The sequence below is a fragment of the Mobula birostris genome, chromosome 15, assembly GCF_030028105.1.
Source record: "Mobula birostris isolate sMobBir1 chromosome 15, sMobBir1.hap1, whole genome shotgun sequence".
Lineage (NCBI taxonomy): Eukaryota > Metazoa > Chordata > Chondrichthyes > Myliobatiformes > Myliobatidae > Mobula > Mobula birostris.
The window spans coordinates 69,824,338-70,112,695 of NC_092384.1; the positions used below are offsets into that span (position 1 = coordinate 69,824,338).

Sequence of the window (288,358 nt, forward strand, 5' to 3'; positions counted from 1 at the left end):
AAGAGATATAGCCTGGATGCTGGATGTCCTTGATGATGTCTTTGATGAAAGCAATCCATTATCTCTTTGCCAACTGAGTGCATGAGAGTCAATATAAAGCCACAAGCACAGTACAGCCATAATCTAAAAGAAAAGCGAACAGGACCAAGAGATTCAATGATATCCACCTATTCCAAGGTTATTCTGGGACTATGCTGCCCAAGAAGTTGCAACTTCCAACCAGCCAGGTATTCTGGACTTGAACTGGTTTGGCACACTATTGATGGGCACACAAAAGAGCTCTCTGTTACCATGAAAGAAAATCTGTTACATTTCCCAGTCCAATAATCTTAACATGTCTAATACTGAGCAGCCTGCGCTAAGAGCAGCTGCACACCATCTGTTTATGAGAACGACCAGCCATTCAGCATTCAGTGGTGAACATGACCTTGCATTGTCCCCCGTATGTTTGCAGTAAGAGCTACTTAGATCTGTGTTGTCTGTCGTCATAAGAGACTCTAAGGATGACATTGATTGTTCTACGGTATCCATTCAGATTGGTGTTGACTGCAGCACATAATAGTGCTGTTGACTGTGGTTTCAATGTCCTCACGGGTACATGGTACGTTGTACATACAGTATAACCAAGTCAGACCCAGGGATAGGGGTGGCACAGTAAGGTTACACAGCACTAGTTAAGGGCTGTGCAAGATGCCAGAATTAAAGGACAGCATACAGTACTGTGTAAAGCTCTTAGGCTCATTTATATAGCTAGGTTGCATGAGACTTTTGTACAGTACTGTAGTAATTTTATGCATTACACTGGACTACTGCAAAAAAAAAGAAATTTCATGACATATGTGAGTGATGATAAAACTGATTCTGATATGGGTCTCTATTGTAGACTGAGAGTGGGAAGCGGGTACGGAGAGGAGAATCATGATTGGGAAAAGGGGAAGGGAGGGGGAGGGAGTAAGAAGCCCCAGAAAGACATTCTATAATGATCAATAAACCAATTGTTTGGATTCAAATGACCTTGTCTGGTGTCTGGGTGTGTCTGCACTCATGCCATCTCCATCCTGGCACTCCTTCTCTGCCACCTGTCTCACACCCCTCCTGCAGCACTCCACCCGTGCTATTCCCAACATCCTTTCCTTCCACTAGGTGAACAAACTCGCTCTCCACTGAGAAATAGTACTGTGCAACAGTCTTTTTCACCCTAGCTAGATATGTCTCAAAAACTGTAGCACATTTTTACAGATGTACAGTGGAAAGCGTACACAAAGTGGTGGATACAGCCCAGTTAATCACAGGACAAGCCCTCCCCACTATTGGGTACATATACGTGGAGCGCTGCCACAGGAAAACAGCATCCATCATCAAGCACCCCCACCATCCAGGCCATGCTTCCTTTTTGCTGCTGACGTCGGAGAGGAGGGGCAGGATCCTCAGGTCCCGCACCACCAGATTCAGGAAGATATTAACCCTCAACCACCAGGCTCTTGAACCAGTGTGGACAACCTCATACACCCCAACCCCGAGCTGATCACTGATCACAACCTACAGACTCACTTTCAAAGACTCTATAGCTTCTGTTCTCATTTCTTTATTTATTACTGCCTGTTTCTTTTGTAAGAGCACAGTTTGTCAGTCTTAGTGTGCAGTTTGTCACCGATTCGATTGTACTTCCTTGTTCTACTGTGAATGCCTGCAAGAAAGTGAATGTTGCACTGCAGTATTTAGTGACACAAATGTCCTTTGAACTTTGGAGGGTATTCTGACAGGTTGCACCAGCTCCTGGTGTGGAAGAGCCAAAGCGCAGGATCGCAAGAAGCTGCAGAATGTTGTCGACTCAGTCAGCCCCATCACAGGCACAAGCCTTCCCCTCATCAAGGACATCTTCAAAAGGTCGTGCTTCAATATTGTGGCATCTATCTTGAAGGACCTTCAGCATTTAGGACATGCCCTCCTTTCATGCCTGTGCATGCAGGAGGCACGAAGGCTGGTGACTCTCTGGGCACATGAATCTGCATGGCCAGAGTTAGAGGCCTGGGGTTTGGGGTCCCATCATCAGCTTGTCCGATGTTTGCGTTCGTGATAGCCTTGTCTTGGGGTTGAAGATTGAACCCCAAAGGTCAAAGGTTGAATACCTGTGTCTATGAGTCTGAGATTTTATTGGGGAAATTGGAGGCCCATTGTCTGCAGGTCCACAAGTTCACTGGAGGCTGAAGGGTTTTCTGTGTGTGTGGGTAGCAGTGTGGGAGGGAGGAAAGTGGCTCGTTTAGCTGTTGTTGCTTTGTCGCTTGTTACATTGTGCTTTGTTGTGTTTGTCTTCTGCCGAGCTTTGTGGGCATGTTATGTTGGCAACACTTGCCGGCTACCCCTTGCACATCTTTTGGTTCTGTTGGTTGTTAAATAAATGGTGCATTCCACTGTATGTTTTGATATATCCATGTGATAAATAAATAAATCCGAATCTGAAACTGAAGAGGCCACGGAACAGAGGCTACATGAGCAAGTAACCCGAGCAGTAGACACTGCTGAAACAGGATCGTACCTTACTGTTGGTAAAATTCAGATGCACAGGCTCAGGTCTTTGATTAAGTAGGAAGGTCAGTTGGCTGCTGAGCAGAGAAATCTCTCACTAAAAGGCTAATCATCACCATTAGAACTTCATTAGTTCACCTAACCTGGGAGAGAGTCCAGAGCTGAATGTGCACTGAACGATGATTATACAATTTTGTCAATTTAAGAAATTTCTCTGTACACTCTTTTAAAGAGCTATTATTACAAGTTATAGATCCTTTTTATAGGAACTAATATACCTTCTAAACTTGACCCCAAATGTCATTGAGAAACGAACAAGGAACAGCACAGGCTCTCTAAGGCTCAATAAAGGAAAGAAAGAAAGAAAGAGAGGGCAGGGAGGGGAGAGAGAGAGGACAGAGAGGAGAGGGAGAGAGGATGAGGAGGGGAGGGAGAAAAGACAGGGCAGGAAGGGTGATAGGGTAGGGAGGGAAGAGAGGGTGGCAGGAGGGGAGGGAGAGTGGTAAGAAGGGAGAGTATTGGGTGGAGAAAAAGGATGGAGGAGAAAACAGAGTGGGTGGGGAGAGGGGATGGGGAGGGGGAAAGGGTGAGGGGAAGGTGGGCAGAAGAGAATAAAAGAGGAGGAGAGCGAGAGGGAGAGAGTGTGGGGGAAGAAAGGGTGAGTGAGAGAATGAGATAGAGAGGAAAGAGGTCGTAAAGCGAGACAGAGGAATTGGAGGAAGATTGAGGATGTCAAGGGAAGAGAGAGAGAAGGTAGGGAAGAGAGAGGGGGTGGGGAGGAAAGAGCGGGTCATCAGGAGAATCAGAGGATGGGAGAAAAGAGTTTAAGGGTGATGAGAGGAGAGGGGGAAGGTGGGTAGGAGAGAGAGGGGTTGGGAGGAGCAAGAGATTGAGAATATGGAGGGATGAGAGACAGTGAGGAGGAGAAGGAAATAAGTGGAGTAGTTGAGAATGGGAGGTAGAGACAGAAAGGGAGAGTGAGAGAAAGAGAGATGGGGAGATGGTCATCAAAGTGTAGGAGTAAGGAGGGAAGAGACAGAGCAGAGGGAGTAGGAAGGAAAGAGAAGAAAGGAATGTTGGGAAAGGAGAGTGTAGTGGAAAGTGATAAACTGAGAGAGCAGTACACATTCAGAGAAAGAGACAGAGACAGCTGGTGAGAGAGAGGGAAACCAGCATAAGATAGTTAAACGTGTAGGCCACCCAAATCAGAGAAACGGGGACAGATAGAGAGAGAAAGAAAGAGAAATGGGAGGTAGAGAAAGGAAACAATGTTAGGATCACAGAGAAGTTAAAGAGAAAATTTTCCCTGTGCTGACCTTAAAAGCATTTAGTTTGATGTGAAGTGTGACTGGCCTCATACAAATTTTTGACTGTGACGGCCTGCAAAAGGAATACATATCCCACATTTTACACAATGACATAGTATCCAGGGAACTTTCCAACGTAATCTAAATCTAAGGACAGGCAAATACATCATAATTCTAAAACACTAGAGATTCCACAAATGCTGAATACCCAGTGTAGCAGACACAAAATGCTGAAGGAACTCAGCAGGTCAGGCAGCATCTATAGAGAAGAATAAACAATTGACAATTCGGGCTGAGAACCTTCATCAGGAGTGGAAAGGAAGGGGAAGAATCCAGAATAAGAAGGTGGGGGGAGGGGAAGGAATACAGGCTAAAAAGTGATGGGTGACGTCATGAGGGTGGCGAAGTTGATAAAGAGAGAAGCCGGGTGGTAATAAGTGGGAAAGGTAAGGGGTTGAATAAGAAGGAATCTGATAGGTGAATGGACCATGGGAGGATGGGAGGGAGGATGGGAAGGAGGAAGGCTAACCAGACAGAGGGTGATAGGCAGGTGATGAGAAGAGAAGAGGTATGAGGGGGGCAGAGAGGGGTAAGGAAAAAGAGGGAAGTGGAAGGGGTAAAATTTACCAGGTTAGAGAAATAAATGTTCATGCCATCAGATTGGTGACTACCCAGATGGAATATAAGGAATTGCGCCCCCAACCTGAGAGTGGCCTCATCGTGGCAGTAGAGGAGGCCATGAACCTACATGCCGGAATGGGAGTGAGGATTGAAATTAAAATGGTTAGCCAGTGGGAAATCCTGCTTGTTGTGGACAGAACAAAGGTGCTCAGCAAAGTGGTTCCCCAGTCTATGTTGGGTCTCACCAGTGTATAGGAGGCCACATCAGGAGTGCTGGATATAGTCGACAGCTTAAACAGATTTGCAGGTGAAATGCTGCCTCACTAAGAAGGACTGTTCAAAGCCCTGAACAGAGGTGAGGGTGGAGGTGAATGGGAAGATAAAGCACTTCTTCCACTTGCTTAACTCTAAAACAATATTCCTCATTCTTTGGAGCTTAGAAGATTGAAGGATGAGGTTTTTCAAACATGCACAGTCTTGAAGTTTCACAGAATAGATACTGAGATGTTTCCTCTAGGGGTGAGTCACAAACTAGAAGACATAGCTGCAAAATAAAGGGGCAGTCGTTTAAACCTCAGGTGTGTAGAAATTTCCTCTTTCAGAAGATTGACAACCTCTGGAGTTTTCCATCCTGGAGGATGGTGGAGGGCAGGTATTTAGATACACTTAAGGTGGAGATAGATGCTGAGATACATTCTAGGATGTGCTGGGTCGCATCATAAGTGATGTAACCTGGGGTCATTGGGTGTTTCTGGTCTTTCAATATCAGACTCCCTCGGAGATCGAGAAATTGAAGGTGATGAGGGATTGGCACAGTAGGGCAGTTGGTTCCAGTGTAGATCTGACACCATCAAACTGAATGATGGGGTGGGATATACATAGCTATTTTGCCTCAGACATTTGCACAGTACTGTATTTGTCAATGTGCAGCTGAGGGCATTTGTAAACCGGATGAGAACAAAGGATGTTGAGAATGGCGTGGGTAGAGCATCACAGGAGGGGTGTGGAGCAGGTAGCAGAGAAGGGGTGCCAGGGGTGGGGTGGCAAGGGTGCGGACACACCCAGCCCTGAGGCACCAGGCAAGGACATTTGATTTCAAACAAATGGTTTATTGATGTTTCTCTGGTACTTCCTGCTTCCTCTCCTCTCCATTCCCCCTTTCCCAACTGTGATTCCCCTCTCTCTGCCCCCTTCCCACCCTCAGTCTGCAATGGAGACCTAGATCAGAATCAGATTTATCATCACAAACATGAAATCAGTTTTTATTTTGCAGCAGCAGTACAGTGTAATACATAAAATTGCTACAAAAGTTTTAAGCACCCTAGCTACATATATGTGCCTAATACTTTTGCACAGTACTGGAGAGTTGCACCACATGGAAATAAAGCCTGCAACCAATTTTCTTCTGTTCTGACATTTAGATATGCAAGGACAAAGATAGGAAGAGAAAAAAAAGAGACAGAGAGTTTAAGAATGAGGAAAAATTAAAAGGCAAAAGTGTGGACAGGGAGAAACAGATATAGAGGTAAGAAAGAAGGGAAAAAAGAGGCAAGACAAAGATAAAGAAAGAGAACAGTGTAAATATAGTGTTTCTTCACTCGCTCTTCAGGTCACTGTGAGGATACTAAACTCTCTATTTCATGTTAAGTGACTTGTGTGAATTGGGTGTTATATTTATCATGAACAGCCAATCCAAGGTTGAGTGACATCATCGAGGGACGAGTCTCTCATTTCAGCAGCTCACTGTCTAGGCTGGTCGTGGCATGTTTAATGCTGGAGATGACGCATTTTAGCAGGTACTCAGATGGGTGTCACCTTATCTGCTGAGTGTGGTTACTCAGCTGTCCCCTGAGCTGCCCCCTTCTAGTGATGTGGAGAAAGTTCTTCACTAGCCTCTTGAATAGGGAAAGGTTGAACAGTTTAAGGTTTTATTCCTTGAGTGCAGGAAAAGGAGGGGAGATTTTAAAGAAGTATACAAAATTATAAGACCATAAGACCATAAGATATGGGAGCAGAAGTAGGCTATTTGGCCCATCGATCATGACTGATCCAATTCTTCCAGTCATCTCCACTCTCCTGCCTTCTCCCCATACCCTTTGATGCCCTGGCTAATTAAGAACTTATTTATCTCTGCCTTAAATGCACCCAATGACTTGGCCTCCGCAGCCACTCATGGCAACAAATTCCACAGATTTTCCACTCTCTGAGTAAAGTAATTTCTTCACATCTCTGTTCTAAATGGATGTCCTTCAATCCTGAAGTTGTGCCCTCTTGTCATAGACTCCCCTAAAATGGGAAATAATTTTGTCATAGCTAATCTATTCAGGCCTTTTAACATTTGGAATGTTTCTATGAGATCTCTCCTCATTCTCCTGAACTCCAGGGAATACAGACCAAGAGCTGCCAGACATTCCTCATACGGTAACCCTTTCATTCCTGGAATCATTCTCGTGAATCTTCACTGAACCCTCTCCAATATATGAGGAGTATATAGACGGAATATATATGTAGACTCTTCTCTCTGAGGTTGGGTGAGTTGAGAACTGGAGGGTGAAATGTGAAATATTTAAGGGGTACCAGAAGGGGAGGTTTTTCAATCAGATGGTGGTGCGAGTGTGGAGTGATTTGCTAGCGGAGGTGGTGAATCAGTTAATTTGCAATATACAGATTCAATTTCAAAAACTCTTTACAATTCAAGTTCTCTGTGTTAATCATTCTCTTTGCACAGATTGTCTTTTTTTGTATATTAGTGGTTTGTCAGTCTTTGTTTACGTACAGCTTTTTTTCATAAATTCTATTGTATTTATTTTTGTGTAAATGTCTGTAAGAGGTAGTATATGGTAGTGGTTTGCATCCATTTGTCTCGAAGGACAATGGGTGATGCTGATCATCATCATAAGCCTGGGCGGAAGGTATGGAGATCCTGAGATTCCCAGTTGTCAAGATCCCCCTCTCGGCCTTACCCATGAGGTCCAAAGGAAAGCTTATGAAGCAATACATTTGACACCAGCTTGGCTGCAGGAACTGCCGGAGGGATCTTCAATGATATCCAGCTGCCTTCGGGGCTCCACTCCAGATTTCCTGTCTGGGTTTACTCCTGTAGCCTTCATCCCTTCTGAGGCTGCCCACAAGGCAGTGGGTCTGTACACCCGTTGCCAGGGATCTGGTTCACGAGCACCAGGGCGAATCCACACACTGGTGGGCCTGTATGCTACGTGTGCAGGGGCCAGACCTCCTCCCCATCCTCTGTAGTTCAGCCCGAGTCTGAAAGGAGTTTGGTTTCCGTGTGTCCCCAGTGAGGAGGCTTGCTGTGGAGAGGCTATGTACTAGACCTACGCATTCTGCTCTCCTTGTTGCAAAACTTCTAGCCAGCAGTGGAAGCTGAAAGCGAGAGCAACATGCATTACCCACTACACTACCACACTAGCTACATTGCAGCAACCATTTTGACACTAGTATATGGTAATGTACTGTATATGTACTTTGATAATTAATTTGGCTTTGGCTTGAAGAGAAGATTGGATAGGTACAGCACTGTGCAAAAGTTTTAGGCGCATAAGTATGGCTAGAGTGGCTAGGACTTCTGCACAGTGCTGTATTTGTCAATGTGGAACAGAGAGTGAGTTTGTAAAGCTAGTGGGAGCAAAGGATGTTGAAGATGGTGGAGCATTGCGGGAGGGGTGTGGGACAGGTGGCAGAGAAGGAGTGCCGGGGGGTTGGAGGGTGGTGCAGATGCGTTATTGATCATCACAGAATGTCTCTCTGGTGCTTCCCTCTCCCTCTCCTCTCCTTTCCCCTTTTTCCAACCATGATTCCCCTCTCCCTGCCCCCTTCCCACTCTCAGTCCACAATAGGGACACATATCAGACTCAGGTTTATCATCACTCACATATGTCATATCATTTGTTTTTTTTTTGTTTTTGTCAACATTACAATGCAATACATAAAATTACGACAGTACTGTGCTAAAGTCTTAGACACAAGAGCAATAGAAGCAGAGATCTATTGCACTAGACAAGACCCAAGATCCACTGAAACCATCCAGCATATACAGGGACAGCATACTCTGAATGGCACAAACAAGTTGTACGTATTGTGTACATGAAAATCTGCACTGAGTATGGACTGGACACTCCCAAGTCCAAATGGGAACCACCCGAGAAGGTAGTGGAGAACGACAAAGCTAAGACCCTGTGGGACTTCCAAATACAGACTGACAAGCAGGTAACATCCAACCAACCAGACATAGTGATACCGGACAAGGAACAGAAGAAAGCAATAGTAATAGATGTGGCAATCACCAATGACAGTAACATCAGGAAGAAAGAATATGAGAAACTAGAGAAATACCATGGCTTGAAAGAGCAGATAGAAAGGATTCAGAAAGTTAAAACCAGAGTAATCCTGGTGATGATAGCAGCACTTGGGGCTGTGACACCTGGACTGGGAGAGTGGCTCCAACGAATCCTGGGAACAACATCTGAGATCTCAGTCCAGAAGAGCGCACTACTGGGAATAGCAAGGATACTGCGCTCAGCCTTCAAGCTCCCAAGCCTCTGGTAGAAGACTGAAGACTGAGGGAAAAATACACATACACACCACCCATAAGGAGTGAGAGATAAAAAATATATATAATTATATAAAGTATATGTGCTTAAGACTTTTGCACAGTACTGTATACAGTTCTATACACATCCACAAGAGACAACAAGTCCTACCAATCATCCGACAGACACGAGACCGAGATAGCATATGAGCAAACATTTTAGGGGATGGGGTTAAAAGCTTAATATTGAAAGATTATATATCCTCCAAACATCAGGTCTTTACCTGATTTGCACAATCCTCATCCTACCTCAGTAGTGGACCACCTCTTGCTCTGCATGCACTCGTTCAAAGTTCAAAGTAAATTTATTATGATAGTACATATCTGTCACCTGAGATTCATTTTCTTGCAGGCATTCACAGTAGAACAAAGAATTACAATAGATTGAATGAAAAACTACAAAGACAGACATGTAACCAATGTGCAAGAGAAGACAAACTGTGTACATTCAAAACAGCAACAACAATAATAAATAAATAATTGAGAACATGAGTTGTAGAATCCTTGAAAATGAGTCTATAGGTTACATTCAGAGATCAGTTCGGTGTTGTAGCGAGTAATGATTTCCACGCTGCTTCAGGAACATGATGGTTTCCTGGACCTGATGGTGTGGGACATAAGATTCCTGTACGTCATTCTCACTGGCAGCAGCAAGAAGAGAGCATGGCTCGGCTGGTGGTGGTCCTTGATGATGTATGCTGCCCTGTGGCCTGAAGTTAATGTACAACACAGCACAAGATTGAACAGAACTGAGCTACTCTGAATATGCCTGGACTCTTCCAATGACTTTGTGGGTTGGTGTTTTATATCCTGTGTTTTTCGCTCTGTTTTTGCCGTTGGCCTGATTTGAGTTCTTGGTGCGCATTGGGGGTTTGATGTATTTCTTTGAACGGGTTCCATGGTTTTTGTTTTGTGGCTGCCTGTAGGAAGACAAATCCCAGGTTTGTATACGGCATAGATACTTTGATAATAAGTGTAGTTTGAATCTTTGAACTTTGAACTTCAACGTACACATGACAAATAAACCTAAATCTTGACTTTTATTGAGTTACTGCTTTATCAGAACTCTCATGGGATATTGGAAACCTGCGTGGAAAGGAACACATTGCAGAGAGAGCAGAGCTGATTGCCAAGAGTCCCCATGTAGCTTCATTCAGAATGTCAGGAGGCATGGGATCCAGAAAAAAAACTTCTCTGCATCGTTTCAAAATTGGCTTGCCCACAGACACACGGAGCACATTAGGCCTACAGGTCTATGATCAGTAGGGTTCCACGGGGATCTGTTCTGTGACCTCTGCTATTTGTGATTGTTGTGGCAGCCTTCCTTGTAGATGTGCTCAATGACTGTCTCTGATTGTGTCTTTTTTGTGCACTCTGGTCCTCTTCCTTTACACAGAATTTTTCCTCACTCTCTTCACTTTGTATAATTTATGTATAATTTATGCTCTGTTGGCTATCTGTATCTATGTGCCTCTGACGCTATTCCATGCAAGTTTTCGTTGTGCCTGTACCTCAGCGCACCTTGCAATAATCTCCACCTGACTGGGGAACTTTACTGGTCCTGCTGTTTTGAACGATTTTTTTTCAGAACTGCATAATTTTAATGTAGGAAATGGTATCCTCCAATTACTGAGCTGAATGACCAGCAGGCTGAAGATGACTAAACTGTTACATCTGTCGTGAGGGGATTTAGATCACTGCAGAATCTAACTCTGGAAAACCAACGCTCTCCTTCAGTAATTGATGACAAGACCCCAAGGCAGGCTGCCAATGCAACTTAATATCACATGGTGGATGTTGCAGTTTGGCCTGCTACATCTCGGGTGACAGGAATACAAGTAGCTGTCTGTGACCTACAGCAACCTGTCCTCCCTCAAGCTGCACCTGTTAAACGGCAGTCCACGAATCCTCAGGCACGCCAAGCTCTCCCCACTTGGGGTCCATGCAATGGAGCGGCTGGTGGGGGAAGTGGGAATTAAAAATAGCAGGGGCCCTGTCAGAAAGAGGGAGGTGGTCTGATTTATGAGCCCCTGTCAGATTACTGATGTTTTTTTCTTACAGCGGTTATGATTGGAAAGCCTTCACCTGTCAAGGAGATGGTGCGAAAATAAAAAGCACAAGATAATTAAATCTACAGACATCAAGTCTAATAACCAGCACCAAAAACATCGATGCAGTAAACAGATTCGGATCAACGATGCAGTAAACAGGTTCAGATCAAGGACACGTTTATTTATTACTTACTAAGCTGGGTGGAAGGGAGAGGGGCAGAGAGTCATAGAATTGTACACTGAGGGTGTTGTACAGCACAGAAATAGCTTCCTCAGCCCAGATCATCCATGCTGACATAAGCCTCAGATTCAGATTCGATGCCATGGCAAGGTAGCGTTGTGGTCAGCACAATGCTTTTCCGTATAGGTGACTGGGTTCAATTCCCACGGCTGCCTGTGGGGAGTTTGTACACTCTGCCCGTGACCACGTGCTCTGGTTTCCTCTCACAGTTCAAAGACGTGCCAGTTGGTAGGTTAATTGGTCGTTGTAAATTGTCTCATGATTGGACTAGGAGTAAATCAGGAATTGCTGGGCAGTGTGGCTCAAAGGGCCTGTTACTCGCCTGGTCTCAGTAAGTAATAAATCAAGCAACATACAGAGAAATGGCTCACTTGTGTTCACAATTCACACAACCTAAGGATATGCTGGGGGCAGCCCGCAATTCAGATCAGAATCAGGTTTAGCATCATTGGTATTATATCGGCATCCGTTAGTCTCATGAGACCATGGATTTGCGCCTTGGAAGGTTTCCAGGGTGCAGGCCTGGGCAGGGTTGTATGGAAGCCCATGTTGCAAGTCTCCCCTCTCCACACCACCGATGTTGTCCAAGGGAAGGGCATTAGGACCAATACAGCTTGGCACCGGTGTCGTCACAGAGCACTGTGTGGTTAAGTGCCTTGCTCAAGGACACAACACGCTGCCTCAGCCAAGGCTCGAACTAGCGACCTTCAGATCACTAGGCTGACGACTTAACCACTTGGCACATTGGTATATATCGTGAAATTTATTACTTTGCAGCACTAGTACAGTACAATACATATTAAAAATATAAAAATTAAAATAACAGACAATAAATTACAAAATGGCGCCACTGTAGCGTAGCAGTTAGTGAGACACAATTACAGCTTGGGGCTTTGGAGTCTGGAGTTCAATTTTAATTGCAATATATCTTTACAATATATATATTGCAGGGAGAAAGCAAAATAAGAACTGTTGGCACACAAGTATCAACATAGCATTCCCACAATGTTCACAAGTCAGATCTTATGGGGAGAAGTAAGGAGAATGGGGTTGAAAGGGATAATAAATCTGCAATGATAGAGTGGCAGAGCAGACTTGATGGGCCAAATAACCTATTCTGCTCCTGTGTCTTATGGTTTTATGGTCTTAACCAACATCTTGAGAGAAAAAGGAGAGAGGAAGAGAAAAGGTGAGGGAGAAAGAGAGTGACAGAGAGAAAGAGAAAATACAATATGAATGAAGGCATATCAAACAAATGATTTACTGAGTGGAAGAAATTTGTGATGAATTTTGAGTTACTTTCAGTGAACTGATTTTTGTTTGAGATTTTTAACCAGTTTAGATTCAAAGATTTAAAAAACTTTATTGTCATTCTAACCATACATCAGCTCTGCAGGGCAGAATGAGACAGCGTTTCTCAGGGGCAGTGCAATCATAACATAACAAACGCAGCACTAAATAACAAACATAACAATAAATAGTAAAACACAACAGCCACATGTCAGTTAAAACCAGTTATAAGTGTCCAGTGCAAGTTAAAAGTGTCCAAAGCAGAGTCAGGTGGAGCAGCTATTTAGCAGTCTGTCTGCCTGTGGGAGGAAGCTGTTTAGTAGCCTTGTGGTTTTAGTTTTGATGCTCCTGTAATGTTTCCCTGATGGCAGAAGAACAAACAGTTCATGGAGAGGGTGTGAGGGGTCTTTGATGATGTACCGTGTCTTCTAAAGGCATCGACTCTGAAAGAGGTCTTGGACAGAAGGTAGGGAGACCCCAATAACCTTCTCTGCACCCCTAACCACCCTCTGCAAAGCTATATTGTCGACAGCACTGCAGCTGGAGTACCAGGTTGTGATGCAAAAGGTCAGCACACTCTCAACCACGCCTCTGTAGAATGTAGTTAAGATGTTAGTGGGGAGTGATGCTTGTTTAAGCTTCCTCAGAAAGTGCAATCTCTCCTGGGCCCATTTCACAATCCCAGTGGTGTTCCTGGACCAGGTGAGATTGTCTGAGATCTGCACCCCAAGGAACTTGATGTTTTCCACTCTCTCCACTGTGGAGCCACTGATGCTGAGGGGTGTGTGCTCAGGCTGAGACCGTCTGAAATCGATGATGATCTCCTTGGTTTTGGTAACATTAAGCATCAAGTTGTTATCCCTGCACCAGCTCTCTAGGTGTTTGACCTCCTCCCTGTACATTGTCTCATCATTTTTGCTGATGACCCCCGCCACTGTGGTATCATCAGCAAATTTAATGATCAGGTTCTCCTTGAATCTGGCTGCACAGTCATGTGTTAGCAGTGTAAACAGCAATAGGCTAAGCACACAGCCTTGTGGGGATCCAGTGCTCAGTGTGATGGAGTCAGAGATATTGGGAACAGAGAGACTGTGGTACAATTAGGACTTTCAGAAAGCTTTGGATAAGGTAACACATGGGATGTTATGAAAGTTGGGATTGAGAGATTAATGGGGATTGAAGAATGGGGCATGGATAAGTAATGGAGAGCAAGAATAAGTGAGGTATGGAGGGAAGGCTGGGGTGGGGTTCTGAGTTGAATGATCAGCCATGATCATAATAAATGGCGGTGCAGGCTCGAAGGGCCGAATGGCCTACTCCTGCACCTATTTTCTATGTTTCTATGTTTCCATGTGCGTTTTTGAAGCTGTGAATGACGGGGCGCTCTCGGGTTCAGCTCTCCACTATCCACACAAACATGAAGTGATCCAATTTCATGGAAAGGGAATAAAAGTAGTATTTTTAAAGGATGAGATATTGAAATGTGTTGATGCTCACAGACCCTGGGTGTCCCTGCAACCAAATCGCTGAGAGCTAACATGAAGATACAAGGAGAAAATAGAAAACCAAATGGCATGGTGTTCTCTATCACAACCATGTTTGGGTGAAAGTGTAACTTGTTTAATATTATTGTCTCATGGTACAGTAAAAGTCATTTTTTTTGCATACTGTCCATACAGATCATTTCATCACAATAGTGTATTGGTAAACCAATAGCAGAATGCAGAATAAAGTGCCACGCTTACAGAGGAAGTGCAGTGCAGGCTGATGCTATGACAGCGTAGTGCTCAATGCTTTAAAGTACCAGTGACCGGGTTCAATTCCCTCTGCTGACTGTAAGGAGTTTGTTCTATGACTGTGTGGATTTCCTCTGGTGCCCTGGTTTGCTCTCACCGTCCAAATACTTACCGGTTGGTAGGTTAGGACTGGAGGGAGGAGAAGATGGCAGTGCGCACAGCCATCCCGAATGAATATCGATTATGTGTAACTAGGGGGCCGTGCACAATCCGGATTTGATGGAGACAGCCGTGAGAAGCACAGAGGAACATCCGGAGTAACTTCTGAAATGCCTGCTTCGCTGCCGCTGCTACTGTGTGATCGAGAATCTCCGAAGGGGAAGGCCCCAAATCCTCGGCTTTGCATATCGTCTGTTGCCGGGACCAGGGTCGAAACGCTCAGCAGAGATGGTGCTCGGTGTTCGGTGTCAAAGAGGTGGTCAGAGGCTCAGAACTTTTGGACAGACTCGGAATTGGACTGTGGTCGGATGCTTCCGGGATGCTGCATTGGCAAGTTGGCGGCGCTGGAGGTTTACCGTCTGCGTGAGATGATGGGACTTTCGAGACACTTTGAGCCTTTTACTGTGCCATGGTCTGTTCTTATCAAATTACGGTATTGCTTTGCACTGTTGTGACTATATGTTATAATTATGTGGTTTTTTGTTAGTTTTTAAGTCGGTTTGTCATGTGTTTTCGTGATATCATTCTGGAAAAATATTGTATCATTTCTTAATGCATACATTACTAAATGACAATAAAAGGGGACTGCGTGTCCTCATAATCATAACAATTGGTCGTTGTAAGTTGTCCTGTGATGGCTAGGGTTAAATCAGGGGTTTGCTGGGTGGCACGGCTCAGGGGAACAGAAGGGTCTATTCTGTACACTATCGCAATAAATAAATAGGTAGATAGATGGATAGATAGATAAATAGATAGATAGATAGATAGAGGAATAGATAAATAGATAGATGAATAGATAAATAGCTAGATAGATAGATGAATAGACAAATAGCTAGCTAAATAGATAGGTAAAGAAAGAAAAAAGTGCAAAGCTTTAACATGGTACTTTGTGAGGTCAAGAGTTTTGTTGCACTATAGGACTATTGAAAAGTCTTATGACAGCAAGATAGAAACTGTCACTGGGCCTAGTGGTGAGTTGCTTTCAGGCTTTTTTTATATTCTGCCTGATAGAAGGGAGAATGTCCAGGGTGGGTAGGAACTTTGGTTATGCTGGTTGCTTTATCAAGGTGGCGGGAATTGTAGACAGAGTCCCTGGAAGGGAGGTTGGTTTCTGTGATGTGCTGAGCTGTGTCCATAAATCTCTATGGTTCCTCACAGTCTTGGGCACAACATCTTACAAACCAAGCCCCGATGCATCAGGACAAGATAATTTTCTCGATATCCCTATGGAATTATATAGTGCTTGGTGAAACAGCACAAGGATTAATAGATAAAGACCAGATCTCCCAATCTAAAGATACACTGGTGATAGGAGTGCAATAAAAGCCCACCTGGTGTCTTCCTGTGAAGGAGCCATTGCTCGTCAAAGAAAGATGAGGCAATTGAGCCAATATGTTCCAACATTCAGAGGAATTATATGTTAGAATATATAAGCAAAACAAATTTCACAACATACAATATGTCAATAACCTCCTGCCTGATGGTGGCAGCGAGAAGAAAGCATGGGCTGGATGGTGGGAGCCTTTGATGAATGATGCTGCTTTGATGATGGATGTGGCAGTATCCCACAAAAGTACACTGAGTGGAACATACACTCCGTGGCCACTTTATCATGTATACCTGCTCAATAATGCAAATATCTAATCAGTTGTTGTTTAGACCAAACATTAGAATGGGGAAAACATGTGGCCTAAGTGCCTTTGACTGTGGAATGTTTGTTGGTGCCAGACAGGGTGGTTTGAGTATCTCAGAAACTGTTGATCTTGGATTTTCTAGAGTTTACTGAGAATGGTACAAAATAAAAAAAAACTAAGAACTAAGAGTGATAGTTCTGTGAGAAACAATGCTTTGTTAATGAGAGAACTCACAGGAGAATGGCCAGATGGGTTCAAACTAACAGGAAGATGACAATTTCTTCTTCAGCAGTCTCTCACTCTGGAGTATAATCTTTGGATAGTCAGCACTGGGGCTTGACCCCTTGACCTTTCAACAACTCACTGCAAATCACTGAGCCACTCAAAATACCTGATTCTGATATAATATAATTTTAACGTGGCTTGGCAAGGTAAATGGAAGGACAATATTTCCGCAGCTAGTATGTCCAGAACCAAGGGTCATTGCCTCAAAATAAAGGATTGATCACTTAAGATGGAGATGAGAAGAAAATTCTTCATCCAGACAGTAGTTTACCTCTGGAATTCTCTAATCTTTGAGCACATTTAAACAGTGTGGATAGATTGGTGGGATACGGATCAAGGGGTGGGCTTAAGGCAGGAAGATGTTGTCGAGGTATAAGCTAAGCTACAAGCTCACTGATAGGTTCCATAAGTTCAAAGTAAATTTATTATCAAGGTATGTTTATGTTACTATTGACATTCATTTTCTTGCAGGCATTACAGGAAAAAAATACAATAACATTAATGAAAAAACTGTATGTAAACATTTGAACATTTAAGATAAATTTGAATAGTTACATGGATGGAAGGGGTTTGGAGGGCTATGGTGCCAGGTGTAGGTCAATGGGACCAATCAGATTAATAGTTTGGCATGGACTAGATGGGCCAAAGGGACTGTTTCAGTACCGAGTCTATGATTCTATGACTCTAAAGACACAAAGTCTAACAAGAAAACCAACGTGCAAGAGGAGACAAACTGCAAATAAAAATAATACTGAGAACATGAGTTGTAGAGCCCTTGAAAAAGAGTCTGTAGGCTGTAGAATCAGTTCAGAGTTGTGGTGATTGAACTTATCCACACCAGATGGCTGTAGGGTAATAATGGTTCCTGAACCTCGTGGTGTGGGTCCTAAGACTTCTGTGATGGTAGCAATGAGAAGAAAGCATGGCCTGGATGTTGTGGGGTCCTTGATGACGGATGCTGCTTTCTTGATGTAGTATGAAACATATGCAAGAAGCCACTTTTTATTTTTTTCTGCAGCAGTCTCTCACTCAGGAAAATGATCCATGGATAGTCAGCACTGGGACTTGACACCTTGACCTTCCAGTTTGCGGTGCAACCCACGGAGCCACTCAAAAACAGTCACCTTCTTGAAGTAATTTGAATGTTGATCCAGAACTCCAACAAAGAATGGGACAATAGTGTATACCAAAACATTGACAATTCCTTTCCGAACTCAAAGATCCCCCGGCAGATTGTTTGCTGCTCCAGGTTCCAGCATCTGCAGTTCCCTCTGCTTGCAAAGGACAGGATACGTTGGGATTCTTTTCTTTGGGACAGCAGAAACCGAGGGGAGATGCACCTGGGATATTTATGACCTGGATCAAGGGAAACAGAATAATCCAATTCCCTTTTCAGAGGGATCATAAACCAGGGAGCATACATTTCGAGTACGATTGGAGGAATTAAGAGAGGAGATGAGGAAAAATTATTTCAATTCAACTTCCCATTCCCATTCTGATATTCTACCATGATGAGGCCACACTTGGATTGGGGGAGCAAAACGTCATATTCTATTTGGATAGCATCCAATCTGATGGCATGAAAATCAATTTCTCTAATTTATGCTAATTTCTCCCCCCTCTCTCCTTATCGATTTTTCCATTCTTCATTCTGGCTGTCCTCTTACCTCCTCTCCTGTCCATCACCTCCCTCTGGTGCCCCTCCTCCTTTCATCCCATAGTACTTTTCTATCAGATTGCCTCTTCTTCAGCCCTTTACCTCTTCCACCTATCACCTCCCAGCTTCTAACTTCATTCCCTCCCCACCTCCACCCACCTATCTCCCCCCTCACCTATCACCTGCCAGCTTGTACTTATTCTTGTCACCGCACCTTCTTGGTTCTGTCTTCTGCCCCTTTACTTTCCAATCCTGATGAAGCATCTTGGCCCAAAATGCCGACTTTTTATTCCTTTCCATATATGCTGCCTGACCTGCTGAGTTCCTCCAACATTTTGTGTGTGTTCACACAGAAGGTATGGGGTGTCTGGAATTCACTGCCTTGAGGGTGGAATAGGTAGAAACCCTCACCACATTTAAAGAGGACTTGGATGTATCCTTTCACTGCTGTGACCTGCAAGGCTACAGAGCTGGTTCTGGGAAGTAAAATCTTTATTGACCTGTGTAAGTCTTTATTGACCTGTACTAACTGAATGGACCAAACAGCCTTCTGTATTGTGAATACTCTACAATTCTGATCTCAATAAGTGAAACCAATTTCTGTCAGATTCTGTACAAACATATTAACAGACTCGGACTATATCAGTAGTATAAATGGACAGCAAACATTTTATTTAATTCAAAAACTTTTCCTATTTAAAATCCAGAGTAAACTGCACTTTCCGGAGACCTTACAACCGAGCGCCACTCTCTGTGCTTTTTGAGCCTGCACTGCCCTCCAGTGGTCACTCTACCAAAATGTCAACAGAAAACTTTACAAAGCTGGGACATTCCTGCTGGGTCCCTGATTCCTACTGCATGTTCTTCAGGAGTTTTCATTGCATGGTCATCTGTCACATTCTTCCTATCACCTGTTGTCCCAGCCTCCATTCATCATTATTATATACCGTGTGTCGTGGGCAATCATGCTCTTTCCATGACCATGATTGCTCTTGGCAAATTTTCCTACAGAAGTACTTTGCGTTCCTTTCTTCTGGGCAGTGTGCTTACAAGATGGGTGACCCCAGCCATTATCATTACTCTTCATAGAGTTTCTGCTTGGTATCAGTGGTCATATAACCAGGACTTGTGATACGCACCAGCTGCTCATAAGGCAATCCACCACGATCTCCCATAGCTTCACATGACCTTGGTCGGAGTAGGGGCTAAGCAGATGATACACATTGCCCAAGGGTGACTTGCGGGCTAGCGGAGGGAAGGAGTGCTTTACACCTCCATTACCTTGCTTACGCAAGATAGCCAACAATGATTATCCAAGAGAGTTACAAGATAGTAGCCGTGATTTCAAAGAAGTCAAAATTGGCAAATCCCTGGAATTTTCAAGATTGTTTAATGTCATTTACAATAGAAAAATATAAAGGAAAATAGTAAAATGAAATTATTTTTACTCCAGATCTAGCCTAAAAACTAGATAATTGCTGGTATTGAAACATAGAATAATACAACATAAGTACAGACCCTTTGCTTCATGATGTTTGTGCTGAACACAACACCAAATTAAACTAATTCTCTTCTACCTGTACAATGTCGACATCCCTCCATTCCCTGCATATCCGTGTGTCTACCTTAGAGCCTCTTAAATGCTACTGTTGTATCAACTTTCACCAGCACAGCGCCATTGCATGAAGCAGCATCTGTCATCAGGGACTTTCTCCACCCCCACCACTTAGGTCATGGTCTCTTCTCACTGATGCCATCAGAAAGAAGGTACAGGAGCCTCAGGACTCATACCACCAGGTTCAGAAACAGTTATCGCCCCTCAACCATCAGGCTTTTGAACCAGAGAGGATAACTTCACTCAACTTCAGTCACCGGATCATTAAACTGTTCCCACAACCATGTGGGCACGTGGCCAAGTGGTTAAGGCATTGGACTAGTGACCTGAAGGTCGTGAGTTCGAGCCCCAGCCAAGGCAACATGTTGTGTCCTTGAGCAAGGCACTTAATGACACATTGCTCTGTGATGACACTGGTGCCAAGCTGTATGGGTCCTAATGCCCTTCCCTTGGACAACATTGGTGTCATGGAGAGGGGAGACTTGTAGCATGGGCAACTGCTGGTCTTCCATACAACCTTGCCCAGGACTGCACCCTGGAGAGTGAAGACTTTCCAGGCGCAGATCCATGGTCTCGCAAGACTAACGGATGCCTTTACTTTACAACCTATGGACTCACTTTGAAGGACTCTTTACCTCAATATTTATTGTTTATTTATTTATATTATTACTTTTATTTCTTTTTTTCTTTCTTTTTGTATTTGCACAGCTTGTTGCCTCTTACAACTTGGTTGTTCATCTATCCTGTTGGGTGCGGTCTTTCACTGATTTTACTCTATTTCTTGCATTTAGTGTGAATGCTCTCAAGAAAATGAATCCGGTTGTATCTGGTGAGGTATACATACTTTGATAATAATTTTACTTTGACTTTGAAATCACCAACCCTAGCAGCTCTTTCCAGATATCTATCATTATCTGTGCAAAATACCTACCCTGCACATCTCTTTAACTTCCCCTTCTCATGTGGAATGCATATCCTCTAGTATTTGACATTTTTCCTCCAGGAAAATGATTCATACTGACTATCTTATCTATGGCTAAACTTCTATCTGGTCTCCACAGAGTTGGTCCAGAGAAATCAAACCAAGTTTGATCAACCTCTCCTTTAGACTCATACCCTCTAATCCAGGGAACATCCTAATGAACCTCTTTGTACTCTTTCTAAAGCCATTACATTCTTCCTGTAATGGGGCAACCAGAATTGCACGCAATGCTCCATGAGACCTCGTCAATGTTCAGTATAGCTGCTACGTGACCTCCTTACTCTTATATTCAAAAAAGAATTTAAAACATCTTTGAAAAATGTGAGAATTGAAGACTAGGGGGAACGCGGCAGCACAGAAGTTAGCATAACGTTATTACAGCGCCAACTCGGGATTCAATTCCTGTCTGTAAGGAGCCACTTCCCTAGGTTTCCTCTGAGTGCTCCTCTTGTCTCCCACATTCCAAAGATTTACAGTTAGGGTTAGTGAGTCGCGGGGGCCAGATGAGTGGAGACAATTGCAGGCTGTGCAGCACAATCCTTGCTGATTTGATTTGGCGCAGATGAAGCAAATGAAGCGTTTCGATGCTTCACTGTACATGTGACAAACAAAGCTAATCTTATCCTGTGTTAACTACTGCAGAAGAGGCGTTGCGCTTTGAGAGATCAAACGCAAAGGGAAACTACAAAGTCAATGTAAGACCCGTTAAAGAGCTGATGTGCTGAAGGATCTTGGGGTCCAGGTCAATAACTCTCTGAAAGTGGCCACACAAGTTAATGGGATGGTAAAGAAGGCATGTGGCATGCTTACCTCCACTAGACAAGGCACTGAGTTTAAGGGTCATGAAGTCATGTTGTAACTTTGTAAAATTCCGGATAGGCCACATATTTCCCTGCATTTGGCCTATATCCCTTTATTCAATGATGTGCCTAAATTCTTTTAAACACGTCTTTCAAATATTCTAAAACAGGCTAATGCTGAGATCTCCTCTACAGTAATATTAATATTTTTAAGCTAGAAGTATAATTAAAATAAACAATTAATCAATTAAAGAATAACTCCTCCCTTGTGTTCTGTGGACTGGAATCCCTTTCTGATTAGTAAAAAGTTGGATTTTCTTCTTCTTAAGCCCGTTACCCCTGCTGGGAGAGGGGACGTCATCAGCAGCTCGCCAGAGTCCTCTGTCCTGGGACAAAGATTGATTACCCCTGTGGCTTCTAGGCAAAGATCCTTCCTTTCCAAGGAATGAATTCCTCAGCTTCTGTTGGCTTTTCTGTAGCACTGGGTTTTAACAGGATGGGTTTGCAAGCCCCATGCCCAACCCTTCTCCTTTCTCCTCTGGGTTTGGGCCCATTCATTTTGAATTCTGGGCCAGGGCTATTTTACTGTAGGATCACGGAGGCAATTCTCCAGCAGTGGGTCTGTGAAAATTCAGAATTAATTTCAACAAAAAATAGAAAAACAAACTGCAGATGCTAGAATCAGAAACTTGAATTCTGGAAACTCTCATCAAGTCAAACAGCATCAGTGGGAAGAGACCCTTCTGGCCAGGGACCCTTCATCAGATCTGGACTAGGACCAACTTTCCTGGAATGATACACTTTTTCAAGAAGGTGCGTCACTTTAAAGTACCAAGTTACAACATGGCCCATTCTATACTCCGCCCTACTTACCACTGGCTGAGCTGTAAGGATATTGCAATTCTTTAATTATTAACAATTTACAATTACATGGCAAATACCCAAGTCTGTAAATGAGTCTAGCAGGGAAGAAAAATTGTAAATAAGTAATTTTACCATTTTATTTATGGTCAATAGATTATCTGGTATAAAAGAAAAACATAAATGATTCATCAGTGAGATTAACTTGGTAGCTGTATCCTCCCTGCTGAGCTCAGGTAGAATGGGAAATGTAAAAAAGACCATTAGACAAAGGAGTACAATTAGGCCATTTGGCCTTTTGAGTCTGCTTTGACATTTCATCATGGATGATTTATTATCCTTCTCAGCCTCATTCTTCTGCCTTCTCCCCATAAACTTTGACTCTCTTACTGATCAAGAATTCTGCCTTCTCCCCATAAACTTTGACTCTCTTACTGATCAAGAATATCAACTTCCGCTCAACGATACGGGCTCTGTTATGTTTTGTACCTTAAATACATGTAACTAGTTCAAAGGAAGACACAGGAGTCTGAAAATGTGGGTGTAACTTTGTCTTTTCTTTAAGTGAGGAGCACATGTATCAAGTAGTAACGTGATGACATAGGCAATTAACATACTTATACATACATCCTGTAATGAATCATTTAAATGAGCAAAAATGCTTAAGCATTAATGAATCATTTAAATGAGCAAGGATGTTTAAGCACCCAACAAGACTACTCAAGTATTACTGAAATATTAAATACACAACAGGCACATATTTATTTATTTATTTTATTTAGATATATACAACATGGTATAGGCCCTTTCCAACCCTTTTGACTTGCACTGCCCAATAACTCTGGACTTAACTCACAGGACCATTTACAATGACTGATTAACCTCCTAATCAGTACAGCTTTGGACTGTGGGACGAGACCAGAAATCCTGGGAAAACCCAAGCATTTCACAGGGATGACATACACCTTACAGGTGGTATAGGAATTGAACTCTGAACTCTGATGGCCTTAACTGTAATGGTGTTGGGTTGACCACTACACTACCCTGGCAATTCATTCTGCAGATTCAACACTATCTGGCAAAAGAAATTCCTTCTCATCTCAATTTTAAAGGGACATCTTTGTATTCTGAGGTTGTACCCTCAGGTTCTAGACTCCCCACTATAGGAAACATCCTCTCCACATCCACTCCACCCAGGCCCTTCAATATTTGTTAGATTTCAAGGAGATCCCACCTCATTCTTTCAAACTCCAGCAAATACAGGCCCAGAGACATTGAACGCTCTTACATTCCCCGAATCATTCCCATGAACCTCCTCTGGCCAATACCAGCACATCCTTTTAAATAGGAGGCCTAAAACTGCTCACAATATTCCAAGTGCAGTCTGATCAATGCCTGATAAAGCCTTAGTCTCACATACTTACACTTACATTCCAGTCTTCTCAAAATGAATGCTAAAATTGCATTTGCCTTCCTTACCAACAAGTCAACCTGCAAATTAACCTTTAGAGAATCCCACATTTGGAACTACAAATTCCTTTGCAACTATGATTTCTGAATTTGATCCATATTTAGAAATTAGTCTACGCCTTTATATTTCTACCACAGTTCATGACCATACACTTCCATACATTGTATTCTACCTGTCTCTTCTTTGAACATTCTCCAAATTGGTCTACATCCTTCTGAAGACGATGTTTCCTCAACAGTAGCTGCTCCTCCACCTGTCTTTGTAACATCTACAAAACTGGCCACAAAACCATAAGCCCTTGGCATCAGTGTAAATGTGGTAATTTAACCCAATTTAATCTCGTGTGAGCATTGGCCCAGCTCAGTAGCCAGGGTTTGTCTGGCTTGATGAAGGCCCAATTAAAGTAATTACATTGTTTTACACTGCATCTCTTCAGCAGTCAGCCACACACTGTGGATCAGCATTCTGTAATCTATAGACTGTTGTTTGCAAAGTTGTCCTTTTAACTTCACGCTGATTATAGCTTACAATTTACATTAAGAACTGAAGACTAGTTCTTGTTTACAAGAGGAAGCTGAACAAGGAAAAAGCTGCAGAAAATTGTAAACTCAGCTAACTCCATCATGAATACTGGGCTCCCCAGGATCGAGGGCAACCTTCAAAAGCTGATGCCTCATAAATAAGACGCCCTTCATTCAGGACCCCCATCACCCAGAACATGCCCTTTTCTCATTGCTGCCATCATGGAGGAGGTACAGGAGCCTAAAAACACACGCTCGAAATTTCAGGAACAGCTTCTTTCCCTCCACCACTAGATTTCTGAATAGACAATGAACCCATGTACACTGCCTTACTTATTTTTCACTGTATTTTTGCACTACTTATTTAATTAAATTTTTTAGTGTGCATTTCTTCTTGTAATTTATAACTTTTTAGAAATTATTACTATGTATTGCAATGTACGGCTGCCACAAATTTCATGAAATGATTTTAAACTTGATTCTGATTCTGAACTGGAGGTTCACCACTCCTCTGGGCCCTTGGTGAGATATTACCTCAAGTATTATATCATTTTGGACTGTAAATATGCTCCTGGTATTGAACGTGCAGTCGGTGGTCTCCACGGATGATGGGCTTGTTACAGGTGCAAAGAACAAGTAAGCTGAGATTGTATGGACTTAAGAATTAGAAAACCTGAGGAGAGACCCTTGCCTTCTGGCGATTTGCATACAAGGACACCTGGATTCCGTTGAACAACAAAATTTCCCAACTTGTCACCATTGAAAAGATGTAGTTAGCACATGAAGTAAATCACCTCAGTCAGCTTCTCCACATCACCTTAAATCCTTGTTGCATCCTCATCACTCCTCACATTAACACTCCGCTTTGTGTCATCAACAAACATTGAAACTTGAGCACAGATCATGGATATCTTTGGCCCCTAAACACAAATTCCCATTAGCTGCAGCCTGCCAAACCAAGGAGCTGTTTCTTCCCACTCTTTGCTTTCTGTTAACCAACTTTCAATCCACATGAGTACATTACCCACATTTCTGCATGCTCTAACTTTGTTCAGCTTCTTCTGTGGCATCTTATCGAAATCTTCCAAATTTCTAAGTACACTGTATTCACAGATCACACTTCATTTTCATACACCCTAAAAGAACTTCAATATAAACTCTCTTCAAAGAGTTACATAGAAAACAGAACGGTACAACACAGGAACAGGCCTTTCGGCCCACAAAGCTGTGCTAAACCAATTAAATTTGTAATCAAATGGCCAAGTAAACTAATCCCATATTTAAACTGATGTCCATACCTTTCCATTGCCCTCACATTCATGTGCCTATCTAAATATCTCTTAAAAGTCCTTAATGCATTTGCTGGCCGGCTGGCCGGCTGGCGGGCTGGTGGCGCAGTGAGATCAGTGCCGGACTTCAGAACAAAGGTTCCCGAGTTCGAATCCAGGTCAGGCCACCCCCGAGCACACTTTCCATCCGTGCCGGGTTGAGTGTTGAGCTAGCCACTCAGCCTTGTAAAAAATATAAGGGTACCAGACAAGAATGGCCGAACGTCTGGTACGACATGCTAAAAAAAATGTATTTGCTTCTACCATCACCCCTCACAACTCCTTTAAAATTACCCCCTCTCACCTTAAATGCATGCCCTCTGGTATTAGACGTTTCAACCCTTGGAAAAAGATATTGTCTGTCTACTTTTTCTGTGCCTCTCATTATGTTCAGAGTTAGCCTCTGACAAATTCTAAAATACTCCCAATCCTTGGGCTTCCTGACTTTTGACACTTATGAGCCTTTTCATTACTGTGTTCAATTTCTCCTGTCATTAACGGTTGGACCAGCATTCCTGTTAGATTCCTTCTTAAAAGGAATGCATTTTATTGTAAATCATATATATTTAAATGCTAGCTATTGTGTACTCTTAATCATAACCTATCATGTTATTTTCCAGTGTACCTCAAAGTTCAAAGCTCTAAGTAAGTTTATTATCAAAATATGCAGAATTGTATATCACCCTATAGTACGCAGAGATTCATTTTCTGGCAGGCATTACACACAGACAAAAGCGGTCAATCAACCAATGTGCCAAAAGAAGGCAAACTGTGCAAGTACAATAATAATAATAAGTAAGTAATATTGAGAGCATGAATTGAAGAGTCATTGAAAGTGAGCCCATATTAATTCTGTATTGAGTTGAGCAGCGTTATCCATGCTGGTTCAGGAGCCCAATGGTTGAAAAGTAAGAAATGATTCTGAACTAATCCCATTTAAACTGATGTCCATACCCTTCCATTGCCCTCACATTCATGTGCCTATCTAAATATCTCTAAGAGTCCTTAACATACTTGCTGGCCGGTCTGAGAGCTGATGCTCCTGCACTTTCTTCCCGACGGCAGCACCAAGAAAAGGTCACGGCCTGGGTGGTGAGAGCCCCTGATCATGGATGCTGCTTTTTTGTGACAAAGCTCTTTGTGGGTGTGTTTAATGGTGGGGAGGACTTTCCTATCTTCAATTTCCTTTGTCTAGACAGGAAATCTTGGTTCCAGATGAAGCAACGTTCAAACTTAACATGAAATTCTCAAAGTTTAAAGTAAATTTGTTATCAAAGTACATATATTATTTTATTTTCATTTTATTTGATTGAGGTACTGAGTAGAATAGGCCCTTCAAACCCTTTGAACCCAACAATACCCCGATCTAATCCCACCTTAATCACAGGACAATTTACAATGACCAATTAACCTACCAAACGGTATACATTTGGACTGTGGGAGGAAACCAGAGCACCTGGAGGAAACCCATCCTGTCACAGGGAGAACGTACAAGCTCCTCTCAGACAGCAGTGGGAATTGAACCCGGTTAAAACGTTGTGCTAACCATTACACTACCCTGTCGCCACCTTTCTTTCCTTCCATGGTCCACTCTCCTCTCCCATCAGATTCCTTCCTCACTAGCTCTTTGCCTTTTCCACCTATCACCTCCCAGCTTCTTACTTCATCCCGCCTCCCCCACTCACCTGGCTTCACCTATCACCTTCTAGCTTGTTCCTCTTCCCTCGGTCTTTTTTTTCTGGCATTTTTCCTTTTTCTTTCCAGTCCTGAAATGTCAACTACCTATTCCTCTCCATAGATGCTGCCTGACCTGCTGAGTTCTTCCAACATTTTGAGTGTGCTGTTCTGGATGGGCTGGAACTACTTTTTTTCCTGGAGTGAATGAGGCTGAGGGTTGACCTGACAGTGATTCACAAAATGTTGGACATCAGAGACAGGCAAGATAGTGACAGTCTTTTTCCCAGCAGAAGATGGTCTGAAACTAGAGGACTTAGGTTTAAGATAAGGCTTCCAATGAGCAGTCACTTTTCCATGCAGAGCAAATTGCCAGCGGAAGTAATAGAGGCAAGTACAATTACAATGTTCAAAAGGCATTTGGACAGGTATGTGGATAGGAAAGGTTTAAGAGGAATATTGGGTGATGCAGGCACCCAATAGTAATGTTAATAGTGACAATAGGCACTTAGTTGACATGGACAAGTTGGGTCAAAAGGTTTATTTCTGTGTTACATAAATCTACGTGAATCTTGTTGCAGCAAGTATACTCAGAGGCCCCTTTATTAGGTACCTCCTGTATGTAATATGATGGCCACTGGGTGTACTGTGTGTTCAGAGTCTTTTACTGCAGCAGACCATGTACTTCAAGGTTTGACATGTTATGTGTTCAGAGATGATCTTCTGCACACCACTGTTGTCATGAGGGTCCCAGTTACGGTTACCTTCCTGTCAGCTTGAACCAGTCTGTCTGTTCTCCTCTGAACTCCCTCATTAAAAAGTTGTTTTCACCCACAGAACTGCCACTCACTGGATTTTTTTTTCGTTTTCGCATCATTTTCTGTAAACTCTAGATACCGTTCTCTTTGAAAAACCAGGCAATCAGCAGTTTCTGAGATACTCAGACCACCACATCAGGCACCAATGGCAGTAGGGAGTGCTATTGGAGGGTTAGGCAGTGCTGAGGAAGCAAAGCGATTCCAGCAGGACTTAGACAAATTGGAAGAATGGGCAAAAAAGTGGCAGATGGAATACAGTGTTGGGAAATGTATGATAATGCATTTAGGTAAAAAGAACAATAGTGCGGACTATTATCTAAATGGAGAAAAGGTTCAAACATCAGAGGTGAAGAGGGGCTTGGGAGTCCTTGTGCAAGACTCCCAGGAGGTTAATTTACAGGTTGAGTCTGTGGTAAAGAAGGCAAGTGCGATGTTGGCATTTATTTCAAGGGGAACTGAATATAAAAACAAGGGGATAATATTAAGACCTTATAAGATACTAGTCAGGCCACACTTAGAGCATTGTGAACAGTTTTGTGCCCCTTATCTCAGAAAGAATATGTTGTCATTGGGGAGAGTCCAGAGGAGGTTCACGAGGATGATTCTGGGAATGAAGGGATGAATGTATGAGGAGTGTTTTGCAGCTTTGGGCCTGTACTCGCTGGAATTTAGAAAAATGCCTGGGGATCTCATTGAAACCAACTGAATGTTGAAAGGACTAGATAGGGAGGATGTGAAGAGGATGTTTCCTATGGTAGGGGTATCCTGAACTAGAAGGCACAGCCTCAAAATTGAGGGGTGACCCTTTAGAACAGAGGTAGGGAGGAATTTTTTTAGCCAGAGAGTAGTAAATCTGCCACAGACTATGGTGGAGGCCAAGTAGGTACAGCATTTGATCACCATTTCCTGATCAGTCAGCGTATCAAAGGAAAGGGCGAGAAGGAAGGTGTATGGGGTTGAGTGGGATCCAGGATCAGCCATGATGGAACGGCAGGGCAGACTCAATCGGCTGAATGGCCTGATTCTGCTCCTATGTCTTACGGTCTGATTTCCCTGCAGAGCGTCACTGCAGTGTAGTGGTTAGCGTTGTGCAGTTCAGGGCATGAGAGTCCTCTGTGAGCATGTTTGTACTTTCCTTTCTGTGTGCCCAAAGGTTTCCACAATGCGCTCGGGTGTCCTCCCACAGAGGAAAGTAGGTCAGTAGGTTAATTGGTCATTGTAAATTGTCCTGTGATTAGGCGAGGGTTAAATAGGTAGGTTGCTGGATGGTATGGTTCGATGGGCCGAAGGGCTGGAAGTCCTCTTCCACACTGTGCGGCTTAATAAATAAATAAATAAAATGAAAATCATGACCGTCCTCTAAGATCCAGGGCAATTTAACACAGGATTTAACACTTTTAACAATTTTAACACAGGAGTACATTGGCTATATTTAAGAGGGAGTTAGATATGGCCCTTGTGGCTACGGGGATCAGGGGGTATGGAGGGAAGGCTGGGGCGGGGTTCTGAGTTGGATGATCAGCCATGATCATAATAAATGGCGGTGCAGGCTCGAAGGGCCGAATGGCCTACTCCTGCACCTATTTTCTATGTTTCTATGCTTCTATGAGTCAGACAAAGTGCAGCAATAATATATTAGAATGGGAGCAACACACAAGCTACTGGAGGAACTCAGCAGGTCAGGCAGCATCTGTGTTGGGGAATAAACAGTCGATGTATCAGGCCAAAATACTTCATCACTTAAACAGGATTTTAGCCATAGGGATAAAATCAGGAAGCTGAATATGGTCTGCCTGGAACAAAGAAAGCTGAGAGGCCATTAGATAGCGATGGACCAGATCATCAGATGCTTGCCATGGAACATTCAAAAGGATGGACTTTCCAGTCAACATCTACAAAGAAAAGACCCTGTACTAAGCTGCACTGCTGCAACACCACAATGCCCACTAACAATAAAGGTTCATAACAAGATAAATCTGATAAGTAAAGAAGGTGATCTTGGGAACTGTTGTGCTGTTTATGCAGACCGTGGGTTACTCATAAAGACACATATTCTGGAAGAACATAACTAGAACTTTTATTTAACAACAAACAGCAACCACGTCTAACATACAAGCTTCTCGATCATTCTTGTCAGTTCTGCGCATGCTCCAACTCTGTCCAATCACGTTCTTACACGTGACACGTGATGTCACCACATCTTCCTTTCCTTAAAAACAATTAGCAACATTGATCAGAACAAATGCATAATTTAACATGTCTTTATCAGTCTATCTGGGGGTTTACGAACACGAGTAGACCTTCTAAGTGGTTCACACAGTTCTTGTGTTTCGTTGTTATTTCCTTGTTTCGTCTGGTCTGCATCAGTTAACAGAAACTCTGAAGTTGGATCTTTCTTAAGGTCTTTGCGATTTCTTCTTACCACTGCTCCTTCTTCTGTTTGGACCATGTATGATCTGGGTTGTACTTCTTCAAGTGCTGTAGCTTTCTGTGTCCATGTGTTCATTTTGTCTTGTATCTTTATTTTATTTCCTTGTCCTTCAGACAAACATCTCCTTAGATCAGTCAATTCACGTTCCACTGCTTCCTTATACTGTGCCCACTGTGTGCATTCTTGCACTAGACGGTGATGAAACTGAATCTGATATTCTCTCAGTCTCTTTCATTATCACTTGCATTGAAGCAACCTCTTCCTGCCATTGCTTTTTCACTTGTTTTATTTTCTTTCTACTTCTGCAAAAGCATGAAAAATGATTAATCTTACACAGTTGTTGTACACTTTCCAATACGCTGGACACATTTTAGGTTGGTGCTGCCACCCACAGCGATCACAAAGTCTTCTTCTTTCAGGTGACGTCTTGTTCTCCGTCGGTTTCATTGCTGCTTCATTATTTTTTCTAACATGTTTGCGGTTATTCACAGCGTGTACACTGCAGTTCTCAATAAAAAGCTCTTTAACCTGAGACTTTACAGTTTCCAAAGCGTTGCAGAGAATCAAAGCTTTTTCCAAATTTACGTCTGGTTCTCTTAAGAGCCTCTCTCTCACAGCATTATCCAGAATGCTGCAAAGAATTTTGTCTTTAATGAGAGAGTCAGTCAGTTCTGCAAATTCGCATGTTTTACTGTGGTTTCTCAACTCCATAACAAATTGATCAATCATTTGACCAGCTTTCTGCTTGCAGGTAAAGAATTTGTACCGTTCATACGTCACATTGCGCTTCAGTAAACAAAACGCTTCAAACTTGTCGATTATGGCTTTTAGATTCAAATTATCTCCATTCTCAAAAATAAAATGGTTATATACTTCAATTGCATCGTCCCCAATCACGTGGAGTAGGATCGCACCTTTCATTTTTTGCAATCTATTTTCTGCTTCGATCACTGATAAATAAATTTCATATCGCTGTTTAAATCTTTTCCCGTTTTCAGCTACATTTCCAGTCAGCTAAAGCGTTGATAGGAGTTGCAAAACTGCCATTTTTAAAGCTGTTAGCCAACAACGCAAAAGTTCACGCTTTTTTTTTGATTATCTTTGCTTCTCTCATGTTAGCAAAATGAATTATTCTTCCAGACCGACTTCTGACACCATGTTGTGTTCCTTATACGTACTGTGGGTTACTCATAAAGACACATATTCTGAAAGAACGTAACTGAAACTTTTATTTAACAGCAAACAGCAACCACATCTATCATACAAGCTTCTCGATCATTCTGTCAGTTCTGCACATGCTCCAACTCTGTCCAATCACGTTCTTACACGTGACACATGATATCACCACAGGAACCATTAGAGGAGAGCTGAAGAGCAAATGGAGGATGCTGTGGGTAGCAGTTGGACCGAACCAGGATGGGAAAGGGGACAAGAATGTGGGCACTAAAGGTGAACCTGAAAAGTTGGAAAATTCAATGTTCAAACATTCAGTCTCTTGTGGCTCCAACCCAAGAATGAAAAAAAAAATGCTGCACTCTCTTTGATTAAGTACAGTACTCAGGCAGTGAGGATTCTGTAACTGGAGGAAGCTCTCCTTCTTACTTTACCCAAATCCACTTGTAAGTAAGGCTAACTAAACATAAGCCTTCCTTTTTGAATGCTGAATTTACACATTAGTTTAACAATTGTGACTTTTAAATTTTTTACGGCATGGACCAGTCCCTTCCTACCTAATGAGCCACACTGCCCACCATTCCAACTATTTATCCATAACCTAATCACAGGTCTTTAAAGTGACCAATTAACCAACTAATTGGTACATCTTTGGACTGTGGGAGGAAACCAGTGTACTGGAGGAAACATACACACACTTAGGAAGGACATGCAAACTTTCTTACGGAGGGCGCCAACACTCCAAACTCCAGTATCCTGAGCAGTAATAGCATTGTGCTAACTACTATGCTACTGTGGCTCACTGGGTTGAGGATGTCCTCTAGTCTTTCGGTAAAACCCAAGCCAAGTGTTTGTTATAAGACACTGAAATCCGGTCATTGCTTTTCTCTCGCCCTCCTTTCTCTTTCATTTTTCCTCTTGTTTTCCTCTTTTGTATTTTCTCTCTGGAATGCGCTGCCAGAGGAAGTGGTGGAGATTTATGATTTGTGTTCCTCTGAACACACATTTAAGGAAAAATATTCCACCCTTCTTTTCAAACCCAATTAGCTAATTTCCTCAGATTTCAATAGGAGTTTGAGGAAGTTTGGTGTGTCACAAAAGACTCAAGCAAATTTTTAAAGATGTACCGTGGAGAGCATTCTAACTGGTTGCATCATCACCTGGTATGTAGTGGGTCACTGCACAGAAAATGATAAAGCTGCGGAGGGCTGAAAACTCAGCCAGCTTTATCCTAGGCACTAGCCTCCCTAATGTCAAAGACATCTTCAAAAGGTGATGCCTCAAGAAACTATCATCCATTATCAAGGACCCTCACCATCCAAGACATGCTCTCTCCTCATTACTACCATCAGGGAGGAGGTATAGGAGCCTGAAGACCAACACTCAACATTTTAGGAACAGTTTCTTCCTCTCCGCCATCAGATTTCTAGATGCCCATGAAACCCATGAACACTACCTCACTGTTTCTTTCTCTCTTTGCACTACTTATTTTTTATATTTCTTATTATAACTGATAGCAATTTTTAATATTTTGCATTGAACTGTTGCCACAAAACAAAAAAAAATCATGACATTTATCAGGGATAGTAAAACCTGATTCTGATTTCCACATTATGTTTCATCTTCCACATCCTTTCCTCTGACCAAGACCCTTAATATCTCTCTGATGCCTCTCTGTATCTTTCTCACTCTTCAACCTAGACTTGCATTATCAGTAAACTTGAATCCAGTTCATTAATATAAACTCAGTGGCCACTTTATTAGGTACACCTTTACACCTGCTCGTTAATGAGAACATCTAATTAGCCAATCATGTGGTAGCAAGTCAATGCATAAAAACTTGCAGACCTGGTCAAGAGGTTCAATTGTTCAGATCAAAAATCAGAATGGGGAAGAAATGTGATCTAATTGACTTTGACCATAGAATGATTGTTTGTGCCAGACGGGATGGTTTGAGTATCTCAGAAACTGCTGATCTCCTGGGATTTTCATGCACAATAATCTCTAGAATTTACAGAGAATGGTGAGAAAACAAAATAAATCCATTGAGCAGCAGTTCTGTGGGTGAAAATCCCTTGTTAATGAGAGAGGTCAGAGGAGAATGGCCAGACTGTTTCAAGCTGACAGGAAGGTGAGAGTAACTCAAATAACCACATGTTACAACAGTGTTGGGCAGAAAAGCATTTCTGAATGCACAACATGTTGAACCTTGAAGTGGAGGGGCTACAGTGCAGAAAATCCTTCCAGGTTCTACTCATGTGCCTAATAACATGGCCAGTGAGTGCAAATTACAAAATGTTTCCTTAAGAGCTGCCAACATCTTAGAGCAAGTCAGCTACCCATTTTCACCACCAACAAGAAAGGCTCACATCAAGATCCTGGAAACATGGACTTCTTCCCATATCTCAGAAGCTACTTCCACGGTTAAAGCAGACATCAGTGATGAAATCATCTTCAGCGCAACATCACAGCCTTTGGTGAAGTGAGGAAAAAAACTTATACAGTTCTATGCAAGTGGTTCTGCTCTACCACAACATTCTTAATAATTCAAACTTCTAGAGGAACTCAGCAGATAAGGCAGCATTTATATGTATGAATAAGGAGTCAATGTTTCATTCTGAGACAATTCATAAGAACTTCAGGATCTCGGTATGAAACAGCAACTGTCTATCCCTCTCAGTCATTGCTGCCTGAATTTGTTACGTTCCATCAGCATTTTGTGTGTGTTACTCTGGATTTCCATCATCCACAGAATTTCTTGTATTTATAATCTGTGTTCTTAAGAAATCTCACATTATTGAAAACTGCATTATAAAATCAAAAGAGTTGGAGTTTCAGTCGTGCAATAACGAAATTATTTTCCTGAAGGATTTTCAAAAATGATTTTTTTAAATAGCTATAAGCTTATTCAGTTACTGCAAGATAAAGATTAAAAATGCTGTATGTTACATTGTTTAATTAAGTATCTTTGCACAAGTATTATAGAAGCGATTGTCAATTTCTAGGAAATCAACCAACTTCCTGGTGAAACCAGCAGAGTGTATTCTTAAGAAACAATGATGTCCAATTACTGCAGGGAGGTATACCGATTATTGCACATCCCGCAGACATTTTTTTTGTCCTGTCAATTTGTAAAGTAACTCTTTAGAGGTTCCCTAATCCTCCATCAAACTCCTATTATGTACAATCTGGATGCAATAAAACAAATAGTATTTTTTAAATTCCTCAGCCGTATTATATCGAACAAATATTATTGAAAAAAATAAGCAGGACTACCTGTACAGATGTTTCCAGCGAAGTACACTGGCTGAGAGCCACACACATCAAACATTGGTCAATGAACCCCTGTGCATGACTTCACTAACTTTGCTCTCTTTCTGCACTATTTAGTTATCTTTTTAATATTTATTTCTTATTATAATTTATAGTATGTTTCATTCATCGCACTGTATTGTTACTGCAAGACAAGAAGTTTCACAACATATGTTAATAATAGTGAGGTCTGTTCTGTACCTAATAAAGTGGCCACTGAGTAAATGTTTGTGGTCTTCTGCTGCTGCAGTGCATGCTGTTGTGCATTCAGAGATGCTCCTCTCCGCATCACTGTTGTAACATATGGTTATTTCAGTTACTGTCATTTTCCTGTCAGCTTGAGCCAATCTGGCCATTCTCCTCCGACCTCTCTCATGACCTCTGTCTTCACCCACAGAACAGCCACTCACTGGATGTTTTTTTGTTTTTCGCACCATTCTCTGTAAACTCTGGGGCAGGAGTTTCCACCCTGGGGTCCACAGGCCTCTCGGTTAACGGTAGGGGTCCATGGCATAAAAAAGGTTGGGAACCTCTGTTTTAGAGACCGTTGTGTGTGTTCCTGATGACAACAATCATTCCATGATCAAATTCACACAGATCACATTTCTTTCCCATTCTGATGCTTGATCTGAACAACTGAACCTCTTGACCATGACTGCATGCTTTTACGCATTGAGTTGCTGCCATATGATTGGCTGACTAGATATTTGCAGTAACGAGCAGATGTATTGTTGTACTTAATAAAGTGGCCACAGAGTGTCTATCAGTGATAAATGATTCTGATTCTGACATCTGCCAGGCCACAAGGTGGCAGCATCGAACAGTGTTTTGAATTAAGCTTCAAACAAGTTCAGACAAAGCATTTCGCCCTGTCTATTTTAAAATGAGAACTTGTTTCTCACAGGGTTAGAAAACAACATTTGAATGGAGACACGTGGAGACAAGTCTACCTGGGTTTACTACAAGGCAGTGATTTGCCAAGGAGTGGTTACTCTAGTAACCTCAGGGAGAGAGCAGGCCCACATGCTTTTCCAGACACTGAGATGAAATTAGATTACAACTTTCAACTAATATACTAGGATCTATTTTTAAACAAACACTGACAAATATTATTTATGACATTGGTGAACAATGACTCTTCCAACACTGGGTCACAGATGCTCAACATCAGAAGGCTTAGTGGATGGAGAACTGAGATTGATGTTTTCAATCATATCTTTTCAGAAAAATGCAATCTCCATATCCCCCTGAGTTGCTTACATGATGCAATTAATTTGGCAAGTTTAGATAGATGGCTCTCGTTTAATTATCCCGATATTCAGAGCAATAAATACATGGGATGACACTGCAGTTTTGAGAGAGATACAGAGAGTTACACACAGATGTGACAGACAGCGAGAGAGAGAGAAAGAGGGAGAGACTTAGACACAGGGAAACCGAGACTTAGAGAGAGAGAGGCAGAGATACAGACACACAGAGGCAGAGAGACACAGACAGACAGACTGACATAGAGAGAAAGACAGGTAGACAGACAGATACAGAGAAAGGCAGGGACACAGACATAGAAAGAGAGAGACAGAGGCAGGAGACATCGACGGAGAGAGAGAGAGAAAGGCAGAGACACAGAGAGGCACTGAATACATTTATTATTAAAGTACATAAATATTACCATATATTAGCTTCAGTTTAATTCACTTACATGTATTTACATGAAAATAAAGAAATGCAGTACAATTTATGAAAAACTATACATAAAAAGACTGACATACAACCAATGTACAAAAGAAAACAAATGATGAAAAATAAATACATAAATAATACTGTGAACATGAAACAAGAACAGAGAGAGAGAGACAGACAGAGAAAGGCTAAGAGAAAGTATCCTGCCCTTCCTTCAGCATATCAGTTTGGTTTCGGAAAAGTAAAAAAAATGATGAATTGCATCCAAGTCTGAGCCATGAGTCACTAGATATAGAAATCTCACAACTTTTCTCTGGCAGAATATGAAGTATTAGGGTAAAGCATTTTGAACCTGACACGCTGTCTGACCAGCCACACTCTCCTTCATCAGATACCGTAGCTGGATGAGCTCAATAGCCAGAGATATGTAAGTAGATTAAAAATTATTTTAAAATTTAAGGATTTGAAATGAAATAAAGTTAACTAAATGCATCTGAAAACAGTCAAAGTAAAAGTCAAGTTACTGTCATGTGTAAAAGTATATGTATGCACAGGTGGAATGAAAAACTTCCTTGCAGAAGGCATGTTTTAGATTGGAATTGATTTATTATTGTCGCGTGTACTGAGATACAGTGAAAGGAGGTTCACACAAATAATTCTGGGATTGAAAGGCTTATCATATGAGGAGTATTTGATGGCTCTGAGCCTATACTCACTGGAATTCAGAAGAATGAGGAAGGTTCTCATTGAAACCTATCAAAAGTCGAAAGGCCTATATAGAGGGGATGTGGAGAGGCTGTTTCATATAGTGGGGAGTCTGGCCCAGAGGGAACAACCTCAGAATAGAGGGATATCCATTTAGAACAGAGATGAGGAAGAATTTCTTGAGTTAGAGAGTGGTAAACCTATGCAATTTACTGCCACATGTGGCTGTGGAGGCCAGGTCATTGGATGTATTTGAGGCGAAGGTTGATAGATTCTTGATAAGTCATGGCATTAATGGTTATGGGGAGAAGGGAGGAGAATGAGGTTGAGAGGGAACTGGATCGGCCATGATCAAATGGCAGAGCAGACTCGACGGGCTGAATGGGCTAATTCTGCTCCTATGTCTTACTGTCTTATGGAAAAGTTTGTCTTGCATGCTACTCATACAGATCAAATCATTGCACAGCGCATTGAGGAAGAACGATGTAAAACAATAACAGAATGCAGAATAAAGTGTAACAACTACGGAGAAAGTGTGTTGAAGGTCAACAATAAGGTGCAAGATCCTAACCAGGAAATGTCATCAAGAGCAGCATTCGAAAGAAAAAGATAGAGGAAATATCGGCCAGGTAGTTATGATAAACCGCACTGCATCCACCAAGGCACTATGGGCGATATTGACAAAGATGGACTTACACGGTCTAAATCCTGACAAGGATCCAGGGGTCGTGCCCAGATTAGGAGAACTGTCCCACACATAAGCCAAGCCTGATGCTACTGTGCTCCAAGAATAATACTTCCCAGGCACCATTCCAGATTCTTCCACAGCATTTCCATTGGAAATCTAGGGCTGCCAGAGTTCAGGCCACAATGAAAGAGAGTGAGGAGGGAGATGCCCTGAGCATTCCTCACTTTGACCCTGAGCCATATGGATTTTCATGGCAGGAAATGTGCTGATCTTCCCTCCCAGTTCGAAAACTCCCACTTAGAGAAAGGGAAAAAGCAAATGCAACACACACAAAATGCTGAAGGAACTCAGCAGGTCAGGCAACATCTATCTGATCCTGATGAAGGGTTCTTGACCCAAAACATTGGCTCAACTCTTTCCCGTAGATGCTGCCTTACCTGCTATGTTCTTTTCATATTTTGCATGGGTTACTTTGGATAGCTAGCATCTACAGAATCTCTTGTGTTTAAGAAAATGTTGTATTTTGCTCTCTTTTTCCAGGGCTTGGAGATAAGGTTATTGGCTGATAGAACCATAAAGACATTTATTGGCCTACATAGTGGCTGAGGTAATTGCTTGTCTCTCACTGTATCAAAAGGGACACACTCCTGGATCAATCTCTGGTCCACAGGTTGCTCCAACTGCTGGAGTTTTAATTTGCTATAATAGCTCCTGTTTGGCAGGCCGAGTTTTCTATATTTCCTTTAAATCCACCAATTGGCTGAGATAATAAAAGATGGCTGAGATGGCTGGCTTCTTCCCTTTGACTTTAATGGCACTGAACATGGACATCATTTGCCAAAGGGCCTGCTCCTGTGCTATACTGCTTGATGTTCAATAAGAGATCAAAGTTCAGAAAGTTCAAAGTACATTTATTATCAAGTATGTATACTTCATTCAACCTTGAGATGCATCTTCTTACAGGCAGCCACAAAACAAAGAAACCTAAAAGAACCCATTAAAACGAAGAATGTCAAACACCCAAAGTGCAGAAAAAAACTAATCATGCAAATGATAAAAGTAAGCAAATGACATTTAGAACTGAAGTTCATGAAAGAGAGTTCACAGCCACGAAGCCAGTCACAGCTGGTCCAGGAGCCCATTAATTGCAGGCCACAGCCTTAATTCAGCATAGAGACGAGTAATCCTTGCCAAGCAATGAGCTGAACACAGGCCCATTCCTCTCCTTTGGCCCTGACACTCTGACCTTTTTAATCTGACCTGGTGCTTAAGTAGGGGCCTGTCTAGCCATCAATGAGATCCTGGAGACCTGGTGAGTAGCCAATGTTGTTTCATTATCCAAGAAGGGAACTAGGGATAATCCTGGACATTATAAACCAGTGAATCTCACGACAGTAGTGGGGAAGTCACTGGAGAGAATTCTTAGGGATAGGGTTTACAAGAATACGGAAACCATGGCCTAATAAGGAAAGCCAACATGGCATTGTGCAGAGCCTGTCATGTCTTGCTGAGATTTTTGATGAGGTGATGAGAGTGATCGATGAAGATAGAGCTGTGGATATTGTCTATGTGGATTTTAGTAGGGTGTTTGACAAGGTCCTTCATGGGAGGCTCATCTAGAAGATTAAGATGCCCTGGATCAATGAATTGGCTGTGTGGATTCAAACTGGCTTGTCCATGAAAGACAGAGGGTAGTGGTTGAATAGACATATTCTAGCTGGAGGTTTATGATTAGTGTTGTTTGTGAGGATTTTTACTGGACCTTCACAGTTTGTATATAAATGACCTGAATAAAGATGCAGGTGGGTGGGATTGTAAGTTTGCAAATGAAACGGAGATCAGTAGTGTTCTGGATAGTGTAAATGACTGACAAAGAAAACATTGGAATATAGATCAGTTGCAGAAATGGGCGGATAAATGGCAGATGGAGTTTAACCCAGCCAAATGTGATGGGTTGCACCTTACTCAGTCAACTGTAAAGAGACTACATGCTTTTAAGGGCCAGAACTTTGACCATATTCATGAGGGGAGGGATCTTGGGGTCCAAGTTCGTAACTTCCTGAAAATGGCTACACAGGTTGATAGGGTGGTTCAGAAGATATATGGCATGCTTTCCTTTATTCGTCAAGGCATTGAGTTTAAAAGACATGGTCTTATGTTGCAGTTTCATAAAATTCTAGTTAGGCCGCATCTGGAGTGTTGCATGCAGTTCTAGTTGCCCCAATATAGAAAGAATGTCGAGTCTTTGGAGAGGGTGCAGAAGTGGTTGGCAAAGATGCTGGGTAGATTAGAGTGCATGTGCCATCACCAGAGGCTGAACAAACCTGGCTTGTTTTCTCCGGAGTGCAGGAGTCTGAGGGAAGATCTGATAGAGGTTTATAAATTATGAGAGGCATAGATAGAGTTGCCAGACAGTATCTTTTTCCCAGAGTTGAAACATCTAATACCAGAGGGCATGCATTGAAGGTGAGGGGGGTAATTTTAAAAGAGATATGAGGGGCATTTTTTTTTACACCAACAGTAGTAGATGCCTGGTGGTGGTAGAGGCAGAAACATTCCAGACTTTTAGGAGGCATTTAGATAGGGGGGAATGGAAGGAAGTGACCATTGATCAGACAAAAGAGATTAGTTTGCTGACCATTTGATTACTAGTTTAATTGGTTCTGCGTGACTTTTTGGGCTGAGGGGCCTGTTCATGTGCTGTACTTTTCTATGTTCTATGTAGCTCCTTGGAGAGAGCTTATATTAAAGATATTACCATTAAATGTGTGCTCTGTGCAGGACTTAATGATATAAGGCCATAAGACCATAAGATATAGGAGCAGAATTAGGCCATTTGGCCCACTGAGTCTGTTCTGTCATTTCATCATGGCTGATCCACTTTTCCTCTCAGTCCCATTCTCCTGCCGTCTCCCATATCCCCTCATGCCCTGACCAATCAAGAATCTGTCAACCTCTGCCTTAAATATACAGAAGGACTGCCTCCACAGCAGCCTGTGGCAATGAATTCCACAGAATCACCACTCTCTTGCTAAAGAAATTGCTCCTCATCTCTGTTTTAAAAGAATGTTCCTCCATTCTGAGGGTGTGTCCTTTGGCCTTAGACTGCCCCACCACTCTATCAAGCCCTTTCATCATTCAATAGGTTTCAATCAGGTCACACCTCATTCTACTAAATTCTGGTGAATACAGGCCCAGAGCCATCAAATACTCATCATATGACAAGCCATTTTATCCTGTAATCATTTTCATGAACTTCCATTGAACCCTTTCCAGTTTCAGCACATCCTTTGTCAGATAAGGGGCACAAACCTGCTCACAATCCTCCAAGTGAGGCTACACCAGTGTTTCATGTAACCCTCAGCCTCAGCCAGCATGTGTTCATCTAGGAGAAAACAACTTCTGGCCCTGACAAACTGAGAAATCTCACTTGTGTGGATACTGCATGATGTGTTGCCCGGTTACAAATCTGCACCGCAAAATATCAAACAGTACACAGTATGCAATTAAACGATTAATCTTTATATTTCTTAATTTGACTATATGGTCAGTAAAGAAACAAAAAAAAAAGGGCCCATTCTCATGAAACAGTCGTTGGAGCTCACCATTCGTTCATTTGTTCCCTTCGACTCCGAGCGTAGCCGGCCCTCAGACTCTCGCTCCTCAGTCCACTCCTTCCGGTGGTCTTCCGACTCTCTCCATTCGCGTCCTCTCTATCGCTCCCCTACGAAAGACCACAAAAAACCCGCCTCCCAGACACACAAGAAAGGACAGCATTTCTCCCCTTGGAAAGCCCCTGCATTCCAAAGCCCCATTATCTCTAGTCATAACCCAAACATTGCTGCTACAGAGAAACTATTATCTAACAGTGGAACATTACATAGAAGCCATTACATTAGACTTAGCAGTGAAACCTGACAGTGTGTTACATTTATAAAGTTTCAACTTCACATCCTTGCTTTTACATTCAATTTGCCTTCGTCAGAACAGACTCAATGTGCAAATTAACCTTGAGGGAATCCTGCACGAGGACTCATAAGTCCCTTTGCATCTCGGTATTTTGTATTTTTCTCTCCATTTAGAAAACAGTCAACTATTTCATTTCTGCCAAAGTTCGTGACCATACACTTCCCAACACTGAATTTAATCTGCCATTTCTTTGCCCTTTTTCCCCATCTGTCTAAGTCCTTCTGTAGCCTCTCTACTTCCTCAAAACTAACTATCCCTCTACCTATCTTCAAATTGGCTGCAAACTTTGCAACAAAGCCATAAATTTCATTATCCAAATTATTAACATATACCATAAAAATAATTGGTCCCAACACAGACCTCTGTGGAACACACTAGTCACTAGCAGCCAACCAGAAAAGACTCCCTTTATTCTCATTCTTTGTGTCCTGTCAATCAGCCACTGCTTTACCCATCCTAGAATTTTTTCTGTAATACCATGGGCTTGTAGCTTGTTAAGCAGCTTCATGTGTGGCACCTTGACAAAGACCTTCTGAAAATCCAAGTATACAAAATCAACTGATTCCCCTTTGTCTATCCTGCTTGTTATTTCTTCAAAGAATTCCAACAGATTTGTCAGGCAAGATTTCCCCATGAGGAAGCATGCTAACTACTGCCTAATTTATCATGTACCTTCAAGTACCCTGAGACCTCATACTTAATAATTGACTTCAACATCTTCCCAGCCACTGAGGTCAGACTAACTGGCCTATTGTTTACTTTTTTCTGCTTCTTTTCCTTCTTGAAGAGTGTAATGACATTTGCAATTTTCTAGTCTTCTGGAACCATTCTAGAATCCAGTGATTATTGAAAGATCATTACTGATGCCTCCACGATAGCTTCAGATAGCTCTTTAAGAACTCTGGGGCATACACCAACTGGTCCAGGTGATTTACCTACCTTCAGATCTTTCAGTTTCCCATTAATCTTCTCTCTGGTTATGTAACTTCATACAGTTCATGCTTCCTGACACTTGGAACTTCCACCATATTGCTAGTGTCTTCCACAGTGAAGACTGATGAAAAATACTTACTCAGTTCATCTGCCATTTCATTGTCTCCCATTATTAACTGTCCAGCATCATTTTCTAGTGGTTCCATATCCACTCTCACATCTCTTTTGCACGTTATGTATCTGAAGAAACTTCAGGTATCCTCATGCTCCGTTGTTAATCAAGACTGCGGCATTCACAGGCGGGAAGGGTTTGCTATTCCTCTTTTACAGTACTGTGAAAATGTCTTAGGCACATATTTGTAGACAGGATGCCTAAGACTTTTGCATGGTACTGTATTTGTCAATGTAGAGTGATGGAGGAGTTTGTAAATCTGCTGGGAGCAAAGGATGTTGGGAGTGGTGAGGGTGGAGCTCTGCGAAAGGGGTGTGGGACAGATGGACGAGAAGGAGTGACAGGAACAGAAAAAGCAGAAGTTGGTGTAACCCAGTCCCTTGCTCCTCTCAAAATGGTTCAATTTCAAATGGTTCTATTTAATATCAGGGAATATATAGAGTATACAACCTGAAATTCTTACTTTTCACAGACATCCACATAAGAAATCCCATAGAGTGAATGATAGAAACATCAGAATGCTGAAGCTCCCCTCCCTCTCCCATCATGCAAGCAAACAGTCACTGCTGCCTTTAAGGCACTCCTTGAAATCTGTTTCAACAAGGCCAGCCGTAAGCATAAAAACAAAAGGTCATTTTCCAGACAGGCTTGTTATTGTCCATAAGACAGACACTGAATTCACCAAATACCAGTAACCCTTCTTTCCAGTTTTAAATCAAAACAACTGGTCTGCTTGAGTAGATGTAAAATGTTCACGTTTGTGGGCATGTGCCTATCTAAAAGCCTGGGTGGTGGGGTGGAGGTGTAAGGTATTCCTTCCCTCCATTAGCCTGCAGGTCAGCATTGGGCAAGGTGTAGCCCCTCATCAGGGTCATGTGAAGCCATGGAAGCAGGTGGTGGATGGTCATATGAACACCTGGTGGGTATTACAAACCCTAGTCATGCTGTAGGGTTTGGCAAATAAAATGAAGTGAGCCATTTTATGTTTAATGAAACCCATATCCCTTTTTATTGAACTCTAAAAGCTAAGTACAAAAACACCCTAAAAATCCTTATGTAATGTCTTAAGTCAGAACAGCCCCTTCTAGCAAAACCCCAACTCAATGTCGGTGGTTGCGAATTATGTAGGTTTCTTCCAATTGCGTTACTCTACATAGACCCCCACCCCGAGAATTCACTGAAACTGGCATTACGAGCCTATTTGGAGCTCAGGCAAGCTGCCCAGCTTGGGTCCTGTGCCGTATGGGTGGAGGAGCCGCAGGAGTCTTTGGCTCGTCCAATGTTGACACGCTTATGGTCGTGGCAGTGGAATACTCCAAATTTTGCTGTACCAGTTTAAGGTGATCTACCAAAATACGTTCAGGTTTACCCCTCTTATCTATGATAAAAACTATTCCTCCCCACTCCAAAAGGCAGAACGGGCCATGGCAAGGGGGCTAAAGGGATGTCGGTGTGTGTCAAGGCAGATGAAATCAAAGGAGGCGGAATGTCGGTCAATAGGAACCTAAGAGTGCTGTTTGCCGTGATGGGAGGTAGGAATAGGTGTAAAGGAATTTACTCAGGAGGGTGGAATGCTGTTGAAGGGCCAACCAGGTAGTCACGGCTTCAATAATGAAGTCACCTGGCGCTCGTAATGGTTGCCTGTATACCAACTCAGCTGCGGACGATGGCAGGTCCTCTTTTGGAGCAGGAGCTCAACAGGACGCATGGGAGACAATCATGCCAATACTCATCGGTCAGGGAAGCCCTCAGAGGAGTCTTTAAGGAGCGGTGAAACAACGGGTGATATGCCGTGTTGTGATGTTGCCTAACGCCGAGGTTCTGGGTCATCGGAGCCCGGAGGTCTGAAATGAATTGGGGACCGCAGTCAGGAAATATCAGAAAGGGTGCCAAATGAGTGACCCAGGTGCTGATGAACACCCGAGCCATTTCTGCGGCCGTCATTGATACTAGGGAGATGACCTCTGGTCACTTGGTGCTATGGTCCACTATGGTAAGAAGGTGTATGAAACCATGTACGCAGAGGACCAACAAGGTCAACATTGAGATAGTCACACTGTCACCCAAGGACATCAAATGGTGCCAATGGCAGCTGTACATGATGGTTAGGTTTTTTTCCTGGCACTCCACACAGGCTGCATTCCAATCATGTACACCCTGAGGCCATGTCAAACAAACTTTAGCGCAACCAGTTTCTGTGAGGTCTTCTGGCCTGGATGCAAGAGGCCAGACTGTCTACAGTTTGTGGGTACAATGGGTCAAGGTTACCTGGTTCAGACATCGCACAGGAGAGAAACTCCAGCTTCCCCAAACTTAGTATCAGCCAACTGCTTGCCCATAATGGCTGTTCCGTAAGCCTGGACCTCTGGGTCAGTAACTTGGTCAGTTGCCATGCCGGCATAGTTAACCCCTAAGTGTTCGGTCTCAGTGGCTGGCTGTGTGAGGCAATCCGCCTCAGCATTATTTTCCCCCTTGATATGTTGTATATCTGTTGTGAACTCTGATACGTAGGCCAGGTGGCTTTGCTGCCATGCAGACCAAGGGTTTGATATTTTGGCCATTGCATGCACAAGGGGTTTGTGGTCAATGAACGCTGTGAAATGATGACCTTGTAGAAGAAAATGAAAGTGGCTGGCAGCCAGATAGAGACCGAGAAGCTCACGGTCAAACATGCTGTACTTCCTTTCAGGGAGTCAAAGCTGCTGACTGAAGAAGGTGAGTGACTACCATACGCCTCCAACCAACTGCTCATGCATAGCACCCACAGCGTAGCCTGAGGCATCAGTAGTAATGGCTACGGGTGCATTGCGGAGCAGGTGCACTGGTAGGGTTGCATTGGAAAGAGCTCGTTTCGTATCATCAAATGTCCTGGTCTTGTCCGCTGACCAGTCAAGTACTTGATTAGGGGTATTGTCTTTAAGCGCACTATACAGGGCGCTTAAGTTCAGCAGCCCGTTGAATGAAGCAGTGACGAAATTTACCATACCTGAAAACTCCTGTGGATTTCTAGTGGTGCGGGGCGGTAGGACATGCATAATAGCGGCTACTTTTGATGGGAGGGATTTTGCACCTTCTGCAGAGATGCGATGGCCAAGAAAGTCAATGGTTAACAACTGAAAGTGGAATTTAGTTAATAACCAACCCGTGTTGGCTTAAGCAATCGAAAAGTCTGCAGAGTTGAGATACATGATCAGATTCGGATGCACTGGCAACAAGTATGTCAGCCAGGTGAACAAAAAGAAAATCTAAGTCTTTTAATACAGAGTCCATCAGCTGATAAAGGTCTGTGCTGTATTTTTCAGTCTAATTTTCTTGTGCAGAAACTCAAAAAGGTCAAACAGAGTTATCACAGCTGCTTTGGGAACATCCTTAGAGCACACAGGCACCTGATGGTAGCCCATAACTAAATCGACTTTGGAAAAAAAACTTACTTTCCGGCTAACCGTGCTGCAAAGTCTTGGATGTATGACACAGGGTAACGATCGAGGTTGATGGCCTCATTAAGGCGTCGGTAATCACCAAATGGGAGGCAACCACACTCGTATTTAGGGCATATGGAGGGTTGAAGCCCGGGGGCTATTTGACCGGTGTACAATGCTGAGACTTTCCATGTTGACATATTCAGCCCTCGCCGTTGCCAGCTTTTCTGGGTCCAGTCTGTGTGCACAGGCATGGACTGGTGAGCCAGTTGTGGGCATGTGGTGCTCGACCCCACGTTTTGTGACTGGTAGAGAATGTGGGCTTGGTGAGGTTTGGGAATTCACCCAGCGGCCAAGTAAACTCACGTGCGATGGTGCATGCACTTGACAGAGTCATTGTGGGGAACTTACTGGGGGAGCAGGGTAATAACCTGAAGCCCATGATATCCACAAGCCAGCAGTTCTTAAGATCAACTAACAGTCCTTGGGCACAGAGAAAATCTGCACTGAGCAGAGGTTTAGTGACTTCATCCAGGACCAAGTCCCCTGTGTAACCGTCCATCACCCACTGAAGCAGAGGGTCACCCACTGTGTGCCATATGTCTGGATCCTGTTGCTGTTGGCAGCCTCCGGTGAGGTTTTGTCACTCTTTGCCTTCTCAACAATAGACGATGCTGTCAGCACACCCACTTGAGCACCCGTGTCACACAGGAAGCATCACTCTGAAAGAATGTCTGTAATGAATAGTCGATGACTTTGACAGCTGGAACCCATGGTGCTCACATCCCTCTGATGTCCCAATGCATTGGCACTGTTGAAGCTGCAAGGCGGCTGGCACTCCCTAGCATTTCTACCAAAGCAAGTGTGGTAAAAACACAGGCCCGGCATTGTCTGTTTCGCAGCTGTGGGCGTCCTTATGCTGAAGGCCTTGCTAACCAGACTTATTGTGGTAGAGAAAGGAGGAGGAATGATGCACCACTGTCTGGTTGAGTGTAGACTCTCAGCCATCCTAGCAAGCTCCCTATCATCCTTCATAGGTACATTGGCAAGGAATATACAAGGACATCAGGCATTTGCAGCCTGAAGAGTTCTTCAAAAATAAAACCAGGATGGTGATATTCCAGGTGAGACAGCATGTGGTCCTTTAGCTCCAATAGCTTAGCATCGCTGAGACCAAGCAAGAACAGCAACTGTTTGGTGCGCTCAGACTCCAGTAGTGCAAAAGTCTATAAAAGGTGAGTTTTCAGCGATCAGTGTTTACTTTGTTCGGACGGGTGTTCAAGCAGACTTACCATTCTCACAGCCACGGAACTGCTGAGCAATGCTACCACGTAGTCTAATTTCATGTAGTAGGAGAGCGAGTTGGGCCTCAACTTGTTCAAATCAAGTGATGGCATTTTGCTCCCAAAACTCTGGCAGTTTCAAAGTTCGCTGACATGCCAACTCTGGAATTGTCCTAGAGCACTGGGGTCACTAATGTAGGTTTTCACAAATAAGACAAAGTGAGGCACTTTATCTTTAATGAAACCCATAACACATTTTATTGAACTCCCAAATCTATACACAAAGGCTTGCTAAAACTCTTTAAGTAACAACGTCATCATGTCAGACCAGCCTCTTAAAACAAAACCACAACTCAATGTCAGTGGTTATGAATGATGTACATTTCTCCCAATTGCGTTACCCTACAATGCAACTACTGACGCCAGGCAAACTCTGAAGAGTATTGATAATGACTGGGATCAATCATCTTGTAAAGACACTGCCCAGAATAAGGCAATTGCAAGCCACTTCTGTAGAAAGAATTGCTAAGAAAAAAACATGGTCATGGAAAGACCATGATCTCTCACATCGTATGAATTTGAGACAGATAAAATTTCTCAATCAATTGAATGCTAGCCCCATTAATAAAATAAGAATCTACACTATCCATGTAACTCTGCTTTCCTTGATCTGAATGAGTTGAAGAAGCTAGCTGATGATAAACTGCAGAACTTCTGGATTGATTTCAACCTGGGAAGTCACAGCGTGACTTCTTTTAAATTAAAGGTGATGCTCAATACGGTGAGACAGACCACTGGGAGATGGGCAGGTTTATTGTATGAAGGAGTCAAAAGTTTTACTGTGCAAGAAGTTAAGAGTGCTGCAGTTCTTATTATAAATTTGAAAGCGACATTGTTGGCCAATAAAACGGAAGGAAAGAAGGTGAAATACGTTTTGACTCTACATTTGATATCTTAAGCATGGCCAAGCTGGTGTATGGCAAGAAGATGCTGATGAATCATGGTGAAAATTCAACGCCAGTGATGAAGAGCTTGACAGATAGAATAGCTTCAGGCAACATGAAGAACAATGATGCCACGGTGATACAAAGAGTGAGCACAAATCATTAAGGGATACCACCAACTCGAAGAGGTTGTCTCCTTTGGTAGCCAGCAAAAGTGGACTTCAAAATTTTACAGATCCTGAGGGAAGCAAGGAGATATTGGCAGCAGAAGATAAAAATACAGAGAACAATGAAGGTTTACAAAGTCCAGATCATGAAGGAGAGCAGACTTTCGATGAAGTTTTTACTTCTCCTCGACAATCAGCACAAAGGATTTATGGAAATGGAACCAGAGCTGAAGCAAAAATCCCACAGTGGATGGAGATGGAGACTTCAAATAAGCAAGCATAACATGGTGTCAGAAGTCAGCATGAGGTGTAACTGAATACTGCGAGCAACTGAGAAAGACACATCGGTTCCCATGGGGAGATGTTGCGACCCAGAGAGCACATTGCGTCTTGAAGCAACCTCACTTCTCATACACAATAGGAAATATTTGAGGAAATGTGATGAGCTGCCACTCACAGATACTTTCCTTCTTATAGCTAGGAACTCCAATGCCCGTTAAGAGTTAGAAACATTATCCTGACCACCATCAGCACATCTACAACTACGTGTCTCTCAGGGTGGCTAACAGATTTACAGCTCTAGAAGATATTAAGCACAAGGTATTCTGTAGATGCTGGAAATTCAAAGCAACACATTCAAAATGCTGGAGGAACTGTTGACAGTTTATTCCTTTCCAGAGATGTTGTCTAACCTATTGTGTTCCTCGGGCATTTTATGTGTGCTGTTCTAGATTAGGGGTTCCAAACTAGGGTCCACGGACCCCTTGGTTTATGGTATTGGTCCATGGCATAAAAATAGGTTGGGAGCCTCCTGTTCTAGGAGATAATGCTGTTTTCAATTGAGAGCATCTAGGGCCAACCAGCTCACTAGCATCCGTCTTTGTAGATATAATTCAGCAATCCTGTTGTTGCCAAGATCAAAGTAATGAGTATTTCAATCTGTCCTTCAAGAAGCAGGACTCTACCACAGGACAAATTTGTCTGCATAGTTGATACACCAAGATATTGTTCTTGTAAACAGTAGGGAACATCCATTCAAAGTTCAAATTTAAAGTAAACATATTATTAAAGTACACATATGTCACCAATCAACAAGCTGAGATTCATTTTCCTTCACAGTAATTACAAGAAGCACAGTAGAATCAACGAAAGACCACAACCAATAGGACAGGCAACCAATGTGCAAAAGAAAACAAACTGCAAATGCAAAAGTTAAAAACGGTATAATAATAAATAAACAAACAATAAATATTGAGAATGTGAGATGTAGAGTCCTTGAAAGTGAGTCCATAGGTTGTGGGAACAGTTCCATGATGGAGCGAGTGAACTTGAAACTGATAGTTCCCTGACTCTCTTGACTGGTGACAACGAAGACCTATGAAGAGCAGATACACTCATCTGAAAGCTGATATATTCAAAATAATGAACTTGGAATTCCGCAGCAACTGAACTTATTCCTTTACAATCCAAAATACCTTGAGATGCCTCTCTAATGAATAGTTTCAATTAAAACATTAAAACGTTCTTTAAGGTTGTTATAGCCAGGGGTGGTAATGGGGACAAGCTCCCACTACCTATTAAATGCTCCCAATGGCATGCACCCCAAGTAGCCTCTGACAATTAAGTCCAGCTCCCGGGCTTCAAGTGTGGCTTAGCTACTAAGCTTGGCACAACCATTCTTACTGACAGGAGAAGGGTCAAAGGCAGGTTACTGGTGCTTCAGGCAGATGGGGCTCATCAGCCGTGGTTGGCAGTTCCTCTAGAAAGGAAACTCTGATCTCAAACCTCTGCTGACTTGCGGCTATACCCACTCATGGGGAAGGCGTCAGGAGTAAACGCTGAGGGAAACATCCAGAGCTGGAGTCCCTAAGGCAATCCTACATTGAGTTCATCGCTGACTGGCAACTCCTGCGATACTGCTGGTGCAAAACTGTGTCAGTCTCTGCCGTTCCTTTGGGTACTTCAGAATCCTGGAGAAGGCAAGTTGCTACATGGGCAACAGCTTGCTCTCCGTATTGTTATGCCCAGGCTTGTGTATCTAGACAACTAGGATTCAACATTCATGGTGGACCCTGACCAACGAAGGCCCCAGTCAGTCCAAATCATCAAATAATATTATGACAGTAATGGCATTTTAATGATTACAGCTAATGATAGAATTTTAAAGGAATGTTAAACTACCCTAAATTAATCCCCTAAAGCCAATTGTCCATTTGGCTCTGTTCTCTGCCATCGAAAAGTATTGGTCTAATCTATTAGTAAACGTCTCGGATAACAACTGCAAGTTATGAGTGACAAAGGATGAGTATAAATGCCTGCTGCCATTCCACCTTCACAGATTTCTCTGCTTATTATAGCAAACGATATCTTCTTTAACAGACACATTTGCAAGGGCAGTATTTATTTTCTCTCCCTCTGAGAAGGTGGTGGCGAGTCACCCAGAACCTGGCAGGCCTTCTGACCCCACTGCCAGAATACTGTTGGGGACGGAGCTCCCAGGATCTTGACCCAGTGATTGTGTAGGATGGTGCAAAAGGAAGAAAGTTAGTGGTGGTTCCATTCACCTTGTCCTTTTTAATTTTGTGTGCGTCATTTGCAGCCATTATTGTAAATGTTCAAGTATTACTTACGCTGGAAACCTCCAGTCAGATTTCCAGTGCGAAACAACGTAACTCAGGTCATTGTTAGATTTAACTGTACAAGGTGATAAGAGGCATAGATTGAATGAACAGCCAGAGACTTTTCGCCTGGGGTGAAATGGCTAATAGAAGGGGACATAATTTTATGGTGATTGGAGGAAAGTATTGGGGGGGGTGGAATGTTAGAGGTAATTTTTTTACACAGAGAATGGTGAGTGCATGGAGCACTCTGCCAGGAGTGGTGGTAGAGGCATTAGGGATATATCAAAAACTCTTAGATAAGTATATGGGTGACAGAAAAATGGAGGTATAAGTAAGAGGGAAGGGTTAGATTATTAAAATTCACCTTAAGATTCAGCCTTTCCATTAATGTAGCAGATATTTAGTCATCAGCTTTGGTAAAGTTGCCTATATCACTGTGCTAATAATATTCTGTGACTGTATATGCTATTGCATTGATATGTGCTCTGTGTGACTGTATGTACTGTGTTTTGCACCTTGGCCCTGGAGGAACGATGCTTTGTTTAACTGTATACGAGGAGGGGAGGGGAGGAGAAGATGGCGGCACGACGCAGCACGCACGGCCGCTCTGAATTGATATCGTATTTGTTAAATAGGGGCCATGCACAATCCTGATTTGGTGGAGACGGACGTGAGGACTACGGAGGAGCATCTGGAGAAGCTTCTGAGATGCCTGCTTCATGGCCGCTGCTACTGTGCGATCGAGAATCTCCGGAGGGGAAGGCCCCAAATCCTCAGCTTTGCCTATTGCCTGTTGCCGGGGCTGGGGTCGAAGCGCTCGGCAGAGATGGTGCTCGGTGCTCGGTGTCGGAGGGCTGGTCGGAAGCTCGAAGTTTTCGGATGGACTCAGAGTTGGACTGTGGTCGGGTGCTTCCAGGATGCTGCATCGGCAAGTTTGTGGTACTGGAAGCTCATGGCATGGAGAGTTTCTCCCTTCCACCATCTGCGTGAAATGATGGGACTTTCGAGAGGCTTTAAGACTTTTTTTTTACCGTGCCCATGGTCTTTTCTTCATCAAATTACGGTATTGCTTGCACTGTTGTAACTATATGTTATAATTATGTGGTTTATGTCAATTTTTTTTAGTCTTGGTTTGTCTTGTGTTTCTGTGGTATCATTCTGGTGGAACAAATTGTATCATTTCTTAATGCATGCATTACTAAATGACAATAAAAGGGGACTGTGTATCCTCATAATCTAATCTAATCTAATTTAATACATATGCATGGTTGATCGATAATTAAACGAATTTGAACTACGTTGTTGAGATGGATATAGAGGGCTATGGTCCAGGAGTGGGTTAATGGGACCAAGCAAAATAGCAGTTTGGAATTGCCTAGATGGGCTGAAGGGCCTGCTTTTCTGTGCTGTGCGGTTCTATGACTTTGAAAATCAGTGTAAAAGACTAACACAGCGTTAGATCACACAGCAGTTCAAAACATTCCACATCAGATTTTATTGAGCTCTGGGTTCCAGTAAATGCTTTTAATAAAGGGTAGATTTACTGAATATTTAATTATCACCTTGTTGACAGTAACCTGTTTGGCAGCTCGGTGTGTACTTCTGGTGAATAACCAAGGAGCTGGTCTGCTGATGTAAGCTCAGTTACATGGTTGTTGGGATGTGAAATTCAATTAGATGAAATAGTTGGACTTCGGCCATATTCCACTGAGATACAACACTGGGCGGCACGGGAGGTCGTTCCTGCCAGTGGCCATCGAACTTGCAGCTCCTCCCGTGGAGGGTCAGACACCCTGAGCCAATAGGCTGGTCCTGGACTTATTTTCCATCTGGCATAGTTTGCATTTTGTTGTTTGATTGTTTGTGGTTTTTGTATTGCTATCCTTATGCTCTATTCTTGGTTGGTGCGGCCGTAACGAAACCCAATTTCCCTCGGGATCAATAAAGTATATATCTATATCTATATATCTATCTATCTATCTATCTATCTGTCTATCTGTCTATCTATCTATCTATCTGTCTATCTATCTATCTATCTATCTATCTGTCTGTCTGTCTATCTATCTATCTATCTATCTATCTATCTATCTATCTATCTATCTATCTATCTATCTATCTATCTATCTATCTATCTATCTATCTATCTATCTATCTATCTATCTATCTATCTATCTATCTATCTATCTATCTATCTATCTATCTATCTATCTATCTATCTATCTATCTATCTATCTACCTTGTCCACAAACTGTTTGGATTAGCATGAAATACTTCAGGTTCACCACTGAGCTCAAAAGTCAGGAAGTTATATTGCAACTTTAATTGGTTCACACAACATTGTGGACCATGAGGCCTATTGCTGCTAAACTGTTCTATGTTCTGTCTTTTAGGAAAGGAAATAAATTCCATTCTTGTCTATTGGTAATTCCAGAATCTCCACCGTCATTGACCAACTCATCTACAAAGTGAACAGAGATAACTCAGGGGCAAATACCAGTCACAGGGTGGTGACGAAGGCTTTTGGCTCAACGGCACTGAGTGTAGAGGTTAGGATGCTATGTTGTCATACAAGATGTTAGTGAGGCGGAATATAGAATATTGTTTTCAGCTTTGGTCACCCTGTTATGGGAAAGATGTTATTCAGCTGCAGAGAGTGCAGAAGGGATTTACAATAATTTTGCTGTAAATCGTGGAACTAAGTTAGGTTAAGCGGTTAGGACTTTAATCATTTGAAAGAGGTGGGGTGATCATATAGAGGTGAGTAAAATCATGAGGGCATAGATGGGGTGAACACACCCGGTCTTTCCCCAGGGTCACAGAATGAAGAACGAGAGGACATAGGTTTAAAGTAAGAGAGCAGAAATTTAATAGGAAACCAAGGGGCAATAAGAAAACATCAGAGGTTGGTAGGTATATGGAATGAATTGCCAGACAAAATGGTTGAAGCAGGCAAAGTATTTGTCAACATGGAACGGAGAGCAGGTTTGTAAATCTGGTGGGAACAAACTATGTTGGGTGTGGCGAGGGTGGAGTGCCGTGGGAGGGGTGTGGGACAGGTGTTAGAGACAGTGCCAGGGGTGGGAGGGGGTGATGCAGGCATGTGGGTGCAGACAGACCCGACTGTGAGACACCAAACATGGCCATTTGATTCCAAGCAATTGGTTTATTGATTATTACAGAATGTCTGTCTGGCGTTTCCCACTCCCTCCCCTCTCCCTTCCCCTTTTTCCCAACCATGATTCCCCTCTCCCTGCCCCCTTCCCACTCTCAGTCCACAATAGAGACCCATATCAGAATCAGGTTTATCATCGCTCACATGGGAACTCAAGCTATATTTATGTGCCTAAGATTTCTGTACAGTGCTGAGCCCATTGCTATACACTCTGCTCACACATGACTGCAGAGACAACCACCCAAGTAACCACATTGTCGAGTTCACCGCTGACATGACAGATGGTCGGATTTATCACCAACAGTGAGACAACCTATAGGGAGAAGGTGGAAGAGCTTGAGGCCTGGTGGCAAATAATTAACCTCTTTCTCAATGACTACAAGAAAAAAACGATGGTTATCGACTTCAGGAGAACTTGCTCCACTCACCCCGCCCTCCGACCCCTTTACATTGGCAGCACAGTAGTGGAAAATGGACATAGCTTCAAACTCCTGGTGGTGTATATCTTGTGCAAACACTCACGGTCCCAGAATACACTCAGGAAAGCCTTTACTTTCTGAGGAGGCTGAAGAGACCTGGACTATGCTCATGCATACCCACATATTTCTTCAGATGTGTAGTAGAGAGCATCCTGACATGCTGTATTACTGTATGGTACGGAAACTGCTCTGCGGCGGACAAGAAGGCTCTGCAACGGGTGGTCAAAACTGCCCAACATTACCTGTCACCCACGGCATATGTACAGAAAGCTGCCTGAAAAGGTCCAGTAACATCATGAAGGATCCCACCCACCCTGCTCACGGACTGTTTGTCCCACTCCTGTTCGGAAGGAGACTATGTATCATCTATGCCAGGACCACTAGACTTAAAAACAGTTACTTTCCCCAAGCAGTAAGGCTGATCAACACCTCCACCCACTAACCCACCCCTCCATTTCCGCAACCCAACCACAACTACTTTATCGTTTCCTGTCAGTTACCTTACGTACAGATGCTCCTGTGTCTAGAGTCACTTTATAGACATACAATCAATTCTGTATATAAGCTGTCTTATGTATTTATATTTATTGTGTTTTTAGTATTATTATTGTATTCTTAATCTTATTGTGTTTTTGTTCTTCTTCAGATCCTAAGTAATAATTATTTTATTCTCCTTTACACTTGTATACAAGAAATGGCATTAAACAATCTTAAACAATCTTGAACCAAACATAATGACTGTACTTTACAGTATCAATGGTTTTTATGCACTAGCATTTCAGTGCATAACCCTGGAATTCTTTACTTTAAACTCTGGAAAGCAAACTGTGCTTTTCATTATAGTGTCATGTAAACTGATTGAGTAGTTAGCTTAGTATATGAGTGTACAGTACAAGTAACCATTTTAAGCCAAGTTTCTGAAGCAGGAAACAGACCAATTTGACCAACATCATGCTTCTCTTCTACGGATGGCAAAGATGCAGAACATATTACCAGATCTCAGCCATGTCCAGTGGACTGACCTTCAGGCAAGGAAGTTAGCTGATCATCCAATTCTGAATCGTACAAAACAAAATGCACTGGTTGCTGGAAATAAAGGCAAAGAAAAGCTGGGAATCCAATACAGTAAATGCTTGTGTCTAATATTCAGCTCTTGTGACAGAAAGTGGTGGACACCATCACAGGCAAAGTTCTCCCCACCATTGAATACATATACATGGAGCCCTGCCACAAGACATCCATCTATCATCCAAGTCCCTCCACCACCTAGGCCAGAGTGTACACACCATCAAGCTGAGAATCAGTTATTACCCGACCACCATCAGGCTCCTAAACCCAACAGACTCACTTTCAAGTGAATGAATCTCAGGGTAGCATATGATAATATACTACTTTGATAATAAAGCAACTTTGAACTTTGAATAAACTTATTTTGAAATTTGAACAGTAGCAAGATCTTAGGGCAGGTCACACACTTGGGTCAGGTTTGTGCATCTAAGCCCAGGAACTCAAAAATAATCTGTAATTCTCATAATTGAAAACAACAGGAATTCTGCAGATGCTGGAAATTCAAGCAACACACATCAAAGTTGCTGGTGAACGCAGCAGGCCAGGCAGCATCTGTAGGAAGAGGTGCAGTCGATGTTTCAGGCCGAGACCCTTCATCATAATTGAAATGACTTTGATGCTCTTCTTTTGTTTTTTTTTGTTTTCTTTTGTGGCTCTTTGTTTCGTAGCTATCTGTAAGAAGATGAATCTCAAGGTTGTATAAGGTATACATACCTTAATAATAAATGTACTTTGACTTTGATTTTGAATTTATAAATGTATTAATTTGCCTTCAAATCAGTGGACCCAATTATAAAATGAAGGGATTATAAACTTACCCAAGTACCAAACATGGATTTAGTTGATCACTAGGAACCAAACAACCCAAATATAAATTTTTACACTTTGTGAGGCACTTTTCCCAATACTAGTCTTTCCATCAGTGCTTTGAAAAAAATCTCATATCTATTTACACTTATTACTGTTACGAACCAAGATGCATTGTTGAATTCAAGGCTGCTTACCAAACCATTTGTTACAGAGCTAATTATCTTATCAAACTAATCTTATAGAAAAGACCTTGTATTGAAAGGTGAAGTGATTAGGGAGAATATGAGGGGAAACTTCTTCACTCAGATGATTGTGGATTCAACTTGGATTTCAATATTCATAAAGACCAAAAGACCATAAGACGTAGGAGCAGAATTAGGCCATCTGGCCCATTGAGTCTGCTCCGCCATTCAATCATGGCTGCTCCTTTTTTCCTATCTCCTCCTCAACCTCAGTTCCCGGATTTCTCCCTGTAACCTTTGATGCCATGTCCAATCAAGAACTTAACAATCTCTGCCTTAAACACCCCAACGACCTGGCCTCCACAGCTGCATGTAGCAACAAATTCCTCAAATTCACCACCCTTTGTCTAAGGAAATTTCTCTGTATCTCTGTTTTGAAAGGGCACCCTTCTATTCTGAGTCTGTGCTCTCTTATCCTAGACTCTGTCCATCATGCCTCCCGGGTGCCAGGGTCAAGGATGTCTCTGATCGATTGCATGACATTCTGAAGTGGGAGGGTGATCAGCCAGATGTCGTGGTGCACCAATGACATAGCAAGGAAGAGTGAGGAGATCCTGGAGAGTGAATATAGAGAGCTTGGTAGGAAGTTGAAAAGCAGGACCTCGAGGGTGGTAATCTCAGGATTGCTACCTGTGCTACGTGCCAGTGAGGGTAGGAATAGGATGCTATGGAGGATGAACAAGTGGCTGAGGAACTGGTGTAGGGGGCAGTGTTTCAGATTTCAGGATCATTAGGACCTCTTCTGGGGCAGGTGGGACCTGTACAAGAGAGACGGGTTACACTTGAACTACAGGGGGACCAATATCCTTTCAGGGAGGTTTGTTAATGCTATTGGGGGGGCTTTAAACTAGATTTGCAGGGGGATGGGAACCACAGTACCAGAGCTGACAGTGTGGCTGGGGTGAAAATAAATGATGTTAAAAGTTCAAGCAAATCCACTAATAGAAAGGTTGTGAGTGGTGGTAAAAATCTTCTCAGGTGTATATATTTCAATGCTAGGAGTATTGCAGGGAAGGCGGATGAGTTGAGGACGTGGATTGACACGTGGAATTATGACGTTGTAGCAATTAGTGAAACTTGGCTACAGGAGGGGCAGGACTGGCAGCTTAATATTCCAGGGTTCCGATGTTTCAGATGTGATCGAGGCAGAGGAATGAAAGGTGGGGGAGTGGCATTGCTTGTTAGGGAAAATATTACAGCAGTGCTCAGGCAGGACAGATTAGAGGGCTTGTCTACTGAGTCCTTGTGGGTGGAGCTAAGAAACAGGAAAGGTATGGCCACATTAGTGGGATTGTATTACAGACCACCCAATAGTCAAAGAGAATTGGAAGTGCAAATCTGCAGAGAGATAGCAGGCAACTGCAGGAAACATAAAGTTGTGGTGGTAGGGGATTTTAATTTTCCATATATTGATTGGGTCTCCCATACTGTTAGGGGTCTAGATGGTTTAGAGTTTGTAAAATGTGTTCAGGAAAGTTTTCTAAATCAATATATAGAGGGACCAACTAGAGGGGATGCAATATTGGATCTCCTGTTAGGAAACGAGTTAGGACAAGTGACAGAAGTCTGTGTAGGGGAACACTTTGGTTCTAGTGATCATAACACCATTAGTTTCAACTTGATCATGGACAAGGATAGATCTGGTCCTAGGGTTGAGGTTCTTAACTGGAAGAAGGCCAAATTTGAAGAAATGAGAAAGGATCTAAAAAGCGTGGATTGGGACAGGTTGTTCTCTGGCATGGATGTGATCGGTAGGTGGGAAGCCTTCAAAGTGGAAATTGTGAGAGTGCAGAATTTGTATGTTCCTGTCAGGATTAAAGGCAAGGTGAATAGGAATAAGGAACCTTGGTTCTCAAGGGATATTGCAACTCTGATAAAGAAGAAGAGGGAGTTGTATGATGTGTATAGGAAGCAGGGAGTAAATAAGGTGCTTGAGGAGTATAAGAAGTGCAAGAAAATACTTAAGAAAGAAATCAGGAGGGCTAAAAGAAGACATGAGTTTGCCTTGGCAGTCAAAGTGAAGGATAATCCAAAGAGCTTTTACAGGTATATTAAGAGCAAAAGGATTGTAAGGGATAAAATTGGTCCTCTTGAAGATCAGAGTGGTCGGCTATGTGCGGAACCAAAGGAAATGGGGGAGATCTTAAATAGGTTTTTTGCGTCTGTGTTTACTAAGGAAACTGGCATGAAGTCTATGGAATTAAGGGAAACAAGTAGTGAGATCATGGAAACTGTACAAATCGAAAAGGAGGAGGTCCTTGCTGTCTTGAGGAAAATTAAAGTGGATAAATCCCCGGGATCTGACAGGGTGTTCCCTCGGACCTTGAAGGAGACTAGTGTTGAAATTGCAGGGGCCCTGGCTGAAATATTTAAAATGTCGCTGTTTACAGGTGAGGTGCCGGAGGATTGGAGAGTGGCTCATGTTGTTCCGTTGTTTAAAAAAGGGTCGAAAAGTAATCCGGGAAATTATAGGCCAGTAAGTTTAACATTGGTAGTAGGTAAGTTATTGGAGGGAGTACTAAGAGACAGAATCTACAAGCATTTGGATAGACTGGGACTTATTAGGGAGAGTCAACATGGCTTTGTGCGTGGTAGGTCATGTTTGACCAATCTATTGGAGTTTTTCAAGGAGGTTACCAGGAAAGTGGATGAAGGGAAGGCAGTGGATATTGTCTACATGGACTTCAGTAAGGCCTTTGACAAGGTCCCGCATGGGAGGTTAGTTAGGAAAATTCAGTCGCTAGGTATACATGGAGAGGTGCTAAATTGGATTAGACATTGGCTCGATGGAAGAAGCCAGAGAGTGGTGGTAGAGAATTGCTTCTCTGAGTGGAGGCCTGTGACTAGTGGTGTGCCACAGGGATCAGTGCTGGGTCCATTGTTATTTGTCATCTATATCAATGATCTGGATGATAATGGGTAAATTGGATCAGCAAGTTTGCTGATGATACAAAGATTGGAGGTGTAGTAGACAGTGAGGAAGGTTTTCAGAGCCTGCAGAGGGACTTGGACCAGCTGGAAAAATGGGCTAAAAAATGGCAGATGGAGTTTAATACTGACAAGTGTGAAGTATTGCACGTTGGAAGAACAAACCAACATAGAACATACAGAGTTAATGGTAAGGCACTAAGGAGTGCAGTGCAACAGAGGGATCTGTGAATACAGATACAAAATTCCCTAAAAGTGGCGTCACAGGTAGATAGGGTCGTAAAGAGAGCTTTTGGTACATTGGCCTTTATTAATCGAAGTATTGAGTATAAGAGCTGGAATGTTATGATGAGGTTGTATAAGGCATTGGTGAGGCCGAATCTGGAGTATTGTGTTCAGTTTTGGTCACCAAATTACAGGAAGGATATAAATAAGGTTGAAAGAGTGCAGAGAAGGTTTATAAGGACGTTGCCGGGACTTGAGAAACTCAGTTACAGAGAAAGGTTGAATAGGTTAGGACTTTATTCCCTGGAGCGTAGAAGAATGAGGGGAGATTTGATAGAGGTATATAAAATTATGATGGGTATAGATAGAGTGAATGCAAGCAGGCTTTTTCCACTGAGGCAAAGGGAGAAAAAAACCAGAGGACATGGGTTTAAGGTGAGGGGGGAAAAGTTTAAAGGGAACATTGGGGGGGCTTCTTCACACAGAGTGGTAGGTGTATGGAATGAGCTGCCAGACGAGGTGGTAAATGCGGGTTCTTTTTTAACATTTAAGAATAAATTGGACAGATACATGGATGGGAGGTGTATGGAGGGATATGGTCCGTGTGCAGGTTAGTGGGACTAGGCAGAAAATGGTTCGGCACAGCCAAGAAGGGCCAAAAGGCCTGTTTCTGTGCTGTAGTTTCTATGGTTTCTATAGTTTCTATGGGAAACATCCTTACCACAGCTACTCTGTCTAGGACCTTCAACATTCGAAAGGTTTCAATGAGATCCCCTCATCCTTCTAAGTTGACTTCAATACAGATCCAGAGCCATCAAACGTTCCTCGTATGATAACCCTTTCATTCCTGGAATCATCCTTGTGAACCTCCTCAAGAGCAGTTTGGATGGGAGGAGTATGGAGGGCTATGGACTGGGTGCAGGTTGATGGGCCTAGGTATTTTAAATGGTTCAGCATGGACTAGATGGGCTGAAAGGCCTATTTCTTAACTTTGATTTTCTATGACTCTATGACTCTTTGACCAATTTATGATCACTGCATCATTCAGAGACTATCGTTATTTGCACAGATTTGTGCAATAACATTTAATACTTTGTACTTGACCACTAGCACTTGATGTACATGAAGTTTTAGGCCTGTCATCGACTGGCATCTTGTCCTTGACTCCAAATTTACTTGCATTCCCTTGGCAGACAGCCCTCATCACTCAAGGTCTGGAATAAGCTTTCTCTGAAATGGATCATGTCGAAAAATGTAAAACAACAAGGTAATGTTGAAGTCAACTTAGTGTAGATGCAAGAGATTCTGCAGGTGCTGGGAATCCAGAGTAACACACAAAATGCTGGAGGAACTCAAGTAGCATCCATGGAAAGGAATAAATAGTGAACAAATCAGGGTGATATCCTTTATACAGACTTGAAAGGATGGGGTAAGAAGCCAGAATAAGAAAGTTGGGGGGCGGCGGTGGGTAACGTTACAAGCTGGAAGGTGATAGGTGAAGGCAGGTGAAGAGGAAGGTGTGTGGGTGAGATAGGGGTTAGGCAAAAGCCTGATGATGTTCTGATAAAGGGCCTCAGCCTGAATCATCAACTGTTTATTCCCCTACCAAATTTTTGGAGTTCTTCCGGCAGTTTGTAGGTACACATCAAACTCTGACTCCTTAGTTCTGAATACATCACTGTACAACTGGGTGTTGGACTTCCTAACCAGCAGACCTCATATAGTCAGGATGAACAACCGCGCCTCCCTCCCCATCATCCTCGACACAGGTGTCCCCCACAGCTGTGCGCTGAGCACAATATGCTGCATGCTTTGCTTACGCGTGACAGTATGGCCAAACACCCGAGCAAACACACCAAGTTCGCCAAAGACACGACAGTGATGGGGCTCATCACCCACAACGATGAGACAGCCTACAGAGAGAAGGTGGAAGAGTTCAAGGCCTGTTGCCAGGCAATTTCTTCCTTACTGTCAACAGGACAAAATAGATGGCTATCGATCTCAGAAGCCGCACTGATCACCCCCCCATTACATCAGCAGCACAGCAGTTTCAAACTCCTGGGAGTGCACATCCCACGGAACCTTTCATGGTCCAAGAATTCATCCTTCACAGTCAAGAAAGCTCACCAACACCTCTACTTTCTGAGGGAGCTGGAGTGAACTGGACTTCTCACATCCATATTCACATCATCCTACAGGTGCGCAGTAGAGAGCATCACGGCTTGGTACAGAAACTCCACTGCAGCAGACAGGAAGACTCTACAACAGGTATCCAAAACTGCCCAATGCATCACTGGCACCAACCTACCAACCATCAAGGACATATAGACAGAGGGTGCCGGAAAAGGGCCAGTAACGTCATGAAGGATCTCACACACTGAGCTCATGGACTGCTTGTTCCACTCCCATCAGGGAGAAGGCTACACAGCATCTATGCCAGGAGCACTAGTCTCAAGAACACTTCCTTTCCCCAAGCAGTAAGGCTGATCAACACCTCCACCCACTAGCTCCACCACTACTTTATTACTTCCCATTAGTCACTTAGTGTACTAACGTCATTCTTTGGACATACAATCAATCTGCATATCAAAGATCCCTTATGTATTTATATTTATTGAGTTTATTATTATCGTGTTCTTTATTTTTTGCGTCACCAGACTCAAAAGTAGTTACTTGCCCCAAGCACTAAGGCTGATCAACATCTCCTCCCACAAACCCACCTATCCACATACCCAACTTTACTTTACTTTACTGTTCGCCAAACAATTGATACTAGAGCGTACAATCATCACAGCGATATCTGATTCTGCACTTCACGCTCCCTGGAGTACAAGTCGATAGTAAATAGTAAAAATTTAAATTATAAATAATAAATAGAAAATTGAAAAGGGAAAGTAAGGTAGTGCAAAAAACCGAGAGGTAGGTCCAGATATTTGGAGGGTACGGCCCAGATCCGGGTCAGGATCCATTCAGCAGTCTTATCACAGTTGGAAAGAAGCTGTTCCCAAATCTGGCCGTACAAGTCTTCAAGCTCCTGAACCTTCTCCCGGAGGGAAGAGGGACAAAAAGTGTATTGGTTGGGTGGGTCATGTCCTTGATTATCCTGGCAGCACTGCTCTGACAGTGTGCGGTGTAAAGTGAGTCCAAGGACGGAAGATTGGTTTGTGTGATGTGCTGGGCAACTACCACTATTTTAACATTTCTTGCCAGTCACCTTATGTACATGCCTGTGCTTATCATCGCTTACTGGACATAACAATCTATCCTTGTTTATAAGCTATTTTATGTATCTATATTTATTATATTTTTGATTATTATTGTGTTCTTTGACTTATTCTGTTTTTTTGTGCTGCATCAGATCTGGAGTAACAATTATTTCATTCTCCTTTACACTTGTGTACAGAAAATTACATTAAGCAACCTTGAAAATTGAATTTTGACCCTCCATTCACCACCAGGGATGTACACTCACGTAATCACTCCTTTAACCCTGTTCAGATACTCAGCATAGCTTTTATCACCGGGGTCAAGTTATCCTGGAGTGACGTTCATTCTTCATGATCAACAGTTTAGATATATGACTGTCAAGTCCTTCTGAATGGTATCAAATACATGTTTTACTCTGCTGTGATTACCTTCTATACTTGAGCTCTATAATGTCCTCTCATATGTCAAATATTAAATGTGTATCCAGTTTAAACTCGTGTATGACTTTGCCCTTTCCTTTAAACAAGCATGAGACCCCCTCTATGTACCTGTAATGTATTGTGTGAGTATTCCTAGCGTCAGAGTGCATACGACGTCAGGACGTAGAGAAGTAAAAAATGGAACTCTGTTGAATAAACGGGTTGTTCAATCTACAGTGGTGTCCAAGTAACATCAATATTACATGGTGTCAGAAGAAATTGTGAAAAAAAAGGAAGAGAAGACACGTAAAAGATGTCACAGTTACAGCCGTCGTCAAGTTTAAGCCTACGAGGTAATCTTGCTGAGAACTGGAAAATATGGATCCAAAAGTTTGAGCTGCTTTGCACCGCTAGCGGCGTAGCTGAAAAGATGGAGAAAGTGCAATGTGCTGCATTTCTGCATGTGGCGGGGGAAGAGGCAATAAAGGTTTGCAACATGTTTGTCTTCCAAGATGACAAGCAAGATAAAATTGAAGTGTTGAAAAAGTTTCAAGATTACTGCGAACCAAGAAAAAGCCTACCATACATCCGACACCGGTTTTTCACGAGGGCTGAAGGACCAATAGAGACCATAGACACCCATGTAACAGGTTTGAAGAACAAGGCAAAAGACTGTGAGTTCGGACAACTGCATGACTCTTTAATGCGTGACAGGATTGTATGCGGCATACTGGATCATGAAGTGAGAGGCAGGCTATTGAGAGAGCCGGATCTTACATTAGAAAAGGGAATTGATGTTTGCCATGCCAGCGAGATCATGTCAAGTCAGGTTAAAGTGCTCAATGAAGAGATTGAAGAGAACAAAATTAAAACTGTGTAAACTGACAAGAGTAGGACAAAGCCACTCCACAGGATGATCAAAAGGACTTTAACTGCAACAGATGTGGTTATAAACATGGATACAGAAAATGTCCAACCTTTGGTCAGACATGCAAGTTATGCCAGAAAAAAGATCACTTTGCAAAGATGTGCAAATCGAAGGAGCACGCGAGGAAAATGCATGCTGTGGAACAGAGTGAGGGCAACAGTGACATGTTCATTGGCACAGCTGAAGTGGAACAGGAGGTATGCATCAAGAATATTGACAATGCAGAGATGAAGGATGAAGATGATTGGACTCAAGATCTGATAATAAACAGGAGGAATGTGACATTTAAGCTTGATAAAGGTGCAAGGTAATGTCAGCAGAAACATTCAACTCACTGGACATCAGAGGAAGACTGAGAAAATCCACCTGCAAGCTTGTTGCATATTTTGGCCACAAGACGGTCCCACTGGGCAAAAAACACTCACCTGTGTATACAAAGGTCAAAAATACAAGATCGAGTTTGAAATAGTGCAGAAACATGTTTCAGCGATACTGGGCAAAGCAACATGCACAAAGCTAGGCCTGGTGAAGCAAATCTACGCTGTTGAAAAAGAAAATGACATTCTCAAAAACTTTGATGACTTGTTTTCTGGATTAGGATGTTTACCAGGGAAACACCATATCCAGATTGATCCAACTATTGCACCAGTCATGCATGCCCCGAGAAAGATTCCAGTAGCTCTCAGGGATCAAGTAGTGGAGGAGCTACACAGAATGGAACAGATGGGAGTCATGACAAGACAAATAGAACTGACCGATTGGGTGAATAGTATGGTGACAGTGGTCACAGAAAAAAGCCAAGGATTTGCATTGATCCACAAGATCTCAGCCAGCCATCAAAAGAGAGAACTATCCGCTGCTCACGGTTGAAGAGGTTGTCTCCCGCATGCCTAATGCAAAATACCTTTCAGTATTAGACGCAAATCAAGGTTTCAGCCAGATCAAGCTGGATGAAGAAAGTTCCAAATTAATGCACTTTTAACACACCCATAGGGAGATATCGTTTCCTGTGTCTACCCTTTGGGATTTCTTCTGCATCAGAGGTATTCCAGAGACCCGTGGCACAAATTATTGATGATTTGCTGATACGGAGTGACACAATTGAGGAACGTGATCAGAGACTGAGGAAGCTCCTGGAGAAAGCACGTGAGTACGACCTAAAACTGAACAAAAGTAAATGTAAGATCAGAACTACAGAGATCAAATACATAGGTCATGTACTCAGCACTGATGGGCTAAAACCAGATGATGAAAAGGTCAGAGCTGTGGTACAGCTACCACCACCCGGAGACAAGCAAGAACTATTGAGGTTCATGGGCATGATACAGTATCTTGTCAAATTCATTCCCAACTTATCAGAGGTCAGCGCTCCACTCCGAAAGCTACTAGAGAGCAACACTGAATGGCATTGGGAAGACGAACAAAAGAAAAGATTTGACACATTGAAGCAGTTGGTTACCAATGCACTATTATTATTAATATTATTAATATTACCAATTATTACTATTATTAATATTACCAATGCACAACTCAAGTTCTATGATGACAATAAACCAGTGACTATGTCTGTGGATGCCAGTTCAGAGGGAATAGGAGTTGTTATATTGCAGGATGGGAGGCCTGTGGCGTATGGATCACGAGCACTTATGGACTGTCAACACCGTTATGCTCAAATCGAGAAGGAATTACTCGCCATAGTTTATGGGTGTGAGAAGTTCCACCCATATGTATATGGCAAAGAAATCCAGGTTGAGAGTGATCACAAACCACTTGAGAGCATCTTCAAAAAGCCACTCCACCAAGCTCCTACAAGGCTGCAAAGGATGCTTCTCAGGCTACAGAGGTACACTCTCACAGTCACCTATAAGCCAGGAAAAGAACTGCACATCGCTGATGCTTTGAGCCGTGCTTACCTCAAAGAGCGAAAGGAAGAGTTGCTAGGAAGAGAGCTGGAGGTCAACTGGGTTACACTTCAGCTACCCATCTCTGAGGAGAAGTTGAACATGTTCAGGAAAGCGACTGCAGATGATCCTAAAATGCAAATGCTAAGAGACATTACAATGGATCGATGGCCAACAGAAAGAAAAGATGTTCCAAAGGAAATGCAGAAATACTGGACATTTAAAGAGGAAATCAGCTATGCATCAGGACTAATGTTCAAAACGATAAAACTCATCGTACCAAACCAAATGAGACAGGAAATGCTCAACAGAATTCATGAGTCACACCTGGGGATAGTGAAATGTAATGAAAGAGCAAGGGACATCCTCTATTGGCCAGGAATGTCAACTCAGATAGAGGACATTGTGTCTCAATGTGCTGTCTGTAATGAAAACAAAAACAGCAATCCAAGAGAGCCTCTGCTTCCCCACCCACTACCAGGAAGACCATGGGAGAAGATTGGCACAGATCTCTTTCACTACAATGGTGCAGAATATCTGCTTTGTGTGGACTACTGTTCAAAATATCCGGAGATCACCAAGTTAAGTGACACGTCCAGTTGAAGTGTCATTACCGCAATGAAGTTGACATTCGCAAGACATGGTATTTCAGATATTGTCGTTAGTGACAATGGTCCACAGTATGCCAGTGGTGAGTTTAGAGGGTTCTCAGAAAGCTGGGAATTTCAACATGTTACTTCCAGTCCAGGACACGCTCAGTCTAATGGACAAGCAAAGAGAACTGTACAAACTGTCCAGAACATGCTCAAGAAGGCACAAAGTAGCGACGGTGACCCTTACATTGCTCTGTTTGAATACCGCAACACACCGATTGAGGGTGTGGGGTTCTCTCCTGCGCAGCTGTTGATGGGACGTCGTCTGAAGTCCAAACTGCCAACATCCACAACTCTACCGACTCCTGAAGGTAATGCTCAAGTACATGACAAGCAAAAGTACAAGCAAATACAGCAAAATAGCTACTATGACAGACATACAAGACAGTTGCCAGATCTGCATACAGGTGAAAATGTCAGAATACAGAGAGGAGACACTTGGCAACTAGCTGTGGTTGTGAACAGACATCAGCAAACAAGACCCTTCATAGTTCGTTCGCCGGATGGAAGAGTCTACAGGAGGAACAGGAAGCATCTGCTGAAGACAGGCGAGAGGGAGTTTCCATGTACAGATGCACAGGACATCTCCACATATACAGACATGGAAACACCAAGAGTGATGCAGATCACAAAGACACAGAGGTTACTCGAGAGACTGACACTGATGAAGGACAAGCACAGTCACAGTTGTATCACACACGGTCTGGGAGACAAGTCAAACTTCCAGCTAGATACAGAGACTAGACATACATACAGTCTCACACAGTTTGGGGCAAAGTCACACATGTTATAAGTTCCAAGGTGTGAAATAAAAGATTTATTAGTCTATGTTAGTAAAAGAAAATACACTGCTGTTAGTATTGTAAGATACAAAGCAGAATACAGTACAAGAAGTTAAGATTTTTTTTAGTTTATGTCATAGTTGTTGCACTGTAAGAAGGGCGTACCTAGAGGCATTGTTTTGGTAATTCACAGTGTTGTAAAAAAAAAATCTTGAGAAGGGGGATGTAATGTATTGTGTGAGTATTTGTAGCGTCAGAGTGCGTATGACGTCAGGACATAGAGAAGTAAAAAATGGAAGTCTGTTGAATAAACGGGTTGTTCAATCTACAGCAGTGTCCGAGTCACATCAATATTACAGTACCGTCTGCCCTTTTAACTCTGATTTCTTGCAAACCCACCTTCTCCCCACAAATGCATGGGCCACCATATTGCCCTCTCAAACCCTGTGCTTATCTCTAGGGGTGTAGAAGATGGAACTGCTGCCCCACGGTTCCAAGCACCCTGATCTAGTGAGACCTCTGCTACTGTACTTGTGGAGTTTGCACATTCTTCCCATTACCACTTGGGTTTCTTCTGGATGCTGTTTTCACGTGCCAAAGATTTGCTCATAGATTGTTTGATTGGATACTGTAAACTATCTCCAGAATAGATGGATGGCAGGAGTTGATGACCACATAAAATTAAACAACTGGACAATACGTGGGGGAATGGGATTGCTGACAGCCAATATAGATTTGCCCTTCAGTGTCCTAAGGAAATGCAAAGTCTCTGCAGCGTTAAGAACTGGGATGTGTCATGTGATATGACATTAGTGTTCATGAGATGACCCTTGAAATAAAAGATTTCTTTCTGGAGTTCTACCTGAGATACAGGAGCCAATGGAAAGTCTGCTCATGAACACAAGTGATTCTTCAACTGCAGGAGATCCTGAGCAACACATACAAAATGCTGAAGGAATGCTGAAAAGTAGTATACTCGCCAAAATCAAGGTCATCCAAGAATGGATCAAATTTCACATTTGCTCAGCTCAGTTTTCCCAAGAAATTTTTGATATATTGTAGATGTTCATGGTACCACGCAGAATTGTTGTATTACACATCATCTCTATGTTAGAAAAACATGACCTTACAACTGCAAGCAATTCCATTACTCATGTGGTGATCATGGACTTTGCCCAGAGTCTACTGAGCTTTTAATGTACCCCAGCAGCAAAACCCTGCAATCAAGTGTTTGTATCGTAAACCCATATGTTCATTTATCAAGTTTTCTAGTTATTCAATAAATTTGTTTTTTTAGATACACAACAGAACTTTGAAATAAGTAACTGATACTTCAAGGACTCTTCTGACCAACCTACAAGATGGACACAAGGACTTGTGGTGGCTAATGCAACGTTGTTGATTGACCTAGATACTGAGCATCATGAGAGACTTTCAACTGTTGATCTGCAGAGTTCTGTTTGCATTGGACCAAGTACTGATCCTTGTGTTGAGATATTTATTTCATTGACAAGTGGAATTATAATGTAAACAGTGAGAAATTTCATATTTGGGATATTTAAACTACTGTGACTGATAGCCTAATGTAACAGTGTGGGCATGAATAGTTCTTCAGGCTTCCCACAGATATGTTCTTGGCTTTGTCATGTTTCCCTTAGGTTCACCCATTCATTTCTGTCAAACCACCACTTCACTCCAAGGACCAGAGGAAAGATATTTATCTGCCACTCATGGGCCCCGTGCGACAGAGTTCACAATCCGAATGACTAACGCATCTCCAAACCTCAGAAACACCGTTCCTTACAGTATCACTGAAACATGGTCACGGTCAAGCCATTCCGGCGGAAGTCATCCGCTAGCTGCTTAGAGTGTCGGATTTTTCCAGAGAGTGCTTCAAAAACATCATTTTGGTCAGCTGCCGTTGCTACCTTGTAAATAAATTCTTCCAAGGACTCCAAGCCATTCAGCCCAAGGTTAACTCCACAACCTGGAAGCAGGAATGAAGTGACACTGGTTAACAGAGCTGCTAACAGCGTAGAGAATATCATGCACACAAGAGATTCTACAGACATTAAAATTCTTCAGCAACATGCCCGAAATGCTGATTATTTATTTCCCTCCATAGATGCTGCCTGAACTGCTGAGCTTAAAGTCAAAGTTCAAAGTAAATTTATTATCAAAATACTGTATGTATATGTCACCATATACCACCAGATATTCATTTTCTTGCAGGCATTCAAAGTAGAACAAAGAAATACAATAGAATGCAATGAAGTACAACAGAATCCACAAAAAAACACATTCTGCATTCTCTTACTGCTTTTTTCTTGTGCTTCCGGTGTTGTGAAAACTGTAAAGTTTTTAAAAGTTACAAAGTTTTCACGGTACCTCGGTATGTATGACAATAAGAAACCAATTGCCAATCTTTGATGTTAACATGTTGATGCCCTCGATATTCTGGGTGACAGAAGATATGAGTTTAAATGATTATCAAGACAGATATTCCTGTTCAAAAGTCCTAGTTTCTGCAGTCATGTGTTGTAAAACATTGCACAATTTTTTGCATGAATAGTTTAGACAACTTTGTCACTACCATGGTGTAGTTACAACAACTTTGATCATGCTTTCAGTCATGTTTCTAATTGCAATCAATGGGGATGACACTTCTGCCTCAGAGTTGAAGTAGTTTGAACAGACTGAGGAGCTTAGAGGTGTTACATTCAGAAATGGGAAGGGTGAACAGTTTTAAGTTCCTGGGTGACAACACCTCAGAAGATCTAAGTTTCAGGCCGAGACCATCCTGATGAAGGTTCTTGGCCCAAAATGTCGACTGTTTACTCTTTTCTGTAGATGCTGCCTGGCCTCCTGAGTTCCTCCAGCACTTTGTGTGTAATGCTTTGGATTTCAGTCATCTGCAGATTTCCTCCATGGCCCAGCATATTGATTCAATTACAAAGAGGGCATGCCAGAGGCTATACCCCTTTAGGGGTTTAGGAGATTTTGCATGTCACTAAAATGCTAGTAGATTACTACAGCCATACTGTAGAGACCATCCTAACTGGTTGCATCACCATCTGCTATGGAGGGTCCACTGCAAATAATCCAAAAAAGCAGCTGAGAATTATAAACTCAGAAGTGGAGACTAGCCTCCCCACCATCGAGGATAACGTCAGAAAGTGATGAATCGAAAAGGAGGCATCCATCATTAAGGATCTCCACCACCCAGGACATGCCCTTTTCTCATTGCTAACATCAGAGAAAACCAATTTCCCCCGGGATCAATAAAGTATGACTATGACTATGAGAGAAGAGGTACAGGAGCCTAAAGACACACAACATAAAGTATACATTATATAAACTCTCTCTAAAATTGTATATATTATTTATATTATATATAAAATACAGATATATACTATATATTATAATTTATAGTATAAATAGTATGTTTATGTATTGCAGTGTACTGCTGCTGCTGCAAAACAACACACTTCACCACATGTCAGTGATATTAATCCTGATCCTAATTTGATTTTGATTCAGATTGTGAGCTCAAAATGAATGATAGGCAAACTTCCTATCATGTACTTTAATTCAACCAAGCTTTGTACTCCATGACTAGTTAATTTCATGAACTATTCAGTAACCAGGACAATTCCAGGTTTGATATCTACTCTAGTAGGTATCCAGGAAGTACAGGACAATTCTTATTCGTGTTCCAGAACTAAGAAGATAGGATAGACCAAGCAGAAATAAATCTGATCGTTCAATTCCAATAATTACCCATGTTTTGTCCAAAATGAAATATATTATTGAGCTATTAGCCATGAGAGTCAATTTGTAAATAATTAATGAAAACACAAGCCTACAAAATCAAACTGTGATTTCTACTAACCACAATGATTCATAAACTATTTTTTTTAAAGATTGTGGAACACTAAAAATGTCTGCATCTATCAAAGTATCTTAAAATTTACCAGCCAGTCACCTACTTTAATAGTTTTCATGAACTTCAGAATCAGAAATAGAATCAGCTTTAATATCACTGCCATATATGGTGACATTTGTTGTTGCAATATATTACATTACATATAAAAACTGTGAATTACAGTAAGTAATTATATTAAACAGTTAAATTAAGTAAGTAATGTAAAAAGGTAGTGAGGTAGTGTTCATGGTTCAATATCTATTCAGAAATCTAATGGCAGAGGGAAAAAGCTGTTCCTGATTTGTTGAGTGTGTGCCTTCAGGCTTCTGTATCTCCTTCCTGATGGTAGCAATGAGAAGAGGACGTGTCCTGGGTGGGGCGGTTCCTTAATGATGGATGCTGCCTTTTTGTGCCATCACTCCTTGAAGATGTCCTGGATATTGTAGAAGCTAGTGCCCATGATGGAGCTGACTTGAGTTCACAGCTTTATGCAGCATCTCTTGATCCTGTGCAGTAGCCACCCTATTCCCCCCCACCTCCAAACTTTCAAGGGAAATAAATAATGAAGCAGCATTCTTTACAAAATGTGGTTGTAGCTTGCCTCTGAAAAATATTGATTGACGTCATCTCACCTAAGGCAGGATTGCAGTGGAACAAGTTTCATCTCACCAGTCATGCAACCTCTTGTAGAGTTTCTACCAACTTAGAGATGTTAAAAGGTCTCAACTAAAAAGTTAATAGTGCACCATTTCTTGGGAAATGGTGCAGTTGTTTTCTTCCAGAATGACTTTACAATATTACAAGAAATTACTTGCATTATCCAAGGAGAAAAGGCAAATTGTCACAACTTTGTTGGTTGCCTAATCTTGAATGCTCCACACAAATGTTTGGTGAAAGCCAAAGCAACTTTCCATAAAAGGAAAACTCTTATATATTGATTTTACTCAGAAACGCAGCACGGAACAGGCCCTTATGACCAACGAGCCACATCACCCAACAATCCACCGTTTAACCCTAGCCTAATTACAGGACAATTTACAATGACCAATTAACCTACTAATCAGTACGTCTTTGGACTGTGGGAGGAAACTGGAGAACCTGGAGGAAACCCGTGTGCTGACAGAAAGAACGTCCAAACTTCTTACAGATGCTGGATTTCATCTCCAAACTCTGATGTCCTGAGTTGTAATAGCATCACGCGAGCTGCTATGCTACCATGGTGGTCCCAACTCTGTATGCTTAAGGAAGGGAAGAGCAGATTAATTAATTAGCTCTTTCAAGCAGATGGCACCGGGACAATGGGCTGAGTGGCCTTGCACAGACTATTTGTAGAAGGCACAGACAGTACTGGACGTTGATGAAACTTCTCTTCGTCACATTTTGTTTAATTGAACCCTCATGGCTAATAGAAGGAAGATGTGATTTCCTCTTATACAGTGAAGAGCTTATCTTGCATATGATTCACACAAATCAAATAATCTAAGTTAACACACACACAAAATGCTGGAGGAACTCAGCAGGTCAGGCAGTATCCATGGAAATTAATAACAAGTCAGTGTTTCGGGCTGAGGCCCTTCTTCAGGACTGGAAAGAAAGGGGGTAGATACCAGAATTAAAAGTGTGGGGGGGTTGGGGAGGAGGATAGCGAGAAGGTGATAGGTAAAGCAAGGTAAGTAGGAAAGGTAAACGGCTAGAGAGGAAGGAATCTGATAGGAGATGAGAGTGGACCATAGGAGAAAGGAAGGGGGAGGGGACCCAGGGAACGTGATAGGCAGGTGATAAGAGGTCGGAAGCCAGAGTGGGGAATAGAAGAAGAGGGGGAGGAGGAGTGATATTTTCTTACTGTACAGAGAAATCAATATTCATGTCATGAGGTTGGAGGCTACCCAGATGGAATATAAAGCATTGCTCCAACACCCTGAGGATGGCCTCATCTTGGCACAAGAGGAGACCATGGACTAACATGTCAGAACAGGAATGGGAATCAGAATTAAACTGTTTTTACAAATGAGAGAAAATCTGCAGAGGCTGAAAATCCAAGCAACACACACAAAATGCTAGTGGAACTCAGCAAGCCAGGCAGTATATATGGAAAAAAGTACAGTCGACATTTCAGGCCCAAACCCTCCCTCCAAAACAGTCCTGCCGAAGGGTTTTGATCCAAAACGTCAACTGTAATTTTCTCCATAGATGCTGAGTTCCTCCAGTATTTTGTGTGTCTTGCTTAAAATGTTTTTGTTTTTTTTCATTCAGAATTTAAATTATTTATAAATAACTCTTTTAAATGTCAGATTCTTCACTCCTGAAGCCAAAATCCATAAACTCAGATTGACCGCTGCTACTGATTGGCTGCGTATTTAACAAACAAATGACTAACAAGCCAAACAAGAACATTTATAAGAGATTGTTCCCCTTCATTGCACCAGTACATTACCTGTATCAAAGTTTAAGACTCTAGCTGCTTCGCCTTCTATGGTGACGACAACATTATCTCCTTCAATGTAAGCTGCCGTGACCCTCCTGTGTGACAGCATGATTTCAAATAATCTTCGGCTGCACTGTAGAAGGTGAATCGTCAGGTCATTCACCCTGGGTTCAATGTCCGTTTTGTATGCATTGAAGGATTGATGAAATATATTCTTCATTATCTGCAAGGAGAAAAGGAATTTGCAGTGAGATACATCCATCTATTGAGCAAGGACTTGAGCAGCTAGTAGAGTTGCTGTCTCACAGCTCCTGCGACCTAATTTCGAATTTGATCTCTGCTGCTGTCAGTGACCGTATCTTTCAGATGACAAACAAGGGAAAATCTGCAGATGCTGGAAATCCAAGCAACACACACAAAATGCTGGAGGAACCCAACAGGCCAGGCGGCATCTAAGGAGAAGAGTACATATGACATTTCAGGACAAGTCCCTTCAGGTGCTCCAGTTTTCTCCCACATCCACAGGACATGTTGGTTGGTAGGTTAATTGGTCACTGTAAATTGCCCCTAGTATGTCAAGGAGCTGATGGATATATGAGAACAAAATGGTATTAGCGCAGTTGATGGTTATTATGGATTTTGAGCTGTAGGACCTATTTCTGTATGACTCTATGAGAAGCAATTTATAGGCAAGTCACAAAATGAAGAGAACAGCAGAAGACATCCAAAAGTTCCTATAATAGGGTTCACCACATGTCAAGAATGAGTGGGGGCAATATCTGTGGTTAAGTTGATGGGCTAGGAATCCATGGCATAATGATTGGGAGACAAGTTCTGTTAGATAAATAAAGCTGGGAAAGTTAAAGGAAGTGGTCAGTCAGTGACCATAGAAAAACCATAAGAGCTGATCATTCAACCTTTAAGCCTATTCCACCACTCAAAACCATCAGCGTTGATCCTTTATCTCTCTCCCTGTGCCTTGAGTCAAGCAATATTTCAACCTCCTTAAATTTATCCAGAAACTTGGCCTCCACTGACTCGAAAGGTTCACCATCCTCTGAAGACATCTTTCACATAAATCCTAAATGTCCTACCCAAGAATGAAACCCTTCATTCTAGACTTCTTAACCAGGGGAAGCATCATTCTCTGCATTTGGTCTATCTAGCCCAGTCAGCATTTTCTATCCAACAAATAAGTGGATTATCAAAATAATTCCATTAGTTTCATTTAGGGAAGGAAATCTGCCTCCTTATTCCCTCTGGTTTGGAAGCGACTCTTGACTTTTGCATCAGTGTTGATTGTTGCTGCCATGAGGCAGAAGGTACAGGAACCTCAGGACTCTGATCACCAGGTTCAGGAACACATAACACACCTCAACTATCAGACTCTTGAACCAGAAGGGATAATTTCTCTCAACTTCAATTGTCACTCAACTTTATCTATCCCATGACTGAACTGTTCCCACAACCTATACACTCACTTCCAAGGACTCTTCATCTCAATATTTATTATTTATTATTTTTTTTCTTTTATATTTGCGCAGTTTGTTGTCTTTTGTACACTAGTCATCCACCCTACTGAGTGCGGTCTTTCATTGATTCTATTATGGTTATTGGATTTACCATGTATGCACGTAAGGAAATGAATTGCAAGCTTGCATATGGTGACATATATGTACTTTGATAATTAATTTACTTTGAACTTTGGACTTTAATTTCTAACTGTTCTCAAAATATTTTCATAAGCTAATGGCTCGTTACCACTCAAGGTCACCTAGGGATAAGCAATGAAAATTAGGATTTACCAGAAAAAACCTACAGTACAGTCTCCACTGGGCTGTAAAATGTGTTAAGGTTTAGTGATCTTGTCATTTCCATTCTCTACCTCACTGTGTCCATACCTCACTAACTGAAGATAAATAGGGGACTGAGGAACACATTACCTTCCCAACAACCACAATAAAGAGTGTTTGAACTCAATATATGCTGCTAGATTGGGGGTCATTCCTAAAGTAACAGACTCCAATCCTCTGATTGCTCCACCTGTCAAACTCTATTTCTTTCTAGTAACTTCAACTAAAATCTAGTCCTCCTTCCCTGATCACATCGTCCAACTCAAGCTGTTTACTGCATATTTACTAACAAATTTAACAACATCAATCCCAGCAAAATGGGAACTCAGATTCACTAATTTATTTTTGGATTTACCAAAGTCCAAATATTTCTAAATTATAGCCAGGTGAATCTAAGTCGCCATTTTGGGTACTGACAATTATATATTTTAACCTGTTCTCCCATTGTTTGGTGACAGGAGTTGACAGTAATAATTCAACTTGTTTGTCATTCTAGACCAGAGTTTCTCGAACTTTTTAATGCTATGGACCAACAGCATTAAGCAAGGGGTCCATTTGAGAATTTCTGTTCTAGACCCAACTATTTGCCTTTATTTGGCCTCACCCTTTATTATTTCATCTCTCCTTCTTCCAGACAGTCATAGACTTCCCCTCATTATTTCATCCTCTTTCATCTTTGCACTTGCTTCAACCCTCTATTAACATCTTAATTTTTTCCAGGGTAGATTATCTATTAAGATTAGAGTCAGAGTGTCATGGAGACATAGAACACTACAGCACAGAAACAGGCCCTTCAACCCATCTACTTCATGATGAATTATTTTCATCCTAGTCGCATGAACCCACACCTGGACCGGAGCCCTCCATACTCCCTCCCCCCCCCCATTCACGTACTTATCTAAACTTCTCTTACATGTTGCAATCAAACCCACGTCTACTGCTTCCACTAACAGCTCATTCCACATTCACACTACCCACCGAACCGAATGAAGAAGTTCTCCCTGAGGTTACTCTAAAGTGCATTCAGTGACACCTGTACATCTGCTTAGTAATGCAAATATCTAATCAACCAATCATGTGGCAGCAACTCAATGCAAAATAACATGCTCACATGGTCCAAGAGGTTCAGTTGTTGTTCAGACCAAACATCAGAATGGAGAAAAAATGTGATCTAAGTGATTGTTGGTGCCAGATGGGGTGGTTTAAGTACAGTGCTGTGCAAATGTCAGAAACACACACACATATATAGCTAAGATGTCAAAGACTTTTGCACAGTACTGTAAATTGTTTTTACATCATTTCCTGCATCAGTTAATTTTGATTAGATTTGAAGCACATAATGGAAAGACATTAATTTGCTCTTGAACTAGCAGTATCTGTGAGTCTTCTTAATATTGGGAAACATTTAATAGATACAGTACCTAATAAAATATCCACTGAGTGTATTTGACTTTTCACTCTTAACATATGACCTCCAGTTCAAGTCTTATCCAACCTCAGTGGAAAAAAGCTTGCTTGCATATTTCCTTATCTACACCCCTTGTAAATTTGTATACCTTTAATCAAATCCCCACCCCCATTCTCCTATGCACCAAAGAATGAAGTCTTAATCTATTCATCTCTCCCCATACACAAACAAAAAAAAATCTGCAGATGCTGAAAACCCAGCAGCACAAACAAAATACTGGAGGAACTCAGCAGGCCAGGCAGCACCTATGGAGAAGAGTAAACGGTTGACGTTTCATAGAACATAGAATAGTACAGCACAGTACGCACCAACCACTCCCTGCATAAAAAACCTTCCTCTAATATCCCCCTTGATCTTCCCACCCCTTACCTTAAACCCATGTCCTCCTGTACTGAGCAGTGGTGCCCTGGGAAAGAGGTGCTGGCTATCCACTCTATCTATTCCTCTTAATATCTTGTATACCTCTATCATGTCTCCCCTCATCCTCCTTCTCTCCAAAAAGTAAAGCCCTAGCTCCCTTAATCTCTGATCATAATGCATACTCTCTAAACCAGGCAGCATCCTGGTAAATCTCCTCTGTACTCTTTCCAATGCTTCCACATCCTTCCTATAGTGAGGTGACCAGAACTGGACACTACTCCAAGTGTGACCTAACCAGAGTTTTATAGAGCTGCATCATTACATCGCGACTCTTAAACTCTCTCCCTCGACTTATGAAAGCTAACACCACATAAGCTTTCTTAACTACCCTATCTACCTGTGAGGCAACTTTCAGGGATCTGTGGGCATGTACCCCCAGATCCCTCTGCGCCTCCACACTACCAAGTATTCTGCCATTTACTTTGTACTCTGCCTTGGAACTCCATCTGCCACTTCTCAGCCCACTTCTGCATCCTATCAATGTCTCTCTGCAATCTTCGACAATCCTCTACACTATCTACAACACCACCAACCTTTGTGTTGTCTGCAAACTTGCCAACCCACCCTTCTACCCCCACATCCAGGTCGTTAATAAAAATCACGAAAAGTAGAGGTCCCAGAACCAATCCTTGTGGGACACCACTAGTCACAATCCTCCAATCTGAATGTACTCCCTCCACCACCACCCTCTATCTTCTGCAGGCAAGCCAATTCTGAATCCACCTGGCCAAACTTCCCTGGATCCCATGCCTTCTGACTTTCTGAATAAGCCTACCGTGTGGAACCTTGTCAACTGCCATACTAAAATCCATGTAGATCACATCCACTGCACTACCCTCATCTATATGCCTGGTCACCTCCTCAAAGAACTCTATCAGGCTTGATAGACAGGATCTGCCCTTCACAAAGCCATGCTGATCGTCCTTGATGAGACCATGATTCTCTAAATGCCCATAGATCCTATCTCTAAGAATCTTTTCCAACAGCTTTGCCACCACAGACGTAAGGCTCACTGGTCTACAATTACCCGGACTATCCCTACTACCTTTTTTGAACAAGGGAACAACATTCGCCTCCCTCCAATCCTCCGGTACCATTCACATGGACAACGAGAACATAAAGATCCTAGCCAGAGGCTCAGCAATCTCTTCCCTCACCTCGTGGAGCAGCCTGGGGAATATTCCATCAGACCCCGGGGACTTACCCGTCCTAATGTATTTTAACAACTCCAACACCTCCTCTCCCTTAATATCAACATGCTCCAGACCATCAACCTCACTCATATTGTCCTCTCCGTCATCAAGTTCCCTCTCATTGGTGAATACTAAAGAGAAGTATTCATTGAGGACCTCGTTCACTTCCAAAGCCTCCAGGCACATCTTCCCACCTTTATCTCTAATCGGACCTATCTTCACTCCTGTCATCCTTTTTTTCTTCACATAATTGAAGAATGCCTTGTGGTTTTCCTTTACCTTTTTTGCCAAGGCCTTCTCATGCCCCCTTCTTGCTCTGCTCAGCCCCTTCTTAAGCTCCTTTCCTGACAGTTTTTAAGGTGGGGGGTTATATGGGAGGCAGGGTTTAAGGGTCGGCACAACATTGTGGGCCGAAGGGCCTGTACTGTGATGTACCATTGTAGGTTCAATGTATGTTTACCTCACTGGGAGCAAGCTTGTCCTCAGCCTCTGCTCACTGAAGCCTCTCGAGCCAATGCCTTCCTACTCTGTCTCTCACTACTCCGTTACTGCTCCGTTAATTTGTTCGCTTTCTAAAGTCTCCCGTTGTCTCACAGTCCGATCTTCACGTGTTCGCGCAGTCGTGCCCCATTCAAACTGCTGAAGAAATGATCCTCCCCTTCTCAATCTGTTAGCTTCTTAAAGTCTCCCGCTGTCTCACAGGCCGACCTTCACGCGCTTGCGCAGTTGTGCGCCGTTTCGGCTGAGATGTTAACCCTGATGAAGGGGTCTCGGCCTGAAATGTGGACTGCTTATGCTTTCCCATAGATGCTGCCTGGGTTCCTAAGTCCCTCCACTATTTTGTATGCATAGCACATTTCCCTATTAATTCATATCTTCAAGTCCCGACAACATCCTTGTAAATTTTCAAGTTTCTTTGAACAATGCTTGGTATCCTAGCCTGGTTTTCAATTCATAACTCAACAGGTTTCACACCTTCAACTGTTTGCTAAACAAGTTTTTAAACAATGTAATATGCTTCAACCATCACTGACATTGACTTTAAGTTCCTGAAAACTGGGTTTTCCCTCCATATCCTGTGCCGCTGATTTTAAAAGCCTGCTCAAAAGATTGGCCCAAATGGGAAAAAACAATCTCTCGTTTACAAAGTTATTCATCTTGAAAACATGTGTTATGTAATCTTTATTTCCAATTCTATCATCTCAAACTGAACAGAAAAAGTCAGCTTTGTTGCCATTGAGTTTGGTAGATCATTTCACAAAAATGGAATCAGAATCATTCGCGAAAGCTGGTGTTAGCTTGGACAGATCTTAATTTCTCTATAGGTTAAAAATAGGCTTAAAGAGCCTCTTTATCAAGCAGTCCTGCTCCCAGTTGGTATGTGCCTGTCAACTTGCACCTCATCTGTATTTTCAAAGGCAGTGCTAATGCATGGCCTCACATGTAGGAAAACAGATGTGAGCTCCGTACTTATTAAGAAGAGGCAAATTCTTCCCAAACTATCTAATCTTAAAAATATTTGAACACTGGCACATTGCACACTGGTTATCACATTAAACCACAAGCAAGTGATTCATTCACCAACTCTGAAATCAAAGTAAATTTATTATCAAAGTACATGTCTGTCTCCATATACAACCCTGAGATTCATTTTCTTGTGGGCAAGAAGCTAATAACTATAATAGAATCAATGAAAGACAACAGGGCAGACATTCAGTGTGCAAATACAAAAGTAAATAATAAAGGCCTGGGCAAGTTTGTATGGAAGACCAGCAGTTGCCCATGCTGCAAGTCTCCCCTCTCCACGACACCGATGTTGTCCAAGGGAAGGGCATTAGGACCCATACAGCTTGGCACCAGTGTCATCGCAGAGAAATGTGTGGTTAAGTGCCTTGCTCACGGACACAACACGTTGCCTCGGCTGGGGCTCAAACTCATGACCTTCAGGTCACTAGTCCAATGCCTTAACCACTTGGCCACGTGCAAGTGGTTATACAAAAGTAAATAATAATAAATAAGTAAGCAATAAGCATTGAGGACATGAGCTGAAGAGTCCTTGAGAGTGAGTCCATAGGAGGTGGGAACAGTTCAGTGATGGGGTGAGTGAAGTTATCCACACAGATTCAAGACCCTGATGGTTAACTGTTCCTGAACTTGGTGGTGTAATTCCTGAAGCTCCTGTACCTTCTTCCTGATGGTTGCAGCAGTAAGAGGGCACGACCTGGATGTTGGGAGTCCCCAGCAGTGAATGCTGCTTTCCTGCGACAATGTGGTATAGAGGTACTGAATGGTTGGGAGGGCTTTACCTGTGATAGACTGGGCCTATCCACTACTTTTGTAGGATTTCCCATTCAAGAGCATTCGTAATGGCTGCAGCGAGAAGCCATGGCTTGGGTGGTGGCGGTTCTTCAAAAAATTGAGTGTTTCAAATTGTTTTCTATGAATTCACATCTTTATACTTTAAATAAAGTTTTTATGTTTGAAGTTATAATTTTGGGGTTCTTTGTGATCAGTGTCAGATAGAAAGTCTCATAACTAGCATTGCATGTTGATACATCACTTTGCACCATCATCAGTGCTTTAGCTGGAGCTGCCTAAAGCCAATTGTTTCACTGAAATATCATTAAAAATAACACACACACTGAATGCTGAGGGAACATATCAGGTCAAACAGCAACTATATAGAGGAATAAACAACCAATGTTTCAAGCCAGGCCCCTTCATTAGGACATGAAGGGTCTTAGCCCAGAACATCGACTGCTTATTCCTCTCCATAGATGCTGAGTTCTTCCAGCATTTTGTGTGTGTTGATGTGGATGTCCAGCATCTGCACAGTTTCTTGTGTTAATATTATCAGGAGACTCACTGCTAAGGGAATTGCTCCACTCCTCACATTAACATGGGCAAGGAGCAGATTCTGTGCCATTACATCCAGCCCTCCGGGTTTCCTGGATCATTGCTCTCAAACAGAAAATGAAAACTGAAAATTGAAAAGCAAACAATTACTTGCAATATAAACCAAATGGCTGGTTCTTTCCTCCTTTTGTATAATAATATACTCTATATGCAGAATCAGCTGACTCTATTTTATCCATTTTGGGCGCCGTTAATCCCATGTAAAGAAACACAAAGTTTGCATGAAAAACTGTCATCTTATCAATCCTTATTTTTTTCTCTCTCTCTTTCTCTCTCTCTTTCTCTCTCATGATTGCCAGTCAGTCCTCGAGACAGAGGACTTGGAGAAGTGATGTGGAAGATTGTAACATAGGAACAGCGAGTTGTTGGTCTCCACTCACGTTGTTGCAGAAGCAACTTCTCTCTCCCTCGCTAGCGAGAGAGGGAGAGAGAGCCTGTCTGAGATAGCAAAGTGCTGGTTATGGATTGTAGTTTTGATGGAGTTAATGATTTTTGTGTTTAGGACAATACATTTAGCAATTGACTATGACTACCAGTCTTCACATCTGAAAATGTATTGTGTATTTAATTTCGAGTGCAGTTCTGAACGATGGGTTCCTGAAAGCTGTGAATCCCAGTCCAGACAATGCTGATTAAAATTCAAACATGAGGAAATCTGCAGATGCTGGAATTTCAAGCAACACCCATAAAAGTTCCTGGTGAACGCAGCAGGCCAGGCAGCATCTCTAGGAAGAGGTACAGTCGACGTTTTGGGCTGAGACCCTTCATCAGGACTAACTGAAAGAAGAGCTAGTAAGAAATTTGAAAGTGGGAGGGGGAAGGGGAGATCCAAAATGATAAGGAGGGGGAGGGATGGAGCCAAGAGCTGGACAAGTAATTGGCAAAAGGGATATGAGAGGATCATGCGACAGGAGGCCTAGGGAGAAAGAAAAGGGGGAGGGGGGAAACCCCAGAGGATGGGCAAGAGGTACAGAGGGAGAAAAAGGAGAGAGAGAAAAAGAATGTGTGTATATAAGTAAATAAAATACCGGATTTGGATGTCTGTGGTGTAGATGTGAATCAGGAGCTATGAAGGCTGCATGTAGTTTCAAAGAAAGCATTGTCCACATTGTAAATATGGAGCTGCCCTTTGATGTTTGACACATAAAATATCGAGCCCCACACTGGGCCGGCAGACCTTTCCACCGAACAGATCGCCATGATGCCTGCTGTACTTTGTTTTGTTGAATAAAGAAGCTGCTTTGTATCTACCAGTAATTTTCTCCAGCAACTTCATTCACACAACAACAGATGGACTCTGCACCAAGGTCTCTTTGGGGGCCTTTTGCTGTTGCTTGGATTGAGGGGGGTTGGAAGGGCCAGTGCTTCTGCTGGCACAAGTGCAGGGGAGGGGGCATTGATGATTTTGTGCTGCTTGTGCGAAGGCTTTGATGCTTCTATCATTCATTCTATGGGTCTTCTTGTTTCATGGATGTCTGTGATGAGTATGAATTTCAGGTTGTATACTGTATACATTCCCTGATATTAAATGAACCCTTGTTGTAGAATAAAGTGAAGTGAGGCTGCAGTGTAGCCTAGAAAAGTGGCACAATAAATGATTTAATTATGTACTTTAACATCCACGTAATTCCATTCAATTGGTCATGTTTGACTTGCCAAGTAACTTGTTATTAAAAAAATAGTTTTTCCTGCTGAAATGTCAAGATTAATCACCCTAAGCACAAAATTTCACAAACTTTTGGATTAGTTTCAAGCTGCAAATTATTGTAGGGATCTGTATTTGCCAAGAGATTTTTCAGAACCCCTCACCCCCCCCCCCAAAAAATGTCTTTGTAGTAGAAAATAAAAAAAATATCCACTTCCAGCGAATGGCTGGAGACTGGAGTTTCCCAGCACTGGTTCTGAACTATTAACGTGCAATTTGAAATTTTTCTAAAAACAATTTATTCCTAGACATCTGTCTACAGGGATCTAGGTCAAGATGCCCCAAACTGAGTTGGAGGACCAGTAAAGAATGTTTTCAGCGCTGTCTTTTTGGTTGATCTCAAATGGATAGTGTTTATTGCATACTTCTTTTATTGTCCCATTAAATAGCATGGTCAGTTCAGCACAGGGGGGCTGTTATGGATTGTTATGTATTTTAGTGGTCACTAATTAGTTAAAGCTGTTTATTGTCTTCAATGCGTTCCATCTGTTTTGATAGCATTTGGGTTGAAAACATATGTGGCTCATTGATATATTAGGCATTCTCAATCCACTTGTGAGCATTGGCTTGCAGAAGGAATCTGACTAGTTTCAAGGCACAGAGACACACGATAAGCATTGCAAGAGGTCTACAAAAAAGTCCAGAACAGAAATTATGCAACTTAAGTGGAACTCCAGCCATAATATTATAAAACAGACATTCAATCAAGGATGGGCTATCTCATGCTACATCTTAAAAACCATTAACTGCACATAGTTGGTGAAAACTTGAGATGGAAGTTTCCTGGGTCTGATTCTTTCCCTGAGACTTCAGCCCAACTTTCTCAGCCTGATGGAGGGACTCAGCGTGTCGAGCAGCATCTGTGGAGGAAATGAACTAGTCGAAATTTCGAGTTGAAACCCTGCGTCGAGACATCTGGACTGGACATTCCAGAGTGGCGTTGAGGGAACGCTGCACTGTTGGGGGTAACATGCCAAGACAAAGAAACTTTAGGTAGATAAAAAAGATCTAACATAATCTTGATATGAGATATACAAGAGGCCTAGATCGAGTGGACAGTCAGAGACTTTTTCCCAGGGCAGATATTGCAAATATGAGGGGGCATAACTTTAAGGTGATTGGTAAAAAGTATATGGGGCATGTTAGATGTAGTTTTTGGTTACACAGAGAGTGGTGGTTGTGTAGAAAGTCTTGCCAGATGTAGTTGTAGAAGCAAGTACATTAGTGACATCTAATAGATGTAAGGAGTTTCTTTTTTTTGTTACTGCTAAGGTGAATAAAATGGCTTCTTTGTTATGTTAAAAATAAAATGGCTTCTCTGTGATTTTAACTACTGAGACAGTGGTTCTCTCTCTAGCAGCTTGCTTGGGTTATATTACTGATAACGAGAATTGTATTTATTTGCTAACCAATTGGGGTAGATGTTATTCTTTTTTGTGTGTCTGTAAGCTATTGTTTTCACAGGCTTTGGGGCAGAAGGCACAATGGGGACAGAGAGAGGAGACACAGTGCTGTAAGCTGGGCGACGGAACAGACCCCAGGCGGGTGTCCGAGGCCCAGGGTCTTCGGCAAGGAGAGGAGACGAAGACAGACTCGTGTGGAGCGTCTGGTCACCACTGTGGTTGGTCCCAAGCAGCGGGTCGAGAAGGTCAGAGGGGATCGAATGGTGGAAAGAAGACTCCATTAATTGAGCTCCAACTGTGTGCACAAGGTAGTTGAACTTTGATAAGTTTGGCACCTTTTACTTTCTTTTTATATTGTATCTTTGTTAATTACATAGTTCCAGTAAATACTTATAAAGTGTAATCATTTAATCACATATTGTATATTGTCTGTTATTTGGCGGGGTGGGGTACATCACACAGCATCCACACAAACTTGATTACCCAGTTTGGCAGGGCCAAAGGCTGCTCCCCCTAGACAAAATCGAGCTGAGCGAGCCTGAGGCTTCCCAGGGGGCTACATAAGAAACATTTAAGCACATGAATGATAGAAAAATGGTGGCCTATGTAGGAGGGAAGCTGAGTGCTCTTCAGTTTTTGACCAACATACTAACCATTTTCATGCTGTTGTTTTTGGAACCTTGCTATGCACATATTTTGACTGCTGTTCATCTTAAGCTGTATCATTGGTCCCATTTAAAAGAACATAGAACAGTACAACACAGGGCCCGGCCCTTCAGCCCATGATACCTTTACTGACCATGTTGCCAAATTAAACTGATCCCACCTGCTTGTATATGTTCCATGTTGCTCTATTCCCATCTGTTCAAGTTTGGGAGTTTGTGAAGATTCGAAATAATCAAAATAATCTAAAACTTTGACAAACTTCTATAGATGCATGGTGAAGAGTATAGTGACTGGCCGCATCACAGCCTGGTATGGAAACACTATTGCCCTTGAAGTGAAAATCCCTACACAAAGTAATGGATATGGCCGAATCCAAAACGAGTAAAACCCTCCACACCATTAAACACATCTACATGAAATCCATCATCAGGGTCCCCTACCACCCAGCACATGCTCTCTTCTCACTGCTGCCATCAGGAAGAAGTTACAGGAGTCTCAGAACTCACCACCAGGTTCAGGAACAGTTATTACCCCTCAACCATCAGGCTCTTGAATTAAAAGGGATAACTTTGAGATACTGTAGGGTGCACAGTAGTGTAATGGCTAGCACAACACTTTACAGTATGGGTGACCGAGTTCAACTCCCACCACTTAGTATAGGGAGTTGGTACATACTCCCCGTGACTGTGAGGGTTTCCTCCGGTTATTCCGATTTCCTCCCACAGCCCAAAGGCATGCTGGTTGGTAGGTTAATTGGTCATTGTAAACTGTCCTGTGACTAGGCCAAGGTCAAATTGGGGGGTGCTAGGCAACATGGCTCGGAGGGCCAGGAGGGCTGACTCCATGCTGTATCTCAAAAAAAAATCAAACTTCACTTGCCCCATCACTGAAATGTTCCTGTAACCTATGGACTCACTTTCAAGGACTCTTCATCTCATGTTCTTGATATTTATTGTTTATCTATTTATCAAAATTATTTATTTCTTTTTGGTATTTGCACAGTTTGTTGCTTTTTGCACACTGGTTGAATGGATTTAGTGAGTATGCTGCAAGTAAATGAATCTCAGGGTTGTACATATGGTGACATATATGTACTTTGATAATAAATTTACTTTGAACCTTGAACTTTTAAAACAATAATTACCATTTTTATCATCTACCACCAAACCCCACCCCCAGTATTGCATTCCAGTCATGAACAACTGCAAAAAAACGTGTCTTGCATATCTCCTTTGAACGTTCCCCGCTCTCACCTTAAAGCTCACTCTTACATTTGACAGTTTCACCCTTGAGAAAAAAGCTAACCAACTACTTTATCCAAGGCTCCATTAATTTTACATGCTTCTATCAGGTCTCCTTTTGGCCTCTGATATGACAAGTATTAGTGATAATTTTTCAAAACTCGTTAGATTCTGGACTAGTTCCTGAGGATTGGAGGGTGGCTAATGTAACTCCACTTTTTAAAAAAGGAGGGAGAGAGAAACCGGGGAATTATAGACCAGTTAGCCTAACGTCGGTGGTGTGGAAACTGCTGGAGTCAGTTATCAAGGATGTGATAACAGCACATTTGGAAAGCGGTGAAATGATCGGACAAAGTCAGCATGGATTTGTGAAAGGAAAATCATGTCTGACGAATCTCATAGAATTTTTTGAGGATGTAACTAGTAGAGTGGATAGGGGAGAACCAGTGGATGTGGTATATTTGGATTTTCAAAAGGCTTTTGACAAGGTCCCACACAGGAGATTAGTGTGCAAACTTAAAGCACATGGTATTGGGGGTAAGGTATTGGTGTGGGTGGAGAGTTGGTTAGCAGACAGGAAGCAAAGAGTGGGAATAAACGGGACCTTTTCAGAATGGCAGGCGGTGACTAGTGGGGTACCGCAAGGCTCAGTGCTGGGACCCCAGTTGTTTACAATATATATTAATGACTTGGATGAGGGAATTAAATGCAGCATCTCCAAGTTTGCGGATGAAACGAAGCTGGGTGGCAGTGTTAGCTGTGAGGAGGATGCTAAGAGGATGCAGGGTGACTTGGATAGGTTGGGTGAGTGGGCAAATTCATGGCAGATGCAATTTAATGTGGATAAATGTGAAGTTATCCACTTTGGTGGCAAAAATAGGAGAACAGATTATTATCTGAATGGTGGCCGATTAGGAAAAGGGGAGGTGCAACGAGACCTGGGTGTCATTATACACCAGTCATTGAAAGTGGGCATGCAGGTACAGCAGGCGGTGAAAAAGGCGAATGGTATGCTGGCATTTATAGCGAGAGGATTTGAGTACAGGAGCAGGGAGGTACTACTGCAGTTGTACAAGGCCTTGGTGAGACCACACCTGGAGTATTGTGTGCAGTTTTGGTCCCCTAATCTGAGGAAAGACATCCTTGCCATAGAGGGAGTACAGAGAAGGTTCACCAGATTGATTCCTGGGATGGCAGGACTTTCATATGAAGAAAGACTGGATGAACTGGGCTTGTACTCATTGGAATTTAGAAGATTGAGGGGGGGATCTGATTGAAACGTATAAGATCCTAAAGGGATTGGACAGGCTAGATGCAGGAAGATTGTTCCCGATGTTGGGGAAGTCCAGAACGAGGGGTCACAGTTTGAGGATAGAGGGGAAGCCTTTTAGGACCGAGATGAGGAAAAACTTCTTCACACAGAGAGTGGTGAATCTGTGGAATTCTCTGCCACAGGAAACAGTTGAGGCCAGTTCATTGGCTATATTTAAGAGGGAGTTAGATATGGCCCTTGTGGCTACGGGGGTCAGGGGGTATGGAGGGAAGGCTGGGGCGGAGTTCTGAGTTGGATGATCAGCCATGATCATAATAAATGGCGGTGCAGGCTCGAAGGGCCGAATGGCCTACTCCTGCACCTATTTTCTATGTTTCTATGTTTCTATTTCATCAACTGTGAAGTACTTTGTAACATTTTGTTGGAAAGTGGAAGGTACTGTGTCAATCAAACCACTCTATCTCAATCATGTAATGAGACAAAATACTTTGAAACAAGGCACTCATTAAATCTCCATTTCATGTTTACTTTAGACTCATTAACATGAGGACATTTTAGTACATTCAGTACAAGCACTTGTGTTAGATTACTGTACAACATTTTCTATTTTGGGAGATGAAACAAGAACCCTGACTCTGTATCAATTTCAGTTTCCAAGTTAGATTAAATTATGAGAACACTCAGTCCTCTTTTATTGTCATTTAGAAATGCATACATGCATAAAGAAATGATGTAATGTTTCTCCGGAGTGATATCACAGAAAACAGGACAAACCAAAGACTAACACTGACAGAACCACATAATTATAACATATAGTTACAGCAGTGCAAAGTGATACCATAATTTGATGAAGAACAAACTATGGGCACGGTAAAAGTACTCTCAAAGTCCTCGAGTTGATCGACTCCTGAGACCCCGATAGCAGGTGGCAAAAGGGAGAAACTCCCTGCCATAAACCTCCAGGCACCATCAACTTGCCGATGCCTTGGAAGCAGCCGACCACAGCCGACACTGAGTCCGTCCATCCGAAAACTTCAAGCCTCCGACCAGCCCCTCCGATACAGCCTCCCGAACGCCATCTTCTGCCGAGCGCCTTCGACCTCGTCCCGGCCGCTGAAACAAGCAAAGCCGAGGATTCGGGGGCTTCTGCTCCAGAGATTCCGGTTACCACACAGTAGCAGCGGCAGCGAAATGGGCATTTCAGAAGTTTTCCAGATGTTTCTCCGTACTATCACATCCGTCTCCATCAAATCAGAATTGTGCACGGTCCCCTACTTGACAGATTACAGAAATCAATCACCGGCGAGGCCGCGTGCGCTACCGTCGCACCGCCATCTTCTCCTCTTCTTATTCCTTTTATTAAACCAGTTCCGTCCAGAGGATTTTTTAAGGCAAATTTTTCAATTTGTCATGCTGGGATGTTCCTTCAGTAAGTTGGATCTGTTGGAAAAATAATTTGAATCCTCTCAAGTGCAACAATAAGATGACCATTCAAACAACATGGGTCCTGGTACATCTTTTATTCATATTTGTCTATTCTATGTGGATGGAATGTCATAGAAATTATCAAACAAGGGTAATATAGAGCCCCATACACAAGAGTGGTGGGTGTGTGAAATGCACAGCCAGCGAAGGTAGCAGAGGCGAATACAATAGGATGTTTTATGAGACTCTTAGATAGGTACATGGAGCTCAGAAAAATAGAGGGCTATGTGATAGGGAAATTTTAGGCAGCTTCTAGAGTTGGTTACATGGTCAGCACAGCAATGTGGGCCGAAGAGCCTGTAACGTGCTGTAGATTTTCTACTTTCTGTGCTCTTAGATTGCTGGAGGAACTGAGCAGGTCAGTCAGTATCTTACTTACTGACTTACTTTATTGTCGCCAAACAATTGATACTAGAGCGTAAAATCATCACAGCGATATTTGATTCTGCGCCTCGCGCTCCCTAAAGTACAAATCAATAGTAATTAGTAAAAATATAAATTATAAATCATAAATAGAAAATAGAAAAGGAAAAGTAAGGTAGTGCAAAAAAACCAAGACACAGTATCTATAGGGGGGAATAAACAGCTGACATTTTCAGGCTAAGGAAGGACGCAGAAGCCAGAATAAGGTGGTGAAAGGAAGGGATGGAGTACAAGTTGACAGGTGATAGGTGAGACCAGCTGTGGGGGAAGATGGGTGGTTTGGTGAGGGAATAAAGTAAGAGGCTGGGAAGTGATAGGTGGAAGAAACAAAGGACTGAAGAAGAAGGACTGTAATGGGAGAGGGCAGTGGACCATGGAAGAACGAGAAGGAGGAAGAGAAGGAGGAGGAGCAGGAGGTGAAGAGAAGAGAATGGTAAATGGGAAGGATGGGAAGGGGGAGAAATTACCAGAAGTTGGAGAAATTGATGTCCATGCCGATAGTTTGGAGGCTACCCAAATAGAACATGAGGTATTGCTCCTCCAACCTGAGTCTTACTTTATATTTTATGTATTGCTCTGTACAGCTGATGTAAAACGTATTTCACAACACGTCAATGATAATAAACCAGATTCTGTTTCTTCAAGGGGGAGAGAAAATCCCACTGACATCACTGTGTGGGCCAATGCATTCCCAGCTTCCTCACCTTGCAGATTGTCTTGGGTTTCTGCACACCCCTGGATAGAACACTATCAAATCTTGATACATTTTGTATCCAGCCCCTCAGTTTTCTAAGCTGGTCCATCAAGCATTGCCACATTCATCTGAATATAGTTACTAAACTTAACGGCAAAATGGTTTATCCTTCAGTTATGTCAGTGTTAACAAGGGATACCCCCTTAGCAACAATAACAAGTTGGTCAACCAGAGAATCTGTATTTACTAACAAGTGCCTTAATTATCTCAACTCCATTCTTCAAGAAGGGAGAGAGAGACAGAAGAAAGGAAACTATAGGCCAGTTAGTCTGACCTGAGTGGTTGGGAAGATGTTGGAGTCGATAATTAAAGATGTAGCTTTGGGATACTTGGAGGCACATGATAAAACAGGCCGTGGTTTCCTCAAGGGAAAATCTTGCCTGACAAATCAATTAGAATTCTTTGAAGAAATAACAAGCACGATAAACAAAGGAGAATCTGTTGAAGTTGTGTACTTGGATTTTCAGAAGGCCTTTGACAAGGTGCCGTGCATGAAGCTGCTTAACAAGTTACGAGCCCATGGTATTACAAGGAATATCCTAGCATGGATAAAGCAGCGGCTGATTGGCAGGAGACAAAGAGTGGGAAGAAAGGCAGCCTTTTCTGGAGAAGGCAGGAGATTGGGGCTGAAAGGAAAATTGGATCAGCCATTATAAGATGATGGAGCAGACTTGATGGGACAAATTACCTAATTCTGCTCTTACATCTTATGGTCTTATGGTTAAATAACAAGCATATGAATTCATAAATTAAGTAACTGTGTACACACCTACTAGATTTCCCTGATTCTATTGAATAGTCAAAGAATAGAAAAGGTAATACCCGGAGAAAGGTAATTCTTTCTGGCCAACAACAAAAAAAAAATGGCTGAGTCTAGATTTTAATTCCAACTTTTTAAAAGCTTTGGTTAGGGATGGAAATTGTTAACAATGAGCTTTTTGTCAAAGATCCAATAGCAAACATAAGGCCAAAGGATAAGTCACCAGATATTTCATTATCAAGTGCAGAGATAAGAGACCACCAATACTGAAATCTGGAACAACAGACAGTTTGCTGGAGAAACTCAATGGGTCAAACAGCATCTGTAAATAATCAAGTCCTGATGTAGGGTACCCACATGAAATGTCAACAAAATTCCTTTCCCACCACAGATACTGCACAGTACACTTAGTCCCACAAGTAGGTTGTTTATTGTTATATTTAGATGTCATACACTGAACTCTGCTCCCTGGAATTGCCACAACCTAGAGAAAACCAGGACATCTGTACTTCCCTCTGCAACTGGATCCTCAACTTTCTCATCGGGACAGCACAGTGAGTGTGAATTGATAATAACATCTCCACCACAATGGCAATTAACACAGGCACAACTCAAGGATGTGTACTAGCCTACTGTTCTACTCTCTCTGGACTCATGACTGTGTAAGCTAAGCACAACTCAAATGGCATCCACAAATTTGCTGATGACGCCATTGTTGTTGGCAGAATCCCAGACGGCATCCAGGAGAGATAGGGCAGCTGGTTGAGTGGTGTCACAACAACAACCTTGCACTCAGTGTCAGTAAGACCAAAGAATTGATTGTGGACTTCAGGAAGGGGAAGTTAGGAGAACAGGCACCAGCTCTCATTTGGGGGTTTAGCAGTAGAAATGGGGAGCAGCTTTAAAACTGAAATACAATGATGGAAAATGCATCGTCATGCACTTTGGTAGTAGAAATAAATGTGCAGGTTATTTTCTAAACGCAGAGAAAATCCAAAAGTCTAAGATGCAAAGGGACTTGGGAGTCCTTGTGCAGAACACCCTGAAGGTTAACTTGCAGGTTGAGTCAGTGGTGAGGAAGGCAAATGCCATGTTAGTATTCATTTCAAGAAATCCAGAATACAAGAGCAAGGATGTGCTGCTGAGGCTTGATAAGGCACTGGTGAGGCCTCACCTTGAGTATTGTGAACAGCTTTGGGCCCCTCATCTTAAAAAAGGTGTGTTGGCATCGGAGAGGGTCCAGAGGAGGTTCACAAGGATGATTCCAGGAATTAAAGTGTTATCATATGAAGAATGTTTGATGGCTCTGGGTCTGTACTCACTGGAATTCAGAAGGATAAGGGGGGATCTCACTGAAACCTTTCAAATGTTGAAAGGCCTAGACAGAGTAGATGTGGAAAGGATGTTTCCCATGGTGGGAGAGTTTAGGACAAGAGGGCACAGCCTCAGGATAGAGGGATGCACTTTCAAAACAGAGATGCAGAGAAATTTCTTTAGCCAAAGGGTAGTGAATTTGTGGAATTTGTTGCCACTTGCATCTGTGGAGGCCAGGTTGCTGGGTGTATTAAGGCAGAGATTGACCGGTTCTTGATTGGACATGGCATCAAAGGTTACAGGAAGAAGGCCTGGAACAGGGGTTGAGGAGGAGATTAAGAAAAAGGATCAGCCATGATTGATTGGTGGAGCAGACTCGATGGGCAAAAGGGCCTAATTCTGCTCCTATATCTTATGGTCTTTAAATTCCTGGATGTCAACATCTCTAAGGATCTGTCCAGGACAAAATATATTGATGCAAGCATGGAGAAGACACACAGACAACTTTAATTCATTAGGTGTTTAAGGAGATTGGGTGTGTCAACAAAGGTACCTGCAAATTTCTATAGATGTGTGATGAACAGCATTCTGATTGGTTGCATCACGGTATGGTATGGAGTCTCCAAGGCACAGCATCGCAAGAGGCCGTAGAGGGTTGTAGAATCATCATGTGCATGAGCCTTTCTGCCATTGAGGACATCTTTAGGAGGCAGCAACCATCATCAAGGACCCTCGCCAACCAGGACATGCCCTCTTTTCATTACCACTATCAGGGAGGGGATAAAGGAGGGTGAACACCCACACTCAATGATTCAGGAGTCTGAAAAGTCCACAAACCCACAAATGCTACTATTTTTTGCTTGCACTATTTCTTAGGTAATTTATCATAACTTAATATCTACTGCTGCCACAAAACAACTTTCATGTCACACAAGTTATTGGTGGTAATCAACCTGATCTGATTGTGAATTCAGTAAAGAGCTAAAGGGGCTGTGGAGTTAACGTGGCTGAGTGTAAGAAGCGATGCTTTCTCTAAGGTGTATGTGCATACACATCTGTTGCTACTACTGCACAAAGGAATTTAAACCGTGCACAAAAGATTGTCACTCGGTTCTGGATAATTTGGTTCATACACAATCACATTACCTCTTCCAGTTAGTTTCTGATGCAGACAGTGTTACTTAATGGTGTTATAAGATCAATATTATTACATACTATCATATAGTATATGAGAAATAAAACTCATTAATGCATATTATTTTATTTCTTTTAAAGAATGAACAACACACTGGGCTTGATAGTTTATTATCCTTAGAATAGATTCAGGTTTACTTCTACTTAAACATTGAGTGTACACATGCTGTTGGGCAAAAGATTGCACAGCGCAAGATTTTTGCATATACTGTTCATGACAAATTAGAGGGAGCATTGGTGAGGAGTGGTCCAGATGGATTACAACCCAGCTCTAATTATGGCAACTGCGGTTTGATCTCATTTATCATTCCACAATGGCAAAATTAAGCTTCACTAATGTCGATTGACTTTTGCTTACTTTTCTGTTGCCCTGCAGACTGCCATGTAAGGCAGACTGCTGACAGAGATAATCAAGAAAACTGTATCTTTTTTTGGGGCGGGGGGAAGGAATTGTCAATTAAGGGTCAATTTATGCAGTCTGTTTCACATGGCAGACCATGGGCTGATAGAAAAGTAATCAGAAGTCAACAAGCCTCATTAGCAAAACTGAATGTTACCATTGTACCTTGAAGAATGAGGCTAAGCCTTAGTTATATAACCTTATGGGGATTTTATTGAGTTAACTGAAGCATGCTGTTTTCAATAAAATGTATCCAAAAATATTTGCAAAGGATAAAGTTTCTGTTCTATTTATCTGTGCTGTTGCTAACTCACGTCAAGAGACATCCGGAGCATTTGTGTATAGCAACCATCTAGAGACTTTCACATAGTCTTGGTGAGAGTCCACGTCTCACATCCGTACGTGAGAATGGACTCTATGACTGCTATGAAAATCCTCTTATAAAGCCCTCTGGTCAGGTTCGACTTCCAGATTTCCTTCATGTCACTCATAGCCCTCCACGCCAGCGCCTTCCATATCTTTATGTCCTTTCTGAACTCATCATTCTTGACCCGAGGTACTTGAAGTCAAAGAGTTTCTTACTGGTATCATCCTTTATGGTCTTGAGAGAACCTTCGCCGCAGTTAAACGCCATGTACTCTGTCTTTTTAGCGTTTAGATGAAGTTGGCAACAGCACATGACGAATGTCGAGCTCTATGACAACCTACCGATGCTCACCACTAAAATCAAGGTGAGAAGACTGCAACTAGCGAGGTACTGTCTACGCCACCCCGAGCTACCTGCCAGCCTAGTCATCATATGGGAGCACAAGCATGGGAGGATGAACTCTGGGTGCCCTCCCAAGACTATGGTCAACACGCTCCTAGAAGACAACGGCACGGCTAATGTCGATGAACTGAACACACTGATGAGGGAGAGGGAGAAGTGGAGGGTCCGTTATCGTGCCCGACGCCGGCCCCCTAGGCCTGAGTCGACGTAGTAGTAGTAGTAGTGGTAGTCTATTTATCCCATATAATAACCAAGTCATTTACACTCAGTGGCCATTTTATTAAGTACCTGTACCTCCTTATGTATCTGATTATTTAAAGACAGTGAAGAACAAGCACGTTCAGCCCAAAGAGCTACATTGCTCAACAACTCACCTATTTAACTAATCACAGGGCAATTTATAATGACAAATAAACCTACTGTCTGGTACGTCTTTGGACAGTGGAGCACCTGGAAGAAACCCATGTTGTCATGGGGGAAACACACAAACTCCTGACAGAGGACGGCTGGAATTGAACTTCGAACTGTAACAGTGCTGTTGAAGCCTCTACACCATCCTGGTGCCCCATGTCCTGTAGCTAATAAAGTGCCCATTGCGTGCATGTTCATGGTCTCCTGCTGCTGCAGCCCATCCACTTCAAGGTTTGATGCGTTGTGTGTTCGGGGATGCTCTTCTGCACACTACTGTTGTAAGATATGATTATGTGATTTACCGTTGCCTTCGTGTCACCCTGAACCAGTCTGGCCACTCTCCTCTGACCTTGCGATAAACAAGCTGTTTTTGCCCACAGAAGTACCATTGAGTATATTTTTTTGTTTGTTTTTTGCACGGTTCTCTGTAAATGCTAGAGACGGTTGTGCATGAAAAGCCCAGGAGATCAGCAGTTTCTGAGATATGGGAACTTCACTCCTAAACTGTGGAATTCAATACCTAAATTTATGAGGGATGCAAATTCAGTTGACACTTATAAACATCAGCTCAGAACCTATTCATTTAACCTTGCTTGTAATTAACAGCTTTTTGTCTTTTATGCTCATGTTTATTTATATTTTTTGTTTTATTTTCATATTTATACCTTTATCCCATTGTAAAGCACTTTGTAGTCTGTGCTGGTGCTGCAGTGGCATCCGCACCGGACTTCAGGGTGAGGGGTCCCGGGTTCGAATCTAGCCGATTCCTTGCATGACTTCCACCTGTGCAAAGTTGAGCATCCGGCTAGCAACCTGGCCTCATAAACCAGACAAACGCTGAAGAAATGGCAAAGTTGCAGCCTGATGCTCCAAATGGGGTGCAGTAGGAACTAAAGGACTTTGGATCCTCCCGTGCCTCATTTGGCGCATCGGGCTGCAACCTTGCCGTTTCTTTAGTGTTTGTCTGGTGCTCTATAAATTAAGTTATGAACAATATTATAATAATTATTCCTTCCAATACCCCGGTTCTTCACCAAAGACAACAAACCCCCTGTTGCTTATTTACATGAATACTATTTTTCTACATTAGGTTCGTATTAGGGTAGGATTCGGTGACTTGATTGTAGGTATATTCGTCACCAGGATGGTTATTGCAAGGGATGGATGTCACATTGAGGCATGAGGGTGGAAAATGACCCCATGTTCAGCTCCATTATTCCAAAGCCCGAGAGTGGAAAGAGAACCGGTATCAGTGCAGATTGCCTGTATTTGATCCATCTCCCTCTGTTCTCACTACTACCATCAAGGTGGGAGGAGGTGTGCAAGAGTCGATGAGTTCTGTACAACCAGGTTTGGGAGCTGTTGTTGCCCTGCGGCCATCAGGCTCCTGGATTGGCTTCACTCCCCTCAGTACTGACCTGACTCTGCAGCCGTGACTCACCTTCAGGGTCCCTCCAGCTTACGTTCTCTGTATTATTCGTTTGCCTTGTTTTTACTATTTGCATCATTTGCCCTCTTTCGCAAATTGGATGTTTAGTAGTCTTTGTTGTGGACGGTTTTTCATGGATTCTATTGTGTTTCTTTGTTTTGTGGCTGCCTGCAGTAAGATGAATCTCAAGGCTGCACGTGGTAAACATACTTTAAAAGTAAGTTTCAACTTTGAAATTTATCCTTCTATAACTTGCCTAGTTTGGAGCCTGTCTGAATGCCTCTTAACAGTAATTGGTTGCAACCCCTCCTCTAACCGCAAGTTCCAGATATCACCCACTCTGTGGTTAATGCTCAGCCTTCAAATCTCCTTTTAAAAATCATTACGTTCACCTTAAAACTATGTATTTTGATATCCCTACCATGGGAAAAAGATTTTGACCCTCAATACCTCTCATAATTTTATACACCTCACCTTCTTTTGTTCCAGGAAATAGAAACCCAGCCTATCAGATCTCTCCCCACAGCCGTAGTCCTCCAATCCAGTCAATATCCAGGTGAAACTTTACACCTTTGCATTGCACTTCTGCCGCACAAATCAAATCAACAAATTTCATGTCATATGTCAGCGATAATGAATCTGATTCTGACTCTTTCTAATGCAATGAAATTCTTCCTTTAGTGTGTCAAGTAGAACTGTACACATTACTCCATCTGCAGCCTTTTGAGTATTCTGTAAAATTGCAACAGAACATTTCAGATCTTCTACTGTGTCCTGGCCCATGAAGGAAAGCACGCCATATCCTTTCTTCCCTGAAAGTACACTCTGTGTCCAGTTTATTAGGTATCTCCTGCATGCACAGTATATCAGTGGTCTTCTGCTGCTGTAGCCCAACCACTTTAGTGTTCAATGTGTTGTGCATTCAGAGATGCTCTTCTCACAGCACTGTTGTAACACGTGTTCATTTGAGTTACTGTCACCTTCCTGTCAGATTGAACCAGTCTGGCCATTCTCCTCCGATCTCTCTCATTAACAAGGTGTTTTTGCCCATAGAACTGTGGCCCACTGGATTTTTTGTTTGTTTTTCATACACTGTAAATTCTAGAGATTGTGTAAAAATCCCAGGAGATCAGGGTTCCTGAGATACTCAAAACACCCAGTCTGGCACCAACAATCATTCTCTGGTCAAAGTTACATCGATTACATTTCTTCCCTATTCTGATGTTTGGTCTGAACACCAATTGAACCTCTTGACCATATCTGCATTGAGTTGCTGCCATTTGATTGGCTGATTAGTTATTTACATTTCATAATATTTACAGGTGTACCCAATAAAGTGTGCACTGAATGTAGGTTGCCATTTTCAGGAAACTATGGGCTTGGACCTCCCATCTCTTTGTTTATCAATATTCCTTAGAGCTCTATATTTACTATATAGGGCACTATATAATACCCCTCTTTGACTTATGGCAAGTTAATCACCCCTAAAATATTAGGACTGATAGGGTCTGGGGGAGTTGGTTAGAATGTGGGACGGCATTACGATGAGTGCAGGATTAGTGGCTGGTGGTTACTATGGACTTAGTGGGCTGAAGAGACAGTTTTCCTGCTGTACAGCTCCAAGCATCAATCAAAATTGAGAGAGACATCTTCTGAGGTAAAGCTAATGCTGACAGCACCATATCACATTGCTTAGCCACCAAAAACGCCACAGGAACATTTCAAGAGCCTTAACATCAACTCATATTGAGCTTTGAAATCAATTGATCAATTAAACAACCTGACAATTTTTTTCCTCTCTACATTCACCAATAATTTGCTTGCAATTTCTTAATAGCCGTATCCTTTTCAAACTCTGTTATCTTAGAGACTGGTTGCTTTGTGGTTACTAGGTAACCAAATGCGTAAATGTCCACAGCTGATATATTAATGACCCAATCACTGAACAGTCTGCAGGCGTGACATCATCAGGGTTTCTACACAAACAATAATTATATCAACATGGATGGATGAGAGGAGGCAAGCTATGCGACAGCTTCTCTCTGTACGTCAGAAAATATGAAGAAAAAGAATCTGTAATTAATTGTCCCTTGTGTCACAATAGCTAAACAGAGTGAGGTGAAGTTTTAATTAGGCAGAATGTGCAGGGTGGCTAAGGCACAGTTCTAATGCTTATTGATCTGCGCTTTCTGTTACCTCCTGCAAGTTCCTTTTCATTCAGCAGATTCCTTGCAAAAACTAAATGTTACCCAGAAGACATAAGGGCAGTGTCATGGATTTCCTGGGATTGGAGATGTCCTACATTTAAGGAAGAGTACAAAAAAAACAACAACCTTCACCAATTATACATTGAAGACATTGCCCCTAGGATAATGACAGCTGTTACTTTTGCAAGTCTGCTGCAGGAGACCTCTTTGGAGAGAGCTCGATCCAGATAGGTAGAAGCAGAAAAACAGGAGTGCAGCAAAGCGTAGGATCTCCCAGTGGCCACCTATTTCAAAGTGACTTTCCATTCCCATTCCGACATGTTTGCCCATGGCTTCTTCTAGTGCCACAATGAGGCAAAACTCAGGGTGTGGAACACAATGGTAGCATAATAGTGAGCACAACACTTTTCAGTACCAGTGACATGGGTTCAATTCCTGATACTGCTTGTAAGGAGTTTGTATGACCATATGGGTTCCCTCCAGGTGCTCTGGTTTCCTCCCACAATCCAAAGACATATCAGTTGCTCGGTTAATTGGTCATTATAAGTTGTTCCATGATTAGGCTATGGTTAAGTCAAGGGTTGCTGGGCAGCACAGCTCGAAGTGCCAGAAGGGTCTACTCTGCACTGTATCTCAACAAACAATAAAAAAGAATCATATTCTCTCTGAGTAGCCTCCAACATGATAGCATAAACATTGATGTTTCTAACTTCTGGTAACTACTACCCCTCCCCCTTCTCTTTTTCCACTCCCCATTCTTTTTGCCTTCTCACCCCTTTTCCTCCTTCTCATTCTTCCCCTACTAGACTGGTTTACTATCCTCCCCTATTACAGTCCTTCTCTTCAGCCCTTTACCTCTTTCCCCCTTCATCTTTCGGCTTCTCACTTCATCTTTCCCTCCCCCAGCTTCCCCTTCACCTGGTCTCACCTACTAACTTGTATTGTTTCCCCTCACCCCCCACCTCCAGCTCTGGCCCCTTCCATTCAGTTTTGATAAACAGTCTTGACCCAAAACATAACTGTTTATCCCCTCCCATAGATGCAGCCTGACTTGCTGAGTTCCTCCAGCATTTTGTGTGCATCACTCAAGATTTCCACCATCTGAATGATCTGGTGAACACAGCAGGCCAGGCAGCATTTCTAGGAAGAGGTACAGTTGATGTTTCGTGCCGAGACCCTTCGTCAGGACTAACTGAAAGAAGAGCTAGTAAGAGATTTGAAAGTGAGAGGGGGAGGGGGAGATCTGCAGATTTCCTCGTATCTGAATAATCTCTCATGTTTATGAGCTGCTGAAGAAACTCATCAGGTTAGGCAGAATCTGTAGAGTTAAACAGCTGACATATTGGTTTCAGAAGCTTCATGTTAGTCAACATATTTCGCAAATCTTAGAAATGAAAGGTACCGACCCAATATATTAACAGGTCATTTCCCTCCATAGATGCTGTCAGATCCATTGAGCTCCCCCAGCTCTTCATTAATAATCACTTGAAATCCATTACGTTCACCCAGTTTTAAAGTTCCATCATTTTACCAGTCTCTGACTGAAGAAATTCCTACGGATATGTTTGAAACAGCAAACCCTATATTCTAAAGCAATGGGCATAGATTGGGAATTCTTCAGTGACTGGGAACATCTATCTTTCTTTATTTTATTTTATTTGGAGAGGCAGCGTAGAATTGACCCATCCGGCCCAACGAGCGACATTGCCCATCAATCCACCAGCTTTACACAAAAAAGGACAATTTACAATGACCCACTATCCCGTATGCCTTTGGACTGTGGGAGGAAACCGAGCACGGGGAGGAAATCCACTCAGTCATTTAGATAACATATAAACTTCTTACCGATGGCGGTGGAATTGAACTCCGAATTCTGATGCCCAGAGTTGTAATAGTGTTGTACTAACTGCTACACCACTGTGCCCCTTGTCTTCTGTTTGTGTTGTTCTGTTGAGTATTGTGGGTGATGGATTGTGTGGCAGCACATGAGGGCTGCCCCCAGCACATCCTTGGGTATGTTGGTTGCTCACGGAAATGACACATTTCCCATATGTTGCTGTGTACATGTGAAAAATGATAAATGCAGAAGGAGAATCTCAGGGTTGTATGTGCTGACATGTATGTACTCTGATAATAAATTTTACTCTGATCTTAGAACTTTGAAATAAATGAACCTGAATTGATCTATCCAATCTACCTATTCCACTATAAATTTCAATGAGATCCACCCTTATTCCTAAAATTTCAGTGAAAATAGGCCTAATTGACCCAGTCCATCAGTCCTCCCATCCCAGGAAGCAGATATGCAGATTTCTTTGCATTCATTCAATGGTAAGAGCATCATTCCTCAGATATGGAGACTAACAGCACACCAAACCCTACACAGGCACTCGCTGAAACCTTATGCTGCAGCAAGAAATCCTCTCTCCTGAGCTCTAAGCCTCTTGCAATGAAGCCTAATATACCTCTGATCTTCCTAAGTGCTCACTGCAGCTCAGTGTTAGCTTTCAGTGATTAATGTACAAGGATACAAGTATACTTCTCCTTTCCCCAATCTATCACCATTCAGGAGACCAGGTAACCCATGGAGGGTTAGGTGGAAAATTTCAAAGGTACAAGTTATGCTTTACTCCGAGATATTTGGTAATAATCCTCATTTTCGTCCAGTTCAACTCTCTCCCTCACTTCTTCCCACACATTCTCCATTTTATTAATACTGCTTCCCGTGCTGCTGTAGAATTCAAGTAATACTGCCGTTCCCAATTTCTGCCCTGCTCTTTCATTCCATATCTGACTCTCCCCGTTCTTGACAGCTCCATCTCACCAGATGATCAGCAACCAGCATGCATCATAAGATGGCTGACTGCCATAGCTATCTGGACTATGGTTTCACCCAGCCCGCTCCCTGCAAGTACTTCACGCCTTCATTCTCTCAGTTGCTCTGGCTCTACCATGGCAGCTACGATGATGAGATTTTTCACACCACTGTTTCCAAAGGTGTCTTTTCCTTAACCACAATTATCTATCTACCACAGCTTAAATTTTGAAGTCAGTTTGTTACTGAAGTACATACACATCACCATATATAACCCTGAGATTCATTTTCTTGCAGACATTCACAATAGAACAAATAAATACAACAGAATCAATGAAAAGCTACACACAAACAACCAACGTGCAAAAAAAAAGAGAACCCGTGCAAATACAAAAAAATAGATACAGTACTCTGCAAAAATCTTGAGCACATTAGGAGAGTGGGCAAAGAAATGGCAGATGAGATACAATGTTGAGAAATGTACGGTTGTACGTTTTGGAAGAAGAAATAATCGGGCAGATTATTATTTAGATGGGGAGAAAATTCAAAAATCGGAAGTGCAAAGGGACTTCGGGTTCCTCGTGCAGGATACCCTAAAGGTTAACCACCAGGTTGGATTGACAGTAAGGAAAGCGAATGCTATGTTGGCATTCATTTCAAGAGAAATAGTGTATAAGAGTAAGGAGGTGTTCATGAGGCTCTATGGGGCACTGGTGAGACCTCATTTGGAGCACTGTGTGCAGTTTTGGGCCCCTTATCTTAGAAGGGATGTTCTGATGTTGGAGAGAGTTCAGAGGAGATTTACGAGGATGATTCCTGGAATGCAGGGGTTAACATATGAGGAGTGTTTGTCGGCTCTTGTACTGTATTCATCAGAGTGTAGAAGAATGAGAGGGGTTCTCAGAGAAACACTTCAAATGTTGAAAGGGTCGGACAGAGTAGATGTGGAAAGGCTGTTTCCCTTGGTGGGTGAGTCCAGGACAAGAGGCCACAGTCTTAGAACTAGAGGTTACCCATTTAAAACAGAGATGAGGAGAATTTTTTTTTAGCCAAAGGGTCGTGGATTTATGGAATTCATTGCCACATACAGCTGTGGAGACCTGATGATTGAGGGTGTTTAAGGAGGAGATTGATAGGTATCTATTTAGTCAGGGTATCAAGGGATATGGGGAAAAAGCCAGAAATTGGAACTAGGTGGGAGAATAGTTTAGCTCATGATGGAGTGGTGGAGCAGACTCGATGGGCCAAATGGCCTACTTCTGCTCCTTTTGTGTGTGTGTGTGTATGTGTATGTGTGTGTGTGTGTGTGTGTGTGTGTGTGTGTGTGTATATAACTAGGGTGTCTAAGACATTTGCACAGTACTGTATTTGTCACCTTGGAGCAAAGAGTGAGTTTGTAAATCTGGTGGGAGCAAAGAATGTTGGGAATGGTGAGGGTGAAGAACGTGGGAGGGTTGTGGGTCAGGCGGCAGAGAAGGAGTGCCAGGGCAGGAAGGTTGGCGAGGGTGCAGGCACATCCAGCCCTGAGACACCAGACAAGGTCATTTGATTCCAAACAATTTGTTTATTGATCACTACAGAATGTCCCTCTGGTGTTTCCCACTTCCCTCCTCTCTTCCTTTCCCCTTTTCTCAACTATGATTCCCCTCTTCCTGCCTCCTTCACACTCCCAATCCACAATAGAGAACCTAATCAGAACCAGGTTTATCAATACTCACATTTGTCATGATTTTTTTTTGTGGCAGCAGTACAGTGCAATACATAAAATTACTGCAGTACTGTGCAAAAGTCTTAGGCGCCTGGGCTGTATATATGTGCCTAAGTCTTTTGTACTGTATGATAAATAAATGATTTGTAGAGTGCTTGACAGTGAGTCGATGGGCTGTGGAATCAGCTCAGTGTTGGGGTGACTGTAGTTATCCACAATGGCTCAGGAGCCTGATGGATGTAGGATAGTGACTGCTTTTGAGCCTGACAGTGTGGGACCTAAGTCTCCTGTAACTCCTTCCCATTAGCAATAGTGAGAAGAGGGCATGGCCTGGATGGTGGTGGCCTTGATGAAGAATACTGCTTTCTTGTAGCAGCATTCCTTGTCACTGGAAGGGGTCCCAACCTCACTTTTGCCATTTCTCCCTTATTCTTGTTGTCCCCTCAGCTTCCATTCCAAAAAAAAATTCCTCAACTTTCACCTCAGCAATCACATTCTTCACAACTTTTACCAACAGACACTTCCCTTTCAGAATTCCCATGGCATCATCCCCTGATTCTCTTCCATCTCCACCCAAAAGCATTCCCAATCCAATGTTTCTCAGAAGGTACAAATGAGATCTGTCCTTACCTTGCTTCCCTTCCCACCTCCATAGTCTAATCACTCCAAGTGAAGCAGTTCCTTACATATTTTCCAATGTAGTTTTCCTTTTGCATTTTTTATAATGCTACAGGATTTTTAAGATTAGCTTTATTGGTTACATGTACATTGAAACAGTGAAATATTTTTTAATTGTCAACAACCAACAAGGACAGAGGTATACAGGGTGTAGCCTATTAAGTGTTGCTGTTGTATATTTAATATTTCAATAATATTTAAGTACTTTTGTATATATTGTTTAAGCATACTTGTTTATTTAAATAATTAATTATGGGTTATATGTAAAAATATACAAATTCAAATTACATTTATTATCAAAGTATGTATGCAGTATACAACCCTGAAATTTGTCTTCTCCACAGACAGTCACAAAACAAAGAACCATGGAACAGACCCGTTCAAAGATAAAACATCAAACATTGCATACGTCATCATGCTCTTACGTGATATGTGCACACCTCGCTTGAAGTAAACCCAAAGTTACATACGTATTTCAGACTCCCATATCTTCATTTGAATTAATTTAATGTTCTGGAGTTACAAAACATAACAGCTGCCCTGCTTCCAGTGCCAACATAACATGCCCATTACTTACTAACTTTAATCCAAACTTCTTTGGAATGTGGGAGGAAACCAGAGCACCTGGAGGAAACCCACACAGTCATGAGCAGGACTCACAAACCCCTCGCAGGAAGCAGAGGGAATTGAACCCCAGTCTTACAGCCAGCACAGTAACATGTTACACCAATCAGCACTCTGGCATGCTGCCTTATGATACTGACAATGTTGCCTTCTTTTCACTGAACAAACCAAATGATGATTGTGTGGCCGCTCTTCCAATGACAGAGCTTCGACTTTCATTTTCAATGCCACGCCAAACATCTTACATCAGGTTTTGTTGGAGCAGATCAGATCTCATGGAACTGCAGATCTTCCAACTGATCCCTTCATACTCAATATTGAATTCAGTACTGCTTGTGTTCTAGCTATCCAGTCCTGATTCAAGATAATCCACCTGCAACATGAATTCCTTTCCTTAAACTGACTTGACCCAACAGTCGGGTATTTGCAGCAATTTCTTGACACAGAATTCCATTCTAGCTATCTTATTCCAGTCCACTGCCCCCATCACCCCTTTCTCCCACACCCCCCCACCCTAGACAGACCAGCCACAACACGAAGCAAAAGTTTTGAGAAAAATATCCATCTAAAAAGCTATTAAAGAGAGCCATGTTCCAAAGCAGTTTGTAAACTTCAGACATGGGAGGTTTTAATGCTTTTAATATCACTTAATCAGTAATTCAAATAACCAGTAAGGAACTATTTTGTCGACCACTCCAGCGATTTCCATGTATATACTGAATGAATGAGCTTATATTGATGGCCAGCTCCAAACGCACAGATCAAAAAGTTCTCTCAAAGAAGAACTTTCGGGGTTGTAGACTCAGTCTGTTCCATCATGGACACAAGCCTCCCCAACACTGAGGACATCTTATAAAGGCTGTGCATATGGAGTAAATGCAAGCAGGCTTTTCTCCCTCAGGTTAGATGAGGCCAGAACTAGGTTGGGGTAAAAAGGGAAATATTTAAGTGAAATCTGAGGGGGCACTTCTTCACTCAGAGGGTGACATGAAAGCAGAATGAGCTGCCAGCAGAAGTGGTGGATGCATGTTGAATTGTAAAATTTAAGAGAAGTTTGGATAGACACATGGATGAAAGGGGAATGGGGGGATGTCTAGGTGTCAGTAAATGGTTCGAGGCAGAAAACTAAACAGGCACAGACTAAGTAGGATGAATAGCCTGTTATAAACACAAGAAAGTCTGCAGATGCTGGGGATCCAAAGCAACACATACAAAATGCTGGAGGACTCAGCAGGTCAGGTAGCATCTGGGGAAAACAGTAAACAGTTGATGTTTTGGACTGAGATCCTTCTTCAGAATTGAGAAGGAAGGGGGAAGATGCCAGATTGAAAAGGTGGGGTGGGGGGGGGGAATAGCTGGAAGGTGATAGTTGAAGCCAGGTGGGTGGAAAAGGCCAAGGGCTGGGGAAGTTGGAATCTGATAAGGGAGGATATTGGACCATAGGAAAAGGGGAGGGAGGAGAGTATACAGGGAGAAGCAATAGGCAGGTAAGAAGAGGCAAAAGGGAACAGAGGAAGAAAGGAAGTGAAAATTTGTTTACAAGATGGAGAAATTGATATTAATGCCATCAGGTTGGAGGTTGAACCATCTGTTTCTGTGCAGTGGTGCTCCATGACTCTATATATAGATTTGCAGAGATATTTGAGGGGCTGGCTCAGAAAGGGAAATAATAAGCCAAAACCACCGCTGGAACTAACCAGGTTGTTACACGGAAAGCAATGCAAGATTACAACCAAGTCATTGGCTTTCTACTCACCGATGAGTTGGGAGTGTGACGCAGGAATTTGACAACCTTGGAGTCAGACATCGGGCAGGCGAGCGCCATGTAACGGTTCCGAAAAGTGCCATATATCTTCAGGTGGGAGCCCGATTTCAAAGCAGAAGGCTGCGAGCCCTGTCCTTCCTTGCTGGAAGAGGCAAACTCCACTCCGTAGGCTGAAAGGTCGAAGTATAAACTGTGAGCACGGATCTCCGGGGTGGGAACCTGCACACCGGAAAGGAGGAGTTAAATCAGGGGTGACTCTCAGGTTGCGGCTGTGTACCAAATGATTTCAAGATGGCGCCGGTGATACACACCAACATTTTGCAGACGGCTCATGAAATAGGACAGAGGGAAGATTTCTTTTTGTTGCACTGCCCTCTAAACCTCTGCAACGTACACTGTATCTGCAAATTCAATAGAGCAGTCTTTCATTATCAGTACGGATCCGTTGTCAGAACCTGTACATAATCTGGTATTTGGCCAACTGCATGAGCTCTAATGTAAGATGTATTCGGCTTACAGCATCTGGACTTAAGTATAAATGGAAGCAGCATCTGGACTAGATCAACTGCTTTGGACGAGGAAGGGAGGAATAAGATTATTAATCGCTCTGCTTTATCTTTGTCAGGTGGAGATGCAGCCAGGAACATCATGTCCTCCAACAGCTATTGGTCAATTGCAATAGGACAATCAAGCAGCATATTTTTCCTGTGTCTTCTAGGCATTGAATCCAAATCTGAAGATTTTCAGCCCAAATTCAACAAAGTTTTTAAGGATCCTGAAGTCAAGGTCAAAGAAAATTTGTTATCAAAGTACATATATGTCACATTGAGAATCGTTTTCTTACAGGCGTTTGAAGGAAAATAATAAAATACAATAGAATTTATGAAGAACTATATATAAACAAAGACTGACAAACAACTAATGTTCAAATAATAAATAAACAAACAAATACCTAAATAAATAATACTGAGACCATGAGTTATAGAGTCTTTGAAAGTGAGTCTTGGCTGTAGAATCAGTTCAGAGTTGAAGTCAGTGAAGTTAACAATATCGGTTCACAAGACTGATGGTTGAAGGGTAATAATAGTTCTTGAACCTGTTGCTGTGGGACCTAAGGCTCCTGTACCTCCTACCCGATGGTAATAGCAAGAAGAGAATATGGCCTAGATGTCTGGTGTCCTTGAGGATGGATGCTGCTTTCTTGTGCTAGCATAGTGAGATAGTTTGGATGTGTCGAAACATACTCAATCCATCTCAAAAGTCCGCGTGTGCGCTTGAAATAGTAGTACAAAATAACTTGTAAGTAAGCTGTGAGTAACATCTCAGTGAATTATTAGATTTAACAGCTTTAGCTTATTAGGATCTCAATCAACTTGGCAGTCACATTTTCAGTCATACTCCAGAAATTCCAGTGAGCAACTTAAACTGATTATTTAATGTAACATTCAAGAAGCACTGGAGTTTCTCAAGGTTTTTGCTTTGAAATGCAGTTATCTCATATTTATGCTGAAGACTCTACAGCACAGTTCTGAAAAATGGGGAAATCTTTCTACTGCCCACCCTCAACTTAATTCATCAATCAACTTTAAATACCAATGCCTTTGAATGGACAAGCCTATAAAAAGGAGTGGTTACAGCCCAGTCCTTCACAGATAAAGCCCTCCTTAACACTGAACACACCCACAAGGAGTGCTGTCACAGAAAAGCAGCATCCATCATCGAGGAACATTCAGCAATTTGATGGCCCAGGGGAAGAAGCTGTTCCTAAGATGTTGAGTGTGTGTCTTCAGACTCCTGTCCTCCTTTCTGATGGTAGTAGTAAGAAGAGGGCATGTCATGGTTGGCAAGAGTTCTTACTGATGGATGCCGCTACCTTGAGGAATTGCCTTTAGAAGATCTCCTCAATGGAGGATGTTTGTACTTATGGAAAATTGTTGCCACAGAAAAAAAAAAGTTCGTGACATATGTGAGTGATGATAAATCTGATACAGACATGGGTCTCTATTGTGGACTGAGAGTGGGAAACGGGCAGGGAGAGAGGAATTATGGTTGAGAAAAGGAGTAGGGAGAGGGAAGGGAGCAAAATGCACAGAGAGATGTTCTGTAATGATCAATAAACCAATTGGTTGGGCACATGGCCAAGTGGTTAAGGCATTCGACTAGCGACCTGAAGGTTGTGAGTTTAAGCCCCAGCTGAGGCAGCAAGTTGTGTCCTTGAGCAAGGCACTTAACCACACAGTGCTCTGCGACAACACTGGTGCCAAGCTGTATCGGCCCTTGCCCTTCCCTTGGACAACATTGGTGTCGTGGAGAGGGGAGACTTGCAGCATGGGCAACTGCCGGTCTTCCATACAACCTTGCCCAGGCCTGTGCCCTGGAAAGTGAAGACTTTCCAGGGGCAGATCCATGGTCTCACAAGACTAACGGATGCCTTAAATAAACCAATTACTTGGTGCCTCAGGGCTAGGCGTGTCTGTAGCCACACCCCTCCACCCTCACCACTCCCAACAGCTTTGCTCCCGCCAGATTTACAAACTCACACTCTGCTCCACATTGACAAATACAGTGCTGTGCAAAAGTCTTAGTCACCTTAGCTATATATATTTGCCGAAAACTTTTGCACAGTACTGTAGTTTCCTCAACAGCACAAGACTTCCCAAAGTACTTCACAAAAGGAGAAGCTCAAAGCTCATTGATAAGCTCCACAGAGACCTTCACTGCAACAAGAGTTGAAGATATTTCAATGAAAAACAATCAAGAACTGTTACTGGGAGATTTATAGCAATCACAGAAAATGCTGGAGGTCAGTCAGAATCTAGGGAGACGAGTAAACTAAGAGATTTGTTATGTTTTCCTTTCAGGTTTTTATTTCAAGCTACATTGCATTTGACATGATTGCTCTAGCACTGAGATAAGGAGGAATTTCTTTAGCCAGGGATGGTGAATCTGTTGAATTCATTGCCATGGACAGCTTAGAAAACAAGTCATTGGGTATATTTAAAGTAGAGCGTCATTAGTAAGGGCATCAAAGGTTACAGGGAGAAGGCAGGAAAAGGGGATGAGAGGAAAATAAGTCAGCTATGATTGAATGCTGGAGTAGTCCCGATAGGCTGAATGGCCTAATTCCCCTCCGATGTCATATGGTTTTATGGTCTTAAAAGTGATTGATATACTGCTTTAAATGGGTGGTTGGATGGAGATATGTCTCTACCCAAGGAGTCGTAAGGCACTTCTTCCCTCCACTAGCTTGCAGGTCACCTTTGGTAAGGTGTAGTACCTGCTTAACCCCTCCAATCAGGGTCATCTGAAGCCATGGTGGCAGGTGATGGATGGTCATATGAGCAGGTGGTACATATCATTAGTCCTGGTTATTTAACCACAGATGCCAGGCAGACAATCTCTAAAGAGTATTGATAATGGCTGGGGTCACCCATCTTGTAATGACACTGCCCAAATGAAGGCAATGGCAAACTACTTTGGTAGAAAAATTTGCCAAGAACAATCATGGTCATGGAAAGACTAGAATTGCCCACATCATATGACATGGTACATAATGAGAAAATTGCTTTAAATCCATTTAAAAAAGGAAATGGGAAATTGATTCTATATTCAACCATTAACAATTTCTAAATTATTCAAGAAAAATACCTTCCAAAATAACTCTGATCAGATTAATCCTAATTTGATTAATTTGCGTATTTGCATATTATGTGTAAATGTAGGAGTCTGTAACAATAGTTACCTCAAGAGCTTGGTAATGTACAAATAAAGAACATCACAACACTATAAACTGGCTGAAATCCACACTCAATCTCAATCTGGACCAAAATCAAATGCTGCTAATGCGACACTTTCACCAAAGTTTATTTCTGAATTTGACATGGCTGACGTCCCATACTTTTTCCACTCACTGTTGGGAATCACACAGACCTGTCTCATAGTTGAGGAACTCAAAACTTAGTGTTCATCCCGAAGGTCAGCCAGCTGAACGAGCAGATCCAGACGTCAAGTTGGATCTTGCAGATTGTCTTTTGGAAGCTCTGTGCATGTTGCTTAACTAAACCCAAGAGCCTCGACTGCAAAGCAGGATATACGTAAACGGACTGGTTCTGAAAGACCAAAAGAATGAGCCACTTATCTAGCTTCCTGATCAGAGTACCATTCACAGCACAGCCCATTCAGAAATGCAAGATATCACATGGGCCAAAACTGGAAAAGATGTTATTTCACTTTTAACCCCACTACAGACCTGGCAAACTGATTCTCTGGTTAACACCGAGAAATGATTTGCATTTCTACCATTTCATTGTCACTGATTTTGTTCCACAGTCTTATCACAACTTTCCAGAATAGGGGCACCACAGTAGCATAGCAGTTCACACAACACTATTACAGATTGTGGTGTTGGAGTTCATTGTGGTACTGCCAGTAATGAGTTTGTGCGTTCACCCCGTGACCATGTGGGTTTCCTCCGGGTACTCTGGTTTCCTCCCACAGTCCAGAGATGTACCCGTTACTAGGTTATTTGGTCATTGTAAATTGTCCCATGATTAGGCTAGGGTTAAATAGATGTATTGCTGAGCAGCACAGCCCATTGGGCCGGAAGGGCTTTTTCCAGCTATATATCTAAATAAAATCAAAAATTAAAATTAAAAAAATGTTTTATCAAGGAAATCACACAATTGTGTCACCTTTACCTTCAAGTTATTTCTGAACCTTTCGTGAGAACATCCACCACCATGCCTCCCTCCTCAACAGCAATCTCCCCCTTCACCTGTTTCATCCTTGCCTTCTCAGTTAGATATTTTTCTCTGAAGTCTGAACATTTTAATTTTTGCTTTTGCATTTTGAATACATCTGTTTGCAGAATTCTATGTGCACCATTGAAGAAGAGTTTTTATTATTATTATTCTAAAATGTCTCCCAACCTTTACTTCCCCATCTGGTAGGATTCACTCCTGACATCTCCATCCAGTAGGTGCAAGATCTCAAGTAGAAACATCTACACCTTCTGCCTGCACAGATGCTGCTTGACCCACTGAGATCTTCCAGCAATGCTGGAAGTAGTAATTCCAGACAGAAAGAAAGGAAACTGTAGGCCAGTTAGTCTGACCTCAGTGATTGGGAAGATGTCAGAGTCAATTGTTAAGAATGACGCCTCGAGATATTTGGAAGTACAAGATAAAATGGGCCAAAGTCAACATCTTTTCTTTAAGGGAAAGTCTTGCTTGACAAATCTGTTGGAATTCTTTGAGGAAATAACAAACGAGAATCGGTGGATGTTGTGCACTGGGATTTTCTGAAAGGCCTTTGGCAAAGTGCCGCACAGGAGGCTGCTTAAAAAGATAGGAGCCCATGGTATTACAGGAAAGATTCCAGCATGGATAGGGCAACACACACAAAATGCTTGAGGAACTCATGGATAGAGGTTTGGCTGATTGGAAGAAGACAAAGATGGAATAATGGGAGCCTTTTCTAGCTGGTGGCCAGTGACCAGTGGTACTCTTCAGGGGTTGGTTTTGGGATAGCCTCTTTTTACATTATATTCCAAAGATTTGAATGATGGAATTGATGGCTTTGTGGCCAAGTTTGTGGATAATACTAAGATAGGTGGAGCGACAGGTAGTTTCCCTACAGCCCTGCCTGAAAATGGGCACATATTTGTTGTCCTCCTGTCAGCAAACACTTCACTTGTGTTCAGCGAGGATTTATAAATCTCAGTTAAAGCCCTAGCAATCTCTTGGCATGCCTTCTAAAATAGCCTGGGATATATCCCACCCAGGCCTGGCCTTTTATCCACCTTTAAGCCTGCTGAGGCATCAAGTACATAGACCATTTATTGAGATTTACACTAAACCTCCACCTCCTTTTTGCTAAATTCTCCACTACAATATCTCTTTCCTTAGTGAATACTGATGAAAAGCAGTCACTTAAGACCATTCTCATACCTTTGTGCTAAATATAGATAGCTACGGTGGTCCCTAAGGCACAGGGCTCTTTCCCTATTATTCATTTGTCCTTTATATACTTATAGATTACCTTCATATTTACCTTGATCCTGTCCTCCAGTGATATTCTGTGATGGTTCTTTGCCTCCTTTATATGTTGTCTGGCAGCAAGATAGCATAGCAGTTAGAATCATGCTTTACTGCACCAGCTGTAAGTCTGAGGTTCAATTTCCACCACTGTCCATTAGACCATTAGACAATTAGTCCATTTGGCCCATCAGTAGTCTGTTCCACCATTTAATCATGGCTGATCCTTTCTTTCCCCACTCCTCAGCCCCACTCCTCGTAATCCTTGATGCCGTGGCCAATCAAGAACTGATCAATCTCCACCTCAAATGCATCCAACGACCCAGCCTCCACAACAGCCCGTGGCAACAAATTCCACAAACTCACCACCCTCTCAGCATCTGTTTTAAATGTATGCCCCTCTATCCTGAGGCTGTGCCCTCTTGTCCTAGACTCCCACACCATGGAAAATATCCTGTCTGTAAGGACTTTGTATGTTCTCCCATTGTCCATGTGGGTTTCCTTTCAGTGCTCCAGTTTTCTCCCACACTCCAAAGATGTAGAAGTTAGGGTTAGTAAATTCTGGGCATTCGATGTTGGCGGAAGATGCACGGCAATATTTGTGGGCTCACCCCATCACATCTTAGATGGTGTTGGTTGTTGATGCAAACAACACATTTAATTCTATGTTGCAATGTACATGTGATAAATAAATCAATTCTTGATCTTTATAACCACCTTACTACACTTCTTACAGTCCTGACAAACTTCACTCACCATCAGTTCCCTGTACTTGCCATATGTTTTCTATTCTTTTATCTACCATTCAATAATCTTCAATGTTCAGAGCACCCAAAACTTGTTTCCCTAGTTTTCACTCTTACAGAATCATGGCTATCCTAAACTCTTGCTATTTCTTTGAACGCTTCTCACTAGGCAAGTCACCAAACTTGCCTGAAAGTAGACAACTCCAGTCAAACATAGCTAGGCCCCTGTCTTATTTTAAAGAAAGAGGTCTTTCCCCAGTTTAGGATATTTATTTCTAGTCCTTCCCATCTTTTCTGTAACCACTATGAAATATATGGATCTTTAGTGCCAAGGGATTTTAACTACCATGAGTACTAAAGGCTCAGAGGACTGGCATTTCTGATGTGTTTGATAGCTTTTTGACACAATGTGTAGATGGACCAGTGAGGGAAGATGCTCTGGGAAAGAGCTCTGGGCGGCACGGTAGCTTAGTGGTTAGCACAATGTCTTACAGTACCAGCAACTTGGGATCAATTCTTGCACTGCCTTTAAGGAGTTTGTACCTTCTCCCCATGACTGTATGGGTTTCCTCCGGGTGCTCTGGTTTCCTCCCACAGTCCAAAGATGTACCGGTTGGTAGGTTAATTGCGTATTGTAAATTGTCTCATGATAAGGCTAGGGTTAAATCATGGGTCATTGTGCGGCAGGGCTTGAAGAGCTGGAAGAGCCTATTCAGCACTGTATTCAAGTAAAATAAAATAATATGGTCAAGTAAAGGGAGCATCAGAGGTGACCATTTTGGGGATTGTGACCATCTGCTCCTCTGCTTCTTGGTGACTGTGGGGAGGTCTGTAATATAGTCCTAGCAAATTGACAACACTCTCTTTGTTGCTGCTCTCTACCCATATGGCCAGATTTGAGGAGTCTTCCGGACCCTCAGGTCCCCTGGCAGAGATCTTACAACATCCTTAGCCATGGGAGAGATGCTGGAGGGCTGGAGGATAGCTAATGCTGTTCTGTTGTTTTTGAAAAACACTAAGAGCAAGCCAGGAATTTACAGACTGGAGAGCCTGAAGTCAGTCCTAGGTAAATCATTGGAAGGCATTCTAAGGAACAAGATATACAAGTATTTGGATAGACAAGGACTGATTAAGGATAGTCAGTATGGTTTTGTGTATGGCAAGCCATGTCTAACCAATTTTACGGAGTTCTTCCAAGGATGTTACTAAGAGGTTTGATAAAAGGAAGATGGCAGAGGTTGTCTACATGGAATTTAGCACATCCACTGTCAAAGGATTCAATCATTAGTCCATCAGTCTACAGGACATGCCACTCAGGGACTTGGGCTTATTTTTGTTACTATGTTTTCCTGCTATTGTAACCATATGTGCTACATGTGCTACCTACTGTGTGCTGTTGGTAATGTGCTTTTCAGCTTGGCCCTGGAGGAACACAGATTCATTTGGCTATATTCCTGTATGGTTGAATAGTAATTAAACTTGAAATCCACATGGTGTGCTGCAGGTATCGTTGCCGAACCTCTTGTTGTTTAACATCTGTATTAACGATCCAGATAATAATGTGGTAAACTGGATCAGAAATCTACAGACGACACCAAGATTGGACAGCAAGGAAGGCTATCAGAACTTACAATGTGATTTGGACCAGCAAGGAAAACGGGCTGGAAAATGACAAATAGAAATTAATTCAAACAAGTGGAGGTAAAACTTACACAGTGAAAAGTGAGACATTAAAATAACCTGGGAATATAGATCTATAATTCCTTGTTATGTTGAAGATGTATAAGATGTTTGTGAGGGTGAATTTAGAGTATTATGTGCAGTTCTGCTCACTACCTAGAGGGAAAATGTTAATAAGCTTGAAAGAGTGCAAAGAAAATTTACCAGGATGTTGCCAAGACCTGAGTTATAGGGAAAGGTTGAATAGGTTAGGAATTTATTCCCTGAAGCAGAGGGGAATGAGTCGTCATTTGATAAAGATGTACAAAATATAGAGGGGTATAGATAGGGTGAATGCAGGCTAAAGTTGGGTGACACTAGAACTAGAGATCATAGTTTTCAGGTGAAAGGTGAGATATTTAAGGGGAACCCAAGGAGGAACTTCTTCACTCACAGGTTGGTACAAGTGCCAGAATTGGTGGATGGGGATGCAAATGTAACATGTAACAGAAGTTTGGATAGGTGCATGGATGACGGAGAGTTGGATGGCTATGGTCTGGTGCAGGTAGATGGGATAGGTAGTGGTTAGTATGACACTATTAGAACTCAGGCCATTGGAGCTCAGAGTTCAATTTCTGCATCCTCTGTAAGAAAGTTTGTGTGTTCTTCCTGTGAACTCATGGATTTTCTCTGGGTGCTCTGGTTTCCTCCCACAGTCCAAAGACGTACCAGTTACAGTATGCGGTTAATTGGTCAAAGGAGTAAACATGGAAAAATCTTACGAAATCTTTTTTAGGACTATATTTTTGTTCTAGGAAACAACTTAAGTCATAATCACAGACTCCACCCGTCCCAGATATTCTCCCTTCTCCCCTTTTCCAATGGGCAGAATATATAAATGCCTAAAGGCATGTACCACCAGGCTCAAGGACAGCTTCTATCCCACTATTATAAGAGTATTCAATGATTCCAGAGTACAATAACCACTTGGACCTCAAGCTTTATTGCTTACCTGCATGGCAAGCTGCAATTGTTATTGTTTTAACATTTTTTTAAAGATTGAAGTCTGTCATGAACCTTGTGGCTCATCAGGCCGGTGCTTATGCCGGTCTCTGTGTCGTGAAGTGACTAAGAGTACGAGACTTCCCCCCACCCCCGGATAGGATGCCAGTTTATCACAAGGTTAACCCCCAGTATTTTTGCCGGTACCCATTCTCAGCTGGGTAGTCTGGAGCATTGTGTGGTTAAGTGCCTTGCTCAAGGACACACGCTGCCTCGGCCGAGGCTCGAACCCACGACCTTCAGATCGCTAGTCCAACACCCTAACCACTTGGCCACACACCACACTTATTGTTTTACCTTGCTCTACCTCAATGTACTGTATAATGAAGTTAACCTGTAAGGACACAGTAGTGTAGTGGTTAGCTTTACAATGGCAGTGATCTGAGATCAATTCCACCGTCTGCAACGAGTTGTACATTCACTGACCATGTAGGTTTCCTTTGGATGCAGCAGTTGCCTCCCAAATTACAAAGGTGTATGGATTTGTAAGTTGTGGGCATGATATGCTGGTGCCAGAAGCATGGTGACACTTGCAGGCTGCCCCAGAACATACCCGGACTGTGTCCATCATCGATGCAAACAACTCATTTCACTGTATGTATATTTAGAGATACATCATGGAGTAGGCCCTTCCAGACCTTCGAGCCACACCGACCCCGATTCAATTCTATCCTAATCACCAAACAAGTTACAATGAACCGATAAGCGTTTGGATTATGGGAGGAAACTGGTGCACCTGGAGAAAATCTACACATTCCATGGGGTGCACTCAAAAAAAACCCATGCACTCTATTGGGAGGACGTACAAACTTCTTACAGAAGATATCAGAATTGAACTCCAAACTCAAGATTTAATAGCATCATGCTAACTACTATGCTACTATTCCATCACGGGTCATATGTACATATGACATGGTACATATGCCAAATATTGCTAACCTTTAATCACTGTATGAAGTATAGGCAAGACAAGGAATTCTGTTTAAAACGTATTTCGGGATGAATAGCAAAGCAAAGGGTACAAAATGCCAAGGTATACCCTGAGGGTCATGAGGGTGTAGCATGGTATTACAGACAATTCTTGACACCTGAAAATAATGAAAAATATCACTGCAAAGGACAAATTTTACTGGATGGATCATATTTTTATCCCACTTTGAAAACAATTCCAATTATATCACCTGAATGAAAAATGCTCTATAAATAAAGTTATTATTAAACTGGCAAATCATCATCATCATGGCTTGGATTTGCGAACGAAGATTTAGGAAGGGGGCTGCCCACGTCTGCTGCAGGCTCGCTGGTGGCTGACGAGGCCAATACGGGACAGGCAGGTCCAGGCACAGCGGCTGCAAGGGAGATTCTGTTATGAGTTTGGTGCTGCTGTGTCACGGTTCTTCCTCCTTCTCCTTCTGTCCTCAATGCCAGCCCTGCATGCGTTCTCGAAGGAGGAGACAGACTGGTGAGTGGTGTGTCGCCAGGCCTCGTGATCAGAGGCCAGAGTAGACCACTGGCGATGGTCAATGTGACAGGCACCAAGGGATTTCTTCAGAGAGTCCTTGCACTTCTTCTTCGGTGCTGTAAACACACATGGGAATGGGCCAAGATTGTCCAAAGTTCAAAGCAACCTTTCATATAAGATATTCATGGCCAGTATGAAACAGAGACTGTTCCATCAAAATTGAAACTAAGTCTTTGAGAGAAAAAGAAGTGTTCATGTAAAGTTATAGAACTGTTGAATTATTGTGTACTCTATCCCATTTATTATTGGCATGAAGCACAAATATTTGATTGAAATTTGAAGAGATTGGACAGACACAAATGTCAATGCTTTCACTGGGGATCGGAGTCTGCAGCAGAGAGCTGGGACTTTCGAACCAAACACTGACCACAAAAAAGCTGTCCTTTTTGGCTCCCAGAAACACAGTAAATTAATCTTGGACAAACTTGGATCATTTTAGTTGGAGCTTTCAAGGGTGAAGGGCAAACAGATAGAAATACAGTATATAAAATTATGATATGCTAGATAGAACATAGAACAATACGGCACAGCGTGGCCCTTTGGCCCACGATGTTGTGCCAACCCATATAAACTCATGATCAATCTAACCATTCCATAACTCATAAGGTGTCCCTTCCCTCCGCTAGCCTGCAGGTCACTCTTGGGCAAGATGTAGCACCTGTTTAGTCCCCAATCAGGGTCACGTGAAGCCATTAGGAGTAGGTGGTGTTTGGTCAAATGAGCAGTTGGTGCATATCACATCCTGGTTATGCGACCACTGACACCAGGTAGACAATTACTGAGCATTGATAATGGCTGGGGTCACTCACCTTGTGAAGACACTGCCCGGAAAAAGACAATGGCAAACCTCATCTGTAAACAATTTGCCAAGACCAATCACGGTCATACAGATGGGAGACCATGATTACCCACATCATAATACAAGGCAAATAATAATGGTGATGATGGCCACACTCTATGTAAAAATCTACCTCTAATAGGGCAGTCTTTTTTCAAACAGAATGGAAATGTCAATACCAGAGACATAGGTTTAAGGTGCGAGGGGAAAGAAATTCAAGGGGAGTCACAAGTCTTCTGTTTTTTAAAAGACACACTGATAAAAAGGGTCTCGGCCCGAAACATTGACTATCTATTCATTTCTATGGATGCTGCCTGACCTGCTGAGTTCCTCTGCATTTTGTGTGTATTGCTCCAGAGTGCTAGGATCCTGGAATGAACTTGCCAGGGTTTCTGCTGGAAGCAGATACAATTGCAATGTTTAAAAGTATTTAGACAGGCAAATGAACAGGAAAGAGATGGAGGTATGTAGACCATGTGCAGAAAGGTGTGCATCTTAGTACAATGGTTGACACAGACATTATGGGCCAAAGGGCCTCTTCTATGCTCATAAAACAAATCAATAGCCTGAGACCTCAGGATGTGCTGTGTTGCTCCTTTAATACAATGAAGCATCAAGAATGTTTTAAATCACAATATGGAAATGACTATTCTCAGATGGTTATTAGCAAATCACTGCCTTTGACCTTCAGCCAATGAGGGCGTTGGAGGTGGAACATCAAAGGCACAGAACCACTTTGCCAAGCATTGAAACCTGACTCATTCATTCATTAAAATTGCAGGTAGGTGCCATTCTGTCTGGCCAGAGATTACCTGCAATTAGAAGGAGTCACGTTATTCGCCAGGAAATCCTGGCTGGTAAGAGAGTCAATAAACGATAAGAATGCGAGTTTAGAAAGCCTCAGGATTTTCAGTTATTCACAGTGGAGTCATTCAACCTTTTCAGCAGGGCACAGTTTAGGGATTGATGCAGGCTTTCGAACTGAAACATCAACAATTCCTTCCCCTCCCTGCACCGACAGATGCTGCTTGACCTGCTCAGTTCCTCCAGCAGATTATATTGCTGCGACAGTGGATGGATTGCATTACAGGGAACTTGCACGCTCTCAGTACAATGTTCAATATAAAAGCATCGTATCAAAAATATGATTCAAAACACCCAGCACAAGTACAACACAACAGTTGTAGCACAAAATAATTTAAAAATAGTTATTATACTTAATTGTGGAAAATAAACACTCAATTTTCAATCATACAGTACTCTGCAAAAGTTATAGGCACCGTAACTATATATATATGTACCAAAGACTTTTGCACAGTGCTGTATAATTAAGTGTTAAGGAACTGATGCCCTGGTTAATAGGATACCTAAATGATCTTTAACTACTGTGCTTAGCACCCTGGTCCAAAGAAATATTGTCTCATTTGATGGCATACATCAAATGACAATAAACCTGACTTGACAAATGCTAATGTTTTAAAAGATGAACCTGAAATTCATATCTTTCTTCAAATAATGGGGCACCAAACAACTAATTTTTTTAGATAATATCATTTGAGAGACCTCTGAAGACCCACATTAAGCATTTTAGAAACAGCTTCTTCCCGTTGCCATCTGGTTCCTGAACATTTCATGAATTGGTCATAATGACGTCACTTTCCCTCCTTAGTACTAGTTATTCAGTTTTCATATTATAACTTGTAGTAACTTTTTTATGTCTTGCACTGTACTGCTACCATAAAACATAACAGTCCAAGATATATGTCAGTGATATGAAACCTGATTCTGATCCTGGACATTGTCCTGGACCCCAAATGCTCACTATAAGATGCAAGAGGATAGTAATTGTTTCTCTAACATCATCAATCTTTTAATAATCTTTTTAAATAAGTATCACAACAGATTGGCACCAAAATGCACTCAGTAGCCACTTTATTAAATACCTCCTGAATCTAATAAAGTGGTAACTGAGTGTATTTTCAGGGCACTTTTTTGGTTGGTTTTCTTCCCTAGTACCTAGTTGTTCATTACCTGCAGATTAACACATAAAAATTCTAGTGGAATTCTGGAGGAATTCAGGCAGCATCCATGGAAAGAACTGATGAAAGGCCTCAGGATGGAATGTCAACTCCCACCATTACTCTGGATTTTCAACATCTGCAGTATTTTTTGTGTTTGTCATTGCCCTCAATTTCCTGGATCATCACCAGAATCTAGTTACTTTCTCTTCTTCTGCAGCAGTTTCCATTTATTCCCAAGTAACAGGGTGTGTTTCATTCATTCATAACTTGGGAACAATTGCACCTTAAATGCTCAGCTCCCCTCTCAAGGAAGTATAGTCTGACAAGTCAATATTGTGCGGTGTCCCTTTCATAGTGTATAACATCACAACACAGTAAAAGGGCAGAAAGGAACTCTGCTTTAAATTGCATCTAGATGTTTCAATGTACATAGCTCAAAAGGTAAGGTAGACAAACCGTGGGTGTGGATTGTCTGAAGAGACAGAGACATTGTGGCCATAAGAGAAACTTGGCTGAGAGAAGGGCAGGACTGGTAGCCCAATGTTTTGGTGTGACAGAAGAAAGGTAAGAGTCACCTTTTTGATAATGGAGGACATTAGAGAAGTGCAATGTGAAGGCTGGTCTACTTGCCGGTCGAAAGATTCTTCCGCCGTGCTGGTTGTTGATTGACCTGTTTGAGGGATGCTGCGGATGTTTCCCATTGGGTACCTTGTGTGTCACAGCACCAGGATCTGGTTTCAGGTGCCACTGGGGTATAAGAACAGCACATGCGAACGAATGGCTGTCCTTTGTCTCCAGGGGCTCATCTTCACACTGAAGTCATGACCACTGCTGAGGAAGCATTGGGAAAGTTTGCTGCTGATACAGGAGGGCCCACACAGTGGTTTTATAGTTGTATAACTTGGGGAAATTTAATGGGGTACCCGATGAGTTTAAAGCGTTACTGAATGTTTAGTGTCGTAGATTTTGTAACTTAAGATGGCTTAGGGGTTTGGTTGAATGCTTTTACCTGTTTGTCTGTAAATAAATGGTTAATGTGTATATTTGTAATCAGTGGCTTCTATCTCTTTTCAAATCTTTTATTTTTTTCTAATAAACACAGGTACATCGAAGTAAACAGCACTTACAATGTCTCAAGAAAAAAAACATTATATAAAGATTGAAAAAATTTTGTGATGCAAAAGAAACCCTACTAAGCAAGAAAAGTGGGGAAAAAAGAAAAATCCCATTAGGTGTTCAACCCCAGAGCCATGTGTCATAAATAAAGCTTCTAAAGATAAACATCAAACTGCGAGCAAAAAAGGAAGTACCAAAAAAAAAATTACAATTAGATCGTGGACAGTCCTTCAATTAACTCAAATGATAATAACGAGCAAATAAACCCCACCTTTTCTCAAAATCAAACATAGGTTCAAAGGTTCGACTTCTAATTTTCTCCAAACTAAGACAGCATCACTTGAGAGAACCATTGTGACAAAGTGGGAGCAATGACTTCTATCTCACTTACCAAATCCATGAATCTGCTTCCTTGTAACAAGCAATGCTTAATATTCTTGAGTGATTATCGAACTAGGACATGGGTCACCATGGCTATATAATAGACCATCCAATAGTCAGTGGGGACTTGAGGAGCACGTGTCGAGAGATTGCACATAGCCTGTAAATAATCTGGCAGTGCTAGTAAGAGATTTCAATCATCCTGGTATTGGCTCAGCTGTCCAAAGTGCAAAAGGCCTGGATGGGGTGGGATTTGTAAAGTGAGTCCAAGACTATTTTCTCATGCAATATATAAAGGAATCTACTTGGGAGGGAGGAAAGCTCAATTTCATCTTAGGGAATAAAATGGGCCAAGTAACTGAGGTTAGGGAGCACTTTGGGTCCAGGAACCACAGTGCTATTAGTTTTTAAATGGAGAAAGGCAGGACAGGTCCACAGTTTAACGTTCCGAAATAGAGCAGGGCCAACTTTGAGGGCATTAGGCAGGAACATAGATGGGGGTTGACTGCGTGACTGCATTAAAATACTGAGAGATATTGCACTGAGATATACATTTATCACTACAACGGCAGATGACCTGGCACCCTCCTCATGGAAGCTAACAGCAAATCTGCCTGATTACCATGGGAAAAATGAATTTGAACAGGGGAGTGAGGCACAAGTCCAAGATGTAGAGTTCCAAACAATTCCAGCCCTGCACGCAGGCCAAATTGTTATATTAAAAAATTGTCTGGTCAGAAAAATCCTAAACACTTTGTTGCTTTGATAAACAAAATCACAAATAAACCGATTAGATGTATTTATTTATGCTTGAAAGAAATCCAAGACATTAATGTTAATAGCACTTCACATCTTTATTTGCTCATTATTTTCCAGATCATCATGAGATCTGGCAATGGAGGAAAGACAGGATCATTTTCTCATTAGACTGATGAGCTTCAGTAGACACCAAACCAGTTACAAGCAACTTAGTCGCTAACAAAAACCTCTTAACCTCCAGAAAAGGGTAATCATGGGGATAAATGTTCAATTTGAAATCAGAGGCTCAGGATTTTACTTCAGAAGTGGAACTTGAGTGAATGAAGTAGATGCTAAAGTTTACATTTTGATTCCAAACCTCTTGAAAAGTTCACTGGAGTAATGGTTATTTTTTTAATTGTCTGCTTTGTAATGGAATGTCAATAGTTTTCCTATTGGACTGGCCTTTGCTTCTTGTATTTCATGATCATTGGCTTTCCCAACTGGTAGTACATTGGCTTGGCGTGGAATTACCAATGCCCAAGAATGGAAAAACCAAGAAAAAGAGGTAGTTACAGCTCAATTCATCACAGGCAAAGCCCTCACCCACCATTGACCACATTCACATGGAGTGCTGCCACAAAAAAGCAGAATCAATCGTCAAGGACCCCCACTATCCAAGTCAGGAACAGCCCTGAAGCTCCTGACCAGACATGGATAACTTCAGTCAAAATAACTCACTTTCAAGTACTCTTTACAAGTCATGTTCTTAGTACTTTTTTTTATTTTCACAATTTGTCTTCACTTTGGTTGTTTTATTCTATTCTATTGAATTTCTTTATTTTCCTGTAAATGCTTGCAAGAAAATGAATCTAAAGGTTTACATATGGTAACAAAAAAATGCACTTTGACAATAAATTTCACTTTGACTTTGAACAGGCTTGTATCCCCAGAGAAGTGGACTCAAGAGTTAACAAGTGAACCCTGCACAGTTGGAGATATCGGATTTCACAATGGATGTTAAAGCAAGGGTTAAGCATCTTGTTCTGACTCAAAACATCAACTGTTTATATATTTCCGTAGATGCTGTGTGACCTGCTGAGCTCCTCCAGAATTGTGTGTGTGTGTTACTCTGGATTTCCACCATCTGCAGAACATCTTGTGTTAAACTTTCCCTTCGGAAGATAGTTACATCGCCGACTGGTAGGGAGACTCCAATGTGCAGGGTTGAATGAGGCTGCAATGAGTCGTACATGCAGCCCGTCCTATTCTGGGTACAACCTTCTCCACCACTGAATATATCTTCAAAAGACAGTATCCAGTGAATTCACTCTCTATCTGGGACATGCCCTTCTTCTCGTTACTACCATCGGGGAGGAGGTACAGAAGCATGAAAAGCCACAAACAATGATTCAGGAACAGCTTCTTCCCATTGGCCGTCAGGTTTCTGAACAATCCATAAATATTCCTCTTTCGCACTATTCATTTTAACATAGCAATTTTTATGTCTTACACTGTACGGCTGCAACAAGACACTAAATTTCAGGACATGATAAACGTGATTCCATTTTTGGTACAATGAGCATCTGAACAAAAGGAGTTCTTCCTGGTGTATAGACAAATACTGATCTCCTGGTTAATGTCACTGCAAATTATCTGGTGACTTATGTTGATATTGTGTGAAATCTAGCTGAATGCAAAACTGAAATATTGAATATCGGTTTCTCTAATTTCCTGTAGATTCTGCCCGCTTCCTCTTCTCTCTTTTTCCATTCCCAATGCTGGTTCCCCTTTTACCCCTTTTCTTCTCCTCAGCTGCCTGTGGTCCATTGTCCTGTCCTATCAGATTCCTTCTTCTTCAGCCCTTTACCTCTGCACCTATCACCTCCCAGCTTCTTACTTCATCCTCCTCCCCCATTTCCCCCCTCACTTATCACCTGGCAGCTTGTACTCTTTCCCTTCCCCTCCACCTTCTTATTCTGGCTTCTTCCTCCTTCCTTTCCAGTCCTGATCAAGGGCCTCAGCCCAAAATTCTCCTCCATAGATGCTGCTTAACCTGCTGAGTTCCTCCAGCATTTTGTGTTAGTTGCCTTTCAACAGATATTTCTCTTTTCAACATCATAATGGTGGTATTATTAAATGCAAAACACATTCAAAGTGGCATTGAAACTCTTTGCAATACAAAGGTCAAGAGATGCTTAAATAAATCTTTTTGCTAACTTGGGATTTGGATGCAAAAATCAGCAGCACGACGAGGAAGAAGTATGAGAAAGAACGTTAAACCGACTACCCCTGCAGTAATTTGGTAGCCTCATTTCATCGCTTGGCTGTGATTCACACTTACCATTCAAGGAAGGAGGCCATTCAACCCATCAATTCTCTGTTGGCTAACAGAGCACATTCGCATTCTGGCACAGTAGTGCAGTGGTTAGCACAACACTTCACAGTACCAGAGAATTGAGATCTACTCCCGCCACTGTCTGTTTGGAGTTTGCGTTCTCTTCCTGTGATCACATGGGTTTCTTCCGGGTGCTCCAGTTTCCTCCCACAGTCCGAAGACGTACCAGTTGGTAGGTTAATTGGTTATTGTAAATTGTTCCATCATTAGGCTAGGTTTAAATCGTGGTGAATGGTGATGGGGCTCATAGAGCTGGAAGGGCCTATTCCTCACAGTATCTTAATAATAAACAAACAAACAAATAAAATTCCCTGACAAGTTTCTTCTGCAAACTCATTCTCCCCATATATGGGCAGCTCAGTAATGTAGTGATTAGTGTCACACTTTGCAGCACCATCAACTGGAAGACTGGGGTTCAATTCCCAACGTTGTTGAAAAGGACTATCTACATTTTCCCCATTATCACACTGGTTTCCTCTGGGTGATCCAGGTTCCTCCCACGTTCATAAGACATTGAGTTAGGGTCAGTAAGCTATGGGCATGCTATGTTGCTGCCAAGACCTGGGAACACTTGTGGGCTGTCCCCGGCACATCCTCAGACTATATTGGTCATTGAAGCAAATGATTTGTTTCACTGCATGTTCTGATGTAGATATCACACATAAAGCTAATATTTTATTTTCAGCACATCAAGTCTATTCCAACCATCGTCTATTCTATTCTCCCCACATTTCCACCAGCATCATGTTAGGGGCAATTTACAGTCATGGATCATCATGAATAATTCACCCATCTTTAGGACGTGGGAGGAAGCCAAAGCCCATCGAGGAGACCTGCACAGCCATGAAGAGAATTTCCAAATTCCACACAGACAGCAGCCAATGACTGGATTGAACTGGGATCTTTGGGCTCTGAGGGAGTGACTCATCCAGCTGAGCAATTGTGCTAACCTCCAAGAAAATTCAAATAGGAACTGTTTTATTATTGTCACATGTAGTGAGATAGAGTGAAAATCTTGCATATACTGTTCATACAGATCAGATTATTACACAATACATTGAGGTAGAACAAGGTGAAACAATACTTAACTTTATTCTTTATTGTCGCCAAACAATTGGTACTAGAATGTACAATCATCACAGCGATATTTGATACTGTGCTTCCCACTCCCTGGATTACAAATATTAAATATTAAAAATAGTAAAAATTAGTAAATATTAAAAACCTAAATTATAAATCATAAATAGAAAATTTTAAAAATGGAAAGTAAGGTAGTGCAAAAAAAACAAGAGGCAGGTCCGGATATTTGGAGGGTACGGCCCAGATCCGGTTCAGGATCCGTTCAGCAGTCTTATCACAGTTGGAAAGAAGCTGTTCCCAAATCTGGCCGTATGAGTCTTCAAGCTCCTGCGCCTTCTCCCGAAGGGAAGAGGGACAAAAAGTGTGTTGGCTGGGTGGGTTGTATCCTTGATTATCCTGGCAGCGTGATTATCCTGCTCTGACAGCATGCGATGTAAAGTGAGTCCACAAACGGAAGATTGGTTTGTGTGATGTGCTGCGCTGTGTTCACGATCTTCTGCAGCTCCTTTCGGTCTTGGACAGGACAACTTCCATACCAGGTTGTGATGCATCCTAGAAGAATGCTTTCTATGGTGCATCTATAAAAATTAGTGAGGGTTTTTGGGGACAGGCCAAATTTCTTTAGTTTTCTCAGGAAGTAAAGGCGTTGTTGGGCCTTCTTGGCAGTGAACTCCGCTTGGTTGAACCAAGTCAGGTCATTTGTGATATTGCAAAATAACAATGCAAGATAAAGTATAATCGCTGCTGAAGAAGTGCAGTGTTTTGTCTCTTACCTGTATACTAGATTAACTTTTAAAATTTTGAGCCGTTACCCCTATAATTGGAAGGTGCTTTAAGGGACTGGATATATATAAGTATTTGGATAGACATGGACTGATTAACTATAGTCAGCATGACTTTGTACGTGGTAGGTCTTGTCTAACCAATCTTATTGAGTTTTTGAGTAAGTTACCAGGAACGTGGATGAGGGCAAGGTAGTGGATGTTGTCTACATGGACTTTAACAAGGCATTTGACAAGGTCCGGCATGGGAAGCTGGTCAAGAAGGTTCAGTCGCTTGTCATTCAGGATGAGGTAGTCAATTGGATTAGACATTGGCTTTGTGGGAGAAGCCAGAGAGTTCCCTTTCTGAATGGAGGCCCATACCTAGTGGTGTGCTGCAGGGATCAATGCTGGGTGAATCAGATGGATAAGACTCTATTTATATTTCTTCTTCTTCTTAGGCTGTCCATCGATTTTCGATGTTGACTGAAGCCTGGGCAAGGTTGTATGGAAGACCAGCAGTTTCCCATGCTGTAAGTCTCCCCACTCCATGCCACCGACGTTGTCCAAGGGAAGGGCACTAGGACCCATACAGCTTGGCACCGGTGTCGTCGCAGAGCAATGTGTGGTTAAGTGCCTTGCTCAAGGACACAACACGCTGCCTCATCTGAGGCTCGAACTAGCGACCTTCAGATCACTGAACTGATGCCTTAACCACTTGGCCATGCACCACACCTGTTTATATTTAAACACTTGAATAATCATTAAGCACAACTTAGCATTATAGCACTGGAAACTCTGCAGAAAACCCAAGGATATGCATCCCATAGAAAGAGCGCGGCAAAAAATTCACTAGATATTCAGGTTTAGCCCCTAGTAGCCGAAGATTGTATACTCTCAAATTTACTTTGAGAAGATATTGCCAAAAAACAGAAGTTCATAAGGGCTTGACAGGCTAGATGGGGCAAGAATAAACACAAGCAACACTGCAGATGCTGGAAATCCAGAGCAACACACACAAAATGCTGGAGGAACTCAACAGGTCAGGTGGCATCTATGGAAGAGAGCAAACAGTCAACGTTTTGGGCCAAGACACTTTATCAGGACTGGAAAAAAAGATGAGAAGTCAGAGTAAGAAGGTTGGGGAGAGGGGCGGAATAAATACAGGGCAGTAGGTGAAGGGGTGAAGTAAATAGTTGTGTAGTTGATTAGTGAAAGAGATAAAGGGCTGGAGAAGGGGGAATCTGATAGGAGAGGATAGAAGGCCACAGAAGAAATTAAAGAGGGACAAGCATAAGAGGAAGGTGATAGACTATGGTGATAAGGTGAGAGAGGAAAATGGGATTGGGGAATGGTGAAGGAAGGGGGGAGGTGGGTGATTATCAAAAGTTCAAGAAAGCGATGCTTATGTCATCAGGTTGGGGACTACCCAGACGGAATATAAGGTGTTGCTCCTTCATAATGAGAGTGACCTTATAGCGGCAGTTGAGGATGTCATGGACTGACATAGAACATAGAACATAGAATAGTACAGCACATTACAGGACCTTCGGCTGGCAATGTTGTGCCGACCCTCAAACCCTGCCTCTCATATAATCCCCACCTTAAATTCCTCCATATACCTATCTAGTAGTCTCTTAAATTTCACGAGTGTATCTGCCTCCACCACTGACTCAGGCAGTGCATTCCACACACCAACCACTCTCTGAGTAAAAAATCTTCCTCTAATATCCCCCTTGAACTTCCCACCCCTTATCCTTAAAGCCATGTCCTCTTGTATCGAGCAGTGGTGCCCTGGGAAAGAGGCACTGGCTATCCACTCTATCTATTCCTGTTAGTATCTTGTACACCTCTATCATGTCTCCTCTCATCCTCCTTCTCTCCAAAGAGTAAAGCCCTAGCTCCCTTAATCTCTGATCATAATCAATACTCTCTAAACCAGGCAGCATCCTGGTAAATCACCTCTGTACCCTTTCCAATGCTTCCACATCCTTCCTATAGCGAGGCGACCAGAACTGGACACAGTACTCCAAGTGTGGCCTAACCAGAGTTTTATAGAGGCATCATTACATCGCGACTCTTAAACTCTATCCCTCGACTTATGAAAGTTAACACCCCATAAGCTTTCTTAACTACCCTATCCACCTGTGAGGCACCTCTCAGGGATCTGTGGACATGTACCCCCAGATCCCTCTGCTCCTCCACACTACCAAGTATCCTGCCATTTACTTTGTACTCTGCCTTGGAGTTTGTCCTTCCAAAGTGTACCACCTTACACTTCTCCGGGTTGAACTCCATCTGTCACTTCTCAGCCCACTTCTGACATGTCGGAATGGGAATGGGAAGTAGAATTAAAATGGGTGACCACTGGGAGATCCTGCTTTTTCTGGTGGATAGAGTGTAGGTGCTTGGCAAAGGAGTCTCCCAATCTATGTTGGGTCTCACCAATATACAGGAAGCCACACCAGGAGCACTAGATACAGTTGATGACCTCGCCACACCTGGAAGATCTGCTTGGGGGCCTAAATGGTAGTGAGGGAGGAAGTGTAGGAGCAGATGTGACACTTGTTCTGCTTACAAGGATGAACTCAGCAGATCAGATAGCATCTCTGGAGAGGAATAAACAGCTAAGGTTTCAAGTCGAGACCCTTTATCTGGATTAGAAAAGAAGAGAGAAGAAGCTAATCATCTTAAAATTATGCCTTCTTATATTATTCATTGTCATCCTGGGAAAAGGGCAGTGGCTGGTCACTAACTATGGCTTATTATCTTATGCACCTGTAGCAAGTCATTAATCATCCTCCTTCAATCCAAAGAAAAACTTATACATTTAATAATAAACTCAGTTTTGACTTAGATTAGACAATTACAGATCTGTACTACAGATTCAAAATGTGTCAGTCCATGGGTGTCACCAGACCAGACTTTCAACCTGTGGTGTCTTTACATTTCCTTCAGGGCAAACAGGAAGATTATAAAGCTTCAAGGTACCTGACGCTGGTCCGCTCTTTCCAAGGCTGCGTTAGCACCATAGGCATTGCACGATTCCACAATGTAGTCCGAACTGATTCCAAGGACAGAACTTGACTCGCCACAAGAGCCATCGCAAACTATAATCACGCGAGGAAATTCGCTCGCTGGAATCTTCTTCAAGTATTCTTCTGTGAACTAGGGAGAACATAGGGTGTGGGAAGGTGGAAAGGAAAAGAGATGGCTTTTAATCACATAGTTGCAACTAGTCCAAAATAAATCAGTGGGATTAAAATATGCTGACTCAATACAATTTTAACCAGGATGGAAATAACATGATTGGGCTTGCTGTAAAAATAAAATCAGATTTCACTACAGAAACAGGAGGTCAGACATTGAGCCAAATCTCCTTGGCAACCATACCAGAAGCATGTAATATTAACATTAATCAGCATCTGCTCTGGCTTATAAAAGGCAGAATCAGACAAGTTGAGCACAATTTTGTGAAATACAGAGAAGTTGTGCACAGTTATGTGCTCCGTGCTACAATTACGCAAAGACCATTGGGACTGCAACTAAATTTGAGAACTGTTGTAAAATGTAGCTAGCATTTTAATTAACAAACTGAATATTTTCAAAAAGTCTGTTAACTGCAGTTTAAAGTACAAAACTTTGGGAAACGTTAAAGTGAGCTCATCTCAGAAAAAAAAACCCACAGTGTTATGCAAAAAATGGCACTGATTTCTTCCCACTCCCCTTCATAGAGCACCTCAAATTTCAAAGTAAACTTATACCAACCATCACAGAAAAGCCAGTCAAGAGCTTAGGCAAAGTTTTTGACAGCTCCTTAAGGGACACAACATCCATTCAGGCAACCTGCACTGAGTTGGATAGCTGGCTGAAATCTGTGGACAAGTCTGGCCTACCTGGGAAGTTTAAAGCCTGGGTGTATCAGCATGGCATTCTTCCCAGAATCCTGTGGCCCCTCCTCATCTATGCAGTTCCGATCTCGACAGTCGAAACCTTAGAGAGAAGGGTTAGCAACCACCTCAGGAGATGGCTGGGGCTGCCAAAGAGCCTGAGCAGCATCGCACTCTATGGACACCACAACAAACTGAAACTGCCCTTCAAATCCTTGGAGGAAGAATTCAAGGTAACAAGAGCCAGAGAGGTGCTACAGTATAGGGACTGAAGTGATCTGAAGGTGGCTAGAGCAGGGATCCAAGTGAGCACTGACAGGAAGTGGAGGGCAGAGGAAGCTGTTCAGGAAGCAGAGGCGAGGCTGCGTCACAGGAGGCTGGTGGGAGTGGTCACACGAGGCCGAGCTGGGCTAGGATCCTTTCCAACTCCCCAAATGGACACCAGAGGGAAGGAAAGGCGTCGTCTAGTTCAGGAGGAGGTGAGAGCAGTAGAGGAGGAGATGAGAGCCTGCAAGGTGGTGGGAATGAAGCAACAGGGAGCTTGGACAAGATGGGAGAATGCAGTTGAGAGGAAAGTGACCTGGGCTGATCTTTGGAAAGCCCAACCACACCACATCCAATTTCTCATCCAGGCAGTGTACGATGTGCTTCCAAGCCCATCAAACCTGCACACATGGGGCAAGGCAGAGTCATCTGCGTGCCCACTGTGCTCCAAGCGAGGAAACCTGGAGCACATCCTCAGCGGCTGTGCAAGGGCACTTGGTGAGGGATGGTGCAGGTGGAGGCATGATCAGGTCCTGAGGACCATCACTGATGCCGTCAGTGCAGGAGTTGAGTGGGCGAAGCTGTCCCGACCCTCCAAGCAGACCATTACCTTTGTCAGAGCTGGGGAGCAGCCAATACCTGCCAAAGGAGGTATTCTGACCTCTGCAGGCATTCTGACCTCTGCAAGGGACTGGCAGCTGTTGGTGGACCTCGAAGGGCAGCTGAAGTTCCCCAACCATATCGCAGCCACCACCCTGCGACCAGACATTGTCCTAGTGTCTGAGTTGACTAAGCAAATGGTGCTGCTGGAGCTGACAGTCCCATGGGAAGATAGCTTGGAAGAGGCCTTTGAAAGGAAGCTTTTGCCTCAGTCCGTACTAACTCTTTAAGCTCACCTTTTTTCCCACTTTTTCGAGGTACCAGACAAGGTTGTCCTTTTAGTCCCTTAGTATTTGATATTGCATTAGAACCTCTTGCAATTGCCATTCGAGAATCTCCAAATATTATTGGGATAACTCGGGGTTTAAAGTCCCATAAAGTATCACTCTATGCTGATGACTCACTTTTATATATTTCTAATCCTCAAAAATCTATCCCTGCTGCTTTAGATTTATTAGTACAATTTAGTCTTTTTTCAGGTTATAAGTTAAATCTCGGTAAGAGTGAACTTTTTCCGATTAATAAGCAAGTCCCCTTATATCAGAATCTTCCGTTTAAATTGGTTAATAATCATTTTTCATATCTTGGGATTAAAGTTACCTGTAAACATAAAGATTTATTTAAGGCTAATTTCCTCCCCTTAATCGATCACATTACTCAACTCTCAATTAAATGGTCTCCATTTTATTTAACTTTGATTGGTCGTATTAATGCTGTTAAGATGTTTATTCTTCCAAAATTTTTATATGTATTTCAGGCACTACCGATTTTTGTTCCCAAATCCGTTTTTGATAAAGTTGACTCTAAAATTTCTTCATTTATTTGGCAAAATAAAAACTCGAGATTGGGTAAAATACATCTACAGAAAGCTAAGAGAGATGGAGGTTTCGCATTACCTAACTTTAGATTCTATTATTGGGCAATTAATATTTGACACATGAAATTTTGGTTACTTGATCAAGATACACTATCCATTCCTAAATGGGTAGCATTGGAATTACAATCTGCTCAAGGTTATGCACTTGGCTCCATTTTAGGTTCTCCTTTTCCTTTTGATTTGAAACGCTGTAAACTGGTTTGTAACCCGATAGTTAAATATACCTTACGTATTTGGTTTCAATTCCGAAAATTTTTCGATCTTAATCAGTTTGGGCTTGCGATTCCTATTTTAGGTAACATATTCTTCCCTCCCTCTTCCAGTGACCGTGCCTTTCAAATTTGGAAGACTAAAGGTATTTCACGGTTTTTGGATTTATTTTTAGATGGTTCCCTTATGTCCTTTGAGCAATTATCTAACAAATATAACATACCAAGAATACATCTTTTTAGATATCTCCAAGTTAGAAATTTCCTAAGTACTATACTCTCTTCCTTTCCGACGCTACCTCCTATATATATTTTAGATACTATAATTAAGCTTAATCCATGTCAGAAAGGTGTAACGGTCATTATTTATAATACTATTATAAAACTTAGGAAAGCTCCATTTGATAAGATTAGGTCAAATTGGGGAAAGGAATTGGGTCTTATTATTCCGGTGGATGACTGGGCGCATATTTTACAACTAGTTAATACTTCCTCTATTTGTTCTAAACACTCCCTAATTCAATTTAAAGTTGTCCATAGAGCACATATGTCTAAAGATAAATTATCTCGTTTTTATTCTCATATTGACCCTTTGTGTGACAGATGTCATGGGGAGATAGCTTCCTTAACTCACATGTTTTGGGCCTGTCCTACTCTGGAAACTTTTTGGAAGGATATTTTTAATATTATTTCAAAGGTATTGAATATAGATATTTCTCTCCATCCTATTACTGCTATCTTTGGATTACCTAAAATTTCCAGCAATCTTTCCCCTTCAGCCCGTAGATTGATTGCATTTCTTACTTTAATGGCGAAAAGATGTATTTTACAACATTGGAAGGAGATTAATGCTCCAACTACATTTTTTTGGGTTTTCCCAGACGATACTATGTTTAAATCTGGAGAAAATTAGAAGTAATCTTTATGATTCTTCAGTTAAATTTGAACAGACTTGGAGATCTTTTATTCAACATTTTCATTTAATATAACTTTTTTTTCTTTCTCTGGTCATATTTACATTCCCTTCTTGCTTTTTAACTGTTTTTAATGGAGGTCGGGTTTGAGGACGTGATTGTTTTAAGTTGTTTAACTCTACTTGGTACCTAGTTAGCCCATTGCTTTGCTTTGCTTTTTAGATTAGTTGCACAGTGGGTTTTTTGGGGGTTTTTTTTCCTTATTGACATATTTGAAAATTAGTATACTATTATGTTACCTGGTTATTTTATATTTAAACTGCACTGTTTGTACTAACTTTTTTTTTTGTATTAATATCTCTTGTAAAGTTATATTGCAACTGTGTATCAGTACCTATATGGTTTACCTTTTCTGTACTAATTCAATAAAAAGATTTAAAAAGAAAGGAAGCTCTCCAAGTACGCAGGACTGGTCAGCAACTGTCAGCAGGCTGGATGGAGAGCGAGGTGTCTCCCAGTGGAGGTTGGCTATAGGGGATTCGTAGCCCATTCTTTAGTTAGAGCCTTCAGCATTTTGGGCATCGAGGGAAAGAGGAAGAGGAGAGCCATCCGCAGTACCACCGATGCGGCAGAGAGGGCCTCAAGATGGCTGTGGCTCAAAAGAGGGGAGCCATGGAGTCATAAGTAGCTAGCCATCTGGACACAAGCTGGGGTCTGATCAGCCCTGGCTGGGTCACCTGGAGGAGGTTGTATGATGTTGAAAGACCCGAAACACCCGATGATTCCAGGAACATCACTGAAGATGTGTCCAGAAGCATCAATAGATGTATGTACACAGCAGATTATCAATGTTATATATCACCAGACTACCTTGAAATTCAGTTTCTTGCAGGCATTCAGAGCAGAACAAAGAAATACAATAAAATCAATGAAAAACCACATACAAAGGCTCACAACCAACCAATATGCAGAAAAGACAAAATATGCAAGGAAAAATAATTAAGTAATACTGAGAACTTGAGTTGTAGAGACCTTGAAAGTGAGTCCATTGGTTGTGCTCGGTGATCAGTTCAGTGCGGAGGTAAGTGAAGTTGTCGGCTCTGATTCAGAAACAGGCCTCATAGTTGAAGGGTAAGAACTGCTCCTAAACCTGGTGGTGTGGAGCGTAAGGCTCCTGTACCTCCTCCCCAATTGCAATAGTGAGAAGAGAGCATAGCCCAGATGCTGGGGGTCCTTGAAGACAGATGCTACTTCCTTGTGGCTATGCCCTTTGTAGATGTGCTCAGTGGTAGGGAAGGCTTTTCCTGTGTTGGGGTGGGCTGTATCCACCACTTCGTGGAATGATTTTCCATTCTTGGGCATTGCTGTTCCCATACCAGACCGTGATGCAACAAGTCAAGGTAATCTCCACTGTGCATCTATAGAAGTCCTGGCCAACATTGATCATTCAATCAGATTTAAAAGGGGTCTGAAGGGTAACTTTTTTCATGCAGAAGATGGTGAGTTATGGAATGAGCATCCAGAGCAAGTGGTTGAGGCAGGTATAACAGTAACTTTTAGAAATCACTGTGTGGAGGAGCAGGGCTTATAGGGATATGTACCAAAGACAGGGAGTTAGGACTAGCTGGCTGATTGGAATGGACTGGTCGGTCCAAAGGACTGGTATCCAAGCTGTAATGCTCTACGACTATCTTCTGAAGCTTGTCATTGTCAATTATTGCTTGTGAGAACTCTGTGATGCATAGAAGAGCTAGCGCTGGTAAAACGAGGTCTTAAAATGGCCAGATGTGTCACGACACACACAAAATGCAGGAAAAACTCAGCTGGGCAGGAAGCATCTATGGAGAAGAATAAAGAGTTCATGTTTCGCACCAAGACTCTTCACAGCACTGGAATGAAAGGTGGAAAAAGCAGCGATAAGAAGGTCAGGGGAATGGAAGTGTTAGTAGTAACAGCTGGCAGGTAGATAGATGATACCAGGGGAGAGGGAAGGTGGGATATATATGGGAGAAGCTGGGAGGTGGGAGGTGGAAAAGGTAAATGGATGAAGAAGAATGAATCTAACAGCACAGGTTAATGAACCATGGGAGAAAAGAAAGGTGGGGCACCAGAGGGAGGAGTTAGGCAGGTGAGGAGAAGAGAAGTGGTGAGAGGGGAGGCAAATTGGGGAATGGTTAAAGAAAATAACTGGATGGGAAGATACTATTGGATGTTGGAGAAATGAATGTTAATGGCATCAGGTTGGAGACTACCTGGATAGAAGTTGAAAACTAAGAGTGGCCTCATCATGGCAATAGAGGAGGCCATAGACTGACATGTTGGAATGGGAATAAGTCAGATGTATCACAAAGCCACATTAATATCCTTCAGGAAATAAGAATCAATGCTGTGTTCCAGTATGGCACCTGTGGAACTCCAGACCACGTGGTTGACTCTCCAGACAAGAGCAATCAATGCTGATGTTATCAATAACGACTACATTCCATTGGCAACAATCCATTAAGTGGTGTCGCAACAACCATCTTCCACTCTATGCCAGTTAAGACCAAGGAGTTGATTGTGGACTTCAGGAAAAGTCATGGAGTCATAGAAACAGGCCACTTGTGCTGATAGCTCATCCTACACTCTCACGACACTCTGAGCGAAGAAGCTTGCCCTCATGTTCTGCTTAAACTTTTCACCTTTCACCCTTAACCCCATGACCACTGGTTGTAGTACCAACCAACCTCAGTGTAAAAGGCCTGCTTTCATTTACTCTATTTATAACCCTCATCATTTTGTATACCTCTATCAAATCTTCCCTCAATCTTCGGCCTTCTAATGAATACAGTCCTAACCTATCCAGTCTTTCCATTATACTCAGGTCTTCCAAACCCGGCAATATCCCTGTAAACCTACTCTGTACTCTTTCAACCTTATTTAAATCTTTCCCGTAAGTAGGTGACCAAAACTGCACACAATACTCCAAATTAGGCCTCACCAATATCTTATACAACTTTAACATAACATCTCCTGTACTCAATATTTAATTATGAAGGCTAATGTGACAAAAGCTTTCTTTTAGCACATTACCAGATCAACATGTGACATCACTTTCAATTAATTATGGACCTGTATTCCCAGATTCCTTTGTTCTACAGCACTCCTCAGTGCCCTACTGTTCATTTACTGTGTAAAACTTACCCTGGTTGGTCCTACCAAATTGCGACACCTTGCACTTGTCTGCATTAAATTCCATCCACTATTTTTCAGCCCATTTTTCCAACTGGTCCAGATTCTGCTACAAAGTATGTTAGTATTCCTCATTGTCCATTACACCCCCAATTTTGGTGTCATCTAAAAATTTGCTGATCCAATTAACCACATTATCATCCAGATCATTGATGAAAGATCAATGGACCCAGCACCGGTCTCTGCGGCACATCAGTAGTCACAGGTCTCCAGCCAGAGGAGCAACTATCGACCACCACTCTCTGGCTTCTCTCTCAAAGCCAATGTCTAATCCAATTTACTACCTCATCTTGAAAGCTCAATGACTGAACCTGAAAGAGGAAGTTGGGACAACACACAACAGTCCTCATGAAAGGGTCAGCAGTGGAAAAGGAGAGCAGTTTCAAGTAAAAAAAAAATCATTGAAGACTTATTCTGGGCCCAACATATTGATGCAATCATGCAGAAGGCACACAGTGGCTATACTTCTTTAGGAGTTTGAGGAGATTTGGTAAGTCATCTAGAGACTCCGGCCAATTTCTATAGATGTGCCATGGAGAGCATTCTAACTGATTGCATCACCATCCAGTATGGAATTGCCAATGCTCAGGATCAATGACAATGTATTGAGTTGTAAAACTCTGCCAGCATCATCATAGCCACTAACATCCCCAGCATTGAGGACATCCACAGGAAGGCAGCATCAATCATAAAGCACCCTCACCATCCAGAGCATGTCCTCTTCGCATTGCTACCAACATTGAAGATGTACAGGAGTCTGAAGACCCACATTCAATGTTTTAGTAACAGCTCCTTCCCCTCCACCATGGGATTTCCATCAACCCATGAATACTACCTCTCTATTTTACAACTTTTTTGGCACTTAATATTTGTTATATATATTCTTATTGTAACTTATAGTAATTTTTTTCTATTGCACTACATATTTTTATATTTATTATAATTTCTAGCAATTCTTACATATTGCACTGTAATGCTGCTGAAAAGCACCATATTTTACGACATGTTAGTGATAACAAATCTGATTCTGATTCCAAACTGCTTGTCATATTTGTGTCAGTGCTCTAACATTAAAACATTAATTTAGTAATTTCAATATGGTAAAACAAAGTTATTCGGAGAAATTGTCTTCAAAACTGGGTTTAACAGAACCACAGGGACATACAGTTCTAATGTTGGTCCAGGAACAAATTGAAAAGCATTTATAAATAAAAAAATGTGTGTGGGAAAAATAAGATGGTGGTTTAAGAAAGGAATTCCGGAGATTGTAATACTTTGGCAGCTGAAGGCACGGTCAACTGAAAGTAAGCTCAGAGACTAGAAGCAAGGTGGCTACCAGACTAAAGATTACAAAGATAATAAGCTTCAAAAGTGCTCTGGGTATCTTAAGGTAACACAGGATGCAGGTTCATGTTCTCCTTTCATTCTCTAAAGTGTCCCCAACCATTGAGCACATCTACATGAAACAGTATCATAGAAAAGCAGCATCTATCATCAAAGATCCTCACCACCCAGGCCATGCACTTTTTTCACAGCTGTCTTCAGGCAGGAGGTACAAGAGCCTCAGGACTTGCACCACCAGGTTCAAGAACAGTTACAGACATCCCACCTCTCCCCCAAGTTCTGGGAGTCTCCCACATATTAATGGCAGCTCCCTGACACCCACAAATTATATACGATATCCCAGAAATTGATTTCTTTGAGAGGGAGAGTGAGAGCCGGAGCGAGATCGAGAGCGGGAGCTGGAGTGGGAGCGGAAGCGGGATCGGGATCGAAAGCGGGAGCAAGAGCAAGCATCCTGATTGGTTTCTCTTTGTGCTAAGTAGACCTATCAGTTTTCTCTGTGGGCAGGCTTTATAGTCGACCTCTGTCTCTCCATCAGTTCAGTTTCATGTCCTGCACCGCCATGGCAGAGTGTTTCAAAAAATATATAAAACGCACTTCATCCCAGACTACCCTAAAATGTACCCCTGCCTAATAGGGGTCAAAAACAATGACAGTGTTACTCGCTGCACTGTTTACAACAGTGACTTTTCTATTGCCCAGATGACGTAAAAGACATGTTGAGGTGAGTTTAACGGGTGTCATTTGTTCATTAGCATAGCTAACGTTATTTAAACTAGCTGACTGGCTACTAAGGAGCTACGCAATTGATGTCCTACGTGATGAGGCTAAACTCCCTGTAGACTTGTTTAAAGTTGTAATAGAATAAACATTGATAATATAAGTACATATTTTAATGTCATATTTTCTGCACATACCCAACTTGGTTTACAGATTAGGCAAAATCACTAAACAAAGTATTACATACACCCTTGGAGGTCGGGGGGGGGCGCGGGATATGGGGTTGCGGGAGGGGGGGGGGGGTGCTACCTCCCTGAACTGAGTTTTTGCAGGTTGGGATGTCTGCAGTTACTACCCTTCAACTATCGGGTTCTTGAACTCATTCTATTTCTGGTGTTCCCACAACTGACAGTCTCACTTTAAGGACTTTTTAATTTGTTATTTCATACTCATTATTTATTGCTACTTATTTATATTTGCAGTTTGTTGTTCATTGCTCCTGTTTACAGTTACTGTTCTACAGATTTGTTGAGTATGCCCTTAGGGTTGTATGTGGTGATTATGTATGTACTCTGAATTTGAACTACAGTAATAGTGCATGCACGTCCTGCCCTTTACCGAAGGAAAAAATAAGTTAGGTTAGGTTTGAAATACACCAAAAGACCCAATGAAAACCCTATTTAAAGAAACATTTACAATTTGGTTGGTGAAATTTACATGGTGAAATTCTTCCTCAAGGCACATGCACCCATTCTATAGAATAAACCACACAAATAAAGTGGCACTTTAGAAACTTCTTGAAATGAGTGAAAGTCACATCATATTGGTAAAGAGCATTATCCTTCTCAAGCAACTAGATTTGATTAAAAATATTGTTGGTGCCCTTTTGATGCAAGAGCAAGTACTCATCCCTATTTAAACCAGACACAGAATAAAGAAATGAACAAAATAACACCAATAACTCCAAGCAAATCAGATGCTCAGTTCAGTGCCATCAAAATAACTTCAAGAAGCAGTGCCTCAAAATTAACAGCAAAAAGAGTGAGACACTGTGGTTCCATAAAGGATAGACAGTTGGCTAAACAAGTTACATTTCGATTGGAAAATAAATTGTCAGTATATTAGTCTCAACTTCTGTTTTAGGTTAAATAACTCATTAACAGTTAAAGATCCCTCTTCTGCACTCTTTTTCCTTTGCAAGGTTGGTCAAAATTTGGATGTTTCAAGGCACTAAAGTACATCAAAGTTCCTTCTGCCCATCATCCCACACCTCTCCTCAATTTGCTTATCACCTACTAGCCCCTGTCGAGCGTACCGGTTAGTACAATCACTTTACAATGCCAGTGATCACTGATTGAGGTTCAATTCCCACTGCTGTCTGTAAGGAGTTTGTATGTTCTCCATGAGGGTTTCCTCCCTCATGACAAAGACATAGAGTTTGAGTTATTGGGCTGTGTGTTTACTACTTTGGTGTCAGAAGGGAGATGGCACTTGAGAGCTGTCCCCAGCACATCACAATGATGCAAACTATGCATTTCACTGTATATATCAATGTTTCAACATGCAGTCGATGTTTCGGGCAGTCCGGCCGAAGGGTTTCGACCTGAAACATTGACTGTACTTTTTCCATAGATGCTGCCTGGGCTGCTGAGATCCTCCAGCATTTTGTGTGTGTTAATCTTTAACTTTTATATTTCTTCTCTTAACCAGCTATCTCTCCCCTCCACTCAGTCCAGATGCAAGATCATGACCTACAAGATTGAAAATCCATTCATGGCCCCAACCATTCAGAGGCTGCTGGGCTTACCAAGTTCCTCCAGCAGTTCATTTTCAACTGCACTTACAAGTTGTAAAGGTGGCTACTTTAGTTTAAATACAACCCAACCCTAACTTCTGAATTCCAACTCTCCTTGTACCTGACCATTGGGAATGCATTTGGTCAAATGTGGATTACAGCCTGATTAACCAAAGGAGTTTTGGTCAAGATGGTGCAGAGCTGCAGTCTCCATTGAGGTTGTGACTCAGAGTTAATTGCTTTTTAAGTTTCTAGGGATGGTTTTGAGGACACAGAAGGTAGCTGGGGGTCAGGTTGGGTTTTATGGATGGGGATTTGGGAGAGGTAAAGGTCATACTGGAGTTTAGGACCCCGCTCCATGCTCTGTGTTTGAAAGCTAGCGACGTGGATGGATGACAAAGGACAACTGTTCCATGATCGAACGCCAGCAATGTAAACATAGGACAAAGGACATCCTGAGTCCAGACCTGGGAATGAGGGAGGAAAGGGGCCGGTGTTGCTGTTGTTGTTTTGTTTCTTGGTGTGTTCTGTGTTGCTCTGTCGAATAATATGGGCATGATATGTTGTTGCCAGAACCTGTGGTGATGCTTGTGGGCTGCCCCTTACCACATGCTTAAGTTATATTAGTTGCTAATGCAAACAACACATTTCGCTGTCTGTTTTGATATACATGTGATAAATAAATCAATCTAAATCCATGGGACCTCAAAATTGGATTAAACCGCTGTCTGTAAGAAGACTGTTCATTCTCCCTGTGACTGTGAGAGTTTCCTCCAGGTGCTCCAGTTTACACACATAGTCCATAGATATACCATATGGTAGGCTAATTGGTCATTGTAAATTGTCCCATAATTAGGTTAGCGTTAAATTGGGGGATTGCTGGGTAGCGTGGCTCGAAGGGCCAAAAGGGCCTATTCTGCACTAAATCTCAAAAATCACATACATACATACATACATAAATAAGCAAGTAAGCAGCATATATGTCAGTTTTGCCTGCTAAAACATTTGGATGGGCCCACACTATGTTAGCCTAGCTCTGAGCCTCTCTAACTCAGGGTGATTTCTTTGGCATTACTACATGTATTCTCTGACTTTCACCAATATTTCATGTTTCATCTTTAGACCATCAATTTATTCCCATTATACTTGGGGGAAAAATAACTAGGCTCAAGTTTTAACGTTTAACTGAAGCAGACTCAACTCAGGGTATTATCGACCATCACATAGAGATACCTCCTCAAATGGTATGCATGGATACCTAGGCCCCATGACCACCGTCTGACTGCAGGGCTTTCCATCTCTCTGGCATTTGCACCAATCAATTTCTGCTTTCAATTGTTAATACTCTCCACCTCAAATATTCTGGCACTATTCTCTGCCAAGAAGTTTCTCAAGAATGTATTATTGGATTTCAGTAACGTGTATTTACTTTAAAATTAGGAGGAGTTAGCCACCCAGCCCCTTGAATATACTCTGATGCAACGAGATCATAAATGATCCAATTCTAATCTTGTTTCCGCATTCCCATCTCTGGGAACCTTATACCCATTTGCTTATTAACAATCACTTGTGTGGAAGATATTCAAAGATTCGACTTCCACTGCCCTCCAAGGAAGGAAAAGGTTCCAAAAATTCAACACTCAGAACTTGCACCGTCAAACATGGTGTACCTTTGGCTCCTTCATACAAGTTCTTTATAAAAGTTAAAAATCACGTATCCAAAAAGAAATTGATCCAAACTACTATCAAGCACAAACACAAGAGACTCTGTAGAAGCTGGAAATCCAGAGCAACACACACAAAATGCTGAAGGAGCTCAGCAAGTCAGGTGGTATCTATTCTGAGGAATAAATAGTCGATGTTGTGAACCAAAGCGTTGAGGAATGAAAGAATGGGAAATGGAAGAGGAGAGAAGGGGGAGAGTGAAGAAATTACTGGAAATTAAGAGAAGTTGACATTCATGTCATCAGGTTGAAAGCTACCCAGTTGGAATCCTCTCTGTTTTTATTTATTGAGATAAGGTGCACAGTAGGCCCTTCCAGCCCTTCACACCATGGCACTCAGTGATCTCCCAACTTAATCTTAGCCTGGTGAAGCGACAATTTACAATGACTAATTAACCTACAAACCGGTACACCTTTGAACTGTGGAAGGAAACTGGAGCATCCCCAAGGAAACCCACACGGTCACACAGAGAGCATACAAAATCTTTACAGGCAGCAGCAGAAATTAAACCCAGGTCGCTGGTACTACGAAGCGTTGTGCTAACCACTATGCTACCATGCCACCCTCTTACCCCTTCTCGTCCCCACTTCTGCCCATCACCTCCCTCTGGTGCCACTCCTCATTCCCTTTCTCCAATGGACTACTCTCCTCTCCTTTCAGATGCCACCTTCTTCAGCCCAACTTCTTATTCAGGAGTCGTCCCCCTTCCTTCTTAATCCTGATGAAGGGTCCGGTCCTGAGACATCAAAGGTTTATTCCTCTCCACAGAAGCTCTTGGGTTCCTCCATCATTTTGTGTGTGTTAATTGCAAGCACATCTTTCCAAAGAGAAAGAGATATTACAGAAAAGACTCCAGATGTGGAATCAGTGCGCAATGCAATTGAAGGATGACATCCCCACTTTTGTATCCAATTCAATAAAAACTCTCATTACTTACTGCATCTTCATTGACCATTGCAAGTCATGTGTTAGGATGCCCAGATCACTCTGGAATCATTCTCACTATTTTAACGATCCTTACAACTTTCTCACCAAAGTATCGAAAGATATATTTTCCCAGCAAAATATCCCATTTATCAGAACTTCATTCGCTCACTTACTGCATCTGCTCATAGCCCCGCAGTTTTCACAACTTTCCCACCCAACTTTTCGCCAACTTTAGCAACTGTGTCTTCGATCCCTTCACCCAAATCATTTACGCAGGTTGCACTAAAGCTGAAGTCCCATTACTGACCCAAGCTGTGCACCTGTTCTGCCCCACTGTTATAAGACGTGAATGGTAAATAAGGTGACGCCACAGTCTGCCTCACCATGCCCCTTGCTCCTTATTGTCTGTCTGCATTACAGCTTCTCTGTAACACTTTATTCTCCATTGTTTTCCTTGGTACCACCTCAATGCAATTTATGATGAAATGTCTGGTAAGGAGGGCATACAAAACAAGGATTTTGATGGTGACAATAATAAACTAATTTACCCCTCACTGCATTTTGACAATCAGACCCAATTATGCCCATCGTTTCCTGTAATCAGCCAGTCCAAAACTGTACTACTAGCTTCAATACAACACACGTACAGATGTGTTGAAAAGAATCAGGATTTCCAGAATAAGTTAATGAAAATTTCAGACAATATAGAGCCATGAAGTAGTACAGCACAGAAACAGGCCCTTCTGCCCATCTAGTCTGGGCCAACTGGGTCTTCTGCCTAGTCCCGCCTACCTGCACCTGGACCAAAGCCCTCCATACCTCTCTCATCTATGTACCTATCCAAACTTTGGGGAGAATTGGCAGCACAGCAGTTAGCGGAATGCTATTAGAGCTCAGAGCTTCGGAGTTTGGAGTTCAGTTCCAACGTTGTCTGTAAGGAATTTGTACGTCTTCCCTTTGAATGCATGGGTTTATTCTGGGTGCTCCCATGTCTTCTATTCCAAAGACGTACAGGTTACTAGGTTAACTAGCTATTGTTGACTCTGTTGTGATTAGGCTAGGGTTAAATAAGTGGGTTGCTGGGCAGTGTGGCTCATTGGGCCAGAAGATCCTGTTCCACGCCTTATCCTAAATAGAAATAAAATAAACTTCTCTTAAATATCACAATTGAACCCACATCCACCACTTCAGTACTAGTCACTGTATGAAGGAGGTCCCGCTCAGAATTTCCTTAAATATTTTATCTTTTATCCTTAACCTATGACTTTCAGTTCTAATCTTATCCAACTTCGGTGGGGAAAATAAGCCTGGCTGCATTTTCCTTATCTATACCCCTCCTAATTGTCAAGTTGAAGTTTATTGTCATTCAATCATACACGTGTATACAGCTAAACAAAACAACATTCCTCTGGGGCCAAGGCGCCAAGCACAGAAAATGTATTCACACACAACACACACAGTCACAAAATAGATTTAGGGCAAGTCCCTGAGTAATCTGGCATGAAGATTGACAGTTTGATATAAAGTGCGAGGTGCATGTTCATGCAGAACAGTATAATGCTCCTATAATAAAACAAGCAGTCATATAAATATGAAACAGCAGCATAAAAAAATGAAAAGTGACCACTGCAAGATGAGAGTGTGTCTATAAAATGGGGAAATGTAGGGGGATGGCATGGGCAGCAGGGCATTCTGATATGTACACACGTCCTGGGTGGCAGCAGGGTGTTAAAAAATCTAACAGCCTAGGGGAAGTAGCTGTTACCCAGCCTGACAGTCCTGGGTCTTCTGCTCTATTAAATCTCCCTTCTTTCTCCCATGTTCCAGGGAAAAAGTCCAAACCTATTCAGACTTTCCCTGTAATTTTTCTCTGCATGCTTTCAAGCTGATTGTTATCTTTATCAACAGTACAATCAATAGGAGACAAAGCAGATAATGTTTCAGGTCAGTAACCCTTCATCAGTCCTGACCCCAAATACACTTTCTTTCTACAGATACTGCTTGACCAACAGTATGTTTTAAAACTATTTAATTTCAGACATCCCATGGGGAACACATTCATTCCCCCTCTATGGCAGACTAATTTATATATTTAAAGGACATTGATCAGTTATCTCAGCCTGCCTTAGTCATACAAACATAGAAACATAGAATTCTACAACACAGTACAGACCCTTCAGTCCGCAAAGTTGTGCCAACCTTGTAACCTACTCTAGAAGCTGCCTCAAATTTCCCTGCCGCATAGCCTTCTATTTTTCTAAGCTCCATGTACCAAATGTTGAAAAGCATGGACAGAGTGGATGTGGCAAAGTTGTTTCCCATGGCGGGGGAGTCTAGTACTAAAGGGCATGACTTAAGGATTGAAGGGTGCCCATTCAGAATAGAGATGTGAAGATATCAATATCCGTCTTAAATATACATAAAGACTTGGCCTCCACAGCATGGAACTCTATAGTACAGAAATAAGCCCTTTGAGCCAGAGGGTGGTGAATCTATGGAATTTGTTGCCACGGGCGGCAGTGGAGGCCAAGTCATCAGGTATATTTAAGGCAGAGATTGATAGGTATCTGAGTAGCCAGGGCATCAAAGGTTATGGTGAGAAGGCGGGGGAATGGGACTAAATGGGAGAATGGATCAGCTCATGATAAAATGGCAGAACAGACTTGATGAGCCGAGTGGTCGACTTCTGCTCCTTTGTCTTATGGTCTTAATAGCTATTCTGTTCTTCCCATTCCATTACTACTCTTGTAAACCCCAGCAAAATTTAAAACTAGTGGTCAATATTCAAATTAAAATCATTTTCAAAGTACATATATATAACCATATATAAACCTGAGATTCATTTTCTTGCAGGCATACTGAATAAAGCCAATAATCATAATAGAATCAATGAAAGACTGCACCAGCAGGGCAGAAATCCAGTGTACAAAAGACAACTAACTGTGCAAACACAAAAAAAGATAAAATAAGGAAATAATAACAATAATTAAATATCAAGAACATAAGATGAGTTCTTGAAAGTGATTATATAGGCTGTGGGAGCATTTCAGTAATGGGGCAAGTGAATTTGAGTGAAGTTGCCCACTTCGGTTCAAGAGCGTGATGGTAGACGGGTAATGATTTTCCCTGAACCTATTGGTGTGAGTTCTGAGACTCCAGTATCTTCTTTTGATGGCAGGAGTGAAAAGAGAGCATGACCCTGGTGGTGAGGGTCCCTGATGATGGGTGCTGCTTTCCTGCATCTGTGCTCTGTGCTGATGTGCGCAATGCTGGGAAGGGCTTTCCCAGTGATGGACTGGATGTTATCCAGTACTTTTTATAGGACCTTCTGCTCGAGGGTTATGTTTCCACATCAGGCTATGATGCATCCAGTCATTATACTCTCCACCACACATCTTTAGAAGTTTGTCAAAGTTTTAGATGTCAAGTCAAATCATTGTAAACTCCTAAGGAAGTAGAGGCGCTGTCATAGTTTCTTATTAATTGCACTTATGTGCTGGGCCCAGGACAGGTCCTCTGAAATGATAACACTAAGGAGTTTAAAGCTGAACTTTAAACTCCTGAACCTCTCCACCTCTGATCCCCCCCCATGAGGACTGGCTCATGGACCTCTGGTTTCCTCCTCCTTAAGTTGACAATCAGCTCCTTGGACTTGCTGAAATTGAGTAAGGGGTCATTATTGTGACACCACTCAGCCAGTATGTTTATGTAGAATATCCCTACACAAGTCAGCCCAGAATCAATCTTCAAAATAATTTATAAGTTCCTCCTCAGCCTCGCACGTTAGCATAACAGTTAGCACAACACTATTACAGCACTGGTGACCCAGATCAATTCCCACCAGTCTTTGTAAAAAGTCTGTACTCCCCGCGACCGCGTGGGTTTCCTCTGGATGGTCTGCGGATTCCTCCCACAGTCCAAAGATATACAGGTTAGTAACTTAATTAGTCTCATTGGTACAATTGATTGGTACGAGCTCATTGGCTGGAAGGCCTGTTACTATGCGGCAAGTCTGTCTAAATAAATAAATAATAAAGAAAGGAACAAACAAACAAACAAACTATATCTTTTGAATTATTGAAAAAAATCACTTGGACATAAAAAAGGGTTGCAACACTCATCAAAGTTGCTGGTGAACGCAGCAGGCCAGGCAGCATCTCTAGGAAGAGGTACAGTCGACGTTTCAGGCCGAGACCCTTCGTCAGGACTAACTGAAGGAAGAGCTAGTAAGAGATTTGAAAGTGGGAGGGGAAGGGGGAGATCCGAAATGATAGGAGAAGACAGGAGGGGGAGGGATGGAGCCAAGAGCTGGACAGGTGATCGGCAAAAGGGATACAGCAATTTTGATGTGTGTTGCTTGAATTTCCAGCATCTGCAGAATTCCTCGTGTTTGCATAAAAAAGGTTGATTGCATTATTTCAGCTATTTTCTTCCAGAGGTATGTTTATATCATGGTCTGTTATGCTGATAAGGTATGAAGATATGAACAATATACCACACCTTTTCAGTTCAATGATTCATTGGTCTCATGCACCAAAACAATGAAGAAATAACGCAATGTGTGACAACAATCTTTTCATTCATTTTACACTAGCTAACGCTGAAGAGGAGTGACTGGTAAAAATAAACTTCAACCACTTATCACAATACAAGATGTCAAAATTATCAAGGTGGCAAGTGAATACTGAAACTAAACACACCCTGTTTCTCTTCATGTGGCACTAGTGGCCAAAGATATTGAAGGGAGTGTTAAAAATCTTCTGCTTTTCCTTCTCTATCAGCAGCACATTAGCAACCGAGCCAGTGTGTCTGTATGGAACATCAACCTATGATATGCTTTATCGATTAATGATCAGATTAGATTTATTTGTCACATATACAGTACTGTGCAAAAGTCAGAAGTCCTACATATACACTACATATGTGTGTGTGTGTGTATGTGTGTGTGTGTGTGTGTGTGTGTGTGTGTGTGTGTGTGTGTGTGTGTGTGTATATATACACAGACACACACATATGTAGCTAAGGTGCCTAAGACTTTTGCAAAGTACTGTAGTAATTTTATGTATTGCACTGTACTGCTGCCGCAAAAATATTCATGACATATGTGAGTGATGATAAACGTGATTCTGATATGGGTCTCTATTGCGGACTGAGAGTGGGAAGGGGGCAGGGAGAGGGGAAACATGGTTGGGAAAAGGGGAAGGGAGAGGGGAGGGAGTGGGAAGCACCAGAGGGAGATTCTGTAATGATCAATAAACCAATTGTTTGGGATCAAATGACCTTGTCTGGTGCCTCCGGGCTGGGTGTGTCTGCACCCGACCCACCCCCTGTTCTCCTTCTCTGCCACCTGTCCCACACCCCTCCCACGGCACTTCATCCTTGCCATTCCCAACATCCTTTGCTCCTGTCAGGTTTACAAACTCGCTGTCCAGTCCACATTGACAAATACAGCACAGTGCAAAAGTCTTAGACAACCTAGTTATGTATATGTGCCTAAGACTGTTGCACAGTCCTGTACATCGAAACATACAGCTAAACTTGTCATTTTGGGTCAATGACCAACACAGTCTAAGGATTGTGATGGAGGAATTTTTCAAATGGTGCCATGCTTCCAGCTCCAACAGTTGTCCACAACTCATTAACCCTGAACTGCACATCCTTGGCAAGTGAGAGGAAACCAGACCACCTGGACAAAAACCACACCGTCTCGGCAAAAACATACAACCTCCTTACAGTAAGCAGCGGGAATAAAATCCTGATCATTAATCGCCGGTGCTGTAACATGACTGTGCTACTGTGGACTATCTTAAAACCTTTTAAGAGGGAAATAAAATCTCTTTACCATAAAAATGTAGTGGTTAGCAAAATGCTTTACAGTATCAGTGACCCAGTGTTAATCCCTGTCGCTGTCTGTAAGGAGTTTGTATGTTCTCCCCGTGACTGCATGGGTTTCCTCCCACAGTTCAAACACACCAGTTGGTAAGTTAATTGGTCACTGTAAATTGTCCAGTGATTAGGCCAGGGTAAAGTTGGGGCTAGATTTGGAGATAATGTACGAACACACAAACATAGAAAACCTACAGCACAATACAGGCCCTTCGGCCCACAAAGCCGTGCCGAACAAGACATGGTTAGTATGTTTGCAGATAACGTTAAAATGACACTAAGATGGTACCATCGTGGTTCATGTGACTCTATTAAAACTGGAGGGGTTGGAGTTCAATTCCCACCACTGCCTGTAATAAGTTTATATGTCCTTCCTGTGAGCTGATAGGTTTCCTCTGGGTGATCTGGTTTCCACCCACAGTCCAAAGGTGTACTGGTTGGTAAGTTATTTGGACATTGTAAATTGTCCTGTGATTAGGCTAGGGTTAAATCAGAGGTGGCTGGGCAGCACAGCTCGAAGGACCAGAAGGGCCTATTCTGCGCTGTATCTCAATAAATAAATAAATTACTTTACACACACTAAAGATACCAAGTCTTTTTTTTAATAAAGATTCCACTTTCTTCAGAGAGCAACTTTATAAGGTATGGGCTGACTACTTCTGCCACAGTCAAGGCACAAAGTGGGGTTAGAGGGAAGAATATGATCTGAATGACAGGAGGAAAAACATTGTGCAATCAAAAATTACCTATAGGCAAGAAGCTGAAGGTACAATGAAGAAAAACATACTAAGTTGGCAGGAAAACTACTGACATGATCATGCCATCTATAATAAAAAGAAAATATTATAAACACTCGGGGTTCAATCTATACCAATGGGAACTATTAATGCTTCAGTTCCTGTAGCCTTCTAAGGAAAGTTTACCTGTGTCAAGTATTTTCCTTTTTATCTACAGCTACATTTCTGATCCATGTCCCATATTCCTTTCAGTTACAGACTACAGAAAACTACAAGACTTAAAATAGGAGTACAGCTCAACAACGTTCTCATCCCCACCTCTGAGCCCCTTTGGTATTTACAACAGCATGTCTGCAAAAGAGTTACCCATAACACAGATCAGCCAGGAGGACAGCCCAATGTTGTCCTTCTCCTTAGTGATGTTAATCACAGGATGAATTTCCACATTTCCTTATATTGTAGAAGGCCATTTGTTCCATTCAGTCTAAGGCTTACAGGGCACTTTTCCTTGTAACCCAATCCCCTGATTCTCTCTCTCATTGGTCACCCCATTACAAGAAGGAGATGGGGGATTTGGAGAGGGTGCAGAAGGGGTTCACTGCGATGTTGCCTAAATGAGCACCACGAGGTTTGATAAACTTAGATTGCTTTCTCTAGTGTGCCAAATGCCAAGGGTGACCAGACAAAAGTTCATAAAAGCATAGAAAGAGTAGGTAGTCAGATCGTCCAAGGGTTTGTTTGCTTACGCTATATCATATGATCTGGGCAATTGTGGGCTTTCCATGACCATGATTGTTACTGGGAAATTTTTCTGCAGGAGTGGTTTGCCATTGCCTTCCTCTGGGCAGTGTCTTTTCAAGACGGGTGACCCCAGCCATTATCAATAGTCTTCAGAGCTTGTCTACCTAGTGTTAATGGTCACATAATCAATAGTTGTGACATGCACCAGCTACTCATACAACCCATATGCTTCATGACTTCACATGACCTTGACGGGGGTGGGGGGGGGATGGTGGCTAAGCAGGCTAGTGGAGGAAAGGAGCACCTTACACCTCCTTTGGTAGAGACGTATCTGCACCCCACCACCCTTGTCCAGGGGTGGAAATGGCAAATACTGGAGGGTGAATGGGGGAATGATTAAAAGGAGGTTTTCAAAAATCTTTTTAAATATCTACTCTTACCAGGGTGCAGCCTGGATTAGAAAACATGTCTTTGAACTTTGCCCAGAAGAACATGTCTTCTCAGGATAGAATGAACATTCTGGGGCTTTTCTCTTTGGAGACCAGAATGAAGGGTATCTTGGCAGAGGTCTACAAGATAAGAGGCATAGGTAGAGTGGACAACCAGAGACATTTTTTCCCAGGACAGAAATGGCAAACAATAGGGGGCGTAACTTTAAGGTGTTTGGAAGAAAGTATAGGGGGGATGTTAGAGGTATTTTTTTTAATTTACACAGAGAGTGGTAGGTGTTTGAACATGCTATCAGGAGTGGTGGTAGAGGCAGATATACTGGGGGCACTTAACAGACTTTTAGATAGGCACATGAATGAAAGAAAAATGGAGGGCTGTGTGGGAGGGAAGAATTAGATTAATCTTGGAGTTGGTTAAAGCATCAGTATGGCTCATGGGCCGAAGGGCCTGTGTTGTGCTGAACTGTTCCATGTTCTCAGAGTAAGAGGCATTTGGAACACAGTGCCAGAAAGAGATACAATAGCAGGCTTTAGGTGGGATTTAGATGGGCACATGATCAGGCAGGAGACGGAAGGATACAGATCACATGCAGGCAGATGAGATTAAATTAAATTGGCGCCTTGGTTGGCAATGGCATTGTGGAATGAAGAGTCTGCTGCTGTACTACACTGTTCCATAAGACCATAAGATATAGGAGTCGAATTAGGCCATCAAGTGTGCTCCACCATTTCATCGTGGTGGATCCACTTCCTTCTCAGCCCCAATCTTGCCTTTACCAGTAAACTTTCATGCCCTGACTATCAAGAATCTTTCAGCTTCTGCCTTAAATATATCCAATGCCTCCACAACACCTGTGGCAATGAATTCCACACATCTCTCATCTCCATTCTAAATATACGACCTCTGTTCCGTAGCTGTGCCCTCTGGTTGCAGACTCCCCCACCATAGAAAAATCCTCTCTACATCCACCCTATCGAGGCTTCTCAGCATTCAACAGATTTCAACGAGATCCTCCCACATTCTTCTGAATTCTAGTGAGCAGACGCTCAGGAACATCCATCAGTCCTCATATGGTAACCCTTTGAATTCCTGGAATCATTCTTGTGAACTTCCTCTGAACCTTCTCCAATGTCAGCACGTCTTTTCTTAGATAAGGGGCCTAAAACTGGTCACAATACTCCAAATGAGGCCTCACCAGTGCCTTATCATGCCTCAACATTAGATCAACCATATTCCGTGACACACTCGGAGAAAAACACATAACTAATCAAACTACCAGCCCGCACATTTTTGGAATGTGAGAAAAAAATTTTAATGGTCCCAGGTAGAAAATGAAAACTCCACACGGACAGCACAAGGGATCAGGACGATCCCAACTGTGTTACCATGAGCTAGGACAAAGATAAAAGATTAGCTTTATTTTGTCACATGTCAAGTCAAGTTTATTGCCATTTAAATATAAACATGCATACCATCAAAGGAGATGTTTCTCTGGACCAGGTGGAAAGTATAGTAACACACATAAATTCGAAGAAGGAGTCTGAGAGTCTGAGTGGGAGTGCCGAGAAAGACATTTTTGAAATTTTCATTATCTTTTTCTTCTTCAACGGCGTTCTGAGAGGCGGGACTGCGCAGGCGTGTGACGTCGGGCAGTGCAGCACGGCAGATTTAAAAGGGCAGACATCCTGCTTCGGGTTTGATTCGAAGAAGGAGTCTGAGAGTCTGAGTGGGAGTGCCGAGAAAGACATTTTTGAAATTTTCATTATTTTTTTTCTCCAACGGCGTTCTGAGAGGCGGGACTGCGCAGGTGTGTGACATCGGGCTGTGCAGCGCGGCAGATTTAAAAGGAACAGAGCCTCATAGAGCGGGCAGCGTAGTTTGTGGGCTGCGGAGTGAGCCGGGAGCAGAGTGAAGGCTTAAGGACTTCGGCTCAACGGGTTTAGGCGGAAACAGGCGAGGCGAGGGAGGTTTGGCATTCATTTTCTGTTGTTATTTGAGGAGAGGGGCAGTATGAGTGTGAGGGCAGTTTGCTGTTCTCGGTGTCGGATGTGGGAGGCCCTGGAGTCTACAAGCCTCCCGGACGTCTACATCTGCGCCAAGTGCATCGAGATGCAGCTCCTAAGGGACCGCATTACGGAACTGGAGCTGCAGCTCGATGACCTTCGTCTGGTCGGGGAGAGTGAGGAGGTGATAGAGAGGAGTTGCAGGCAGGTGGTCACGCCGGGGCCACGGGAGGCAGACAAGTGGGTCACGGTTAGGAGGGGGAAGGGGAAAGGTCAGGTAATAGGGAGTAACCCGGTGGCTGTGCCCCTTAACAACAGGTACTCCTGTTTGAGTACTGTTGGGGGGGACAGCTTACCCGGGGGAAGCGACAGTGGCCGTGCCTCCGGCACAGAGTCTGGCCCTGTAGCTCAGAAGGGTAGGGCAAGGAAGAGGAGGGCAGTTGTGATAGGGGACTCGATAGTAAGGGGGTCAGATAGGCGATTCTGTGGACGCAGTCCAGAGACCCAGATGGTAGTTTGCCTCCCTGGTGCCAGGGTCCGGGATATTTCTGATCGTGTCCAAGATATCCTGAAGTGGGAGGGTGAGGAGCCAGAGGTCGTGGTACATATAGGTACCAATGACATAAATGGGAAAAGGGATGAGGTCCTGAAAGGAGAATATAGGGAGCTAGGAAGGGAGTTGAGAAAAAGGACCGCAAAGGTAGTAATCTCGGGATTACTGCCTGTGCCACGCGACAGTGAGAGTAGGAATGCGATGAGGTGGAGGATGAATGCGTGGCTGAGGGATTGGAGCAGGGGGCAGGGATTCAAGTTTTTGGATCATTGGGACCTCTTTTGGCGCAGGCGTGACCTGTACAAAAAGGACGGGTTGCACTTGAATCCTAGGGGGACCAATATCCTGGCAGGGAGATTAGCGGGGGCTACTGAGGTGACTTTAAACTAGAATGGTTGGGGGGTGGGAATCAAATTGAAGAGGCTAGGCGTGAGGAGGTTAGTTCACTACAGGGGGATGGGAACCAGTGCAGAGAGGCAGAGGGGTGTAAAGTGAGGGTAGAAACAAAAAGTACTATGGAGAAAAGTAAAAGTGGCAGGCCGACAAATCCAGGGCAAGCATTAAAAAGGGCCACTTTCCAGCATAATTGTATAAGGGCTAAGAGAGTTGTAAAAGAGCGCCTGAAGGCTTTGTGTGTCAATGCAAGGAGCATTCGTAATAAGGTGGATGAATTGAAAGTGCAGATTGTTATTAATGATTATGATATAGTTGGGATCACAGAGACATGGCTCCAGGGTGACCAGGGATGGGAGCTCAACGTTCAGGAATATTCAATATTCAGGAGGGATAGACATGAAGGAAGGGGAGGTGGGGTGGCGTTGCTGGTTAAAGAAGAGATTAACACAATAGAAAGGAAGGACATAAGCCGGGAAGATGTGGAATCGATATGGGTAGAGCTGCGTAACACTAAGGGGCAGAAGACGCTGGTGGGAGTTGGGTACAGGCCACCTAACAGTAGTACTGAGGTCGGAGATGGTATTAAACAGGAAATTAGAAATGTGTGCAATAAAGGAACAGCAGTTATAATGGGTGACTTCAATCTACATGTAGATTGGGTGAACCACATTGGTAAAGGTGCTGAGGAAGAAGATTTCTTGGAATGTATGCGGGATGGTTTTTTGAACCAACATGTTGAGGAACCAACTAGAGAGCAGGCTATTCTGGACTGGGTTTTGAGCAATGAGGAAGGGTTAATTAGCAATCTTGTCGTGAGAGGCCCCTTGGGTAAGAGTGACCATAATATGGTGGAATTCTTCATTAAGATGGAGAGTGACATAGTTAATTCAGAAACAAAGGTTCTGAACTTAAAGAGGGGTAACTTTGAAGGTATGAGACGTGAATTAGCTAAGATAGACTGGCAAATGACACTTAAAGGATTGACGGTGGATATGCAATGGCAAGCATTTAAAGGTTGCATGGATGAACTGCAACAAATGTTCATCCCAGTTTGGCAAAAGAATAAATCAAGGAAGGTCGTGCACCCGTGGCTGACAAGAGAAATTAGGGATAGTATCAATTCCAAAGAAGAAACATACAAATTAGCCAGAGAAAGTGGCTCACCTGAGGACTGGGAGAAATTCAGAGTTCAGCAGAGGAGGACAAAGGGCTTAATTAGGAAGGGGAAAAAAGATTATGAGAGAAAACTGGCAGGCAACATAAAAACGGACTGTAAAAGCTTTTATAGATATGTAAAAAGGAAAAGACTGGTAAAGACAAATGTAGGTCCCCTGCAGACAGAAACAGGTGAATTGATTATGGGGAGCAAGGACATGGCAGACCAATTGAATAATTACTTTGGTTCTGTCTTCACTAAGGAGGACATAAATAATCTTCCAGAAATAGTAGGGGACAGAGGGTCCAGTGAGATGGAGGAACTGAGCGAAATACATGTTAGTAGGGAAGTGGTGTTAGGTAAATTGAAGGGATTGAAGGCAGATAAATCCCCAGGGCCAGATGGTCTGCATCCCAGGGTGCTTAAGGAAGTAGCCCAAGAAATAGTGGATGCATTAGTGATAATTTTTCAAAACTCGTTAGATTCTGGACTAGTTCCTGAGGATTGGAGGGTGGCTAATGTAACTCCACTTTTTAAAAAAGGAGGGAGAGAGAAACCGGGGAATTATAGACCGGTTAGCCTAACGTCTGTGGTGGGGAAACTGCTGGAGTCAGTTATCAAGGATGTGATAACAGCACATTTGGAAAGCGGTGAAATGATCGGACAAATTCAGCATGGATTTGTGAAAGGAAAATCATGTCTGACGAATCTCATAGAATTTTTTGAGGATGTAACTAGTAGAGTGGATAGGGGAGAACCAGTGGATGTGGTATATTTGGATTTTCAGAAGGCTTTTGACAAGGTCCCACACAGGAGATTAGTGTGCAAACTTAAAGCACACGGTATTGGGGGTAAGGTATTGGTGTGGGTGGAGAGTTGGTTAGCAGACAGGAAGCAAAGAGTGGGAATAAACGGGACCTTTTCAGAATGGCAGGCGGTGACTAATGGGGTACCGCAAGGCTCAGTGCTGGGACCCCAGTTGTTTACAATATATATTAATGACTTGGATGAGGGAATTAAATGCAGCATCTCCAAGTTTGCGGATGACACGAAGCTGGGTGGCAGTGTTAGCTGTGAGGAGGATGCTAAGAGGATGCAGGGTGACTTGGATAGGTTGGGTGAGTGGGCAAATTCATGGCAGATGCAATTTAATGTGGATAAATGTTAAGTTATCCACTTTGGTAGCAAAAATAGGAAAACAGATTATTATCTGAATGGTGGCCGATTAGGGAAAGGGGAGGTGCAACGAGACCTGGGTGTCATTATACACCAGTCATTGAAAGTGGGCATGCAGGTACAGCAGGCGGTGAAAAAGGCGAATGGTATGCTGGCATTTATAGCGAGAGGATTTGAGTACAGGAGCAGGGAGGTACTACTGCAGTTGTACAAGGCCTTGGTGAGACCACACCTGGAGTATTGTGTGCAGTTTTGGTCCCCTAATCTGAGGAAAGACATCCTTGCCATAGAGGGAGTACAGAGAAGGTTCACCAGATTGATTCCTGGGATGGCAGGACTTTCATATGAAGAAAGACTGGATGAACTGGGCTTGTACTTGTTGGAATTTAGAAGATTTGAGGGGGGATCTGATTGAAACGTATAAGATCCTAAAGGGATTGGACAGGCTAAATGCAGGAAGATTGTTCCCGATGTTGGGGAAGTCCAGAACGAGGGGTCACAGTTTGAGGTTAGAGGGGAAGCCTTTTAGGACCGAGATTAGGAAAAACTTCTTCACACAGAGAGTGGTGAATCTGTGGAATTCTCTGCCACAGGAAACAGTTGAGGCCAGTTCATTGGCTATATTTAAGAGGGAGTTAGATATGGCCCTTGTGGCTACGGGGGTCAAAGGGTATGGAGGGAAGGCTGGGGCGGTGTTCTGAGTTGGATGATCAGCCATGATCATAATAAATGGCGGTGCAGGCTCGAAGGGCCGAATGGCCTACTCCTGCACCTATTTTCTATGTTTCTATGTTTCTATAATATACATATAGCACACAATAACTTAGGAAAGTAATGATAAAATCTACAGATGAATTATGCATAAATAATCAACATACAGTGTATAAATTAAATATTGTAAGGTACGGAACAGATTAACCAGTGACACTTCAAATGCAATGCAGCAGGGAGTTCAGAAGCCTAATGGCCTAAGGGAAGAAACTGTTTTTCATCCTGGCCGCTCTTGTTTTACATCAAAACATGCAGTGAGCTGCATTATATGTGTCAAATCAAATCAGTGAGGATTGTGATGGGTAGCCCGCAAGTTTTGCCATGCTTCCAGTGCCATCACAGTGTGCCCACAACTCTTTAATCCTAACTGTATATCTTCAGAATGCATGAGGAACTCAGAGTACCTGGAGAATTTGCCAACTCTTTATGGGCAGTGGCAGGAAGTGAACTCCAATTGATGATTGCGGGCTGGTGATGTACTAACCATTACGCTAGCGTGCTGCCCCGTTTTACCCTGCAGTTGCCATCTTCTCTACATCTGAGCAGAGAGCTCAGGTTTAACGCTGCTGCCGTGGCAGTTTAACATTTCATTGGTACTATATTGAACATTACCTGGTGTGCAGAGTGCAGTTGAAACCCACATCTCCAACAAGAATGTGACCGACTGAGTCATGATGACATATTTGCCCACATTAATATGACCCAAAGAACTGCAGTTCATTGAGTTTGTTAATTATTTTATATTTATATAATGTGGATATTCCTGTGTTTATAAAACTAAATTAAAAGCATACTTTTATAACCACGAGTCCACCAGCAAACTAAATGCCAATTCACGGTGAGACAGGCGTCTCTGGTTAAAGGCCACAATAGCTCACTTTATTGGAACAAGCAGTAATTGACCCATTACTACAGTCGAGTGCAATCAGGTTCCAACAGCAAATACACTGAGGTCATACAGTCTGTCGGGCTGCACATGCATTTACAGCGAGAATTTAAAAATACTTCATGTACCAAAGCAAAAGATTTTCTTATGCTGTTCTGTGCTGCTTTTCAGGATGAGGAGCTTTGGCCCTTGATGCGAAATGGAAATAATCCTATCTGCCTGTACATGGTCTATTTCCTTTTGTACTTACACTGTTCATCTTCTTTTGCACATTGATTATTTATCAGCCATTGTGTGTAGATCTTCATTGATTCTATTACTAATTTGTTTCCTTGTTCTACTTTGAATGCCTACAAGAAAATGAATCTCAGGGTAGTATATGGTGACATAAATGTACTTTGATATTAAATTTACTTTGAACTTGGACTATCCCTCCATCCCTTCATGTGCCTGTGTTTACCTCACCACCTTTTAAATGCCCCAACCATGTCTGTTCCCTGTCAGCCCATATTTGCCCTGCTGAAATCAACTTCCCGATTCTGCTTGCTTTTTGTACTACTGGATCCCGAAAGATCTGGGACACCAATTGGTTTTAATTCCATTCCGTTTCTATTTCAGTGGTCATATTTAGAATCATGTTTGGGAACGCGTCAGCTCCTCAAACTGCAGCTGGCAAACCGAGTCAAAAAGCAACTTGCACATTTAATAATCCTGCACTTAACCCAAAATTAAAACCAAAATAAAAAATCTGGAATAACAAGTCGGGCAGAATCTTTGGTTGTGGGAACAATAAACAAATCAGTCTACAGAAGGAAAGCAGTAGGTCAAGCAACATCTGTGGGCAGGAAAAAAATAGTCAATATTTCGGGCTGAAACCTTGTATTCCAACACTAAGGCTTTGACAACTCTTTTTGCACCCACAAAGATGCTGCTCAACCTGTCGGGTTCCTCCAGCAGATGACTTGTTGCTTCGGATTTTATCATCTGCAGTCTTGTGTTGCTGGGTTGAGGCATCCAGGTGAGATATTGGTCAAGAACATTGAGACATTGGCTGCAAGAAAATGAATTTCAGCACAGTGTATGATGACATATACGCACTTTGGTAATAAATTTGCTTTGATAGATTGCACTGACAGATGGCCAATAGCTCTGAAGGCCATCATTAGCAGATGGAATCCCATGTCGGGAAGTGTATGGTCATGCACTTTGATAGAAGAAATGAAAGGATTGACTGACAGAAAATACAAAAAAAACTGAGTTACAAAGGAAGGTTAATTTGCAGGTTGAGTCTGCGGTGCGGAAGGCAAAAGCGATGTTAGCTTTCATTTCAAGAGGACTAGAATATGAAAGCAAGGAGCTGAAACTTCATAAACCACTGGTGAGGACTCACTTGGAGTATTGTGGGCAGGTTTGGGCCCCTTAACTTAGAAAGGATGTGCTGAAATTTGAGAGCCCAATGTCAGTGTCCTGGGGCATCCGATAAACAGCTGTTCCAGTGTATTCCAAGCTCAGCTGCAGGCTGTGCTGACTGAAGGCTGATATCTCATCGAGTCTCTCCATCATTTCATCATGGCCAATCTAGTTCCTTCTCAGCCCCAAACTCTTGCCTTCTCCCCATATCCCTTCATGCTGTGACTAATCAAGAATATATCAACCTCTGCTTTAAATATACATAATAACTTGGCTTCCATAACCACCTGTGGCAAAGAATTTCAGATATTCACCACTCCCTAGCTAAAGAAACCCCACCTCATCTCCATTCTAAGGACGTTCTTCTTTTCTTAGATTGTGTCCCCTGGTCTTAAAACTCCCCCACCATAGGAAAAACCTCTCCACTTCTAATCTATAGAGGACTTTCAGCACATCTTTTCTAAAATAAGAGGCTCAAAACTGCTCACCATACTCCCACGCCTTACAAAGCCTAAATATTACATTTCCCTCCCTTATCTCTAATTTCTCAAATGCATATCAATAAAACCTCAGGGATATGAGCTGGACAGAGAATCTGCATCCAACATCTCAACTTTACAGAAGGGGGGCTGTCACAGTGACCCCTTCTAAACCTCAATGTTAAACATCATTTAAAAATCACTTTTAAGCACCATTGGCTATTAGATGTGTTCAAAACCCTGTACAACTGCTACTCAATGCTCTGAGACAGCTTGAATTCTCTGGATACTTCTTACCCGACAATATAGAAAATGGGGTTGTTTGGAGTCGGAGGGAGAAGGTGGAAAATTAGCTCATCCAATTCTGCGACTCAGAAAAACGTGCCAGCAGAAAAACACAAACACGAGGAAATCTGCAGATGCTGGGAATTCAAGCAACACGCACAAAATGCTGGTGGAATGCAGCACGCCAGGCAGCATCTATAGGAAGAGGTACAGACAATGTTTCGGGCTGAAACCCTTCATCAGGACTAACTGAAAGAAGAGACAGCAAGAGATTTGAAAGTGGGAGGGGAAGGGGGAGATCCAAAATGATAGAAGACAGGAGGGGGAGGGATGGAGCTAAGAGCTGGAAAGTTGATTGGCAAAAGGAATACCAGGCTGGAGAAGGGAGAGGATCATGGGATGGGAGGCCTAGGGGGTAAGAAAGGGGGAGGGGAGCACCAGAGGAAGATATAGTGAGAGGGATAGAGGGAGAAAAAAAGAGAGAGAAAGAAAAGAGGGGAATAAATAAATAAATAAGGGATGGGGTAAGAACATTGACTTCTCTGACTTCCATTAATGCCCCTCCTCCCCTTCTTACCCCATCCCTTATTTATTTAGCAGGTAGAACAGTTTGTGGTTGGGGTGACTTTGTAAACGTCCTGAATAGTGGGAAGTTCATATCTACAGATGCACTGGGCAGGTCCACATCACTCTCTGCAGAATCCTGCGATTGAAGGAAGTACAGTTCCCATACCAGGCAATGATGCAGCCAGTCAGGATGCTCTCAATTGTGCCCCTGTAGAAAGTTCTTAGGATTTGGGAGCCCTTACCAAACTTCTTCAACCATCTGAGGCGAAAAAGGCAATATTATGCTTTTTTCACCATGCAGACGGTATGTACAGATCACATGAGACCCTTGGTGATGTGTATGCCAGGGAAATTAAAGCTGTTCACCCTCTCAACCACAGACTCATTGATATCAATAGGAGTTAGCCTGTCTCCATTCCTCCTGTAGTCCACAACTAGCTCCTTTGTTTTTGTAACATTGAGGGAGAGGTTGTTTTCTTGACAACACTGTGTCAGGGTGATGACTTCCTCTCTGAAGGCTGCCTCATTATTATTTGAGATAAGGTCAATCAATGTAGTATCATCAGCAAATTTAATTAGCAGATTGGAGCTGTGGGTGTTGACACAGTCATGGGTATATAGAGAATAAAGGAGGAGGCTTAGAACACAGCCCCAAGGGGCACCTGTGTTGACGGTCAGAGGGGCAGAGGTGAGGGAACCCACTCTTACCACCTGCCGGCAATCTGACAGGAAGTCCAGGATCCAGGAACACAAGGCAGGGTGAAGGCCGAGGTCTCTGAGTTTCTTGTCGATTCTGGAGAGTATTATGGTGTTGAATGCTGAACTGTAGTCCAAGAACAGCATTCTCACATAAGCATCCTTCTTCTCCAGATGTGTAAGGATGGTGTGTAGAGTTGTGGCTATTGCGTCACCTATTGATCAGTTGTGTCAGTAGGCGAATTGTAGGAGTCCACTGTGGGTGGTAGCATGCTATAGATGTAATCCTTGACCAGCCTCACAAAGCATTTGCTTATTATTGAGCTGAGTGCAACAGGACACTAGTCGTTCAGATATGTTACTTTGGTCTTTTTAGGTACAGGAACAATGGTAGATGTTTTTAAGCAGGAAAGCACTCTACACTGGGAGTGAGAGAGATTAACAATGTCCGTAAGCACACCTGCCAGTTGTGCTATGCACACTCTGAGTAACAGAACTTATCACTCAGATAAGGAAAAGTCACACCGTTGGCGAGAACCCAATAATGCCTGCATGTAAAAATTATATTGGGTAAAATGCTAGGACAAGGTGCAGCATGAGAAATTGAAAAGGTTTCATGCTCAATGATATTGATGATGGCTAGTTCTTCACTTGTGAAGATCAGGAGTGAAGAGGAGTCCTAAGGAACGACGGCACGATCGTTGTTGACTGTAGAGGCCGATCCCGGATCTGCAGACTCTGGAGCAGTAGGGACATGGGGACAGCTGGGATGCAAGCACTTGGGTAGCTGGATCCTTCCCGCATCGCCTTTTTCTCTTCAGCAGTCGCTCTTCTGGATTCCTCAAAATTCTTAGTTCCTCCATGGATCAGTGTTCCCCAGCAGTCTCTGTCACAAGCCAGCTGCTGCCACTCGTTGACCTCGATATTTGACTGAGCGAGCTGCTGCTTAAGTTGGTCTCTGTACTCCTTGCACGGGGCACCATGATCTCTCTTGCCCTGAGAGAGCTCTCCGTAGAGTACTGCTTCCGGTAACCTGGAATTGTCTATGTGGGACACATGGCCTGGCCAGCCGAAATGCTTCAGCAACAAAGTGGCTTCAGTACTTGGAAGCTGAGCCTTCTCCATGACCTTGTTGTTGGACACATGATCCTGCCAGCTGATACCCATGATGAAGTGGAGGCAGCGCTGATGGACTAGCTCGAGCAACCAGATTTGTTTGTGGTATAAGTCCTAGGTTACGGAGCTCTATAGCAGTGTTGTGACAACTGCAGCCCTGTATACCCAGATTTTTGTGGACAGACGAAGCTGGTGGTTCTTCAACACACATTTCTGGAGGTGCCCAAAAGCAGTTCGGGCTCCAGCGAGTCGATTATCAACATCCCTTACTACTGTAGTGTCGCTGGAGTTGAGGTGAACTGCTGAACCGTGGTGAGAGGGCGGTCGTCAATGGTGATCCGTGGTGGGTTGTAAACACCACAAGGGGGATTCTGATGGAGGATCATTGTTTTCTTCAGACTGACCATTAACCTGAAAGCCCTTGCAGCCTTGGTGAACTGTGACTGCAGCCTGAGTGCGACCTCTATGTGCACGAGAAGAGCACAGTCATCTGCACATAGTAGCACAAGAATGGGTTGTTGCATGATTTTTGTTCGGGTGAGAAGGCGGCCACTCTCAAACAGTATGAGAAGTCGACATATCAATGACATGTTACACGATGCTGAAAAGGTTTTGTGTGATAAGCTGAAAAACAACAGCTGCTCAATCCAGGTTGTTGAGTCAACAGATTTTTACCAATAAATGTCATGTTGTAGCATTTGTAAGATTAGTAAAGAATGGTGAAACTCAAGGAAACATTTTCTGTTGCAAATAGCTGCCCGAAATAAGCAAAGGCCGCTAGATTTAATTTTTTGTCTTCATATCTGTAAACAAAATGTCTGTCTTGGAGGAACTGTGTTGGCATCCGTACTGATGGTGCCCCATCAATGGTTGGTCCCACGAGAGGTTTCATTTCCCTTGTAAAAAAAGAAAATCCTGACCTTGTCACAACACACCGTTTTTTTCACAGAGAGGTGCAGATGTCAAAAATGTTTGGAGATGAAATGAAAAACGTTCTGGATGATGCTACAAAAATGGTTAACTTTATTAAACGAAGACCAGTTCACTCAAGAATATTTTAAAAGCTGTGTGAAAACCTGGCCAAAGAGCGCACTATCCTCCTGCTACATGCAGAAATCCGGTGGCTTAGCAGCGGAAGAGTCCTCAACAGGGTGTTTGAGCTGAAAGGTGAATTGCAGGAAGTACTTTCAATAGAATAGTAAGCCAGATTTTGCTGAATACTTTGAAGATGAAGAATGACTGCAGAAACTAGCCTACTTAGCAGAAATTTTTAATCATGTGAACCAGTTGAACAAGTCTGTAAGGCTCTGGAGAAAATGTTTTGACTTCAAATGACAAATTTCTTGGATTTAAAAGGAAACTGAATCTTTGGAAAAATCATGTTACAAAAGGAAATCTTGAAATGTTTCCAGGGTTGCTTGGTCTTGATAATGAGGAAGGATCGAAAGATCTCGAGTTTTATTGAAAACCACCTGGAAGAACTGCCGAACAAAATTGAACAGTACTTTTCCTCCCTTTCAACACAAGTGTATGACTGGGTGAGAGACCCTTTCTCTGAATCTTCTGCCCAGCCTAAGAATTTGATTTCGAGAGAAGAGGAAGAACTTTGTGAGATGCACTCTGATTGTGCGCACAAAATGAGATTTACTGACCTGCCCCAGACATGCTCAAGATTTCTGTGAAAGAAGAGTATCCTGCCATTCATAGGAAAGCAATGACACTTTTGCTGCAGTTTTCATCCTTTTACATGTGTGAGCAAACTTCTTGTTTAACACACATCAAGAGCAAGGATTTAAATCATCTCATTTCAGTTGCAAGTGAAATCCATGTGTGGTTATCTTAAGTTCGACTCAGAATTGACTATTTGTGCAGCAAAAAACAAGCACAGGTTTCTCATGCTAGGCCTATATTTGAGCCTGATCATGTCACTTAGTAAAAAAATGTTTATTCAAAGTCTTGTCTATAATTGTGTCTTTAGCTATATTTTCATTTATATTGCTTTGGCTTATGATTTTCAGTAACTTCACTATTCAACATTGTCAATAAATTTTCATGTTGTATATAGCATTGATTAAAAGCAATTTACAACTTTTATTTAAATTAAATCTACCAAGCCTACCTTAGAAAAATTAAATCCCATTTTGGCTTAAGCCAGTTATTTAACAAAAAAATTATTACATATGTTTTATGAGTTTTTAAAACTTATGAAATGGAAGAAAGAGATTAAGTTCAAGAAAGGCAGGCTAAGCTTAACCACCTGCTTATTTAAGGAAAGTTTGGCTAAAAATTTATTCTCTACTCAAAAGAACATTGACGATAATTTTGAATTATTATATCTACAACTTACTAAACACACTAATGTACCTTGAGCTGTAGATATAATAACTTTTAAGCAGGAGTTCCCTGAGACCTAAGAATTATTTCAATGGTTGCTCCAGGGCAAAAAAGATTGAGAAAGACTGGGCTAAATAGATCTTAGAGTAGGTTAAAAGGTCGGCACAACATCGTAAGCCGAAGGGCTTGTACTATGCTGCAATGTTCAACATTTCTAACCCATCTGCCATAGACTTAGTAGATGTTGGAATCTGCCACGATCTGAGTGCAGAACTCCTGCACTTAATTCAGAAGCCCCTCAGCTGACATTTGAGTTATAACAGCGGAAGCGTTTTATCTTTTATTAAAGCAAATTCAAACCAAAATAATAATTATGTTGATATCCACACAAGGTAACAAGCACAGTTTTTGACCTTTTCCTTGCCAAGGAAATAACCAAACCACGAACTACTCACCGAAAGCTAACAATGATATATAGATCAGTCTTAGTTTATGATGCTTGTGCTTAATAGCTGTATATGTAATGTAAGAATTAAATTCAACACTGACATCTTAAGTATAAAATTTGTTAAATTGAGAACAGATGTTAAACACAGTTAATTCAGTGCAATAGCATGTGTAGGAATGAACATGGAGTAATTACAGCAGGTACCAGCGATACTTAAAGCTGACTGGCTGTTAGCAATATTCAGAGCTCAGTCAACACCCTACACAGGTTGAGTGTGGAGCTAACTCTGCTCACTTGTATGCAGGTCCCAGCCAGAGCTACTGAATTGACAAATCCCAGGATTATCCTCTCTGCTTGAATCTTCAGTTCACACAGAACCTAATTAACACCAAAGCAATGCCATCAAAACTGCTTTCCCTCTCTCTTCCCTCTGTAATTGTGTCTCCAAGCTCTCACATCCCAAGGTTTTATTGCCTATTACATCTCTACAAGCTACCTAAGTATTGTTAAATTATTCTTGTAAGTACAGTTTTTCTAGTTATACTGGATAAAGTTCTGAGGTAAAGGTAAACCACTGGATGATCAGCAAAAGCACAAAATGCTGGAGGATCCCAGCAGGTCAAGCAGCATCTATGGAGAGGAATAAACAGTCAACATTTCAGGACTGATGAAGGATCTTAGCCCAAAATGTCGAACGTTTATTCCTCTTCATAGATCTGCCTGACCTCCAGTTCCTCCAGAGACTTGTGTGTCATGCTGGATTTCCAGCATCTGCAGAATCTCTAGTGTTTATGATGGGCAAAAGCCATTGTTGCTACCTGGTTAAACACCATACAACATCAAAGGGTCTCTTCTTTGAAGACCCTCAGCATAAAGGATGTCTTCCTTCCGATCCAATTTCGTGGAATCAGAGGCACCTACAGAAACACTCCATGCCACATTTGGATAGCTTGTGATGTGGCTCTCCCCCTCTGCTTAATTGTGCTCCTAATGCAGGGCTGCAGTCTCAAATCCTATCCCAAATGTTCCTTCTCCACTTTGGCCAGGAGCTTCCCAGGCATTAGTGGGGATGTCCCATCAAATCTGAGCACATCCTTGAATCTTTTCCCTCAATTTTTTTAGTAATCGTTTTCCACAAGTAAGATCAAGGTGTCTGAAGATCTATCCTGGACCCAACATAATGATGTAACTGCAAAGCAAGCATGTCAGCAGCTATATTTTATTAGGAGCTTGTGGAGATTTGCTATGTCACCAAAGACTGAGAAAATTTCTACAAATGTACTATGGTTGCATCACCATCTGACATGGAGATACCAATGCACAGGATTGGAAAAAACTAGGAAGGGTTATAAACCCTTATAAAGGTGATGGGTGGCAGAGGCTTATGCAGACTTGGGTGGCTTCTATGAGTTCAATAATTTAATTTCTTCTACTCAGTTTTTTCCCTTTACAGATTGGCTGATGTCCTGCCAGAGTCCATGATCAAACTATGTTCCTCATGGACAGTGGACTCTCACTCTTTGGAACTCGCCAAGGCAGCCTGCATTTTGGTATTTCTAGGAGTGGCTTGGAAGACTTGCGCCTTCAGGGTGTGACCCAGTGCAGCCCTGTGGACCACCTGATTCCTCGCTGATGTCGCTAACTAAAGCGTCCAGGAAGATCGAAACATAGAGACAGTGAGCACAGCTGCAGAAATCTCTGCACTCAAACAATTGCGCGCGCGCTCTCTCTCTCTCTCTCTCTCTCTCTCTCAATGGTGAGAAAGAGTCTGTTGATTCTCGGGTCGAGGTTTCTCAAAATAGGTTACACTCCAGACTAAATGAAACAGCGAGATCTGGACCTCCCCTCTCACTGTGGCAGGAATGATATCGGAGGGAGGAGAAGATGGCAGTGCGACGCAGCTCGCAGCGGCCACTCCGGTGGTGATGTCTGTTATTTGTCAAGTAGGGTGCCGTGCACAATCCTGATTTGATGGAGACAGACGTGAGAACACAGAGGAACATCTGGTGAAACTTCTGAAATGCCTGCTTCGCTGCTGCTGCTACTGTGTGGTCCAGAATCTCCGGAAGGGAAGGCCCCAAGTCCTCGGCTTTGCTTGTTGCTCGGCGGCTGGGGCAGGGTTGAAGCTCTCAGCAGAGGATGGAGCTCGGAGGGGCTGTGTCGGAGGGGCTGGTAGGAGGCTCAAAGTTTTCGGACAGACTCAGAGTCCACTGTGGTCGGGTGCTTCCAATGGTACTGCATCGGCAAGTTGGCGGCGCTTGGAGGTTCATGGCAGGGAGAGTTTCTCCCTTCTGCCATCTGCATGACACGATGAGCCTATCGGGACTTTGATACTTTTTTTTACCGTGCTCATGGTCTGCTCTTTATCAAATTATGGTATTGCTTTGCACTGTTGTAACTATATGTTATAATTATGTGGTTTTGTAAGTTTTAGTCTTGGGTTGTCCTGTTTTCTTGTGATATCATTCTGGAGGAACATTGTATCATTTTTTAATGCATGCATTTCTAAATGGCAATAAACGAGAACTGAGTGTCGTCATAATCTAATCTGATCTCTCTCCTTCCCTCTCAGTGAGAGAGAGGGCCTTTTAAGATGTCATGGTCTCTGGGGGTTTGCTTGTTGGGTGGTGAGGACGGCTAATGCTTTTTTCTGGAGCAAGTGGGGAGAAGGGGAGGGAAAAAGGTTGATGTTTTGCTACTGCTTGTGTGTGGGAAGGGGGGCTTTGGGGTTCTAACATTTTTCCGTCATTTATTTTCTTCTCTCTCTCTCTCTGTTTCCTGGATGCCTGTGAAGAGTAAGGATTTTAGGTTGTGTATTGTATATATAGATTCTCTGACATTAAATAGAATTATTGAAGCACTGATTCAAGAAAGTAGCATCCACCATTAAGGACCCTACTGTCCAGGACCTGCCCCTTTTCTCATTACTGTCACCAGGGAGAAGATACAGAAGCCTGAAGGCACTCACGCAACATTTTAGAAACAACTTCCTCCCTACTGCCATCATATTGCTGAATGGTCCTTGAACATTACTTCAATATTTTTGCTCTTCCGTACTACTTATATTTAAATTCTTATATTTCTTATTGTAAGTTGCAATTTTTATGCATTGTGCTGCTGCCGCAAACAACAATTTTCACGACATACTTCAGAGATAATAAACTGATGGTGATCAGGAAAGAGTGATCCATTCAGAATTCAGAAGGATGTAGCCAGCCCAGCCCAGCTAATCTCGGGCCTCACATGCCAAGCAATGTTGGCCCGGAAGAGGGTAATGACAAGCATTTGCTAATTTTTCCTGTAAACCTTGATTTTGTGGACACAGCATTGGAGGCACTTTCCCAGTGCCCAGGATGCCTACTTTAGGTCGTTCAGTCTCAGAAATATTGTAGGACAGAGATCGCTGTTGCCCAGTCAGTCATGGAAATGTATGGAACATCCAAGCATTAGTTTGTCAATGTTGGCCAAATTTACTGCTAATTCAAATGTGTGCAGTATTTATCAAAGAAAATGGACATCTAGATATCGAAGTTTACAGGAAGCCAACCCACACAGATCAGTACCTACAGTTTGACTCTCATCATCCGTTAGAACATAATTTGGGGGTTATCAGAACACTATATCACTGCACTGAAAATGTGACCACCAACATTACAGCCTAAAGACAAGGACCGCAAGTATTTGAGAGAAGCCTTGAAAGCTTGTGTCTACCCTGACTGAGTCTTTACCAAGACAGCAACAAAAACTAGCAGGGGCATTAGCCTAACAGACAGAGGGTAGGAGCAAATCAAACAGAAAAGCATAGGCATCCCACATTTAGCTGGAGCTTCAGAGAACCTCAGAGGAATTTTCAACAAACACCAAATCTTTGTGTTTTTTAAGCCCACACACTCAGACAGAAACTCGCCCAGCCCAAGGATCCTACACCCAAACATAAACAGAGCAATATTGTATATGCTATCCAGTGAAATGAGAACAGCACAGATCTGCATATCAATGAGACAAAACAACCACTTCACAAATGGATGGCCCAACATAGGACGGCTAACATCTCAGGTTGTAATTTGACTGTATATCTACACCTAAAGGACAAAGGACACTCTTTTGATGATAACGATGTGCACATTTTGGACAGGGAGGACAGGTGGATTGAAAGAGGGGTTAAAGAAGCCACTTTTGTCAAACTCAAAAGCCCATCCCTGAACAGAGATGGCGGTGTACAACGCCACCTATCAGCTACCTACAATGCAGTCTTAACACCTCTACCCTGGCATCTCCACCACAAGAAACACCTCCATTCATGCAAAGGTAAGAATAATGACCGTCTCATTACCTCTTTGACTCTTAACAACCCTCATGTGATTGCTATACCATAAACAACTCAGAGTTTATAGACCGGAAAACTGCCCAGCATGGATTAGGACTGAAGAAGCCTCTTGGATGAGTGGTGAAACATCTTCTAGACAACACAGCAAGTCAATTGCTTCGATTTACTACTGTTTGATATCGTTGTCACATGTACCAAGATACAGTGAATAGCTTGTCTTTCATACTGTTCGCACAGATCAAATCATTACACAAAGTAGAACAAGGGAAAATCAGAGCAATGCAGAATAAAATGTGAAATCTACAGAAAAAGTTCAGTGCTGCTAAACAATAAAGTGAAAGTTCATAACAAGGTAGATGGTGAGGTCAAGATTCTATCTTATTGTATAACACATCAAAATAAGCTGCAAAAATTTGTAAACTTGTAAACTCAGTCAGCTCCATCATGGGCACTAGCCTCCCCAGCATCCAGGGCATCTTCAAGGAGCGATGCCTCAAAAAGGTGGCATCCATCATTAAGGACATCCATCACCCAGGACATGCCCTTTTCTCGATGCTACTATCAGGAGGCAATTGTAAACATATATTGATTGCAATGCATTTTTTCCTTTAATATTATGCACTGCAAGGTACTGCAGCCGGATAACAATAAATATCACCTATGCCAGTGATATTAAACCTGATTCAGATTCATGAGTCTGATAAGAATGGGATAAAAGCTGGTCTTCAGCATGGCAGTACCTGTAGCACTGGGCTTAAGGATTCAAATTTGGCCTGGCAACAGAAGACAGAGGATTGGGGAGGAAGTGTGTTATTCTGCCTGAAGACCTGTGGTCATCGGTGTTCCACAGGAATCAGAGTTGGCACCTCTATTGTTTGTGATAATATATAAATGACTTGGTCAAAATGTCAATAGGCTGATTAATAAGTTTACAGATAACAACAATCCTTGCAGTTATGGATAGAGAAGGTGGTTATCTAAGGATATAGCAGGGTGTAGTTCAGTTACAGGATTGACACATGGAGTTTAATTTGAGCAAGTAAGGTGTGTTGCACCTAGAGATCAAAAGCAAGGTAAATCTGTACAGTAAATTGCAGGATCCGTTAGGCCACTGATGTGGAGCAGGGTTCTGGGGTTCCATGTCCCAGGTGAATGTGGTAGTAAAGACAATGCATGCTCAGACATCCCACCTTGCAAAAGCTCATTTCAGGGAAGTAGCACCATCAATTTGAGGGAGACTTCCGGGAGAGGTGGGATGTCTGCAATAGAGTAGCTCCTTAGCAGCTAGCCAGCTAGTTTAAATAACGTTAGCTATACTAATGAACGAATGACACCTGTTAAACTCACCTCAACATGTCTTTTACAGTCTTAACCCACCATGGGCAATAGAAAAGTCACTGTTGTAAACAGTGCAGCGAGCAACACCGTCATTATTTTGACCCCTGTTAGGTAGGGGTACACTTTAGGGTAGTCTGGGGTTACATACATTTTATATTTTCTTTTTTTGGAACACTCTCCCATGGCGCGCTCTCGCTTGCTCTCTCTCTCTCATGGTTGCTCTCGCTTGCTTTCTCTCTCGCGCGCTCTCAAAAAAATTGATTTCCGTGATATTGCATAAAATTTGCAGGTATCAGGGAGCCACTATTAATATGCGGGAGACTCCCGGAACTTCTGGGAGAGGTGGGATGTCTGCATGTTATGCCAGGCTTCATTGTTCGGGGCACTGGGCGCAAGAATCAGGAAATCATGTTGAAACTGAATAAAACTCCCATTTAGACCAAATATCGAGTATTGCTTTCTGTTCGGGTCATCCCATTAAGAGGATGTGGAAACTCTGGAGGATTTAAATGAGGTTTAAAATGTGCTACCTGGATTAGAGAGGATGAGCTGTATGGTGAGCTTGGACAGACTTCCTCTGGAGTAGTGTAGGCCAAGGGGAGGGTTGATCAAGATTTCAAACGTGAAAGACCCAGACAGGATATGCATTCAAAATCTTTTTATACCATATGGGGGTGTCAGGTATTAGAGAAAATAGTGTTAAGGCAAGAGAGGAATAATTTAAGAGCAATATGTGAAGCAGATGGTTTTTTTAAAGTGGTAGGTGCATGGAACAGGCTGCCAGTGGTAGTGGGAATGCCAATAGGAAAGCAATATTTAAAAGGTAGTGGGACAGACACGTGAACATGAAGGGATATAAATCACCTCCAGGAAAATGGGATAAGTTTCATTTGGCATCACAGTCAGTACAGACATCGTGGGAGGAAGGGCTTGCTCTTGAACTGTATCATGTTACTTTATGGGAGCTTACCATACACAGATTGCTCGTTACCGCTCCCACATCATGACATCCCCTAATTTGTCCATGGTCAAATAACATGAATGTTGTCAATCAGATTCAAAATGTTGGCTCATTATATAATGATAAAGGATTCCTGAGATTTACCTTCAATTCTCTCTCAGAAGGGTATGTGGAAAAAGCTGTGCCACTAATCTCAGACACCGTTGTTCTGCTTTAGGGCTGTTTTTCTAAAAATATCCTTACCCAAAAAAAAAGCTTAATTTACTGGGGCTTTGAATGTAATGACATTACAAATCAAATGACAACTATTTTTGGATACTTGTTTACTGTACGGAACATTTATTTTAGGCCTGAGGGAGAACTGTTAAAAAAACATTAATTGTCATCCTGCTCCAAGTTAATTTCAAACACAGACTAGCACGCTATGCTAACAGCAGGATCTCTTCATTGCGGCAAGCTAGCATTCCGGCTCGTGAAATCCATCCTCAGCCTGGACATGGTCTCTTCCCACTGCTACCATCAAGGAGGAGGTGCAGGAGCCTGAAGACACACAACTCAACGTTTCAGGAACAGCTTCTTCTGCTCCACCATCAGATTTTGAATGGACAATACCTCGCATTTTTCCCTTTTTTTGCACTACTAATTTCCTTTAATTATATCTTATTGTAATTTACCGTAAGCCTGACTGATTCATATTGAGATTGTACAGTGAATTCCATCTCAGAGTTCAGATTCTAAAGCTCCACCAACTTGCTAAGGAATGTACTATATAATGTAATTATAACATAATTGATCCCCAATATGTCAAAAATCAAACAGCAGTGAGTTCTGCTGGGCTACAACCTTCAATCATCAGGCTCCTGAATCTGCACGGGTAACTTCACTCACCTCAACCCTGAACTGATTCCACAACCTATGAATTCACTTTCTTTTCTTTTTGTAATTTATTTTTTATTGAATTTCATCATCAAACAAACATTTCCATAAGATGTATTTCAGATACCGTACATATATATAATTATATCTGTCACAAATCTCCACATAATATTTATCTGAGGTATACACTTATAGAAAGGAGAGGAAAGAAAGAACAGTTGAAAGAAGAAAACTATGTACAAGTAGGGAGTGATTTTTTTTTACAACATATTCATTGACTTGTGAGAATAAAATCAGGCCTATGAGGTGTTATGTAGTTAAACCATTTTTTCCAGTATGAATAAAATTGTTCCAACTTATGATTAACAGATGCTGTTATCTTCTCCATTTTGTAAATGTCCATTGTAATTTCCATCCATACATTTAAAGTTGGGCTCTCCTGAAATAACCATTTCCTGGTAAGGGTCTTTTTACCAGCCACCACCAGTACATTCATTAAATATTTATCTCTTTTCAACCATTCTTGAGGTATATACCCAAAATATATGGTCCTACTCTCTAAGGATATTTCACATTTAAAGATGTCTTGTAGGGCATTATGTATCCCACTCCAATAGTCTTTGATAACGGGGCATTCCCAGAAAATATGATAATGGTTTGCATTTTGATTTTCACAATTTCTCCAGCAAGCAGGGGGGGTTACTATCATAATGGGATTTCTGAGAGGGTGTAATAAAATATCTTATCAAGTTTTTCCACCCGAACTCCCTCCATTTCTGTGAACTGGTACACTTCCATTGATACCTCCATATTATTATCCAGCCTTCCTCAGAGATTATTATCCCTCCTTCCTTCTCCCATTTTGTTTTAATGTATGAAGTCAAATGTGTTTTAAGATTTGACAAACCCTTATAAACGCTTGAAATTATTCTACTACCATTGTCTGAATTATATGCTCTTCTAAATAACTCTATCAGACATGTACTTGCCTTGGTTACATTTTTAACCGTTCTATTAACATACTGTTGCATCTGTAAGTACTGGTAAAAGTCTTGTTTTTCTAATAAGTGTTTCTCTTTGAGTATTTCAAAACTGAACAGTGTTCCCTCTTTCATTATATTGCAAATAGCTGTTATTCCTTTAGCTGTCCAGTCCTTAAATCTAGCATCCAGTTTATTCGGCGTAAAATCCGAGTCATATGCACACCATTTAAGAATTGCAATGTCTCTCTCTAGTTTATATTCGTTTATAATAGTTTTCCATATTTTAAGAGTCCATTTCACCCACAGGTTGTCAATATTATTTATGTAACTTTGTAGGTTGTTATCAGCCAAAATTGCCTGTATAGGGATGGAAAGTATTCTCTCCTCAATGTTTTTCCATTGAGCGCCATATGATGGGTTGCACCAGCATATCACGGCTCTCAACTGTGCTGAAAAATAATAATCTCTAAGAAAAGGTAGGCCCCATCCCCCCTTTTCCTTGGCTAATTGTAAAGTTTTGAGACAAACCCTAGGCCTTTTACCTTGCCATATATATCTTGATAGCATCTTGTTCCATTCATTGAATTGATTTTGGTTAATCTCTATTGGTAGGGTCTGAAAGAGATATAGGAGTCTGGGCAGTATATTCATTTTAATAGATTCAATCCTTGAACTGAGACCAAGAAAAGGGATTAGGTTCCACCTTGTTACATCTTCCTTAATTTTTTTTTATATATAGGCTGATAATTGCATTCTGATAATTTTGCCAAATCTTTTGGCATAATGATGCCCAAATATTTGATGGACTCTGTTTGCCATGCCCAAGGATATCTACTTTCAGTTTATCTTGGTGGGCTTTAGTTATTATGAACTCACTTTCAAGGACTCTGCAACTCATGTTCTCAGTATTATTTATTTACTATTTATTATTATTAATTGTTTTTTTATTTGCACAGTTTGTCTTCTTTTGGATGGCAAGGTGCAGACATGTCTCAATCAAGGGAGGTGTGAGGCGCTCCTTCCCTCCGCTAGCCTGCAGGTCACCCTTGGGCAAGGTATAGCACCTACTAAGCCCCCACCCCTCTCGATCAGGGCCATGAGAACCCATGGGAGCAGCTGATGCATATCACAAGTCCTGGTTGTGCAACCAGGCAGGCAATCTCTGAAGAGTATTGACAATGATTGGGGTCACCCGTCTTGTAAAGTCACTGCCCAGAAGAAAGCAATGGCAAATGACTTCTGTAGAAAAAGTTGGCAAGAGCAAACATGGTCATAAAAAGACCATAATCACCCATATTATGTGACATGTCAACTTTTGCACATTGGTTGCTTGTCAATCTTTGTTTACATATAGGTGTTCATTGATCTGATTGTATTTCTTTGTACTACTGCAAATGTCCACAAAAAATGAATTGCAGGGTAAAATATGGTGCATACAAAACTGTGATAAATTTACTTTGAACTTTGAAAATCTGATCAACTAAGTAAGAGATCAAATTTCAATTGATAAATTTTGGTTTCTCCAGATGACATCAACCACAAACTGAGTCCACTTTTAACCTTGGGAAGAGGCTGTAAGTTAACCTAACTATTTCCTAGCAAGTGCATCTCTCTGCATTCAAACATTTGCTTTTGGATAAAATAGGAGGAAAATCAAAGTGTCCCGATCAAAAAATGCTTTACTATTTGCACAATTTGATTGAGAAGATCAGCGTGTGACTGGCTCTGCAGCTGTGGCCCGCAGCCATTGACCCAGCCTTGAACTGAGTCACTCGATGGCTGTGGCCGCAGCCATCAGCTCCTAGACCAGCTTCACTCACCTCGGTGACTCATGGTTGAGGACTCACTTTTCGAGATTCTGCGGTTTGATGTTTAGTGTGTTATTTGTTTGCTTTTTGCTCTTAGTACGATTTGTTCTTTCTTTTCATACATCTGAAGGTGTTGTTGTGTGGGAGTTTTTCTTTATACGGGTTTTATTGCGTTTCTTTGTCTTGTAGATGTCAGCAAGATGACAAATCTCAAGGCTACATTCTGTATATACTCTGATAATAAATGTACTTTGAATCTTTGAAATATCTAATTCTCATCATTCTTGCTGCAATGGGCAGAGCCTCTTGTCAGGTTTATCATGCAGCAGGAGCAACCACTTCATGTTGAAGTTAGCATCCCAGAGGAAAGATGACATGTAGTACCTAGCTGAAAATTAATAGTCCAGTGTTCATACTTGACTGTGCTAAATCCATACAGAGAGACTTACAGTTAAAGAAAGGATTGAGCTTGGTTGACATGTGCTCAGTGAGCAAGTGACTTGTTAATACTCACTATCCACTTAATTAACTGAAATTTTTGTGTATTTAATATTTCAGTAATATTTGAGTAATCTTGTGTGTGTGTGTATATAAGAAGTGGCTTAGAGTACCGAGCAGCCTCACCAATGTTGCAATCCACAATAGCCAGACAAAGCTTACCATCCCAGTGCAATCCCTTGTTGAAGAGGTCAAGGTAGCCAAGGTAAGATCATTCTTGATACTCCAAGACTCAAAAGACCCTGTCATCAAGAACACCCAGCCGGATGTGAGATCAGGCAGGAAGTGGTCAGCCCATGTAGCAGTTGATGAGGTGGAGTCTAGATTGAATCACAAGGAGACAGTTAGGGCTATCCAGCTAGGCTGCCACGGACTTGGATGGACAACCCACAAGTGGTGGTCATCTTCTACAGGTAAGGAGCGCCGTGAGCTTGTAACACAGGAAATACGAGAGGTAGAAGAGGAGAAGAGATTAGCTAAAACAGCTGGCCTGGCCAAACAAGGGGCTTGTGGCGAGAAGGGAACACTTCAACATATTTTGAGTGCATGCAGAGTCAATCTTTCCAGCGGCATGTACACTTTGAGACATAACAACGTTCTCAAAGTTGTGACAGAAGCGGTTGAGCAGAGAGTACTGCAGCACAACTTATCTCATGCCCCATGCTGCACAGAACATCACATATCATTTGTGAAAGAAGGCTCCAAGTCAAGGGTGTACAGTGCAGGCTCACGATCAAGCATACTTTCTTCAGCCAATGATTGTTGTATCAAGGCCAACCTGGATGGGAAAGGCAGTTTCCCGGAGCAAATAGCTTTCACCACATTGCGTCCAGATATAATCGTATGGTCTGACACCAGTAGAGAAGTGGTTATTGGTGAATTCACAGTCCCCTGGGAAGACAACATCGATGAAGCCCAGGAGTGGAAGTTAACCAAATATGCAGAATTAAGATCAGAGTGCAGAGACAGAGGGTGGAATGTCTTATGCTATCCATTTGAAGTAGGCTGCCGTGGGTTTATTGCGTTCACTTTCCAGAAGCGCCTGCATGACCTTGACTTCACTAGAAGGAGGATCAAGTCAACCAGCAGGGCTGTAGCTGAGGCAGCAGAGAAAGGATCAGCATGGGTGTGGACCAAGTATGTCCGAGGGGCAGATAGTCAGACAGTGTATACATCTTTTGCAAACCTTTCAGTAGTTGCATAGACACCTGAAGCATAGACTATCTGTTGGATGGAAGTGACCACCAACCCTCATAGAGGCAGATGCCAAGTTTTTAAGCTCACCAGTGGGAGGTGGTGCTTTAGCACTGCTGGCCCACCACCTCGAGGGAGTCTTGATCATAAGCGGGCTGAAACTCCTGAAGACAGGTGGCAGATCAACTGATGATCCCACTGGTGATAGCACAGGACAGTTAACATTTTAGTCCACGTGTATTTTCAATTTTATATATATATATATATATATATATATATATATATATATACACACACACACACAAGATGAGCTGAGAATATCATCAGGCTCTCTTTTCCCGCCATTACGGACATTTACACCACACACTGCATCCACAAAGCAAACAGCATTATGAAGGATACCACGCACCCCTCACACAAACTCTTCTCCCTCCTGCCATCTGGCAAAAGGCACCGAAGCATTCGGACTCTCACGACCAGACTATGTAACAGTTTCTTCCCCCAAGCCATCAGATTCCTCAATACCCAGAGCCTGGACTGACACCAACCTACCGCCCTCTATTGTGCCTATTGTCTTGTTTATTATTTATTGTAATGCCTGCACTGTTTTGTGCACCTTATGCAGTCCTGTAGGTCCGTAGTCTAGTGTAGTTTTTGTGTTGTTTTACGTAGTTCAGTGTAGTTTTTGTATTGTTTCATGTAGCACCATGGTGGTGTAGCGGCGTCCGCACTGGACTTCAGGGTGAGTGGTCAGTGTTCCCAGGTATAAATCCGGCCGGCTCTCTGCACACTTTCCATCCGTGCTGCACTAAGTGTTGAGCTAGCAACTCGGCCTCGTGAAACTGACAACAGCTAAAGAAACGGTAAGGCTGCCACCTGATGCGTCAATAGGCACAGGAAGGGACTGAAAATGGCTGGTGCTGCAAAGCATTACACTAACAGCTACGCTACTGTGCTGCCCCATTCTTGGTGCCCGATTCTAAAGGGCAAGATCTTGTACCATTTTTGAGGGAGTGCAGGGTGAAAATTGGTAAGCTTGTCCATGAAACTAGAAAATAAAACTGAATTGAATTTTATTAGATGTTAAACTCTTGGGGCACATTGTTTAATGTCAGGTGCCTCCCCACCTTCACCATTCCCCCCTCTCAACTTATCTCCTTACCTGCCCATCACTTCCCACTAGAACTCCTCCCCTTTCCCTTTCTTCCATGGTCTTCTACCCTTTCCTATCAGATTTCCCCTTCCCAAGCCCTTTATCTCTTTCACCAGTCAACTTCCTAGCTCTTTACGTCACACCTCCCAGTTTCACCTATCACCTACTACCTTGTAATTCTTCCTCCCCGCCCTCATACTCTTGCTCTAACTTCTCATCTTTTTTCCAGTCCTGAAGAAGGGTTTTGGTTTAAAACCTTGCTCTTTTCCATAGATGCCGCCTGACCTGCTGAGTTCCTTCAGTGTTTTTTGTGTGTTGCTTGGAATTCCAACATCTGCAGACTTTTTCATCTTTGTAATAAAATCGACTTAGGTTTTTGTAAAAAAAATATTCTGCAGTTTGTATTATTTGTCTTAAGTATTTCTAAATTGTCCTGATATTGAACAATGAGTGCCAAGAGTTTACATTTAATAAAACTCAACTCAGAACTTTAAATGACCCATTGGGTCTCTTGTTCCCAGATGAATGGATTCACTGCATATTGTACACATATGTTGTGTACATGTGTAAGTTGATGGAAAGGATCCTGAGAGGCATAATATGATTAGGAACAATCAGCATGGTTTTGTCAAAGGCAGGTCGTGCCTTACGAGCCTGATTGAATTTTTTTGAGGATATGACTAAACAGATTGATAAAGGTAGAGCAGTAGATGTAGTGTATATGGATTTCAGCAAGGCATTTGATAAGGTACCCCATGCAAGGCTTATTGCAAAGTTAAGGAGGCATGGGATCCAAGGTGACTTTGCTTTGTAGATCCAGAATTGGCTTACTCACAGAAGGCAAGGAGTGATTGTAAACAGGTCATATTCTGCAAGGAGGTCGGTGACCAGTGGTGTGCCTCAGGGTTCTATCCTGGGACCCCTGCTCTTCAAAATTTTTATAAATGACCTGGATGAGGAAGTGGAGGGATGGGTTAGTAAATTTGCTGATGATACAAAGGTTGGGGGTGTTGTGGATAATGTGGAGGGCTGTCAGAGGTTACATTGGGACTTCAATAGGATTTAAAATTGAGCTGAGAAGTGGCAGAAGGAGTTCAACCCAGATAAGTGTGAGGTGGTTCATATTGGTAGGTCAAATATGATGGCAGAATATAGTATTAGTGGTAAGACTCTTGGCAGTGTGGAGGATCAGAGGGATCTTGGGTCCAAGCCCATAGGACACTCAAAGCTGCTGCGCAGGTTGACTCTGTGGTTAAGAAGGCATACGGTGCATTGGCCTTCATCAACTGTGGGACTGAGTTTAAGAGCCGAGGGGTAATGTTACAGCCATACATGACCCTGCTCAGGCCCCACTTGCAGTACTGTGCTCAGTTCTGGTCACCTCACTACAGGAGGGATATGGAACTATAGAAAGGGTGCAGAGGAGATATACAAGGATGTTGCCTGGATTGGGGAGCATGCCTTTTGAGAATAGGTTGAGTGAACTCAGCCTTTTCTCCTTGGAATGGTGGAGGATGCGAGATGACCTGATAGAGGTGTATAAGATGATGTTAGGCATTGATCGTGTGGATAGTCAGAGGCTTTTTCACAGGGTTGAAATGGCTAGCACGAGAAGGCACAGTTTTAAAGTGCTTGGAAGCAGGTACGGAGGAGATGACAGGATAAGTTTTTTTTAAACGCAGAGTGGTGAGTGTTTGGAATGGGCCGCTGGCGACGGTGGTGGAGACGGATACGATTCTAAGTGACTCCTGGATAGCTACATGGAGCTTAGAAAAAAGAGGGCTATGGGTAACCTGAGGTAATTTCTAAGTAAGTACATGTTCAGCACAGCATTGTGGGCCAAAAGGCCTGTATTGTGCTGTGGGATTTCTATGTTTCCACATCCCAGAGGTAGAGTCTTCAGCAGAGGTGCTGAAGAATATAAACCTGTACTCTGGCACCATACTCATTCAACATGAGGTGGAGTTCAGTGGGGAGTTCATAGCAAGTCTAGAACTTGCAGCACATGTCGGAAGTCTGGAGTCCTAATTACTGACATTCTGCCACCCAAGAGCGTCAATGCAGAAGTAAAGTGATTTCCCAGAAAAATGACCTCAGCTGTTCCTTTCGGTATTCCCAGACGACCAGCAAGTTCTAATAAAACCAGAGCAAAAGAAATGCTGCAAAGATCAATTTCTTTCAATCCCAACATGCAGGAGATTAGCTTTAGTTGTCACACATACATCAAAAAATTGGATCATTCAGCGAAATGCTTCATTTGCGTCAACGATTAACATAGTCCGAATGTGCTGGGGACAGCCCGCAAGTGTTGCCATGCTTCCGGTACTAACATCGCTTGCCCATGACTTACTAACCTTGTGGGTGGAAACCATCTCACCCAGAGGAAGACCAAGGAGTGATGGGAGAGTGTACAGACATACAGGTATGCATTGAACCCCAATCGCTGAAAAGGATTAAGCTAACCACTAGCACAGGAGACACATCCTGAAAAAAATGAAAGGTAAGATTCCATTCTCTTTCACACAATCCAATATGGAAGCGCTTCTCAAACTACAGTTTGTACTCAGACTTTCGGAACAAACACCAGGATGGAATATTTAAAGAGCTTCTGCTGGTTGGGATGTGCTACCATTCTGTAAATTTACCTATATTCAATTGTCAGGTAAATAGGGGGTGGAGACACATCTTTACCAAAGGAGGTGCAAGGCACTCTTTCCCTCCGTTAGCCTGCAGGTCACCCTTGGACAAGGTGTAGCACTTGCTTAGTCCCCCTTCCTCCACCCTGGATCAGGGTCACGTGAAGCCATGGGAGCAGGTGGTGGATAGTCGTATAAGCAGCTAGTGCAGATCACAAGTCCTGGTTATGCGACCACGGATGCTAGTCAATCTCTGAAGTGTACTGATAATAGCTCGGATCACCTGTCTTGTTAAGACACTGTCATTGGCAAACCACTTCTGTAGAAAAATTTGCCAAAACCAATCATGCTTACGGATTGACCATGATCTCCCATGTCATACAACTTGGCTCATAATGATGATGATGATATTCAATATGCTAAAGTAGGTGATCATAGAAATTGAAACTGTAGTTAATCATTTATTGGCTATCTTTGTGTTGAAGAAGTATAAAACAGCATGTAGGAAAGTGGGTCTGGGACCCTCTCCTGTTCGCTGTGCGAATGAAGACTTTTAGATTTCCCAGTTACATCTTCTATGTGGCTCAGGTTTAGTCAGCCACAGAGTTTGACAGCATCTTGCAGAGAAACCAAACCAAACCAAAGCACAGTAGATTTTGTGGACTGTGCACGGGGCAACTAGTTTAGAGCATCCACTTTGACAAGGTACCAATAAAACAGGTTGCTTTGCCATGGCGCAGTGATTCAGCCTTGAGGAGAGGTTTGAACATGCAGCATCTTTGCACCAAGAGGGTGCAAGGACTAAGACACTGCAAAGCTGTCTGTTTACTCAGCTGTAACATGCACCTGCCGCCAGAGTGGGAATGAGATTGGCTTTGTTCAGGGTTTGGTCAATGGCCATTCAAACAAAGACTGCAGATGCTGAAAATCTAAAACCAAAACAGATGCAGTGTCCATGGAGACAGACAAGTAACATTTGATAAGGGTAGTGGTTAGCATAATACCAGCAACCTGTCTGTAAAAAGTTTGTACATTCTCCCTGTGACCACGTGAGTTTCCTCTGGATACTGCAGCTTTCCCCCCGCCATATTCCAAAGACATGTAGGTAAGTTAATTGGTTATATGGATATAATTGGGCTTATTGGGTCTGAAGGGCCTGTTACTACTGTATATCACTAAATATGTAAGTAAATTCAAACCAATGACCTTACAGAAATGGAAAGGGGAGGGATGCTGGAAATCAAAGACGATGGTTTGCTATGCATGGAATATGAATGGTGCAGGGAATGAGGCAAGTCTTGTGATACCCTAAACTGGGAATCTGTGAAGTGAATGGAGAATACGTGCCTCTTTATTGCACACTGTAGCTTCAATGAGGTCACTCTCAGGGTGGAGGAGCAGCAACACATTATATTCTGTCCTGATAGCTTCCAACCTGATGAGAATATCAATTTCTCCTGCTAATTAAAAAAAACAATTCTCCCCCCTCCTTTTATTCCCCAACTCTGAGCCTGCCTTCTTCCCTGCCTATTACATCTCCTTATGTCCCCTCCTCCTTTCTCCTCTGGTCCATTCTACTGCCCTGTCAGAATCCTTCCCTCTTTTTTCTCTTTATAAAATATCTTTTTCATGGTTAGTTACTAAGAGAATGGGAGGCTAAACTACATTTGTTACGTGGAATCTGTGCTTGTACATGTTAACCGTTATTAATGTAATCCCAATCTCTTTGTATCATTATTGTTTACTAATTTTGAAACTTAATGAAAAGATTGAAAAAGAAAAAAGATTCCTTCAGCCCTTTACCTTTCCAACCCATCACCTTGTAGCTAGCCTCCTTCCCCTCCCCCCACCTTTTTATTCCATCATTTTCCTTTCCTTTCCAATCCTAAAGGGCTTCAACCCAAAACATCAACTGTTTATTCATTTCCATAGATGCTGCCTAACCTGTTGAGTTCTTTCAGCCTTTGTGTGTTGCTGTTGATAACAGCTTTGAATCTCGAGCCTGCCAGCACTCAATCAGCTGCAATTAACGCACTTTGTTTGTCCTCCCGATTTTCTGTGCACAGGCTATACCTGGGCAATTCTCATCATTGTCAGTAAGTTGCTATAATTCTACTCAAGCAATCTGGTGAGGAAATCCAGCTGGTACAAAAGCATTCCACTTCAGTAAAACATCCTGACTGTCTTCTCGTCCAATAGAATCACCAAGACCCAGTTATTCTAAAGGGTATACACTCAAGTGGCCACTTTATTAGGTGCTTTCTATACCTAATAAAGTAGCCAGTGTATATTTGTGATCTGCTGCTGTCACCCATCCACATCAAGAATCGGTGTGCTGTGCATACACGATGATCTTCTGCACAACACACGGTTATTTGAGTTATTATCACCTTCCTGTCAGCTTGAACCAATCTAGCCATTCTCCTCTGACCTCTCTCATTAACAAGGTGCTCTCATCCACAGAACTTCTGCTGACTGGGTGCTTTTTGTTTCTCGCACCACTCTCTGTAAACTCTAAACACTGTTATGCATGGGCATTCCAGGAGATTAGTAGTTTCTGAAATACTCAAACCACACTGTCTGGTACCAACAATCATTCCACAGTCAAAGTCACTTAGATCACATTTCTTTCCCGTTCTGACGTTTGGTCTAAACAAGTGAACATCTTGACCACGTCTGCATGCTTTTATGCGTTGAATTTCCGCCACGTGATCGGCTGATTCAATATTTGTATTATTACAAGAATCACCCCTTGTACTAATGACCAAGCGGCACAAAGAGATCTGTAATTACCAACAAGTAACTTTATTGTCTCAATGGAAGAAACGTGAACTTAAGTACCTGTGTCCACACCTACTAAGTTTTTCTGACCATCCATGAATAGTCAAAGAACTGGAAAAGGTATTACCAGTTAAAAAGGAGTTTTTGCTGCTGGCAATACGCTCCTCGTAATTCCGTTTTGAATCTCCACATCTGTGATAGTTGTTCTACAGAGTTACTGCTGACAGAGCACTTGAAGCGTCTACTTTTAAGCCTACTTCTTACTAATTCAAATATTACATTCCAGTGTCATTGGCTGTAGGTCATATGTCTGAACTTTTTATTGGCCTCTGCTCCAGTCTAGCATCCATTTATTCAACAAGTGACAACCAGAAATTTATGGCTCTTTGTTCTCAATCAGCCTCCAGCTTCATTTGTGCAGGACAGATACCGACTCCAACAGTCAAAAACCTGCATGCCATATCCAACCAAAGACCATCTCACAAATAACTTCCTCGTTCCCTAGTCCAGCAGATTACCTGAGGCATCGCTGTGTCTACCTTAAAACACTGATCCAGCCATGCGACCGAGTCACAATATGGAGAACAGAGTCATAAAGAGGCAGCCTCCATCTCCTCCCTCACGGCAAGAACAAGGGCAATTGGTCCATCTGCTTTGACTGTCCTCAATTCATTCAAATCACTGATTTCCTTCTGGCCAGCGGCATTAACGAGAAGGTGTACCTAATGAAGCGGCTACCAAGTGTATATTTCAGGTGAGAAGGGAGAGGTTTAATCAGAACCTGAGGGGCAACCTTCTCCACCCAAAGAGCTGTCAATGTATGTAATGAGCTGCCAGAGGAATTGGTTGAGGCAAGTACATAAACATTTCAAAAAAAAGTTCAAAGTAAACTTATTAAAGTACATACAGTATATCACTATATATTACCTTGAGATTCATTTTATTGCAGGCATTTACAGGAAGTAAATACTATAGAATTTATGAAAAACTAGACAATACTAATAAATATTCAATATGCAAAAGAGGTCAAATTGTGCAAATACTAAATAAAAAAAGTAAACAAATAACACTGAGAACATCAGTTGCAGAGTCCTTGAAGATGAGTCAAGAGATTGTGGTGGCAGTTCAGCATTCAAATGAGTGAAGTTATCCACACTGGTTCCAGTTGCCTGATGCTTGATAGGCAATAACTGTTCATGAATCTGATGGTGTGAGACCTAAACCTCCATCATGACCACTGTCCTTCCCAGTATCCAGGACATCTTCAAGGAGCGATGCCTCAAAAAGGCAGAATCCATTGTTAATAAACCCCATCGTGTAGGATGTGCCCTCTTCTCATTGCTACCATCAGGGAGGAGGTAAAGGAGGCTAAAGGCACACACTCAATGATTTGGGAACAGTTTCTTCCCCTCCGCCAGATTTCTGAATGGACACTGAACCCATGATCATTACACTACTTCCTTTCTCTTCTTGCACTATATAAAAATACATGCATACGTTTATACATACATACTGTAATTATAGTTGCAATGGACTGTAGCTACAAAAAAAAAATTGCAACATATGCCAGTGACATTATACCTGATTCTGATACTCTTGCACGATGTTACCTTTGAAAGGAACTTAAGAGAAGCTTGTGGACAAGAGGGATAATGGGCCAAATGGGGGCAAACAGGTCTAGTTTAAGTGGGAATCCTGGTTGTCACAGACCAGTTGGGCTGAAAGGTCTGTACAATACTATTCAAGGACCGAATCAGCTTACTTTACAAATACAAAGTAGATGCATACTGCATTAGCATAGTGGTTACGTTACTGGACTGAAGTACAACAGATAAGACAGGAGTCAGATCTCAGACAGCAGCTAGATAATTTAAACTGGACTGAAACTGGTCTCATTAGTCTCAATCATAAACTAGTAGACTTCACCAATCGCATGTGTTTCACGAGAGGAATTGTGCTGTCCTTGGCCAATTCTTTACAGGGCTCCAGACCAAGCCAGGCACTTAGCACCTAATTCTCCAAGGTGGCCTGGGAAAAATATTCAGGATGAACATTAAATTCTGTTCCAGCCAGCCATTAATAACAACACCCTGTGAAATACTAATGTTATTTAGAGATACATTATGGTAACAGGCCCTTCTGGCCCACTGAGCCCAATTATACCCATATGACCAATTAATCTTTAAAATGTGAGAGGAAACCTACACCATCACAGGGAGAATGTACAAACTCCTTACAGACCAGAGGTTCCCAACTCTTTTTGTGCTATGGACCAATACCATTATGCAAGGGGTCCGGGAACCCAGGATGGGAATCGCTTTTATGGGCCGTGGCGGGAACTGAACCCGGGTTGTTGATGCTGCAAAACATTACACAAACCACTACGCCACTGTGCTGGCCAAGGGAAAGAAACTTAAATTAAAAAGGGTGGCACTCTGGATGGCAAATGGCAGGTAGGGACTTGCAGAGTATTCCAGGAATTGCTTCTACCTTGAACTCACAGTGGCTCAGCAAGCAGCATTCAGCTCTGAGAAAATCATGGCTTCAAATCTCACCTCTGGATGAAAAATCCAAACAAGCTCATACTGATGAGATGTTAAGAAAAAGAGGCCAGTTAGTAATGAGAACAAAATTATTTTAACCCAGGACGGGGAGCAGCAGGACAATTTAATGATGTCCTGTCCAATCTCAGATGTTCATGTTCCTGAAGCAATTAAGGAAAATAATCTGAAGGTACTGCAGTTCGAGTGTGCTTCTGAAGAAGGTACACACATATGCACAGCCATATAGTTAATCTAAACATCTGAACTGTTATCTTTAATTTCTTGTCTACCTCACAGAAGAAAACAATGGTCCCACATCGGATGTACGGAATTCTGTGGTTTTGTGTACAGTGTTAGAAAACTGATTCTGGCAACATTACAAGCTGTTATCTGCCACTTCCACAGACAGCAGCTACTGTCCCCCTAACCCCTCCCAAAATGACACCAATTAAGACTTGCATTGCATTTTGGAACAATGCCCAGAAACGTGTACTGATAAGCACGTTTGTTAAATCAGCAGGCACTGGTTCATGCCTCAACCGGACAGCAGAATCCATTGACTTGTGGTATGCATTCCATTTAGCAGTTTAAATATAGCTACCCAATCTCATTTCACTGAAATAAAAGCCAAATCAGTCAACCCTCCCAAGCCTTCCCTCTTAAAAATATTGCATTTAGATATATATGAAACAGCAATTTCACAACCTGTAACAAAACAAAAACTCAGTTCTGCAGATGGTAAAATCCAGACACACACACACACACACACACACACACACACACACACACACACACACACACACACACACTCACTGAACTCCCAAATGCATCAGACGATTAATTTGTGAAAATCGTTGAGCTGGCTTGGTGCCCCTCTCAGCGTTCAAACTTTGTTTCCATTGTGTGCCGGGTTTTTTTTTATATAAAAAAAGGTCCTGAAAAACAAATTTTACACTATTCACCCAGCAAACTGCCTTTTCCCAAAAAACTGTGTTCTGGAAAATGCTATGGGGCTATTAAAACAAAAACTTCACACCATCTTCAAAGATCCTCCATCCAGGCAGTTAGTTCGATCCACCATTCTAGTTAGGCTGCCCCACCTCTATCACCTCAGTCACTGTAATGTAAACACTTTGAACCAATTTTTAAAATGCTGTTTACATTGTAAATGCATGGTAGTATTTATGCATATTTTATTCCATATCTGTACTTTTAACTTTATTTTTATATAATTCTTTATTCTGTACAACTGTTGAATATTGTCCTTTTTTGTTGCATGTAGCACCAACACTCCACAGCAAATTCCTAATACATGTAAGTGTAAATGGTGAATAAAGTTGATTCTTAAACCTCACTGGATAATGTATAATGTATAATGTGATCAGGTTAAAAAGAATGTAATCGTCCAATTGAAGCAAACAACCTCAGTGTCAAAACAATAATCTGTCTACCACAAGCAGAGTCATCATCATCATTGTGTGTCGTGTCATATGACATACACAATCATGGTCCCATGAGCATGGTTGTTCTTGGCAATTTTTTTCTATAGACGTGGTTTGCCATCGCCTTCTTCTGGGCAGTGTTTTCGTAATACAGGGATCCCAGCCATTATCAATACTCTTCAGAGTTTGTCTGCCTGTTGTTAGTGGTTGCATAACCAGGACTTGTGATATGTACCAGCTGCTCATATGATCATCCACCTCCTGCTGCCATAGCTTCATGTGACCCTGATCGAGGGCTAAGCAGGTGCTACACCTTGCCCAAGGATGACCTGCAGGCTCACAGAGGGAAGGTGTGCTTTACACTTCCCTTTGGTAAAGATACATCTCACCCTCCACCCAAAAGCAGTGTTCTGGTGGTAAAAACTCCCTGATAGTAAGGAAAAAAAAATCACAAGCCAAGAAATCAGCACATCTAAATCTACCACATCCTCCTTCAAATCTCAATATGATGAAAGGTTATATCAGTCTAATTTGAGCTGGGAACGCAATATCGGCATAGGAGTCAGTAGCCTTGAGATCAGAATTGTTGCTTGACGGCCAACTTGGACAATGTCCTGTTCTTGACCAGTGACATACTTACAGCCCATTACACCACTGGTGTTTAGGGCAGCAATAATGGTTCTACATCTCTGGTGGTGTTCAGAACTTTCTTCGTCATACCCGTAGCTTCCTCTTGGTTCTCACTACTATCAGCCACACAAGTCTTGGGTGGAGACTCAGGAATGGCGTCACACACAGATGTAGAAGGTTCTTCATTGCCATTTCCATAGCAGTTATGTTTGACCTGTCAGGGTTCGGTAGCTCTGAGCAGAACCCCTGAACCTAGATCAGTGGACTATTCTTCGTCTGGCCTCTACCCTTTGACTTGTTTGGCAAAGTATGAAGACATGACTCCAGTCAACACAACTCTCTAGGTCACTGAGGTGCAGAAGCCTCCAAACCATGATAAAGTTGTGGTCCTCCTTTACCAGTGAGCTTGGTATAAAAATTGTAAAAAAAAAACCTGCAGATGCTAGGAACTTGAAAACAAGATGACATAGTCCCCACTGCAATATCTAGTGTGTTGTTCCAAATACTCAGCATGCTTCTGCCTGGAGGGAAATAGTTAACATTTCAGGAGTTAAAACCATGACAGCTTCCACTTCCCGAGAATGCTGCCAGACTTGTTGAGTATTCATCGCATTTTGTTTTCATATCAGTTGAAAATCAGGATGGGCAATGATTGAGATCTTGTCACCACAGTAGTGCAGGCCTCAGGCACTGGAACCCAAAGCATGCCTACTGCTTCCAAACACTTCTGATCAGCAAGACTTGAAAACATTTGGAGGGGTGGGGGAGGAAATGAACAGAGTTGCTCGTTGGCTTTTCTCCATTTTCCTCAATCCTTTCAGTATTAAGGAATTTGTTTACCATTTAAGCAATACATTCAACAAACTGGAGAAACTCAGCAGGTCAGGCAGCATCTATGAAGGGAAGTTAAAGAGTCAATGTTTCAGTCCAAGACTCTTCATCAGGACTGGAAAAGAAGGGGATCCCTACTTTGAAAGTACTTAATGTCCAGGCCTCGCTGACTATGAAGATCAGTAGACCTATTTCAATGAATAGCCCATCCGTGGTGAGTAATTCCAAGTCCTTATGGGAAGTACCATACGCTGCACTGCTCAACAGGTTATAGAGCAAAAAGTGAATCAATGTGGAAATGGCCCACTAAATGCACACTGTTAAGCACCCAATTACATTAATACTGTTTGATTCTTCCCCCCCCCCACCCCACCTCCATTCCCAGATTCTGTCCACACATGGAACAATTTACAGTGCTTAATCAACCCTCCAGCCTGCAAGACATTGAGATGTGGGAGCAAAACAGGACACCTAGCACGAATCCAAACAGACAGCACCAATAATCAACATCATATCCAGGTTACTGGAGCAGTGAGACAGAGCATCTCAGTTAAACAAAATGGAATCTTTCAGTCTCCGGATTTATCTTAGAGGATATGGGAACCATGAACATAACTAGCAGTTGTCATCCATCCCCAACTTGCACCTGAAGGTAGCAAATGCAGGACTGGGACTTTTAGCCCAAGGAACATAAGTCGGTATAATGTTTTGAATGCTGATATTAAAAAAAAATCTACTCAGCAAATAGTTTATGAAAAAATTATTCATAGGAAGCTGATATTATCCAGCATGCTCAGAACAGGGGTGGACTAGAGTGACAGCTCAGAGTCATCTTGACAGGGTAGGACTGGAACCACGGCAAGTTGTTTTAAGGTCATAGGAATGGTCTTGGAGACAGTTAGAGGTCAGATTAGGGTTTAAGCACATGGATGAGAAGGAGATAGAGGTCAGGCATCTGCTGTACACTCAAAGCCAACTATGTGGTCAGGTGAACAAGGTCATCTAGAGTCTAGGCCTCCAATCAGCACTCAAAATCCAGTGACGTGGACAGGTGACAAAGAACGTCTGTGGATGTCACACTGTCTACTGTCGGAGAGTCCCAGGAAATGGATGACTGTGCGAGCATGAGGTGTGCTCACTCCAGTGACAGAGCCTGGAGACTGGGATCAAGTCATTGGCTAAATAGGTGTTGATACAAAAGACAGAAGCCAAAAGGTTGATGGGAAGCCTGATGGCCAAAGCCAGGAGACTGGAGGGCTGTCCTGGAGACGGAGGACTGTTCATGTATGGATGGGTAGGATGGAGGGAGGAAAAGGGCACGTTTTGTTCTTCTTCTTGAGGAAAAGGGTACTGATTGTGAATGATCAGCCATGATCACAGTGAATGGTGATGCTGGCTTAAAGGGCTGAATGGCCTACTCCTGCACCTGTTGTGTTCTGTTTTATGTTCTGTGCTGTTCTACTGTGCATTGCGGGCAATGCTACGTTAGTGTGGAATGTGTGGTGATAATTGTGGGCTTCCCTCAGCACAACTTTGTGTGTTGGCTGTTAACTTAAATGACACATTTCACTAAGTTTGCATGTACTGTACATGTGAATGAGAAATCAGTACAAGATTTCTAACTTATTGAATATTATCAATTCCCTATGCATTTAATTCACTTAAAAATATAAAGAGTATGGAAATAAAATTCAACAAAATCTGTTGGTGGGTTTGGTGTCAGAATATTGAGAACTCTAAATGGTGACAGTGGTGGTGGGGGTTATTATAAACTAGTTTATTAAAGCAACGCCTCAGATTCGTTGATCAAAATCCCTCCAAGCTCACACTCAAGTGTGACAGAGAGCAATTAGACCATAAGACATGGGAGCAGAATTAGGCCATTCAGCCCATCAAAAGCAAAATTAAAATCCAGCAGTTCATGACTGATGTTGCAAATGAGTGACAGAAAATTAAGATTATAATGCACATACCAGTTGAATGAAATTTGCAACAATATTAACAATCCTACTGAAAACCTGTTTTTTTGGTATCTGTTGAGGAAGTAAATATTTGTTATCACATGAAGATTACTTCCTTACTCTAAATTATAGCTTGGTGAACTTCACCTTCAATACAGTGAATTATGCATTCAAATCTCTGGAGTTAAATTTGCATAATTATCAAAGTCAAAGGTCTTGATAGAACACTTTGCAGGTCACCTCCAGTCAGCAGGCACAAATGAGCTGAACTTCAATGCTCTTTCTCACTCCATCTTCAACTTTAGTCTCACACACACCAAGAAGCCCAATTCAGGTTCCAACAGCAGGATTTCTCAACTGAGCACATCATACCTTTCCAGATTCAACAAGTACAACATTTTCAGTTAACCAGCCTGCTGTTTTATTTCTTCTCCTCCCGCTCTCAGAATTTCAAATTTCTTTTGCCTCCTATCTATAGATTCAAATGCGATCACAACCTTGTTGAGGTTTGGAGGTTTGTGTGCCTCGATGACCTGGAGAGCTATATGGGCTGGAGTCAAGGCTTTACGCTTTGGCTCATGGTAGGATCGCTCATCCCAAACAGGTCAAAAGGTAGAGACCAGAGTAAGGGTGGTCCACCGGTTCTCCAGGTTTAGGGGTTCAGCTCAGGGCTAACAACCCTGACTGGTCAGACAAAATTGTTACAGAAATAGAAATGAAGAATCCTTCTACACCTGAGTGCGACGGCATTCCTGAGTCTCCACCCAGGACTTGCATGACTTACAGCAGGGAAAGCCAAGAGGAAGCTACTGGCATGATGAAGGATGCCCTGAAGACTTCCGTTTCTGCCCTACATGCCAGCGGTGTGACAGGCATATTATATCACTCCCCTCCTTCCCAATGCTATCTAATGTCTCCACCATGCAGATTTTTCCTTTATTTTTTTTTCCACCCTCTCTACAACAATTTTCCTCTTTAAGGATTGTCTGCTTGTCACGGTGGAGAGATTTGTGCATTCTTGAGATCCTGAGAGCGATGTTTAGCTCCTGGTAGGGTCACCCATGGTGGTATGGTCAAGGAGGAGGTTTCAGACAAACAGCAATCCAAACCAAGACCTTAGTGGTCAAACTGGCAGAAGATGACACAAAGGCAGTGAAAGCAGAGGAAGGTTGCAGCAGTGAAGGGTTCCCCATTGTCTTGCATTCCAAGCCACTGAACTCTGACCCCAATCTGTCAAGGACCGTATGATGGCTGTCCGTGCATCAGCCTCCCCACGTTAAACAAAGTCTTGCACAGGCATTCTTCATTAAAGGAATAACCCCTTAGCAGATCATCATACTCAATTCGAGTGATTACACGACTGCTAATACACAATTTTAACCTTTCAGTTTCAACGAAATTGAATCACAGCTGACACGAACACCGCACAACCCGAATCACTTTGGGTGTTGGTCTTTTTTTAAATTGGGTTCTTTCGGGTTTCTTGTAAGCAGACGGATCTTGAGATTGTATGATTTATACATACTTCGAAAGTAAATGTTCTTGAAATTTGACTAAATTTCACAAAGATCATTGCATTTTTTAATACTTGGTTCTCAATTTCAAGACTGGTGAGAGTTTGATATTCTGGACACTATCTTAACAGGTGTGCTTAGAGTTGCTGAATGAGACACTCACTACCCAGATCCTCAGAATGGAAAATTGGTTTATTATTGTCACCTGCACCAAGGTACAGTGAAAAACTTGCCTTATATAATGATCAGAATCAACTCATTAGAACATGGCCATCAAGATAGTACATGGAAAAAAACACAACAAAATGCAGAATAAAGTGTAACAGCTATGGAGAGAATGCAATGCAGATTGGCAATAAGGTGCATGATCATATAAAGATAGATTGTGAGATCAAGGGTCCTTCTTTTCGTACTACAGAGCCATTCAATAGTCTTATGCATCAACTATTTCAATGAGTCTTGACTCAAGACTGAGGAAACGTCTTGCACTGAAGTTACTTTTCTTCAAGGAACCCACCATCCAGGCCAGGTCCTCTTCTTCTCGTTGCTGAGATCAGGAAGGAAGCACAGGACCTACTGAAACAGTTGTGATGCTTCAACTATCAGGCTCTGAACCAGTTTGGGTAACTTTACTCACCTCAACCCTGAAGAGATTCAACAATCTATGGACTCCTTTCAATGACTCCACATCTCATGTTCTCTATAGGATTTTTTTTGCATTTGCACAAATTGTCTTCTTTTGTACATTGGTGTTTGTCAGTTTTTGCTTGCCAGAGTTCAAAGTAAATTTTATTAACAAAGTACATATTTATTAACTTGTACAACCCTGAGATTCATTTTCCTGTAGTCATATACAGCAAATTTATTGAATAATAACAACAGGATCAATGAAAGATCAACCAGAGTGCAGAAGACAACAAACTGTGCAAATAGAATCATAAATAAATAGCAACAAATAACAAGAACATGAGATAAAGAGACCTTAAAGTGAAATCACCAATTGTTGGAACATCTCAATAGATGGGCAAGTTACACACTTTTGTTCAAGAGCCTGATGGTTGAGGGGTAGTAACTGTTCTTGAACCTGCTGGTGCGAGTCCTGAGGCTCCTGTACCTTCTACCTCATGGCATCAGTGAGAAAAAAAGCAAGGCCACGATGGTGACGAACTCTGATGATGGATACTGTTTTCCTATGACAGCAATTCGTGTTGATGTTCTCAATGATTGGGAAGGCTTTACCCATGATGGACTTGGCCATATCATTGCCTTTTGTAGGATTTTCCATTGAAGGGCATTAAGGTTTCTATAACAAACCATGAGGCAGCCAGTCAATAAAATTTCCACTACACATCTATAGAAGTTTCTCAAGTTTTAGATGTCATGTCAAATCTCCACAGACTCCTAAGGAAATAGAGGCACTGTTGTGCTTTGTGCAGTTGTATTTGTTCTACTGTGAACATCCGCAAGAAAATGAATCTTAGGGTAGTATATGGTGAATGATAAATTTAGTTGAACTTTGCTTTATGTTTCCCAGAAGCCCATTGTCCTTTGGGGAAGGGGGAGGGGGGGATGTGGCTTATTCTGCCTGTTGAAAGTCACTTCCATTGTGATTGGTTAGTTTAGAAACTGCAGCTGCTTTTCCAATTGGTTAGTCACCTGGTGTCCAATTTCAAATATCTTGGGTATAAAAAAAAGCACTTGAGAGGCTTGCTCTCTCTCTCCCTCCCTCCCTCCCTTTGTTTAAGGCAAGCGGTGCTCATAAACATTGGGAAGGTACGCCCTGTGTGCACTTTTAATTAAATATGTTTTGTTGAATATTTGTCTTTGTAGTTTATGTAACTTGGGGAACTTGAATTTATACTGTTTGTATATAAATGATTAATATACTTAGTCACAGTCAGTGTTTTCTGTCTCACTTGCCAGGCCCGCAAGCCTGAATCAATGTTACATTATTTCACCATTTTGGGATAAAGCTCCCAAACATCCCATCTCACCATCACTCTCATCCAAAAGCACCTTGACTGGTTTCCAATTTGCTTCAAGATATTTTGCTCAAGAGCCTGGAACATAGGGCCAAGATGGCCTGTTTCTGTGCTGTAATTGCTATATGGTAAGTGCAGACATACAAGTACATAGAAATGCATTGTTGACAACACCATAGGAAGCTACACTAGAAAAAGTGAAAATGCTTGATCTGTTTACAAAGGCAAAAGAATTTGGACACTGGAAATCTGAGTTAACAAAAAATGAAAAGCTTGGATTAGGTGTTGTACATTTAACATTTCAGTAACATTTGAGTAATATTGTGAGTATTTTGTTTAAGCATTCTTTGTCTATACAATACATCACTGGTTTATATGTATGAAGTACATGAATGGCATATGCCATTACACCAGCACATCATAAGTGAATGCCTCACTAAAGTAAAATGAAGTAGACTTGTTTAACTTTGGCTCACGTGTTTTTCTTTTGATTAGTTTTTGGAGTTATTAAACATAACAGTGGCAAAGAGTAATTTTTAAAATGAACCCAAGACAACTACCCACTGTACATGTTGAAGCGCAGCACTTTTTTCTCCTTCACAAGGGAAGAGAGAAAGAAAGCATTAAGTTAAAAAAAAAAATAAGTGCAGATAATGGACAGAGTTCGTGGATTCATAAATAGTGAGCACCAGGTGATAATAATAATTTTTTTAAAAAGCAGAAGTGGCTGGCTACATCAAAAAGATATCTGTACAACAAATGCACAACAGATAATTGGCTAATATATACTTAATAAATTAAGCAGTATTTTACAACAAATGAAAAAGCCAATTGAAATGAGTGCCAATTTTGCTGTGCAATAAATGGAAAAGCATACAGTTTGCTTTGAAGTTTGACTGTTCCAACTAAACCAGCCGAAATGAGCTTTGCTGATATTGTGAAAGTAATGCAGGAACACTTAGAACTGAAACAATTGTTGATTGCTGAACACTTTACCTTTCATAAGTGGAATCTAAAGGAAGGGGAGTCCATTTCAGTTTATGCGGCTGAATTGAAGAAATTGTCTGAGAATTGCCAGTTCAGTAACTGGCTTAATGATGCACTGAGAGACCATTTATTTTGTGGAATCTTACAAGAAAGCATTCAAAAATGGCTAACTGAAGCACAGCTCACATGTAAAAGAGCAGTTTGGAAACGACAGCCAGAGACACAATTCAGCTGCAGTCAGGAATGAAAGTGAGCATGAACAAAATGCAAGGCCTAAACAGAAACCTGCCTGGCCAATCAAATAATGTTACCATTGTAGCAGGGGCTCACGTACGCCAAGACTGACACAGGTTTAAAGGTGAAATTTGCAGAAAATTCAAAGTAGGTTACATGCAAAGAGCATGTCAGGCACACTAAATAAATGGACTGCACAGGAAAGAGAAAAAGATTTTAAAAAGTTAAGTTGCAGTTTCAAAAAGAGCACTATCTGCAAGATGCGGATGAAAAATCTGATAATGAGAGTGGTACATGTCTAAGTAGCCTTGAGATTTACTATGTGAAAACTAACAAGAGACGAGCAATAAGACTTACGCCAAAAGTGAACGGCAAATTAATTAAAATAGAACTGTACACTGGCTCGGCTGCTTCAGTCTCTCCACAAGATGGGTTTGAATAGCACTTCAGTTAAACTGAACTGAACCAAAGCCTGCAAATATCCAACTAAGAACTTAGACTGGAGAAAAGTTAACATTAACATTCGTGACAGTGAAATACAACAACCGACAAGCCACATTGGGCTCGTATGTGGTAAAAACAAGAGGGCCAGCATTGAGAGGCCATGACTGGTCGGACAACTATAACGTGATTGGAGATCCAGCCACTATTTGCATGCTACATGCCCTGCAATAGAGTCAACTGAAAGTGAATTAAGGTACTGGATGATGCCACAGAAGCGTTCAAGGCTGACATTGGAAAATTCAAACGTGTCAAGGTAAAATGCCACATCCAAGTTTTAAAAAGTTCATCTGGTTCCTTTTACCATCTGTGATAAAATAACCAGTGAGCTGCAGTGCATGGAGGCTCTAGGAATTCTTTCCAAGTTTGTGTGGAGCCCATGGGCAACACCAGTGATCCTAGTAGCCAAGTATAGGTTCCGTGGCACTTTAAGGTCACCATCGACCCAGCATTGAAACTAGTTCAATATCCTCTGCCCAGAATAAAGGATGCATTTGCAAACGTTTCTGGTGGAAAATACTTCAGCAGAAAGGGGAACTTAGCTGAGGCCCACCTACAGGTGGAGACTGAAGGTGGAATCCATAGTACTTTTCATCATAAATACTCAAAAAAGGGCTTAATCACAATAATAGGCTCATTTTTGGAGTAGCTTCTGCACCTACACTGTCAGAAAGCTCTGGACCAGGTAATGCATGGCCACCCAAACACTCAGTGTTACCTGGATAACATAATTGTTACCAGTGAGGATGACAAGGAATATGACCAAAATCGCAAGACAGTGTTATAACATTGACAGAAAATCAGCTCAGAGCAAAATGCAACAAGTGAGAATTTTTAAAAACTTATCATTTACTGTGGTCACACGATGCACAAGAATTACACAAGTGTGCTGAGAAAATTCAAGCAGTGGTTAGGTGCCCCAAAGACAAAGGACATGTCGCATTTGCAGTCCTTTTAAGGATTTGTCAATTACTATGCCAGGTTTGGCAGGGACCTGTTTACTGTGCTCCACCCCTTGAATTCATTATTATAAGTCAGGAAGAAATGGCAATGGACAAAGCAGTGTGGTGTGGTTTTCAAAAAGGTAAAGGAAATGGTGATATCAGACACGATACTCACAAATTATGATCTATATCATCCAGTAAAGCTTGCCTGTGACACCTCACCTATTGTATAGGTGCAGACCTGTCACAGGTTATGAATGATAGAAGTGAATTCCCCATAGCATTTGCATCGTATTCCCTTGCTGCTGCAGAGAGAAATTACGCAGATTGATAGAAGGACCTTGAGTGTGTTTTGGGGTATAAAATGTTCAACTTGTACTTGCACGGGAGAGAGTTTACCCTCATTAATGATCATCAACCAATAATGTCCATTTTTCTCCACTACCAGTAACCACGCAAGTGCAGAGATGGGCTCTGTTTCCTGGCGGACACAAATACAAGACTGAATTCAAAGAACATAACTAATCATGGAAATGCTGACGGATTGTCCTGTTTATCCTTGGGAAAAGAAGTATTTACAAGCTGAGATGCATTCTATATTGAATTGTTTATAGCTAAGCAGGGAGAATTGTTTGAATAATAGTTCAGTAACATTTTAGTAATGCTGTAAATATATTATTTAAGCATTCTTTGGTGATTACATAATTCATTACAGGTTATATGTAAAAGTATGCAAATGGCATACGTCATTATGCCACCAAGTGATAAGTGCACACCTCACTAAAGGAAAATGGAGTAGATACATTTATCATATGCACACGTTTTTCTTTTGATTATTTTTTGGAGTTACAAAACATAACATTAGTTAGAATTCATTGTGTGATAAACAGTTGACAAGTTAGTCCGAGACCTCTCGGATTTCATTTTTCTTTTAATTTGCCCGAGTTTAATTGCTATGCTACCTTCAATGACATTATCCATTTCCACACCATGAGCCCTGCACGATTAAATATATACAGTTGATTCCAGTAAATTGGGCCTTCAATGCAACTGCTTATTTTGGACAACTCTTAGATATCAAAAACTAACCAAGAAAATAGCCGGGATTCCATTCGCTTATTTGGACCACTGCACTACTGAGTTGGGACAGGAGACTGTTGCTGATCAGTTTCCAACTAGTGTCAGTCGGGTGCACTAGCGTAGCTGTTGGACACTACACCATGCTTAAAGCAAACATTTTTTAAATAGCAACAGTTACATGTGTTTGTGTTCAAAAAGCAATGATTTTTGTCACTAATAGTTGGCAAAAAAATAAGCAGAAAGACAATTTGAAACCATTTTGCTCACTGCAGTTTCAAGCATTTAGGCTTAGAGATGCCAGAAATGGCCAGGAGTGAAAATGAAACAATTTCACTACTTCATCAAGTTAGGAGCTATGAAGAATTTGAAGGTATCAACAATCATCTTGAATGTTGCAATGAAAATAAAGATTTGGAGGATACAATCATCAAAAGCACTATGTGAAGGCTGTCCATTATTTGCACTAGGTATCTATGATGGTTTTTTTAATTGCAGCCAAACAAAAATGGCAGTATACATTGTATCAATTCCTCCGTCGATAAGGACTGATAGTACTGTAGCAGTACTGGTGGTGTTCTAATTCATTCTGCATTTCATTTAAAATACATAGTTTGTTACTCAGATAAATGGTGGTTTGCCTTTTTTTTGTATCTTTCTAAATATTTCAATGAAACATCAGCTAATTGGTGCAGGCGCTTAATTGGGGCAAAATGTTCTGGTCCTGAAGTTTCCTAATTAACTGGAATCTACTGTACTAACTTAACAAATCCTTGGAGGATTAACCAGTTACATTCCTGAAACAATACCAGAGCTCAACCCAGCATCAGCATGCTGGGAAAGTGTTCCAAGTATTTTAAACACAGGCAACTTTGTTTAGGTTGAGAAAATAGGAGGCTTAGAATATGGGGCAGCTCTTTAGAGAAAAAAATGTTGTTAAATAATGTAAGACTGAATTTTCCATAGTTGTTAAACTGGGGAGTTGGGGGTGGGGGGAGGAGGCTGATAAATGGGTAGAAGCTGCAAGGAGTTCCACACCAAAATCCTAAAAGGAAAATTAAACATCTGATGCAAGAAAACATTTGAGTCAATGAAGCTCTTCCTTAAACTCTAGAAGCATCGATGGGAAGCACAGCAGATGGCTTGTACTTGTGATAAACAGTTTGATTATCTACAAACAAAATACTGTACAAATGTGCTAGTCTAGGCACTTCACAATGTCTAGAATGACAGCTTGGTTCACTATTGAATTAGAACTATATTTAAGATGAAATGGAAAGCCAAAATCAGATCAGAACTTGAAATGAAGCAGAGTACCTCCTCTCCCTTGTTCACCTGTACCAACATGACAGATTAATTGGACAGTTCATCAGTAAAATGCACTGCTCTGCTTTAAATAATGGTGCAGAATCATTTCCAGCCGAGACACTGTAATTGCTCAGTGTCTTGTCTGAAGGACATTGCTTAGCATTCAAACAGCACCGATGTGGAGAGGCCGCTGTAGAATTGTGGATTTGCAGTTTAGATGCAGTGGCTGCTGTGTCGTTCAGTGAAAGTACAAATCAGATTTGGCTCAGTGACAGGATGCTATCCCAGTTACACTTATCCAGCAGTGCACGATATTTAGAATCATGCCTTGCTGTGGTCAGGAGTTGGAGGATCTGCACTTAGGACAAAGATTCGAAGTCCAAAACCCTGATCGGAATATGCAATAGACATGCACAGCTCCCTTCTCCACACACAGCATAGCAACGTATTAACTGGCCACCAGGCAGCGTAGCACCTCGTTATGCACAAGCCAGAGATTCTCCACAGTTCATTCACAACTGCTCATTGAACACAACCTATAAACCAGGGGTTCCCAAAATGTTCTTATGCCATGGACCAATACCAGGGGTCTTGGGAAACCCTAGTGTAGACTGACTTTCAAGGACTCAACAACATCACCTCTGAATAAGTAACAATAATATTTCTTTTTATATTTGCACTATTTGTCAGTCTTTGTTTATGTTTAGCTTTTCTTTGACTCTTTTATACTTTCTGATGTGAATGCCTGCAAGAAAATGAATCTCAGGGTAATATTTAGTGACAAATACCTACCCTGATAATAAATTTACCTGGAACTTTGAGTATTTATTTCCAAAGCTAATTCAGTCAGCAAGGATCCTAAGAAATTGCACATAATATATAAATCTAATCTAAATGTTTGGTGCTATTTGCCACACATTTAAACCAAATAAATTGCATCTCATAGAAGCTACTGTGAAAAACCATTGTAAGGCTGGTTAGAACAACATGAATAAAGTCCCACTAAATCATGGTACACTAAGTAGGACATTCTAAACTGCTCTTGTTTTACCAAAGCAGCAACCCAAGTTTATAAAAACAAAAATTGCAGTGCAAAGAACAAGCTTTGAAGAAAACTAACAAGTTTAAACAGGAAGCTATACAGTGCATAAAATGTAGGAGCAGAGTTAAGTATTTTAATCCATTGACTCTGCCCTGCCATTTAGTCATGACCATTTTATTTTTCCTTCTCAACCCCACTCTCCTGCTTTTCTCCCCATTCACTTGTGCAGTTTTACCCCATGCATTTTTAAGCCTTGAGCACGCACTTAGCTATGCCTCATGCTCCCTCCAGCTCAGAATTTCACACAGAATATTGAAAATAGCAGCCAAGAACAGCATGTCCGCAAGATGAATATCCAGTCCCTCTTCCCATTCCTAAATCACAGAGTACCCATTCGCAAATTGGTGAGACCAGAGTATGTGGCCTAGTGTTTGGGATACCATCAAGTCCAGAGTTCAGGGACTAGTTTTTGGTGATAGTGGGATAGATTTCAAAGATCAAAGCCCAAGGCTTGAATCGAAAGTCGAGGCCCGATCCACAGATCATCTGTCAATCCCTGCAAGTCCACAAGGAAAGTCAAAGGCCCAGTGTCTGCAAATCATAGCCAGAGTCCACTGGAGGCTGGAGGCAGAAGATGCCCAGTCCTGGAGTTGGAGAAGAGAGAGACAGAGAGAAAATGGGGCTTGTTTTGCTGTTGTTGTTTGACTGTTCATTGTATTCTATGTTTTGCCAAGCATTGTAGACATGCTATGTTGGTGCTCGAATGTGTACCTTGGGTGTTTTGGTTGTTAATACAAATAATGCATTGCATTCTATGTTTTGTGTACTCATGGTAAATGAATTTGAATCTTGAATCTGGAGACACAGGAATAATGGAAATGGAGACTCAGAAACACAAGAAAATCTGCAGATGCTAGAAATGCAAAGAAACACACACACACACACACACACACACACAAACTGCTAGGGGATCTCAGCAGGCCAGGCAGCATCTATGGAAAAGAGTAAACTGGCGTCATTTCGGTCTGAGACCCTTCATCAGGACTGCATTCTCGTTGGGGATCGGAGGTGTAGAGAGTCAGTCATTTAATTCCTTGGCATTAGCATAACAGAGGATCTAACTGAGGCCATACACACAAGTACTGTCACAAAGGCGGCATGGCAACACCTTGACTTTCTTAGAGGTTTGCATGGATTTGGCATATCTCCAAAATCTTAAAACAAACTTTTAAAAGCTCAAGAGATTCTGCAGATGGCAACAGGAGCAACACACACAGAATACTGCAGGAACTCAGCAGATCAGACAGCATCTATGGAGAGGAACAGTAGCCGACATTTCGGGCTGAGACTCAGGCAGACTCATTACAACATTTATAGATGCACAGTGGAAGGCATTATAACTGATTGCATCATGGCCTGGTATGGGAACATCATTGCCCAGGAGCAGAGGAGACTAAAAAAAAAAGTGGTGGATATCTCCTTCCCCACCACTGAGCAGGGAGTGCTGTCACGAGAAAGCAGTGTTCAAAGACCCCACCATCCAGGCCATGCTCTCTTCTCGAACCTACCATCATGCAGTATCTACAGAACCCTTAGGTCCCACACCACCAGGTTCAGGAATAGTTATTACCCTACAACCATCAGGCTCCTGAACTGGTGTAGATAACTTCACTTACTATAACTCTGAACTAATTCTATGACTTATAGGCTCACTTTCAAGGACTCTTTACATCTTGTGTTCTCAGTATTATTTTATTATTTGAACTATTTGTCTTCATTTGCACCTTATAGTCTTTTCGTACAAATTCTATTGCATTTCTTCATTTTTCTGTAAATGAGAGCAAGCAAATGAATCTCAAGGTAGTATACTGTGACACACTACAAATGTATACTTTAATCATAAAATTTATCTATAACATCAATAGTGAAAGGAATCACATATAAACCTCAAAGGCTGCAGGAACGGCATTCCTGAATTTCAATTACCCCAAGGGTAAGAAGCCAAGTCAAGCACAGCAAGCACCTAATCAAAAAAAAAAATTCCGCATCATTATACACAAATGGCAAATTCTGTAATTAGATTTAACAAAGTGGAATTGCTGGTGTTTGTTGAAATTTGGTAGAACAAGGTGATCTGGGACTATAGATACATAATTCATTGAAAGTAGCGTAACAGGGCTGTAAAGAAAGTTTTTGGCACATTGGCTTCCATAAATCAATGTGTTGAGTACAGAAGATGGGATGTTATGTTACGAAGACGTTGGTGAAGTCTAATTTGGAGTATTGTGTGTAGTTTTGGTCACCTACCTACAGAAAATATGTAAATAAGATTGAACGAGTATAAAGTAAATGTACAAGGATGTTGCTGGGTCTGGAGGACCCGAGTTATAAAATGAGATTGAATAGGTTAAGACTGTATTCTTTAGAATGTAATCGACTGAGGGGAGATATGATCGAGTTATACAAAATTATAAGGGGTATAAAAAAGGGTAAATGCAAGCAAGCTTTTTCTGTTGTGGTTGGGTGGGACTGCAACCAAAGGTCATGGCTCAAGGGTGAAAAGTGAAAAATTTGAGGGGAACATGAGGGGATACTTCTTCACTCAGACGGTCATGAGAGTGCGGAATGAGCTGCCCGCACAAGTTGTCCATGCAAGCTCGATTTCAACGTTTAAGAGAAGCTTGGATATGTACATGGATAGTAGGGATATAGAGGGCTATGGTCCCAGTGCAGGTGTTGGGAGTAGGCAGTTTAAATGGTTTCAGCATGGACTACATGGGCCAAAAGGCGTGTTTCTGTGCTGTATTTCTCTATGACTGTAACTCACATAATGTTTCTTGAAACTCACATGGAGGTGCCAAAGATAGAGTGGATGTTGAGAGGATGTTTCCTATAGCGAGGGAGTCTAGGACCAGAGAGAAAGCCTCAGAGTAGAAGTACATCCATTTAGAACAGAGGTGAGAAGGAACTTCTTTAGCTAGAGAGTTGTGAATCTGTGAATTCATTGCCACAGACAGCTGTGGAGGCCGTCATTGGGTATATTGAAATCAGAGGTTGAGAGGTTCTTAATTAGTTAGAGGATCAAGGGTTATAGGGAGAGGACAGAAGAATGAGGTTGAGAGGGATAATGGATCAGTCATTGTGGAATGGCCTAATTCTGCCCCTATGTCTTATGGTCATATGGTTCAAGATAGATAGGAAGTGGTGAACAGTCAACATGAGCCAATCGTAAACACAAAATAATCTGCAGATGCTGGGATCAACGCAACACTCACAGCACGCTGGAGGAACTCAGCAGGTCGTGCAGCATCAGTGGAAACGATGAGTCGACGTTTCGGGCCGGAACCCTTCGTTGGGACTGAACAAAGAAGGAGGGGGAAGGAAACGAAGAATGCTTGTAGGTTCAATTGAAAGACCAGTAATTTGAAAGACAAAGGGGTGGGGGAGGGGAAGCAGGGACGTCATAGGCAGGAAAACAATGGGTGGTAGAAGAAGGAGGCGGAACCATGAGGGAGGTGATAGGCTGCTGGGGGAGGGGGCAGAGTGAAATAGGGATAGAGGAAGGGAGGGGGAGGGAATTACCGGAAGTTGGGAATTCTATGTTCATACCAAGGGGCTGGAGACTACCTAGACGGTATATGAGGTGTTGCTCCTCCAGACTGAGTTTAGCCTTGTCTTGGCAGTAGAGGAGGCCATGTATGGACATATCTGAATGGGAGTGGGAAGCAGAGTTGAAGTGGATGGCTACCGGGAGATCCTGTCTATTGTGGCAGACGGAGCGGAGGTGCTCGACAAAGCGGTCCCCCAATCTGCGTCGGGTTTCATGACATGAGCCAATCGCAAACATGAAGCCTGTTGTGTGCCATAAATGCACTTTAGTTCTCTAACATTTCCAAGCATATCCTCAACTCTAGTTCCACTTTCATTCCTTCTCACCACCCCATGAATTAATGAGCACAAGATAATAGAAAACAGTAGTGGAGGTAGTAATGAAAGCAACTGCAGTCTTCATGGCTTCTAGTCATCCAAATGTCTGCAGTCAATGAAGCATTAACAATTGTCTGTTGTGATGCAGAAAATAGTTATTGCACATTGCCTTCACCGACAAAGTGATAACCAAACAAATAGCTGGTGCTTTGTTTGATGTGAGTTAATACTCCTTGCTCTTAAAGCTATTCCTAGGAATATGATTTACATCCACCCCACAGTAACAGATACCATCATATAGCTATATAGCAAGGAAACAAGCCCTTTAATGTTTAATTTATGGTTTACTTGTGAATGCTGATTAATAATGCTGCTGCAAGGAAGCTCTTCATTGCATCTGTGTATACACGTATCTGTGCACATGACAATTAACCCAACAATTTGTCTATACTGACTAAGTTGCATTTGTCTGTACTGGAACAATATCCCTCTGAACGTTTCCTGTCAAGGTATATATTCAAATGTTTTTCAAATGTCAATTGTAGGTGCCGCTACAGCTCTTTCAGCCCCGAATCCTTAACTTAACAACACAGCTGAAAGACAGCATCTGTAGTGGTGCAGCATTCCACTAGTGTTTGATTGAAAAACAAATCCAGGATTTTGACTTAGAAATAACAATCTTCCTACTGAGCCAAGGCCCACAATTGAGATTTAGTTATTATATGTACTTTGAAACATACAACAGAATGCATCTTTTGTGTTAACAAGCATCCATGCCAGGACCACCAGACTCAAAAATAGTTATTTTCCTTAAGTAGTAAAGCTGATCAACACCTCGACCCACTAACCCACCACCACTACTTTATCATTCCCTGTCACTCAATTTATGTACAGACATTCCTGTGTCCTGTATACAAATAATATATACAAGCCATCTTATGTATTTATATTTATTGTGTTCTTTGTCTTATTGCATTCTCTTTTTTCTGTGTCCGATCCAAAGTAACAATTATTTCATTCTCTGTTGCACTTGTGTAGTGGAAATGACATTAAACAAATCTTGAATATATCCAGACACTAATATAGCATGCTCGCAATGCTCAGCAGAGTTGCAATTTTTAGCTGCATATTTTGGATGGACTTCGACACTAAACCTTCAGATCAAGTGATGAAAATTGTGAAACATCAGCCACAGGGAAAATATGTTAGCAAAGCTATCCTGACTGTCAGAGGATGTTAGGGATTTGTTCCAGGACTAGACTGCAGTGGAGAGTGTGAGGCCAACAAAAAAAGTTGGGGGGGGGGGAAATAACTCAAGTTGAATTAATAAGGTCAAATGTAGGGTTAAGCAGCCCTTACCCACTCCAACTGTTCATCACTACATCAAATGAATTTGCAGATAAGGCTAGCTTAAAATCCATTTCACCCACGTTAACTTCTGACACACAAACATCAAGTGTTACAATATATTAGTGAATCTGGTATTTAGGTCAGGAGTTAATAAATAAAGCCAGGGCAATTTGCATCATAAACTAAAGACAAACAAATAGCTGGCATAATCTTTTAATGGTTAAAATCCAGTCCCTAAAAGAAAAGCCATTAGAATACCAATGATTGATCACTGAGGCAATTGGTGTAGAAAGAGTTTACATTGTTAGAATAGATGAGGGTATACGTCCTATTACTCAGTCTCATAACTGAATGCAGTGATGTAGTGAACATATGCTCATGCTGCGACAGCGCACCAAAATTAATCTAATGTTAATGAGTAGAAAATAGTGTTTTAAGGTCTATTAATACACAGAAAAAAATCCACTTACTTTGCAATTATATCTGTGGCCAGTGTTGCTACAAGCAGGCCATTGTTTTGCCACAGAATCACATCAGAAGTAATTTGGGTTCTCAATGCAAGGCAATTTTTTAACACTGGTAGTGTTTTCCAATACAGGGCTCTTTGGTAAATATTAACTCTTTCCTACCCATCTATTCCAACAGAAGCAAGCGCCTGTACTACAGCTGGGAAAATTGCACAAACAAAACGTATACAAAGTATCCTGATATTGAAAGTGAATGATGGTTGAAGATCCCATTTTGAAGGATTACATTGTTGCTGAGTCATAGCATCAGAGATGCTTAGTAATGTCACAAGGTTGTGGGTTGAAATCACATACCAGGGGTTTCAACACATTAAGGCCAAGGGCACTAACCAAGATGCTGACCACTGTGTTCTGTCAATGGACTGAATGCCCCTTTCCCCTTCCAAGTGGGTGCTTAAGATCTGAAAGCACTATTCCAAGGAGGGAATACCTTGGCCAGGGGCTCCCAACCTTTTTTATGTCATGGACCCCTGCCATGAAAGGGATCCGTGGCCCCAGGTTGGAAACCCCTCGGCCTGAAACGTCGACTGCACCTCTTCCTACAGATGCTGCCTGGCCTGCTGCGTTCACCAGCAACTTTGATGTGTGTTGCTTGAATTTCCAGCATCTGCAGAATTCCTGTTGTTTGAGTCATTATTCATTGATTTTTCTACTGGTCCTTATTCCATTGGTGTGTGAGATCTCACTACGCACAACTAGGCCATAACATTCACTGCAATACAATGGATTGTCCTGCAGTGGCAGAAGAGCCACCTTATGGACTCATTGAGCCGGGAAATAAGCCCTTCAGCCCAACTAATCAATGCCTACCAAGATGCCCACTGAATATGGTTCAATTAATGAGATAGTCCCTATATAAACTTTGCATGCCCAGATTCTCAGCAATCTCTAATCAATATGCTACAGAAAATATTCTGTCTAGATGCATTTCTGCACATTACTGCGGGAAATTACAGAGTTGTGGACACAGCCTCCCCTCCAGAGACTTTGTCTATACCACTTGCTGCCTCAGTAAAGCAGCCAGGAGAGTCAAATACCCTACACTCTCCGGACATTCTCTCTTCCCCTTTCCCATTAGGTAGAAGATACAAAAGCCCCAGTACAGCTACCACCAGGCTCAGGAGCAGCATCTATTCCACTGTTAGAAGGCACTTGTATGGACCTCTTGTATACTATGATGGATTCCTGGCCTCTGCCTTTCTCATCATGATCTGAGTGCACACCTCATGAGGTCAATTTTACACGTTATTCTGCATTGTTATTGTTTTACCATATCCCAGCTCAATGCACTGTGTAACCTGTGTGTAGGACAAGATCTTCACCGTATCTTAGTCACACATGACACTAACAATAAATCAATATCATTAACCCTGAATCCTTCTAAACCTCTCTTATCCACCTAAGAGACAATAGATGCTGGAACCAGGAGTTACATACAAAACGCTGGAGGAACTCACGGGTTAGGCAGCACCTACTGACGGAAACGGACAGTCGACGTTTCAGGATGGAGTCCCACTGAAGAGTCTCAACCCGAAACGTCGACTGTCCATTTGCCTCCACATTCGCTGCCTGACCCCTGAGCTCCTCCAGCATTGTTTCTCTACTTTGTTATCTATCCAACTGCCTTTTAAAAGTTATATAGAAATGGAGGTCGTACGCCTATGAAGTATTGCCTCCAAATCATGGAGCGGGTAAATGAAATTGGAAATAGACGAAGAACTGGCCCGTCCGTTGTAGATTAATCAGGCGGCCGGGTCACCTGCCCCCACTTTACCTTAGTACCGAGGAGAATCTGAATGTTCATCTCCTGCTTCCTTTTCTCGAGTAGACTGAGCAGGTATTCCTGGAAGACCCCGACTTTGGTGAAGAAGTGCTCGTTGTGCCAGCACCCTTCCATGTTGTCAAAGTCCACACCGAGCCCCAGGAGGAAGCGGACGCTGCGGGAGTCCAGGGCGATCTGCTGCGGTCGGGAGAGGAGGGCGGTGCGACAGCGCTCCTCCAGCAGTACCAGGCGCTCCACCTTGCCGGAGCGGGCAGCGATCAGAGCCGCCGTCAGCCCCACCGGACCCGAGCCCACCACTAGCACCCTGGCCCGGGCTCTCCACTGCCGGTACCCGTCCACGCTCACCTTCAGCAGCACGTAAATCAACACCGCCACCAGGGTGCTCAGGACTGTGTCGTACACCAAAGTCTCGTACCTTTCCATCGCCGGCGTGGGTGCATTTAAACCGGGTTAGTAGCAATGCAGTTTCGAGAGTGCAAGGAGAATCCTCTCAATGTCGATTCCACTGAAGAAAAACACCATGACTTGACCTCATACTTTGGAAGCCAAGGTTACTCCACAAGCCAGTGAGAACCCTTCAGCCCACTGGCTCATATACACGCTTCCTCTTAAGCACTCATTCAAACCAACGTCGGGTGAATTCTCTCTATCTCTCTGCACCTCGTACACTCTTTAACTTGCTCTCCCTGTCGCATATGCTCCCTCCTCATCCTCTGACTCTCCGCACTCTGCTCTGTCTACTCGCAAAGGTGCGAAGGTGCCATCACTCACTGACGCATTGTTACGTTCCGAACAAACTTTCAATGGAAGACCGCCGGGTGCTCCCACTCGAGCCTCAGAACGAAACTCGCACACAATCTACAGCACTCAACTGGCAGACTTGAAGTAACGCTGCAAAACTACGCCTTTCCACGTCAACTGGGTCTCCAGAAAACCTCGGGAAACCGTATGAGGACCAGCGAGGAATGCTAATGACAGCGCAATTTCTTTCCGTACACCCCCTTGCTTTTAAGCATTCGGCTTACTGCATGATGCTTTTAATATTACGATAATTCTGAGTTCTTCAAATATCTTTCTGACTTAGTTTGAATTTTATGGGATATATTCCCCAAGCGACGGATCCTAACAACGACTCGGTCAACCTCGGCAGCAAGGAATAGATTTGCACTAAATCTCCCCTGCCTGAGCAAAATATTTATAACACGCACCCTCTCCAGTTTGACCAGAAATACGATGTTTGTATTAGAATTCCGATGGGGTTGTTTATAAAGAAAACAGAGTTCCACACAAATTATTGCTCAGCCAGTTTAATATGAAATGCGGTAGCGTTCAGGACCCAGAGCCGAACTTGCTGCGCTCCAAACCTTCCACTGCAGTGTGGTCCCCTGCGATTTCGTCGGTACATGCTCCCGTCGGAAGGGACAGTGACTGCCTCGATCAGTCTCCGGAATTTGTGTGTGTGTGTGTGTGTGTGTGTGTGTGTGTGTGTGTGTGTGTGTGTGCGCGCGCGCGCGCGTGTGTTCTTGCGCTGGGATCGTGCTTGTGCCAGTCTTTTTTACTCTGTCTCTCTATCTTCACAGTCTTTTATTATTTATATATTATTTATATTCTGTGTGTTGTCTGAACCCATGCTGCTACATGGTCCTTTTTGCACATGGCAATAAACTCGACTGAGTGTCATAGAGCAAGGACATTCGGCCCAACAAATGCCAAACCAACCATGACATTCAAGCGGGAGACCCTGTTTTCCGCGTTTGGCCAACATCTTGCTATGCTCCTCCCCCATGTACCTCTTATGGAGAACACCACAGCACAGCGGTTAGCCCAACACTTAGCCGTACTGGCGACCTGGGTTCAATTCCTGCCGCCGTCAGTAAGGAGTTTACACTTTTTCCCTGGGACCATGAGGTTTTCCTCTGGGTGCTTTGGTCTCCTCCCACTGTCCAAAGACCTACTGGTTAGTAGATTAGTTGGTCATTGTAAATTGTCATGTGATTAAGCTAGGGTTAAAAATCACAGCTCGATGGGCCAGAGCGACACTGAATCACAATAAATAAATTAATTAATAAACGATCCGTACCTCAACCACTTTATCTGGCATTTCATTCCTTATACTCACTAACCTCTGCCTGAAAAAGCTGCAGTACATAAATCTTTCCTTTCTCACCTTAAATCTATGCCATCTAGTTTTATATTTTCCTGTCCCAGAGAAAGAACTGTTACCATCCGCCTTATCTATGACTCTCAGAATTTTGACCATTCCTATAACCTCATCCCTCAGTCTCCTGTATTCCAAGGAATATAGAACTCACATGGCCAAACTCCCCCTATTCAGTGCCTATGAAAAGTTCCCACCCCCACCCCCAATGGAAGTTATCCTGTTTTATAATTTTCACAATAAATAAAATCACACTTGATTTAATTAGGCTTTTTTTTACCCTGATCAACAGAAAAAAACTCTTTCATGTCAAAGTGAAAACAGATCTCTACAAAGTGATCTAAATTAATTACAAAAATAAAACACAAAATAATTGATTGCATAAGTATTCACCCCATTTAAACATCACTGGTGCAGCCAATTGGTTTTAAAAGTCACGTAATTAGTTAAGATGTCCTAGCTATATATAAAACTGTGTGCAGTCAAGGTGTTTCAATTGATTGTAGTAAAAATATACCTGTATCTGGAAGGTCCAACTGCTGGTGAATCATTATCCTGGCAAAAACTACACCATGAAGGCAAAAGAACACTCTAAGCAACTTTGCATAAAGATTATTGAAAAGCACAATTCAGATAGGAGATGGATACAAGAAAATTTCCGTCACCGAATATCCCTTGGAATACAGTTAAGTCAATCATCAAGAGAAGGAAAAAATATGGCACAGCTGTAAATCTGCCTAGAGCAGGCTGTCCTCAAAAACTGAGTGTCTGTGCAAAAAGGGGACTAGTGAAGGAGGCCACCAAGAGACCTATGACAACTCAGGACGAGTTACAAGCTTCAGTGGCTTTATGGGAGAGTGGCACTGTTGAAAAAACCTCTCATGAAATTTCTGCTAGAGTTTGCCAGAAGGCAGGTGGGAGACATTGATGTCGGTTGGAAGAAGGTTCTATGGTCTGATTGCACCAAAATTGAGCTTCTTGGCCATCAGACTAAATGCTATGTTTGGTGGAAACCAAACACTGCACATCATCAAAAACACACCATCCCTACTGTAAAGCATGGTGGTGCCTGCATCATGCTGTGGGGATGCTTCACTGCAGCAGGCCCTGGAAGGCTTGTGAAGGTAGAGGGTAAATGAATGCAGCAGAATACAGGGAAATCCTGGAGGAAAACCTGATGCAGTCTACAAGAGAACTGTGACTTGGGAGAAGATTGTTTTCCAGCAAGTAATGACCCCAAGCAGAAAGCCAAAGCTACGCAGAAATGGCTTAAAAACAACAAAACTAATATCCTGGAGTGGGCAAGTCAGGGTCCAGACCTCAATCCAGTTGAGAATTTGAATGTTCACTCATGATCCCTATGCAATCTGGCAGAGCTTGAGCAGTTTTGTAAAGAAGAATGGGGAAAAATTGCAGTGTCCAGATGTGCAAAGCTGACAGAGACCTATCCACACAAACTCAAGGCTGTAATTGCTGCCAAAAGCGCATCTACTAAATACTGAGTTGAGGGGGAGTGCATGGGTGAATACTTATGCAATCAATTTTTTGTGTTTGATAATTGTAATATAGACTAATTTTTAGAATTTTTTTTCACATTGACATGAAAGAGTCTTTTCTGCGGATCATTGTCAAATAAGCTCAATTAAGTCCATTGTGATTCAATGTTGTAAAACAATAAAACATGAAAACTTGCGGGGGGGGGAAATATTTTTTTTAATAGGCACTGTAATTCAGGTCCACTAGTCCTGGTAATATTGTTGTAAATTTTCTCTGCACTCTTTCCAGTTTAACCACATTGTTCCTTTGTAGAGTGACCAAAACTGTATACAATACCTCAAGTGCAGCCTAACCAATGACTTACACAGATACAAGATAATGTAATCACTCCTATATTCAGAGCTGTGACTGATGAAATTTAGCATGCTGAACTTCAATGTCTTTTTCGACCTTCTATCTAACTTTAATATCACTTTCAACAAACATTTGTGCCATTCTCAACTGTCCTGCCATTCTTCGTACACTCGGTGGCTTCTTTATTGCATACATCATGTACCTAATAAAGTGGCTACTGAGTATATCTCTATATGTTCATGGTCTTCTGTTGCTGTAGCTCATCTACTTCAAGGTTCAATGTGTTCTGCACTCAGAGATGCTCTTCTGCACACCAGTGTTATTTGAATTGCAGTTGCCTTCCTGTCAGCTTGAACCAGTCTGGCCACTCTTCTCTGACCGCTATCGTGGTTTTTGACCACTGAACCGCCACTCATTGGATACATTTTGATTTTTGCACCATTGTCTTGTGACGAGAATACACATAGATGTTAGCTGTCCTGTGAGATCAGCAGTTGGTCTGCCACCTGTCCTCAGGGGAAGGAGAGATAAGGAACAATGAAGCAGCATGTGGAGAAGTGTAATGAAGGGACGGGAGAGAGAGCTGTCTGGAGCGGCTCCCCCTTTGAACCCTGAACTGTTTGAAGTGATGGACAGGCGATACCCCAGCAGGGGAATAAAAAGGGACAGGTTCGCTAAGGCAGCACACACATGACACACGAGGTAACGAGACCCTGGAAGCGGTGCGCCTCTCACGAGTCGGTGGGAAGCTCTTGGAAGGCTGATCGGGGGATCAGCCTTAAACGCACAGGGTGGAAAGGTACGATCAGCGGGAACCCAGTGTGTGTCCACCCTCGCTTGGGTGCCGGGTTCACTGCAGAGGATTGACCACATCTGGAGGAGGGGTCACAGTCGGTGACATCAGGTGACATCACAAAGGACCCGCCCGAAAGCTGCTTATGAGCAATACCGCCGGTCTGTGAGTGGAAGCCGTTTCTGAATGATCAATCGCTCTTGTTCTCTCTCTCCTTCCCCCCACATTGTCCATCGCCCTGGCAACGATTACTGAGAACTGAACATTAAATTGAACTGGACTTTTGTGTCACTTTGAAATTGGTCATTTACCCCTAGACAACGATAGAGCTTGATTGATCCTGTTATCTTAATTCTGTGCACGTGTGTTTATCATTGCTGAACTGTTGCATTTATTATCCTTTCGATTACTGTGTTGCTTGTTTCCTTAATAAAACTTTCTTAGTTCTAGTAATCCAGACTCCAACTGAGTGATCCATTTCTGCTGGTTTGGCAACCCAGTTACGGGGTACGTAACAGTCTGTAAACTCTATTGTGTGTGAAAATCCCATGAGATCAGCAATTTCTGAGACACTGAAATCTGCCCATCTGGCACCAACAGTCATTCCACAGTCAAAATCACTTAGATCACATTTCTTTCCCATTCTGATGTTTGGTCTGAACAACAACCAATGCTTTTGACCATGTTGTCAAGACCATGTAAGTAATAAAATGGATTCAGCAGTGGCTGGATGGGAGACGCCAGAGAGAGGTGGTGGATGACTGTTTGTCAGATTGGAAGCTGGTGACTAGTGATGTGCCTCATGGATTGGTACTGGGTCCAATGTTATTTGTCATATACATTAATGATCTGGATGATGGAGTGTTAAATTGGATGAGTAAGTATGCAGATGATACTAAGACAGATGGAGTTGTGGATAATGCAGTAGGTTTTGAAAGCTTGCAGAGAGATTTAGGCCAGTTAGAAGAGTGGGCTGAAAGATGGCAGATGGAGTTTAATGCTGATAAATGTGAGGTGCTACACTTTGGTAGGACTAATCAAAATAGGACATACATAGTAAATGGTAGGGCATTGAAGAATGCAGTGAAACAGAGGGATCTAGGAATAATGGTGCATAGTTTCCTGAAGGTGGAATCTCATGTGGATAGGGTGGTGAAGAAAGCTTTTGGTATGCTGGCCTTTATAAATCAGAGCATTGAGTATAGGAGTTGGGATGTAATGTTGAAATTGTACAAGGCATTGGTGAGGCTAAATTTCCTGTATTGTGTACAGTTTTGGTCACCGAATTATAGGAAAGATGTCGACAAAATAGAGAGAGTACAGAGAAGGTTTACTAGAACGTTACCTGGGTTTCATCACCTAAGTTACAGAGAAAGGTTGAACAAGTTGGGTCTTTATTCTTTGGAGCGTAGAAGGTTGAGGGGGGACTCGATAGAGGTATTTAAAATTATGAGAGGGATGGATAGAGTTGACGTGGATAGGCTTTTTCCATTGAGAGTGGGGGAGATTCAAACAAGAGGACATGAGTTGAGAGTTAAAGGGCAAAAGTTTAGGGGTAACATGAGGGGAAACTTCTTTACTCAAAGAGTGGTGGCTGTGTGGAATGAGCTTCCAGCAGAAGTGGTTGAGGCAGGTTCAATGTTGTAATTTGAAGTTAAACTGGACAGCTATATGGACAGGAAAGGAATGGAGGGTTATGGGCTGAGTGCAGGTCGGTGGCACTAGGTGAGAGTAACAGTTCGGCACGGACTAGAAGGGCCGAGATGGCCTGTTTCCGTGCTGTAATTGTTATATGGTTATATGTCTGCATGATTTTATGCATTGAGTTGCTGCCACATAATTGGCTGATTAGAAAGTTGCATTAACAAGCAGGTGTGCAGATTACTTAATAAAGTGACGACTGAGTGCATCTCCTACATTGGTTTGACTTTCCAAAATGCATCACCTCGCAATTAAAGCCATTTATTGCTACTCAGCTCACTTCCTTAACTGATTAGGATCCCCTTGTAATCTATGATAACCTCGTTCACCATCAACAGCACCTCTCAGCTTCGTGTCATCCGCAAACCTACTGATCAAGCCTTGTGCGTTCTCATCCAAATCATTGCTCTAAATAAGGAATAACTAGGGTCCCAACACTGACCGCTGTGTCACACCTCTAGTCACTAGACTCCAGTCTGAGAAACGACTTTCAACTGCCACGCGCTGCTTCTTACCTCCGAGGTAACTTTGAATCCATATAACTAGCTCTCCCTGGGTTCCATGGGAAGTAATCTTCCATTTCAGACTACCACGTGGAACCTTGTCAAAGGCCTCGCTGAAGTCTAAACAGAAAACATCCACTTCCTTACTCTTACCTAACTTTTTAGTTACCTCTTCAAAGGATTCACCTAGCATGACGTCCCACCCACAAAGATTTCATATCAAGATTCAGATTTATCACGTGTATATCGAAACGTACAGTGAAATGCATCATTTACATTAACATCCAACACACCAAAGCTATGCTGACTCCTATATTGATTGGCTGCATCACAGCCTGATATGGAAACATCATTGCCCTTGAACAGTCATTCTTACAAAATGTAGTTATTATAGCCCAATCCATCATGGGTAAAGCCCTTTGAGCACATCTACATGAAATATTGTCATAGGAAAGTAGAATCCGTCATCAGGGACCCCCCTCACCCAGGAAATGCACTCTTCTCATTACTGCCATCAGGAAGAAGGTACAGGAGTCTCAGGACTCACAGCACCAGGTTCTGGAACAGTTACTACCCCTCAAGCATCAGGCTTTTGAACCAAAGGGGATAACTTCACTCAACTTCACTTGCCCCATCATTGAAATATTCCCACAACCAATGGACTCAGCTTCAAGGACTCTTTATTTCATGTACTTGATATTTATTGCTTAATTATGTATTATTATTATTTCTTATTTTGTGTTTCCACAATATGTTGTCTTCTGCACTTTGGTTGCACACCCAAGTTAGGCTGTGTTTCATTGATTCTGTTATGGTTATTATTCTGTAGATTTATTGAAGATGTCCACAAGAAAATGGTTGTGTATGGTGACATATATATACTTTGATAATAACATTTACTTTGAACTTGAATTAAACATTGTCTATCCAAATGCTGGTAGATTCTGTCCCTCAGAAGACCCTCCAGTCACTTCTCATCCTCTGTCACTCTAAGGAGAAAAGGCCAAGTTCACTCAACCTTTTCTCGTAAGGCATGCCTCCCCAATCCAGGCAACATCCTTGCAAATCTCTTCTACACCCCTCCTATAGATTCCACATCCTCCAAGTGGGGTCTGACCAGGGTTCTATATAGCTGCAACATTACCTCTCGGCATTTGAACTCAATCCCACGATTGATGAAGGCCAAGACCATATGCCTTCTTAACCACAGAGTCAATCTGCGCAGCAGCTTTGAGTGTCCTATGGACACATACCCCAAGGTCCCTCTGGTCCTCCACATTGCCAAGAGTCTTACCATTAATGCTATATTCTGCCATTATATTTGACCTACCAAAATGAACCACCTCACACTTATCCATGTTGAACTCCATCTGCAACTGCTTAGCCCAGTTTTGCATCCTATCGATGTCCCACTGTAACCTCTGATAGCCCTCCACACTATCCACAACACCTCCAACTTCTGTGTCATCAGCAAATTTACTAACCCATCCATCCATTTCCTCATCCAGGTCATTTATAAAAATCATGAAGAGAAGGGGTCCCAGAACAGATCCTTGAGTCACACCACTGGGCTCCAACCTCCATGCAGAATATGACCCATCTACAACCACTCTTTGCTTTCTGTGGGCAAACGAACTCTGGATCCACAAAGCAATGTCCCCTTGGATCCTATGCCTCCTTACTTTCTCAATAAGCCTTGCATAGGATACCTTATCAAATGCCTTGCTGAAATCCATATACACTACATCTATGACTCTACCTTCATTAATGTGTCACATCCCCAAAAAATTCAATCAGGCTCATAAGGCACGACCTACCTTTGACAAAGCCATGCTGACTATCCCTAATCATATTATGCCCCTCCAAATGTTCATAAATCCTGCCTCTCAGGATCTTCTCTATCAACTTACCAACCACTGAAGTAAGACTCACTGGGCTATAATTTCCTGGGCTATCTCTACTCCCTTTCTTGAATAAGGGAACAACATCTGCAACCCTCTAATCCTTAGGAACTTTTCCCATCCCCATTGATGATGCAAAGATCATTGCCAGAGGCTCAGCAATCTCCTTCCTCACCTCCCACAGTAGCCTGGGGTACATCTCATCCTGGTGACTTATCCAACTTGATGCTTTCCAAAAGCTCCAGCACATCCTCTTTCTTAATATTTATATGCTCAAACTTTCATTCCACTGCAAGTCATCCCTACAATCGCCAAGATCCTTTTCCACAGTGAATACTGAAGCAAAGTATTCATTAAGTACCTCCGCTACCTCCTCCAGTTCCATACGTGCTTTTCCACTGTCATACTTGATTGGTCCTATTCTCTTATGTTTTATCCTCTTGATTTTCACATACTTTTAGAATGCCAGGAGCTTTCCTTAATCCTGCTTGCCAAGGCCTTCTCATGGCTCCTTCTGACTCTCATAATTTCATTCTTAAGCTCCTTCCTGCGAGCCTTACGATTTTCTAGATCTCTATCATTACCTAGTTTTTTGAACCTTTCATAAGCTTTTCTTTTCTTCTTGACTCAATTTTCAACAGCCTTTGTACACCACCGTTCCTGTACCCAACCATCATTAGAACCTGCCTCATTGGAACGTACCTATGCAGAACACCACGCAAATATCCCCTGAACAGTTGCCACATTTCTGCCATTTTTGCCACATACACCTCCAAAATATCTCAGCTTGTTTCCCTTATCTCGAGAGCAACTATGATTTTCTCCTCAGTAATAACTGAGGAGAAATATTTGTAAAACTATCACTCCTCTCCTGCAGCTTAAGGCATTGGCAGCCCTGCTGATCTAAAGGAATCTACTCTCTCTCTCTCTCTCTCTCTCTGATCACCCTTTTACTCTTAATATAGCTATGGAACCTGTTGGGATTTTCTTTAACCTTGCTTGCCAGGTTCATCCCATACTCTTTTTGTCCTCCTGATTTCCTTCTAAAGAATATAATATATATATATATATATATATATATATATATACACACACACATATATATAAAAAATCATCAAGAAATTCACTGTACCCAACCTCTGAAACACAATGTATGCTTCCTTATTTTTCATGACCAGCACCTCAAACTATAGAAAATCTGCAGATGCTGGAAATCAAAGTAATACACACAAAATGCAGGACTGATGAAGGATTGTGGCCCGAAACCCAACTGTTTACTCTTTTCCTTAATGCTGCCTAGCTTGCTGAGTTCCTCCAGCACTTCAAGTGCATTACCTCGATATTTCCTGTCAGTCAAGGTTCGCTAAATTTGCCAGGTTTACCATTGGCCCCAACAGGAACATGCTACTCCAGGACCGCCTAATACCAACTCTCTTAAAAGCCTTCCACTTGCCACAACATCTCACTCCTCAGAATGAATCCATGCTCTGAATTCATCCACCTGACCGGTCAAATCTCCTGCATTGAAATAGATTAGATTAAGATTAGCTTTTTTGTCATATGTACATTGAGACATACGGTGAAATGTATCATTTGCATCAATAACCAACACAATCCAAGGGTGTGTTAGGGAGAGTCTGCAAGTGTCACCAGGTGTCACCATGCTTCCAGCACCAACATAACATGCTAACAACTTGCTAACCCTAACGTTATTCTGTAAGTCCTTGGAATGTGGGAGAAAATTGGAGCACCTGGAGGTGGTCACAGGGAGAATGTACAAATTCTTTACAGACAACTGTGGGAGTTGAACCCTAAGTTTATGATTGCTGGTGCTGTAAGACGTGATGTTAACTGCTATGCCATTCAACCTGACTTTAATGTGCCCCTGGCTATCCTGATGACTAAAAGTCATCAGTTTCTGTTGCTGGTTACTGCTTTCCTCTTGATTTATCTTGATAGGGGAGAAAACCTAAGAGCTACAGACAAGGTGAGCAACAATAAATGTCATGTCAATTGAACAGAGATAAATATACTATTAAACCTCCTCCCTATCACAACCACGGGCATTGCCAAGGAGTCTGGGTTGTCACACAGGCAGGCAGCTGAAGGAAGATGGCAATCACACAGGTGAGAATGTATGCATTCTAGCCAATTAGGGTTTCTTCGTAATAGTACTTAACTTTCTTCCTTTTGCTTCAGTGTTGTTGAGCCTGGATTGAAGCACAGCCACGACAACACACCAGGTTTCCCTTAGTCTACATTCTGAGAAGGAAGATTAGTGATTGAGATATTCAGTGCTAAAGGAGCGGTATTACTTAAGTTTTAGCTTACTGCTTTCAAACCACAATGACAGCATTAGTTTTTAGTTAGTTTGAGACTTTTTAGTTAGCGGCCCTGTTGGCTAAGTGTTTATTATTTTCATATGTTCAGTGAGTTCTTATTAAAACCCAGTGACCTGTTCATTCCGCGTCTCTCTCTCTCTCTCTCCCCCTCGGTACTTGGGCCATCACTGAACTCTTGTCACTCCCTTGCAATGCACCTCTGTCTCTTCCACTAACGGACCGGTGAACCAACGTCATGGCAAAAATATTAAAGAAATATATGAAATCAAAATGGACAATGCTGGAAATGCCCAACAAGTCAGATACGGACAGCACCCACACAGTGCTGGAGGAGCTCAGCAGGTCAGGCAGCATCGATGAAGGGGGATAAACAGTCAACATTTTGGGCCAAGGTGCTTCACCGGGACTGGAAAGGAGAGGGGGTGGAATTTATGAAAGTAGGGAGAAGTGCAAGCTACGGTGTGATAGGTGAAACAGAGCGAGGTGGAAGGAGGGTGGGATGAAATAAGAAGCTGGGAGGTGATAGGTGGAAGAGGCGAAGGACTGAAGAAGAAGGAATCTGATAGGGGACGCGAGTGAACCATGGGAAAAAAGGAAGGAGGAGGTGAACCTGAGGGAGGTGATGAGCAGGTGAGGAGGAGAGAAGGGGTGATGGGAGAATAAGAATGGGAAATAGATAAAAGAGAATAGGGAGAAGGGAGAGAAAGTACCGGAAGTTAGAGAAATCGATCTATGGAAAGAAGAACAATAAATGTTTCAGTTCCCGGTCCCTTCAGTGGATACTTGGGAGAAATGTGGAAGCAAGTTAGCTTTCAATAGCAGTAATGGTGGAGGACGGGTAAGGAGAACAAAGAGATTATCTCTGACAAGGTGAGACCCAATGGATGGTAGTCTCTTGGATGAGTCACACAGTTAAACCAGGAAACCACAGGCAACTTTTTTTTTGTGCGGGTGAAGATTGATACAAAGCAAACAGCTAGTACCTCACCCAGCCAACTGTTTTTATTTCAGACTTCTAGTTTTTTAAAATTTTAATTTATGTCTCCGGCCTCCCTTCCCACTTTCTTCATCGTCTGGTTAGCAAGTCAGAGCCTGAACTTTGGCAACGCAATGTGAAAGCTACCATTATAACACAGTAAAACTGTAACAGATGGGAATGTTGAGATAACCTCTACTGAATGGCATTACTGTAGCTCAGGGTCCTGTAAATGCTGAAAATAGAATCAGGTTTATTTTCACCGGCATGTGTTGTAAAATTTGTTAACCCAGCAGCAGCGGTTCAATGGAATACATGACCATATAGAAAGAAGAATAAATAAATCAATTACAGAAAATAGTGCAAAAACAGAAGTAATATATATTTTTTAATAAGTGAGGTAGTGTTCGAGGGTTCAATGTCTATTTAGGAATAGTATGGCAGAGGGCAAGAAGCTGTTCCTGAATCAGAACACAAAACATGGAACAGTATGGCACAGGAATGGGACCTTCATACCACGATACCTGTGCCAACCATTACACCAAATTAAGCTATTACCGTCTGCCTGCACGTGATTCCTATCCCTAATTCAGAACTAATGTTACAAACCGATGCCTGTTCTGCTGACGATTTTACTCTCAAAATCTGCCTTTTTGACAAGCAATTGATTATTTAACCTGATAAAGGTTCAGCATCAAATCACTTTCCAGCACTGTAAAATGCCTAAGAATGTTTTGCTATGTTAAGATTGAAATACATGGAAATCATATTCGATTATAACATTAGTGTTTGCTTGTAATCTCCTCAATGCAACAATCCTGCATATACAGAAGGAAACATTGCCACCATTGCCTGTAAGGAGTTTGTACGTTCTTCTCATGACCGTGTGGGTTTCCTCCAGATGCTCCGGTTTCCTCCCACAGTCCAAAGACGTGCCGGTTGGTAAGTTATTTGGGCAGTGTAAATTGTCCCGTGATTGGGCTAGGGTTAAGTTGGGGGTTGCTGGGCACTGCGGCTCGAAGAGCTCGAAGAGTTCCATGCTTCCTCTGAATAAATAGAAAAATCAATAAAAAGAACGACAGAGCAAAACAGCCATTAGCCCATGGTATCTGTGCTGACCATAATGACAAATTAAACCAAAATCCACTCTGCCTGCACGAGGTCCACATCTCTCCGTTCCCTCCATATCCATCTGCCTGTCTGAAATCCTCCCAAATGGACTTCCACCACCTCATATTTGCTTTGACTTCCCCTGGCAGCACATTTCAAGCAGCTGTGACTCAGTGTGTGAAAAACAAGCATACCCTGCACATACCCCCCTCTCACCTTAAGCCAGTGCTCTCTGGTATTTGACATTTCTACCCTTGGCAAAAATAAAGTTCTGTCTATCTACCCTTTGTACATCTCTCATAGTTTTATAAGCTTAAAAGATTAGCTTTATGTGTCATATAAACACCTAAATATACAGTGAAATGCATTGACTGTGTTAAAGACCAACACAGCCCAAAGATGTGCTGGGGGCAGCCCGCAAGTGCCACCATGCTTCTGGGGCAGACATAGCATGCACACAGCTTACTAACTCTAACCAGTACGTCTGGGGCAAACATAACATGCACACAGCTTACTGACTCTAACCAGTATGTCTGGGGCAGACATATCACGCACACAGCTTACTGACTCTAATCAATGCTTCTGGGGCAGACATAGCATTCACACAGCTTACCAACTCTAACTAGTACATATGAGGCAAACAGAGCACACACACAGCTTACTAACTCTAACCAGTACGTCTGGGGCAAGCATAACATGCACACAGCTTACTAACTCTAACCAGTACATCTTTTTTGGAACATGGAAGGAAACCAGAGCACCTGGAGGAAACCCATGCGCTTACCGAGAGAATGTACAAACTCCTCACAGCCAATGATAGGAATTGAACCCTGATCTTCCCATCACTGGTGTTGGAAACCCTTATGCTTACTGATAAGCTTCCATACTACCCCAGCTTTATTGACGGACTTATTTATTTAGAGGACCTTCTGGGATCTTCTGGCACAATGAGCCACACTTCCCAGCAACTCACATATTTAACCCAGAGTGTCAGGACAATTTACAATAACCAATTAACCTACTAGCCGGTATGTCTTTGGAAAGTGAGAGGAAACTGATGCAGCCAGAGAAAACCCACACACTCCTAGGAAGGATATACAAACGTCTTACAGACAGTGTTGGAATTCAACTCCAAACCCCAATGCCCTGAGCTGTATTAGTATCACGCTAACCATTACCATGGCACCTGTTCTATCTTGTGCAGAGATTAAGACCTTGAAGGTCATGGGTAGAAAGCTGCTCAGGTGTAAATCTTATCCTGATCTTGATCATGGTTAATATGAATATAAACATTCCCAAGCCCTTATCATTTTTTCCATATCTGACCATCACCAGAAATATAATATCAAATGTGCTGGTAAAATGTTTAAGAATCAATCACCAAAGAGTGTTCTGGGTCAGAGGTCATAGGCCAACAACAATTGGGTAATTCTAGTCTTTTACCTATAGAAAGGATGTCATTGAACTAGAAGGGGCCTGAGAATGAGGAACAAGCCCATATTTGACTGTTTTAAGCCGAGACCCAGGCAAGAATCGAGGCAGCGGGTCCCAGGCAAGAGACCGTATCGAAGCAGCAGGGCCTGGATTCAAAAGCTGGGAGCGACCCACTGTTAGGCCGATTTAAGCACTGGGCCATATTGAAAAAGTCAGGGTGTTGGGGCCAGAGGCGAGGGGTAGGCCAGGGGTGTTCAGCTTACTGCTCGTGAGGTTTACTTACCTCTGCCCTGAGCTGAGGCTGTGGCCTGCAAATAACGGGCTCCTGGTCTGGCTGCCGTGATGACTGGCTTTGTGACTGTGAGCTCACTCTGCTGAATCTCAGTTCTGAATGTTATTTGCTTAGATTTATTGTTTGCACAATCTGTTTTTTTTTCCCTTGCACATTGGGTGTTTGATGGTCTTCTTGAAAGGGTTCTATTGGGTTTCTTCATTTTGTGGCTGCCCATAAGGGGACGAATCTCGAGGATATATATAGTACACATACTTTGATAATAAATGTACATTGAACTTTGAATAGATTCAGAAGGGTGTTACTGGGTCTGGACAGCTTAAGTTATAAGAAGAGACTAGATAGAACATAGAGCAGTACAACACAGTAGAGGCCCTTCAACCCATGTTGTTGTGCCAACCTTTTAACCTACTCCAAGATCAATCAATCACTTCCCTCCCGGAGGGCCATTCATTTTTCTTTTATCAATTTGCCTATCTGAGAGGTTGGGGCTTTTTCCTCTGGAATTTAGAAGGCTGAGAGATGATCTTACAGAGCTATATAAAATTATGACAGTCATAGTTAGGGTAAATGCTTATGCTCTTTTCCCCAATGTAGGGGGGTCTTAAATTACAGAGGTTTAAATTGAAGAGGGTGGCAGTTTAAAAGGGACCCGAGGGGGAACATTTTCACAGAGTGGAAATAGTTGCCAGAAGAAGTGGTAGACCTTGTAGAATTACAACATATTTCAATATTTGGACAGGTAAGTGGGCTGGCTGGTGGTGTAGTGGCATCAGCACTGGACTGCAAGGCAGATGGTTCTGAGTTCAAACCCAGCCAGGTCCCAACCTGGGCAGCAGCAGTATCTGTGCGGAAGAAAAGCCTGGCAATCCGCTTCTGTATCTTGCCATGAAAACCCTACGGACCCCATGGTCCACGAGGTCACAAAGAGTCAGACTCCACTTAATGAATGGTTTAGTGGGATATAGGCCAAATGCAGGTTAGTAAGACTGGACCAAGTTGTCAACGGTCAGCGTGGAAGAGTTGGGTGGAAGAACCTGTTTCCATAACCCAATAAAGCTATACAAAGCACCTTCAACCAGGTAAAGTACTGAGCCAGACTAACCTTTCAGCTAGTTAATTGGATCAGTAATGATTTTATTAAATGCGAGAGTGAGGCTGAGGGGTTGAGTGGCAGAGTGGCCAACGAGCCTGTGCTGCATTGTATTTCAAAGTCCAAAGTAAATTGATGATTAGACTACATATATACTACCATATACTACTCTGAGGATCATTTCCTTGTGGGCATTCACAGTAGATACAAACAAACACAATGGAATTTTAAAAAACTACCCACAAAAATGAGCAATCAGTGCTCAAAAGAAACCAAACTGTGTGACTACAAAAAAAAGAGAAAAATAAATAGATACCTAGATAAATAAATAAATAATCATATTGATAACTTGAGCTGTAGAGTCCTTGAAACTGAGACCATAAGTTGCAGAATGTATTGCAACTGTACAAATTTTCTTTTCAGGAATCAACCTGATGAATATCCTCCAAACTGCTGTCAATACAAGTATAACCATCTTTAAATCAGGAGGGCTACACTTTACTGATTACTTCCAGTGTGGTCGAACCAATACCTCGTATAATTGTGGCTAGACTTGAGTACCGATACACCCCATCCCCTTTGCAATAAAAGCAAACAGACCATTTTCTATTCCAATTGCAGTATGGGTGTACCTTCCATTCCCACACTGCATTGTCTCACTGTTAAAAAGGAGAAAATGCATTATGCAATTTGTGTTCAACCAACTCCCATAAACAGCAGTGAACAGACCAATTGTTCCTGTGATGTTGACTGAGGGATAAATATTCGCCAAGATACTTTTTATGTCTGAATGAGGAGCCAGTAGTACTGAGATTTAATTGACTTTAGAACATGAAACATTATAGTACAGTAGAGGCCTACAGCCCAGGATGTTGTTGACAACATTTTAACCTACTCTAACCTTTCTCAACTACATAGCCCTCCATTTTTCTATCATCCATTTTGCTAAATGCCTCTGATGTATCTACATCTACCACCACATCTGGCAGGGCATTCATTCCGTGCACTTGTCACACTCTGGGTAGAAGAACTTACCTGTGACATCCCCTTATACTTTACTCTAATCGGCTTAAAACAGGCCCACTCTGATTAGCCATTTCTGCCCTGGGAAAAGCCTATGGCCATTTACTTGATCTATGCTACTTATCACCTTGTATTCCTTTAACAATTCACCTTGCAACCTCCTTTGCTCCAAAGAGAAAAGCCCTAGTTTGATTAGCCTATCCTCATAAGACATTCTCTCCAATCCAGGCAGCATTCTGGTAAACCTCCTCTGCACCCTCTCTAAAGCTTCCACATACTTCCTATAATGAGGAGACTAGAACGAAACACAATATTCCAGGTGTGGTTTAACCAGAGTTTTATACAGCTGAAATTTTACCATTACCTTTAGAGCTGTAAAGTTATATCTGGAAATATTTAAAACACCATTTTTGGCAACATATCAAGAATCAGTTGTTCATTGTAAATACATCTCGAGTCCAGTCACACCAATTGTTCCTCGATTGAGATATTTGACCTTTTCCAAAGACACTCATAGAACATCGAACATAGAACAGTACAGCACAGGAACAGGCCATTTGGCCCACATTGTTGTGCTGAACCAGCTAAAAAGCAAATCAGAAACACCCAAACACTCATCCCTCCTACCTACATCATGTGCATATCCTGACATCTTCCTTACATCCATGTACCTATCCAAACGTCTCTTAAAGGCCTCTAATGTATTTGCCTGTGTCATTATACCAGGCAGCGCATTCCAGGCATTCACAACTCTGTGTAAAAAATTTAACCCTCACATCCTCCATGAACCTACCCCATCCCACCTTCAATACATGCCGTCTGGTATGCATTTCAATCCTGTAAACAGATACTCTCTGTCCACTCTATCTATGCCTCTCATAACCTTGTAAATCTCAATCAGTTCTCGCCTCAGCCTCTGGCATTCTAGAGGAAACAACCCAAATTTGTCCAGCCTCTCATGATAACACATGCCCTCTAAACCAGGCAGCATCCTGGTAAACCTCTTCTGCACCCTCTCCAAAGCCCCAAAATCCTTCCTTTAATGGGGGTGACCGGAACTGTACACAATACTCTAAAAGTAGCCAAACCAGACTGTTATACAGTTGCAAATAAAATCAACTAATAAAATCAGGCATTCCGTAAGCCTTCTTAACCACCTTATCGACATACATAGCCACTTTCAAGCCTATGTTGTAACTGGGTTACCTGCTGGACATGCTCCTCCCACAGACCCATGAATAAAGGCGATTGTGCCATTGCTCTTCCTTTCAGTCCAGGGGCAGATACTCAGCATGGTGGAGGTCACATTTTACTGCTAATAAAAGCCTTTCAGTATTTACTCTACTTCCAGTCTTTTGGAGTTATTGATGGTGCATCAGTAGCCACTTTCAAGGAGCTATGAAATCCAAGGTCTCTCTGCTCAGAAACACTGTTACAGATCTTGCCCTTCACAGTGTACTTTCTCCTTGCATTTGCTCTACCATGGTGCAACACCTCATACTTATCTGGGTTAAAATCCAACTGCCATTTCTCAGTCCATATCTGTAATTAATCTATATGGTACTGAATTCCTTACCAGTCTTCTACACTATCCACAGCTCCACCAGTCTTGGAATCATCCCCAGATTTACTACTCCACCCATCTAAGTTTTCATCCAGGTCACTTATGTACGTCGCGAACAGCAGAGGTCCCAGCACAGATCCCTGGGAACTCCACTAATTACAGACCTCCAGCTCAAATAAGTCCCTTAAACTGCAAACTTGTCTTCTATGCACAAGCCAGTTCTGAATCCAAACAGCCAATCTGAAGCAGACCGCATGCCTCTTAATGCTTTGGATTAGCCTCCATGAGGGACTTGGTCAAGCACCTTAATAAAATCCATGTAAGCATCACCCATTGCCCTACCCTCATCAATCTCTCTTGACACCTTGTTAAAAATACTTACTCAAGTTGGTAAGGCACAGCCTGCCACGCAGGCTCTCCCTCATTAGGTTATGGGTTTCCAAAGGCTCATATATCCTATCCCTAAGGATTTTCTCCTGTGATTTTCCTACAACTGATATGAGACTCATCAGTCTACAGTTCCCAGGGTTTTCCCTTGTTCCTTTCTTCAATAGAGGTGCATTAGCCTCTCACCAGTCCTCCAGGACCTCACTGTGGATAGGGAGGACATGGAAATACTGGTCAGGGGCCCAACAATCTCATCTCTTCTCCCCTTCAATAACCTGGGATAAATCCTATCAGGCCCTGGGGACATCTTCACATTAATACTCATTAGGATGCCCAACACTTCCCCCTCCTGACCTCTAAACACCTTGATATTTATCTATAAAAATTGATTTATCTATATCACTGAAAGGGAGGAGGGGGGAGGAGGGGGGAGGAAGGGGGGAGGAGGGGGGAGGGGGGGGAGGAGGGGGGGAGGAGAGGGGGGAGGAGAGGGGGGAGGAGGGGGGGAGGAGAGGGGGGAGGAGGGGGGGAGGAGGGGGGAGGAGAGGGGGGAGGAGGGGGGGAGGAGGGGGGGGAGGAGGGGAGGAGAGGAGGGGGGAGGGGGAGGGGGGGGAGGGGGGGAGGAGGGAGGGGGAGGGAGGGGGGAGGGAGGGGGGAGGAGGAGGGGGAGGGAGGGGGGAGGAGGAGGGGGGAGGGAGGGGGGAGGAGGAGGGGGGAGGAGGAGGGGGGAGGAGGAGGAGGAGGGAGGGGGGAGGAGGAGGGGGAGGGAGGGGGGAGGAGGGGGGAGGAGGGGGGAGGAGGGGGGAGGAGGGGGGAGGAAGGGGGGAGGAGGGGGGAGGGGGGGGAGGAGGGGGGGAGGAGAGGGGGGAGGAGAGGGGGGAGGAGGGGGGGAGGAGAGGGGGGAGGAGGGGGGGAGGAGGGGGGAGGAGAGGGGGGAGGAGGGGGGGAGGAGGGGGGGAGGAGGGGAGGAGAGGAGGGGGGAGGGGGAGGAGAGGAGGGGGGAGGGGGAGGAGAGGGGGAGGAGAGGAGGGGGGAGGGGGAGGAGAGGAGGGGGGAGGGGGAGGAGAGGAGGGGGGAGGAGGGGGGAGGAGGGGGGAGGAAGGGGGAGGAGAGGGGGGAGGAGGGGGGAGAGAGGAGGGGAGGAGAGGAGGGGGGAGGGGGAGGAGAGGAGGGGGGAGGAGGGGGGAGGGAGGGGGGGGAGGAGGGGGAGGAGGGGGAGGAGGGGAGGGGAGGGGGGAGGAGGGGGGAGGGAGGGAGGGGGAGGAGGGGAGGGGGAGGGGGAGGAGGGGAGGGGGGAGGAGGGGGGAGGGAGGGGGAGGGGGGAGGGAGGGGGAGGAGGGGGGAGGGGGGAGGGAGGAAGGGGGAGGAGGAGAAGGGGAGGAGGGGGGGAGGAGGGGGGGAGGAGGAGGAGGAGGAGGCAGCGGCGGCCGGCTGAGTTGGCTCGACTGGAAGCTGGCTGTGTTTTGCTTGATGCGTGAATGTGCTTTGGAACCTGTTGAGGGAAAGAGAGTGGGGAAGGAACGGAAATTGCTGGGAGGGGGTCGTGTGGGTCCGGTAATGGCGGACAAGATAAGAAGTGGGGTTGAGGGAAAGAAAGTGGAGAAGGAGAGGGATAGAGACTTGGGACCAGAGGTAGGCAGCTGGGGAGAGGTGGATTATTGTGAAGGGAGAAATAAAGGGAATGAGGAGGTAGTGAGGGGTCGGATGAATAAAAACCAAGACAAAGGGAATAAAAGAATAAGAAATGATAGTGGAGAAAGCTCTGAAAGTGAGGAAGATGAACAAGCTCAGAGAGGAGGTGTTGTCATAATTAGGTTTAATGAGAAGGCTCAGGGACATAGGAAGAAAATTAACCCGTTTGTGCTAACAACAACTCTGACAAATAAGGTAGGGGAAATAGTATTTGCAAAAGTCCTTAATGATGGCAACTTATTGGTAAGATGTGCGAATGAGGAACAACTTGAGAAAGCACTCAAGCTAAAAGAGATTGGAAAATGCAAGGTGGAATACACTGGGAGGGTGGGAGCACAAAACAGTGGTTGTAAAGGAGTGATCATGGGGATACCAATGAATATAAATATGGAGGCGATAAAGAGGAATATCAAAGGAGGGAAAGTAATGAATGTTCAAAGACTGAAAACAACGAAGGAGGGAGTGAAAAAGGAAAGTGAATCAGTATTGATTGAATTTGAAGAAGAAAGAGAAGAAAGAGTGCCAAGGAAGGTGTTCCTGGGTTTCATGAGTTACCCAGTAAGGGTGTATGTGCCAAAGCCACTGAGGTGCTATAATTGTCAAAGGTTTGGATACGTGGCTAAAAACTGTAAAAGGCAGAGGAGATGTGCTAGATGTGGGGGTGATCATGAATATGGAAAGTGCGGAACAGGAGTTCAACCAAAATGCTGCAATTGTGGAGGAGCTCATAATGTTGCATATAGTGGGTGTGAGGTTGTCAGACGGGAGACTAAAATTCAAGAAATAAGAGTGAAAAGAAAGATCACTTATGCAGAATCTGTAAGAATGTCAAGAGAACAGAATAATGCTCCTAATGAACAGGGAGCAATAGGGATATGAGAGATGCAACAAAGAACAAATGACAGGATTTATGTAGACAAAAAGGCTCTAGTAACATTCATTGCAGGAGTGATTAATAGTACGGCTGAGGTAAAGTCAAAAAGTGACAAAATTCAGCTGGTGGTAAAAGCAGCAGTAAACCATTTAGGGTTAGTAGGACTGACAGGGGAGGAAGTGAGGGAGAACCTCGGTAATCAGTCAAGCCAGGAAGTGTCATGTGTTGGTTAATACTAATTATGGTGATTCTTTTACAATGGAGTGCAAGGAGCTTACTGGCCAATAGCCAGGAATTCAAGCACTTTATTAAAGAAATGGTTGTAAAACCGAATGTAGTGTGTATTCAGGAAATTTGGTTAAAACCAACTTTAGACTTTGTGGTATATGGGTATACAATGATAAGGAAAGATAGAAATCTAGGGGGAGGAGGGGGTTGTGCTATGTTAATCAAGCAAGGTATACCATATAGGGTACTGGAAAAAGGAGATGATCAGGAATACATAGTGGTGGAAGTGTGGGAGAGAGGGGAGGGAGTGGTTATAATTAACTACTACAATCCATGTAAAAGGTTGGATTTGGACAGCCTATTAAAGATACAAGGACAAAACAGACATAAAGTAGTGTGGTGTGCAGATTTCAATGCTCATAGCACAATATGGGGGGATCAGATTACAGATCCAAATGGAAAGGTAATTGAAGATTTGATGGAAGAAAGGGATTTGGTGTGTATGAATGATGGTAGCGGCACAAGGATAGACATTACAACAGGAACTGAGTCAGTGTTAGATATTACGTTAGTGTCTAATACCTTGGCTGGCATTAGTAACTGGGGAGTTTGGACTGCTTCAACAGTAGGCAGTGATCACTACCCAGTTTTGTGTTCAGTGGGTGAAAGAGTTGAAGTAAGACCAGGTGGCGGAACCCCAAAGTGGGTGTTTGAAAAAGCTGATTGGAGTAAGTTCCAGAAGTTGAGTGAAGAAGGGTTAACAAAGATTGATATTTCTGGAAATGTAGATGAATTAAACAGTCGGGTGACTTCAGCAATTATCATGGCAGCAGAAGGATCTATACCTAGGAATAAAAATAGGATGAATAGAAAACTGGTACCATGGTGGACAGAGGAATGTTGTCAGGCTGTAAAAAACAGAAATAGAGCATTCAGGCTAGTTAAAAGAACCCATAATATGCAGCATTTGGTTCAATATAAGAAAGCACAGGCAGTGGTGAGAAGAACTATACGTCAAGCTGAAAGGGCAAGTTGGAGGAGTTTTTGTGACAAGGTAGGAAGAACAACACCTGTGGGAGAGATATGGGGAATGATTAAGAGGATGGGAGGAGATAGAAGGGAATGGGAATATCCAGTAATGATATCTGAGGAGGAAACTGCAGTCTCCAGTAGGGATAAGGCTGAGGTCATGGCCAAGTCATTTGTACTGATACACAGTTCAGAAAATTTGTCTGAAGATGGGAGAAGAAGAAGGGAAAGAATAATGAGCCAACACCCAGGTGTGTTAAGCAGGAGGGAAGGAACAGATGATATAATTAATGATCCATTTACATTAGCAGAAATGGTGAGAACAATAAAGAGATCGAGACCAACCTCCCCAGGGAAAGATCTGATATGCTCTGTGATGCTAAAAAATCTAGGAGAAGGAGTGCTCTTGAAGTTGCTGCATTTTTATAAGAGAGTGTGGGAGGAGGGAAGATTACCAAGTGCATGGAAAGAAGCAGTAGTAATTCCAATAAGGAATCCTGGCAAGGATCTGTCAAAACCCACTAGCTGCAGACCAATTGCATTAACATCAAGTATATGTAAGATAATGGAAAGGATGATAACAGAAAGGTTATCATATGAGCTTGAGAAAAGGGGAATGCTGGCAAGTTATCAGAGTGGTTTTAGAAAGGGAAGGAATTCCATGGACTCAGTGATTATGTTAGAGACTGAAATAAGGAAGGCCCAGGCAAATAGAGAGTCAGTAGTGGCAGTGTTCTTTGACATTGAAAAAGCCTATGATATGATGTGGAAGGAAGGATTATTAATTAAACTGCACAAGATGGGGGTTGGTGGGAGAGTTTTTAATTGGATTAAAGATTTTTTGTTTGGTAGAAAAATTCAAGTTCGGATTGGATCAGAATTAACAAAACAGTACATAGTGGAAAATGGCACACCTCAAGGTAGTGTGATTAGCCCGTTACTTTTCATCATTATGATCAATGATGTCTTCACAAAGGTACCAGTGGATATAGGTAGGTCACTGTTTGCGGATGATGGGGCCTTGTGGAAAAGAGGCAGGAACATGGACCATATAATCAGGAAACTACAAGAAGCAATTGATGAAGTGGTGGAGTGGGGTTATGATTGGGGATGTAGATTTTCAGTAGATAAAATTCAAACTGTATTTTTTACCAGGAAAGGGGTTGAGGTAGGGAAGAAGTTAAGGATGTATGGGGTTGAATTAGAAAGGGTTGCATCATTTAAATTTCTGGGAGTTATATTTGATTCACGATTAACATGGGCAGACCATATCAGGAAAGTTGAGGAGAAATGTAAAAAAGTAATAAATGTGATGAGATGTTTGACTGGTAGGGAATGGGGAGCAAGTTGTTCAGCTTTGAAGAGAATGTATGTGGCTTTAGTAAGATCTATATTGGATTATGGAAATATAGTATATGGATCAGCAGCTAGGTCTCTTATAAGGAAACTGGATGTGATTCAGGCTCAGGCCTTGAGAGTGTGCAGTGGGGCTTTTAAAACGTCACCAGTGTCAGCCCTACAGGTAGAAATGGGAATAATGCCTTTGGAACTAAGAAGGATGCAACGGATGGCAAACTACTGGGCTAACTTGCAGGGGCACAATGATTCTCACCCTACTAAAGGAGTGTTGCAGGAGTGCTGGGAAAATGGGAGGTTTCAGAGGGATACCTTTAGTCGGGTAGGGAATGATATCGCGAAAGAATGTGGAGTATTTGATCTGAGGATAAGTCCTTCAGTAGTTTATCCGGTTGTAGCTCCATGGAAGCTTGTATGGCCTGACATAGACTGGCATTTGTTAGAGGTAAAAAGGAAAGAAAGATATAAAACAGATTTGGTAAATGCATTTAACTGTCATGTGATGGAAAAGTATAGTGATTATACTCACGTTTATACGGATGGTGCGAAGGAACCTGAAACAGGAGTGACAGGGTTTGGGTTGGTAATACCAGCAAAAGAAATTGGAATCAGCAGAAGAACATCTAATAAGTTAGGGGTGTTTACAGTGGAGATGCTGGCAGTGTTGGTTGCGTTGCAATGGGTGCAGAAAGCCAGACAAGCCAAAGCATTGATATGTTCAGATTCATACTCAGTTCTAGCAAGTTTAAGGTTTTTTTCACACAAACAGTCGGCAAGATGTACTTTATGAAGTCCTTCAGTTAGTTACAAGAATTGCAAATCAGGGAGGTCAGGTAAAATTTCTACGGGTTCCAGCACATGCAGGGGTGAAGGGGAATGAGAGGGTGGATGAGTTGACAAAGAGGGCATTAAAGAAAGAAAATGTGGAAATGCACATTAGTATCAGTAAAGCAGAGGTTAAGTGTGTAATCTGGGAAAAAGTCAACCGAATGTGGCAAGAAAGATGGGACAGGGAGGGGAAAGGGAGGCATTTATATCAAATACAAAAGAGTGTTGCAGTTACTAGGGTAGGTAATGGAAACAGAAGAGAGGAAATTGTGTGGACTAGGTTAAGGCTGGGGCATTGTGCATTAAACAAAACATTGAAAATGATGGGGAAACACCAGACAGGATTGTGTGAGGAATGTCAGGAAGAGGAGTCAGTAGAACATGTAGTTTTGTGTTGCAGGAAGTATGGGATACAGAGAGAGATGATGAGAAATAAATTAAGGGAGTTGGGGATGCAGGAATTCACATTAAAAGGGTTGCTGGGCACGGGTGAGAGAGCACAAGTCTGGGTATTTTTAGCGTTTTTAAGGGGTACAGGGTTTTTTTATAGAATATGACGAATAAACAGGAATAGGATACTAGGATGGTCAAAGATGGGAGGGTGAAGTGTAGGTTTGTGTATATATATATACACGCGCGCGCGCGATTGGGTGAAGGGATTTAGAATGTATGTCTAGTGCACATCCTGGAGCAGAGGGTGGCGGTAATGTACCATTAAGCTGGATGCCAACCGCCGTAAAACAAGATACAGACAGACAGACCATATCTATCCTGAAAATTAAGGAGTTGTGGTCACAGTTCCCGATCTGTTCACCCACTGAAAGGTCAGTCACCTGGCCAGGCTCATTATGTAACACCGGCTCCATTACAGCCCCACCTCTTGTTTGACTGTCCATGTATTGATTTAAGAAACCTTCCTGGATACACTAATAAATTCTGCTCTATCTGAACCTCTTACACTATGAAGGTCCCAGTTTATATTAAGGAAGTTAGAACCCCCATGACAACAACCAAATTATTTTTATATATTTCCTTAATCTGATTACATATCAGTTCCTCAGTGTCCCGTGCCTACTGGGGTGGGGAGTGCATGGCCTGTAGTACAATCCCATCAGTGTGTTTGCACCTTTCATATTCCTGAATTCCACCAAAATGGACAATCAATTTGATCTTGACAGGCATTAGAATCTATAAGTGGTGGAGTTTAGAGTATGGACTGGTGTAACTATACTCTAATTAACTGAAGATTTTAAAAGATGAAGTGTCAAATGATTTAAAAGAAAGACTACAGTCAAATTATTTGAAAATGAACAACTTCAAATGGTTAAAACCATAAGACACAGGAGTAGAATTAGGCCATTCAGCCCATTGAATATGCTCTGCCATTCCATCATGGCTGATTGACTATCCTTTTTAATCCCATTCTCCTGCCTTCTCCCCGTAACCACTGACACCCTGACTAGAAACAATCAAGAAACTACTAGCCTCCACTTTAAATATACCAAATTACTTGGCCTCTACAACTGTCTGTTGGCAATGAATTCCACAAATTCACCACTCTCTAGCTAAAGAAATTCCTCCTCATCTCCATTCTAAAGGGGCGACTTTCAATTCTGAGACTATGTCCTCTGGTCCGAGATTCCTCACTATAGGAAACATCCTCCCCATGTTTACTCAATCCAGGCATACAATGTTTGATAAGTTTCAATAGATTTCACCTCACTCTTTTTAAGTCCAGTGAATACAGGCCCAAAGCCATCAACACTCCTCATATATTCGTTCTCTAGATCATTCTCTTGAATTTCCTTTGGACTCTCTCCAATGCCAGCACATCCTTTCTTAGATAAAAGGCACAAGACTGTTCACAATACTCCAATTGCAGTCTGACCAATGGCTTATAAAGTCTCAGCATTCGATCCTTGCTTTATATTTTAAAAGTTTAAAGGAGGATCTGTTACAAGGAGATTTATTTTAGAGGGAGATGACCATTAAATAAGGATTAAAAAGTTGGAATACCAGCAATGAAGGTCTAAGCTAACTATTTTAACAATTGAAGATTCAAGAGGTATTGCACTCAGTGAAAAAGCCATTACGTGCCTTCCTTTGAATTGATGTGACTGCTTTCTTCTAAGGTGCCATATCATAAATCACATCACTGACCATTATCGAGTCCAAGGACATGTGAAAAGCTCAGTGGGACTGCTTTTCATGTTTTTTTACTGGTCCCTTGATCCAGCGTAATTACAGGGGATGAAATGACTTTCTTTAAACAGTAATCTTCCATTGGTCCATGGACGAAACCAGTCCACCAAGAAAACCTGCTTCACAAAAGTCTAAGAATTCATTACTATTGCAGAAGATATCAGTTTACCTGGCTCCATACTGCATTACAGCATGTACTGTCTCTTGCATGAAATGTTCCATTTAAGTACCAAACCATACTGTAATCCTTCAAACAATGGACAAAGTAATTTCATTTGCCTGTTACACAGAACTCTGGGAAAGGGAATGTTTTTGTCTCTACATGTCCTTCTGTATGCTAATCCAGATAGAGCCAGTTTAATGGAGGCTTTAGCTCCAGCTCTGATTGATTCAAGGAATTCATCAGTGATTCGCGTCCACCCCAACCAGAGTCTTAACTATTTCGAGATAGGGTCCTTCTAGCCGGACTAGCCCTTCAAACTGCACTGCCTAGCAATCCCCTGATTTAATCCTAGCCTAATCACAAGACAATTTACTATGTTTCACATTGTTTGTTGATGATTTAGATAATGGAATTGAAAGCTTTGTGGTAAAGTTTGTGGATGATACCAAGATAGGTGGAGGGGTAGGTAGTGCTGAGGAAGCAATGCAGTTGCAGAAAGACTTAGACAAACTGGAAGAATGGGCAAAAATGTGGCAGATGGAATACAGATAATGTGGCAGATGGAATACAGATAATGCTTTTTGGTTAAAGGACCAAAAGTGCAGACTATTATCTAAATGGGGAGAAACTTTAAACATCAGAGGTGCGCAGGGACTTAGGAGTCCTCGTGTGCAACTATTTATGATATAATTATGAAAATACAGCCTGGTATATCTGATAAAATTAAAAATGAATGGGAAAGGGAACTGCAACTTCACTTACCTACAGAGAAATGGGAGAATGTTTTTCAATTAGTTAGCTCTTCCTCTATATGTGCTAAACATATGCTGATACAATTTAAGGTTGTGCATAGGGCCCACATGTCTAAAGATAAACTAGCTCATTTTTACTCCCATATAAATCCTATTTGTGACAGATGTCACTCTGAGGTGGCTTTTTTTGACTCATATGTTCTCGTCCTACCCTCTTTTGGAAAAATTTTGGAAAGATATTTTCGATATTATTTCAACAGTTTTGCATTTTGATTTACAATCCTATCCTATTAGGGCAATTTTTGGTTTGCCAATGACGGAACATAGCTCTTTATCCTCTTCAGCCTGTCGTACGATCGCATTTGTTACATTAATGGCCAGAAGATTCATTTTATTGAATTGGAAAGAGACCAATCCCCCTACTACATTTCAATGGTTTTCCCAAACTATATCATGTTTAAATTTAGAAAAAATCAGAAGTGTCATTTTTGATCATTCAGATCAATTTGAAGAGACTTGGAAGCCATTTACTTAACATTTTCATATGATGTAGTTTGACCTTTTCCGAATCCTTCTTTTAACTTAGAATATATGAATAGCGGAGCGGAGTTGACGACATTAATGTATGTATTCGATCTAATATATTGGTTAAGCCTTGTTTGTTCTGTTTCGATTTTTTTGGGGTCTAGTAATTTAGTTTTTTTTCTTAGCTTTTTTTTTGTTTTCTGGTGTTTTTCTTTGTGATATGCTTTTCTTTTTATTTCTCTTTTCTTCATGATTATTTATATCAAGAGCTTGGAAGTCTATTACACTTGTATTATTTGTAGTTACTTTTGCATATGTTTATTACCAATAATGTAATTCCAATTTCTTTGTATCGCTATTGTTATTATGTTTATGAACTTGAAAACTAATAAAAAGATTAAAAAAGAAAGAAAGGCGTCCTTGTGCAAGACTCCCAGAAGTTTAATTTACAGGTTGAGTCTGTGGTAATGAAGGCCCTTGCAGTGTTGGCATTTATTTCAAGGGGAATAGAATATAAAACCAAGGAGATAATGCCGAGGCTTTATATGACATCGTCAGGCCACACTTGGAGAATTGTCAACAGTTTTGGGCCCCAGGTCTCAGAAAGGATGTGTTGTCATTGGAGAGAGTCCAGAAGAGGTTCACGAGGATGATTTGGGAATGAAGGGGTTAACATATGAGGAGCATTTGGCAACTCTGGGCCTGCACTCACTGGAATGTAGAAGAATGTGGGGGGGACCTCATTGAAATCTACCAAATGTTGAAAGAACTAAATAAGATGGATGGGATATTCCCTATGGTGGGGGTGTCCAGAGCTAAAGGGCACAACCTCAAAATTGAGGGGCAACCTTTTAGAATAGAGGTAAGGAAGAAATATTTTTAGCCAGGGAATAGTACGTCTGATGAATGCTCTGCCATAGACAGCTGCGGAGTCCAAGTCCATGGGTATATTTAGTGAAAGTTGATCATTTCCTGATTGGTTATGGAATCAAAGGTTATGACAAGAAAGCAGGTGTATAGTGTTGAGTGGGCTCTGGCCATGATGAAATGGCAGAGCAGACTCAATGGATTGAATGGCCTAATTTTTCTCCTATGTCTTAAGATCTTATGGTCTAATGTCCAGTTAACCTACCAACAGGTACATCTTTGGAGTGTGGGAGAGAACAGGAGCACCCAGAGTAAACCCACGTGGTCATGGGGAAAACATACAAACTCCTTAAATGCAGTGGCGAGAATTGTATTATAGAAAAAAGTATCTCCTCTAAATTTCTTATGTCTTGTACATATTTCATTTTGGGGTGAGTGATTCAGTTTGATGATCTACATGGATTTCACACTGAGTGAATAGGAAGACCCATGGAGTCACAGAGCAGCACAACACAGAAACAGGCCCTTTGGCCCTCTAGTTTGTGCTAAACTATTATTCTGGACCATAGCCCTCCGTACCCCACCTATTCATGTACTTATCCAAACTGAATAGAAAAATTCTCTTCCGAGTTGAAAAAGCAGGATTAAGTAGGAGGTATATGACAACCATCGTGAACAAATCCAGCTCAGGGGAACAGCCTGTGCTGGAAATACTGAAACACTCCTAACATGCCCCAAGGCAAAGAGGAGAAAAGCATCACGGCTGACCATTTGGACACCTCAAAGCTATTTACAAATACTGAGGTACTTTAAAGAATATTCCTACTTTAATATGTGGAAAGCAGGCGGGTAACGGCAGTTGCAAATCTCTACAAGGAATAAAGCAGCTTAATCAGAGACTGGAGCAAGACATTTGACAGCCAGATGTGACTATGAGTCAAGTCTTCATTCTCTGTTCTGCGAAATTTCAGTGGATTTGACGTAATTACTAATTTAAGCTTTGTCATGGATGAATAGGACTGTACGTCAAGCTGCAAATCAGAGCCTCACTAGAGCAAGAATTAACCCCGTAAACCACACAGACTACTGAGCCATTTTAAAGAAAGCTGAGCTTGGAACATCTTGTCAATATCAACAATCTGCATTTATACCGTGTTTCTGCAAGAAGCAGAGAGAAGGAATAAACAGATCTATTTTGCTGGGTGTTAGGCATTGCTTGGGCCACTGCTAAGCACAATCCGTATCGACAATAAAGTGCCCGGTTTGCAGACAACACACAAAGGATGTTATTCCACAGGGGATCTCGGAAGGCAGTGGTGTTCAAGGAAGGACTAAGTGTTCATTATTTTTTAAGTTCATCTGAAATTAATGCATTCTGCAGCTAAATCCTGACAGGCTGGTTTTTAAATTGTTTGCAGATTCAGGAAAGGACATAGACAGGGTGCTTCATGTGGGGACTCTGCTTTGCAAATACACTCAGTGCTCACTTTATCACGTACAGGAGATATCTAATAAAATGGCCACTGAGAGTTCATGGTCTTCTGCTGCAGTAGCCTGTTCACTTTCCATTTTGACATGTACATTCAGAGAAGCTGCTGTGACATGTGGTTATTTGAGTTACTCGCACCTTCCTGTCAGTTTGAATAAGTCTGGCCATTCTCCTCTGACCTCTCTCATTACAATGCATTTTTGCCCACAGAAATGTCAGTTACTGGATGCTTTTATTTGTTTTTTTAAGCACTATTCTCTATAAACTCTAGGGACCCTTGTACATGAGAGCCCCAGATCAACTGTTTCTGAGATACTTAAACCACCCCATCTGACACCAGCAATCATTCCACCGTCAGTCACCTAAATCACCTTCCTTTCCTATTCAGATGTTTGGACTGAACACCTTGAGCACGTCTTCATGCTTTTATGCATTGAGTTGCTGCTACATGATTGGCTGATTAGAGATTTGCATTAACGAGCAGGTGTGCAGTTGTACCTAATAAAGTGGCCACTGAGTATGCAATAACTGCCCTGGTAGGCTGGGGACTTTGGTGTGCAGGAGCTTAGTAGTTTGGAAAGGGTTAGTTTGTAGCCTATGGCTGCAGAAGGGAGAGGTGGGGTTGAGATTGAAGGGGGAGGGCAGGAGAATGTGGAATACTCCAGAAGTAAGGGTAGCCAAAAAAGGGGTGCATCAAGTGAAAGACCTGAAGTAATGAGGGACAACAAATTGAGGAAAATGGGTGAATTGGAGGAATTTATAGTTCTGTATAAGATTAAAGGTCAGAAGGAAGGAGAAGGAATATTTACAGCCCTTAATCCTTTGAAAGTGGCAGCAGTATTAGAGAACCAAATAGGTAAAGGATTCCAGGCCAAGATTTTGTCTAATGGATTGCTGAAAATTTTGTATTTGGTCTGGCATAACTGAAAAGGAAATTTTGGACAATATTAAAGGCAGTCGAGTGATTGAAGCCAAATGATTAAAATCAAGAGAAGGTGGTAATTGGGACTCCCCCATTCTTCTGGTTTTTGCAAGTGATGTTCTTCCAACTAGAGTCTATCTTGGGTGCATGACTTATCAAGTTAGAGAATACATTAGACCTCCCTTACGCTGCTATAATTGCCAGAGATTTTACATGTTGCTGTTTCATCTTGAGGTAAAAGAAGATGTATGAAATGTGGAGAGGATCATGATGATAAAGCATATCAGGCAGTGGTGCCTAAATGCAGTAACTGTGGAGGGGACAATATAGTGGCATTCAGAGGATGTGAGTATTTTAGTAAGGCAAAGCAGACTTAGGATGTTAGTATCTAACAAAAAATATCATATGCTGAAGCAGTAAAGAAAGTTGATAGAGAGCAAAGGATAAGTAAAGAAAAGATTGGAATGATAGGGAGTCACTTCATTCCGAGATCTCCAACTACGGTTCCTTCAGGCATGTTGTTGATGACTAAAGAGTCTTTTTTGGCGTTTTTTGTTGATGTACTGGTCGGGGCTAAAACTACAGCCAAGAGGTCGGATATGATAAAAGTAGTTGTTGGAACTGCAGAGAGATTCCTTGATATAAAACAGATTTTGCTGGAAAAATTACATGAGTATATGACAGACAAACAATCACTGAATACTTCCCAGTTGTCGGGATCGGAGAGTACGGAGGAGCTTTATGTGAATGAAGAGGCCAATAATTAGTATTTGGATGTTTTTAATATTACAATGAAATGCAAGAAGTTTATCTGCAAATGGTCAAGAATTAAAAAGATTTGTTGGAACCTTTAAAGACAAGCCTGATTTGATCTGTATACAGGAGACATGGTTAAAGCCTCATTTAGATTTTGTGATCCCTGGATATGATAGTTTGAGAGCTGACAGAACAGGTAAATCTTTCATAAAAAGGGTGTGCAACTTTCATAAAAACAGGACTCCAGTTTAGAAGACTTGATTTTAAATCTAACCTTGAAATTGTGTCTGTGGAGTTTTGGAGCTCTCGTGGTCAAATAACTTTGATTAACTTTTATAATCCAGGTAATATGATGTTATCAGATTTGGATGAAATTACGAGTATGATAAAATCTCCAGTAATCTGGGTTGGAGATTTCAATGCCTATAATCCTATATGGGGTAGTGAAAGTAAAGATAATAATGGAGCAGTAATAGAGGAGTTTCTAGATAAATACACCATGGTACTGCTAAATGATGGAAGGCCTACAAGATTTAATATTGTGAAGAATGCTTGTAGTCACTTAGACTTATCTATCACTTCCTCAAACTTAGCTAGGGTTGGGGAATGGGATGTTATGGACAGATACACACTAGGAAGTGATCACTATCCTATATTATGTAGTTTTGGTAGAAATTTGGAAGTAGAAGTTGAGGAGAGGTCTGCTAGGTATAATTTTTCTTTGGCCCATTGGGATGAGTACCAGGAGAAAGCTGTGGATATAATAGAAGAGATTAATAGCGAGGGCTCCATAGACAATTGGAAAGAATCCCTCTGTTCTATAATTCATAAAGTTGCTCAGTTGACTATTCTGCTACAGAATGTACTTTAGGCTCGAGCATTAGTTCCGTGGTGGAATAAAAATTGTGATATAGCAGTAAGAAACAGAAATAGAGCTTACAGGAAATTAAGAAAGTACCCAATGTTAGATAATGTTATGGAGTATAAAAAGGAAAGAGCAGTAGCAAGGAGAGTAATTAAAAATGCAAAGAGGGATAGTTGGAGACGATTTTGTGGAACCCTGGGCCTTGAGACACCTATAAAGCAGCTATGGACGATCATTCACAGAATGTCAGGGATATATAGGAAACCATCTACCCCAGCTTTGCTGGAAGGAGATATTGAAGCTGTAACCAATAAGGAAAAGGCTGATATGTTTGTAGAGGTGTTCCAAGCATTACACAGTTCTGGAGAGTTAGGTGATTTGAGAAAGGAAATTATGTTAAAGGGAAGTTGGAAATTGGACAGGAGTTTGGATGATAATAGCTCCCTAAATTTGTTTTTCTCCCTTCAGGCATTGCAGGAAGCTGTCCAATCAGGTTCAAACACTTCTGGTAGGGATGGACTGTGTTATGAATTGCTTAAGCATTTAGATGACTCTGTATTAATAGAAATTCTAGCATTGTTTAATTCAGTGTGGAAAGAAGGAAAATTACCAGTAAAATGGAAGCATGCGGTGGTAGTTCCAGTTTTAAAGCCAGGTAAGGACAGCTCTAGTCCTAGTTCGTATCGGCCTATAGCTTTAACATCAGTGCTTTGTAAAACTATGGAACGAATGGTCACAAACAGACTTGTTTATTTTTTGGAAAATAAGGGACATTTTACTGTCTATCAAAATGGTTTTAGAACTGGAAGATCATGATATTAAAAAAGCATTTCAAAATAGAGAAGTAATGGTAAGTGTATTTCTAGATACTGAAAGAGCATATGACTCACTGTGGAAGGATGGCTTACTAATCAAACTCTATGATGAGGGAATTAGAGGTAGAATGTTTAATTGGATCCAAGATTTCCTTAAGGAAAGGACAATTCAAGTAAGAATAGGCGAAACAAGCTCCAAGTTAGTTAAAATAGGTAATTGTACCCCTCAAGGAAGTGTCATTAGTTCAGTTCTTTTTAATGTCATGATAAATGATATCTTTGATTAGGTAGGGACAGGATTTGGCAAATCATTGTTTGCAGACCATGGTGCAATCTGGAAAAGGGGAAGAAACATCAGGTATATATTAAGGCAGGTTCAAAAGGCTTTAAGATCAGTTGAGAACTGGGCTTATAAATGGGGTTTTGGGATTTCTGCTTCTAAGTCCAAATACATGATTTTTGGCTTTAGAAGAAAGATTCCTGATTGTAAATTGTGTCTATATGATTCTCCACTAGAAAGAGTCGAGGTATTCAAGTTGTTAGGTGTCTGGTTTGATGAAAGACTTACTTGGAGGGTTCATATAGATAAGACAATTGGAAAGTGTGAGAAAGTTTTAAGTGTTATGAGAAGTATTGCTGGATGCGACTGGGGAGCAGGGCGGGAAACTATGCTCTTAATAAATCTAGCGATGATTAGATAGCTTATAGATTATGGTTGTACTGCTTATGGTTCCGCTGCTACGGCAGTGCTTGGAAAACTAGACACTGTGCAGTCCAAAGCACTTAGACTCTGTTGTGGAGCTTTTAGAACAACATCAGTCCCGGCATTATGTGTGGAGATGGGAGAAGTGCCTCTGCATTTAAGACAAATTCAGTTGGGCCTGCAGTATTGGATAAAACTAAATGGATTCAATCACAGCTGTCCATCAAACTGTCTTTTGCAGGGGAAGTCAGCCAAAGTAAAATTAAAAGGTACCCAGTTTTAGATTTGGTTAATAACTGGGCTGTGAAATTGAAACTGACTGAGGAAGACCTATTTGACAAAATTTGCTTGACACCCATCCCTTTTTGGCTCTTTCCAGAACCAGAAGTAGACCTATTCCTCCTTTTTCAGCTTAAAGGAAGCAGTGCAATTTCATCAGCATTGATCACAAATGAATATTTAAATAATAAATGGGGATGTTATCTGAAGATTTTTACTGCTGGCTCAGTGGACCCAGAGAGCAGTAGGGCAGGATTTGGGATGTATGAGTCTCAACTTGGAGTTAAGATTGGTCACCGGGTTTCAGATGGTGTTTCTGTCTTTGCAACAGGATTATTAGCAATCCTCTGGGCCTTATGGTGGATAGAAGACTCTCAACCACGTAGGGTTATCATCTGTTCAGATTCTGCTGCTGCCATGGAGTCTATAAAATGGAGTAAATCAAAAGCTCATCCTGACATAGTTATTGAGATTCTCTTAGTGCTGTTTAGAGTAGGGAAGGTGGGTTGTGCAATTAGATTTTCATGGATACCTCGGCATGCTGGGGTGGAGGGAAATGAAATTGTGGATGGCATTGTAAAGTCTTCCTTACAGAGCAGGCAAGTAGAAATTAGTGTTCCCCTAGGCAGAGCAGAATTGAGAAGTAGGATTAAAAAAGGTATAGAGTAGAAGTGGCAGGAGGATTGGTAAAATGAATTAAGGGGCAGGCATTATTTTTCTAGTCACCCACTAGCTAAAAAGGTCTCAGGCTGTTACCTTTTACGTCGTAGAGATATGGTGAAATTTACAAGACTTGGGTTGGGGCATTGTGGGTTAAACTATTATTTAAAGATAATAGGAAAACATCCTACTGGATTATGTGACTGTGGTAGTCCAGAGACAGTCCAGCATGTTTTGCTGAGCTGTAATCGATACAGAATTGAAAGAAGCATGTTGTTCAAGAGGCTATCTGGTTTAAATTTATTTTGATTTTCTATGAAATCTTTGTTTGGCCATCAAGAGAATCAACATCTGATTGAGGAGTCTATTATTCAGTCTATACGTGAGACTAGGTTGTATTTGAGAATTTGAGTTCCTTGAAGTTCTATAATTAATTGTACATCCTGCGGAGGGAAGAAGAAGAAGAAGTTGTTGTTCAATTGAAGTCAGTTAATTTCAGCTGACTGGACTAGAGCTATCTGGGGCGGCAGAGAAACAATGGTTTGAGATTCTTCATGTAGACGGTGGGGTGCAGTGATATCAGAGTAAAGGTTTTGATGTGTGAAGGAGCTTCAGTAAGAAAGGTCTGTGGGATCCTCACATCACTGGCCTTTGGTTGGACAATGTGACACTGGTACCAGTTAAGTAGGAGGTTGGTGAATATTTTTACTTTCTTATCAGTTATATGAAGTTATGGAAACAGATTATACCAAATATTTAGGGAGTGCAGATTCCAGATTAAAAATCCTGTAGGTGAGCTCAGCATTTTTGGAACAGCTCCTTCCCCTCCACTGTTCAATTTATGAATAGTCCATGAACTCACGAACACTACTTCACTATTTGCTCTCTTTTTACACTACTTATTATTTTTTTAATATTTATTATTCAAAGGTAAGGGTTAACTTTATTCGTCATATGAATTTGCATGTAGTAGGAATTTGCTCTGTTGAGTTGGTGTGGTATGCCACAAAAACAGTATGCAGCGCACATACAGAATAAATAATTATATAAAATATAAAGTTAGGGGTTATTGTGAGTTACTTTCATTTTTAAACGCATTACATGATACTAGTGCAAAACAACAAATTTCACAATAATAAACCTGATTCTGAATTCTCAGCCCTGTGTATTGTATCTTGCCTATAGAGAGTCCTGAGATGCTCCCTGTAATTTGGATGCCTCCAGCTTGGCCAGACTAAAAGCCAAATTTTGGAACTTGATTGCTGACTGGAGGCAGTATGCTACATCTGTGAGGATGAACATTACATGGACAGCATGGTTTTAGAGGTGGCCAAACCACAGATTCCTCCAAGAGAACCACAACCTTGCTGTGGTTTGGAGACTTGTGAGCCTCAATGACCCAGAGAGCTATGTTGGTTGGAGTCAATGCTTTAAGGTTTGACTCTTGGTAGGGTCACCAATGCCAAGTAGGTCAAAAGGTAGAGGCTGGACTAAGAGTGGTCCACCGGTCCTTTAGGTTCGGGAGTTCAGCCCAGGGCTAACAACCCTGACTAGTAAAACAAAATTGTTACAGAAATAGCAATGAAGAATCCTTCCACTAATGAGTGGCCAATGACAGACAGTGATGGATGGATGGCTGCCCTAAACTCCAGCAGTGTAAAGGGCAGCAAGTATGTAAGTACCCCACAAATTAAGGAAAGGTGGAGAGAGGGGGAAAGGGACAGACAGAAGAAGAGATTTTTAGATTATGAGGACACTCAGTCCTCATTTATTGTCATTTAGAAATGCATGCATTAAGAAATGATACAATGTTCCTCCAGTATGATATCACAGAAATACAGGACAAACCAAAACTAAACTGACAAAACCACATAATTATAACATATAGTTACAATAGTGCAAAGCAATACCATAATTTGATAAAGAGCAGACCATGGGCACAGTAAAAAAAAGTCTGAGTCCCGATAGCCCCAACATCTCATGCAGATAGTGGAAGGGAGAAACTCTCCCTGCCATGAACCTCTAGTGCTGCAAATTTGCCTATGCAGCACCCTGGAAGCACCCAACCACAGCCGACTCTGAGTCTGTCTGAAAGCTTCGAGCCTCCGACACCGAGCACCGAGCACCATCTCTGCCGAGCGCTTTGACCCCGCCCTGGCCGCCGAGCAACAAACAAAGCCAAGGACTCGGGGCCTTCCCCTCTGGAGATTTTGGATCACACAGTAGCAGCGGCAGCGAAACAGGCATTTCAGAAGTTTCACCAGCTGTTCCTCTGTGCTCTCACGTCTAGGTATATAATCAGAGAATCTTGGGTATATACTGTACTACCACAAACCTACTGGAAAATGATGGAGAGAAGCGTATCTCTGAAAGTTCAGGTAAAGTCAAGATTTCCACATTGTGGGGGGCTCAGTGGCACGAGGACAAGGAGAGTGATAAGAGTCCAGGAGGAAAAGAGGTAGGAAACTTGAGGGTGAGGAGAAGAGACAGGTGCTTCTGTAACTATAGAATCCAGGATGATGTGGTGGCTCCCTGGTGCTGGGGTAAAAGCTGTCATCGAATAGTGGCAGGGTTTTCTAAAGAAGGATGGTCAACAAGCACAAGTTGTGGGCCAAGACAGGTAAATAATGGTAAATTAGTGAAATGGTTCATTATTTTTTTATACAGAGAGACAATGTGGAACAGGCCCTCCAGCCCAGTGAGCCACGCAGCCCAGCAACCCACTGATTTAGTCCTCGCCTAATCACCAGACAATTTACAATGAGTAATTAATCTACCAACTGTTACATCTTTGGACTGTGGGAGGAATCCAGAGTACTCAGAGGAATCCCACGTGCACACGGGAAGAATGTGCAAGTTTTCTGATAGAGCACACCGGAATTGAAGCCCAAACTCCATAACCCCATGCTGTAATAGCATTGTGTTAACTTATAAGTTACTGTGGCCCCCTCCCAAAATTACTGTCATATGTTCTGAGGTACAATGAAAAAAGATTGTTTTGCAGGTGACGCATACCGATCGATCATTTTATTGCGACACTACATCGAGGTAGTGCAAGGGAAAGCTCCCCCCCGCCCCTTCCACTTCTCCACCTTCTTATTCTGGCTTCTGCCCCCCTCCCCCAGCTTCTTTCCAGTCCTGATGATGGATCTTGACCTGAAACAATGACTGTTCATTCCCTTCCATAGGTGCTGGCTGACTTTCCGAGTTTCCCCAGCACTTCATATGTGTTGCTTTTGAGGTCAGGGGTCATCTTATTATATAAGAGGCCCATTCAGTAGTTGTATAACAATGGGACTGAGCCTGGTGGTATGCATCTACAGGATTTTGTACCGACTGACTGATGAGGGGAGAGTTGTGTGGAGGGAGGAAATGGGGTGGGTGGAGTTATTGATTGTGTCGCCTGCTTTACCTAGTGAGGAGTGTAGACAGAGTCCATGGAGGGGAACCAGGCTTCTGTGATGTGCTGAGCTGTGTCTACGCTCTTTATAGTTGCTTGCAGTCTCCGGCAAAGCAGATGCCATAACCAAGCTGTGACACATCCAGATGGAATTCATTCTATGGTAAATCAGTAAAAATTGGTAAGGACCAAAGGGGGTATACTACATTTCTTGAGTATTCTGTGGAAGTAGATGTGCTGGTGAGCTACCCTGCAACATTATCCATGTGTTTCAATCATTACAAACCATATGTGATGCCTAAGAATTTGAAGCTCTCAATTATCGCCACCCTAGCAACTTTGGTATCAACAGGAACGTGCATTCTGCTCAGTTCCTAAAGTCAAAGACCAAGTCTATTGATTTGCTGACGTTGAGGGAAAGATTATTGTCATGACACCATGTGTCTCTCTGCCTCCTTCCTGTATCCTGTTATTTAAGATTCAGCTACTACTGTGGTGTCATCTGAGAACTTGTAAATGGAATTTGAGAAGAATCTGGCTACATAATCTCAAAGCTTCAAAAGTTCAATGTACACTTATTACCAAAACAAGTATACATTGTATAACCTTGAGATTCATCTGACAGGCAGCCACTCAAAAGAACCAATTTAAAAAAAAAATGAAGACCGTCGAACATCTAACATGCAGAGATAGAGAAAAAAGAAACAAATCATGCAGACAGTAACCACAAGCAAATAGTGTTCTGAACTGAAGTTCACCAAGATCCATAGTTCAGTGCAGAGAGGTGTAAATGTTGTGAATCAGCGAGCTGAACCAGCCCATACCTCGTATTGGGTCCCGATACCCTAAACTTTTCAATCTGGCCTGGCACCTAAATCAACGTCCAAAGATTGTGTTCAATTGCCTCGATTCACTCTGGGGCCTGGACCCTGTCATCTTGATTCAGCTTCGTAATCTTCTCCTCCCAGGAGGGGGTAGAAGATGGCGGCGCAATGACAACACACGCAGCCACTTCAGTGACGAATATCTGTTACTTGTCAAGTAGGGGACTGTGCACAATCCTGATTTGACGGAATCAGATGTGAGGGCACAGCGGAACATCTGGGAAACTTCTGAAATGCCTACTTTGCTAACACTGCTACTGTGTGGTAACTGGAATCGCCGGAGCTGAAGGCCCTGAAATCCTCGGCTTTGCGTGTTTCAGCGGCCAGGGAGAGGTTGAAGGCACTCGGCAGAGGATAGCGCTCAGCATGCTGTATCGGAGAGGCTGCTCAGAAGCTCGGAGTTTTCGGACGGATGGACTTGGGGTCGGCTGCTTCCAAGGTATCGGCAAGTTGATGGTGCCTGGAGGTTTATGGCAGGGAATTTCTCCCTTTTGACGTCTGCTATCAGGGACTCGGGGGTCGATCGAGTTGGGACTTTGAGAACTTTTTTTACTGTGCCCATGGTCTGTTCTTTATCAAATTATGGTATTGCTTTGCACTGCTGTAACTATATGTTATAATTATGTGGTTCTGTCAGTGTTAGTCTTTGGTCTGTCTTGTTTTCTGTGATATCACTCCGGAGAAACATTGTATTATTTCTTAATGCATGTATGCATTTCTAAATGACAATAAAAGTGGCCTGAGTGTTCTCATAATATAATCTAATCTAATCTTCAGGTGGGGGAAGTGAGCAGTAAGAAGGCTGAAAAAAAAACTCCAATGTGAAGTAGAAGGTCGGGTGAGTGAGTAGTTACATAAAAACGTATATCATGAATAAAGGTGAAGTAACCCAGCTGGGTTTCAAAACCAGAAGGACTGGTAGTTATCTGTATGGTTATCAAAAAGGGAAGTTGAACAAAAGTCCAGGTAGCTTGTAGCTCCTGACCTGAAAGCAACAGTTCAGATGTAATGAACAGCTGGGAAAGCAACTGGTATGTTAGCCCTCATTGTAAGAGAATGGAGTAGAAGAACCAGGATGAAAGCAAGATTTCAGATGTAATGAACATTTGGGAAAACAAATGGTACGTTGGCCTTCATTGTAAGAGGACTGAGTAGAAGAACTGGGATGAGAGCAAGATTTCAGATGTAATGAGCAGTTGGGGAAACAAATCATGTGTTGGCCTTCGTTGTAAGAGAACTGAGTATAAGAACTGCGATGAAGTAGCACAGTTGTGTGGGGATTTGTTGAGACCCATCTGCAGTTCTATGTAGAGTTTTAATTTCCTCATGTGATGAAGGATATTGTGTCATGGGGGGAGATCAGTAGAACTTCACTAGACTGATTAATGGAATGGTTTGATTGATAAAACCATAAGACTTGGGAGCAGATTTTGGCCATTCGGATTATCAAGTCTGTTCTGCCATTCAATTGTGGCGAATTTATTTTTCTGCTCAACCCCATTCTCCTGCCTTTTCCCTGTAATGCTTGATACCTTGACTAATCAAGAATTTATCAACCTCCGCTTTAAATATACCCAATGACTAGGTCTTCATGGCACTCTGTGGCAAGAGATTCACCACCCTCTAGCTAAAGAAATTCCTCTTATGCTGTGATGTACAATATGAGGAGAAATTGGGTTAGTTGTACATATATTCACTGGAGTAAAGAGATGGAAGTCTATGCATTTTTAACAGCACTAGACAGACTAGATACAAGAATGTGTACCTGATGACAGGGGAGCCAAGAACCAGGTCACGGCCTCAGGATACGAAGTGCAACACTTGAACTAAGATCAGGAGAAATTTTGCCACCCAGAAGATAGTAAACTTGATTAATTCTCTAGTGGAGGTCAAATCTCATTGAACACATGCAATGAGGTGGTCGGTATCTAAAGTTTAAAGGGACCAAGGGATATGAGGTGCAAGTGGGAATAGGGTACAGTAGTAGATGATTAACCATGATCTAGTGCAGGGGTCCAACCTTCTTTATGCCATTGATCTCCACCATTAACCAAGGGATCCATGGACCCCAAGTTGGGAAGCCCTGATCTAGTTGAATGGTGCAGCAAGCCTGAAAGGAAGAGTAGTCTGCTTCTGCTTCTATGTTTCTATGTTAATGAGGAAAACATCCAAAGGCGAGCTTTAACAAATAACATAATGCTGGGCCAAAGAAGGAGATGTCAGCACAAGCAAGAATGACCCATGCTCATGGCCTGGTTATCTTGACCACCCAACTATAGAAAACTTCATTTGGGTGACTTTGCACTGCAAAGGAGATGGATTCATTGGCTTGCATTGAAAAGAGTCAACGTTACTCATGTTGTGTTAGAGAAGTTTTGGTTCCTTCAAAGACTGATTCAATGGCTGCTTTTTATTAATGGATTCAAGGCATCGTAAGTTTCTCATACAGAGATAGAACATGCTTTGTCTGTCTTTGACAAGTGCATGGGAGGACATACCAACATACCAATATATTTATGAACTGATTCAGTTTTTTGAAACTAACATTGAAGCAAACAGTAGTTACTGGTTTTGGAGCATTTCAGAGTTTTTTTTTGTGTGTCTCCCTTTGAAAGAGTTCAAAAGTAACATTCAAAAACAATTTAAATTTATTGTGTCCAAGACCTTGGATCCATATAACTAGAAGCTGAAACGAACAGATAGTGAAGGTGTTTAGGAAGCGTGGAATCAAATGGACAGAATGTTTGTCTTCATCCAAGTCTTATTTTGTAAAATGAACCAGGTAACAGAGGATAGCCTTTGAGTTTCTACAGTGTAGCCATCTGCATAAACTGGTACATGAACTTTTCAATGTGTAATACCACACTACTGTACGTAACCATGTTTTTAATTTTTAGTATATCATAAAGGCTTTACAAGCACGCTTTGTCCATTGCATTGTAAATTTCTTGCCAAAGAACAGAGAATAGTAAAGTACAGGAAAGGGATCTTTAGTAAGCAATCTCGGCACTGACCATGTTGACAATCCAAACTAATTCCACGTGCCTGCACGTGGCATGAATCTCTCTGTTCCTGCCAGTTTGTGTATCTTTCTAAATGCCTTTTAATCTTTGCTGTTGTATCTGCTTCTGCAATCTCCCCTGGCAATATGTTTCAGAAGTCTGTCTGTTCCACCCTGGGAAAAACACTCTCCCTTATCTGTGCCCCTCAGGATTCTATATACTTCTGACAGGTGGGTCCTCAACTTCTGTTGCTCCAGAGAAAACAATCCAAGGTTGTCCAAACTCTTATAGCTAGAAATTTCCAATCTGGATAGCATCCTGGTGAACCTCCTTTGCACCTCACCAAATCCTCCACATTCTTACTATTCTGTGATGACTCAAAATCCACCCAACAGTCAAAATGTGGTTAAACCAAACTTTTATATGGCTGCAACATGAAATCACAAGATTGTTCATTTTAGGGAGATGGAAACCAGATTAATCACAATGAAACCTAACCATTAATGATTCCAGTTACAAATATAAACAATGCAATTGATAAGCACTTCAGCATCAGAACCAGCTTAGTCATGAGATCTGTAGTTTTCTGGTAGCAGGACAACACAGGAATAACAAATTACAGTAAGTTAGAATAAAAATAAATAATATTAAAAACATCGGAAAGTCTGGAGATACTGGAGATCCAAATCAACACACACAAAGTGCTGGAGGAACTCAGCAGATCAGGCAGCACCTATGGAAATGAAAAGATAGTTGAAGTTTCGGGCCTGAGAAGGAAGGAAGATACTAAAATAAACAGATGGGGGTAGGGGAAGGAGACAAGCTTGGAAGGTGATAGGTGAAGCCAGGTGGGTGGGAGAGGTCTAGGGCTGGAGAAGAAGGTATCTGATAGGAGAGAAGAGTGGACCATAGGAGAAAGGGAAGGAGGAGGGGACCCAAGGTGAAGTGATAGACAGGAAAGAAGTGTAAAAGGTCAGAGTGCGGAATAGCGAAAGTAGGAGGGGGAATTTGTTTACGGGTAGGAGTAATCAATATTCATACCATCAGGTTGTATAAATAATATTACAAAAGAGGAATAGCAAGATAGTCTTCATGGATTGTTCTAAATTCTGATGGTCAAAGAGTTGAAGTTGTTACTGAACTACTGAGTGTGTACCTTCTGGCTCCTGCACCTCTTCCCTGATGGTAGTAATGAGAAGGGATCATGTCCCGGAGGGTGTTGGGTCCTTAATGATGGACACTGCCTTCTTGAGGCCACACCATTTGAATGTGCCCTCAGTGGTGGAGAGGCTGGCGCCTGTGATGGAGCGAGCTTAGTGTACAACGTTCTGAAGTCTCTCACAATACTGTGCATTGGTACCTCCACAGCAGATGGAGGTGCAACCATTCAGAATGCTCTGCAGAGTGCATCTGTCAAAGATTGTGAGAGTTTTTGGCAATGAACCAAATTTTCCCAAACTCCTAATTAAGTATATCCACTGCCATACCTTCATTATGATTAAATCAATATGGTGGGCTCTAAAGTGCTTTACAATCAATGAAATGCTTTTAAATGATACAATTATTAAAATATATGGAGCTTGACAATTCAAACTTCTTCAATGGCAGTTTTTGTATACCTTCTCACGACATCAGCAATATTGATTTATAAATATTGGCCAACGCTAGCAGCAAAATCTCCCTTACTCTCTTTTCAAAATAGTGTTAGCATCGTACCAGTTAGTGTGATGCTATTACTGTTCAGGAAGTTCTGGCGCTTGGTGTTCAATACCAGTGTCGACTGTATTTGTGGAGTCGTTTGTATGTATGTTCTCACCATGAACTGCGGGGATTTCCTTTGGCTGCTCCAGTTTCCTCCCACAGTCCAAAGATGTATTGGTTAGTAGGTTCATTGGTCATTGTAAGTTGCCATGTGATTAGGTTAGGGTTAAATCGGTATGTTGTTGGGCTGTGCAGCTGGTAGGATCTCTAAATAAATAAGCATTTAGCATACAAACACATTCAGTAGCCACCTTATTAGATACCTCCTGTACCTAATCAGGTAGTCACTGTGCATATGTTCATTGTCTTCCACTGCTCAAGCCTATCCTCTTCAAGATTCAACTTTACTGAGCATCCAGAGATGCTCTTCTGCACACCACTATTGTAACGAATGGTTATTTGTGATACAGTCGCCTTCCTATCAGCTTGAACCAGTCAGGCCATTCGCCTCTGACCTCTCTCATTAACAAGATGCTTTTGCCCACAGAACTGCTATTTACTGCTTTTTTTTTTGTATTTTGCAAGCAATCTCTGTAAACTTTGGAGTCTGTTGTGTGTGATCCAGGAGATTAGCAGCTTCTGAGATACTCAAACCACCACATCAGGCACCTACGGATATTCCATAGCCAAAGTCATTTAGATCACTTTTCTTCCCCATTCTGATATTTGGACTGAACAACAACTGAACCATTTGACCTTGTATGCATGCTTTTCTGAAATGATTTGCTACCACATGATTGTTGATTAGATATTTGCATTAACGAGCAGGTGCACAGGTGTATGTTATATAGCAGCTACAGAGTGTCTGAAATCTTATCTGAAAGGCAGAGCCTCCAAGAGTGTGGAATTGTCTTTGGACCGTATATAAGACCATATGGCCAAAAGACACAGGAGAAGAATTAGGCCGTTAAGCCCATCAAGTCTGCTCTGCCATTCCATCAAGCCTGAGTTATTATCCCTCGCAAACCCATTCTCCTGCCTTCTCCCTGTAATCTTTGATGCCTTGACTAATCAAGAACCTATGACTTATACACCGAGTGGCCACTTTATTAGGAACACCTGGTCACTGGCTCATCAATGCAAATATCTAATCAGCCAATCATGTGGCAGAAAATCAATGCAGAAAAGCTTGCAGGAATGGTCAAGACATTGTTCCGTTGGAATAACAGAATAGGCAGGAAATGTGTTTTAAGTGACTTCCACTGTGGAATAACAGACGGGATGGTTTGAGTATCTCAGAAACTGCTGATCTGCTGGGATTTTCACACACAATAGTGCCTAGAGTTTACAGAGAATTGTGTGAAAAATGAAAAAATAGGATGCATCCAGTGAGTGGCAGCTCTGTGGGCAAAAGTGCCTTGTTAACGAGAGAGGCCAGAGGAGAATGACCAGACTGGTTCAAGCTGACAAGAAGGTGACAGTAACCCAAGTCACCACACGTTACAACAGTGGTGTGCAGAAAAGCATCTGTGAATGCACAACACGTCGAACTTTGAAGTGGATGGGCTACGACAGCAGAAGACCATGAAGGTATGGCCAATTAGTGTATAAAGCAAGTATCGACACCAACAGAGATTTGGAAGATATCTTGACAATTTTAACTTGGATTTGGTTCACTCTGTTTAAAGAGAAAGTACAATTTCATCCCAATAACCTTCATACAGTTACAAAGTGAATGTAAGCAATTATTGGCATTGTGGTGTATTGCCAGATTTTATTTTAGTTCATTTTCTAGAATGTTTCTGTTACTATATCTGATCTTTACAGTCCTGTTGGATTTAGTATCTACAGAGCAGCCAATTAGAATGCCCAGGATTCCAGTGAACTGTGTATTAATACTAAATTAGTTATTATTAGATTGCTATAATTGTTCCAATGTTATATAAATAGACTGTTATATGTGTCAGATTATTTATTCACCTTGAAGGGCTAAGTCATATTGGATGAGCTGTCTTGTTATCTCAGTGGTATTTCGCTTTCTCTTCATTCACTGGCCTTGATTTCTCTACCAAAATATATTCTACATTTATTAAATCTTTTAAAGAAAATGAAGACCTTTTTTATAACATCTCTTCTCCAGCTCTTAAGATCAACTTTAGTGGTAGTTCTACAAAGTCTGAAACAAAGCACTATCACACAGTGGAACAAAAAAGGATAAAGTCTTGAACTCTGGGAGTCTGAACTATCCAGAGAGAAATGAACATACTAGCCCAGATTCACAGGCTTTCCTCTCATTTAAGACTTCTTCATAGTTTATGTTTTGAAAAGGCAATGATAAATGTTTGTATTTTACTGGGACTTTTGGAACTGGTCCTAAATAAAGGTTAAGTTAGTTTGTACATGTGTGTGTTCCAAAAATAAGCTCAAAGTAATGTTATATCTAATGCAAAGTATGCTATCAGATTGCCAGTAGCTTCTCTCCCCAATTGCTTCTCCTAATAACCATAGTCCCAGCCCAACTTTTTATAAGGAGGCAGAATTTAATGGAATTCTGCCCTATGCAAGTCAGCACAAACAAATCAACAGAGGGGCGGTTGGGAAAGAAATTGTAATAATAAACTGCACATCAATGAGATCTGTTCCAATGGAGAGAGTGAAGCTGATAAATAATCTGCGGTAAAAATAAAGAGATAACCACACATTTGAGAATCAAAGTTCAGATTGCATTTATTATCAAAATATGTATACTATATACAACCTGTAGATTCGTCTCCTTATAAGCAGACACAAAACAAAGAAACCCAATAAAACCCGTTAAAAAAAGACCCTCAAACACCCAATGTGCAAAAAAAAGAACAAATCATCCAACCAATAAAAAGGAAGCAAATAACTTTCAGAACTAAAGTTCACGAAAGTGAGTTCAGATCCACGAAGCAAATCATCACTGCAGCCAGACCAGGAGCCCATTAGCTGCTGGCCACACCCTCAGTTCAGTGCAGAGATGAGTGGACCTTGTGGAGAAGTGAGCTGAACACCAGCTCGTCCATTGTCTCCGGCCCTGACACCTTGACCTTCTCAATCTGGCCCAGAGCTTAAATCAGCCAAACATCAGCTCATTCCTCACAACTGGACCCGGGCTCTGTTGTTTTGACATACTCTTGGGCCCAGAGCTCTGTATGTGGCTGTGAAGATTTAGAAACAAATAAGATTGATGTTGATGGCTGACAGCCAAAACCTTTGTTTTAGTGATGGTGTTTGATGGATAAAAATTGACCAGGAGAATTTTTCTATTGTTCCCCCATTATTGTAATAGTAATCTCCAGCTAATAAGGCAGATGCATGCTAAACTTAATTCATCAACTTTAACTACGCCAACTCAGCACTCAGAATCAAACTGAAATCTCCACCTATTTCTCTGAACTGATGAAGTATCCAACAAATATCGTTAGCAAAAGTTCCATTAAAATGCTGAGAGATTTGAAAGGAGTAAAGGGAAAACTAGATTTTTAGGTCATCTGAGAAAGGATATGCTGGCATTGCAAAGGATCTAGAGAATGTTCATGACAATAATCCTGGGAATGAAAAGGTTAATGTATGAGGAGCATTTAATGGCTTTGGGCCTGTACTCATTGGAGATTAGAGGAATGAGAAGAGATCTCATCGAAACCTACTGAATATTGAAAGACCTAGATAGGGTGGACGTGGATCGGATATTTCCAATTTTGAGAAAGCGTAGGACCAGGGAACATAGACTCAGAATAGAAGGACTATCCTTTAGAAGTAAGATGTGGAAGAATTTCTTTAGCCAGAGGATGGTGAATCTATGGAATTCAATGCCAAAGATGGCTGTGGAATCATTGGATATATTTAAAGTAGAGGCTGATATGTTCTTGATTAGTAAGGGTGGCAACAACTATGGAAAGAAGGCAGGAGAGGGATAATAAATTAGCCATGATTAGCAGAGCATACTTAATGGGCCAAATGGCCTAATTCTCTTTCTATGTCTTATGGTCTTACAGTATGAACAAAGAATTTTTGGGGAATACGTAATAAGTATCAGAGTGCACTTGTAAAGGATAAGGACATTACATGGTGGTAAATTTGGAAGTAGTTAATAATTTAATGATGGATGGGATAATATGTTGGCAGAAATACAATAGAGTTAATGGATTAGTTAAAGTAGGACAAAGTGTGAAGCTGTGATGGCAAACTCTCAAGGATCATAATCATGTGGTTAAATACTTCTGACAGTGGTAATGATCAATTAGAAATAATTTCCCAATCAATCATAATAAATAAGATATGCACCATTACAGACAACATCAAATTTACTTTGCCAGACCCCTGTTTTAACCATTGTGTGACACAACAGATTTGCAAGGTTATGGTGATGAAGAATGGCACAGTTGGAGATTGTTCCATATGACTTTATGCAAAAGGTTGAGTAGCTGTTCCACCACCTACCATTAGTAAGGAGCAAGATCTACCTCCAGGCTTGTTAAACAGATTGGAAGGTTTTAGGGCAGATTCATCAAATGATATGTAACCAACCCACGTTGAACTCTGCCACTGAATTTATTTCTATTTACACAAGTTACTAGTTAATATTGTGCTGAGCCTTGTGACTTTCCACAGAATGTTGAGCTTCTAGGGTTTTCAACACCAGAATATCATACCATAACTAGAGCTGATATGCCCTTGTGGTTTTTTTTTGGTTTAACCTTGTCAAGTTAATTGTGGTTGGCATATATTTCCTGTATTCTATGATTAGTTAAAGAGGACTCTCATTCAGTGCCTGAGGAGGGGTGATTGTATTGGAGAGATTGAATTATCTCATGGTGTCACTCAGTTGCTCGTCCAAGTTCTGTTGGTATTCCAATGTCTAACCTCCTGTTTCTGCATTTTTCTGGTGATCCTGCCATTTCTCCGCACTTGGGTTCAGTCCTTCATTAGTGCACCATGACAGAATAAACCCCCTACCACCCTATGGACACAGTGAAGGTTCTGAGCTTCTCTAGTCTATGTTCAAGATCTTTTCCAAGGTTCTCCGGGCCAACATGGTTCGTAGGGACTTCCATTTTATGTTTCTGAGTCAAATGCAATGCTTCCAAGTTATATGCTTTATTTCTGAGTCAAATGCAATGCTTCTGAACTATAGGATCTGTTCCAGATTTTTTCAGTGCTGCCTTGAGCTCCAGATCTGCCTTGGGAACATTTGAGCTGTTCCGAATTTTTCCAGTGCTGCTTCAAACTCTAGGTCTGCCTTGTGCTTTATTTTCAGCTCTGCTTCGAGAACATCCGGATTTTCCAGTGCTGCCTTGAGCTCCAGGTCTGCTTGTGTTTTTTTCAGACCTGCCTCGAGAGTTTTCTGAGCTGTCAGGTGCCAGCCTTGGAGAGGCAGTACTGTCATGAGCCCTGTGGTTTGTCATAGACCATTGAGCTTCTAGCGTCTTTGAGCACCTGTATTTACTAATCAATATTGTAGCTACAGTTGATAAACCCTTGGATTTTCAGTTTAATCTTGTCAAATTAATCGTGGCTAGCACACGTTTCCTGCATTCTGTGATTATTTAAAGAGGACTCCCAGTCAATGCCTTGGGGAGGGGTCATCCTGTTGGAGAGAATAAATTGTCTCGTGGTGTCGCTGTGTCACTCCTCCGAGGCTCTGTTGGTATTCTGATGCCTCACCTCTTGTTTCTGTCTCTTCCTGGTGATCCTGCCATTCATCTGCTCCTGGGTCCAGTCCTTCATGAGCGTACCATGACAAGTACTCTGTATATGAAATTTGTGCTGCAATAAGTGTCACATTGTTACAATATTGTGTTTCCATGGTTGACCTAAATTCATTTTGTAAGATCTCACTCTTGAACCAGAGGGGATAAATTGACTCAACTTCACAAACCCTATCATCGAAATGTTCCCACAAACTATGGACTCACTTTCATGGACCCTTCACCTCATGTTCTTGATATTTATTGCTTATTTATTTATTAATGTTTCTTTCTTTTTGTATTTGCACAGCTTGTTCTCTTTTGCACAGTGGTTGATCACCCAAGTTGGTGTGGTCCTTCATTGATGTTATTATGGTTCAGGATTTATTGAGTATGTCCACAAGAAAATGGATCTCAGGGTTGTATATGGTGCCATAAATGTACTTGGATAATAAATTCTCTTTGAACTTAATATGCACAATGACTGTGAAAAACCTTTGCCTGTCCTCATACACATCCAACTGTGCATGACTAGACAATATACGTATTGTTTCATGAATCCAACCAATTGTGTGTAAAAATCATGAGAAGTTCACTCACTTTGACTGCGCTTAGTCAATGCACAATCTGACTCTTATATCCACCGTCACTACAATCATTATCAACATCGTCCCATCATTCTGATACTTTTCTTTCCCAATTTCTTCAGTTCTTTTTCTACTGAGCTCTTCAAGAAAACACAGACTGACCTTGCTTAGCAGTAGAGCGGTCTGACACCAGTTTGAAACAATTTATATGCTTATATCCAATGGTTCTTGAGCAGGCATTTTTGAAAGTAGAACCTGTGCACTGATGTGAACACTAAATATGTAGTTGACTTTCAATTTTGCAAGCCAATACCTGTTATAATAGCTTACCCTACAATGTATATGTCTTAAAACTTTCAAAGCTGCTTGCTGAATCTTCAACACGAGAAATTCTGCAGGTATTGGAAATCTATAAGACTATAAGACATTGGAGTAGAACGAGGCCATTTGGTCCATCGAGACTGCCCCATCGTTTCGTCATGGCCAACTCATTTTCCGTCTCAGCCCCAATCTCCTGCCTTCTCCCTGTAACCCTTCATTCCCTGACCAATCAAGGATCTATCAACTTCTGCCTTAAATATACATACAGGCTTGGCCTCCACAGTTGCTCTTGCAACAAATTCCACAGATTCACCACTCTCCGGCTAAAAAAAAATCCCTCCTCATCTCCATTCTAAAAGGACGCCCCGATATTCTGAGTCTGTGTCCTCTGCTCTTAGACTCTCCCACCATAGGAAATATCCTCTCCACATCCACTCTATCGAGGCCATTCATCACCCAATTGGTTTCAATGAAGTCACCCCTTATTCTTCTGAATTCCAGAGAATGCAGGCTGAGAGCCATCAAATGCTCTTCGTATGACAAGTTGTTCAAATCCAAAACAACACACAAAATGCAAGAGGAACTCAGCAGGTCTGCCAGCATCCATGGGAATGAGCAAACAGATGACATTTTGAGTCACAATCCTTCTTCAGGACTAAATCTTGAGGCAGATCTTTTACTTATTACAATGGGATTGTCATAAACATCTTGTCAAATGAGCTTGGAACAATACCTAGATCTATTCACTTCCATCGCTTGCCTCCAATCAGGATTGTAACCTTAAAGTCCTGTTGTACCACAAAATCATTGTGGCATTGATGCTAAATCTGTCATTAGCTATAGTAATAACGGATTTCCTTCCTTGTGATTTCTAATCAAGAAACTATTCTTTCTGTATGCTTATCTGCTGACTTGATTTTTAAGTTTCTTTTGCAACATATAGTGCTTTATCTGTGTAAAAAAAAAAATTGTCCAAATATTTAAAGCACTGGCTTGTGCCAATTATGACAGCATGTTTCAGGACCCAAACATTGGAATTTGTCCTTTGACTATAGACTGTTGAGGGCTGGACTCGTAGAATAGTGGTTAGCATAACACTATTACAAGGCAAGCTGTAAGATTAGATTATTTTTTAGATTATGAGAACACTCAGTCCTCTTTTATTGTCATTTAGAAATGCATACATGCATTAAGAAATGATACAACGTTTCTCTGGCGTGATATCACAGAAAACAAGACAGACCAAAGACTAACACTGACAGAACCACATAATTATAACATATAGTTACAGCAGTGCAAGCAATACCATAATTTGATGAAGAACAGTCCATAGGCACAGTAAAAAAAAAAGTCTCAAAGTCCCCGAGTCGATCGACTCCCGAGTCCCTGATAGCGGCGGCAAAAGGGAGAAACTCCCTGCCATAAACCTCCAGGCACCATCAACTTGCCAACACCTTGGAAGCAGCCGACCTCAGCCGACCCTGAGTCCATCTGTCCGAAAACTCCAAGCTTCCGAGCAGCCTCTCCGATACAGCCTCCCGAGCGCCATCCTCTGCTGAGCGCCTTTGACCTCTCCCCAGCCGCTGAAACACACAAAGCCGAGGATTTCGAGGCCTACAGCTCCAGAGATTCCGGTTACCTCACAGTAGCAGCGGTAGGGAAGTGGGCATTTCAGAAGTTTTCCAGATGTTCTGCTATGCACTCACGCCTGTCTCCATCAAATCAGAATTGTGCACGGTCCCCTACTTGACAGATAACAGATATTCATCATCGGAGAGGCCACGCGCGCTGTTGTCGTGCTGCCATCTTCTCCATTTGGGATTGTATCCTACTGTTGTCTGTAAGGAGTACAAATGTTCTTGTAGCGAACTCATGCATTTCCTCTCGGTGCTCTGGTTTCCCCTCATGTTCCAAAGATGTATGGGTTACTGTTAGAGAGCTGTGGGCATAATATGTTGTCACCGGAACTCTGGTGATACTTGCGGGCTGCCCAGGACAACTCTCACTGATTTGACTCGACACAAATGATGCATTTTGCTGTATGTTTGGATGTACAAGCAAATCTTTAACCATTAATCTCAATCAGTATATAAACTGGAGACATTCTAAAGTTTCAATGCTGACCTCTTGATGAGTGCTGGTGTGTGCGTTTGTGTATGTACAAAAATTGCGAAGCCATGTTGAAGTTTTCTAAGTTGAAATTGTTCTTTCTGGTTAGATTGAGTTGTTCTCCGATCTTAGGAATTTACTTGCAAACTTTTCATCACCATGTGAGGAGACATTGTCAGTGCACTGTTGATAGTGATGCGTCCTCCGAATGTTTGGCCTTTAACTACTTTTCAGTCAGCTGATTCATCATTTCAGAAACTCCGTTATGATGTGAGGAAGAAATCTTGTCGCTTTATGAGCTGATGCTGGCAAAATTCCAGACCACAATGCACAATTTCACCACACAGTCAATCAGCATCAAGGTTTCCTCCCCACATCACAAATGAGCTTCCAAAATTGCGTTGAGTCAGCTGACTGAGGAGTATATAAAATAAATATTACTTTAAAGAGCTTGAAAGGGTGCAAGTGTTTTCACTACATTCAAAACAGAGGCTTACAATTCAAGCAAGATTACTTAGTGTTGGTGGATAATAATCCAGAAATCTCCCCTGAGTAAACAGTTGAACAGGAGGTAAACAGGTTTCAAACATGAGGCACAGAGGCAAGGGCATCATGGGTTATCGGTATCATAGTAAGATAAGTTCAGACAACAATGTTGTCTGCAAATACCAGAACAACACACACAAAATGTTGGAGGAACAGAGCAGGTCAGTCTGCATCTATGGAAACAAATCAAGTGTTGCTGTTTTGGGCCAAGACCATTCATAAGGACTCAAGATGAAGGGTCTCCGCCTGAGGATTGAAACTTTAGAAAGTTTTCAGTTAATACCCTGGTTAAGATTAATGATTGAAGATTTGCTTGTACATCTGAACATAAAGCAAAATGTATCATTTGTGTCAAATCAAATCAGCGAGGGTTGTGCTGGGCAGCCAGCAATTATTGCCAGATTTCAGGTGACAATATATTATGTCCTCAACTCACTAACAGTAACTTGTACATCTTTGGAACATGAGGAGAAGCCATTTATTTCCATGGATGCTGCCTAACTTGTTGAGTTCCTCCAAGATAAATATAAGATTCACAATAACAAAAATTCAATTTGTATAGAAATTACCTGAAGGGTTGAAAGGCTCATGTTCAACACTAATTAACTTATCTTGCATCCAGGCAATTCCAGGGGTGAATGTTATTTTCAATCCATATTTAAAATGTGGAACTCCATCTTATGCCAGAAGGTCAGAAGGATGAAAGGTGTTGCATTTATTATACATTGGAACCAATGCGTAAACATATCCGTTGGAAAAAAATAGGTCTTTCACAATGCAATATACAGAACTGTCCAGTTGAAAATGTATCATTTCCTGGCCCAGTGGCTTTTAGCACTTCATCAGAAGCAGATGCTTGGCAAATGTTTGTCACAGTAATGGGACAGATGTTTCACATTTGTAGAATATTGGTTTACTGTGTGTAAATATAAACAAGCATATTAAACTGCTGAGGTGGTTGAAATGTAAATACTAGTCCCACACAAAAAAGTGTTATGCAATAATGATTTAATAGAAGCAGAGAAGTAAATGAGTTCCGCTTAAGACTTGCATTACCACGTGGCCATGCCCTCACACTGGATACATTAGTTATGGTCTGTAAGTGAGCTGCTCTCTTTAGCTTTTATACATTAAGGGAATCATGGAATATAGAGTGAGGCCTCTGTCAGTCAGGGTTGATCAGGGATATTGCATCCTAGCTGTCTAGATATGCAAGCCTGGGCAGTACGATATGGAGAGAAAGCTGTTGCCCATGTAGCAAGCTCCCCCTCTCCATGCATCCGATGAACCCAGAGGAATAACACAGTCCGATGCACTTTGGTACCAGCAGCATTGCAGGAGTTGCCAGTCAGTGTTGAATGCAACTGCCTTAGGTGCCCCAGCTCCAGATTGTTTCCTCGGGGCTTACTCCTGAATCTGTCACCATGATTGGGTATAGCTGCAAGACAGCGGAGGTTTGAGATCAGAGTTTTCCTCCTTCTAGATGAGTTGCCGACCTCAGCTGATGAGCCCCATCTGCCTGAAGAAACTGGTTTTAAAGCTATTTAAGGCCACGCCATTGGGAGGATTTAATAGGTAGTGGGAGCTTGACCCCATTACCATCCCCAGCTATAACAACCTTAAGGAGCCATGGAATATAGTGTTAACCCAATAAGTTGGCACTGAGATATAAGATCAGCCATCTGGCCCGTCGAGTCTGCTCCACCATTCAATTAGATCCTTGCTGAACTGACCATCCACCAAGAGGACCAATCTTGTCATGGTTTTGAAACTTACATGCTTCAATGACCCGGTGAGCTATGTTGGCTGGAGCCAGGGCCTTATGCTTTGGTTCTGGGTAGGGTCACACATGCCAAGCAGTTCAAAGGGTAAAGGCCAAACTAAGAGTGCTCCACCGGTCCTCCAGGTTCAGGGGTTCAGCTCAGGGCTATCAACCCTGCATGGTGAAACAGCGATAAAGAATTCTTCTACATTTGAGTGCAACAGTATTCCTGAGTCTCTACCCAGGACTTGAGTGATTGACAGTAGTGAAAACTGAGAGGAGGCTACCAGCATGATAAAGGAAGCCCTGGACATCGCCAGAGATGGAGGACCTTCACTGCTGCCCTAAATGCCAGTGGTGTAAGTAAGTCATCTGGCCATGGACTCGGATCCACCTACCTACCTTTTCCCCATAACTCTTAAATCCTCAGCTGTGTAAAAACCTAACTATACCTTAACTATATTTAATGAGGTAGCTATTGCTTCCTTGGAAGAGAATTCCACAGATTCGCTACTCTCTGGGAAAAGCAGTTTCTCCTCATTTCTGTCCTCAGTCTATTCCCCTGAATCCTGTAGCTATGTTGCCTAGTTTTGGTCTCAGTTAATAATAATAATAATAATAATAACTATTAATAAAGTACAGAATAATAATATCCACAATAATAATTTACCAGATCTTATTGAATGACAAATTTGCAGAACGACTGAATGGCCTTTCCCTGACTCTGCTGTTTCTGCTTTCTCTGTGGAGTTGTGAGTTTTTGTTCTTCCTGCTTACATAGTAAAATACTTCAGCAGCTATGGTGAAAGATCCCAGTTCATCAGTGACCAGCCCAGATGAATACATCACGCATCTTGCCAAAATATTCTTGTTCTTGGATTAATGTGAAATTTTGTATCAGATTTTTTTGTCCAACTGCAGATAAGGACAAGTTAAATTGCTTCAGAGAGCAATTAACTGTCCATTCAGCAATTTATTAAATTCAAAAAGTGGAATGTGGCCAGTGCTTACAAGAACTGCCATCTCCACCATCCCCTCCCTCCCAACTTGAATGCCTTCTCCCTTAGTGGACTTGTGAATCTCTGCAAGTCCACTGAGTAAGCCCAAGCCCCATGTTTGCAAGTCCAAGTCCGTTAGAGGCTGGAGGCTGGATGTCTATCCTGAGCTTAAAGGACTTTTTATGTGTATGAGTGAGTGGGAGGGAGGGATGGGGCTTGTTTTATTACTGTCGTTGTTTTGTTGCTTGTTGTGTTCTGTATTGTTGTGCTGAACAATGTGCACGTTATGTTGGTGCTGGAATATGTGGCAACATTTGCGGGCTGCCCTCAGTACACATTCGGATGTTTTGGTTGTTAAGGCAAATGGTGCATTCTTTGATGTATGCAAGACAAATAAATCTTCACTTCGATTGAGTTAGCCTTTATAAGAACTTTCATGGGGCATTGGAAATCTGTTTTGAAAGGAACATGTTGCTGGGAGAGCAGAGGTCATTGACAAAGGTGGGCTTATTCAAAAAGTCAGGTGGCATGGGATCCAGGGCTTGGCTGTGTGGATTCAGAATTGGCTCACCCACAGAAGGCAGAGGATGTCAGTACACAGCGCATATTCTGTCTGGAGGTTCGTGACCAGTGGTGCTCCATGGGGGATCTGTTTTGGGACCTCTACTTTTGTGATGTTTATAAATGACATGGATGATGAAGAGTGGGTTCATAAGATTGTAGATGACACAAAGCTTGGTGGTGCTGTGGATGGTGAAGAAGATTGTCATAGGTTACATGGGATGCAATGCTGGACTAAGAAGCACCGATAGATTTCAATCTGGAAAGATGTAAAGTGAGTCACTTTGGAAGATCGAACTTGAAGGCAGAGGGGATAATGGCAGGATCCTTAACCATGAGAAGGAACAGAGGGATCTTGGGGTTCATGTCCATAGATACCTCAAAGTTGCTGTGCAATTTGATAGGGCAGTTAAGAAGGTGTATGATTTGTTAGCCTTCATTAGTTGGGGGATTGAGTACAAGAGCCATAAGGTAATGTTGCTCTATAAAACTCTGGTTAGTCACATGGAGTATTGTGTTCAGTTCTGGTCACCTCATTATAGAAAGAATGTAGAAGTTTTAGAGAAGGTGAGGAGGAGATTCACCAGGATGTTGTCTGGATTAGAGAGCATGTCTTATGAGGATAGTTTAAGTGAGCTAGGGCTTTTCTCTTTGGAGCGAAGGATGATGAGAGGTAACTTGATAGAGGTGTACAATATCTACCACCATGTAAGTCGATTTTTCTTTCAAAGGCAGTGAAACAGAAGGCTTGCATCTATCTACATTGAGGCTTCTGTGGGTGGGTATACTGTACATCATGCCAGGGCTGATATGCTTAAATATGAATTTCAATACATGATTTAAGAATAGTGGGATGTAGAAGAAAATGTTTGGGTGAAAACTGCCAGGCAATTTGTACTATGCTTAGAGTGTATAACCGTCTGTTTCAGTTGGCTTATACCATGACCGTGTGCCACAGAATTCCAATCTTCCGAGCAATTACTGTCAGTTTAACACTGGAAGTGGATGAGGTTTTGGAAAATCTGATCAGCAAAGGAATTTGTGACACAACTATACAGCAAGTAGAGCTGATGCTCCACAGCTTCATTCACTCCGGACATTTGGGTGCTGCGCCTGTTCCGAGTTTGCACGTTCTCCCTGTGACTCCATGCATTTCCTCTGGGAGTTCTGCTTTCCTCTCACGTCCAAAAGATGTGCAGGTCAGTAGGTTAATTAGCCACTACGTATTGTTACTACTTCCTTCTGTGAGTTACAGCTTACCAACAAACACTGAACAGAAGGCCATTCTTTTGAACACTTAGTGGCCAGTTTATTAGGTACACCTGCGCACCTGCTCATTAATGTAAGTATCTAATCAACCAATCATGTGGCAGCAACTCAATGCATAAAAGCATGCAGACATGGTCCAGAGATTCATTTGCTGTTCAAAACAAATATCAGAATGGAGAAGAAATGTGATCTAAGTGATTTTGACCATGGAATGATTGTTGGTGCCAGATGGAGTAGTTTGAGTATCTCAGTTCAAAGTATATTTATTATCAAAGTATGCACACATTATACAGCCTTGAGATTCATCTCCTTACAGACAGCCAGAAAACAAAAAAAACAAAAGAACCCATCTAAAAAGACACCAAAACACCCAATATGCAGAGAGAGAAAAAAAAACAAATTGTGCAATCTGTAAAATGAAGCAAATGAAGCAGAGCAAAATTGAGTCCTCGTACACAGAGCCCACAGCAGCTGAAGCAAGCCACTGTCTCAGCCTCAGTTCAGCGTAGAGCTGAATAAACATCACGGAGCAGTGAACAGAACCAACCCAACCCTTGCCTCTTATCCCAAAGCTCTGCCTTTTCAATCCACCTGGTCCAGCATTTAGATTATCCAAACATTGGGTCATCCCTTGCACTAGAACTCAGGCCCTCTCATATCGATATGCTCTGGGCCTGGACGCCACTGCCGTGTTTCGGCCCGTACCTGAAGTTTCTAAATCAGCCTTGCACTGACATCGATCAAACCTCGCTGATCTCCTGAGATTTTCATGCACATCCATCTCTACAGTTTACGGAGGATGGTGCGAGAAACAAAAAAGCATCTATGGAGCAGCAATTCTTTGGCAAAAAAACACCTTGTTAATGAGGGAGGTCACAGGACAATGCAGACTGGTTCAAGCTGACAGGAAGGTGACGGTAACTCAAGTAACCACATGTTACGACAGTGGTGTGCAGAAGAGAATCTCTGAATGCACACAATACGTCGAAACTGGAAATGAATGGGCTACAACAGCAAAAGTTCACACCGGGTTCCACTCCTGTACCAAATAAAGTGGCCACATGAATGTTTGACCCATAATATTTGGCCAGGAGAGTTATTATTGTTTTGCCTGATGCATAAGACACTGACAACTGTTCCAGGGTATGGTTTTTTGCAATGAAAGTTCAATTAACTAAGCATTAACAAGGAAGAATCTGGACTCCTCTGCACATTCAGATACACCCTTGCAAAGAGCATTGTGATGTTCCACATTAAAGGGTCAGTATAAACATTTGCTTCACTTGTTTAATAACTCATGACATTACCAGGGAACTTATTGGGATGAGATGTGAGTGTATTTCCAAAAGGCATTCTGCCACTTGGCAGTGATTTAAAGAACTGTGGCTGCCTGCAGACTTTCCTGACCAGAACTTCGGCCCCATCCAGGATTGTCAAGGAAATGCAATTTATATTTAAGTTGTAATTTCCTGGGATCAAGGGAATGTACCTCATAGAAGTTAACTAATCCCCTTCCACTGCCAGAGTTGGAAAGCTTTCATGAAGATAATTGGCAAAAATACTAGACATCGGGGGTGGGGGAGGAATGTGTGTTAATTACTACAGCTGTTTTCGGAGCATAGACCATAAGACAAAAGAGCAGAAATAGGTCATTCGGCCCATTGAGTCTGCTCCACCATCCAATCAAGGCTGATTTATTATCACTCTCAAACCTATTTTCCTGCCATCCCCCCATAACTTTTGACAATCTTCCCAATCAAAAACCTATCAACCTCCACTTTAAATATACCCAATGACTTTGTCTTTGCAGATGTCTGTGGCAATAAATTCCACAGATTCACCAGCCTCTAGCTAAGTAAATTCCTCCTCATCTCTGTTCTAAAGGGACATCTTTCTATTCTGAGGATGTTCCCTCTGGACCTAGATTCCTCAACTACCGGAAACATCCTCTTCATGTCCACTCTATCTAGGCCTGTCAATATTTGAAGTTTCAATGAGAACCCCTTTATTCTTCTAAATTCCAGCATGTACAGGTCCAGAGCCAACAGGTGCTTGTCATATGTTAACTCTCTCAACGCCAGGATCGTTCTTGTGACCCTCTCTAATCCCAGCATGTCTTTTCCTAGATAAAGAGCCCAAAACTGATCACCATACTCCAAGGCTGTCCGACCAATGACTTATAAACAAACCTATATAAATTTGGAACACAGGAAAGACTGCAGATGCTGGAAATCGGAATCCACTTTGCCTAAATTGGAGAACATGTCTTATGAGAATAGGTTGAGCAACCCAGGCCTTTTCTTTTTGGAATAAATGAGGATGAGAGATGTCTGGACAGAGGTGAACTAGACGACGTGGCACCTTTTTTTCCCGGCCAGCCATAGCTAATACGAAATGGGATGATCTTGAGGTGACTGGAGGAAAGTTGAACATTGTGGAAGTGCTATATTGGCAATGGAATATGGAATGTTTGCCAACTGCCCCCAGCACATCCTTGGGTCGTGTTGGTTGATAACAAATGTGATGCCTTTCACTGTATGTGTGATAAATAAGTAAATCTGAACATATAGGAGGGACGTTAGAGGTGTGATTTTTACACAGTGGGGGGTGCATGGAAGCCCCCTGTCAGGAGTGGTGGTAGAGGCACTTACAAAAGGGGCATTTAACAGAATCTCAAATAGGCTCATGAATAAAAGAAAAAGTAGAAGGCAATGTGGGAGGAAAGGATTTAATTGATCTTATAGTAGGTTAAAAGACCCTGTACTGTGCTGTACTGTTCTATGTTATATGTTTTATGAAGGAACCTCAATATATGTTATCAAGACAAAAAACAGTGTCACAGAGGGGTAACTGCAGAAGGTGATGTTCTATGTCATTCTAAAATTGAAAAAGAATTCGCCATGGTCTTCTAGAATAGTGAAGCAGGGCTCACTGGCTCTTTTTTTTGTTTGCATGCATTTATCTAAGTCTGTATCTAAGCCTGGTAGCACTAAACAAACAATAGTTTTAGTCACTGAAATCACTGAATGAGGTTGTTAACTGGGAGATGGCCACAAACTGGAGAGTAAAACAAAATGGCAATGTGGCAGATAGAATCTTGTCCAATTGTCATGTGATTGACCATTTAGCAGTGCTGTTTTCTGGGAGGGAAGATGCAGGCTCCACTGATATATGAAGCAGCTCTTAGCAACCACCAACTAAGGAGGCAAAGTCCAAATCTCCAAGGTGAATTGTGTTTACCTTGTGATGGACGAAGAGCCATTCTAGAATTAATTCAGTTGATGCGACACCAGGTAAGTGTCCATTTCTAAGAACTATTCTTTGCTGATTGCAATAGCGCTCTGCAGGCAGCTAGATGTTCTTTTCCCTGAATCTGCTTCTTAGGATAAAGAAATCTCAATAGCTAATAAAGCTGCATGTACACAAAGGAAAATGCTTTCCTGATTTCCTTGAACAAAGTTTTCCCATTAGTTGAGGGATCAAGGATGATAGGAGGTCACAGTTATAAACTGAAAGAGAAGAAAATTGAGAGTGACATTAGAATAAACCTTACACGCAGCATGTGTTTAGAAGCTGGCATGCATGACCTGCAGATGTGATGGAAGCAGATTATATTGTGGTCTTCAAGAAGAAATTGGATAATGTAATGAAGTGGGAAAAAAATGCACGGTGTTGAAGAAGGGGCCAGAGGGTAGAATGTGTGCGTGTTTTGAAAGAAACTTGATTAAAGTTCAAAGTACATTTATTATCAAAGTATGAATACATTATAATGAACACATTATACAATCTTAAGATTTGTCTCCTGACAGACACAAAGCAGAGAAACTCCCCCCAAAAATGTAAAAGTCTGTCAAACACCCAATGTGCTGAGAGTGGCAAACAATAAACCCAAGCAGATAGCGTTCTGAACTGAAGTTCACAAGAAGTTTTCCCGCAGTTCCTTCGTTCAGCACGGAAACGAGTAAGCGTTGCAGAACAGAACAGTGGGCCGAACCGGGCCACCCCTCGCCTTGGGTCCCAACACCCTAACCTTTCCAATCTAAATTGTCATCCAAACATTGGGTTCAGTCGCTTCGATACGCTCCAGGGCCTGGACACCGTTGCCGCGATTTGGCTCGTACCAGGGTGCAGTCTTAATGAGACGAGTGGCCTCGTTTTGTGCTGTAACCATTGAAGTAGAATTGGTTTATTATTGTCATATGTACCAAAATACATACAGCATAGAACTTAGACCAGTAGAGCCCAATACAGTCTATAATGTATTCAGCCTATAATGTTATGCTGACCTTTTAACCTATTCTGAGATCAATCTAATGCTTCACCCCCCCATAGTCTATCTTTCTTTCATCCATGTGCCTATCTAAGAGCCTCTTAAATGTCCCTAATGTGTCTGCCTCTAGCACCACCCTGGCAGTGTGTTCCATACACACACTACTCCCCATGTAAAATAAATAAATAAATAATCTCTGACTTCCCCTCTATACTTTGTTCCAGCCACCTTAAAATTAAGGCCCCTGATATTAGTTATTGCCACCCTAAGAAAAAGGTGTTGGCTATCCACTTGATCTATGACTCTTGTCATCTTGTACACTTCTATCTGGTTACCTCTTATCCGCCTTTGCTCCAAGGGGAAAAGCCCTAGCTTGCTCAACCTATCATCACAGAGCATGCTCTCTAATCCAGGCAGCATCCCGTTAAATCTCCTCTGCGCCCTCTCTAAAGCTTCCACATTCTTTTGAAAATGAGATTACCAGAACTAAACACAATATTTCTAGTCTGGTCTAACCAATGTTTTATAAAATTGTGGACATTACATCGCAGCTCTTGAACTTAATTCCCCAATTAATAAAGGCCATATGGATTCTTAACTACTCTATCAACTTGTGAGGCACCGTAGAGGGATCTGTGGACATGGACCCTACGGTCTCCTTGATCCTCCACACTGCTAGTGCAGCAGTAGGAGCCTTAAGTCCCTCATCTAGCAGGTTCAGGAACAGTTGTTACCTTACAGCCATCAGGGCCTTGAACTTCACTCACCTCAATCTGATTATACAATGGGATCATGTTCTTGGAACTTTTTTACAGTTTCACACTTTGTCTTCTCTAGTACATTGGTTGTTTATATATAGATTTCATAAATTCTATTGTATTTCTTTATTTTTCTGTAAATGTATGCAAGAAAATGAATCTCAAGGTTGTATATGGTAACATCTTTGAATTTTGATAATAAATTTATTTTGACTTTGATGTTTATTTCTCAGAAGACTTTAGCACATCCTGTGGTGCTTGTTCAAGAAAGAACATGAGACTTATCTGCAACATGTCAACCAGCATCAACAAGTTATTTGGCATCATTTCATTGCAGGACCTTCTTGCAAATAACAGTATCACGGTGGTCACATTACTATGTCAAAGTTCAAGGTAAATTTAGTATCAAAGTACGTATATGTCACCATATAAGACCATAAAACCATAAGATAGTGGAGCAGAATTAGGCCATTTGGCTCATTAAGATTGCTCCACTACTTTATAATGGCTGATCCATTTTCTCTTCCAGCCCCAATCTACTGCCTTCTCCCTGTATCCTTTCATGCCCAGACTAATCAAGAACCTCTAACCTCTGCCTTAAATATACCCAGTGACTTGGTTTCCACAGCCCCCTATAGCAACGAATTCCACAGATTCACCATTCTCGAGCTAAAGAAACTCCTCCTCATCTCCATTTACTAAGGACACTGCTCTATTCTGAGGCTATGTCCTCTAGTCTTAGACTCTTCCACCATAGGAAACACCCTTTTCACATCCACTCTATCAAGGCCCTTCAACATTCAATAGATTTCAATGAGGTCACCCCTTATTCTTCTGAATTCCAGCGAGTACAAGCCCAGGGTCATCAAACGCTCCCCATATGCCAAGCCTTTCAATCCCAAAATCATTTTTGTGAACGTCCTTTGAACCCTCTCCAATGTCAACACATCCTTTCTTAGATAAGGGGCATTAACTACTCTCAATATTCCAAATGAGGGCTCAACAGTGCTTTATTAAGCCTCAATATTACATCCTATTATATTCTAATCCTCTTGAAATGAATGCTAACATTGCATTTACCTTCCTCACCACCAACTCAAACTGCAATTTAACCTTTAGGGAATCCTACATAAGGTTTCTCAAGTCCCTTTTCGCCTCAGATTTTTGAATATCCTACCCTAAGATTCATTTTCTTGCAGGCATTCCCAGTAGAACAAAAATACAATTGAATCAATGAAAAAAACTACACACAAACAAGGACTGTCAAACAACAAATGTGCAAAAGAAGGGAACCTGTAAAAATATAATAAATGAATACATAAATAATACTGAGAACGTGAGTTGTACAGTCCTTGAAAGTGAGTTCAAGCATTATGGATCAGGCCAGTGTAAATGTGAATGAAGTTATCCATGCTGGTTCAGGAGCCTGATTGTTGAAGCATAATAGCTGTTCCTGAACTTGGTGATGTGGGTTCTAAGGCTCCTTCCTGATGCTGGCAGCGAGAAGCGAGCATGGCCTGGATGGTGGGGGTGGGCAGGATCCCTGATAATGGATGCTGCTTTACTGTGGCAATGTACCTTGAAGACGTCCTCAATGTTGGGAAGGGCTTTTCCTGTGATGATCAGGGCTGTACTCACCACCCTTTTTCCATTCTTGGGCAATGGCACTTCCATACCCGGCCATGATGCAACCCGTCAGGATACTTTCCTCTGTGCATCTATGGAAGTCTGTTTATTAAAGTTTGAGATCAGGTACATGGTAAGCAGAGCCACTGAAGTAGAGATAGAAGTTCAAATCTCAGCCTAGCCATTGACAACAAATGGGGCACAAGATACTACAGACTTTGGAATCTTGAACCAAAAAAACAAACGGCTGGAGGAACTCAGAGGGTCAGGCTGTATCTGTGGGGGGACAAAATGGATGATGAATGTTTCAGTCTAAGACCCATCACCTGGCAAAGATTAATTTTGTTTGTCACATGTACGTACATTGAAACATAAAATGGGATGCGCCATTTGTATCAAACCAATTTAGCAAGGATTGAGCTGGGGGCGCAGTCTGCCAGTGATACCACACTTCAGGCACCAGTCTAGCATGCCTATGACTCGCTAACCTTAACCCAGCCATCTTTAGAATGTGGGAGGAAACCAGACCACCTCGAGGAAACCCATCTGGTGACATGGAGAACATACCAACTCCTTACAAGCAGCAGAGGGAGTCGAACACCGATCTTTGTAAAGTGTTGTGCTAACCATTATGCTACGGTCTAATGTAGACAGTCTAGATGAAGGGTCTCAACCCAAAATATCCGGTCTTCTTCCCTCTACAGATGCTGCCTGTCCTGCTGAGTTCCTCCAGCAGTTTGGCAGCTAGTGATATAAGCTACATAAATAAGTAAAATTAGTGTAAAGCAGTTTGATGGTGACCAAGCTAATAGTCTATATAAAACCTTATTTATTGTTTCCTAACAATCTTCAAAAAAAGAAGTTTGGTAAAAGTTGCTGACCACTGTTTAGAGTGAAAGGTGCTTGAGATCCATTCAATCAGTTGAGATGCTGAACCAAAGGCAGACAGCCCAGTATGTGCAGTATTATTGATTGTAATCCTTGCCAGCAGTTAAAAGGGGTGATATCAGAAGGTAATAGACTGAGCTTGTGGAAACCAAGGCCACTCAGTTAATTAAAGCACGATAAACAACCAAAGGATAATTAATGACCATATTATCAAGCAGATAAAGATAGAAATATACTGTAAAAGCCAGGATGTTATGTTGTAACTGTAGTAGTATTAGTACCAATTCATGGTTCCTTAAGGTTGTTATAGCCAGGAATGATTGTGGGGATAAGCTGCCACAACCTATTAAATGCTCCCAATGACACACATCTCAAATAGCATCTGACAACTAAGTCCAGCTCCTGGCCTTCATGTGCGGCTTAGTTAATAAGCCTGGCTGAAACTTTTCTAATTCTTGGAGATGGGGAAAAGACGGGTAACTGGTGCCTTGAAACCAGTCGCTTTAGGTTGATGGGGTTCACATCTGGGGTTAGCAGCTCACCTCGGAGAAGGAAAACTCTGATCTCGAAGTTCTGCTCCCTTGCGGCTATACCCGCTCACAGAGAAGGATCTGGGGGTAATCCTCAAGGCAAAATCTGCAGCTGAGTCCCTAAGGCAGTCTGACATTGAGTGCAACGCTGACTGGCAACATCTGTGACGTCGCTGGAACCAAACTGTAACAGTCTCTGCCGTTCCTTTGGATTCATCAGCCGCATGGCGATGAGGGAGCCTGCTGCATGGGCTACATAGCATACTGCCCTGGCTAGTGTATTGGTTTGCATATCATTAGACAGATGGAACGCAATATCCATGCTTGACCTCGACCAACGGAGGCCCTCAAAGAGTAGTGTGATTACTCAAGTCAAGTATGATGTTCTCCAAAGGGGTTACCTATTGGTGGGTCTCTGCAGTTGTGGTGTATCATCATCTTTCACCAGCTCCACCATTGAGGTCTTGGCTCAAATGTATAAACTACTAGTTAGACTGCATCTGGAGTGTGATAAGCACTTCTGGTCACCACACTATAGGAAGGATGTGTATGTACTGGAGAGAATGCAGAGAAGATTCATCTGTATGCTGTCTGAATTGAAGGCTTTAGTTATTGGGAGCCATTGAATAGGCCGAGATTGTTGTTTGCCTGAACTGAAGGAGGGTAATAGAGGTATATAAATTTAGAAGAGGCATAAATGGGTTAGATAGTCAGAATCTTTTCTCTATGGTAGAGATACAGAAATCAAGAGAACGTTGGTTTAAAGTGATCTTAAAGGCAATTTGAGGTGATGTTTTTATGAGCGAGGTTGATATGTAGAGCTCACAGTCAAAGAAGGTAAGTCAGATACAATCATTATGTTTAAGAGACGTTTAGTCAGGAACGTAGATAGACAAGGCCTAAATGGGTATGGAGGTCATACAGGTAAGTGGGATTTGTGTCAATAGGGGAAAATGTCAGTATATACATGGTGGGTCAAATGGCCTGACAACTCGATGACTTGAATATGTTCGTAGAGTGCTATCATAACCATAATGATCAAAGTCAGTGGACCAAACAGATTCTAATCAATCAGTTTCCAACAGATCCCCATGACCTTCTCAGGACAGTTAAAAATTAATGATAACTTTAGATCTTAGGATTCTAACTTTAGATCTTAGGATAAGTCGCCTATTTTAACACCATCATTAGAACAAAACAACTTTGATAACATCAATAATCTTAGAAAATTAATTGACAATTCTGAAGTATTTTCATGTCAAATCACAAACAGATGATAATAAGAAACTGCTTTAGCTGCCACCTACAGTGCTAGGAACAACTCATAGCGACATTAACAAAATCAAGTTAAGCATGTCACCTTTAGTTGTAACCAAGTAACTAGACACAGCATCATGGAGGTGGCTGTCTGGAACACAGCAAAACCAAAGCATTGTTTCCTTTTTGTGCTGGTCACTTTGTCAGACAAGCAATGGCTAGAGCATGGAAAGAAATCATTTTGTCTTACGAAGTCCACACTGACTCTGCAAGAGGATTCTACCTTGTTTTTCTCCTGTCCTTTCCCATTGAAATGCTCTACAAATTGGCTTCATTTAGATACAGCACCTATCCAGCTCCCTTTCAGATGCTAAAATTGAATCCATTCCCATCACCAGCCCAGATTCCAAACATTCAGTTTTACTCCATGTTATTTCTGATTATTTTGCCAAACACTTTTAAATGATGTTGCTCAGTTTTTGAACCTTCTACTAAGAGCCTACGTGGCAGATGGAGGAACGAATGGGTCAAGAGCTTACAGTCATAAATGTACCGTGGTTGCTTCAAATACTTTGAGGTACTGACATTTGCAAAACATCAAAGTGATGGGCAAATTAATTGGTTCCAACACTGAAAAATTCATGAATTCATGACAGTTTAAAGAAAATGACCAAGGAGCGTGATCACTCACCCAAAAAAAAAGCCTTTAGCAATCATGCTCAAAGAAGATAAATATCCAAAGAGAAAAGGGCTGGGCCAGAATTTATATGCTCTAAAGTAATTAGTAATTGGTAATTAGATCGTTGTCACATGTACCTAGATATAATGAAAAGCTTTTGTTTTCACACCATCTGGATGCATGCTGTAAACATGGTGCAAAAAGATAAAAGAAACAGAATAAAACGTATGACTTAAAATGGCTTAATTTCACAGGATATTTTGAGGTTATGACCTCTATGATGTACCTTTCAGCTTCACCATTGAATCTCCAAGTTCAAAGGAACACTTGCCTGCTATTTGGCAACGAGAAAAGAATTCCTGAATAATGAGAGCAATTCTTCAAAACAAGTTTTATTCATGCAGTCTCTTTATGAAAGGAATATTGAACCTTGGCTTCAAGATATTCTTATCTGACTGTATGTCCAGGTCAGTTGATCAACTTTGATGACATCAGAAAATGGTAACAACGCTTCTTTGTAACCAACACCCTGTAGCTCATGGATTATGGACAATTGCCATGTTTAGAGCTGACTAATATTTTGTACCTTCTCTCTGAACTTCAGGGAGACCAATGGTGAGGATAAGCTAACAATCAATAAATTATGGTGAAGCTAGAATTTGCAAAGGTTTTGAAAATATTTCTGATTCATGAGTGCTATGTGTGAATGGCTTGTTACAAGAAGTTGAGCTTAATGTGTCATTGATTTGAAATACTTGATAAATTCAGTTTGGAATCATCAACTCAGCCAGTAAATGTGCCTTTGACGTGGAGAAAGCTGATGAGGTGGTGTGCCTGCAGATTGTTCATTGAGGATTAAAACAGCAAGAACTACATCAAAACAATAGAGTAGAACAAACTGCTGGAATTCCAGCTACTTAGATATCAACAGGAGAACAGCTTCTGGTGAAGATCTGCTCTCTCAATGTCCTTCAGAGAGGAAAGTCTTATGTGTAGCTTCAGCATGCATACTGTTAATTCAGCTGTCCACTAAGTTTAAGATCCTAAAACATAGGAGCAGAATCAGGCCATTCAGCCCATCAAAAGGAACGGCCAAATGGCCTAGTTCTGTTTCTATGTCTTGTGGTATTATGGCCTCTTAAGTTTAGGATAAGTGGGGAGGTACTTAAAGGAGATCTGGGGACAAGTCTTTTTAAACAGACAATGTTTGAATTCTGGATCACACAGCTTGCTGGGTAATGGAAGGAGGTATTCACAGAGCATTCATACCTTGAATGGCCAAGGCATAGAATACTCTGATTCAAATGTTCATAACTGGAATTGGTACAAGTATGGTACATTATGGTCAACATGAAATTGATGGGTTAAAGGGCCTATGCCTGTTCTAGAACATGGAACAGTACCTCACAGTACAGGCCCTTTGGCCCACTATGTTATGTTGACCATTCAACTTAAGCTAAAATCTAACACTTCCCTCCCACATTAGCCTCCGTTCGTTTTTCATCCATGTGCCTGTGTCTCCTAAATGTCCATAATGTGTCTGCCTCTACCTTGACCCCAGGCAGTGCGTTACACACCCCTACATCCTTCTGTGTTTAAAAAATGGACCTCTGAATCTCCTTATATTTTGCTCCAATCAACTGAAAATTATACTCCCTTGTGTTCCATGGGACTCCACAACTGGACGTTTTCAAAAGGGAACTGGCCAGAGCTCTGGCAAGGGAATTTGCAAAGGTAGGGAGCAATGAACTGGTCAAGCTGGTTGGTTCTTTCAACAAAATATTCATTGACATGAGTCTATTAGCCAATGAGTTGGAGTTCAGACAGAGAGTCAAACCTGTTGCAAGCAGCTGAATTATGCAACAAAGTCTGTTTGCTCAGAATGGAGTCTGCTTCAAGAGCAAACACTACAGAAACTACAGGAGCTTCTCTCTATAAAGGCACGGAAATCTGATAAGTGAGTGACGATTACATATCAGTTATGCACATAAAATCAACCCCAGTTACGTATGGAAATGTGGCCACCATACTTTACTGATGGCTGAATTTACACAATCATTTTCACTTGCTTTACCACTCCACATAGCCTTCTTTCAAATTCAGCAGAAAAGCCTCAGAAGGTCAGAGACATACAACATTGGGACAGATTTTTGTTGGTCCAAATCCATGCTGATCAGGGTGCTATCTGATTTAGTCCCACTTGCCTGCATTTGGCCCATAACTGTCTAAACCAGGGGTTCCCAACCGGGGGTCCACAAACCCCTTGGTTAAAGCTAAAGGTCCATGGCACAAAAAAGGTTGGGAACCCCTGCTCTAAACCTTTCCTATCCATGTACCCATCCAAATGTCTTTTGAATATCATAATTATTTCTGCCATTTCCTCCCGAGATGCTCACAAGCCGTTGTGTGAAAACCTTGTTCTGCTTAAACCTTTCACCTTTTGTTCTGAAGTTTTATGATGGAGTCAGTGGATTTTTGAATTGTCAGAGCCATAAAGGCTCCAAAATAATCTTCTATTTGGAAGAAGATGTCCTAGAATGTTTTATAAAACATAGATCAGTATTGCAAAGGAACAGGCTTTTGGATGATGATAATAATAATAATAATAATAATAATAATAATAACTGAACCACCCATGCAGTTAAGAGAAGAAAGACACACATGAAATGGTCATTAGAAGTAAACAAATTTATAATGTGTGTATACTACCGAGTAACGGAACTTGAGACTGATATGACAGGATACAGGTACAAACTTCATCAACAGTTTATAGCGTTATGTTCCTCCATGCAAGTTAAATCTCAATGAATAGCAGATCGACGTAGAGTGAGATTAAAAAAAAACATAATCCCTATAGACATGTTAAGCCAACGAAAACATGAAGTTGCACAAGAGCTAGAAATAATCCAACCTAAAGACCATGACAATACTACACAAGAAAATAATGAAGATGCAGCCCACTGAAGCACTGATGAAGACAAAATACATCATCATGAAGATACATTATTTCAACTGTTTTACAGTTGGACATTAACAGAAACAGCACAGTTCCAGAGCCTCTGCAGAAAGCTGATGAAGTTAAGCTTAAAGACAAAATTATCCTAATATTTAAAACCACACTAGCAGAATATATAGGCATTGACCCAACAAAAAGACCCTACATATCAAAACAAAATACAGCATTAAAATGTGCAACAATTGTTAATGCTCTCCACAATATGATAGTAACACAATGTTTAGGAAAACTTGAAACATTTGAAGAACTACACACAATAACATACTGTCCAGTATTAATGGAAGTGCAGTGCAATGACTTCAAAACAAAATCACTCATAAATAGAAACTCAAAACTGAATAATGAAATGAGAACATCGAAATGGCAAAAGAGATTAAAAAACAAAACTGAAATGTTAAGAGCAGAAATAGCCCACCTAAAGGAGCATAAAAAGGATAACACAAGCAAGAAAGTTAAGAGAAAAGCTAAGGAAATATTAAGGAAATATAAGCTCTATACAAGATATGATCAGCCTAACAACAACACAATCGAGTTTATAGATAAACTAAAGCAATAATTTGTTGCATACAAAGCCAGACTAAATAGGCACACATGAAATGCACCAGGCAAAGAAAACAGAATTATCAGTTCAAAAACAATGAACAAGGTTTATATAAGACATTGAAATTAAATTTAATGCACCCATGTGCCACAAGCCCCAACATAGAATTACCAACAAACACAGAGATAATAGACTTTTGGTCTAATATCAGGTCAAATAGGGTGATGCACAATCAAGAAGCAAGCTGGTTTAGGGAAGAAAAAGAATGCACACGCATTGAAGAAATGTAGATCCCTGAAGTTGCAATGGATGTGCTGAACGAAGTTATCAAAATATCCACAACAGGAAAAATACTGGAAGTGATATTATTCATAATCATCGGTGTAAAATAATTACTTGCTTTCATCCATACCTATTAATGCATATCAACAATTTTCCTAAAAGTTCTGAAAGAGTGCCTGAATTTTAAACAGAAGGCAAATTATATTTTTTACCTAAAGGCAGAATCACAAAAGATCCATCACAATGTTGCCCTATTACTTGTTTACAAACTATATACAAAATTGTAACATCGTGTATCTCACAACTAATCAACACTCACCACCACAATATACTTACAGAAGGGCAGAAAATATGATGTAAGGGAATCAAAGGATATAAATAAAACCCCACTGTTTTCTTTGGCTGCAATACACACTCCTGTCCCACTGAACCTGTGAGATTCCGACAGCTGTCCCACCTCAAACCCTCCCACCCTGGTTTTTGTGGATGCCGCGTAATTTGCTACCCTGCTACAACTCAGTGCCAAGAAATAACAGACAGCAAAGTGCATGCAATTAAGGGAATTATATTTATACTAAATGGTTAGTAAAGAAAAGAAAGAAAAAAAAACAAAATGGGCCCATTTTAATTAAACAGTCAAATGTGCACAGGTGGATGTTGTCTTTATGGACTTCAGTAAGGCCTTTGACAAGGTTCCACACGGAAGGTTAGTTAGGAAGTTTCAATTGTTAGGTATTAATATTGAAGTAGTAAAATAGATTCAGCAGTGGCTGGATGGGAGATACCAGAGAGTAGTGGTGGATAACTGTTTTTCAGATTGGAGGCCGGTGACTAGTAGTGTGCCTCAGGGATCTGCACTGGGTCCAGTGTTGTTTGTCATATATATTAATGATCTGGATGATGGGGTGGTAAATTGGATTAGTAAGTATGCAGATGATACTAAGATAGGTGGCGTTGTGGATAATGAAGTAGGTTTTCAAAGCTTGCAGAGAGATTTAGGACAGTTAGAAGAGTGGGCTGAAAGATGGCAGATGGAGTTTAATGCTGATAAATGTGAGGTGCTACATTTTGGTAGGAGTAATCAAAATAGGACATACATGGTAAATGGTAGAGCATTGAAGAATGCAGTAGAACAGAGGGATCTAGGAATAATGGTGCATAGTTCCCTGAAGGTGGAATCTCATGTAGATAGGGTGGTGAAGAAAGCTTTTGGTATGCTGGCCTTTATAAATCAGAGCATTGAGTATAGGAGTTGGGATGTAATGTTAAAATTATACAAGGCACTGGTAAGGCCAAATTTGGAGTATTGTGTACAGTTCTGGTCACCGAATTATAGGAAAGATGTCAACAAAATTGAGAGAGTACAGGGAAGGTTTACTAGAATGTTACTTGGGTTTCAGCACTCAAGTTACAGAGAAAGGTTGAACAAGTTAGGTCTTTATTCTTTGGCGCATAGAAGGTTGAAGGTGGACTTGATAGAGGTATTTAAAATTATGAGGGGGATAGATAGAGTTGACGTGGATAGGCTTTTTCCATTGAGAGTAGGGGAGATTCAAACAAGAGGACATGAGTTGAGAGTTAGGGGGCAAAAGTTTAGGGGTGATATGAGGGGGAACTTCTTTACTCAGAGAGTGGTAGCTGTGTGGAACGAGCTTCCAGCAGAAGTGGTAGAGGCAAGTTTGATGTTGTCATTTAAAGTAAAATTGGATAGCTATATGGACAGGAAAGAAATGGAGGGTTATGGGCTGTGTGCAGGTCAGTGGGACTAGGTGAGAGTAAGCGTTCGGCACGGACTAGAAGGGCCGAGATGGCCTGTTTCCAAGCTGTAATTGTGGTATGGTTGTAAGTTGGAGCTCAACTCTTCCCAAAATTCATATTCACCAATCCTCAGTTGATCTCGGCACCTTGCTCCATCGAATCACGGTTAACCACCAGGTCAAATCCCACGACTGGTTCTCTCCAGAGTCTTCTTTCTTCGTCTTCCGCTGAACAAGGGACCCAGCTCACATTCCAAAGAACCCATTATCTATAACCATACCCCAATCACTGCTTCTCCAGAAAGACCATTACGTTAGCAGTGAAATCTTTCCCAGGGTGTTACATAAAGATCAACTGATAATGGATTCTGTAATTCTAAATCAAGCCCGGTGGAAAAGCAGAAATTTTTCATGTTGCTATATTGACTACCAAAAGGCACTTGACTCTGTCCCACACTCATGGTTAGTAGAAACTACACCCAATACTTGTGAAATTCCTTCCACATCTGAAGAAGCATTGGCATATTATAATCACCTTATCTATTAACAACCAAAAATAAACAACCACAGTTACAAAAATAAACTGAGACATTTTCCAAGGCAACTCTCTAAGTCCTCCATTGTTCTGTCTAACTTTAAGTCCGCTCTCTAATTTACCAAATCGAATGAAAATTGGGCATCAAATCAGAAACAACAAAATGAGCCAAACCTTACCACACCTTTCATACATGGATGATTTGAAATTTTATGCTCCTTCATGAGTAAACCTAAAGCAATTAATCAAAATAGTAGGACTATTTTCATATGATATAAATATGAACTTTGGACCAGATAAGTGCAGAACGTTAACCATAAAGAAAGAGCTAGTAGAATAGAACACAGAGCAGCAGGATACAATACAATAGATGGATGAATATAAAACATATAACTATCTGTGATATCAACAAGGAAAGAAAAAATAGATCATAGTGAAATGAAGGAAAACCTTTTGACAGAACTTACTTCAAGGATTAAGAAAATCTCAAGAGCTCAGCAGTAACAGTATAACAAAAGCAATAAACACTTTGCTATACCCATATAAACGTATTCTTCTGGCATGATTCTGTATCTCAGTCTGAAACCAATCTGGAAAATTTACAAAGAAAAATAAGAACCGAAATGACATATTTCAGAAAACACTATCTAGGACAGAAGGGAGAAGAAGAATAACAGACATTAAAAGTCTACACAACAGTCAGATGCAATTTCTAAGGATATTTTTTTCAACAAAAACAGAAATCAGCACTCCACTCGAGTATATGCAATTCTGGTAAGAAGTACACACCACTAAACTTAAATGAGAGCACAATGCAGAAAAATGAAGAAATTATCACTATTGAAAGAAAAAGTTAAACAATGGAAGAGCATGAACCTCCATGGAAGACATCCCCACAATCTGAGCAGATTAGATGTGACAGGGAAGAATCAAATGCCTATCTCAGAGCTGGAGACCTCTTCCCAGAAACAGAAGGGTTCCTTGTGGCAATTCAGCTTCAGGTAGTTAACACAAAAATGATCAAGAATACGTAATACAACAGATTCAAGATGGTAAATGTAGAAAATGCCAAGAAAAAACAGAAACAATCCAACACATTACAGGAACCTGTAGCAGTTTAACTCAATCTGATTACTTACACAGGCACAACCAAGTGGTAATCGTCAATCACCAAAATCTTACTTTAAAATACAAACCCATAAAATAAATCATATCTCACTGTACATACAAACCTGATCCAGTTTTAGAGTCAGAATACCACAAATTATATTATAACCAATCAGTTATTATAGGACAATCCATAACAACTATCTAGATATAGTAATACAGGAAAAACAAGCAAGGACAACTTATTTAATAGATATAGCCTTTCCAAATACACATACAGAAACCAATAACTGAAAAACATCAGAAATATGCTAAATTAAAAGAGTAAATTGAAAGAGTTTGGAACATGAAGAAGGCATACATTGTCCCAATAGTAATATTTACAACTGGTGCCATCCCAAAGGCACTACACAATAGCATTAAACAATTAGGGCGCTACATAGTGATATCTATGTAAATCCAGAAAGTTACAACACTAAGTTCCTGGCAATTGAGAAATGAGTGTGCTTGGCTATGCCAGCACCTCAGTTTTTACCAGCTTGTATTGAGATAAAAAGTTCTATAATTTTTACAATGCCTATAACTTTATTTATAGAGCACTTTTCATACAGATGACGTAGTTCAAAATACTTTCAAATGGGATAAAAGTACAAATGTGAAAACAAAATTAAAAATAAAAATAAACTTGGAAGTAAAAGACAAAAAGGTGTTAGTTAAAGGCAAGGTTAAGTAAACAGGGTTTGAGCTGGCTTTAAAGACGTCGACTGAGTCTGCATCCCTTACAGTTTTAGGTATTGAATTCTACAGTTTCAGGGTGTAGTTCAAAAAAGCTGACCTGCCAATGATCTTCTGAGGAAGATTGTTTACATTTAAAAGACTGGTGAAGATGACTTGAGAGCTCGAGAAGAATTTTAAAACAAAAGTGATTCTGTGATGAACTCGGGTCACAAACCATTAAGAGCTTTAAAAACAAGTAAAAGAACTTTAAAATCAATTCCAAAAGATACAGGAAGGCAATGCATGGGAGTGATATGTTCTCTCATCCTGGTTTTTTGTTGAAGGTCTAGCAGCAGCATTCTAAATGAATTGAAGTCAGTCATTAGATTTTTTTGGAGGGCCAATGAAAGTGCATTGCAGTTATCTAGTCTATTCAATACAAAGGCATGAATTAAATATTCAGCATCATTACATGACAGAAACAAATGTACCTTTGCTGCTCTGCTCAGTTTCTTTATGTAGGATTTAAAATTCAAATCTGAATCAAGGATATCACCCAGTCCAGTTAGTTCTGATTTTATGAGGGGAACCATGTTCCCAAGTTTATAAAGAAGTTGGTGAACGCAGCCGGCCAGGCAGCATCTCTAGGAAGAGGTACAGTCGATGTTTCGGGCCGAGACCCTTCGTCAGGGCTAACTGAAAGAAGAGATAGTAAGAGATTTGAAAGTGGGAGGGGGAGGGGGAGATCTGAAATGACAGGAGAAGACAGGAGGGGGAGGCATGGAGCTAAGAGCTGGAAAGTTGATTGGCAAAAGGGATACAAAGCTGGAGAAGGGAGAGGATCATGGGATGGGAAGCCTAGGGAGAAAGAAAGGGGGAGGGGAGCCCAGAGGATGGAGAGCAGGCAAGGAGTTATAGTGAGAGGGACCGAAGGAGAAAAAAAAGAGAGAGAAAAATGGAAAAAAATAATAAATAAATTCTCTAACTTCCATTAATGACATTGATTTCTCTAACTTCCATTAATGCCCTTCCTTCCCTTCGTACCCCATCCCTTATTTATTTATTAATTTTTCCCCTTTTTTTCTCTCTCTTTTTCCCCCCTCTGTCCCTCTCACTATAACTACTTGCACTTGCCTGCTCTCCTTCCTCTGGGCTCCCCTCCCCCTTTCTTTCTCCCTAGGCTTCCCGTCCCATGATCCTCTCAACCAACATATACAATTGTGTGTCATCCGCATAAACGTGGAAATCAAGTTTATGCTCTCTAATGATGTCTCCTAAGGGGAGCATGTATAAGGAGAAGAGTAGGGGTCTGAGGCAGCTTCCCTAAGCAAAACTAAAATGTATATTGTATCTCTTAGGAAATTGGTCTCCAAGACAGAAAATTCTTTTTCTCTCTATGATCAAAACCAATTAAAAGTGCTACCAGACAGACCATCTGAGTCCTCAAGGTGATCTAAGAATATGTTGTGGTCAATTGTGTCAAAAACAGCAC

The 288,358-nt window shown here is 42.0% G+C and overlaps 1 protein-coding gene across 3 annotated transcripts; it reads right to left on the reverse strand.

The window, feature by feature from the left end:
- Window positions 1-9,564: 9,564 nt before the first annotated feature.
- Window positions 9,565-210,773, reverse strand: LOC140210726 (uncharacterized). 3 transcript variants are annotated; one of them, XM_072279953.1, is made up of 6 exons: window positions 209,911-210,773; window positions 131,127-131,303; window positions 107,770-107,997; window positions 74,914-75,127; window positions 70,359-70,541; window positions 9,565-9,980 (listed from the first exon to the last, which is right to left on the reverse strand). In XM_072279953.1, the coding sequence occupies exons 1-5, from the start codon at window positions 210,340-210,342 to the stop codon at window positions 70,363-70,365; spliced, it is 1,230 nt and encodes a 409-aa protein (XP_072136054.1). In that variant the 5' UTR covers window positions 210,343-210,773; the 3' UTR covers window positions 9,565-9,980; window positions 70,359-70,362. The 3 variants fall into 3 exon arrangements, with proteins under 3 accessions (XP_072136054.1, XP_072136053.1, XP_072136052.1); XM_072279952.1 differs by lacking the exon at window positions 9,565-9,980 and adding an exon at window positions 54,997-57,131; XM_072279951.1 differs by lacking the exon at window positions 9,565-9,980 and having other exon boundaries at window positions 69,485-70,541.
- Window positions 210,774-288,358: the final 77,585 nt, after the last annotated feature.

Excerpts from the sequence above, each read along its gene's own strand:
- LOC140210726 (XM_072279953.1), bottom strand. The coding sequence starts at position 210,342 with ATGGAAAGGTACGAGACTTTGGTGTACGACACAGTCCTGAGCACCCTG. Across the intron at positions 131,304-209,910 it reads AGATTCTCCTCGGTACTAAG|TTCACAGAAGAATACTTGAA; the intron begins GTAAAGTGGGGG and ends TGTTCTCCCTAG. Across the intron at positions 75,128-107,769 it reads GTCACACTCCCAACTCATCG|ATAATGAAGAATATATTTCA; the intron begins GTGAGTAGAAAG and ends TTCTCCTTGCAG.